General features: G+C 37.9%; 2 protein-coding genes across 9 annotated transcripts; one reads left to right on the plus strand and one right to left on the minus strand.

Moving 5' to 3' along the window:
* Nucleotides 1–83410: 83410 nt before the first annotated feature.
* Nucleotides 83411–134991, plus strand: OSMR (oncostatin M receptor). Of its 3 annotated transcripts, none has more exons than XM_031444234.2 (18): nucleotides 83411–83512; nucleotides 97459–97544; nucleotides 109637–109809; nucleotides 114766–114937; nucleotides 115680–115955; nucleotides 116657–116786; nucleotides 117329–117480; nucleotides 119609–119751; nucleotides 120063–120216; nucleotides 122903–122979; nucleotides 123722–123944; nucleotides 125279–125458; nucleotides 126513–126617; nucleotides 128080–128256; nucleotides 128838–129005; nucleotides 131804–131885; nucleotides 132406–132478; nucleotides 132794–134991. In XM_031444234.2, exons 2-18 carry the CDS (start codon nucleotides 97472–97474, stop codon nucleotides 133367–133369), a joined length of 2934 nt encoding a protein of 977 aa, XP_031300094.1. In that variant the 5' UTR covers nucleotides 83411–83512; nucleotides 97459–97471; the 3' UTR covers nucleotides 133370–134991. The 3 variants fall into 3 exon arrangements, with proteins under 3 accessions (XP_031300094.1, XP_064336298.1, XP_010998904.1); XM_011000602.3 differs by lacking the exon at nucleotides 83411–83512 and adding an exon at nucleotides 83722–83804; XM_064480228.1 differs by lacking the exon at nucleotides 128080–128256 and having other exon boundaries at nucleotides 83422–83512.
* A 4624-nt stretch (nucleotides 134992–139615) lies between these two features.
* On the minus strand, nucleotides 139616–242390 carry RICTOR (RPTOR independent companion of MTOR complex 2). Of its 6 annotated transcripts, none has more exons than XM_031444295.2 (39): nucleotides 242345–242390; nucleotides 241445–241492; nucleotides 210671–210768; nucleotides 201149–201213; nucleotides 200166–200297; nucleotides 197057–197120; nucleotides 192135–192261; nucleotides 188999–189168; nucleotides 184117–184184; nucleotides 180958–181025; nucleotides 178485–178567; nucleotides 177334–177421; nucleotides 176755–176845; nucleotides 176576–176642; nucleotides 176354–176434; nucleotides 174574–174674; nucleotides 172970–173135; nucleotides 172250–172351; nucleotides 172087–172133; nucleotides 170415–170550; nucleotides 169837–170036; nucleotides 169435–169561; nucleotides 168891–169055; nucleotides 168644–168720; nucleotides 168121–168199; nucleotides 163277–163386; nucleotides 162732–162819; nucleotides 161416–161508; nucleotides 160996–161102; nucleotides 160213–160442; nucleotides 157820–158828; nucleotides 157458–157529; nucleotides 153954–154131; nucleotides 153080–153164; nucleotides 152074–152307; nucleotides 146036–146191; nucleotides 145588–145711; nucleotides 144218–144356; nucleotides 139616–144095 (listed from the first exon to the last, which is right to left on the minus strand). In XM_031444295.2, exons 3-39 carry the CDS (start codon nucleotides 210704–210706, stop codon nucleotides 144021–144023), a joined length of 5040 nt encoding a protein of 1679 aa, XP_031300155.1. In that variant the 5' UTR covers nucleotides 210707–210768; nucleotides 241445–241492; nucleotides 242345–242390; the 3' UTR covers nucleotides 139616–144020. The 6 variants fall into 6 exon arrangements, 5 of the variants coding, with proteins under 5 accessions (XP_031300155.1, XP_031300147.2, XP_031300151.2 ...); XM_031444287.2 differs by lacking the exon at nucleotides 242345–242390 and adding an exon at nucleotides 241662–241719; XM_031444291.2 differs by lacking the exons at nucleotides 157458–157529; nucleotides 242345–242390 and adding an exon at nucleotides 241662–241734.
* Between the last annotated feature and the right edge of the window lie 14992 nt (nucleotides 242391–257382).

The raw sequence follows: 257382 nt of genomic DNA on the forward strand, positions 1-257382 counted from the left end.
ACAAAACAGAAACAGACTCACAGACATAGAAAACAAACTTATGGTTACCAGCGGTGACAGGGGTGGGAAAGGATAAACTGGGAGTTTAAGATTTACAGATACTAACTACTATATATAAAATAGATAAACAACAAGTTTATACTGTATAGCACAGGGAACTATATTCAATATCTTATACTAATCTATAATGAAAAAGAACATGAAAAAGAACGTACATATACATGTATATGTATAACTGAATCACTATGCTGTATGCCAGAAACTAACACAACATTGTAAATTAACTATACTTCAACTAAAAAGAAAAAAGAAAATTACCAGCCATGAAAGATAGTTGAGAAAGAGCAATCATAGCCAGGAGATGGGTGTGAGGACTCACTAGATCTGCTCTGCCCAATAGAAGTGAAACATAAGCCACACACATAATTTAAATTTTCTAGCAGCTATGTTAAAAGGAATAAAAATAAACCAGTGGAATTAATTTTAGTAATATATTTTATTTAATACAAAACATCCAAAATATTTCAACATGCAATCTACAAAAAAAAAAAATAGTAATGAGATAATTTCCATAACGTTTTTCCTTTTGTACTAAGTCTTCAAATCCTGGTGTATACTTTACACTAACAGCACATTTCAATTCAGATTGGCCGCATTTTTCACGCTCAGTGGCCACACGAGACTAGTGGCTACTGTATTGAACAGTGCAAGTCTAGACCATCTCCACACAATTATTAGGCTGCTGGACTTACTGTGTAAAATTGGTTTTCTGATGCTTCTCATTATTTGGGATTTAATTATTTGGGGTTTAATTTGCAGCAAGCTAGATTCTGATTTAACATGAAAGAATAGGGTTTTGTTTGACAAGGCAGTAGAGTTTTTATTGAGTATTATTATTGCTGGATACTATGTTTGGCTCTGAGAGCACAGGAGTGAGCACAGCCAGAGCCCTGGAACCCTCCGAATGGAGGTATTTAAGAAAAGGATAACTATCCATCCATCTGAAATTCCGGGAGTACAGTTCTAATTTGAAGCTCATTGAGGATTCAGGGAGAGATATCGAATAATAGAGATGATCTAAAATTAAAAGTCAGCAAGTATTTGAACCTCTATTGTGAGCTCTGCAATTCCCATGGGTTGTGAGTGATAGGAAAAATATTTAAGATAGGATTTTAAATATCTAGAAGACTTATACATGTAAGAGCTGTCTTAGTTTTGGTTTCCCTAATGCTCCCCCTTAAGATAAGGATTTGTATTTAAGTCATTTATTTGGGAGGATAGGAAACATGAAAGGGGAGTGGGGAAGTGAGAGAGAAGGGAGGCAAGCCAAAACGTGATGCATTAATTAACAGGCTATTGCTGTGGACAACCGGGGCTCTGTCCCACTGGGGTTCCTCTGAGAGACTGTGTAGATCACGCCTTAGAATCCACTCACTGAGATGCAAGGGAGCTGGGGTATTTATCCTCCAACCCCAGCACTCGTTGATTAAGAGTCTCTTCTGCAGTGTTAACTCCTGGCACATTCCAACCTGCTGTGTACTTGGGCTGAGCTCACTCCTGCTGCTGGAGAACAGCCTCAGGAAGAGAAGAAAGGGACAGGAAGCTATGAGTGTGTGTGGGAACGATCACAGGCAATTCTGGAGTGGCCAGGAAGATGTGACTGGGGCTCTGACAGAGTCTGCAACAATGATTAGCATTCTGAAGTGCTTACTGTGGTATCTGACCCTGTTCTAAGCACTTCACACATACTAATTCACTTAATCCTTAAAACTCTATGAGATAGGTACCTATTACTATCTCCATTTTTTAACTGAGAAAATTGAAGAATAGAGAGATTATGTAGTTTGCTCAAGGTCACCCGATTAAGAAGAGACAGAGCCAGGCTCTGAGTTTGGTGTCTTAATCACTGCGCTCTTAGTTACCAAATACTAGAGATTCTATTAAAAACAGAAACTTCTTTTCAGAGAAAGACTTCCCAGTTCTGCTTTTAAAATACTATATCTTATATTTCAACAGAAAACTTGCCTTTCAAGGTTTCAATTTTACATTCTGGACTATCTACACAGCTCTCAACATCAAAATCTCTGTGCAGTAAGTGGAAGAGAGAAGCTCTTCAAATCCAGAACTAGACTAGATCATATGATCTAAGATAGAGGTCTGCCAAGGTGGATGTTGAAGAAATGAAAGCAATATTTTTATAAGTCAAGTACAAACGCTGCATGTCTCTGAAGTGGTCACAAATCCATGGTATGAAAAGACACCTCTTTGTGGAATCCTTGCTCAGATAACTGAAATATTGAGCGGCTGGATCCTCATGGAACAAATTTGTTGTTCTCTCATCCACTGACTTCTAACGTTCTCTGCTGGGTCTGTCTTCCCCACACCTTGATGGTATCTCAACTGACCCCTTACCTTTTCCAGTCTGTCAGGTGTCACAGAAGTTGCATTTTCAGGTACTAGAAAGTCCAGTTTGTCTAACCCAAAACTTCAATCTCTCATATTTCAAAGCTTCTCTCCTTCCCTATTGTACTGACCCAGGATCAAATACTTGCATTAAGGAAGGGAGGAGAGTACTGATCCGGTCCTTCTTTGCCCTCTGACACCTTCTCCTCAACTTATTCTGCTGCTTCTAACTCCTCCAGAGCCGGGGCGAGGGGAGTGGGGAGGAGGGAAGGGGCAAAGCCTTACTGAGTAGCACAGTAGCAATGCGGCTGTGTGCCAAGTGGCAAATATTGGCTTTGTCTTTCATCCGTCTATCCCTCTTGTTAGTTCTTGGGAGACCTCCTTGCTGGGGACATCGCCCTGGGGAGATCAATATCTCCTGTATGACCACTCATGACTCTCTAGGCTCCTACATGACAGCTGATCCTTCAGTGTCTTTCTGCTGGGTTGTCTGATTCCTGGGGGCAGACCCTTTGGGTGGGGTCCTTTCAAGACACCAGAGTCTGGCTTTCACCTGCAGTGTCCCCCCTGACCTACGGATGACAGGATGACACCCAGCCTTGGCTGCCATAGAAGGCAGTGCTATTTGCTGTCCCACCAGCCCTTTCTCTTTGCCCTACCATTGGAGATAATTCCATCAATCTCTCTCCTTTGGACTTTTGCAGGCTCTGTGCCCTCCCAACTCACTTGTCAAACTTTCTCCCAAATTCTTTTTAAATCCATGGCAGCCTTAGGCTTCTGTAGTAATGCAAGTAACTAGTTCAGGGGTGAGTGGGCCTGATTTAGTCTCCCCTCCTGGCCAACACCCCAGTATCCTCTCCTCTTCCTCACCTCCCATCACATAATTAGATTTGAGTAGGGGGAGGAGAGGAAATATTCTGGGCTCAGAGAAATCCTCTTTTACTGACCTTCTTTCAGCATTGTTGCCTTTTTTAGGTGCAGGTGAAGGTGGTGATGCTCTATGGGTCCCAAGACTGGTTCCAGCCTCACAGCAAGACCTGCTGATGGTCTAGCAGGACTCAGCTTTAGACCCTGAACCATGGGGCCCATCCTGTTTCACATCCTGCTACAGAAGTAAGAGATCCGGGTACCTCCAGAGGCTGTTTAAAGGCAGTTCTGATAATCAGTGATATTGAGCTCTTTCTCATATGCCTATTGACCATTCGTATGTCTGCATTGGAGAATTGCCTGTTTAGGTCTTTTTGTGGTTTCACAATTTTCTTTTGTATTCACTTGGTTATCGCTAATTATCAGAGAAATGCAAAACAAAACTACATTGAGGTATCACCTCACACCTGTCAGAATGGCCATCATTCAAAGTCCACAAACAATAAATGCTGGAGAGGGTGTGGGGAAAAGAAAACCCTTCTACACTGTTGGTGGGAATGTAGTTTGGTGCAGCCGTTATGGAAATCAGTATGGAGATTCCTCAAAAAACTTAAAATAGAATTACACATGATCCAGCAATCCTGCCTCTGCATATATATCCAGAGGGAACCTTAATTCAAAAAGACATATGCACTCCAATGTTCATAGCAGCACTATTTATAATAGCCAAGACATGGAAGCAATCTAAATGTCCATCAACAGATGACTGGATAAAGAAGCTGTGATATATTTATACAGTGGAATACTACTCAGCCTTAAAAAAGAATAAAATAACGCCATTTGCAGCAACCATGGATGAACCTGGAGACTGTCATTCTAAGTAAGCCAGAAAGAGAAAGAAAAATACCACATGATATCACTTATATGTGGAATCTAAAAAAAACACAAAAAAAGAACTCATTTAAAAAATAAAAACAGACTCACAGACACAGAAAACAAACTTATGGTTACCAGCGAGGGAAGGGGCTGGGAAGGGATAAATTGGGAATTTGAGATTTGCAGATACTAACTACTATATACAAAACAGATAAACAACGAGTTTATACTGTATAGCACATGGAACCATATTCAATATCTTGTAGTAACTTATGGTGAAAAAGAATATGAAAACAAATATACATATGTTCCTGTGTGACTGAACTATTATGCTATACACCAGAAACTGACACAACATTGTAAACTGACTATACTTCAGTAAAAATATAAAAATGAATAAATAAAGGCAGTTCTGCTCAGTCACACTGAGAGCCATCAAATTCCCTCAAGATGTCTCCCAACATCCGGTTTTCAGATTCATACTCTTCAGCTTTGCTTGCTGTTTTCTCCAACCAAAGGACAATTCCTAAAATTGCTGGGAAAGTGGGGAAAATACTTTTCCTTCTTTCAAGCATATGGAAAAATAAGTCAGGTATAACACAGAAAAGCAACCGTGTAACAATAAAGAGGTCTCACCAAAAGTGGGATCACAATACAAGCTTTTGAAAGCAGTCCCCACCCCCTCCACTAGGGCTTAGCCACAGAAGAACTTGAATTAAGTTGAATTTCTAGAATAAATAATTTCCATTTTCACTCCTGGGGAGGAAGAGGAAGAGAAGTATCATGAGAACATATTAAATGCCTAGTAAAATTTCAAATTCAAAGAAATATAAATCTCTCTGTCTCTCTCTCATATTAGAGACACAGAGAGATAGATAATCTCTCCATTTGAACAGGTTGATCTATAACCTGTTCTTTCTGTGTCATTTTTTTCCTTCTTAGAGAGAGTCTGTGTGAATCATCAAGGCCATAAAACCGTATGACCGAACACTGATTATTACATGACTTTTAACTGGAAGAGAACAATGGCTTTAGCTCCCTGGTGGAGCCGTCTTACCCAGACATAGATTTTCTGTCAATGTGCAGCCAAGAGTCATGCTTCGCTGGCCAGAGGGTCTGACTGTCAGTCTTCGTGGAAGACTCAGTCTCCATAACCAGCAAGACTCTGCGGGGTCGTGGCTGCAGATTTCCCAGAATCCCTGTCCAAACTAGACTTCTGCCTGAACAAGGGGCACAGCCCTTTCTCAGAGCTGGCGGTGCCCCAGCCTCCCGCACTCCTGCAGGCTCTCCGCCTCCCATGGCCAGATCCCTCGGCCTGAGCCTGGATGGTGGCAGGAGGCCAAGGCATATTGGGACAAATGTTCTCCCCTTCCACTCTCACAAGACATCAGCCAGCACAAGAAGTGCCAAAGCACAGGAGATTGGCTTCATAAGTGATTTCGTCTCTTCCCTCCAAATAAAAATAACGTGCCTTCAAATTACAATGTGTTCCCTTCTCAAGACTGAACAGACTATTTATGGAACAGCAGTTGTAGCTGTGGTACCCAGCTCAGTACCTCCCTTCCAAGGGCTCTCTCGTGCCTTAGCTCATTGGGGCCCGACACCCTCAGGGAGTGGACAGCACTAAATATTATGATCCATCTCCTAAGCCATGGGAATGGATGCGACTTGCTTCCAGTCACATAGCGAATCCCCTTCAGGGTCATGGCTCAAAGTCAGGTTTCCTCATTCTCAGAGTCTGACTGCCTTAACTGTGGGGAGGAATGTGCCACAGCCTTTTTGAAAGAATGGTTTATTTTTTTCTGATTACAGAGGTAATTTGTATTCGTCAAAAAAAACTGGAAAACCACAAAGCACTAGGAAGAAAAAAAATCACCCATATTTCCAGACAAACATGATGATGGCTGTTAATATTCGGATGCATAATCTCGTATGTCCATTTTCCTTTAAAAATGGTTTCATACTGCGCATACGGGTTTTTTAGGAAGTTTCCTCCTTTTTTTTTTTTTTTTGCAATTACAAAGGTAATACATGCTGATTATAGAAAAACCAGAAATCACAATCGGAAAGAACATCAAAACCATCCTGTAATTCCACCCACCGAGAAGTAACCATTAAAAGTAATTTTGCTGAATTCAACACTTAGAAAGCCTATAAACTTGCAAGATGCCTTTAAGGCAAGAGTAAGATATTTTAGGGAAAAATTAAGAAACCAAGACTCCACCATTAATTCCTGATTTAGAATCTAGGCTGATTTGCCTAGAATGAATGTCTCTTTATTTCAGCCTCCCTATTCATAAATATAGACAAGAGTTTCCAATTAACTTCACAAGAGTATTTTCAGGATCAATAATAAAACACAGGTTGGGAATTTTGAATGTTCTGAAAGAAGTCTCTCCTCTCCCAGCCATGAACCACACTCATTCAGCTGGAGTTTCTCCCTGCCAGGCCAGGCCACATGGAATTGGGGCCACTTGAAAATAGTAAAAGGTGGTTTGGCTGGAGATACAGACTCCAGCTTTATCTGGGCCAGAGGATGGAAGGAGCTGACAAAGCAGAGGAGGATGTGAGAGATCATTGTTCTCCTGGTACAGTCCGAACCATCCAAGCCATGTCCATGTGCAGGTACTAAAAGCTTTGGGAGGGAGACAGCTCTCTTTTCCAGGGCGTTCATATTGACTTTTCTTTGAAACCTTTAAAAAAATTTTTTTGCTATATCTCTAAATTACCTTGAAAATAGTAGTCAGCATGGGGAATGGTCCACCATCCAACTTAATAACCTTCTTAGTGATATGGTGGTACCTACACAAACTGAGTACACTCAGTGGCTTAACCAGCCAAAGGGCAGCTCTCAGATTGGAAGATGAAAATGTTCTGATGCTACAGAACAGAAAGTCTCAATGGTAACACATAAGACAGGGGGATTTTGGGTGATGGTGGCACAGAGGCCCCTAGCAGTAAGCAGCACTCAGGTATGTGCTCCCTTGCTAAAGTAAAACAGAACCAATCAAACTGATGAAAACCTCAATCACGCTCCCGATGTGTACCAGCCCACTGTTAGCTCATGTTCCTCTCACGCCGTGTGCTTCCCAAGGCCCGCTCCTCCTACTGCGTGCCCTATGTGTATAGGAGAAACAGTACCGCCATCTCCCCACCTGCCCCCAACTTCAATTCCACAGCATCCTTCTTGACTCCTCTGTCTCATCCCTAAATCTAAGTAATTACCAAGCCTTGCTGAGTCTACTTTCTAGATATGTGTCAATCCCCTACCTCTTTCCATCCCCACTTTGTCCAAGCTTCCGTCATCCATTACCTGGTCCACTGCTACCGAGCCCTCGCTGGGCTCCCACTTCCATTCTTGCTGTTCCCTAGCCAGAGTGATCCTTTGAAATTTATATCTGATGGTGTTACTCTTCCACTGAAAACCCTCTAATGATTTCCCATAGTTCTTTTAATCAAAAAGTCATTTCCATGCAACAAAAATCACTATTTTGAATATATGATTACACAAGTTTTCACAAACACACAGTGGTGTAACCACCACAGCATGCAAAACACAGAAGTAATTTTGGTAATTAAGAATAAAACCGTTATGAAAACTCACATAGAGGGTTTTGTGTGAAAGTAAGTTTTCATTTCACTTGGGTAAATACCTAGGAGTGGTATTTCTGAATTGTACAGTAAATATACATTTAACTTCATAAGTCACTGCCAAGCTGTTTTCCGGAATGGGCTGCACCATTTTGCATCCCTATGTTGGTAGGATAAAGTCCAGCCTCTATATTAGGTATGCGAGGCCCTCCATACCTGCCTCCCGCCTGTCTCTCCATCCACAGGTCTCTTCATTACCCCACCCTTTCCACGCTTTATCACTCAGCTACATTCAACTTCTTTCACTGTTGTGATAAGCACTTACTTATCTCCAGGACTTCCTGCACGCTGAGTCTTCTGCCCAAAACACTTGTGCGTCTCCCTCCATCACCTAAACAGCTTTTTTATCTGACCAAGTTCCTTGACTTCATCATCACCTCTGCCAGGAAGCTTTCCCTGAACTAAATTAGGATTCCCCTATGCATTTCCCTCATTCAGTCACTCAACAAAGGTTTGCTGAATAACAACCAGGGTTGAAGTTCTGTTCCAGACACGGGGGAGACAGCAATGAATGAAATAGATAAAAGCCTGGGCTCCCATGGAGCTGATAGGCAATGAACAATAACAACAACAAACCAACACATACGAGGATGCCCGGTGGTAACAAGCGCTGTAAAAAACCAGAGCAGAACACGTGGGGCTGCTATTTTAGGCAGGATGATTGGAGGACGCCACTGAGTAGGGGATATCTCTCCGAGGAGAGGTGTGAATGAAATAAGGGGGCAGCTCTCCAAATATCTGGGGAAAGATAGCTCTGGGCAAAGTGAACAGCAAAGACAAAGATGCTAAGGCAGAAAAGAGGTTGGCATGAAGAGGCTGGTGCACTCAGGAGGTAGCTTGGAGACCAGTGGTGGGGCTCAGGAAGCCGGGGAAGAGGCGAGGAAGATGAGGCCAGATCTCACGGTGCTTCCACAGCACCCTCCACCCCATCACAGTGCTTGTCACTCTGCATTGTTACAGCTTCCAGAGTTGTCTTTCCCTCTCAACTGTGTGCTCTCTGAGGTCCGGGGCTGTGTTTGTTCTGTTCATTACCGGCTGCAAGCACTTAGCACCCTGCCTGCTGCATCCTAGGTTCTTAATGAATCTTCAAATGAACGACTGAGTGGATGGACTACCTCAACAGCATGAAGTCTATTGACTGAATGACAAATCCCCAAGAAGATGGCATGAGCCCACATTACTAGGGGAAAAAAGAAGGCTCAGGTTGCTTAAAATGACTTTCCCAGAGGGAGAGGTGAGTAACGTGGTTGGAATTCAGCTTCCTCGTGATCACACCTCCTCTCACAATATCTGCACTGTCTTTCCTGAACCAAGAAGTCACAGACTCTCGTATCCACACTTCGTTCTGCCCATCCTCATTTTCTCTGTCTTTTGACCTTGAACTTGAAAGAATATCTCTGGATCATCCCTTAGGGCAGCAATTAAAAAAAAAAAAAAAAGCAGTCCCAGAGCCCACAAATCAATTTTTATTTGACCCACAGAATGATTTAAAAAAACTGGGAGACATAATCTTTTTTTAAAAAATGAAATTTCTGGCTTATTTTGAAAAATCTGAAGATGTGGCAATGCTGGCTCTGTCATCTCCATGGAAAACCCCACCAAACTGGGCAGTGACTGTCCCTTTACAGAGAATGTGCCCTCTCCAATTTGCCACAGCCCTCAATACTCTCTGCAGTCTTGTACCTGGTCCACTTCATTAGTTTAGGTTACTTGCTTGGAGGGTGATAACGTGTGGTTTAATGCCCCAGGGCAAGTGCAGTCAGGACCCATGGTTTAGGGGATTTGAGGACGAGGGCCAGTCCCCTTGTGCATTCCATTTCTCTCTCCAGTACACTTAGGTGGTCGAATTCCAAATGGAATGACTATGTAGAGTAGCCTAAAAATCAGCAAAGCAGCAAACAAGGTGATGCCCCAAAGAGCTGTATGCGGCAGAGGAGATTACAAGGCGAGGCAGCGATGAAAGCTGCCAGGAAGGCTGCATCCCATCACCCAGTTCAGGACACCAGTCTTTGGGTCTTAGCTGTGCATAAGCCCGCAGAGTCAGCAATGCCAGCAGACAGAGCCCCTCGTTCTTCTAAGATTATTTAACTCAGCACTCCGGCTGTTGTACATTGTCTAAATTCCTATTCTATCGAAGACATCAATGCATATCAGGCAGGACTGACTCAAGTCACATTCTGGCTTGGGAGAATTCTGGAAGGAATTTTCCACGCCAAGTTATGTAGTCCAGGGTCTACCACAAATCCTGGCACACGGTCGCTGAATAAACATGGTTAAAGAAGAATGAACCTTGTGCAAGTTACTTTTCCTCCTACTTCATCTATAAAGTGAGGGGTTTTCATTTAGCTAATCTTCAAGACCTTGCAGAGCTCAGAAATTCTGTAGTTCTATGGATTTCTAAGTAGTTACAGGCAAAGTGGAGGTCAGCAGTAAATACCAGGGGTCTCATCCATTTCCTGGGCATAGTGAAACGGAGTTTAATGATGGCAGGAAAAGAATCAAGAAGGCTCTGATTTTCCACTGCTGAGCTGAGATAATGCTGTTAGTCACAGCTCTGTTTCTCAGCAAGGGTGTTAGAGCGCCTAGATTGAGTTTACATTTTGCATATGAATGGAGTTTATTTGCCAAAAGTGAACTCATCAGAAATTCGCCTGCAGGACTCAAGAAACGTGGCTGTCATGGGTGTGAGACACAGGTGAGGCCAGCGGCTGGGGCTGCCCTGCTTGTATGATTTTAAGAGCGCTCAAGGACCTCTTGCCCAATCATTTTTTTCTGTTAGCCTGCTTCGGTGCCTAACAGCCCCACTATTAGTCACACCTCTGAGCTAGGGCTTTGAAAGATGGTCTCCAGATGCTCCAATAGGCAAAGAGGGATTTTTAATGAAAACACTTGCATTCCTTACCACATTCGAAGAATAATTTTCTCTAACAACAATGATGATACTTGTGAACTATCACTGAGCGCTAACCTGGTACCAAGCCCTTGACACACTGTCGAATGCTTTTCCATTTCATCCAGACAGCTCCTCTGTGGTAGACACTATAGTTATCCCCGTCCATAGGCTTGGCAAGAGTCAGAGGTCATATAACCCTAAGTGGATTCAAACCCAGATTCTAGACTTTCTCTCTCCCTCTCTCTTAGAACATAACTTTCACACAGTGCAGTGCACAATCTTAAATGCACAGCTGGATGAATGTTGACATCTGCATGCCCTCCTACAACCATCACTCGGACCAAGATAGAGAACATTTCCAGCACCCAGGAGGCTGTCTCATATCCCTTCCCACTTGGTCCCTCAGCATCCCTCCCATGCAAAGACTACAGGACCCTAACATCTACCTGTTTGGCTACGTGAGGGGAGGTGTCAGCCCAGGCAAGCTCAGGAGAGAAAATGGTCCAAGAAAAAGAATATTTATTTTTCTAGTGAGGCAATAGGAGGGAGCTATCTCCGGGGAGAGGCGGGGGCTTGTCCTCGGGTGCCAGTGGCCCCTGCAACACACCTAGCTGGGACCACCAGCAGCATCTCCGAAGCATGAGGACCGAACTGTGCAGAGACCGTTGTAGGAGCACAGATCCTGCACACCAAGCAGCGTTGGTCTCTCCCACTGCCGGGAATCCCAGTCTCTAACAAGAAACAGAATGCTGACAAATGAAAAGGAGATGTGTTTGCTGGCACTGAGTCCATGGAGTGGGAAGACAGGCCAATGCAGGGCTCCCACAGGAAGTTTAGAACCCACTTTCTAATTCTTAGTTTAGCTATCATCAACTCTTCCCAGATCCAATGTTGTGTTTTCACTTTGCTGTGTTTAAATCAACCTTCTCCTATTGTCTTTCTGGCTGCCCTACAGTTCAGGACGCTGGTTTGGAATTTTATAACCTCCTCTGGCTTTTGCACAGCATGAATTGCATTCTCCTTAAAAGAGCTATTCTGCAAGCTGTCAAGTGTTGATGGCAGCTTGTAGTTGATTATTCTTATGAGTTCTTCTCTAAATATGCGTCACCCTATCTCCAGATCTGAAGTCCTAAATAGTTGGCAGGCATAGGAGATACACTTCAGGGAAACCCTGTGACAAACTGCAGGGCAACTGCAGACAAAGACTAAGAGCTATGTAGGTAGGTTTCTGCTGACGGGGAAAGAGGAATGAGATTTTGCAAAATGAGGAAAGGCTGACAGAAAGAAGATTGAAGAGTGGAAGGAGAAAAGGAGAAGGGAAAAGGAGAAGAAATAGAAAAAGAAGAGGGAGAAGGATGGAGGAAATAGTGAGAAGATATGGCTGGAGGAGAGGGGAAGGGAAATACTGAGAATCAGTGCAGGAAGGAGTGAGCAGATGTCACTCAGACTCTCAGAGGACAAGAGAGGAGCCTGTAACAAGCAAACTGGACTTTTAAATGTTTAATTATTTTTGTTAATTGTTGACAATAACCAAACAGCTAAATACTGCCAGATATCTGCATCCCTGGATGTCTATAGAAAACCTGATGCCAAACATTGCAAATATGAAATATTCTGCCCTGTGATGTCCATAAATTTAGTAACTAAATTGTACTTGATTATTTCAAAACTTTCTTATGTGATAGGTGTGTCCTCATATTAGACTATTAACTTTACCAGAGAACTGACTTGCTATCGTTCATCTTTCTCTCTCCATCACTAGCCCAAACTTGGCACATAATATTTACTCAGCAAATATTCATTAAATGAACGCATTTATCATAAATTAACATTTACATAGCGCTTACATCCATAATCTCATGTAATCTATGGGGTAGGTTCTAGTCTTTCATTTCATAGCTGTGGAAACTGAGAAAAAGGAAAGTGAAGAAATTTGCCAAAGGTCACGTAGTGAAACTGGAATGCAAATCCAGGCAGTCCAGTGCCAGAATCCGTGTTCTTATACACTACACTGCCTATGAATGCATCAGTGAATAAATGAATGAGTGAGTGAATGAATGAATGGATTTAAGTAGTTTACAGGCTCTGGGCTTTAGGATCATTACCTGCTTTATGCAGATGTCGGACAGTGCTTTTCCACCAAAGTTTAGTACAAGTTCTTCTAACAAGTCACTGCAGCAGATTACCATCAGGCGCTCTCCATTTGCTATTTAAAATGTACCATCTGACGTCAGGAGCAGCTGAGGCTAGTGGCCCCTATACTCTCTGCTATGCTTTTGCATTTCTGTTCCCTCCACTTGAGTTGTATCATCCCCAAACCTGTTTGTGCCTTTTGTACTTACAATAATTACACAGTTTAATTAAATATTATTTAAATGCATAGAATATAAGCACCAAAAGAAGAGAAACTATTGTTTCCATGAAAACTCTACTGATTAGGTGGTAGATAGTCAATGTTTGAAATCTTTTAAAATAAAAAGTCCATGCTTGGGAGTTCGAGATTTGCAGATACTAACTACTATATATAGAATACATAAATAACAAGTTTCTTCTGTATAGCACAGGAAACTACATTCAATATCTTGTAGTAACCTATAATGAAAAAGAATATGAAAATGAATATATTTATGTATATGTCTGAAACATTGTGCTGTACAGCAGTAATTGACACATTGTAAACTGACTATACTTCAATTAAGAAAAAAAAGGGAATGCTGAAAAGGTAAGTTAAAAGCTTTGGAAATATAGTGTTTAATGCAAGTACTTGCACTTGAAAGTTGTTTCCAAATAACGTGTGGAAGAGACAACGGTAAAGAAAGTGTAAAACATCTTGAAGGAAGGATTTTTCACTCAGATGCCTTTGCTGGTGGCTTTTCTCACAAAGAGAAAGCACTTAAGGATATCAGACAATAAAGAATCCCAATCAAGAAACTCATTTTCCTAGAAATCCATTTAGACTGATATCAAAAGATAAGGGAATGAATATGCACTTATATATTTTAAGATAATATGAAGCACTTTGAAATCATACTCCATAGGGTTAACAGAAGCTGGTGTATATATATATATATATATATATATACACACACACACACACACACATATATAAAAGTGAATCACTATGCTGTACACCAGAAATTATCACAATGTTGTAAACCAACTACACTTCAATTAAAAAAAAAACAACTTGTTAAAAACCTCTCTGCTGGTAACCTACCTTTGCTAATCAAGCCTATGTTAGTTGTTTTTTTTTAATTTCTTTAATTATGCACCCTCCAAGCTTCTGGTAGCCTAGGTAATGTATCACCAGACTTCTTAACCACCCCAAGAGCTGACGCCTCTGATGTATGAGTCCCTATAGTAAAGAGCAGGATGGGAGGTGGCAGGGACTTGAGTTGTTTTCCAGGAACTGGAGTTGGCCCCTGCCCAGTTCAAGCCAGACAAGGCTGGTTGGGACCATTAACCCCAAATCTGGGGCTGCGCAGGTGTCTGAGGGCCAAAAACACCACTCTCAGAACATGCTAAGCACCTCCATTTTTGAACACACAACCCGTGAAGAAGCACGTAACCAGGTAAGCCCGCAGAGAGCACCAATCACCTCGCCTTTTCCCTTCCTCCAGTCCTCCTTCCCCACACCTAAGACCACCCTGCTTCTTTATCGCATACATAGCTCAAGCCCCTCGCCTGCAGAGAGACTTGTTCTGCCTCCTCGTTTGGCTGCCTTGTAAATGAACTCTCTCTTGGCTGCAAACCCCAGGGTCTGAGCGTTTGGCTTGCTGTGCATCCTAAGTTCAGTAACAACTTCAGACAAGTGCGTGTCCTTTTCTAGGGTTCCTCTATTTAATGGACATTTGAGTAGGTGCCTGTGGATTGCAAGACCCTTCTTAGAAGTCTTGTGTTTCATCCTAAAGCTTCTATGAACTTTGCACCCCATTCTGTGGTAGATATTAATACTGCCCACAAAACATTTCTAGTTCTTCTGGGCACATAGTAGGACTGCACCCCCTGCCCCTCTTTGAAGATCGGTGGGTCTCTCTGACATGCTTTGGCCGATGAAGTGTGTGTGGACATGACAGGTACCGCTTCCAGGTAGTGCATGAAGATCTAGGCCATGGTTTCCTCTGGTTGTCTCCTCCACTAGGACAGCAGGCCGCGTTCTGCAGGGAGGCTGCTCTGTCAGCCCAGATCCTACAGTGAAAGCACCGTGCAACACAGGCCCCAGCTGACCTTCATGGACGTTCGCATGAATGAGAAATAAGCTTTGTTGTTTTAAGTCGCTGGGATTGGAAATTTTTTTGTTATCAGAGCATAATCTAATCTATCCTGACCAATATATTTTCCATGACATACTTGTACTTGTTCAAATATGTAAATATATCCCTCTCCAAATTTGAAGATACACTTAGCACCCCAGAGAGACACACTCCATTTATCTAGTGACTTTGCGCTGCCTACACTCTCCTCCCACATGAGAAGCACAGAGTCAGAGGTCTTTAGGGTCCCTCCAGATACCTAACATCATGCCATGCTGTGTATGAGGAGAGAACAGGCACCCCTGAAGATTGTGCCCATGTCACTTAACTAAACCAAATAAAATTAAATTAATTTGATTGGAGAGCTGTTATATCTGATTGTGGAGCAATTGATTAGATTTCCACAGAGTCAATCTGATTTACTTGTTATTGTTTCTGTTGTCTTAATGAGGGAATTGGATTGCACAGTGATCCCATTGATTGTTTTGGCAATTGGCCTGCCAACCGTTGGCCGTTTAGCCAGCACCACAGCGTGGCCCTAGGACAGGAGGTGAAATTAACTCACCAGAATGAGGAATTCAAGCATTTTTTCCTACAAGCTGCTATGTGTCAAATACTGTCATATAATGAAAAATATTTATCAGTTGTAAATATTTAAAATGTATAATCTCCCCTGTATACATGCCACACCAAGAGATCTAACTATTTTATGATGCTATAAACTTTGACTGGGTCAAGCTTCAATTTTAAACTTTGTGCAGACGTCTACTTCCTGGTAGGGCTTCCTTCCAACATTGCTTAGGATCAAAAATGGATTGTTTTTGACCCTCAAAAACAATTGATTCTGATTCCATGGGTTCAAAATAAAACTGCTTATAAAATGGTGAAGAATGGACACAAGGCTCCAGGAGACCAGCGACCTGTCTATTCTATTCATTATTGTGTACACTCCAGCAATGCCTGAGATCGTCATAATTACTTAAGATTCTTAATGAATAAATGAATGGGTAATTAACTAATGATTGAGAAGTCCCAATATTCCCTTATTTTAGCTATTTCACGGAAGTGAAAGAAGTGCTCTTCTCAGCATATGAAGCAATATAACTTCACAGGTAAGTGTTCTGGCTTTGCAGTTTGTTGAGTCTGAATTTGATTTCTGATTTTGTCATTGTTGCAAAATATCTCCCATTCCACACACACACGCCTTTGCGATACGAACTTGCCGCCCCCGCCCCCATAATGACGTAGCCAACTTCTCCGCTCTTGGCCCCTGGGTGAACCTATGACTGGTTTGAACAATATAATTGAGCAGAAGTGACGATGCAGCAGTTTCAGACAGAGCCCGTAACTGATGTAGCAGTAGTTAATTCTTCCTGCCTCTGGGAAGCCAGCCACCAGGTGAAAAGTGTAATCCTCTGAAACGTCAAGGCTGGATTCCTGCACAGATGATGAAAATACAGGGCAGGGATACATTTTGAGAGAAAACTGGATGGGTTCATTATTGGACATGAATTTACCCTGCCTTTGGGAAACAAAATTTTAATACGGAGTTGGCTATACAGTTTAAAACTCAAAAGAGATACATATTGGAGATACAAATTTGGGAGTCAGCAGTGAATCGATGGTAACTGAAAACATGGACGCAAATGAGAGTATCTTAAAAAAAAAGAACGCATATAAGATGAGAAAAGAAAGTGGGCCTGGGGCGTAAATACAAGGAATACCATCATTTAAGTAAAGGGCAGAGAGAGAAAAACTGCAAAAGTGACTGAGAACAGAGGTCCAGAAAGCTGGGTGGATACCCGGGAGAGTTCTGTACCACTGACGCCAAGGGAAGGGGCTTCAAGGAAGAAGGTTTAGTCAAGTGAGTCAAAGGAGATGTCAAGAGAGAGTTGAGGACTGGTCTCTGTAGAAAGATTGAAGAGCTAAACCCGCCATCTGCCAGCCTCCTGTGCAGCAGGGTTTTGGATCTGAGTGAGGTTTCCCCAGAGAGACACACTTGCTCAAGATCTGGAAAGTGGAATGGAGCAATCTTGCTGGAGCCTTTGGCTGTTTCCACGCCTGGTGATGATACATTTATGAAAGCTGGTACTCAGCTCTGCTTCTAGGGAAGACACAGCCAATAATGTCCTGATGATCAAGGTCATCAAAAGCCAAATCAAACTGTCCAAAGTGCTTTTTAAAAGATCGTATGGATCTAATGGAACAAACAATGTGACCAAGTTGAAGGTCCACAGAGTGACTTTCCTCCAGGCTTTCAGATCTGGACATGGCATGTGAAGAGGCTCTGGAGGATGTGGAGTTAAGAAGACTCCGTTAAGTTGTGAAATGCATCAGTCTGCACTAACCTACACTTCCTGCCAGGAGAGTTGAATACAGAGATGCAAGGTGGGGAGGAGGAATGTTTGCAGGGCAGGCACGCGGAAACCCAGCTCCAGTGATGTGACAGGGCTTTGGGCTGTGAAGATGCTAAAGCAGCAGTTAGGTTTGTGAGAGAACAGCAGACAGACTCAGGTGGGCTTCTGCTGTGCATGCAAGAACCTCACAGACAGCTGGGAAGGTACCAAGTTCAGAAGATGGTGGTTGGTGCCAAAGGATTGTGCCTACTTACGTGGTATAGAAGTGACTTCTAATATCAGACTTTTCAGCTGCTGTAACTAGTGACAATTTCAGAAAGAACTTTAGAATTTACAGTCTTTCCATTTAGTATCTCTCTTCCACAACTTTCTTCTAAGAGAGACAGGAAAGGGAATTAATTACCTCTTTTCTCCTTGGGCTAAATTGTGCCAAGGCAAGGTTGAAGAATTTCCCAAGGTCCTAAACAGAAGCACTCTTAAAACTTACGTGAGTTGCTAAAATAATTCTGAGGAGACCTCCCAAATACATAGTTGTTTACAGTTTTTAAAGGGTTCCCTCATTTCATTCTTGTCACAACCCTGTAAGGAAAATACGGAAAGTCTTCGCAGTCATTACCATTTTGCAGGTGAGAAAACTGAGACCCTAAGGACTGTGACTTAACCGGTTCCTATCACTAAAAGCAGCTGAGCAAAAGGAGAACCTTGATTTTCTGTCTCTTGGTCTTTGGGTGAATTCTGCTGGTTGAGATTAAGCACAATGCAACTTGACCTTGAAAGTTAGGGCTTGTTGAGTTACTGAACCTACACAGTTTATGGACAATAACTAAGAAACACATTCTGGGATAGGCTGGAACTCCAAGGTCAAGAGAAATACTCAGCGCTGTTCTAACCAAGCTGTGTAAGTAACAGCTGATCTGATTTGCTAAGAAAAGGATAATATGCAGATATACACTGTAGCTAATGGTTCAGCATTGATTATTAACAAATGTTATTAAAACCACCCTAGTTTTTTTGTAACCCAAGTTTTCCCAGTCTGGTGTGAGGATGGCCTGGAGGCTCAAGAAAGTTACAAGCGTTCATAAGAAAATGGCCAATGTGATCATGTGTTCCACCCTATGGGTCCCCTCTCACCCCCTCCCTTAACCCTGAAATACAATGCAGCAGAGCCATGAAGTCCGTGCAATCATTTTTCACTACCTTTCCTTTTGCCTTTACCAGAGCCCAAAGTTTTGGCATCTTTATTGTGACATTAATTTTAGTTATGATCTGAACATGGAGTAAGGAGGTCTTCAAGGCTATGGGTGACTGACAGTGTTTAACAAGTCCAGTTAAGTTTCTTATGTTTGGAGGATCTCGGGAAGAGAAATAAATCACTGAAACTTTCATTATGAAAACCGTCATTTGGCAACAGCGATGCTTCTCCTGGGAAAGCAGTGAAGATTTATGTCAGGAGGAAGGGGACAGCCAACAGAGCATCTCCTGCCAGAAGTAGATTCCTTTTGTGGACTGAACTGACCAAAGCATCCAGCGTAACCCCAGCATGCCCCTGAACTCCGTCTCCTCAGACCCCCTTTGCAGTTTTTTCTTGGTAAAGTTGTGAACTGTAGGTACTTCCTTCATTCATGTCCGCACAGGCTTGTGGTGAGGAGGCAGTGTCCAAAAGCGATCGATAATGCTTTGGCCAACACTTCCAAATCCTGCGGTTTGATTCCCAGGACCTCCCACGGCCCCACGTCTGCCTTTAAAGCACCTGTCTTCTCCCAGGACTCCTTTCTGCCTTGGGTATAGCCTTCAGACAAGTGGAAACGGTTTTCTAAGTTCTTTAGGAATTCTTACCTGGACCAGTACCCATCCTCTCACGTCCCTTGCTCCTGTTCCCTCCCTAAGTCCCAACAGCATCCATGAATGATGCTTATGAAGATTTCAGAAGTCATCAGAAAGATCAAGGACATTTGTGTACAAACTAACTATTCAAGGGCATCAATGAATGACTGTTAACTTTAAGTTTGTAAATGTCATGGTGGCTTTATAATTTAGGTTGGACACACATCCTGGAGCACTTACAGATGAAGTGACATGTCTGAATTGGCTTTTAAAATAAAGAGTAATGGCTATGTCAGTGAGGATCCTGCCAGGAACAGAATCCAGACCATTTATTGTAACAAAGAATTTAACTATAAGAACTGTTAACTGGCTCACTAAGGGGCGAAAAGAGAGCCTAAGGTACCATGGAAGCAGCAATTGCAGGAGGGAGTTAGTGCCTTATCAGAACCCGGAGGCCTGGAGAAGGGGCCCCACTGGGCTGGATCACAGACCTCTGAGGACAGCACTGTCCCTGAGCTCGAGGAGGGGCGCTGGGGCCCTGGGGCACTCCAGTCAGTGCTGCGGCCACCTGGGGCAGGTGCTTGTGACGAAGGTGATAAGGCTGGTTGTGTGAATGTTAGGCAAACTGCAACTATATAGTACTGTCAGTCTGGAAAGGACTTGCTGCCTCGGGAAAGGGTGGGGGTGTTCACAGGAAGCCAACAGCCTCAGTCTCCCTCCACCACCGCCACTGGCAGAGTCCAATAGGGAGCTGACTGGTAAATCAGAAATGAGATTTGAAGTGGTCCAGCCCCCAGCATCTCAAAGAGGACATCGAAGGGTAGGCTTGGAGCTGAGATAATTGCTTAACAACTGGCATGAAGGGGATACTCCAAAGAAGACTGGCAAATAGAAACTAACTATTGAAACTCAGGGGTGCATACGTGAGGGTTGATAAACTATTCTCTCTACTTTTGTATATAGTCAAAAATTTTCTAAAATAGGAAGTTAAGATTTTTAAAAAGGAGCTGCCAGACTCACTTAAAAAGCTTCTTTTAAACCACTGGTGTTATTATCATTATGTCAAAAATATCAAAATAATTTTAATGAGAATCAAAAAAAAATGTTTAAAGATCTATCAACAATTTTGCCATTCAAAAAAACCCACCAATTTTCTCTCTCTTTTTTTCGACAGCATTTTCAAGATTTGCTTCATTAAGAATCTCAAACCACAGGGGTCACTGGCCCACTGAGTGCACTGAGAGTTTGGCTTTAACCATCTCCACCCCTTCTCTATCTATAGTCAGTCCTCTACTTTAAGACAGAGTGAGTTCTCAGCCTCTACCTCCATTTGAGGATACGACCTAAAGATAGATAGATGATAGATAGATAGACAGATACCCCTTTAACTTTTCTCCCTATATCTTTTCTTTTCTTCTACCCCTCCCATCATTCCTGCTCTCTTTTTGAACTCCCTCCAGTTAGTCCATGGACACAGTATAATCCACAAGGTTGAGTGGAATCACGAGGACAGACTGGGACTGGACATGAGCAGTTAGCACACATGGTGCTGTCTGTCTCCCAGGCTGGGGTGGAGTGTTTCATTCTTCTTTCCAGGCTACTGATTGCCTCTCAGGCCCAACATGGAAATGGTCATAAAACGCCATAGATGGCAACTGGAAGACTATGAAGGATTCCATGCCAACGGATTTGAGCAGCTTAATGTTTCAGAAAGATGGCCCCACTGGAACGTGGAGGGTGGATGAAAGAGGAGCAAGACTGGGGCCACGGAGCAAAGCCTTGATTCTGAAACAAGAGTCCAGGCAAAGTGGACGGTAGCCTAAATAAGATCATGGCAGCGGATGGAAAGAATCAAAGGGTCTGAGAAATATTAAGGAGATGGAATCAACAGAACTTGAACGGGAATTGGAGGTAGCACAGCAAGGTACAAAGAAAAGTCAAAAATGACTTCAACATTCCTCACTTGGGTGATCAGGTAAGCGGTGATGTTCTCATTCACTGAGAGAAGATACAGGACAGAAAGTGGAGGCAGGAGGTGTTGAGTTTATTGGGGGGACACTTTGATGGAAAGATTCTGAGGGGTGCCCAAGCACAATACGGGATATCCAAGTGTACAATAAGTAAGTGGGTATCCAGCCCTAGAGCTCAGGTTTTGAAGGATCTGAGATGCAGATAAAGATACAGAGCTATATTTTTGTTTTTGTGGTTGTATTTGTTTTTAATTTCACAAATGTACATAAGGGTATTTGAGTTGTAAAAAATTAGAATAGCACTTGAATTAAAGTATCTCTCAAATACCCTCCCCACATCCTAGGCCCTCCCTGAAGGTAACTGTTATTGTCATTTTTACACATAGTCTATCAGAACTTTTTCTTGGCCTTTTATATGTGAACTTACAGAACTGTGTTTTGTTTCTTTGTTTGTTTGTTTACTGGAAAGTAATGTATTAGCTGCCTTAGGTCAGTTTCCCCAAGAAATAGACTCTGAGATGGAGATTTGCATGCAAGAGATTTAGTGGGGGGAATGAATTTCTGGAACAAGGTCTGTGAGGGATTGAGGGTGCAGGATTGGGCAGAAGAGCAAGTTGAACTCTGATGTAAATAGGTCTCAGCCAATCACGTGGGGGCAGATCTGGGGTACGCCTTCAGAGTTGACCTAAATTAAAGGGGACTGGGCTGTTGTACTTCCCATTGACCAGTCATTGAAAGACAGCCACCCTCGAGGAGTGGATATACTTTAGAAAGCATGGCTTGCTTCAGCTGAGGGCTGTTCCTGGAGAGGGACTCTGCCGTGCTCCTTAAGCGGCCAATGCCCCTGGTAGCTGGAGAAACGAGTGCATGGATCCTGAATGGAGGACCCAGGAAGCATGCCAGACAGCACCCACTATGCAGGCTCTACAGACAGTTCAAAAGCTGGCTTTCGAGCCTGAGAGTGTTTCCTGGTGGTCTCTCCTTTTCAGTAGCTAGGTTATCTTATTAATCTTATTCTTTTTAATAGCTGCATAGTATTTCAGAGGATGAGGTACTACTGTCTTAATCATTCTCTGTTGATGGACACTCAAGTTGTTTTCAACTCTTCTGTTAAAAACTATCCTGCAGCTCAAATAGATTTCCAGCTGCTGGTAATAATGGAATAATAAGTCCCTACCAGAGGAAGCCCTTTCCCCTATAGAAACAATGATAAAACCCAAATATAGTACAAAAACAACTACCTGAAGCCATGGGAGGGGAAACAGAAGCAGAAAGATTCTTAAGGGGAGGAAATGCTTGGAGGAGAGAAGTGAGATGATGTAAGTTCCCCATTTCTGTGGCTTTTAGTTTGGGATTGATGCGGTCCATTTGGCATTTGGCAGCCTAGTGGTGAGGGCACTGATGGAAAAACCCACAGTCTTTCTGGTTAGTGGAATCAGAAAAGTGAAGCTGGGAAACTGTTACTAAAGTGAGTGAGGAGTCCTGGAAGGGAAGAGAAAGGATCCCTTAATTCTGTCTACTTGCTTCTCAGGTTGACCTCTGAACCACACATGCATGGAACAAAAGGAAGCAGCTCAGCTAAAGAAAATGATGTGAAGAGAAGAGCTGCTGCCCAAAGGAGGAGAATTTGCAGTTCAAGCCTCACCAAGAAAACTGCCTGCAAAAGCAGAGGCAACAACCTACGTTGTTAGAGAAAAAGCACAGAAACTTCATAACTTTACATTCACAATATATGTGACACTTTCACAAGTAACTTGACATGTAAAGAATCAAGAAAATGAAGCATATTCTCGAGAGAAAAGAAAGTGAACTACATCTGACCCTGAGATGAAGCAGATGTTGAAACTAACTGATCAGAATGTTAAAGAAGCTATTTTAACTATTCTTGATAAAGTAAAGCAAAAGTGTTCTCGATGAATGAAAACATAGGAAAACTCAGCAGAGATATTTAAACAATTTTTTAAAAGTAGAAGTCCTAGAACCAAAAAAATATAATATCTAACATTTTAAAATTATTGAATGAACGTAATAATAAAGTGGAGAAGTAAAAAATAATGAGTATGTGAACTTGGAAATAAATGAAATTATCTAAGTAGATGAACAGAGAGAAAAAAGATTCAAACAAATGAAGAAAGGGCCTCTTAGATAATATCAAATTGTTCAACACACAGGCAATTTCAGAAGAAAAAGAGAGAAAGAACAGGGCAAAAAAAATAGTTGAAGTAATAATAGCCAAAAGTTTCTCAAATTTGTTGAAAAACAAAAATTTACAGATTCAAGATGCTTTGTCAACACCAATTAGAATAAACACGAAGACACCAACATGGAAATACTTCATAGTTAAACTGTTGAGCCAAAGATATAGAACAAACCTTAAAAGCAGCAAAAGAAAAATGGCACATTACATACAGGGGATGAGAATCCTATTAAGAAGTGAATTCTCATTGGAAACCATGGAGACCAGAAGAGAATGAAACATCACTAAAGTGCTGAAAGGGGGGAAAAAACCCTATCAACTCAGAATATCTTATCCAGCAAAAAAATCCTTCAAAGATAAAGGCAAAATAAAAGCTATTTCAGATAAAAGAGAACTAAGAATTTGTTGCTAGCAGATCTGCACAATAAGAATGCAAAGGGAGGCTCCTTAAGCTGAAGGAAAAAGATTCTAGATGGAAATCTATATCATCAGAAAAGAATGAAGAGCATCAGAAATGGTGAGAAAAAAATAGCTGGAGAAATGCAGAATATTGTTTTCTTTTTTTCTCTTAATTTTAAAATAAGTCTGTTAAAGGCACAAAGTATGACATTGTCTAGTGGGATTTATACTATAGGTGTATGTAACACATATAACAACCATAACAAAAAGGACAGAGTAGGGGTGGCTATGGCTCTATATGTTTCCAAGGTTTTAATATTTTATACAAAGTGTCACCATGTTAACTATGAAAAGTTAAGAATATATATTGTAATCACTCATCAACCACTAAGAAAACAATTGCAAAGCAGCACAGCTAAAAAGCCAATAGGAACATTTTAATGGAATTTAAAATATTCAAATAATTTTTAAGGGCAGTTAAATCAAAGGCATAGGCTGAAAAATAGAGGAGACAGGTAAAAAGCAAAAGATAAAATGGTTGACTTAACCAACTATATCAATAATTACATTAAAAATTAATAGGTTAAACAATTTAATCTGAGATTGTCAGAAGGAATTTTAAAACTACTGCCTACAAAAGACACACTTTAAATCTGCAGATACAAAGAGGCTCAAAGTAAATGAAGAGAAAAAATATATATACTAGGCAAATAGAAAGCATAAGAAGGCTTAGTGGCTATGTGAATGTCAGACAAAATAGACTCCAAGTTTTTCTGGGTTGAACTGCATTTCCCAAAAAGATAGTTAGTAGAAGTCCCAATTCCTGGTACCTGTGAATGTGATCTTATTTGGAAGCAAGGTCTTTACTGACGTGATCAAGTTGAGATGAGGTCATAGTGGATTAGAGTGGGCTCTAATCCAATGACCAGTATACTTATGAGAAGAGGAAAATTTGGACACAGAGACATAGAGAAGAAGGCTCTGTGATGGCAGAGGCTGGACTGATGCATCTGCAAGCCAAGAACCGCCAAGGATTGCAGGCAACTGAAGAAGCTGGAAGAGGCGAGGAAGAAATCTTGCCTAGAGCCTTCAGAGGGAGGATGGCCTTGCTGATACCTTGATTTCAGACTTCTAGTATCCAGAACTGAGAGAGTATAATTTCTGTTGTTTTAAACCATCCAATTTGTGGTACTTTTTAATGGTCACCCCAGGAAATACAAGACAAAAAGTACTATTAGAGATAAAGGGGAATATTTCATTATAATAACAGGGTCAATTCATGAGGAAGGCATAAACAATCACAAATGTGTGTGCCACTAAAAAAAGAATTTCAAAATACATGAGGTAAAAACAGACAGAATTCAACAGAGAAACTGTAAATTCCCGTTTTAGAGATTTTATCAATCATCCGTCTCTCAGCAATTACTAGAATAACTAGACAAAAAAAAAATCAGCAGAGACATAGAAGATCTGAAAAAAACACTACCAACCACATAACTATATAAAGGAAAGAAGAGTTGTTAGCCTTGGAACATTCTTTTCTGCTTTCTGCAATTTTCCTGATGTCCTCAATTACAGTCTCAGTCTTTTTCTGATATGCAACATATTTACCCTATTTCCTCCTCAAATTTGTGGTTGCAAATGTTTTTAATTTACTTTTTAAAAAACATCTTTCATCTTACATCATTTCTTCAGCATTTCTTTTTACTCTTTCCTCTTGGTCAATCATTTTTAAAGTTCTCTTTTTTTAATCAACATATATCTTCCACACATTTCTCCTTTTTGTTCTGTTTTAATTTATATTTCTTCTGGTAAGTTTCCAGTTTTTAAACTAATAATAGCAAACACTTCCAAATCCTCTAAATATATTGTCTTTTAATCATTTACCATAACCCCATGAAGCAAGTACTATTATTATTGCCATTTTATAGATAAGGACACTGAGGCACAGGAAAGTTCAGTAACTTATCCCAGGTCACACAGCCAGTGAATGATGGAGCGAGATTCTAACCCGGCAGTTGAGTTCCAGCACCTATGCCCTTAACTATTGGGCTATGAAGTCTGCCTCCCTAGATTGCCAAATTAAATATTTTGTTTCTTATTTTATAATAAATTTTCTTTTGTTTCCTCATTACCAACTTCCTCATTTTCAAAGATTTTGCTCATTCTGTGACATATTATTCTTTATCAAATTACTTCGTCTTGTTAATTATTTTATCACCATGAAAAAAAATTTTTCTTTCCAAGCCTCCTATGGTAGACTGAAAAATGCCTCCCCCTAAAGATATCCATGCCCTAACCTTTGGAACTGGTGAATATTATTTTATATGGTAAAGTCTATGTAGATGTGATTAAGGATCTTCAGATGGGAAGGTTATCCTGGATTATCTGGGTAAATGTAATCACATGTATCTTTAAGACAGAAGCAGGGGCAGGTTTGACACACACATGGAAGAGGAAGCAACATGAAGACAGAGCAGAAAAAGATTTGGAGATGCTGGCCTTGAAGATGGGAGTGCTGTAGCCACAAGTCAAAGGCTGCTGGCAACCTCCAGAAGCTGGGAAAAGGTTCTAGCTTCTCCCCTAGAGCTTCTGAAGGAAGCACAGCCCTGCTGATACCTTAAGTTCTACCTGGTGATACTGATTTCAGACTTCTAGGCTCCAGAACCGTGAAAGAATAAATTTCTGTTATTTTAAACCTAGTTTATTACAGCAGCCACAGGAAACTAATACATCCCTTCTCTCAGCTGCACTGTTAAGATCTTTCCCTTGTTGCCTCTTTCATGAAAAGAGAGAACTTTATCATAGCGTTTTTTAAAATACGGCATATAGGCCTACCATGTGCTAGGCTCCAGGGATAAATGTGTAAAACAGATTGTGTCTTTATTCTGAAAGAGCTTGGGTCAATGTTGGGCAGTGCTAGGTGGGGTGATTTCAAACAAAATACAAGAAAGTATGTATTTTGAGACTAAGAAAGGTTATGAGAGCACAGAGGAGGGGTGTGAACTTGAGAGGCCCAAAGGCTGGCTTCTTTACAGAGGTGACATCTAAGCTGAATCTCACACAGGAAGTAAGGATGAACCAAAGGGTGGTGTTCCAGGCAAAGGGAACAGCATGTGCAAAGACAGTGGTTAGTTCATCTCTTGGGTCCTTTGCATCTTAAGACATGATTTTTTTCTTCCTATTAATCATAAGGCCATAAAATGTCTTCTCTTCTGTACCATGTGCTTGGTAGTGCTCTATACATGTTTACTACTGATTCAAAAAATAAAACTAACTTTAACATAACCAGATCCCTTGCTTTCTCTTCTTACAACATTTCCCAGTTAAGGGTTGGAGATGGGAGTCCTAGCTCCCATTTCCATTTCTCACAAGCCCATTTTCATAAAGTATTTTCAGGAGTTTCTTGGTAGAACACCCGGGACATAGTGGACATGAACATGTTTCCAGAAATATAAAGTGTGGCCAAAATGGATGCCAACCTTACTCTCACTCAATCCCTAAACATGACCTTCAGAAACTGGCTTCTAATTTTCAGTATTTCCAAAGACCCAGGAAAGCCACAGGGTGATTTATCTGCCTCTATTTAAAAGTTCTTAATCACAGATGAACAGATAAAAAAGAATGAAATAATGCCATTTGCAGCAACATGGATGAACCTAGAGATTATCATACTAAGTGAAGTAAGTCAGACAGAGAAAGACAAATATCACATGATATCACTTATATATGGAATCCAAAAAAATTGATACAAATTTTATTTACAAACCAAAAATAGACTCACAAACATAGAAAACAAACTACAGTTAACCAAAGGGGAAAGGGCCAGGGAGGGATAAATTCGGAGTTTGGGATTAACAGATACACACTATTATATATATAAAATAGATAAACAAGGATCTACTGTATAGCACAGGGAATTATATTCAATTTCTTGTAATAAGCTATAATGGAAAAGAATCTGAAAAAAATATATACGTATGTGTATGTATAACTGAATCACTTTGCTGTACACCTGAAACTAACACTGTAAATCAACTACATTTCAATAAAAATAAAATTTTAAGAATAAATAAAATTTTTTAAAAATAAAAGGTTTAACCATCTCTAATACTGGCATGACCTCCCCATCCTGCTAGATTGTTAACTCACTGTGGGCAGGAATCAATTCCCCAGTCTCACTAGTATCTTCCCCTGGCTCTCTGGCCAGACCCTGCATACAGAAGGTGAAGAAATGTGCATCTATCATCGTGTTTTCTTTTTTTTTTTTTTGCCTTTGTTGAGAGAGAGAGAAAGATTCATGTTCAGGTCCACGTCCTGCATGGCTCTTAGCTCACGAGGGTCCTTTATCCATGTCCACTAAGGAAAAGATGTTTGTTCACTATCATCATTAATATTATTTTAATAATGTGATTGTGTTATATTTAAAAGCACGAGAAACAAACAAACAAAAAATTGGACACTGCCTTGTGTGAGCTTTGAACTTGCCAGATGACTGTGAAGGTCAGAGGAAGCAGTTTGATAATCATGCAATCAAGAATGAGAACATATTTTGAAACTTTCTTTCAGAATCGAAGGCAGTGTGGGTGGGATACGGAAGTTCAGGACATGGATGACCCTGTAGAGAAAACGGTGTTATTTCAGAGGACAGCTGAATATATAGCGCTAACCCCCTTTTCTGCCTCATTTTAACAAACATGTGGTTGGCTGAGTTCTACAGCCAGCTCTGCTTTAGAAGGTCTTTGTTGATCTTTGCAAGGACAATTAAGTGGCAGGAATGTGTGATACAGCCAAGCGCTGCCAAAACCAACAGCTCTCTTAAAACGTTATGTTGAAGTGGCCATTGTTGCTGGTGTTTCTGCAGGAGTCAGAAACCACTTGCTAATAGCTTAATTCCATTTCTCTGCAGACAAGCTGATTCTGTTGCAGAAGAGGGACCTGTGGTCTGCTGGTTTGAGAGAAGTCCTGGAAGCCTGAATAGGCCCACATTTCACAGCATAGCTGAGCGACTGACTCACGCTGGAACCCAGGGCTGCGTCTCTTAACCTCATGGGGCCTGTTGTCCACCCAGCTGGAACATTTGGTAAGAGGTGAGGCTGGACTGAAAATCATTTGTGGTCCAGCTGATTTGCTTGACCACAGGGTACAATTTGAGACTGCTGTGATTGGGAAAATTACACCTCACAAGAAACCACGAGAGTTCAGACTGATGAGAATATTCCGTAAAGGAGAGGGAGGGAAGCCTCTCTGCAGAATCAGTAGGTATTTCTGGTCTCTGTCCCCATCTGGCCTCAGTCAATAATCAGATTTCCCCAAAATGGACCTTACATGGATCTTAGTAATTTCTAGATCCTCAGCTCACTGGCATAGGGTGACTGTGCTTAGTAAGGCAAGGACTCTGCAGGGTCCCTTGGGTTCCTTGCTCCAGGGATCTGCAGCATCTGTGGGGACTTAGGGTCAGATCAGCTTTGCTGAGACAGGGATGAACTTGAGGGAACTGAGGAGCAATCCCCACCCTCTCCCCCCAGGTCTCCAAAAAAGAGTTACATAAAACACATGCACTAGAAAGGAAAGGTAATTGATTGAAAATTGGCGAGTTAAGTTAAAAGAGAAAACAATTCAAGGAAGGGAATGTTTATCTCATAGGAAATTGACATTTGGTATTGCCTCTGGGTTTCTGAAAGGCATTAAAGTTATCCCAGGGATGATGGTTTCGGATCCGGGAACTGACAAAATTTTAGTAGCGTAGGACTGGCCTTTGAAGGTGAGATTTCTGATAAAACCTACAGAAGTCTAGATTGGTAATAGATAATTTACTCTCAGCCACAAGGGAGTTCCCAAACTAGCTGGGAACCTGATAAATTGTCCTTGAATTGACTCTTTTGTTTCCAAGGCTAATAACACTTGGTTTGTGTTTAAAACATCTTTTAGCTAGGCTGGTCCTAAGCAGGTCAAAGGAGAATTGTTTTGGATAAATAAACCATTAGGAAAGGACAGAAGTAACAAGACAAACACAGCTGTTTTCTGTACTAACTGTCCACAAATCCACCTAGAGCAGCTGGCAGGGTTGAACATATAGATCTCTTCACTCTACCGTCGGTGAAAACCGTCATCTCCATGAGAGTGGCTGAAAAGACACTCCTGGAACCCATGTGAAGTTTGTCCTCTGCCTCATGATTCTGGACATGACTTTCAGGGCCTGGCTCAGTGTTTGAAGGCTTGGGTGTACTCAGTTCTACCATCAACTAGAATCAAGAGGAAAACATCATTATCATCCTGGGGTGAATAAGATTAATAACAATGATAAATACTAAGAATGAGAATAAGAAGATAAATTCAGAGGAAGCCAAAAGAAGAAATGCTTACTAGTTGTATTTTGAGCCTAACTCACCCGAGTAGAGAGACTGGGATGACAGAGGACTTCCCAAGAAACAAGAAATGTGGAAGTCTTCAGAACTCCCCTGAGCAAAACAAACAGGACACTTGAACAAACAAAAGACATCTCTTGTTTTGAGTAGAACAATTCAGTCCACAGAAGTGTCAGTTTTCCCCCAAGTTAATTTATAAATATAGCGCAGCCCCAGTATCAATACCAAAAAGTTTTTCACAATGGAGCCATTGTGAAAGGAAGGATTCAAGATATTAAAACATTATAAAGCCTCAATAATTAAAACAGTAAGGTACTGGGGTGTGAACAGACAGACAAGAGTAGGATAGAAAAAAATCTAGACTCAAGTACCTGTGGAAAATTAGTGTATGAAAAAGGTAGTATTTCAAGTCACTGAAACAAAAAATGAATGTTTTAGTAACAGTGCTGGGACAAATTGGATAACCATTTGGAAAAACATAAAATTGGATTCAGATCTTATACCACTGATAAGAATAAACTCCAAATAGATCAGAGAGAAAAATGTGAAAAATGAAACCATATAGATACAGTAAGTACACACAGGGGAATTCCTCTATAACTTTGGTGTAAGGAAAGAGTTTTGACTATGGCTCAAAATCCAGAGGCAATAAAAGATTTAACAATTTAGTTACCAAAAAAGTTGCATGGCAAAAAACACCATAAACAAAGTTGACAAAGACAAACTGGAAGATATTTGCGATATACAGATAAAGGGCTAGTATCTCTGATATATGAAGAAGTCTTAATATATAAAGAATTCATTTAAAAGTCACAGAAGGAGACCTGCTAGGCTTGGTTAAAAAAAAGAGAGAAAAACTAGCAAAAGACATGAACAGACCCCCTACACACACACAAACAGAAAACACACACATTTGAACACCTCTTAATTAAGAAGAAGTACCATTTCTCACCTATGTGATTGACAAAAATGTTTAAGTTTGATGACACATTTTGTTGATGAGGCTTTGGGGAAACAGGAGCCCTTAGACTTTGCTGGTGAGAATAAAAATTGGTACAACCTCTGAGGAGGAGAATTTGACAATACTTAACAAAACTACATATGTGTTTACCTTTTGACTTAGCAATCTCATTTCTAGGAACTTACTTTGAAGATACACCTCTAAAAACATAGAAATATATATGCAAAAGTTTACTCAATACAGCAGTGTTTGGAATGCAGAAAAGTCATAAAATAAACTATGCTGAATCCACATAATGGAGCACTATGCAGCCATAAAAATAATGGAAGATGATGCTTATGAACCACATTTGGGGGGTTTTTTTACTCTTTTTTTTTCCTTTTTTTGGGGGGGAAGAGAAGTAATTAGGTTTATTTATTGATTTATTTTTTTAGAGGTCCTGGGTATTGAACCCAAGACCTTATGCATGCTAGGCACGCGCTCTACCACTTGAGCTATACCTGAACCACATTTGTTAAGTAAAAAAAGCAAAGCACAAAAGGCCTTGCACTTGTAATCCAATTTAATCTTCCCAATAATGGGACAAACTGACATTATACACTATTGATGTAATGCACTAAGAAGGATGCAATGTGGCATCTATATTGTACCCCCTTTACCGCAAAAAAAAAAGTGGAGAAAATAAGAAAATGTTATGTATTTCCTTAATTTTGCAAAAACAAAACAAAGGATACATCAGAAATACAAGAGTAGATGAGACTGAGGTAGAAGAAACAAGAGGTGAGGGAGTGACACTTCTCTGAATATTTTTGAATAGTTCTGACTTTTGGAATTATGTTTATATACTCAAAACAATTATACAATAATAACATTTTAGAGAATGGGGAAAACAAAACCTAAAATGCAATACAAACAAAAACAAATAAATTTAACTGTATTTCAAATCAGTAACAATCTTACCAAAGGATGGGAAAAACCAACCTGAGTAACTTTTGAATACTATATCTTGACTACATACCCTCAGACTAAAGAAAATGAGACCTATAAATAAATATGAATTCCAGTTAGTCAAACTGTTTGTCAAAGTCGTGTGGGTCAGTAATTACGAAACTCTTTTGGTACATTAGAGGATTAAATATGCAAATATATCGAGGATAATGAGCCCAGATTTGTCATTTTCAGAGAAGGTTGTGTTAGATTAGAATTGGAAGTCAGTATGACCTCATGGTTTATTTTATAACTCTATCATTACAGATACATATTTTACTTCCATGTGTTTATAGGTGGATGTGTGTACACACGTATCTATTACCTAGGTCCACTAAACCAATGACACCCCAATAGCAATGAACACACCTAGTACCTAGATCTTAGTTTCTAAATACCACACCATTCTCCACTAAAAGAAAGCAAGGTCCTTGGAGAAATGGCTGATTTCATGGCTACGACAAGAAAAGTTCAAGATGACTCTGGAATATCTTATTGTACAATAAATTAAAGAAATTCTCAAAGAATAAGAGCACAGGGGGAAGTTTGAAGAAGCCAAATCTGGGACAATTTGAACATGAAAATAAGTGATATTTACAGTTCATCTATTGAATAAAATAGAAATCCATAAATGCTGATATGAATCGGTATCAGTTTATCAATGAATAAAGGAGGAGGAAAGACTCTTCCCTATTACAGACTGCCACAAAATGAATCTGGAAGGAATAAAAGAGCTCTAAAAATCATTTCACAAATATCCTTATAAAAATCAGTTCAGCAAGAATCATCAATAGATGCTAAAACTGGTAGGTAAAAGTTTGATAATGGTGTATCTACAGTCTCAAAATATCTTCTCACAAAATACTTATCAATGACAAAGGGAAATGGTGAACTTAAGCAAAGAACCTGGCAAACACCTCCTGAACATTGTAATCCGACTTAACATTGCCAGTAATGGGACAAACTGACATCAGGCACCCACTGATGTGATACGCTAAGAAGGACACAGTGTGACATCCGCAGTGCTCCTGCCGAAAATACATCACCTCACTCTCCTCATGAGCAAACGTTATGGACACCTGGGTCAGATTTTCCTCTTTGGTAGGCTTATACTTTCCCGTGAATATTACTAGCATTGCATTTATCACGTGCACTACAAATATGCATTGATGCGTCTGCTTCTCCTGAACAGTGATTCTTATGGTCAGTATTATTTCTTTTTGCACACCTCTAAGTGTACCACCTTCCCACGCACAACTCAATAATCACATATATTATACTGTGTTTTGAATACTTCTTTGCATGGCTTTCTCCCTTGTTTTAGTTAGAAAACTCAGTGAATAATGGCTGAAACAAGAAAGGCACTTGATGAGTTTATAGAAAGTTAAGTCTGGGCATACACAGTTCCAAAGTTGGATCAGCAGCTCAATGATGCTACAGCACAGTGTGATTGTGTGACACACATCCCTGATTCAAATGGCCTTTCCTTCAATCTCAAGATGGCTGCCACTGCCCCGCACATCATGGTCTCATAGAGCAGGACACCAGGAAGTAAGGAAGTAAGTGATTGTCTCATGCCTTTTATCATGAAGACATTTCTTCCCCAAATCCCCAGTAGGCTTCCTCTTAAGTCTCATTCACATGTTCACTCCCAGACAAATTACAAATCGTCCACTCTGGCCAGACACAGTAATGTCTGAACAAAATTGGGGTTAAGAAGAAAAAACAGGGGTTATCTACTGAGTGGGCAGCATTAGTACCCGCCACACTCCTCTACTAGACTGTAAATTCCCTGATGGCATAAACTGATTCTTACTCATTTTTTGTACCTCCAGGGTACAGCACAGCATCTGACAATAGACGCTCAATAAATCTTTGTTGAAGGAATGAAAATGACTAAAAGTATGGTATAATATAAAAAAAATAACAAGCATGGGAAGTAGCAAAGTTACAGAATTGTATGGATTCTTATCATCTTGGACCCTGGCCTTTAATTTTCAGTTCCCTTCACAGAAGGTAACTTGAAGAGAGGAATGAAGTTACGAAGGCTTTTGCGTTTTAGGGAGGTTTGATCTGGCGTGAGGAAGATGGGAAGTGAGAAATTTATAGGCAGAGAGGCTGGTGTATCTGTTGAGACACTTTGTATTTTAAAGTTTGGACAGCTGAAATTGTACATCTCGAGAAATGCCTAGGAACAGTTGCTGGGGATTCTGTTATCACATCCAGAAGACACAAAAAAACTGACTCTTCTAATTTTTAGGGCCAAGGAAATGTCTCTCAGAAGGTCCATGGGCAACAGCCCCTCACACTTGGAACAGAATCAGGTCACGTGCCCATTCCTGAGGCAGTCACTAGAAAGGAGTGTGGGACGAGTTTGACCAGTTTCAGGTCACCATTCAGGGTAGGGGGATGCTGACAAGGAAATCCACGTGGCCACTAGTTGAGTTTAGGAGTTACTGCCACACAGTCAGTTAAAAAGTTTCAAAAGCCTGAACTTGTTTTATTTATTGTGGTAAAAAATTGTTATGAAAGTTGGATGTAAGAGATAGTTTGAAGAGAAAAGAGTCATTAATTGAATATGGGGGAAGAGAGAAGCAAGTGAAAGGGAGGAGTCAAAGTTTTGAGGTTGAATTTCTCCTGAAAATTGACCTTTAGCAACAACAGAGACGAAGAGCCACTTACTATTTCCAGAAACTTAGAAACTATTCCCAGACTTAAAGTTCAGGTGTGGTTAACAATGAGCAAACAAACAAAACCCAAAGTATCTAGCTAATGCAGGACTCAGAGCATTCTCCCGTGTGGCAGGACAGAGGTAAGGTCAGCTAAGAATAACGTGCACAGAAAATTCTTTGTGTGGCTTACGACCACTTCATCGCCCAGAAGGTTAAAAAAGTGATACACAGAAGTTATTCTGCCTCGGTTTTGACCAGCTGGGAAAAACGAGTTAAGAAGAAAAGAGCAAGTAGGCAGAAAGTAGCAGCTTAAACTCCGAGGAAAGCAGGGAGCTCAGTCAGACATGGACTCAACACTAGGGATTCTTGGAGTTCAGAGAAAACACAGAAGGTAAGAGGCTCCCACGAAGACATCCTGACTACAATTCCACCTGACGCAAATGGTCCAGGACCAGGAGGGGTGACTGCGAGAAGTTATGTGGCTGCTCAAGGTACTCCCTGATGACCCAGATTTTTTAAAAAACATCCATTAAAAGACAGAAGGAGTCATCATCACATGGTGGATAAACCTTGGCTGTGGAATCTGATAGAACTGAGGGGCAGGGTAAATCCTGGCACTGACTCTGGTAGCTGTGTGACCTCAGACAAGTTGCAAGACTGCTCTGTGCCTTTGTTTCCTCATCTTTAAAACTGTGTGTAAGAAGCCCTTCCCCTCTGGATAAAGGGCAAAGAAGATAATAAACATACAGCACACACATTATCATGGTGCCAGGCACAAAGTAAGTGCTTCGTATATATATATATACACACACCCACACATACATATATATTATATATACTGTATATACATATGTATATATATAATATTTGTTCCTGATGTAAAAACAACAAAAAGTGGTTATTTTCACCTTTGAAATATTTTTTTAATAAAAAGAGAGAAATTAGGAAGCAAACCAGAGACACGTTCCATTATTCCATTTTCTAGCTGAGTCTCTCCAGCATGCTCAGAGAATTCAATCAGAAGAGAAAAACACCACAGGAAAATCTACCCCGGACAAGCTTGCCCCAGCTCTCCTCCCCAAGTGCAACCACTGCTAACAGTTTCTTATGACTCTTTCCAGAAAAAAGCATTCCAAAGAGAGTTTTCTATTTAATTAAATGCTGCATAAGATGTGCACAAGAAATGCAGAAGTCCATCAAATAGGGCGTGTCGTACAAGATCAATTGATGACAGAACCTAAAAAGCACACATCTAATTCTCCTCCTGCTCATCCCTCCCTTCCCCTCCCTCCCTCCTTCTCTTCTTTCCTCCCTTCTCCCCATCTCCTCCTGTCTTTCTTTATCTTTTTCCCATGTCAGCTAGGAAGACTGCAGCTCAATGGCCTGAGAGAACTGAAGATCCAGACAAAAGAGGTGCTCACCTCAGCGTCTGGCAGATCTAAATGAGATCAGCAGGTGGGCTGTGGTGAAATTTCTCTCAGGGAACTGGGGGGACCCAGGGATGACATGATGCAAACTTTGCTCATTGGCGATGGAAGGGACACTGGATTCCATATTTCAAAAAGTGCATCACTGAGGATGCCCCATATAATAGACTAGTCACTTCAGTATGAAACTTGAGCCACCTTCTAGAATTGGTTATTAAAGGAGTTGTGAGCGACTGGCAAAGGAGATTTAGAGAGCCAAGCTGGAAGACTGAACCTACTGCATTCTCTTTCCTGACAGGTTTACTAGACCAAGAATCAATAAGGAATGCTGTAGACATGGTAGACTTGGATGTCATGAGGCCGTTGACAATGTTTCTTATAATATCCTTGTGGAGAAGTAGAGAATGTGGTCTAGGGGCAAGAGAGATTCATGTGGCTTCCTAATTAGCTGGACAACCAGAGGCAAAAGATGCTGGGGAACAGTCCACATCAACCTGGAGGGTGGCATTCAGGGAACCATCCATATCATCCTACTCCACAAAGACATGGCTGGCAGGACTTTAGACTTACCTGATATCCCTTTTTTTAAAGGAGAATGTGCTTTAATGTTACATGTGCAAAAGAAAGCTAACCTTTTAAAATGTTAATCTAATAAATAAATAATCAACATTATTTATATTATATAATACTAAATATTATATATAAATATATTATATATATAACAAATTTGTTTATATATAATATATAATAAAGTAATATATAAATAATATATATTATAATTAATATAAATTATATAATATATAAATATATATAATAAAATATATAACATCTATAAACATATCTATAATAATATATATAAATAATACATATAACATATAAACAATATATAATATATATTATATACAATATATAATATATATAAGTATAAATAATATATAATAGAAATTAATAAAATATTTCAACATAATTTTACAATAAAATTTATTATTTAAAAATACACATTACTAATAAAAGTTTCACAACGATATATCCTTTTGATATTTCCCAATCTCTTTCAAGAGAAATTCTAATCATCTATGTTACTTGTACTGGATGGACTGCAAAAATGACTACAATTATTCACCCCTTCCTATATATACACCCTTTGCAACAAGACCTTGCAGCATCTCCCATCACAAGATGTCCCTGTCCCTTGAATGAAGTGGTCTTGTGACCTGCTATGGCTAATAAAACGGGACAGAAGTGATGGTTCCAAACCGAGGTTCTAAGTGGCCAGCTGTGTTTCCACTTTCCTTCTGCCACCGCTGTGTGAACAAGCCCAGGCTAGCCAGCTGAATGGTGAGAAGCACATCACCTTGACACCCAGCTGACAGCCAGCAAACTGCCAGCTTGCAAGTGGGGCCATCCAGGTCCAGTTAGTCCCCAGTCCGCCACCTGACCACTGACTCATGAGCAAGTAGAGATCAGACGGGCCTGGACCGGTTCAGCAGAACTTCCCAGCTGACCTGTTGACTTGAGAGCAATAATAAAAGCTTATTGTCTTAAGTCATTGGGTTGTGAGGTGGTTTGTCCTGGAGCAATAGCCAATTGCTACAGCTCATCCACACCTGTTCCACCTTATCTGTCTTGCTACTCTGGCGCTCATAATTCTTTGCTTCAGCCGTGTTCCAAACAAACCATTACGTTAACTTCTCCACAGCTTGGCAAATGCAAAACCTCTGGCTGGTCTACCGCTTGGTGCCTCACCCATCCTGCCTCATCCAGCTGACACCTCCTCCTCCTCCTCCTCGGAGACTCAGGCACCACCTTTGCCAGGCAGCATTCCCAGATCTCCCTTCCTACCTGCTGTCCAGTGCTTCCCCTCCCGCCTGCTGCTGATAGTTCTTATCTACACCTTTGTCACACACTTATCCTAGGTTAAAGTCATCTGTTTATTCAGCTTTCTATTCTTACTGCACTGTAAATTCTGTGAAGATAGAAATCTTATCTTTTATCTGTTATTCCAAATAATAGTACAATTCTTCCCAAGTAGTTGGTGTTCTCTAAATGTTTGTTACATGATTTGAATTCAACGTTAAAAGAGAGAGAGAGAGGTTATGTGTGTATTTAGCCTTAAAAAGAGAAGATAAAAAGGGGCCAACAAATTAAATAAAGATACCATTAGCTTGGGAACAGGTACAGGTTACCAGTTAGATCTTCATTGGTTCAAAGTAACCAGGTGATAAATTTCAGCTCCTTTAGTCATCTACCCTTGGCAGGTAACACGTGTTCCTTAAAGCAGGGCATGTCATCACTGATGAAAACTGTTTTTTATCTGTAAAGAATGACTGAAAAGACACATGAAGTCTATCTTGTAGGTGGGGACCAAGATCACGCTGCCCAGTATCTGGGAGGCCAATCTTCTATCCACAATTGAGTCACTGATTCTGTCATTTTCAGGAATCAGAAAAGCAATCTTAGACACAATGTAATGACTGCACAGATAGCATTTATTCATTACTCCAAGGAAAAGACAACATGACATGATCACTTTCTTCAAAGCATTTCTTTTAGGGTTGTTATACAGAAAATAAATTTACTCTCTCTGATTCCAAAAGGGGGACCAATGGAAGTCAGACATATATACGGGTGGATCTCTTAATAATTAGATCTGTGGTGGGAATGTAGTTTGGTGCAGCCATTACAGAAAACAGTATAGAGATTCCTTAAAAAACTAGAAGTAGAATTACCATATGATCCAGCAACCCCACTGCTCGGCATATATCCAGAAGGAACTCTAATTCAAAAGATACATGAACCCCAATGTTCATAGCAGCACTATTTACAATAGCCAAAACATGGAAACAACCTAAATCTCCATCAAAAGATGAGTGGATAAAGAAGTTGTAGTATATTTATACAATGGAATCCCACTCAGCCATAAAAATGAATAAAATAATGCCATTTGCAGCAACATGGATGGACCTGGAGATTGTCATTGTAAGTGAAGTAAGCCAGAAAGAGAAAGAAAAATACCATATGATATCACTCATAAGTGGAATCTGAAAAAAAAAAGACACAAATGATTTTCTTTATAAAACAGAAACAGATTCACAGACATAGAAAACAAACTTGTGGTTACCGGGGGGAAAGAGGGTGGGAAGTGATAAATTGGGAGTTCAAGATTTGCAGACACTACCTACCATATATCAAGTAGATAGATAACAAGTTTCTACTGTATAGCACAGGGAACTATATTCAATATCTTAGAGTAACCTATAATGAAAACGAATATGGAAATGAATATATGTATGTACATGTATGACTGAAAAATTATGCTGTATACCAGAAACTGACACAACATTGTAAACTGACTAGACTTTAATAAAAAAAAAATTAGATCTGTTTTTAAAATGGAGTGAACAGTTCTTGAGAAACAGTGCCTGCTTTGGCCTTGGAGATATTCAAAGAGAGACTGGTCAACAACGTATCAGTAAAGTCGCAAAAATGTTTCACACAGCAGATGGCGACCCCTGTGGTTGGCTGTTCATCAAATGGTGGCTCTATTTGGGAATTACCACGGACCCACTTCCTACAGGCTACCTGCTCCAATGACAGCCACCTGCCCACTTGTAAACATGCGTGAAGGTATCTGGTTAACTCCAAAGAGACTCTCTTTCATGCAAAACGCCTCTGCCTCAATCCTATTTGTGAGGAAACTCCATTCCCTGGCTGGAGTTGACCAACCAGAAATGGACACTTCATACTAGCCTGAATTTCAAAGATGGAAATTCAGATACTGAGGGGGCGCCTGCCTTCTGATACACCCACAGAGGAACACAGGAAGCTGCTCTGCAGAGAAATAAAGTAATAAGTGCTGACTGAGCAACTACTATGTGCCAGGCACTGTTCTAGGCATGGGTTAGCTGGCAGGAAATAAACCAGGCAAAAGCCCTGTTTTCATGAGACTCACATTTAGTGGGGGGCTAGAAAACAAAGCTGAGAGGCATAGAGAGAGCAGAAGAGCCTGGCCTGAGTTTCCTGACAGGCTCCTGAGTCCTGCCTGTGGGTTCTGTGAGAAACCCCAGTGGTTCTCCAATAAACGCCCTGCTTTGCTTAAGCCAACTGGAGATGATTTCTGTTATTTTCAGCTCCAGGGTCCTAACTAAGACTCCACATGAAATGCATTTGACTCTGTATCCATTCTCTTCACACCACTTTGGGACACGGGAAGGAGGGGAACTTTTAAAGATCAATAGGTTAGAAGCTAGTGGAAGAGAAGAGAACATTTTTTATTGCCATCCTTCCATATATCAGTTCTCAAATTTAGGGTCTCCAGGTTTCTAGTTTCCGTAATAAGGAAGGTGAAGAGAAGCTGCTTCCCCAGATATTCAGGATGGCAGAGCAAAGGTTATATGATAGGCAGAGTTTTATGTTCTCCACTGCATCCAGGTATTATTATTATTTAATATTTCTACATAACTGTGCGATAAGCAAGGAAGTACATTCTCCACCCAGGCTTACAATAATAAATAAAAGCATTCCAAAACAAGGAACAAAAAAGCTCTTTCCCCCAAGAGCTTAAAGGGAGAGGCAAGTCAAACAATACAGGATAGAGATATGGCCTGAGATGAGTCCAGGAAGTTTTAAATAGACCGTGTCATCACGTGGTCGGGTTTCCAGGGACTTTTTGAGCACACAAGGGGAGAGCTATTTGGATGGCCATCAGGCTGGCATGCTCAGTAGAGGGGAGCAGGTCCTAGGACACTGTGTACCCCATTCTCCAAGGAGCCTCTGTTTCTCAGGCTTTTAGTATTGGAATCTTCAACTTACTGAGTAAGAGGGTAGAAGAGAGACTTTTTAAAATACCACTTGTCATTTGCCAAATCTGCTTTTATTTTAATGACTCCTACAGTGAGATGAAGATCTTCTTTCAATTTTCTACTTGCTGATTAATTTCCTGTTGACTCTGAAGGTAACTAAAAACCTTTTGGATGAAGCAGAAATAGCCTTAATGCAGGAGCTTCTTGGTAATGGGATGCAGTCACTCAGGGCCAGCCTTTAGGGCCTTCCTCTGAGCTTTGGGTTGGTGGGTGGTTTTGGCACATGTGATTTAAGATGTGCTCACTTATAAACACATTCATTCTTCTCCCTCTTCCAGTGTCCTGAGGTGGGGAAGGGGGAAGGGGGGCCCACTCCATGTTCAACTTTGGAGGTCCAGTGCCAGGCTAAGTTGTAAAATCAGCTCTGCCTGCCCTCATTCTCTGACCCACACCCCTTTCTTTGACTTTTCCCATCAGTCTTGACACTTTCCTTTCTCTGCCAATGTTCAGGTCTCTATGTTCTATGCATTCCACCCAGTTATAACCTGCTGGAAAGAAAATGCTTTTATATTAGTCATGTACACTTGAGTATGAATTTAAACTTCTCCTGAGGGCACCCCAATACTAACCCTTGCATCTGAAGGGTAGGGAGGTTTAAGAGAAAAAGCAGTGGGCTGGTTGTTCAAAGACCCCACTCTAGTCTTGGCACTCTAGTCTTGGCTGAGTTTCCCAGGCCAGACACTTCACTTCTCAATTTCAATTAAAAAAAAAATTCTATAACATCACAGGTTCAACTAGATAACTTCTAAATCAACTTTCTGTGAATTTTAAAGCTGGGGATTTTTATTCCCATTATTAGAGGGGGATATCTGAGGAGAGCTGGAGCCTCCCCGGGTCTCTGGGCCAATCATGTCGTGTTCAGGCACCTGCAATGGCTGCCAAGGGATGTGAAGCACCTTCTGACAACTGAGATCCAATGTCTGCAGATTTTCTTCTGGGAGAGTTCCTGCCGGGATTTTATGCAAGGAAGGTCACGTTGGTTCCCCTGGGTATTTATTCACACCTAAAATTCCGAATACTAACTTTCTAATGGTCATTAGTTAATACAACATGGCCACTATCACCCGAGCTTTAAGCTTCAACCAAGTCCCTGTCTTCTTTTTCTTAGAATCTATGCAGATTAAGTCATCTGCATTTGATTACTCTGTATTTCACTGGGGAAATCATACTTGGTACCTTTTTTTATCTCGGCCTCTTGTTTTACCCTTAGTAACCTAGATGTTAGCCTCCTGGGTGTCCCAGTCCCTCAGACTGTAGGATCTTTCTGTCCTTTCATATGATAATTAGGTTTCTTTAAGCCTACTGTTCCCGCACTATAGCCGAGCCTTCCCAGGGGGACATATGTTTTTTGTTGATCCCTCTTGTTGCTTCACCTAAACTCTTCCTCTCTCTTCTCTGTATCATCATCAATTTCCTTAGTGTTTTTCTCCATCATCAGCACCATCCATGTTCTTTCATTCTTTCAGAGCATGACTAACAAAGGACTGTGTGTGTCATTTTATGGAGAGTTTAGTGCTAATGAAGCGCATTCCCTTTCAACATCTTAGGCTAAACTAGCCTCTGCTGACTTGACCACATCCCTCTCCTCACTGGGTTGGCTAAAAAGAGGCCCAAGATGCAAAAGGATGCACAACGGTAAGTATAACATTCTCCTTTTAGCTAGGTCCCTTTTTTGAGCAGAGCCACCCTCCTAGCACATGACTTCCATGTGTCTGCCCTCCTTGCCCTGTGGCGCCCATTCTTGTCTGAGGTCAATTCCTCAATTTACTAATCAATCCATGGCCAGGTAGTGCCAGACCACCCACTGTACGACATTTCTACCAGGTGCTGAGGGGCCATCAGAGTTGGGAGGGACCCAAGGATGGTCCAGCTTCTCCACGTAGGGATGAACAGGATCAAGAGCAGTCTGGTATCAGTCTGAGAGTGTGGGGTGGCTCATGGTGGGCACTCAGGCCTCCTGGGTTCACATCCAGATATACAGTGGTGTGGCTTCGGGCAAGTGATTAACTTCTCTGGGCTATTACTAACTCTGAAGTTAACAATACTGCCTGTCTCATCAGGCTGATAGGATCAATGGACAAATACATGCAAAGTATTGGAATAGAGTCTGGACACAGGACATGATCAATCTTTCTATGACCTAGTATCCCACAGCCAGGTAGGAAAACCAGACCAAGAATCCAAGCCTTTTGGCTTCCAGTCCCCTGTGCCTCTTATTCTGCCAGGCAATAAAGGGTAACACACAGCTGAGTGCACAAGGCCTTGCCATCTAGCTGGGTAAACAACACCAGTACACTTCAAACATGCAGGGGCAGCCACTAGGGAACAACTGAAGGGAAGAAACAGTGATTCTCAAGCTCGGCTACACATTAGCATCACCCGGGGGATTTTTCAAAATCCTGACGCCCACGCCATACCCCAGACCATTAAAACAGAATCTCTAGGAATGGGGCCCAAGGATCAGTATATTTTAAATCCCCCAGTTAATTTCAACATGCAGCCAAGGAAGAAAACCAGTGGCTGGAGCAGTCATGACACCATGATGGGCCATCGCAGGTCAAAGAGGTGAGGCAATGTGTGTCTGATGGCTACAGGTACTTTCAGGAAAGCCTGAACGTGACCACATCTTATGACTCCTCATCCAGTCATTACTTTTTCAAAGCTATCAGTGATTAGGCCTTTACTGCGTGCCAGGCTGGACACTTAGCAGGCATTACCTCATTGATCCAACAGTGATTCTATGAGACCAGTCCTGTAGTTAGCCCCACTCTACAGATGGAGAATCTAAGGCTTGGAGAGATGAAGTCATTTGGCCAATGTAACACAGATGGATCTGGGACTCAGACACAAGCCTTCCAACCCAGGACCCACAGAACCAGACCTTGACTCCATCTCACTGCTCCGACCCCGGAAGCATCCTTTTCCAGAAATGTTTCTCTCACCTGTCTCCCACAGTCGAAGGGCAGAACCCTCCTCAACCTCTCAACACCACCACCTCAACCTTCTCCAGCACCATGACCCAAATCCCAATGCTGGTTATTTTTGTAACACATAGCTTTTTTGACTTTTGCTTCAGAGATCAACTGTCCCCTTTCTCTGTCACAAATATTTATACAGTATTTTTCTTACTAGTTCCCACTGTTAGTTTCCTTTCTAATTCCAGCTTCTTTTGTACCTGAATGGTTGAATTTCCAGCCTTGTTTGTAGCCACCCTCCCACTAAAAAACATTTAGCACAGTATAAGGCAAACCTCTGTCCCTATCGCCTATGTTCCCATCGCCAGTCTTCCAGAATACAGTCATATTTATCATCTTGCTCTGAAAAGTCTTCATCAAAGGAATTTGCACTTTCTTTTCCTTTCTAAGACCAAACTCATTATTGTAATAGCTGTATATTATGTATATATATTGCCTTATCATATAATATGCATATAATGCTTTGTAACAATGTTACCACAAATTTTCAAATTGAAGGTTGTGGCAATCCTGCGTAAAGTAAGTCTATCGGCATCACTTTTCCAACAGCATTTGTTCACTTCATGTCTCTGGTCATATATTGGTAATTCTTGCAATATTTCAAGCTTTTCCATTATTATTATATTTGTTACGATGACCTATGCTCAATGATCTTTGATGTTACCATTATAATTATTTGGGAGCACCACAAAACCATGCCCATATAAGACAGCAAACTTAACCCAAAATGTGTGTGCTCTGACTGCTCAACTGACCAGCTGTTTCCCCATCTCTCTCCCTCTCCTCAGGCCTCCCTATTCCCCGAGACACAACAATATTGAAATTAGGCCAATTAATAACCCTACAATCACCTCTAAGTGTTTAAGTGAAAGGAAGAGTTGCACGTCTCTCACTTTAAATCAAGAACGAGAAATGATTAAGCTTAGTGAGGAAGGCACACAGAAAGCCAAAGCAGACCAGAAGTGAGGCCTCCTGCACCAAACAGCTAGCCAAATTGTGAATCAAAGGGAAAGTTCTTGAAGGAAACTAAAAGTGCTACTCCAGTGAACACACAAATGTTTAAGAAAGTGAAACAGCCTTACTGCTGATGTGGAGAAAGTTTCAGTGTTCTGGATAGAAGATCAAACCAGCCACAACATCCCCTTAAGCTAAAGCCTAATCCAGAGCAAGGCCCTAAATCTTTCCATTCTATGAAGGCTGTAGAAGAAAAGTCTGAAGCTGGCGAGGTTGTTTCATGAGGTTGAAGGAAAGAAGCCGTCTTCATAGCATCAAAGTACACGAAACTGGCTATGCTCAACACTGATTTTCTAAGTAAGGGAAGCAGCCTTCTGTTGGAAGATGTTATCTAGGAGAAGTCAGTGCCTGGCTCTGATGAAGACATGCAATGAAATTAATGTTTTCATGCTTTCTAGCAAAACATCCGTTCTGCAGCCCATGGATCAGGGAGTCATTTTGACTGTCAAGTCTCATTAAGAAATACAGTTCATTAGACTATGATTGCCATAGATAGTGATTTCTCTGATGGCTCTGGACAAGTTGACTGGAAACCTTCTGGAAGGGATCCACCATTCTAGATGCCATTAAGAACATCTGTGACTCTTGGGGAGAGGTCAAAATATCAACTTTCATAGGAGTTTGGAAGAAGTTGATTCCCACCCTCATGGGTGACTTTGAGGGGTTCAAGACTCCAGTGGAGGAAGTTCCCGCAGATGTGGTGAAAACTGCAAGAGGACCACAATCAGAAATGGAGCCTGAAGATGTGGGTGAATTGCTGCAACCTCATGATAAAATTTTAACAGATGAGGCGTTCCTTTTAATGGATGAGCAAAGAAAGTTTCTTGAGATGGAATCTACTCCTGGGGAAGATGCTGCAAAGATTGTTGAAATAACAACAAAGAATTCAGAATATGACATAAGCTTAGTTGATAAAGCGGTGGCAGAGTTTGAGAGGGTTGACTCTAATTTGGACAGAAGTTCTACTGTGGGTAAAATGCTAACAGCATTGCACGCTGCAAAGAAATCATTTATTAAAGGAAGAGTCAATCGATGCAGCAAACTTCATTGTTGTCTTATTTTAAGAAACTGCCACAGCCACCCTAGCCTTCAGCAACCACCACCCTAATTGGTCAGCAGCCATCAACATGGAGGCAAGACCCACCACCAGCAAAACTATTACAACTCGTTGAAGTCTCAGATGATGGTTAGCATTTTTAAGCAATAGAATACTTTTTAATTGCATGTACGTTGTGTTTTTAGACATAATGCTTTTGCACACTGAATAGACTACAGTGTAGTGTAAACATAACTTTTATATGACTGGAAAACCAAAAAATTCTTGTGACTCGCTTTATTGCAATATTCACTTTATTGCTGTGGTCTGGAGCTGAACCCACAATATCTCTGAGGTCTGCCTCAGTACGATTTGGCAATGTAACCGAGGGCAAAGAGGGGTCAAATCCACTCCTTAAAATAAAAGCACTAATGTGTGTGAAATAGAGTCAAATGCATGTGGATATGAAGAATATGACTTCTTTGTGCTAATCAAATATTTATATTTAAAAGGAAATTAATCCTTGTTATGATGAGGAGAGAACATTCAAGGAGAGAGTAAGTCATAAACCAGAGTGGCAGCCCTCTTCCTCTTTCCCATTGGCTAAAGCTCACTTCTATACATACAGTCATCTCAGAGACCAAAATTCACCCTTTTTGCTGCTGCTGAACCAGCAGAAGTTAGCCCAAAGAGAAAAGCCATTATAGGGAAATGCAAAACACAAGAAAGTACCAAATGATGTAGGACTTGGTTATTTTTCCAGGGAGTGGTGGGTTTTACCTTGGCAAAGGGTGCGGAAGTAGGGCTATGAGAGTGTGAATCAAAGTTAGCTTCAGCTGCACGAAACAGAAAATTTCCAATAAGGTTACAGGATGGAGGAGGAGGAGGTGGGGGAGGGATAAACTGCAAGTTTGGGATTTGCAGATACTAACTACTATACATAAAATAGATAAACAAGGTACTACTGTATAGCGCAGGGAACTATGTTCAATACCTTGTAATGGTCTATAATGAAAAAGAATATGAAAAGAAATATATAACATGTATAAATGAATCACTATAATGTACACCAGAAATTAACACAGCATTGTAAATTAACTATACTTCAATAAATGAATAATTTTTTAAAAGAATGACTTAAAAAAGAAAGATTCTTTCTCTTTGTCATGATTAAGAAGTCTGGAGGTAGCCAGAGCAAGGCTGGTAACTAATCCATGGGGGCAAGGAAGCAAGCTCCTTTTCCCTGCTGGTCTGCCACATGCAATCTCCATTTCCAAGGTAATATCACCATCAATGTGGCGGCTGGAGCCCCAGCCATTGCATCTGTCTTCCAGTCAGTAGGAAGGAGAAAGGAGAGAAGAGAAGCACCTGCTCCTCCACTGAAGGACACACTGTGGCAGCTGCACTCACACACACCTGCTAACATCCATTGGCCGAAAGAGAATCATAGAGCCAAACTTGGTGGCAAAAGAAGCTGGAAAATGCTGTCTTTATTCTGGGCAGTTTAGTGTCCTGATAAAATCTGTCACTTAAAAGGGGGAAAATGTCTACTGGTGGACAAAAAGCAGCCTCTTGCACAGGTGCAGGGACCTGCCTGCTCCTTCTAGAGAGGACTCGCTGCCCCAGCTCTTGGGACTGCCGTCAGTGGACAGACTTCAGCCCAGCCCCGTGGGTCTGCCTCAGCCACAGAGAGCTGCCAGGTCCAAGGGCTTGCCCACACTCGGTGACTGACTGAGGTGGGCGCGTGGAGGTTGGCATTTCAGCCCTTGTGGGACAACGCTGACAGGCCACTTTTGCTCCAGAGCCCCCCATGGGGTAGGCGGAAGCTGCTCCTGGGGAAGTCTGAAGTCCGATTTCCTCTTCACCCCAGTCCTACTCCTGTCCCCTCCCTTTCACAGATGCTGACTCCCAGGGCACTGCCTAGTAAACATTCGGTGCCCTAAACTCTGTTTCCCAGGGAGCCAGCATCACCGCTCAGGGACACTGGGATGCGGACTTCAGAGAAGAGAAAGAGTCAGGAACGAGGGAAGTACATGAGGGACACTGTTAGTCAGGGCTCTCCAGGGAGACAGAGCCTACAGGTGCTTGTGCGTGTGTGCACATGTGCATGTGTATAAATACAAAGAGGTTTATATTGGCTCACACAGTTTCAGAGGCTGGTGAGACCCTGATCTGTGATGTGGGCAGGCAGGCTCCAGGCCCAGGGGAGCCAATGGTGTAGATGAAATCCTGAGGCAGTCTGCTGGAAAATTCCCTCTTGTTCAGGAAAACTGGCCTTTTGTTTTGTTTAGGTCTTCACCTTATTGGATAAGGCCCACCTCCCCCGCCCCCACACACACACATTATAGACAGCAATCTGCTTACTCAAGTTTACAGATTTAAATACTAATCTCATCCAAAATACCCTCCAGGTCAACACATAAAATTAACCATCAGAGATACCCTCCTGAGGCCCAGGAAGCTCCCTTCACCCCTCAATACACACACATACACACACACACACACAGACACACAGATGCACACATGCACTCAGACACTTGCACAGACATAGGCCTAGGCGCTAGACTTTGTACCTAGGGTGCTACCAGAGGGCAAACTGTCTGATTTCAGCATCCCCTCCCTTGTCCTGTAGAACGATAAGACTTTACAGAGTCCTTGGGTAAAGACCCATTCTAAGTATTGAATATTAACTTCAGGAAAGGGGAGACTGGTTGGGATCCAAAAACACAAAAAGAAGAGTGTCTCCCTCCATCCAGGACAGAGATGGCAGCAGCTGTTTAGGGGATTTCTAGGCGCTGGAGCACATATGTGCAAACCACAGCCAAGCCAGAGAAGCTCATCCTTCCCCATTCTCCATCCCTGGATGAAACTGAAAAGGAGAGGCCATCCCTGAGGTTTCAGCAGGAAAGGGCTGAACTGCCGCCCAGGACATCCCCTCAGCTCAAAGCCGGTCTAACTCCATCCCTTATTTGTCCTCATACGATTTCCTTTTGTTCTGTATTGATCAAAGTTAAGTGTGTATTATAGTCATTTTCCTGTTAGATTACTGTCAGCTCAACTAGGAAGGCTTAATATGTACCTAAGAGGGTCAAGGATGGTTTTACTTCTCACGTGCATTCAAAAAAGTCAGGACCAAGATCTTATCATTAGAAAGGTTACTATAATTTTCCTGTTCAAATATATATATATATATATATATATATATATATATATATATATATATATATATATTTATATATACATATTCTATAAATGGATACTACATTATATAACAGAAATGAATATATATTCCATATTCTATAAATGATAGTGGGAGATGTGGAAAATATCAGTTACTGGCCCACCATTTCCTTGTTAGACTATATCCAAGATACAACAAAAGAAACTTAGAAGACTTGGAAGATAGTTTAGAGCTGGGGAGCTTGTCCTGATAAATAAGCCCAATCTTCCTGGGGAACTGAGATCCAAAGACATAACATATTTCTCCACAAACAGCTAGTTAGTTGTGGAGCTGGGTTTTGGACACAAATCTTGGCCCTCATGAAGCATTGTAACCAGCACCCAAGTTTTCTTGGCTTCTTATTTCCACTCAGTAAACCTGTCATTTTCATAAACCCAGGATCACAGGCAAGTGGGACTTTCCATTGTTTGCTAATAGACTGTCAGATGGTTCTTAAATTCTCACTGAAACCCAACTTTTCTTCTCATTGCATCCACGATGGGTTGTCAGTGCCCTTGCCAGGCACAGAGTAGGGCAGGATTCTGCTAATGCTTCCCGATTCCTTGGGGTCAGCCCCAAATGCCCCAACCTTTAGAGATTTGCAATACCTGACATTTTATCAGATTATGTAATAGTCATCCCCTCCCCACACCCCAAGCCCCCATCAAAAGTGCAATCAGGCACATTAGAATGAACTTTAAAAAAAAAAAAGTGGAGTATACCTCCTTGAGACAAATACAGCTATGTTTCTGGTGTTGCAGACCAACAAAGGCCCTCACAGTCCCTCCCTCCAGGAAAATTAATAATGCATGAGGGTTTTCAGGAATTGCTAGAAGTATGACACCCACCCTTTCTAGATTTCCCGGAAGAATTCTGATTTCTTTCTGACCAATAAGTTCATGAAGCATGTAATGAAATTTGCTTTGATTTTTAGACCTTTGTAAATGTTTCATGTCCATCAAATCATACATCAGAAGAAAATAACCCTGTATTGGACTTTGCATCCTGACGGTTTGCTTGGAAAGGCGGGGCTGTAGCCCAGTCTGAAGGGTAAACTAGGAGAGAACAGCTCCCAGGTGGAGCCCCTCCATGCAGGCCTGGTCCCCCAATCCTCCCACTGGTCCAGCCCAGCCTCCAGGTCGCTGGCTGCAGGCAGGCAAACAGACTCACTCCACTCCTGTACACAATCATGGCCAGCGCCCTGCTTTCTCCCCACAAAGCAAACTTCATTTTGCTTTTTGCAGAAGATGTGTCTGATTCATTTTCCCCTCTGAGGGTTATGGGATGACCTGCTACAGGCCGCAAATTCAACTGAGTCATGAGTGCGGAATTGCCAGTGGTGGAGGACCCAATCATACTTCAGGCTCAGAAGTGCTATGAAACCCCAAACCCACAAAAGCAACTTGACAGTAAGGCCCAGAACAGATCAGCAGTGGAGGGGGTCTCACCCACTGCTGTTCCCTCCGCCATTCTCCCTGTAGCCCGCCCAGCCCCTCTAACTGCATCTCTCTTTATTTTTCAACTAAAAATAAATAATATAGATATTGTTTTTTTGAAATACCATTTTTTAAATTATCATTGAAGTGTTGTTGATTTACAATATTGTGCTAGTTTCAGGTGTATAGGATAGTGATTCAGGGGTTTTTTTTGCAGATTACATTCCATTATAAGTTATTATAGGACATTGGGTATAATTCCCTGTGCTATACAGTAAATCCTTGTTGCTTATCTATTTTATGTATAGCATTCTCTTTCTTCCCACCTCTCGGTCCTTCCCCATCTCTGTCTGCACCCCTGCATCTCCAGTCTGGTCAGATCTGCGTGCAAATGTGCAAGCACGATTTCTCTCCTCCTGCAGGCTGCTGTCATTTTCTGGCTGCAGCAATAAGAATCTCACCAACAGCCCTGATCCAGAATGTCTGTGCTCCCCACCCTTTCTTCCTACCACCTTCCCATTCATTTCCTGTGAGCTCTGACCCTTTCTTGGGAACATTAATTAACCATGATGCTTTTTCATCAGAATTCTAAGAAAGTGACTATCCGTATGACTCACATTTCTGCAGTTTAAAGCAATATTTACTATATTTAATTGATGCGGATGAGTTTTCCACTAGATGCTCACTATGGATTTACAACCATCTGCAATCATTCGGGAAAAGAAAAAAAAAAAAAAACCAGCACCACTAGTTCTTAATGAGGCTTTGCTATATCACTAAAACTCTGAGTGAAAACATATGGGGCGATTATCTTTAAATGATCTCATAAATGTCTTTACTTAGGAACACAACAGATTTCCTTTACAATGCTCGGTTTAGGAAGAAAGCTAACACCCCCCTTAGAAATTATATTCTACCACTCTTTGCTTGATAAGAGAGTGCTTTTACAACCTATATTGTTATAAACTCTCAAGGAGTTTACAATTTATACAACCATGAGCTTGTTAAATAAGCTATGTAAATTTATGTGGACCAGGGTCTACATTAATTCAGGCCTAAATAAATCAAACTCCAGTCAGACCATGATTTAATTAAAAACTGACAGTATGACTCATGGCACTTAAGTTTACTGCTGTTTACTGCCAAAAGAAGCATCATTGCTGTGACAGAGATAAATGTAGGAAGGGCTGATAGATGCTTCAAGGTTAAAATAGACAGAGGTATCAAGGCGAACATGGCGTCATAAGAGCCCCCATAAGTGCTGAAATAAATGTCTTTAAGGCAGTTTCAGAACAAGTAAACTCACAGTGTAGTCACGAAAATTCACAGATGAACATCTTTATCTCAGCTTTCCTCCCTCTAAAAACTTGGGGTTTGGGGATTTTTCATGTTTCTCTACCTTCTTGTGAATACAGAGAGATCTTGTGAATATATTTAATACATAATTTTTCAAACTTAATTTTTGTTCCTGTTTTTAGTTTTTATATATTACTTTATAAAGTATTTTCTCCTTCTATTTTCTGAAATATATCCTCTGTTACTGGCATCCTTATTTGTGTCTCAGATGCTTATGCAAGTTTGACCACTTATGAGACGTCTTTCCTGGAACATGTGCAGATGAACTTTCACCTCGCTGAGGCCCCCTTCCAGCCTCGCATCCCCAACAAGGACCGGTGACCACTGTCAGGTACCCTAGGCATGGAGCAGATCTCAGGGGAGGGTGGGTGGGGCAGGAATGTGTCTGAACCAAAACCAGGATGCATGTGCACACTGGTATGTGTGTGCTTATGGAGATACTGGGACAGTGTTTGAAACCCAGGTTCTCCTGGAAACCTGTGAGCACACAGCTTTGTCAATCACAGATCTGCATCTGACTCCCACGTTCCAAACAGCGCAGGTGGAGAGGAGGCTGTGGTCCCGCAAACAGGCCAAATGAGTGACGTTGGTCTCCGTTCTAGCTCTCTCCTATTGCCTCTGCGCTGCCCACCCTCCCCACCCCGCCCATGACTGGTTCCTCACTGGGGTTGTCTCTGAGGGGTGCCATTTTGCAGTAAATTCTTCCACCAACTTTTCCAGCTAAAACCTTTCCATCACATTTGTGTTTTAAGCACTGTCTTTGAGCTTTCAGGCAAAGGAGTCAGTTACTTAGGAGTTTCAGGGTGGGGAAAGGGGACTCTCTTTTAAGTCCAAAGATCCTTTGGTGTCCTCCACCCCATCCAGGGCTTCCTGGACCTGTGCTCCCCTCTGTTCCTCAGCAACAAGCTGGCTCTGAGACCTGCAGCAATGGAGAACAGTGGCCCCAGTCCCCACGGAGGCCAGGAAACGCCGAGGCTCTCAAGGGACAACAAGGGTCAGGAATTGCTCACACCCTGACTTTGCTCAGGAGATAGGGAGGGAGCCGGTGCAAACCTTTGAATTATTGTCTTTTCCTTTCATTCTTCAAGATGAGCTTCATCCTTCCTCCCCAAACCCCTGAACAACTTTTGGGAGATTCAGACAGAGAGGAAGACAATATTTAGGATCCTCCAGAATCTTCCTCAAGGAGAGACAAATGCAGGGCCAAGGAGCCCCCTCGCTATCCTCTGTGATCAACTATGAAGGGGCAGGTGGGGAAAATAAACAGTTCCTAAAGTGACAGGGGCCGGAGCCGTGGCAAGAGGATCTCACCTCCTGTCTGCGGATCTGAGATCCTGACTCACTTGAGGAGACCGGCAGACCTGAAGGCTTCTTCCTTTCTTTGCTCCCTGTCCTGCACAGGGGGCGGTCACCCAAGAGCGGAGGAAGGCCAGTGACCGAGCCTACGGCGCCACCTAGCAACACCAGAGGGGACTCGGGAGACAGCGAGCTGGGAGGTTTTAGGGGTTTTTTGCTTTTTCCACATCCCAAAAAGGGGGTTTCCATTTCATTCAGAGTTCTGGGAAATGGAATTTGTATAAAACCTTTCTTGCACACGATGGAAAGCGTTTATTAGCCTCTAATGAGAGAATCTGGCCTTAAAGCAATTGTAATAAAAACTTCAGAGGGTAAGAGTTTGGTTCTCTAAACGTGCACGTTCTTCCTAATCGCGGCTGTGACTGTGCAGCTTCAAGGAGAAGCTGAGTCAGCCTTAAGTTATAAATTCTGTCTTAGGTTACAGATTTGATTCAGTGACAAAGAGCTACTATTTCTCTCATTATCTTTCCACTTCCTTGTTTTCTTTTCCTTTCCAGGTCAGGTTTACCTCCGGATGGCGTCTAGAAGTCCTGAAGGGAACAGAGGCTCATCAAAGACAGATTCTACAGGTAAACGTAGGTGCAATTCAGTCAAGGGACATTCAGCAAATTTTATGATGTCAGGAAAGTGAGATGAGCCTTCCCCTGCTTCCAGAATCCAGTCCCATGGGGAAATACTTGCCATGCACGCTGAAACTGCAGCTCATCAGGACAGCCAGGTAAAAGATATGGCCCTGCCTGGAAGTTGGTGCCACCCTTTCCACCTCAGATGGATAAAGCTCTGAGGCAAACAGACACTCAAGGATGCTTCTAAGCTTCCGGGCAAAAGCTGTTTCCATGATCGCGCCTTTTAGAGGGTCAGGAGAGTGTGGATACTGTGAACATGGAGTGTGAAGCCAAATGCCTGGGTTCTATGTTGCTTCTGTCACTTAAGCCCCGCCTCAGTTCTCTATACAATGAGGATAATTCTAGTACTGATTTCCTAGGGTTTGGGTGAAGATTAAACGAGATTAAACCATATAAAGTACTTAAGATAAGGCCTGGTGCGTGACATAACTAGTGTTTAATTATTCAAAAATTTAAAGGAATAATCTTGAGTTTCTTTGCAATCTAATAAACCAGGAGTGGTTTTCCTTCCCACCTGAATGAAGCAGGCTTCATTGATTAGCATAGCAAATTGTGCCCGCATAGCAACGCTTAGTGGCAATTTCTTTGGATATCCCCACACTGGCAGCAGAAACAGGATGTATACAGTTTTTTGATCTACCTCAAATGGATGCTCAATTAATGCAATTAGCAAACTAACGATCAGGGTTGGGTTTTTTTGTTTGTTTTCACTTGCCATTACTGTCTTTTTCCATACCACAGCGCCATCTCGGGTTAATTCAATGAACTTTCCTGAACAGTCTTACCGCAGTGTAAGGCTTTCTCTTGTTTCATTTGTTAGTTTGTAAGTTTCTTGAGTGCAGGGATCCTGCCTGGCCACTCTATGCCCCCAAACAACTAGGAACTGTTATGTAATTTTGGATTAAACACCGAGACAATTTGGAAAGTGGTGCTTTTTCTAAATCATATTAATATGATTGAGTCACATACGACTAGTCAACTGAATGGAAACTATAGCCAAATGAAAACAAGTCTTAGCTTTTGGAGCTTCTCTTAAGAGTCTGTCTCTAAGTATTTTCACTACTCTGGGCCATTATTGCCTTCAATCAGTGCCTCACAAGAATCCAATTACAACACAACATTATGAACAGCCCATTTCTTAGGAAGTGGCAAACTGATGCCTTTTCCCGCAAGGTGAGTGCCTGAAGAATTTACCAGAAAGCCTTGACACAGTGAGTAATGCCAGTGAAACAGCAGTTTATCTTCAGGAGATAAAGGGGTTTTTTGGGATACACATCAACATACAAGACTTTTAAAGCTGAAGCCAAAGTGCAACGCTTCCCTGAGCTTCACTGAACAAGATAAATGAGGATGTGCTCAGGCACCAGTGGTGGAGAAAATGGCTTGACAAGTTTCATATGTTTTGTATCTCTAGGCTTCATGTGGCTTTTTAAATTTAACCCTAATTAAACTGCAGGAAAAGATTATGAATACTAATTTGATCTAAGAGCAGAGTATCACACTCCTCCTAATTTTTAATCCTCATGCTGCAGCCATATTGCATAATCACACACTCTCATCTGAAAGGATCAATAGTTCTTAATGAAAAATCCTTACAAATTTTTTATAGATGGGAAAACATGGATAGAAGTAAAAGGATTTTTTGAAGAGATAAAATTGTCAGTATATACAGATGATATGATACCAAATAATAATAAAATAAAAACCGTAAAAAATAAAAAACCATAAAAGGTCCACACAAAAACTACTAGAAATAATCGAAGAATTCAGCAAGGCAGCAGGTTACAAGATTAACATTCAAAAATCAGCTGCATTTCTTTACACTAACGATGAATCAATAGAAAAAGAAAGTAAAGAAACAATCCCCATTAAAATAGGACCCATAGTAATAAAATACCTAGGAATAAATCTAACCAAGGAGGTGAAAGACTTATACATGGAGAACTATAAGCCATTGATGAAAGAAATTAAAGAAGACTTTTAAAAATGGAAAGATATCCCATGCTCCTGGATTGGAAGATTCAATATTGTTAAAATGGTCCTACTGCCCAAGGCAATCTACAGATTTAATGCAATCCCTATCAAATTACCCAGGACATATTTCACAGAAATAGAACAAATCATAATAAAATTTATATGGAACCACAAAAGACATAGAATTGCCAAAACATTACTGAAGAAAAAGAAAGAGGCTGGAGGAATAACTCCCCCAGAATTCAGACAATACTATAGAGTTATAGTAATCAAAACAGCACAGTATTGATATAAAAACAGACATATGGACCAATGGAACAGAATAGAGAGCCCAGAAATGAACCCACAAACTTACTGTCAACTAATCTTTGACAAAGGAGGCAAGAATATACAATGGAATAAAGACAGTCTCTTCAGCAAATGGTGTTGGGAAAACTGGACAGCAGCATGTAAATCAGTGAAGCTAGAACACTCCCTTACACCATACACAAAAATAAACTCAAAATGGAACAAAGACTTAAACATAAGACAAGATACAATAAACCTCCTAGAAGAAAATATAGGCAAAACATTATCTGACATACATCTCAAAAATGTTCTCCTAGAACAGTCTACCCAAACAATAGAAATAAAAGCAAGAATAAACAAATGGGACCTAATGAAACTTACAAGCTTCCGCACAGCAAAGGAAACCATAAGTAAAACAAAAAGACAACCTACGGAATGGGAGAAAATTTTTGCAAACGATGAAACCAACAAAGGCTTATCTCCAGAATACATAAGCAGCTCATACAATTTAATAAGAAAAAAACAACCCAATCCAAAAGTGGGCAGAAGACCTAAACAAGCAATTCTCCAAGGAAGAAATATAAATGATCAATAGGCGCATGAAAAAATGCTCAATATCACTAATTATCAGAGAAATGCAAATCAAAACTACAATGAGGTATCACCTCACACCAGTCAGAATGGCCATCATTCAAAAGTCCACAAATGACAAATGCTGGAGAGGCTGTAGAGAAAAGGAAGCCCTCCTACAATGCTGGTGGGAATGCAGTTTGGTGCAGCCACTGTGGAAAACAATACGGATATTCCTCAAAAGACTAGGAATAGACTTACCATATGACCCAGGAATCCTGCCCTTGGGCATATATCCAGAAGGAACCCTACTTCAAAATGACACCTGCACCCCAATGTTCATAGCAGCACTGTTTACAATAGCCAAGACATGGAAACAGCCTAAATGCCCATCGACAGATGACTGGATAAAGAAGAGGTGGTATATTTATACAATGGAATACTATTCAGCCATAAAACCCGACAACATAATTCCATTTGCAGCAACATGGATGTTCCTGGAGAATGTCATTCTAAGTGAAGTAAGCCAGAAAGAGAAAGAAAAATACCATATAAGATTGCTCATATGTGGAATCTAAAAAAAAAAAAAAAAGAACATAATACAAAACAGAAACAGACTCATAGGCATAGAATACAAACTTGTGGTTGCCAAGAGGGCAGGGGGTGGGAAGGGGGAGAGGATTTCAAAAATTTGTAGATACTGAGAGGTATATGTAGAATAGATAAACAAGATTATACTGTATAGCACAGGGAAATATATACAAGATCTTATGGCAGCTCACAGTGAAAAAAAAAGTGACAATGAATATACGTACGTTCATGCATAACTGAAAAATCGTGCTCTACACTGGAATTTGACACAACATTGTAAAATGATTATAACTGAATGAAAAAAAATGTTTAAAAAAAAAAGAAGTAAAAGGCTTTTTTGACTCCTATATTATATAGCATTTGTTTCCAGGTCTAGTTGCAATGTTTTGTATTAGACACACCCAGAAATCCAGTCTTCATTGGTTTACCGTGATGGACTCACACATGTAACAGTGATTGCAACCCATGAGATCTTCTGACTTAAGGGAGCAGCTATTTTTTAGTGAAAACTCTATCTGTGGCAATTCAAGCACAGGATCTTCTTCCACATTGTTATCATATAATGATACACATTGGAGGTGGGGAAAAACCACTGGCTTCTCGTACCTCTGTATGGAGCCAACTCCCAGCCTCTGATATGCCCCAGTGATCTAATGAAGTGTAACGCTGTACAAATGATCTATTTGGCTGCAAACTGTGGCCAAGTGCACTCTTCAAGTGCACAAACACTTGAAGATAGTGACTTTGTCAAGTCAGTATCATTCCAATAAAAATTCCCCTGAGCTTTGGAGACACTTGGCAAGCTGATTCCAAAATGTACACGAAAGAGCAAGGGACCAAGAATAGACAAGACACTCAAAAAGAAGAACCATATAAGAGAACTTGTCTCCCAGACACTAAAATTATTCTAGAGCTAAGGTAATAAGATAGTGTGGCGAAACATAGATGGACCAGTGCAGCAGAATATAGAGCCCAGAATTAGGTTGATACGTGCCTAGAGATCTGACTGATTTTTTCTAGAGCTGACATTGCAGAGAATCAGGGGAAATATAATTTTTTTTCAATATATAGGTATGGGGAAAACAAATTACCCATTATTTCAAACATAAAATTCAACCCTTCATATCACACATAAAAGCCAACTTCTGGTGTATTAAAAACTTAAATATAAAACGAGAATTACAAATTTATTAACAGGTAGCTCAAGAGGTAGAGTGCACGCTCAGCACCCAAGAAGTCCCGGGTTCAATCCCCAGTACCTCCTTCAAGTGGAAATCAATGAAGAAACCTAATTACCTCCCTCTCAGAAAACAAACAATACAGACTAATTTATTAAAGATCAGTATAGGGGAATAATTTTGTGATTTTTTTGGTTTATAAAGATTTCTTTGAAAAATATACACCATAAAAATATGTGCTAAATGAAATGATTCTTAAAATGAGATCAATTATATTAAAATTGAGAGTTTATGTTCCTTTAAAGGCACCTTAATAAAAGCAAAAAGGTAAGTCAGAAACTAGAAGGTATTTACAATATAAAGTTTTAATCTCCAGAACACATAAAGAACTACCATAAATCAACAAGAAAAAGACAAACAACCTAACTGACAAATGTGCAAAAGTATTAAACATGTATTTCACAGAAGAAGAAAAAGAAACATACAAAAATAAACGGAAAATGGACAATCATATTAGCAATTAGGAAAAAAACCACAAATTAAAACCACAATGGTGGGAGGGATGGGTATAGCTCAGTGGTAGAGCGCATGCTTAGCATGCACGAGGTCCTGGGTTCAATCGCCAGTACCTCCATAAACAAACAAACAAACAAACCTAATACCTCCCCACCAATTTTTTTTTAAAAACACAATGATCAGACACCATTTTATAATTACTGTTCATATAAGAAGTAAGAATCTTGACAATACCCAGTGCTACTGAAAATACACAACAATAGCTACATCACTTTGGAAAATAATTTGGCATCATCTAGTAAATCAGAAAAGCAGCTGAACTCTCTGACTCGGCAATTCCACCCTAAGGTGGAGTCCCTAGAGAAATTCTTGCACCATGGACTAGGAGACATGTAGAAGAATGTTTATTGCAGCTCTGTCTGTAATTCGGAAAAAAAACCACAAAAACTGAAACCAGACCAAATGTTAATAAACAATAGAACGGGTAAATAAATCACAGAGTTTTCACAATGAATACATCAATGAACAAATCAAAAAGCTACACTCAGCACTGATGGAATTCAGAAAGGAAACATTGAGTAATAAAGCTAGTAGAAGAACACGCAGAATGATTTCATTTATACAACATTCAAGAACACGCAAAACTAAACAACATATTCTTTGGGGATTTAAATAAATGAGGTAAAACTATAAAGAAAAGCAAAGGGATGATGAATATAAAATTCCAGGCAGTGGTTACCTCTAATAGGGGTTGGGGATGGGGAAAGGGAAGGAGTCTAAAAGGAGTGCTTTGAAGGTTTCCAAAATAATGGTAATGCTGTCTTTTTTAAAGCCGGTGGTTGGTCCCACCATCCTGTTGAGTTGGTATTATTTAAACTCCCGCAAATTTTTAAGCTTTCTCTTTTAAAATTATTTTACAATGACACAGAAATTTCAAAAAGAACGCAGTGAGTTCCTTCATCCAGCTTCCCCCAATGATACCATCTCACATAAGCACAGTTCAACGATCAAAACCAGGAAATTGACCATGGCACAACACCATGGACTAAACTGCAGAACTTGTTCGGATCTCACTGGTTTTTACATGTACTATTTGTGTCTGCGTGTGTGCACATGTATACTTCTATGAAGTTTTATCCCACGCACAGTTTCGTGTGATTACCACCACAATCAAGATACAGAACTGTTCCATCACCACCAAGAAACTTGATAGTCACAGCCTCCCCCCAACATTAACCCCTGGCAACCACTTGTCTGTTTTCATCCTTATAATTTTGCACCCTACACATTTTTTTAAAATGTTCTTTTGCATCTATTTAAAATATTTTAAAAACTTGACTTCGGAAAGGAAAAATGCTTAGTATGCGTAAAGGTGATGCCCACCACCGATCCCTGGCCCATGCGGTGAAATGTCCCTGGGCTTGCTGAATTGTTCACCCCAACTCATCTCCCTCACTCCCCACCCCCAAGAGATCAAGGGAAAGATACGTGTGCCTTTTTCTTCTCTTTAGAGAGCAATCTGAGAGTTGGGCGATTACCTTGTCCTCTCCAACCTGCCCCTCCCACTTGACCTCAGGCCCCTGCAACAGGTGGCAACTTACCACAGTCTTTGTTTCAGAGGATGAGGTTAGCCCAGCATGAGGGAAGTTATCAGCTAAATTAAACACAGATGGAGAAATGACAGGTACACTGAGAGTCACTTGATCTTGACTGACAGCCTTAGGTGTTACCGGGTCATCCCTTACAGTTTTCATCCCTTTACCCCAGCCTGGCTGGCTGCCCTGGAAGTGGAGCCCCTGGCTGATCTCAGACTCCTGTTGTCTGGTGGCGACAGGCACAGCCAGCTTAGGTTGAAACCAAATGCTCCAGTCCCGCTGAACCCTCGTCTAGTCACCTGCCTCTCCTGCAGTCTACCCCACCTGTTCTTCAATGCACCTCCTTTTCCTCCATCCAGCCTTCTGGGGATGAAGTCATCCCCTACTCTATGACTTTTTATGTAAAAACAAACAAAGCTGTTTGCCATCTGGGCTCCTGTAATACCCCTGATGCTCAATGCATCTTTCAAACCTGGTTTGAAACAGCCTCCACCCCCTCCCTTCTTCCTTCCCCTGGTTCTCCTCTTTCTAGTTAGGTATGTTTTGTTTTGTTCTGCTTTGTTTTGTTTCCATTTTCAGCACTCAACCAGGCATGCATAGACAGACACTGTTTTGGGCCAAGATCAATCAGTACTTGGAATCGTCTCATAAAGGTGTCATATTTCCTTCTAAGAACAATGCAGTGCCGTAACTGGAGGTTGCATTCCTGAAGAAAGCCCAACCAGTTAAATAAGTTTATTAAAGTGTATTCCTTAGGATATTATCATGTGACTTGACTGCTGTGGACAAATAACTCTGGGAAAGACTGGATATAACACAGTTAATTCCCAGCTCCTGCCACTGCAAGAATGCTCAGACCTTTTTTATGTGAAGTCTTTTTCATAGACATTTTTTGAGGGAGAAAGGGGAGGTTTCTATGGGCAAGCTACTTGAGTGCAGAACCACCACCAAATTTAAGCATATACAGGACAATAATATATCATTATTTTTTAAAGCAAAGTTAAAAGAGCTGAAGGCCCTTTTCTCCATGAAATGAGTATGAACATGCTCTGTGTGGAGCTCCGGCTTTGCTGTCCAGATCCACCCTCCACCTTGCCCTGTCCCCGCGGGAGCTGACCTATCAGAACCAGCTTCTTTGCTCTTCACCCAGGTCTCTTCCGCCAGCGCTGATCCCAAGAGCACCTCTCAATAAATGAGTTCCAGAGAACTCAACTCAAAGAGCTCCCTTGATCTTAGGAAGCAACAGCCTCCTCCCTTCCCTCTCATTTCTATTTTCCAAGAGGCAATTATTTTCAACTCCTTTGATATATTATTTGCATATCTCTGAAAAAAATGCTTATGTTGGTATCTTTTGATAGCAATGTCCGCTTCAGACATTATCCATAAACTTTCCTCGGTGGAGACTGAAGATGTTGCTTTTAAACACAAACACACACATACATGTACACACACAAACATACAGAGTCACTTCCCATCCACCCAAGGTCCCAGTAAAGTTAGAATCAATACTCAGTAAATATATTGCTATGACTATACATAAATGATAAACAAAGTTCACCAACGTAGTACAACATGATTACTTTTTTCCTCTCACGTTTCTCTGTCCCTAAAGTTAATGTCTTGCTTTTCCACTTGCTTATTTTTCTATGTATTTATTACTAATTTATTTCTAAATACTCTTCCTGTAAATCTCCTCTTGATTTATTCAAACAAATTAAGTACTCCCTCAATTTCATCTTCTTGAAGATGTCTCTTCGAGAGCCTTCTGGCCTGGAATTCTCTGGGTGTGTTGATTTCTAGGAGCCCCCCTCCTCACTATTTTCTTGGAATCTCTCTTTCCTACCACTTTGGGAATTTCCTTTATATCTTTCTTGGATTGGATCTCTTGTTTTCCTCTTTACTGATTTTTCTTTCTTGTTTTGGTGCAACACACTCTTCAGTAAGTTCATGGGAGGTAATTTTTGGAGAACTTGCTCGTCTGAAAAAGAGTTTATTTACCTTTGCACTTGGTTGATTTGGGAAGGTGGTAGATCAAATGCCTCCTCCTTCTTTAAGCTAATAACTTTGGTAAAACAGTATCTTCCTTTTATTGTTTCTCTATCTGCTTAGATACCCATGTAAAAAGAATCCTGAATAGAGACTCTATTCACAGATTAAACATGCCCTCAAGATTAGAAATTTATTCACGCTCCATAGCCAGTATCAATTAAGTTTAGATATGAGAAATTAATTATTTTTTAAAGTCAAGTTTGCTTTTACTTAGTGGTTTAAGTTTAGATATTGAGTTTCAAATATTTTCATTTCTCAAAAAAATCTATACCTCATTATTAGAAATATTAGTGAAGAATTAAAAATTCTCCCTGAAATAAGATTCCTTAAAAGACTAGGAATAGACTTAACATATGACCCAGGAATCCCACTCCTGGGCATATATCCAGAAGGAACCCTACTTCAAAAAGATACCTGCACCCCAATGTTCATAGCAGCATTAGTTACAATAGCCAAGACATGGAAACAGCCTAAATGTCCATCAACAGATGACTGGATAAAGAAGATGTGGTATATTTATACAATGGAATACTATTCAGCCATAAAAACAACAATACAACGCCATTTGCAGCAACATGGATGTTCCTGGAGAATGTCATTCTAAGTTAAGTAAGCCAGAAGGAGAAAGAAAAATACCATATGAGATTGCTCATATGTGGAATCTAAAAAAAAAAAGAATAAACACAAAACAGAAACAGACTTATAGGCATAGAATACAAACTTGTGGTTGCCAAGGGGGTGGGGAGTAGAAGGGACAGACTGGGAGTTCAAAATTTGTAGATACTGACAGGCATATGTAGAATAGATAAACAAGATTATACTGTATAGCACAGGGAAATATATACAAGATCTTGTGGTAGCTCACAGCGAAAAAAATGTGAAATGAATATATATCTATGTTCATGTATAACTGAAAAATTGTGCTCTATACTGGAATTTGACACAACATTGTAAAATGACTATAACTCAATAAAAAAAAAAGTTAAAAAAAAACAAAAACAAAAAGACAAAAGTTAAAAAAAAATTCTCCCTGAAATAGAGCCTTGGTAATCCTATAAAAAGCATGAAAGGCTAAAAAAATGCCAAAATAAAAGTTTTCATATTAGAATAAATACACATAAAAAAAGCACATTATATATATATATCCAAATATATCATATATATATACATACGTATGTTTATTTTACACATGAAGGCTGGAAATGTTGGGACATGCTTAGTGATAAAGCAGGTTTTAAATCCAGCAGAGTTCCCACTGCACAGACACGAAAACTGAAGACATGTTTGGAGGAAAGTTATTTATCTGGGGGCGGGATGGTGTGCAGTACGCGGAGGCATGCACAACATGGACAGGTGCCCAGCACGAGCATGCTGCTGGAGCACTCTGGCCAGCCTGCTGTCTGAGAGCCACCTCTGACGTGGCTGTTTCCTGGCTTTGTGAGCAGCTGAGACTGCAGGTACGGACTCTCATCTCCTAGGAAAATGTTGAGAATCCATTTCTTCTGGAAAGCACTTGAATAATGCCAAAGGTGCCAGTCAAACAGGACCTAGATAGGGTCAGATGTGAGCCCTGCACCCAACTGCACCTGCCTGCGTCACCGGCACCCCCTCCTGCCGCCAATACACGTTTCTCTCCGCCTGCCTCTGCCTCTGCTCTGTGCTTCAGGCATGAGATAGTAAGGCTGGTCCTGCCCTAGAAGGTCACCTTGCTTTCTGGGCAACCCGTTGGAGCTTGCCCTCTCCTGCCCTCTCTTGCCCCAGTAGGACTGCAAAGTGTGCCGTGGTCTCCAGAAGGCCCTCTGAGAAAGCCCTAGGAGGGTAACTCTAAACCTTGTTTCTGCCTCAAGATACCCCAAGGACAGGATACACTCCCAGAAACAGCACTGGTTTACTGAAGTAGGGGGTCTCGGGGGACCAGAACCCTAGATAGACACTGTCTGTGTAGCTAAAAGCCCCCCAGGGTAGTGTGATTGTCACTCTTCTCCCTTCTCCCCACCTCTAACTGTCCCCACTCTGCTCCATGGAATCGGGGAAGTGGACACAAGCAGGGATGAGGAGAAACAGTAAGACTCTGTGGCTGGGCAGGACCTCAGAGCCCATCCAGGCCAGTGTTCACCAAAGGACTGTCCACAAGCCACCGATGGTGCACAATGCAATTTCAGGTGAGACAGGGATTTTTGATGTTCTGAATTTTTTAAATTTTTGAAACATTCACAAGCTTACAGAAAAGTTGCTGGTATAGAAGGAAGAACATTTGTTTCCTGAACCATCTGAGAGTCTGTGGCCAACCCAAAGCCCCATAACCACCAAATTCTTTGGTATGTTTTCTACAGAGAAAGGACATTTTCCTGTGTAAATAAATACAACCACCAAAATCAGAATATTGAGATTGGTATATTATTACCATAGAATCCTCAGTCCCTACTCACATTTCACTAATAGTCCCAACAATGACCTTTCTAGCAAAAGGATCCAGTTCAGAATCTTGTGCATTTGCGTTTGTCATATCTTTTTAGTCTTCCTTATATCTGCAATAGTTCCTCAATCTTTGATTTTACAAACTTGACAGTTTTGAAGGTTACAGGTCAGTTATATTCCAGAATAGCCTTTAGTTTGGGTTTTCCGGATGTTTTCTCATTTTTAGGTTCAGATTCTGCATCTTTGTCGGGACTATCACAGAGGTAATGCTGTGTTCTTCTCATGGAATCCTACCAATGAGGTAGACACACAATTTCCATTTGTCCCAGTCCTGGTGTCTGCCAGGGTCCTCTACTGTATAATTACACTTTTCTCATTTGTAATTAATTTAAGTATTTTCTAGAAAGGTATTTTGAAAATGTGTAAATACACCATTCCCTACCAAACTTTTAGTCTACTCATTTATTTATTTACACTCATTTAAAAATTTTTATTCTGATTTATAATTGAAGCTATTATTATTTATTTTATTTTTCAAATTATCCCTGATTTGGTCAATGGGAGCCTACCCAAGCCTATGGCCCTATCATTCTTTAAGTGTTTTCTAACTTTTTGGTACAAAGTGTCCCAGGTTTACCTTTTACTCTCCCTCCATCACTATGGGATTAGTTATTTCTTCAAAGAGTCCTGGTTCCATTTAGTGGAAAATGGTGTTTAGAAGCCAAGATCTAAGCACTAGGTGTGCTCATTGCTATTGGGGTATCCATGCTCCTGGGCCCTCTGAGTGGTCAGAGCCAGGGAATATCTATCAATATATTGAATGTCTATTTATATATATAGAAAACTATGAGTTCACATTGATACATTCATTTCCAGCTCAACATCATAGGGTTCATTCTAGTTTGCTCCCTTTCCAGATTTTTAATTGCTCCTTCCACAGTGAGAAACATGGTCTCTACCATCCTTAACTTCCTTATTTAATCCATGTATGTAACTGATCTCCCATTTCTGCCACCACCCTTTCTCTGGTATGGATGTTCTACTTATCCTGCTTGGGCTCTGACAACCACACCCTCCTCCTCCCCACCGCTCCTCCCCACCATGTGAATGCCCTCCTCATGAATGCTCAGTCTCTGACTCCCCACACAGGCAGAAGTTCCCCTCCACAGCCACTCCACACATGGACACCTTCCTCACCCTGATCGGAGTCTGACTCCATGCAAGACCAAGGCCATCCCTTAGAACAGACACTCAACCCACTCTGCTTGGGCTCTGACTCTCTATGCTAAGCTGACCTCAGCAAGAACACCTTCCTCCCCTGTTGGAGCTCTCACACCACACATCCCACCACCCTCTCTGGGGATGCCTTCTCACCCCACTCTGGCTCTGACTCTCCTACTCCAGCCTTCATATGAACACCTTCTTCACACTGCTTGGACTCTGATGTTCCACTCTTGGTCTCCCTTGCACTCTCTAACCACGGATTCTACCTTGTTCTGTCCCATCTAATCACTATGGGACTGAATTGTTCAGGAAGGAAAGAGGAAGGGGAAAAAAAGATGCATTTTTTTAAAAAATTTTTAATTGTTATGTGTTTATGTTAATGTGTATTAAAATATGGTTAGTACATAAACTGGTGGTTTCATATATATTATTGCTTAGGATAAGGCTAAAGTAAGTCTTTTTTATCATTTAAAAATATTAATATTAACTCTGTTCTTTTCCAGAGCATAAAAACATGGTATTCTTATCATTCTTAGTATTTTGCATCAGGGTGTTTTGTCCTCAGAAGTAATCTGTTGGGATGAAGGTTATTTCCAAGACAGGCAACCTATTAAACCACTATCACTCATTAACATCACAGCACAACTGGCATATCAAGTATTTAACTTTAATTTTTGGAAAGCAAGTTAGAGGGTGTTGAGGGAATAGGAATGCTATAGACTGAATGTTTGTGTCCCTCCCCAAATTCACTGGTTGAAACTTAACTCCTAATCTGATGGTATTTAGAGGTGGGGCTTTTAGGAGGTGCTTAGGTCATGAGGGTGGAGACCTTAATGAATGGCATTAGTGCCCTTGTCAAAGAGGACCCAAAGGGTTCCCTTGCCCCTTCTGCCACATGTGTTTATGATGATGAGACAGCTGTCTATAAACCAAGAACTGACCCTCACCAGACACTGAATCTGCCAGCACCTGGATCTTGGACTTCCCAGCCTCCATAACCATGAGAAATAAATTCCAGTTGTTTACAAGCCACCTAGTCCACGTTATTTTTTACAGCAGCCCAAACAGAGTAAGACAAGAATTAAATACAGCAAAAGGCATGGCATTAATGTGCAAGGCAGAGACAGATTCAGAAAGCATTACTAAGACATATTTCTTCATTATAAAGGCACATGTCAACTACTTAATAATTCCCAAGAGGCCTTTGCTACAGAGGTCAAATAATGTTGAAGAAAAACAAGAAAAAGGTATCATGGCAGTGGAAATTTGCAATGATGATTTTTTTTTTTTAAACTAGTGGGCAAGACACTGATGCTTGGGGCTCAAAAGGAAGTGCTATTTATCACCCTGAACCCCTCCAACTATATGCACACACACCCCACCACCACTACCCCATCTTCAATAAGCCACTTGGGAAATGCTGATGATATCAGTACTACATGCCTTGGAGTTTAAACATTTGAAACTTGTTAGAGAGGCAACAATCGAATGCTTCAGTGAAAGCCCTCAAAGTGTGACAGCCAGCTAGTAAAACTACTGTGAAAATGTGTCTTAACATACAGGTAGAAAAGAAAGCTGATTTGCAGGAAAATGTAAAACTCAAAGGACATTTTAACTAAGATGTTGGGGAAAAAGTGGTTTTCTTGAGATGGATAATTGCCTAGAAAAGTATTCAAGAGCAGTAATGGGAAAAATTTAACAAGCTGGCAGCTGAGAAGGATGTGGAAACCTCTTTTTTTGAATTTATTTAAAATAAACAGAATCAAACTGTTCCAATTACAGCGCGTAGCTGAAGCGATACGTTCAGTGCCAGGTTTCATAGATCAACACCTCTGTGGTTCACACATATGATACCCATGGAAAATGATTTGTTGTGGTTATTTGAAACAGTTGTGAATGGTGTCTTAACCAAAAAACCAATTTTCTCCTTAATATCAATTTATACATTACTTATTTAATATATAACATTGATCCTGACATTGATTTTTTTTTTAAGGAATCCTTATCTTTTGGAGACAATAGTAAAATACTTACCGCAAAATAGTAGAATGTTTCAGATTTGCTTCAAAATTGTCCAGTGGAATGGAGGACAGTGACAAGACACAGAAATGGTGTAAGATTGGCCAGGAGGAGGACATTATTTAAGCTGGGTGATGACTACCTGGGTTTTGTATACCATTTTTCTTTAATTTTGTATATATTTGAAATTTTCCAAAATACAAAGTTTTAAAAAAAATAAGATTAGATCCCTTAGGTAAGAAGCTGGGGAGTTTTGGTGGGTTTGATGGACACAGTCCCTAGAGGATTGGATTAAATTCATCCCTCTTATGGGTGGCCCATTAAGTCCTTGAAAAGATAAAAAAAAAAAATCAAACTTGGCCGCAGACTAAGGGGCCTTCATGTTAGATGTCTTAACCTTGGCTCACAGAAAGCCCTGGGACTGGGCTCCTCCAGGACTCCCAATTTCATAGGCGTGGGCTGCTCTCACCCGTGAGTCAGATGTCTTCCTGACTCAGCTTAAGTGGTAAGACTGATATGGGAGAAGTTAATTGCGTAAGAAGGAATACATCTATTTTTTTTTAATAGATTGTCCAAAAAGAGCTTATTCAGAGGTTTCATATTTTAATCTGAAGCAATTATATACATTAGCAGAAGCCCTGATGAAAAGTTTGGTGGGAGGCTTCTGTGCTTCCTTATCTATCTCTTCAGAAAAAAAAAATGCTCAAAAATCAGATGCATTTGGAAAAAATCATCAAAATGTTGACACTTTAACATTGAATTTGGGTGATTCATTTGTAATGTAGTAATATAACAAAAGTTATTTCAGGCTATTTGTTGACTTTATAGCTTTAAAATGGTAAAAGAGATTAAATTGGTCTTTCCAGCAATGTATCAGTTTTCATGTAAGACCTTTCTTTCTTTTTTTCTAGTAGGGTATGTTACTGTTCTCATAGAAGAAGGTTTGAGAAGGGGAACTGTGAGAGAGAAAACTAAAAAAATCAGATAGAGGCTACATCACCGAAGGCTTTAAATGTTAAATTTCTACAGATATTTAAAGGAATCTTTAGTCATCTACACACATGGGTGCCCAGTCCCTCACTAGAATGTCTTTTCTCTGTGGATGTCAACTCAATCTCTTTAATCTTTCTTACTTTATTTTGCAAACCTGCAGTTACTAAACAACTGGGGGACAATGGTCATCTTTGCAGGCAGCCTTGGAAGCACCATCAGCAGAGAAAAGATGTCACACAGGCAGAATCTGAAGCCCAATAGAAATATTCTAAGCTCAATATTTACCTTGGAAGTTGGAAAAGATTTGATTCATTTTGAGAAATAGCAATTCCTTTTCTTCTCCCCCTGGAGGGCAACTATACCTCTCTGCCCCATGGACTTTGGGCTTGACCAGTCATCGCTCTTTGGCCAAAAAATGTGAGCAGACATGATGAAAGCGTAAGCTTCAAATGAACTTATATGGCTTGGCTTCTGTCATAGGTTTCTGTGTTTGGTCATGGGAAGAATATGCCCTGAGTAACTGCCTGTCAAGGAGAATGTGAAGACACAGAGAACAAATCTGACCCCAAATGAAGCATGAACCCAAGCCTGGGTGATCAGCAGCTTGAAGCAGAGCTGTGAGCAAAAAAACATAAAATCAGAGCCATGAGCAAAAAAATATAAAATCTCTTGTTGCAAGTCATTGAACATTGTGGTAGTTTGTTACGCAGCATAATTACATCAGTGGCTAACTAACGCAGAAATCATCTACATACACAAGGAAATTAAAACCTGAGAAAGGATGCATATTCTTGGAAGACCATGTAAAGCAGTGACTCTTAACCTACTTTAGAGTTTTGGACTTTCTTAAGAATTCGATAAATACCTTGATCTGATTCTTTTCCATGCTTCCTTGATATACTTGGTCTCCATGGGAGTCCATCTGATAGGCAAAATCTAAAACATGTCTGGAATGCTAGCTGCAAGGGAGTTTGGGACATGTAGCTATTCAGCTTTCCAGCCTTTGAAACCCCAGAAGAGGTGCATGAGACTTGAGTGAGCCCATCTAACATACCACCCCAAGGAGGAGGTGTTTAGGGAGGCAAATGAGAAGATGAAGCCAGGGAGAATCAGGAGAACCTAGTATCATAGGAATCATGACAAGAGGCAGTATGAAGAAGTGAAGGGTTCATCACTTAAATGATGCAGAGGAACACCATGTAAAAATGTAAAGAATCTATTGAATTGGGCGCTAATGATACCTCTGGAGACCAGAACAGGGGCTGCTTCACAGGAATGGTGAAAAGATGAGAAAGTAGAGATGCTGAGTCCCAAAATATCACTCTTTCCAGAACTTTGGTTGAGAAAGAAAAGGGACGGATGTGATTACATCCATGGGTTCTTGTGTAATAGAGAATCATTCCTCACTGAGGGACTGGTGAAGTTGGTCGGCTATGGATTGTTTAGAAGTAGTCTCAATCTCTCCCTTCTTTGTCCTTTTTTTCATTGTCTTCGCCTCATTCCCTGAACCAAGGGGTCTTCTTGGGTCTCCCAAGTCTTCCTGTGAGTCAACAGAAGTGACTCTCAGATTCCCTGGGCATCTGCTTGCTGTCAGATTATCAGAGCCCACAACTATGGGAAAGTTCCCTGAAATGGCCACCACTGCTCAGTCTGTGCTCCGCATTCTCCTGACCCCATGCAGCCTGTGTCTCACTGTTACCTCCTGGCAAGGTCTGTCTCTCTTGCTCACTTTCTTTGTCCTATAATACACATTAACTCTCACTTTGTGCCCACAGGTCTCAGGCCTAACAGATTTCCAAGTCAAACCACTCTTGGCCTCAGGGTGTTGGTAGATACTGCTAACATTCTCTCAATATGCATCTTCCTTTTAGTAAAAGAACCTCCAAGTTTTACCGGAGCCTAAATAGATTTGAATTTCTCGACTTCTAAAACAGCTAAATATGACCATGTGGCTACATCTGAACCAAAAGGAGTCTCACTCCCCCTTTCTTGTAGGTGGAGAAAGGTGATGGCTGGAGTGCTCTTGGAGGCCATGGATTTAGCATGTCAGAGCTGCCTCTCTACCAGACCACTCATCTCTAGACTGTCAAATGCAGAGGAGATAAAGTTGGGTTTTAGTTAAACCACAGTGTTTTGTTTCAGACTGTACCTTAAGTAACACAGTGGCAACAAGACACATTATTCTCCTTGGTCACAATGACTGTGGTCCAGCTGCCACACAACATCTAGGGCTGGCTTCACAGTGACCATTGCATCTTTCTGGCTTGACCTCCACAGTTTGTTCTCTGCCTATTATCAGTCTCCTCTGACTTGAACAACATCTAAAGATGTTCCTCATTTATTCTGATATTTGGAGAACTGGGGGCAAGAATGAACAGCCCATGGTAGGATTCGCCTGGAAGCTTTGTTTCCTTGGAAACAATATACATATTCTCCACAATCAGTTAGCTTGCAACAAATTCAGGCCCTACCACTTAATAGCACTGCTAATTAACTGTGTCTCGGTTATAAAGGATAATTGTACCCATCTCCAAAAGTTGCTATGATGATCATTTTAAGTGACTACAGTTAAATGATCTTATTTTTGCAAATTTTAGGACAAACTATGACCATGTGAACCAGTGCCTAAACCAATCCCTGGATCTTGGAAATGTCTGCATCATCAGCTTTATACTAAACCCATCTTTGCCTACCTTACAGGGTCATTAGAAGACGACACAATGTAGACCCAGGGCCACTAGCACACAAAGCACGTTTGAGCTTATTACACAAAGGTGACCCCTCTAGACTGACATGGCTCAGGGCTTTGTCAGCAGAGCAAGGTTAGATTTCAGCCCTCACTCTTCCCTTGGCTGAGTGCTTTCAGCATTGCACAAACGCAGGGCTACTGGTACACCTGTGAGGTTGATGCATTTGTCAAGGTGCCTGGACAGCAGAGCAAGGGTGAGTGGGAACTAACTCAAGCCCTCTTCTCTCACCAAATTATGTGTCTCGGCATGCAGGTACTTATGCCTGAGAAGAGAGCATTTTTGCCTTCACACAAAGGTTCCATCTCTCTGCCAAGCCCTGCACCCGCTTTTTGCTAATAACGTACAGTGGTACCTTCAAGGTGTGGGTGGCCCAGCACGTTACACCAGCAGCTGTGGCAGCCCTGATACCTGGCACAAAACAAGCACTCTGCAAATATAAATGCAGCTCTTTGGGAATGCCAAGTCTTTCCCGCCTGTGTAATCATTTCCTTACTTACTCAATCTTGTATAAGTCAAGGTCATTTTAAAAGTTAATTTGCATATTTTCAAGGAAGCAGTTGGAAACCTAAGTTGCTTCAGGGAATTGCTTTACCAATGTCCCTGGGCTTTATGGGGAGAAGGGGAGTCCACACAAGTCCATTATCCACACAACTGGGGATTTTGCCAAGTTCCTTGGCTGTCTGCACTGGCACACTGGTAGGAAGGAATTTGAGGTTGCAGCAGCTGTGGAACACCCAGACCTCATTTTAGGCAAAGCCAAGCCAAAGGGCTGTTCCCAGCCAGTACCAGAGCCTGGAGGTGAGGGGTGGCAGGCCAAGCATTGATGCCCTGTGATGTCAGACTCGTCTTTTGGCTCCCTGATGGAAAGGCATGGAGCATTCCTTAAAGAGCCTGTTCTCTGAAAATTGGCCACTAGAGGGCTCTTTAGGGTCTCTTTCTCTGCTGTTTGTCCTGCTGTGAACTGGTAGGTTTGGTGAGTTGCTTTGGACATTACCAGGCCTGCTGAGGGACTGAGAAGGACAACTGTACCTCACAGGTTAGCTTATGAAGGTGGACAGCAGGACAGCAGAAGCCTCACGTGTCCACCCACATTATTTCTGCTGAGTCAGTTACCCTTAGACATTCAATTTCTCCATTAAAGGAAACATACGTTTAAAATTTTGGTAGTATAAAGGCTAACCTGTACTCCCACCAACAGCATTTGAGAATTAAGTGTTGACCCACACCCCTATTGACATTGGACATGATCAATCTTGTACATTTTTCTAACATGTTGAATTTAAAATACATATTGAGCAAATTTTCTTGTTTTTAATGAGCATCTGTATTTTGTCTGTTCTTATCCTGTCAATTCTTTGCCTTATATAGATATTAAAAATGATATGTATTTTTTAATCCACAAAGTCTCAGATATGGTTTCCATCAAGCTATGTCCTACTGGAATATGCAACCCCTTGGCCCAGCCCTCATTCTCTTCCAAACACACTATGACTGTCTTCTTATAAGAGCAGAGTTCGCTGCGTGCAACTACTCTTCTCTCCTAGTTTTGTGACTAAGCCTGTCTGTACGTTAGTACTGTCTGCTGTAGACTAAACACTCCTGGAAGGGCAGACCTGATTGGCTTATTTGTTCTGTTCAGCAAAATACATACTATTCAATAAGTGTTGCAATTGACAAAGATAGGTTTCAGATGTGGCTTCTTCCCAAGGGAATAAATCAAATATATGATTCTGGCCACAATTAATGTTTAAAACAGAGAATTTGGCTAGCATCTGTGCTGTGAGGAAAAATAAGCACTAAATCAGAGAGCTGCCTTCTGCTGACTTGTTTTTTTTAAAAAAAGCTAACTAGCAAAAATTTAAATGCATAGTCTGCAGCAAGTTACCAAGGAATTTTAAGTGTCATCTCTAGTTTCAGATGATCTGAGGATATTTCATTTTTAAAAAAAATCCTGTTTTTCAGATTATAATACATACTTCTTTTTAAAGGAATATGTGATCACTGAAAAAGATTAGTGATTTCTTCAAAAGTATTAAAAAAATTACTTACAACCCTGCCACTTAGAGATATCCATGAAGAACATGTTTCCTTCTAGTCTATATTTATAAGCACACATATACATGTACAAATATTATGTTTTTCCAAAATTAGAATCGAAAGATTCTGTATCTTTCTTTTTCACTTATCATTGGCATTTGTCTGTCTTAAATACACTTGGAAAACTGATCTTCAATGGCTGAATGATATTCCATTACAAAGGTATATAATAATCTACTAACAGACAATGTCTTCACACCTTCATGCTCCTGTTTTCTCTTCCTGGGCACACAGACTGGTTCCACTTTCCAGGCTCCCCTGCAGTTTAGTTTGGACCATGTGACTGAGTTCCAGTCAATGAAATCTGGGTGAAAGTGACTGGCCCTGGTCTTAAAACCAACCCATGTCATCCTCTTGCCCTCTCTTTTGCTGCTGCAAGCAGCTCTGGAAGCCACGTGTTTCAGATGCACGGCTATATCATGGAAGCAGCCTTCATCCTCGAGTCGCCACTTGGAAGAGGAAGGACAATCCAATCTCAGTGTGTTGCGGCACAGAGCCCAGTGATGCCTTAAGTAAATAAGTGAATCTAAAACTTGCAAGTTGCTTCCTACTTTCCATTATTGTAAGTAAAAAACAACACTTTGGTGATTGACAATTATGTTGCTAAATTAAGAAGTGTTAGGTTGGGGTTTTTTCCCTATTTTAAATAAGCAGATAGTGATTATTTCCTTTTTATTTTTCTATAACTTTAAGTTTTCTACAGAGAGCTTTTTTTTTTTTTTAAAGTGGAAAGAGATGAGCAGAATTATCTGGAGGATGACCCCTGATGTTGACGTTGTCTGGCCATGGACTTTCTGAAATCGGGCCCCCTCTTCCCCATGGGGGAGTCTGCGCCCCAACTCACACTGCCTTGCTCCCCCAGTTCTATGAGGCCAACATCTAAAACTGCTTCTAGGAGCTGGAATCCTCAGACAACTGCAGCACAGCCTGCGTCTAAACTCAGACTCAGATCTTTCTGTTCAGGCTGGAGGAAGCCCACTGGCTGACATGCTGAACTCACATACAATACTCTCGATCGGTGTTTCATTTTTTTTGTTCCTGTTAATCATAATGTTTTAAAATTTTTATTCTTTAACTAAATAATATATTTACATGGGTAAGAATTCAAAAGATACACAAGGACAGAGTTAAAACTCTCCCCTCTGTCTCTCGGTTCTCTTTCCCAGAAGCAATTAATTGTGTTTCTTTTACATCCTTAGAGAGATTATAATTGATTATAACTTGAGTAGAACAGCCAAAATAAACAATAAACTAAGTTCCTTGCATTCTTTGATTTTTAAAATTATTACTTTAAAAAATAAAAACAAATGGTAAAAATAAAACTAATCTGCACAGACAGGTTTAAATGAAAAGTACAAGCCTCCCTTACACACTATCCCCCCTTCTTAGACCCTCTCCCCAAGAACAACCATAGTCACCAGTTTCATTAATACCATTCAAAACATGCTTACATATAAACCCCACAAATAGGAGCAAGTTAAACAGACGCATGAACATACCATTTACACATTTCTGATTCTTACTTTTCTCACTTAATTATATTTCTTGGACACATTTCCAGAGCACCACATACAGCACGTACTCTCCCTGTATTTGAAAGGATGAATCATAAGGAATTTTCAGTCTCCTATTGCAAGATCTTTAGGTTGTCACTAGTCTTTCCTATTATAAACCATGTTTTTTTCCTACCGTGTCCCCATTCCCCCCACAATGTTCTTCTAGTGAGCATCTGTGCGTGTGTGTTATAATTTTGCAACTGTGCATGTAAGTCTACATTTCCAAGTAAGTGAATAATCTTTATTATTATTTCTTCTTTCTAAGAAGAAGGAGCATTTTCAAAAGATATTGTCTATTGTCATTCTTTTCCAAAACATTTATATCCTCATCTTTAGGCATCATGTTCCAGTAATTTCTAGGAAAACAAGTACTTGTGATTATTTTTGCTACAATCCAATAACATAAATTTCATAACATCTCTCCCCTTCTTACTATAAGTTTTTCATCTTATTCTAGTTTAGCTTGGTTATTTTGTGTTGAATTTGAATGAATATTACTGCCTGACATGTTTCCCACAAAATGCCAGTGGTATGTGGAAATTACCTGAGTATTATTCCAAAGTGACTAAGTATCATCCGATAATATTTGATAATGGATAAAATAATTGCTGTTGTGTTAGAATTAAAGAGGCTACATTTAAGGAGCAGAAAAGACAGAATAAAGAAGGGAGTGCCTTTAAGAAGTTTTCACTTCAGTCTAGATGAAATTAATTTAAGCACAAATGGAATCACAAAGATAAAGCTGTAGCTTACTGTTAATTCCCTCAAATAAACTTTGCTTGTAGCATTTGAACAAAGTTCACAGGAAGTTCAAGGACTAGTTTGACCAATCCTCTTTTTTGCCTAAAACTCTTTTCTTAGTAGTATAGTGCTATTAATACTCATAAATCTTCATTCTAAGCTGCTGTTTAAGATAATAGATTAATCTTACATGATTTCAGCAGGTTTTCATCAATTATCAGATTGAAGTCTAAGGCAAATATATTTCAATCTTTTGAAAAACCGGATTGTTTCAGAAGAATATTTAATTAGAGAGAAATCTAATCTAGCAAAGAAAAAAAAAAAAGAGAAAGTTCCTACTATTTTCTCCCAAGAACCCAGTCACTTAGCTCTTCAAAATATAGTGTAGGGAGTGTACTTCCAGTCACAGCTCCTATTAAACTGCCTCTCCTGCTTATAACAGTAAAAAAACATTAGAAACTAGGAAAGAACATTAAAAAAAAAAAAAAAAACCTTAAAAGCCATGGAGAATTGACAAAAGCACAAAGATTCTGGAGAAGAGTTAACACTTGGAAGAAGGGAAAGAGTATGGACTGAGTTTTCCCACATCTTATGGCCTTTAGCCTGAGACTACCCAAGTCTGCGAGTGTGGGGCTCACTAAAACTCAGAAAGTACACAATATTTCTGGCTTGAAGAACCAGAGGTCAGACTTTGAGGCAACCACATCCTTTGGCAAGTGAGGTGGGAAATAGCAGAAAAGAGAGAGCCAGAGAGGAAGAAGGTTATATTCTGTGTTTAAACTCTACGTCATAATCTCTGAACCATGATTGTACAAGGCAGACTCAAAGTAGCCCACCTAAGGCCAAAAAAAAAAGAAGAAAACAAAAATGAATTTGGTTTTGGGGTGCTACTACTACAATCAATATCATTTTTGTAGTTTGAGTCTAACCACATTAATTACCCATTTAAAAAGAAAATCAATGTCATTGGAGGAATACAACAGAATCTGGTTTTTATAATGTAATATTTAAACATCCAGACTGTAATCCAAAATTACTTCACATCCAAAAATAAATAAATAAATAAACCAGGAAAATTAGATCTATTCTCATAAGAGAAATAACCAATAGAGACTGACTCTAAGATGTCTAAATGTTAGAATAACCAAGCAATGCTTTAAAAGCAGCAATTATAACTATGCTCCATGAGGTAAAGGAAATATAACCATCATGACCTAAAGGTTAGTAAATATCACTAAAGAAATAGAAAATATATATAAAAAGGAAAAGTTCAAGAGCTGAAATACATAGTCATGCAAAATGTAGTGGATGAATTTGGTAGCAGAATGAAGAGGAGTCAATAAACTTAAATATTGTTTGCTAGAAATTATCCAGCCTGAAAAACACAGAGAAAAAAGATTGAAAATAATTAACAGAGCCACATGAGTGTTTAGGGCTATATGAAGGAGTCTAACATATGAGTAATTGGATTCTCAGAGAAAGATGAGGAAAATAATGGGGCAGAAAAAAAAATTTGAAGAAATACTAGCTGATAACTTCTCAAATTTGGTAAAAGACAGATTTGCAAATTTAAGAAGTTCAACAAATGTCAGGCCCAAGAATAATAATAATAAAAATAATAATAATTTTTAAATCTCTAGGCACATCATTGTCAAACTACTGATAAACAAAGAGAAAATATTGAAAGCAACCAGAGAAAAATGACACATTATCTATACAGGGGAACAATTATTTGAATAATAATAACTGATAATTTCTCATCAGAAACAACGGAGGCCAGAAAACCATGGAACAACATTTTGAAACTGTTCGAAGGAAAAAGCTGTCAACCAAAAATCTTATATCCAGGAAAAATATTCCTCAAGGATGAAATCAAGTAAAGACATTTTAAAATAAAAGGAAATTAAGAGAATGTATCTCCAATAGACCTGCACTAAAAAAAAAAAAATTCCAAAGATCTTCAGGGTTTGGGAAATGAGATTGGATGGAAACTTACATCTTTGGGAGGACTGAAGAACACTGGAGTAAAGGGAAATATGTAGGTAAATGTAAAAGATTGTTTTTCATCTTAATTTCTGCAAAATGCTATCAAATGCCAGGTTTACCTTGTCATGCATATAATACATTTTACAACTGTAATGTAAAGGGCAGGAGGTGTGGTTAAATGGACCTGGTAGATGAAATGGCACAATATTATCTCAAATAAACAATAAAAAATTTAAGTATATATATTCTACTCCACAGAACACACACCAAAAATCCTGCAAAGGAGAATAACAGAAACTCAAAAGGCAAATTGAAAATAAAATTCTAAAAACAAAACAAAACAAAACACATAATGTAATGTAAAAGAAGGCAAAAAAGGAGAAACAGAAGGACAAAAAGCAGAGGGAACAAAACAGAGAACATATAGTAAAATGGTAGGTTAAACCCAACCATATCAGTAATTGCCTTAAAAGTAAGTGTGCCAAACACTCCCAATCAAATTAAAATGCAGAGAATGTCAGAATGAACTTTTTCAAAAAGTCCCAGCTACAGTCTATAAGACATGCTGTTTAAATATATACATGACTATAGACTTATTTTAGGTCAAGCTTAGCAAATCGTTTTCAAAAATTCCCGAAGTTCCCACGTAACTCTCACCCAAAGCACTTTCTAACTCGATTATTGTTCTATTCTGTAATATTAATTACCATAGTCATTTTTATCAACCATAATCATAGGCCAAGAGAATAAAAGCAGCTATCCAAACCAACTCATAGTCAACATCGTCCCTAAAGCTCATGCAGTGAAAAAAGAAAAAGAACTTAAAAAGTTCTCCCCATTGTCTGGTTTCTGATTTCTGGAATAAGGTGTGAACACAATCGCAATACCCAGGAGAGGGTGGAATGTGCAGAATCAATCAATTCATCAACCAATCTTCCAGGAATCTCTATTTCAAACAAGAAACTCCTTAGAACTATTAAGGATGATGGTACCCCTCCCTTAAATTCACTTAACAGATATTGAAAGGAAAGCAACTCAGACTCAAGTACTTACAGGGAATCCCCTGAAATTATAAAATGTGAAAGTTCCATGTGGCCCTCTAACACTCAACACCTTGCTTGGTCATTGTTGGCTCCCTTTTTTTGTTTGCTTTTGTTTTTAATAGATATATTTGAAAGTCATAGATTTCTCTTAACTAATCAAACTTTATGATATAGTTTAGATTAGAAACTTTTCAAAAGGCTTATTTAATTTTTCACAATACAAGAATACATTTACAAAATAACTAATTTCCATTGATTCCTTAGAAATAATGCCAATATCACCAGCACTCATATGCACAGAAACATGCTAAAAGTGTATCTTTAAAATGTCAAATGTGGTAATATGCCAAAAAAAAAACCCAGAGAATTCTTATCCATGAGAGTAATTGTAAAATCATCCACTACTTACTTGATGAAGCCTCTTTCTTCAGAAAACTCCGAATTCCTTCAAATCCATCAGTTTGGATACCAAATACTGCCAAACATTTAATTATAGATATTTGTAGCAGTTGAATAAATAGAATCATAATTATATTTCACAGTTTACATAGCTGATTTCATATACTTATGCCTATAACTATATCCATAGCCATATCTATGTAAAGTTCCTGACATTTATAATATGATATTTCCCCTGAGAAGTCAGATGGGGTAGGGGTACATCCCACTCATGCCTCCCCTGTAATAGTCACACATATGAGACTTTTCTGGTGGAAGATGGAGGGAGGATGGATCAAGAGTCATTCCTGTTTTTTTTGATTTGGTATCTGAATTAAAAGATTGGGCTATTCACTTAATGTAAGAGAATCAAACTGGGAAAAGTGAAGAGTTTGAACTTGGACATATTGATTTTGAAGTGCAAATAAGTTGGTTTGGAGTTCAGATGAAATAATTGCAATGGAAAGTAAGATTCAAGGGTCATCGGCGCACAGGTGACCATGGAAATCAGGAGCATGGGTGTGATCACTCAGGAGGCTGTGTGGATTCAGAGAGGAGTGTCAAGGATGGAGCCCTGGGACATGTCAACATCTTGGGGACAAGTGGAGATCAAGAAGGGGACAGGGAAGAAAGGGAAATGGTGGGGGGAGTGGAGAGAGCTGTGCTACTGAAATCAGAAGGTACAGAGAACCTCGGGGAGGAGTGTGAAATGGAGCACAATAAATATGCATTTTTTCCCAACATAATCTTCTCAACACTAAGCAAGGAAACGCATTTCAGCCCTTAGCTTCATAATCCATTGTTATTTTCCTCTTTTCCATTTCAGCTATTTTCAGGCTAATTTTGGAAACTAACCTTCAGAATATGTATCACACACATACCTATATATCAGTTTGCCAGGGCTGTTGTAACAAATTACCACAAACTCGGTGGCTTAAAACAGCAGAAATCTATCCTCTCAGGGTTCTGGAGCCCTAAAAATCAAGGTATTGGCAGATGAGTTTTTCCTTAGGGACTCAGAGGGAGAATTGTTCTGTACCTTTCTCCTGGCTTCTGCTGGTTATCGGCAATCCTCGGCATCCTTCGGCTTGAGGCAGAATAACTCTAATCTCTGCCTCAGTAGTCACATGGTGTTCCTCCTAGGTATCAAATTTCCCTTGTCCTGTAAGGATAGCGGTCATTGGATTAATCCAGCCTGAGCTCATCTTAACTTGATCAAATCTGCAAAAACAGTATTTCCAAATGGGGTCATATTCTGAAGTTCTGGGTGGACATGAATATTTGGAGGACACTAGTCAACCTAGTATACATCCTAAGGGTATGGTCACAGATTTACAGGTGCTATAGTAACTAGTCTCTAGAAACAGGAATACTTTCAAGAAATTAGAATGGTGCACAAAATAAATGAATTTTATGTGGGCACCCATTGGAGGAGGTCACTGAAAGGATACGACCTCCAGTTGACCCTAGAACCCCAGGCAGAGGCTCCTTACCCCCTCCCCTGTCCTTGAAATGTACATTCTGCCCACTGGTCCTATACCAGGAGCCACTTTCCAGGATGCAGCCTTGAGAGAGCAATGTGTCGTTGAGCCCATCTGAACTGTTCACATGACTGAACCCCATCAAGGCCTCTATGTAAACTTTCAAGATCGTGGCAGGCAGGTGAGGAGAAGTATTCATCGTGCTGCCGCTAGAGACAGGCCTCCTAGGTAAGTTCCCCGCTTATCAAAACTGCCACCTACCCATCTGAACTGCTCTGCCTCTTTCTTCAGTTTCTCCTTGACCTTTGTGTAAGGAGGCCAATTTAGAATTTCATGGGGTAGGGTGGGGGGGGGGAATCCCTGAGGTTGTGAGTAAACCAACAGCGCCAAATTTTTTGCAACTTAGTTTCTTTCAGTTGTTATCAGAGCCCAAAGTAAGTTAAGACTCACCTTGTAGAAATTCTTCACACTCAATATTTTTTATTTGGCACCTCCTTTTCTCTAAGAGACATCCCTCTGAACTGTTTCTGCAAAGAAGAAATTAACTTTTTTCCCACCAGCGAAGTACAGAATCAGAAAGCCTTTCTGCTAACCCTCTAGGATCTGGTTTGACAGAAGTTCCATAGCTATGCAGATGGCTAAACTAATGGATCCTCTAAAACTCTCCAAGTAATGAGAGGTGTGACAAAGGACCATACATTTCTTTAGACAAAAGTACCTTTACTTCATTATTATCAGCTATTTACTATATGCACCACAGTCTTCGTGGCACCATGAGATATTAAGAGTTTTTATGCCTAAAAAGAATTCTTTCCCTGGGATGACACTGAAAGCAAAAAATGTGGACAAACATGAAAGTAATATTTGGGCTGATTCTGACATTATTTGGAGCCATGCAGTCAATTCAAGAAGTAATTCTAAGATACAATTCATGGGTGATCCTTCTTGATCACTATTGGTTCCCCTCCATCCCAATCCTTGCCATCTGCGGCACTCTGCAATACCCGAACCCCACCAGGCTCAGCTGACTCGGAGCTAGGACCCATGGACATCTCTGCCCAACACTGGGGACCCACGACTCTCCTCTCTCAGTCCAGGGCTACCACGGTAGCAGCATTATTAAGATGGTTTCCATACCAACTCCAAAGTCGACATGGCTTTAGATAATCCATCTAAAATACGTGTTTCAAAGGTCCTGTAGTTGAAACATGTATTTCAAAGCCTGGGTGGCACTTCTCAAAGGAAAAGTAAGACGTGTTGCAGCACACACGGTTCTTTGTGAAACTAAGGTTTCAGGGCTGTTGCTGCAGGCGAAACTGTGTCTGACAGGACGTTTCTAGAGAGGAACGCGACCCAGAATCTTAGAACTCTACCAAACTCATTTTATTGCTCTGAACGCCAAATGCAAACAGTCCGAAGTTTGCCTAGGGAGCATGTCTTTTGCCCAAACATTTTCCTTTGGGGAGAGCAGAGATTCTGTCTCTAGGTTTGGGACAACAAGCTGCCCAGCGAGACCCCACCGGCCTCCGCGATCGCTCGGCTGCCCTCTGGGTCCCGCGGGGTGGCCGGCGGGGGCAGCAGCGCGGACAGGGGCGCGATGCCCAGCTGGCCGAGTTTTCGGTTTCCACTTTTCCTTCCCAGGCCTCGCCCACTTCCTTTCCCACCGGACCGCGCCAGGCCGCGGAGTCCAGGGGCCGCACCTCAGCAGGGTCCCACCCGCTTTTCCCGCGGACCCCAAGGAGGCGAATTCCTGTGGGTCCAGGAGGGCCAAGAGAGCGCAGCGAGACGGGAAATTGCAAAAGTCCTCAGCCCTCTGCCCTCCCCCGCGGCTTTCCCGTAACTCCCGCCCCTGGGCGCGCGCCCCGCAGCTGATTCATAGCCCGGGCGCGGGGCCGGCCCTGCACGTCCACACACGCGTCCGCGGCGGCCTCGCACCCGCTGCTGCCGCGGCGGCCTCGCACCCGCTGCTGCCGCGCCGCCGAAGAGTCGGCCCGGCTCGCGGAGCTCTCTGCCCGCTGGGTGAGTACCTGGCCGCCCGCCCGCCCAGCGCCTCTCCGCGCCCCTGCCGGCCGCGGCCTCCGCGCTCGGCCCTCCCGCGCCCCGCCTCCCTCGTTGGCTTTTCCGACGGCGAACCCCGGGGACACGGGGAAGAACCCTACACCTTTGCCAGCCTTTCCGGGCTGGACGCGGACCGGAGCTCAGCCGCCTGCTCCTCTGCTCGGCGCAGCCTCAGCCCCGCGTCTTTGGCTCGGGGGTTCCCTCTGCCCGGAGACGGCGCTTTGAGGGGTCTCGCCCGAGGCCCGCCTACCTGGTGCGTAACGCAGGGATGCTAATTCTCTCCAGAGCGCACGCTGCCGGGGCCACCGCGGCGGCCCCTACCCTGCTTTTACGTTCGCCGCCCCACCGCCTCTGTCTCTGGTAGTCGGGGAATGTTTGTTGAGTTACAATTCCCATTTGATCAACTTTGGCCTCTCTCCCAGCACTCCACCATGGGAGTTCATTGCTGTCCCCAACCGCCTCCCACGCCCCTTCCACTCACCTGACGGAGCCACTCCTCTTGCAGTCGGCGGTCTCCTCCACCCCCTCTCCCCCTTACACCTGAAGTGGGAGGCGCTCTCACGCAGGTAGAGCGGGAAATCCCCGGGATGCGGGGGTGCCTGGGACACACTCCACGCGAATGGAAGGGGCACCGAGTTGGCCGGTTGAGCGGTGGGAGCCTTGCATTTGTAACCGCCCCACCCCTGACCTTTTTATAGACAAATCTCTCCTAGGCAAAAAGCACGGAGGGGTTCAAGAACTCCTCTGAGACCGTAGAGCTGGCCGAGGTGGCGCTGGCATCACGGAGCCCAGGGCTTTGCCCCTCAGAGAGCCCTTCCCAGCCTGTCCTTCATCCACTCACCCACGCATCCATCCATCCATCCTGCCTGCCTGCCTGCCCCTGTGGTGGGAGGCACAGCGCTAGGTGCCACTGAGCGAGGACGCCTGCTAACCGACAAGACTCTGAACAAGTTTATTCTCCAACTCAAGAGGCGTCATCATAGGCAGAGGATACGATAGAATTGAATGTGGGAATTCTTCTAGCTCAAATTAAATAAGACACTTTGGGTCTTATTCCCAAATCTAAACTGACTTTGGGGTTAGGGTCAAGTTAATTTATGGCCTCAGGCTCCATTTCCTCCTCTGCAGAATAATAATGGTTCATACTTACTATGAACCAGGCGCTGTTCTAAGTACTGTACGTATGCTGGGCTGTTTAAGCTTCGCCAGTTAGGTAGGTAGTAGTTTTGTCATTCTCTTTATCAGTGAGAAAACTGAGGCCCATAGAAGTCAAGTAACTTGTCTGTGGTCACACAGCTAGCATGGGACAGAGTCAGGATTTGGTTTTGGAGTCTGCTTATAATCTGTGTTGTGCCTCCAACTCAAGGACCCTTTTTGGAGTGACACCCACCCCCTTCCTGTGCTTCATTATTGTCCTAATTTGTCTCTCTCCTGGGATGCTTTAAAATCCACTCAGAGACTAGAAGCTGATGGGCCCCAAACGGTCATACTGGCCAGAGGTTCCCAAACTTCTGTGTCTCAGAATCATTCTTGGAGAGTTTCAAAGCACGAGACTCCAACCTCAGCTACCTACTCAGAATCTTCAGGGCATGCTTAGTTTGGCATCTCCCCTGATAACATTCAGTACTGTTAGAATGCCTCCAATGGCAGGAAGCTCACCACCTGGCATTTCATTGCTGGACAGAGCTCACTCTCAGCTGTAACTTGCCTCCTTGTGGTTCCAGTTCTGCCTCCTGTGGTCCCAGCAAATGTGTCTAAGCCTTCTGTATCAAAGGCCACCTTGAGAGAAAAGGGCTGGTCTTAGGTGTCCAAAAGGGACTGAAGCCACACTGAGGAGAACACTTACACACTGGGTTTCTTTAACCCCAAAGACCAGGAACCCCTACAGGGGTGCACAGAGGTTCCAGAGGCTCTGTTGTTTCTGGTAACCATTTTGTCCTGAAAAAGGCACCCCATCAGAAAGACTATCATGGTTTTGAAAGAGGGATGGGTGGTAATGCGATTTGACAAGAGGAAGGAGTGTGTTTTCCTTGCGGGAACTGGGCTGGAGCATTGTTGGCTCAGATAGAAGGAAAACTTAGTGAGTGTCATTTTGCTCACTTACGGGAACAGTGACCCCTGGCCCTCCTTTCCCTGGGGAAGGAAGTGCACTTTGATTTGAAAAACAAAAAATGTGAAATGGGGGAATATAAGACAAATAGAACACTGTGAAAATACCTTTCACTCCAAGCAGGCTTCCTGGTAGCTGCATAAAGCGAGTGCTTCTTTTCCAGCAGCTGTGTCCTTGCTTTCATGACCTGCTGTTGGTTTTCAGCATTAATTTACTCAAGGTTGTCTGTATTTTCATTTTACGCTTTAAAAATCATACAAATAATAAGCGAATATGTATGGAATAAAATGTAGAAGTACCTTGGTTCCACCTACTCCCACTCAGAAGAAGAAAGGTTCAGGTGGGCACCTACCATTCCCAGATATTTTTTCTTTCTATCCATTGGCATAATATGTATATACACTATGTTTTAGTGTATGCAAGTGAGATCTTACTATCATCATGCAGCTTACGTTTTCATTCCCAAGTCTTAGAGATCTTCCACGTCTGTACGTCCCTCTTTTGTTAATGGCTATGTGTTATTCTAAAGTAGAAATATTTATTCTTATTTATTATTATTTAAAGTAGAACTGTTGATAAATCTTTTCCCTAATTGGTGGACATTTGGGTTGTTTAAAATCATTCAGCATTAGCAACAGGACTTCAGGAAAGAATGTGCTTTCATTTTTGTGCTTAAGCCTGAGTATTTCTGTGGAATAGAATCCTAGGAGAGATATTCTTGAGTCAAAAAGTTTGTCCATTCTTCATCATGATAGATAAAAACCCTTTAGCTTGCACCACTGACCCATCCCAGATACTAATTTAAACGCAGTGCATGAGAATCAGTTTCCCTCATCCTTCCTAACACCAGCTATTATCTTTTTTTTTTAATTTAAGTTTTTAAATCTGGTACATGAATGAAGCCCAATAAGGCATTTTAATTTGCACTGTGCCGATTGCACTACTGCAGTTGAACATCTCTAAATGTTTATGGGTCAGGTTGTCTCCTGTGACTTACCTGTTCATGTCCTGCACTCAATTTTCTATTAGTTGCTTTCCTTTATTTCTATTGATTGCAGAAGCTCTCTGGGTATTCGGAATCTTCATCCTTTGTCTGTTATAGCTGAAGCAAATATTTTTTCCTAGTGTAATTCTCTTTTTTCCCAAATATTTTGTTGTGGTAAAATACATAATATAAAATTTATCATTTTAATCATTTTAAGTGTACAGATAGATCTGTGTTATTAAGTACATTCATATTGCTGTGCAACCATCACCACCATCCATCTCCAGAACCCTTCATCTTGCAAGACTGAAACTCTGTACCCATTAAACAGTAACTCCCCATTCCCTTTCTGCCCAGCCCGTGGTATCACCATTCTACTTTCTGTCTCTATGCATTTCGCTACTCCAGCCACCTCATGCAAGTGGAGGAATCGTATAGTATTTGTCTTATTCTGACTGACTTACTTCCCTTAGCAAAATGTCCTCAAGGTTTATCCATGTTGGAGCATGTGTCAGAATTTCCTTCCTTTTAAAGGCTAAATAATATTCCATTGTATGCATATACCACATTTTGCTTATCTATTTATGATGCTTTTGGTTTTAACTATCTTTGGCGGCACAGAAGTTTTAAATGTTTGTGTAATCAACTTTGCAATCTCATGATTTCTGTGTTTTGTCCAGCTTAAGAAGGTCTTTTTCGTCTAAAAATTATTTTTTAAATTATCTTATTTTCTTCTAATACTTCCATTATTTTGCCTTTTACATTTAGCTCTTTAAAATATCAGATTTTTATATAAAGTAAAAGTAAAATGTAACTTTTTTCTTAAGTTTTAAGCAGTTGAGCCAATACCGTTTATTTAATCATCCATCTTTTTTCCAACTCATTTGAAATTTTGTTTCTACAGTAAAATAAATTTCTATTTATACAAGGGTCTGTTTCAGGACTCTGTTCTGTTTTGTTGGTCTATTTTATCTCTTCTTCTGCCAGTACCACTTGTGTTAAATGCTGCAGCTTGATGATGTGCTCTTACATCTAGTAGTATATATTTGTGCTTTTTACCCCCAGAACATTTTTTGAAATGGTACTCATACATTTTCTTTTTTGTATAAACGTTACACATATCTTGTCAAGTTTAATAAAATCCTGTTGGGATACTAACTACTGTATGTAAAATAGACAGACAACAGGGTTCTTCTGTAGAGCACAGGGAACTACATTCAATATCTCATAGTAACCTCTAATGAACATGAATATATGTATGTAATGTGTATGACTAAAACATGATGCTGTACATCAGAAATTGACACAACATTGTAAACTGACAATACTCCAATAAATTTCAACCAAGAAAAAAAAAAAAAGAATGATGGGAGAAATGGGAAAAAAAATCCTGTTGGAATTTTTCTTAGGATTTTCTTGGATTTAAAATTGTCAGTAATTTATTTATGCCTTAATGTCCATTCTAATATGAACTCCACCCATGGAGAAAGAAGTGTGATGTGATTGGGGAGGGACTCACTTGGTTTCAAGCTCTGGATGTCAATGTGGACAAGTTACTTATTATAGCCTTTCTTAGCCTTAATTTTTTTTTTAATCTTTGAACGAGAATAATAATCGAATCTCTTTTAGAGGACTGTTGTGAAGATTCAGTTAATAAATGCATGTAAATCACTTTGCAAAGCACCTTGCCGGGAGTTAGCATCCGGTACATGCTAGCTGGAGTGGTTTTCATTTTTTTCTTCTGTCCTACTATGGGCTCTGCAGTGTTTCTATTTAGAACAGCACCCAGTAAATCTTCTCCTTTATGTATCGGTAGTGTCCTGGGAGACAAGAACATGTAATAAATATAGAATATAGTGGAGCTTCTCAAACTTCAGTGTGTGTGTGCATGACCTGGGGATCTTGTTTAAATGCAGATTTTTATTCCACACTTTGAATATATAGTCTCTTACTGGCATTTAAAATTATGCTGCTAGTGATAGTATTTCCTGTTGGGGTAAATGTGACTGGTATAACTTGTAAATTGCTTTCTTTTAATATTATATACTAAAGAACTGAAGTATAGTTTTGCTGTTTCCTTTCTTCCTTCCTCCCTTCTTTCTTTTTCTTCTTTTTCCTAAGGAAAGAGGGTTAGTGAGAGCACCAAATATAATAACAAATTCTTAGATCTGAAATCACTGAGACAATGAACTATGTGGATTATTTAAAGCTGTTGACTTATAATGAAGACAGCCCCATAAAATATATTCAGTCTGAATATGAAGTGTAAGTCAACTAATGGGAAAGCCAAGATTACAAGTGTCTTAGCAAAGAGAAAAACATTAAGACATAAGGAACACTTGGAAAACGTAAGATAAAAAGAACTCTTGGAAAGCATGGAATGTGGTTCCACTGTGTGAGAACGCAGTGCGTGCCAGCTCTTGAGAAGGTGTAAATCATCAGGAGCTACGCTCTCCTGTGAGTAAATTGCACACACATCACGTTATCTCTTAGTCACATCTTTCTACTCTCAGTCTTCTTAACAGGGGACTTTGAGCAAGTTAATTTCATAATGCCTAGTGTGCCCATCTGTCCAAAAGGACATTGGTTACTTTCTGTGTTTGAAAATGCATTAGTAAAGTGCCTGCATTTTCTCAGGACTTGAGAGATCACACTTTTTATAGAGAAACACATAACCCCCTCATGGGGTACTTAACAATACCTAATACAATACCATGCTACAGTACCTAAACAATACCAACCTTTTTGCAGGTCCATGTGACAACTATGGGCAGATTTGAATCACAAAAACACTTTGACTCCTTTAACCCTGTTGGAATATATGACTTAAGTGCAGAAATAATGGAATCGCCACTATTTTTACAAGACTGAACCCAATATATGTAAAACACACGTGCACACACACGTGCTTTAAAGAAGGCTTTACGTGGCAGAACTTCTCGCCAGAGTTATCCATAATTTCCCTCATCCTGTTCACCCTCCTTCCCCTACCCACGCTTTGGTAACTGTTTGTAGTTGGTTATGTCTTTTAGGGCCAGTGTGGATCCTTCAAATAGAAGGAAGAAGGAAGCAAGGTAGAAATAGATGTGCAAGAGAGCTTTGGGGAGAGCACTTGTGAGGGATAAAGGGAAAAAGGAGCAAGAACAGGCAGAGAGCACCTTCAAACCCACTGCAGGTCGGACCCCCGTGAAAGGGGATGGGAAAGAAGGAAGACTGAGAAGGAAGAGCTTCCAGCTGCAGGGCAGCTCTGGGAAAGTTTTGGCCCGGGACGGGGAGGCTTTGGTCAAAGGTTGTCTATGAGAGGATCCCCATGTCAGGTGGAGGAGACTTGGCTTGATCATTGTCTGGAAGCAGCCTTGGGGGACTGTGGGGCTCTGGCGTGGATGTGCAGTGGGTCGGAAGGTGACAGTGGGTCAGGCTGTCAGTCAGCTGTGCTGTGACTCTGAACGGGAACTCTGAGTAGCACAGCTATACAGTTGCCATACTTCTCTTCCAGAGGTGGTTTTCTGCACACACTCTTCTGAAACTTACGTTTTCAGTCAACATTTTTTGGACATTTTTCCACATTAGCACATAATTCTATTTCATCCTTTTTAACAGCTTCATAGTATTCCTTTATGGAAATGTGCCATAATTAAAGTTTCTACTTTCTTTTGATGGATGTTTAGATTGTTTTTGTTTTATCCTCAATAAAAACAACATTACCATGAACTGAGGACAAAATTACAGAAATAGTATCAAAGGTAACATACTAAAAATTTTAATAGATATTGCCAGATTTACCTTTTTAAAGGTTGTGCTTTTTGGCCATTAATGAGTAGCAATACCTATTTTTTTAGACTCTTACCAATGCGAGGTATTAAGACCATTTTAAGAGTCATACACAATTACTGTTTTAACTTGCATATATTTAATTGTTAGTGACAGTGTCCAGTTTCTTTTTTCTCTTTCTGGTTATTGAAGTTTCCTTTTTTTGTGTGAATTGTACAGTCATGTCATTTGCCAGTTTTTCTACAGAGTTGGCTTGTCTTTTTAAAATTGATTTCTAAAAGCTGTTTATATGTTAGGGATTGTAACTGTTTGTCATAAGTCTTGAAACTATTGTTCCCAGTTGGCTTCTGGACTTATAGCACTAACATTTTTTTAATGTTTAGTTAATCAGTGTAACAGTCTTTATTGCTTCTGGTTTCATACCATGCTCAGACAGATTACACAAATATTCACCTATGTTTTATTCTAGTAATTTTTTCTTCCATTTTTATTGAGGTATAATTGATATACAGCACTCTAAGTTTAGGGTGTACAACATAGTGATTTGACTTATATCCTTCATAAAATGATTATCACAATATTTAGTGAATATCCATCACTCATATAGATACAAAATTAGAGAAATATAAAAAATTATTTTCCTTGTGATGAGAACTCTTAGAATTTACTCTCTGAATAATTTTCATGAATAGGATACAACACTGTTAACTCTCTTTATCATGTTGTTCATTATGTCCCAAGCATGCATTTATCTTATAACTGGAAGTTTGCACCTTTTGACTACCTTCATCCAGATCCCCCTACCTCTCCCCCACCCCTGGCCTCTGGTAGCCACAAATCTGACCTCTTTTTCTACTGGTTTGTTTGTTTTTGAAGTATAATTGACCTACAACACTATGATAGATAGTCCATAGGACACAACATAGTGATCTGATATTTCTATACATTTCAAAATGATCACCATAATAAGTCTAGTCAGCATACAAAGATATTACAATTGTTGTAATTGTTGACTCTTTTCCCCACACTATACATTTCATACCTGTGACTCATTTATTTTGTAACTGAAAGATTATACCTCTTAGTCTCCCTCACTCATTTCTCTCCACCCTAGCCCCTCCCATCTGACAACCACCTGTTTGTTCTCTGCAACTGTGACTCTGTTTCTGTTATATTTGTTCATTTGTTTTATTTTTTAGATTCCACACGTAAGTTAAATCATATAATATTTGTCTTTCCCTCTGACTTATTTCACTTATTGTAATAACTTCTGGGTCCATCCATGTTGTTGCAAATGGCAAGATTTCATTATTTTTATGGCTGAATAATAGTCCATTGTGTGTGTATATATATATATATATATATATATATATATATATATATATATATATATACACACATCATATATATAGTGTGTGTGTGTGTATATATATATATATATATATTCCACATCCATTTATCTATTGATGGACACTTAGGTCACTCCTGTATCTTGACTTTTGTAAATAGTGCTGCAGTGAACATAGGAATGTGTATATCTTTTCAAGTTAGTGTGTTCATTTTCTTCTGGTAAACACTCAGAGGTAGAATTGCTGGTTCATACGGTAGTTCTATTTTCAGTTGTTGATAATCCTCCATACTGTTTTCCATAGTGGCTGAGCCAATTTACATTCCCACCAGCAGTGCACAGGGTTCCCTCTTATCCACCTCCTCGCCAGCATTTGTTATTTGTGTTCTTCCTGATGATAGCCACTCTGACGGTGTGAGAAGATATCTCATTGTGATCTTCTTTGCATTTCCTTGATGACTAGTGATGCTGAGCATCTTTTCGTGTGCCTGTTGGCCATCTGTATGTCTTCTTTGGACCAATGTTTATTCAGGTCCTCTGCCATTTTTTAATTGGGTTGTTTGCTGTTTTGATGTTGAGTTGTATGAGTTCTTTGTTTATTCTAGTAAATTTAATGGTCTTGCATTTGTATCTTTATTCATCCTGGACTTTATTTTGTTGACGGAAATGAAGCAATATCAAGAATGATCAAATTAACATTAATTGGATTTACTCTAAGTAGGCTCTCATAATCTCACTTGGTCCTCATGGCAATCCTGTGAAGCAGGTGATTTATTCTCAGCTTACAGAAAAGGAGACCGATGCCTGGGTAGTTTAGGTAACTTATTAAGTGCCAGAGTAGGGATTTGACCCTAAGTAGTCTTATGTCAGAGCCCCTGTACTTGACCATTACAGCATCTTTTTCCCACACATGTCTGGGCTAGTACATTATTCCAGGACCATTTTTGAGAATAATGTATCTTTTCTTAAATGATTTGAAATATCATCTTACAGTATTTACTGAATTCCTATGTATTCTTTGAGCCCAGAATAGTCTTTGGATCCAGGTTTTCCATTTTCTTCTTTGACTTCACACACCACTTAGAGACTCAGCTTTAATCCTAGAGGAAGTCACAAATTCCAGGGCTCCTTAATTGAATATTGCTTAAAAAAGGAAATTAGTTGTATGTGAGCCAGTTTGGTCTCATAAGCAGGACTGACCTTACAAAACTGGTAGAATATTTAACTGAGTAGGTTTAGAGAACAAGGAAGAAGTGCTTGGACCCGGGGCATCCCCCCCACCGCCCCCGTGACAGATACTTGAGGAGGAAGTAGTGGTGGAACAGCAGCGAAACCTTGTGGGTGATCAATCCTATGCTGTAATGGTGGAGGCCCTTTCAAAGGGGCTCCCGAAGACAAGTGGCAGAGCTCTTCAAAAAGAAACAAAACGAACCGAACCTGAGAAATCTGGGGAACCTCCAGGAAGTGACATGCAACTTTTGTCTGCACATAGAATTCTTTCACAAGGTGCACACAGCCGAGCACACGTCCTGTTTGAACAGCTTCTTTCTTCAAAATAGTATTAGCACATGACATCATCAGGGCACCCAGCCAGTTCTGAAGAGTTTGGCAACACACCCAAGTTCTTGGGAAGCAAGTGACTGATTAAGCTGCTTCTCATGGGGGTTATTTATGGTGGAGAAACTTCCCAGGAATAAATATTTCAGTAATGACAGAACAAGAAGTGCCAGTGACAAAGGACAGGCTTACATCCTTTTCAAAAGCTGGGTTTTCATTACACAGGTAGTATTCACACTGAGGGGTGTGCCAGGGCGTCTTGTTTTTGCAAAGAGACACTGTTTGAATGAGAAGTTCTACAAAATGAATGAGTGATTTTTCTTTTCCTTCCTCTCTTTTTCTCCCCAAAGAAGGAATATCAATGGAAGACTCTGACTTAGGCAATATTTGGCCACAGAAAAAGTAGAAGGTCCTGAAAAGGAATCTATTTGAACTAAAATAAAATTGAAAGCAAAGAAGAGAGAATGTAAGAAAATCAGTACAAGTGTTGATTCATTTATTAGATATTGACTGGGTAGCAGCATGTTCTGGGACTGTGGCAGACAGCGGGGAGTAAGATCCAGGCCTGTCCTCAAGCAGCTCGCAGTATGGTGGACAATGATGGAGAAGACCTGAAAAATAGAAGTGAACAGGTTTGAGAAAGGACCAAGAAGTGGTGCAGATGAGACAGGAGACCCATCTTTTCCTTTCTGAATTCTGCTGCTCCCTGACTCCCTTTTCCTGCTGGAAATTGGACGTGGCAATGCTCCTCACTCAAAGTTGTGGAGAGAGAAAGCTTGCTGAATGAAGGAAGAGGCTGGGTGGCTTCTTCCAGGCCAGAAGCAGAGGTTTGGAGGAAAAACCAGCCACTGCTTGGTGCTCCCTGAGCGCGTCTGGGGAGAACGTGCCACGTGGCCGGCTGATGCTGAGGGACTCACCAGCCCTTACCCTTCGGGTGACGTAGGAAGGCCTGGTCTAATCCTGGGCCAGTTTCAATCTGCATAATGGGATGTAGAGTAGGGTGTGGAGCACCCCAGAGTTTCATGCTTGGACCTCTCTCTCTTCTCTGTCTGTGCTCTTGGAGATCATCCAGGCCTATGGCTCTAAGTACTATACCTGTGCACTGAGGAAGCTGGGGTATGTACCCCGGCCAGGACCCCTCCCACGAACTCCACACTATGTATCCAGCGAGCTACTTGACATCTCTGCTGGGACAGCAAGTAAGCATCTGAAATATAACATGTCGTAAATTGGGTCTTGACAGAGCCCACTAAATCACTTTTCTGCTTCTCTGTTAATGGTGATTCCATTTTTCCAGGGGCTCAGGCCAAAATTCTTGGATCCACCTATGACGTCTCACTCTGTCACCACCCTGCACATCCTGCCAGCTCTGTCTCTAAAATCTCACTCGAATTTCACCACCATTCCCGCTGCCCTGCCGTCACCCTGGTCTAAGCCTCCCCTGCACTATTGCCGTGACCTCCGCCTGCTGTCCCTCCTGCCACTCTTGCCACCTTCAGGATCTTCTCATTAGAGGTTCCTTCCTGTCCAGTATAAGTCAGACCATGTTACTGCTTTGCTTAGAACTCCCCAGTAGCTCCCATCTCACTCAGTAGAAGCCAAAGTTTCTGAAGTGTTTTCCCTGTCTGTTCTCCCTCCCTGTGTGCCCTCTGGTTCATCTCCCATCACTCACCTCCTGGCTTATGCCAACACCCGTCTCCATGTTTTTCCTTGACTGTGCCCAGCGCTCTGCCACCCCAGGATCTTTGCACAGTCCACTCCCTCACCTCTGTTCCTGGGAGACAGCTGCCGCACTCCGAGTAGGATAACTCGAGGAGGACTGATGGAAGCGATGTGGGAGGGGCCACACGGGCTGTGAGCAGTCACCTGGGGCTTGGAAGCAGGTGGCTTTGAGCCCTTGGTGTCTGTGTTTTCCCCACAGCATCAGGCTCTGTGCCATCAGGAAACTGTTCCTGCAGCATTTCCCAAAGAGGGCTCCACGGGACTCTCTGGGATGTTCATCCCTCTGCTGACTCTCATTCTGCAGGTTTTGATGAACTTTATTGGTTTTACAGAAGGTTCTCAGACAGCAGCTAGGACTCGCAGGGCTTCTGCAAAAAGTCCTGAAGTGTCTGAGGCCTGAAACATCAGGAGGGCGGCTGCCTGGTCACAACACTAGACACAGTCACTTTGCTCTGTGCAGGCAGTGACCACTGTGTTCCAGCTGCCACCCATCCAGCATGTGTAAAACTGTGCCCCTCAGAACTGATCAAAGGAAAACCAGGAAATGTGAGTGGCTGCTGGAGCGAAGGTCCTCAGCCTCACAACCTGCCAGGGGTGAGACGGTGGGGAGGGGCCAGCTTCCAGACAAGACTGTTTCGGTGATGCTCAAAGACTGTCCTGAGATACCCAGACCCTAGAAATTCACCCCTCGTAAACACTCACATCTTTCAATTTCATTCTACCACAACTTGTATTCTGTAGTTTCTGGCTACCCTCAAGTGGTAGGTTGCCTCTAACTTCTAGTTTTAAGTTTCTCTGCCCCATGACTTGTTTAATTTTTGCAACATGTTAAGTATTTGATTTACTAGAATGCCACGTTTTTAGAAACATCTTAAATAGTCTTTCAGGCAGAGAACACGAGACAACATGCATCTCACCCACTGAATCACCTGCTTCTGAATCAAGGGGATGAGCTCTCCTCACAGTGGTGGCTCTTTGTTTTCCTCGGGTGACATAAATTTCAGGAGGATGGGATGGATGTCTAAATGCACGGTGAATGTCAGACGTCTCACTTTGGATTTGCCTTTGCCCTCCCTTTGGTTCTGAGCAGAAACCATTTTCTCTTGGACCAGTTTGCCCTCCTGGCTTTGATATTCAGTTGTAACAGGAACGTTTCTGAAGTTGGCAGGAGAGATTTTAGCGCAGTATGAATGACCTGTCACCAAAAACAGAAGTAGCAGACAGCGGTGCTTAAAAGAACAGGAATAAAAGCTGTTGTTTGCAGACTTTGGCTCATATGTAAGCAGGTTTGACCACCATCATTGAATGGCTTGATTTACCCTCTTCCTGTCTTCACTGTTGTCCCCATGTCTTGTAAAACGCTGTTTAAAGAAAATGGAGGGGGTGGGCAGTGACAGTGGGTGACCTGGTTCACTGAATTTCTAGCTTTTGATGAAGCCCAGGTGACCAGACAGAGGCAAAAGTTGACTTTGAATTTTTTGTTGCTTCTCTCCATGATGATTCAGAGGTTGAACTAGAAAAGTGAAATTCAGCGCTTCCCCTGACTAACACGTTTGTTGCTAAGCTGAGAACATATTAGCCTTCTTGAGGTCATCCAGGCTCATTCTTTGTGCCCTCAGATTGTCCCATGGTCAAAGGACCTGATGATTCAGTGAAGTGCTTTGGCCTGTAGTCTACAACCCTCTTCCAAGGCCAGGAAACCCGGAAATTATTTTGAACAATGAAACTGTCTCCTGAATGAATGTGCTCATTTTTCTCAGGTGAAATTTTAATGAGGGAAGAATGGAGATGACTCCCTCACAAAGAATTAGTTCAAATTTGGCTCTTCTGAGACTATGGCCATTTTTAAAAGTATTTACCTTGTGTTTGTCTATTTTCTCTTTCTTTACCCACCTTTGCTTGGTCTGAGGAAGTCAGTGGATGCTTTATCTATTGCCACACAGCCTCAGTGGCACATCTGGGAACATCTGCTCTAAGCTGGGTGTGGCTGGCTGCTGGCTGCTGGAGGCTGGCCCCGGGCTGGAGCAGCTCCGGTGACTCAGTTCTGCCTCCTGTGTTGCTCACTCTGCTCCTGGGTCCAGGAAAATAGCCCAGAAATGTTCTTCTCGTGTCCAAGTTGGGAACACAAAAGAGCGAAGAGAAATACATAAGGTGTCTTGAGGCCCAGGCTCCAAGCTGGAACCCCATCACTTCTGCCTCCTTTATGGGCCAAAGCAAGTCAGATGGGGCAGGGGAATAGACTCTTATGGTGGGGGGCCAGGGGACTCCAAATTCACATGACAGGGGACATGGATGTAGGGAGGACGGGAGAATGGGATCCTTTAATGCCACTGTCTTCCACAACTGGTTCACAGAAATCTGCTCACAGCTAAAATTAAATAAAATTGTTCTTCTCTGTAATTTATCTTTTTCAGAAAACCAGAACCTATGGCCCTCTTTGCAGTCTTTCAGACATCATTCCTCTTGGCACTGCTGTCCTTGAGAGCTTACCAAAGTGAAGGTAAGATGTGGAAAGAACGGTAAAGAAAAAAAAATCACAAAGGGGAAAAACAAGGTAATTGGTGCTCTGGAGAAAGCTGAACAGGTCATTCTTCTTTGGAAATTACTTGGAATTGGTGAGTAGCAATGACCACCTTAGTCTTGACCTTCCTGATCTTGGTGGCTCATTTAACTAAGTTTCCCCTTAACCCTGATTTCCTGGTCAGTGCACTGGTCACTATGGCACTTGCCAGTGGACCTGATCCTGTAGAATTTCATGGTCAATCTATGGTACATGGCCATTACCAGAGGAGCTCCTTCTGTGTTTGCTGGGTAGCGATGGGGGATGCCTGACCAGTGTTAGCCGCAAGGTTAGAACAAATTGTGATGTCCCACAGCTACACTCATGGAGAGGCTATTACCTGCAAGATGATTAATGCTAAGTGCTGAAATGCTGTTTATGGGTAAAGAAATAGTATTTGTCACTTAGCTACTCCTCCAGTGAAGTTATTTTACCACAAATCAACTTCGTAAATAAAGTCAGTGAGCATTTAACACCATTAAAATATTTATGGGTACTTTATTCCTTTGAGACTTGAGAGAGTTCCTGTTGGTTTACAAAGTTTATGCCGCTCTCACCTGTGTTTGGTAAAGTTTTACATTTTCCTCTTTCTATGTTTATTCTTTGCTGTGTACTCCCTTTGTAACAGAGGCTACAGTCGTGTGCTCGTAGTAATTACTCACACAATTCCTGTCCATGGATTCCTGAAAATAATGTTTGCAAGAAATAGCCATAGGATTTTTCTACTTCCCTTTAAACTCTGTTGAAAAGCTATTTGGAAATAAAAGGGAGACTTTGCTCTGATAGTTCTGGTGGCTCAGTTCTGTCTGATATTCTTTGGTTCTGGGTTTATTTATTTATTTTGGTTCAGGGCACTTGAAAAGATGCTACTTTTACGGTTTCATGACTTCTCATTCTATTGACCTCACTTGCTAAAATCTAAGCATGACACAGCCGGGCTGAGTGGGTGATCTGTACCATCAGAATGTTCTGCTTCCCAGACAGACCCATGGCCCCAACTCCAGGAGACCCAGAGAATCCCAGACTTGCAACTCCAAGCTTTTGGCCCAGCTCACTTCCCTAATGAAGTCTCATTATCTGATCCAACAACTATTTACTGTGTGCCTCTGCTTAAAAGGGACTCTGTTCTCAGAGCAGGCTCTGCTGCTCCCCCTCTCAGCTTCCTTTTTCTAGATCAGACTTGCATTTACCTGTTTTTCTCTCCTCCAGTCTTTGTTTCTACTTCCAGCTTTCTCAGCTAAGCATGACTGCTTTGCTCAGTAATCCCATCTTTTGCTCACCTGCACTTCTTGTCTCAATTTCTGCTGCATCTAACGCAGTACCTACTAAATGCCCACTTAAACCAGTGGGCATCCCACTCAATCTCCCAGGTCTGAGATGCCAGCTTCTCCCGACCAGTGAGACAGAGCCAAGACTCACTTCCCGTCAACCTTGGCTCACCTCTCCATCAGCCAGAGATCATGACTGTAGCATTTAGATGTGTTTTCTTCTAGTCTCTTGTGTGTATGGATGTACAGACAGAGACAGAGATGTGAATGTGTAGATTTTTTGTCTACAGAAGTGAAATTATACTATATATACTGGGAGTATATTAGATCATATACTACAATATAAGATACAAGTATATAAATCTTATGTAAGTATAATATATAATGTATAATATATAAATATAATACATAAATACATAAAGTTATAATATTATATACTATAATATAAAGTTTATATAGTACATAAAATATACTTTTACAGTATATATACTTAATACAGTATATATCATATAAAGTATATATATTATGTGTAGTATAATATATATACTAGGAAATTATAGTATATATTCTTATTAAAGTGTATATATATTAAATTATTAAACTGTATCTAAGTAAAGTATATATACTTTAATAAGTTTAATATATACTTATTAAGACAATCAGTCTTAATAAGACAATCACACCCATGATGTGAGTTTTTACCTTTGATGTTAAATGTTCTTCTAGCGATAACATTATATTTAATGGCTGCATGGTCTGCCATCTCATAATGGACCGCAGTTTACTTCTTTAAGCAGTGTTGGGACCAGACAGAGAAACTGGGTGGGGAGAGTAGGAGGACCATCCAGGATTAAACCCAGGGCTGTCTGGTTCCAAGCCTGCCCTTTTTGGCCACACTGTGGTACAGTGTTATAGAGACTTGGCCCAAGGGCCAAGAGCAGTGGGTTCTGGTTGGGTTGTGTGTCCTTGGGAAAGTCACTCCCCTTTTTTTAACTTCAGTTTCCTCATCTGGGATTAAACTGAACAATCTCCAAGGGCCCTTTACCTGTCTGCCTTTCCAGGGCATTCTCCACAATTTCCCAAGGCCGTCCTAGGTTGCTTTTGACCCAGCCATCTCTGACTGCTGTCTATCAAATACCTGAGTCACTCGAAGCTCGCCGAGAGCATATGTCAATATAAAGAGTTCCCCTTTCATCTGAAGCATCACACAGTAGCTCTCTTGAGCTTCCAGAAGTCGAGTTGGTACACACGGTGACTCACTCATTCAGCACCAGTCACGGAGTGTCTGCCCTGTGACAGGTGTGTTAGTCTTGGTTTCCACGAGCTGAGTAAGATTTCGTCCCACCTTGTTCAGCCCACAGTCTGCGGGGAGGCAGCACAGGGCAGACTGGGACAGCATGCAGCGACCAGGGCTGAAACACGGGGGGAGGAAAGCAGCCATGGGGAGAAGAGAACCCCCAAGAAGGACAAGCCGTTGGTGAACACCCTGGAGACTGCGTGGCGATCCTGCGCTGTCCTTGAATTCCCACACCTACCACGGGTAAGATGTGGCGCCAAGTGCTGGGGACAAGGGGCCATTCAAAGGTGCATAAGCCTCGGCCTCTGTCCTCCAGGAAGTTTGAATCTAGAGTGAGACCGACAGCAACAAACGACCATACAGGGGAGATGGAAGGAGGGCTAGGCGAGGTGGGGTGATTCTCCAGACACCCTGCTTTCTCCGGTGCTGCTGGATCCACAGTTATTAAAAAGATTTCACCCCCGATTCCATGAGGGATCTGCTCTTTCGTCTTTCCAAAGCTCCCTTTAGTCAACTGAATTAGGCTTGGAAGATACAGGTTTAGGAAGAGGATGAATAACACCTGTTGCCTTTAAAGAATTGAGAGATTTTATTCACAAAGGAGATAAAATCCCTAGCCAAATAACAATAGAAAATGACCACCTTGTGTGGGCTTCGAGTGTTCAGGAATTCCAACTTACTTCATTTACCTTCGAGTGAGTGGGGCCTGATAAATGATTCACTGTGCCCAAACTTGTTAAGAATCAGAATGCTAATTTATTAATTTTCCGTGGGAAGTGTAACTGGAATGATAACTAGGGACCCAGCCTTTTGGTGCAGATTGACTTAGAAGACTAAAGTATGCATTCTGAAGTGGCACCATGGTGAAATGAGTCAGATATCTTAAAGGAATATTTCTTTTAAAATCTAACATAGTATATGGTTCTGAAAGTATAACTGAGAAGGACCGGATGGAGCCTTCTGGGGGTGTGGGGGACAGATCCCTCCCCCACAGCCTCTGCTGTAGGTCATCTCTGAGTTATCTATCCAGATGATAGTAGCTCATGCATATTTCCTGAGGCTAAAACCATCACCAGATGGAAAGAATTAACTACCTGATGGTCGTGAGCATGTAGCCCCCGGACCTTCTGGCACCTAAGGATTGTTCACCTTCAACCGTCATCAACCAATCAGAGAATTGTGCACAGCTGATCACCTGCCCTGGGCCACCCCTCCCTCAATTGGCCTTTAAAAATGCTCAGCTGAAACCCTTCAAGACTTTGGGGTTTGTTTGGGCAGGAGTCTCATTCTCCTTGCTGGGCCTTGCGATAAACCTTTCTCTGCTCCAGACTCTGATGTTTCAGTATTGTTTGGCCTCACTGTGTGGCAGACACGCATGTTTGGTAATAATTCTAGCAAAGCCAGCCAGGAGTCTGTGCCCGCGGCAGGTCAACCCCAGCCAGGGACGGCCCCTTCCCTGGGTCCCCAGCAGCTGCCTGAGCTCATTTTGCTCCAGGGAACTGGGAGGGACTATTCCTGGAGCACTGGCCATCCCAGGGCATGAGGCTTTTGGGAGCCAAGAATTGTTTGGAGCTGCGGTCCACATTTGGTATCACCTTGGCGTGAGTGGCTCCAGCTTGCACAGGCTGGGCAGTGAGCCGCTCTGGGCTCACTATGAGCCACTCTGGGTCGGGTTCTCTTTCGAGAGCTGGGCCAATCTGTTTGGAGGCTTCCCTCTGGGGGGTGGAAGTGGAATTTTGAGACTGCACATCCTCTGACTTTCTGTCTCAGTGACCGTAGCTTATTTGTTGTTTACGTTTTTGTTTGTATCATTTGGGAGCTAGCACAGCATAGAAAATTCTACCTCCTCCACCTGAGCTCATTCTCTTCTGGGAATTGAGCCATTCTGGGCTCACTGTGAGATACTCTGTGTCCATTCTCATTTGGGAGCCAGACCACTCTGGAAGCCTCCACCTGGGAGTGAAAGTGGAATTTGGGGGCTACACCCCACCTGATTCTTTGTGAGACCATGTGTGTGTCTGTGTGTGTGTGTGTGTGTGTGTGTGTGTGAGAGAGAGAGAGAGTACTTGCATCTGCCCGGTGAAACATCTTTGGTGAGTGACAAGGCTAACCTGTGATGACACCAGTTTATCCTTCCCTATTGCTTTGGCTTTGCTTGTGTCAGGGCATCAAATGGGATTTTTCCTTTTAGGACTAGCCTTGGTCATTCATTCAGCTTCATCTCTGATGGAGCATTGTTTGGGGTTCTCCCCTTTTGGACTGACGGGGTATTTATTGGTTGGGAATCCTCCTTTTGGGGGCTAGGGAACTGTGACCCTCAGAGACTGTTTTGAATTGTTGTTTGCTTGATATTTGGTAACACCGGCTGTGCACAATCAAGTACGGATGATCAGAGCTCTGTTCCATCTATAGTCCCCCTAGGGTATATTTTGCAAAGCTGGGAGATCTTCAGCTGTGCTCCCATAAATGAAAGAAAATGTTTTTTATAACACTGTGTGGGCTCAGCACTCCCTGAGATCTGGAGAACAATAGCCCCTAATGGCGCTCCTATTACATTTAAGTGGGCCTTTTGCAATTGCTTAGGCTTTTATCTTGTGGGGGTGTGTCGGTACCTGAGTCCAAATTCTGTTCTTTCCTGGTTTTGCTGAAAGTAAGGCATGTGAATGTGAGCAAATAAGATACATATAGATATAGATATAGCAATATATAGTCTTTTACTGTTATCTCCTTAAACTGAAATGGGTATTTGGGAACTGAAAAAAATCGCTGAAAATAACCACGATGGTTGGGTTTTGTAAGAGCAGAGGAGGAATTTGCATTTCTCTTCCTATACCTTTGAGATGTAAATGATCTTCCTGGTCTCTCAAGGAAAAAAAGAAGTTTTTTTTAAAAAACTCAAGCATAAAAGCTATGAGCTCTCTGGTTCTGTCCGTTTTTATGTAAAAATTGACCTGTAGGTGAGCTTTATTTAATTGACTAAAAAGTAATTGCTTATAAATTAAATACTTCTAAGTGTAAAAGAAGCTGAACAGAACAAATTTCAGGCTCACATGATCTAGGAAATATTCAATATTAAATTAATACCTGATATTAAAGCTAGCGTAAGCTTGTTGGTATAATCAATACGGACATGTCTTCTGTTGTACCTAGAGTTACTGTCGATAAGTTCATGTGGTCTCTGTTGCAGAGTCTGTCAGCAGAGAGAAAAAAATTAACTTGGTATGATGAAATTCTTACAAGTGAATTAAATGCAAATGAGGTAAGAGCTTTTGGGTGAACTCTTTAGAAATAACTATGTTTTAGGAATGTCTACTTAAAATGATTCCTCCAGATAGTTGGTAACTTGAAATTTTAGAGTTGTGCTAAATTTAGTTAAATGATGAAAATTTATTGAATAGTTGAATAGCTGAGTAGCTCAGTCATTCCCAAACAAAATAAGATACTGAAATAGTCACTAGAAATAAAGATTTTTAAAAGTTGAGAATTATAATTTGAATATGTAACTAAAAATGATAAGGGAAACATTTCAGTATGCAGTAGGAAAGAGGGAGTAAAAAAAAAAAAAGCTATGAGGAATGGAATTGCAGTTTGTTAAGGGGAAGAAAAAGTGATTTGTTCCTAGAGCTGGCTATTTCTTTTCTTTTGGGGAGGAAGAGGGAAGGACAATTCGGCTTATTTATTTATTATTATTATTATTATATTTTAATGGAGGCATTGGGGATTGAACCCAGGACCTTGTGCATGCTGAGCACTCTCTACCACTGAGATATACCCTCCCCTCTAGAGCTGGTTATTTCTAGATGGGAAATAATAAGGGACAAACTAATATGGAGACAGAAAGTTGTGCAAAGTTTATAGAAAGGGAGCCCTAAAAAGGAATTTTGTGCATGTTTGGGCTGTGATTAAACTTAATTAGGTAAGTGGATTTTGTTACTAAAAGTAAGCGGATGCAGGGCTAGATTTGGTTCCTCTCTGTTAAGAAAACAAGTTTACATAGAATGCTTCTGCTAACAGATTGTGTGAAACTTTTTGATATTTTTTACGAACTTTCTATCAAATTCCAATTAAAGTTCTTTTGACTTCAGCTAACTTTGGGATGCGTCAGAGGGCCCCTAAGTCATCTCAGAGAAAAATATTTAACTAGGATTGGGTGCTATGTTAAATTACATGGGAAGCATTGTCAACTGAGTGATAAACCTCCTCAGATTATACGGTATGGATAAATGTTATTAACACAGCCGTTCTAGAAACTAAAGTTTCTGAAATTTTGATATGTCCTGGTATAATGGCTACCAGTCATAATTCTAGTTGTTGTCTTAATCTTGTATGTCACAGCATCTTAAGCTTCTTTGTCAAAAACATTGTAAATCCGCCTTTTTAAGTCTTTCTTCATTCATAGTTAAGCTGATGCTTTGCAAAGCTGCTTCATTGTCAACAAGACTCGTAAAGAGGACTTTTTGACAAGTACGCGTTTCTTTTAAATCATACTGCTAAGCTGAGTACAATGTCTTAATTAAAAAGTCTAATGAAAACTTTGATTTTATAAAATTGTTAGTAAAAAGATGAATTACATAGGGTTGAGTAAACTGAATATGGTTGCAATTTTTTGGTTCTGTCTGAAATTGTCAGAGTGTAACTACTCGTGATGTATAACAGTGCTTTCTTTAGGTCTATTGCTAAACGCACATGTACGATGCTTGTGTGACAACTGGGTATAAGTGATCAAATGCATGGCCTATGAAGTGTTTACCCATTAACATACCTCTGAGCCTGTTCACAACATCTGATTAGTTTTCCCTGAATGTGGATAACTGGGCAAATGTAAAGGAGGCCTAGGACCAAGGGACATGATCTAAACCTGGGGCGGGAGCCACCACCCCAGCATCGAGGGACAGATATTTTGATCATCAGTGCTTTCTACTGATGTATTTAATCAAAAAGGGAAACGATGGGGAAATCTGTACATTTTGAGGTATTGGGGAGTCATTCTGGCTTATTCATGGTTCGACTTAAACTTTACTGACCAAACCAGTCTGTTTTATGGCCTTTTGGATGTGCATTGTACATCTTTGGCCTTGAGGAGTAGCTGTGTTTCATACATCTTTTCAAGGTAAAACCAGGTGGCCATTGTGGACATGATTTCAGGCACACTCCTATATTGTTGAGAACTCGAATTTTCTGAGCTGTGTCACCCTCAGGATGCCACCAGCCATTCTCAAAGCAGTGTCTGCTGGCAGATGGCAGCTGCAACCTTATGACCTCAAGGTCTCCTCTTGTAGCTATTAAATTTTTAGACACTAAACTGCTTTAGATCAGATGTTAGCAGAAAAAAAGGAGACATGTATACTGGCCAATAGCCTTTGTTTTACACACATATATGTAAATACTACATCAAAAATTAAAACCTACTCAGATAAAAGTAGACAACTAGCAACAAGTTTCCCCTAGAGTTCCAGGTCCAGACTGGTTTTCAGGCTTAATCTCTTGAATTCCTCAGGGAATGAAATCTTAATTATACGAGACTCAGTTCCAGGACTTGGAACTTGGGAATATTTCCAACTTGGTGTCGATTCCCCAAATCGAGGTGGGACTATACCCCATTGCAGCAGGAAGTAGCCAGAGAGGTAATCACCCCATTCCCTGAAAGATTGAAGAAGGATTAAACAGGACTGGAGAATGAAATCGAATTCCTCTGCCAAGTTGATGGATAACCTCTCTCTCCAAAACGTCATTTCCCTTCTTGTCCAACACATCTCCTCAAGATTGAGGAGTATCAAAAAGGGGGGGGGGGAATTATAATTGAGAAGGACCCCATGGGGTCTTCCTGAGACAGAGCCCTCCCCCATGTCCTCTGCTGTAGCTCCTCTCTGAGGTACCCAGATAATAATAGTAGTTCATGCATGTTTGCTGAGTGTTTGAGATGCTAAAAATCACCACCAAAGGAAGAAATTAACTACTTGATGCTCATGGGCACGTAGCCCCCAGACCTTCTGGTGCCTAGAAATGATCACCATCAACCAATCAGAGAATTGTGCGCAGCTGATCACATACCCTGGTCCGTCCCTCCCTCAACTGGCCTTTCAGAATGCTCAGCTGAAACCCTTAGGTTCTCGATTTTTGCGGGGACAGGAGTCTCTCATTCTCCTTGCTCAGCTCTGCAATAAACCTTCCTCTGCTCCAAACTCCAATGTTTCAGTATTGTTTGGCCTCACTGTGGGTCGGGCACATGACTTAGCGTTTGGAAACAAACGTAATACATGCTTTTTGAAGAACATTCACAAAATACAGAAAAAGCATAAAAAAGAAAATTAAAGTCACTCAACCTCACAATCCAGAAATAGTAACTGTTAACATTTTAGTTTTATTCCTCTTTACCACTTTTTAAAAATAACAGGTACTTCAAAAAATATAAAGTGGAGTGCATAGTTCAATAGGATTTTTTTCAAGTATAAGGAGAAAATCAAGAAAAACGGAGGATTAAAACTTGGCAATGGAGTGAGAGTGGAGTTGGTAGGATGGTGGGGACCCAGTTTCTGTATTATTTGAACATTTTTATCATGATCATGTATTTAAGAATAATTTGTATTGAAGTGAAATTCATATAACACAAAATTAATCATTTTATGGTTAAAGTGAACAAATCAGTGTCATTTAGTACATTCAGAATGTTGTGTAATGATTAAACTCTATCTAGTTCCGAAACATCTTTATTACCCTCAAAAGAAACCCAGTAACCGTTAAGCAGTTACTCCCGATTCCTCCCTCCCTCATCCCCTGGCAACCACCAATCTGCTTTACCTCTCTGTACATTTACTTATTCTGGCTATTTCACATCAGTGGAATTATACCATATGTGACCTTTTGTATCTGGCTTCTTTCACTTAGTGTAATGTTTTCAGAGTTCAGCTAATTTGTAGCATGTATCAGTTCTTTGCTCCTTTTTATGGCTGAATAGTATTCCATGTAATAACACTCCATAGGTACATACCATAATTTGTTCATCCACTCATCTGTTGGTGGACATTTGTGTTGTTTCCACCTCTTGGCTATTGGTGAATAGTGCTGCTACAAACATTTATGTACACGTATTTAAGTCTCTACCCTCAGTTCTTTGGGACACATACCCAGGAGTGGAATTTCTAGGTCAAATGATAATTTTATTTTAACTTTTTGAGGAAATCCTAAAATACTTTCTACAGTGCTGAAGCCATTTTACATCTCCATCAGCAATGTATACAAGGGTTCTAACTTCTCTACATCCTCGCCAGTGCTTGTCATTTCCATTTTTTAAGTTATAGCTATCCTCGTGAGTGTAAGAAAGTGTCTCATTATGGTTTTGATTTCCATTTCCTTAATGGCTAATGATGTTGAGCATTTTTTCATGTGCTTGCTGGCCATTCTGTATGTCTTCTTTGAAGAAATACACATTTTAGTCCTTTGCCCATTTTTTAATTGAGTTGTCTTTTTGTTAAGTTGTAAGAGTTCTTTATGTATTCTGGATACTAGGTAAGTGATTTGCAAATGTTTTATCTCATAGGTTGTTTTTCACTTTCTTGACAATGAATGTTCTTTGCAGAAAAAAATTTTAATTTTGATGAAGTTCAATTTATCTGTTTTTTATTTTGTTGCTCATGATTTTGGTGTCATATCTAAGAGCTCATTGCCAAATCCAAGGTCATGGGAGTCCATACTGAGATTTTAGTTTGTACTCTAGCCATCCCCAGCATCACATGTATAAAACATCACAAGAGCTGGGTAGATAGCCATTGATGGCTAATAATTTGCATTTTATGGACACTCTTGTTAATCTCACTTCCATACAATGGATTTTCTCATATTTTCTTCTGAATTCTAAGGATAATGCCTTACTTGGATCCTGAATCTGTCTATCATGTGGACCATTGACATGAAGAACTTCATGCTTGCATCCACCAGGGATTCTTCTCAGCTCATGTGGCTCCATCCAGAGCCCCATCCTTATCGTCTGTATCCTGAGCTTGGCAGGACACTGTGGGAGCCATGCAGCATACTTCTCAGACATTCCATTCTATGTGACCTTTGATTTGGCAAGATGTTCATGTCTTAACAGTTGGGGGACAGTGCATTAAAGGGGAGCACAGGTTTTGGGGTTAGAGAGATCCATACTTAGACCCCATATAGCTATGTGTCAGCTTATTGAGCTTCAGCTTCCTTATCTGTAAACAATTACTGTCTCAGTTTTACAGTGGGACCTGAGACAACATATGCAAATCACCCAGCGCTGTGCCTGGTAACTGATACGTGCTCAATCTCATCCTTGCTGTCACTTTTACCTCCCTGTGAGAAAAATTGCACATGTACAATGGCAGTTTGGGAACATTTTTTTCAGTACTGGAGATGACTTCCATGCTAGTCTCCACAGGAGGTAACCCCCTGATCTTTTAAACTAGGTGCCAGAGGGTTTCAGATCACTAGGCGAAATTCCCAAAGAACTAAAAAAAAAAAAAAAAAAAAAAGAAGAAGAAGAAGATAAAAAGATAATATCATGGATTTTATCAATAGTTTTAATCTTTCTAATACCTTTGCACTATTTGCAGTTTACTTTAGACCCCTCAAACCAACAAATGAAGCCAGCTGATTCAGCAATATACAGTTCCTTTTGAATCCCAGATCGTGTTTCGTCCACTTAAGTAAAACATGGTGCTTTGTTCTTCTCCAAGAATTAGCAGTGATCTCAGTCACTCCGTCAGGGCCCTTCCTCTCTCCGGGCTGTTTCTGAGCTCACTGGCCTCGGTACATCTGTTTTGTGTTTGAATCTCTCCTCTTTGACAGACCCTACCACGCTATCTAGACTCGCACTCTCTCGTTATTTCATGTGAGTCTGTTGTGTCTGTCCAGCTCGGCTCCTTGCTTGAGCGAGTAACCTTGTCACGATGATTTTATTTCACACTAAGTACCTACCTAGTATGTTGCTGGTCTCATCCAAAGAATTCAGTGATTTCTTACCAGAGGTGTTTTAAGTTCAATGCATTGAGATATAAGCAATAATGTCTAGAGATGGGTTGGCTCCCACTTGATAGCTGTTTAATAAACTATGAAATACTGTCTTGGAAAATGAAAACTTCATTTTTGATTTCCAGAAATATGAAATTTAGAACAAAAAGTCTTCTCTCTTTATTCAGCCTTGCTATAGATTTCTAAACCAGTTAGATTGTTCAATAAAGTATCCTTTTGTTTTATTTAACTATTTATCAGTTCATGCTGGTTATTGTTGAGCCAGTTATTTCATTCATCTAGGGCTTAATTTCTTCATCAACCAAGTGACTTCTAAATCCCCTCTAACTTCTCGGGGTGTCTAATTCTATGATGCACATGTGAGCTGTATTTCCCCCAGCTAAACAGCGATGACATTGAGCAGTTTAATTATCTGTGACTATTCAATCATACTCCTATTAAATGTTATTTCATATCTTATTTTGATCTTTCAGTCTTGGTTGAACCTTTGCCATTAACTCCTGAATCACTGAACGTTTCCATTGATTCTGCACATCAATATTTGAATTTACAATGGAGTGTCCACAGCCTTGCTTATTACCAGGAATTAAAAATGCTTTTTCAGATACAGATCAGCAGAATGAAAACATCCAATGTCATCTGGGTGGTAAGTATTTTTCTTCTGGCTCAGTATTTTAAAAATCCTTTTCTGACACTGTGATATACCTTTTATAACATCCGCCCAATCCCAATATGCAAACATTTTAGCAACTCAGAACAGTTATAAATAATTGCATTTTTATGTTTTTAGTTACGAGGATCTGGGGCAAAGTAACATGACAGTTTTGGTTTGGTAGGTCGGCTAGGCTGTGCTAAGAAAACGGATCATTTTCTCAGTTCTGCTCTGTCCCCAGTGAAAGCTGCTGGGGCTGTCCTTGTGAGTACTGGATTCCAAAAATCTAGGAAGATCAACCATCTTATTCATCTCCTTTCTTTCTTCCCTTTCCCCCAGAGATTTTCCTAAATCAGATGTAATAGTTGGGCAGCATTGTGCATGCAACTGTGGCTGCCAGTTAGTCTCTTTGCTGCTACTGTGCTGAAATGCAAGGGGGAAGAAGTTCTTGCGTTTTCTGTTCTAGTCAGCAAAGAGGTTTTCCATGGACCATTTTGGAGAGTAACCTAGAGTGTCCTTTGTTGCCTCATCTGTGGCTTTTTCCACAACAAATTAAGTTAAGAAAATCCTGAATTTCACACTCTTTCTGCCTTTGAGTTACTTGGGATAATTTTTCACTTGTCTTGGCTTACATCGTTGTTGTGTCTGTTTTGCGTGACGCTTCCTCATCTAGTGCATTGGGACACTTTCGTGGTTTTTTTCCCCAGTTACTATTTGTGGTCTGGGAAACCTTAATAATCTATGCACACATCATGTTGATTCATTTCCATGGGGTGTTGAAGGACAATGAAATGTTTTCTCATTGAAGGAGAACAGAGAATTTGTTTGTAGGAAAGGAAACACAGGCATGTGTCATTCCTGGGGACCTCCATTTGCTAGTGGACGGCCACTCCTCTCTTGGGCGGTAGAGGCACGGGTGCAGGGATCCAGATGTTTCATTCCTCTGGCAAAGCACAAAGGCCACTAGTTCTGAAGCCTCTAGTTTCTTTTCTTATCCATCACTGCATTCGCAATCTGAGTGAGTAACCTAAGTTAAATATAATTCTGACTGTCAACTGTCTATGATCCCACCCATCAAAGGGCAGTTTCCCAAGTGGGAGCTGTTGAATGTCTTGATTTTAAACAACAGCAGTGCTTATGGACAGCTGTTCACTCCACCATCTGCCCATCTCTGCACTATCCCACTCATACTAACCATGTGTATTTTCATATCTTTTGTATTGTTGATGGACACATGGGTTGTTGATTTGGACCCAGTAAATCATTGAGCAAAGGCCATGATGAGGCCACGAATTATCTAAGGAGAAGAAATTTGAGAGAAGGGCTGGGGGGATTCACGGGAAACTCGCACTTAACTCCATGAGTGAAAGGAACGCTAACCGTAGACCAAGTGACTTCCATTCTTTATTTTTCTAAAAGACAGTTCTTTCTGTTATCATAGTAGAGCAAATAATGTTAGCAACATCTGAGCAGACAGCTGTTTACGCCTTTGATCCGGGCAGTGGTTCTCTTTTCAAGGTAGAGCTGCTGGTGGAACCTCCCCACTGAGGCTGGAGATGTTTGAGAGCAGAGCTTTGCCTTGTCCGTTGCGTTGTCCCCATGCAAGGGTCCCAGCCCAGCCTGATCCCAACAGAGGGGAAAACTGAGGCACAGAGAGGTTTGTGGTACTGCTTTCCCCTCCTTTTTTTTTTTTTTCTGTTGTTTATTCATTGGACAAGAGAGAATCACACCTGCTTATGCCAGATGCTAGGAACAGGGAAAGAAAAATCAGCTTTGACCTTGAATAGCTGACAGCACAGTTGAGAAGACAGTCCAGGACACACACAGCACACTCAGAGGGGAACTTAAGAAAAACCGAGATGGCCTCCCCGCAGCCATACACACACAGAGCCCTCCCCTCAGGCCTGAAGTTGAGGACAGACCCAGTTTTCCCTCCGGCTGAGGGGCAGCCAGCCAGCTGAGAGGCTGCTTCTGTCTAGACAGTAACCTCCCGTTCATAGGGCCGTTCCCTGTAACGCACCATCACTCGTGCCCAAGAACAAGCAGCTTTCTAGACTCACGCCTCAGATTGCTGTGTTCCCAAACAAGCCAAAGGAAAAGCATGTGGACCCAGGTGCCGGCAGCTGGACCAAGGACCCTGAGCTGCCTCCCGGATGGCACCAGCCACTCAGGATGCGGTACATGGTCTCACCCTGGACCGGGTTTTGCCCTTGGCCTCTCCAGCCACTCACTCGTGGTTCCATCAATGGCAAGAGAAGGCAGTGGAGAGTTAACAGCTCAAGCCTGGAAGGAGGCCTGCAGCCTGAGTCAGAGAGGGATCAGCTCACACCTCAGGAACAAATCTGGGACTTCAGTTGGACTTCTGTGTAAATGCCAGTTATTCGTGACTTACTCATGTCTGCCAGGGCCAAATTAAACTTGCCACTTCAGTGAATGAAAGCAGCCCAAACACAACTCATCACATTTTTAAAGACTGCTGAATTGATGCATTCAAGGGAAGTTTTATCTCCTCCACTACTGGGCTGTAAAGACCACAAAGCACAAGTTGTGGTTACACAGAATCCACACAAACAGGGTCTGGGAGAAGTAGAGCTCCCTGCACATCAATGAGCAGCTGATGTCGTTTAGCACGGAGTTTTAGACTGTGGGCTTGGGCGCAGGCATTGTTCGAGGCTGGGGCTGTCAGTGCTGAGTGTGAGCGAGGAGTCGGACACACGAGGGTGTCCTGGGCGTGATGAGTGCCGGCAGCTCGCTGACAAGGTGCTGCAGGGTTGAGGGTAGGCAGTTTGAGATGAAATAGGAAAGAAGATGTGAAGCTAATTTAACCTGGAGGGTGGGGAGGAATGTTCCAGAAAGATCCAGCTGGTGTGAGCAGAGGCGCCCAGCGAGAGGGGCCAGGAGCTTTCAGGCCTGAAAGCGTGGAGCAGGCGGGGCAGGCGGGGCAGGCGGGGCCCGGCCCGGACCACGAAGGGCCCTGGGGGCCCCTCCCGATCCTGGAAGCAGTCACAAGGCCAGTGACGAGGCAGGGCTGGGAGTTTGAAAGAAGCTCACTTTGGCCACACAGTGGAGAGCAGTCGGGAGAACTGGAGGAGGTGAAGTCTGACCAGTATGAAGCGGGCAGTGGGGTCAGTCTGGAGGAGGGGGCTGGGAGTGGGTGGTGACAGTGGGGACAAGAGATGTGGCTGAATTCCAGAGATGGAGCAGGTGCCATCCAGTCCGTGCCTTGTTGACAGTAGAGCAAGGTCACTGCTATGGACGTAGTTCCTTTTTTTTTTTTTTTTTTTGTATTGGCTCTTAAATAATCTTTAACAAAATATACCCAAGACTGTTCATTTTAAATAGTAAAAGTTACATGGCTCGGGGTTGCAAAACTTGTAGTTAAGTATGTTTTGTAAACTAGGGATAAAGAAATACAATAAACTGAAACAACAAAAACATTTGACAAATTGGAGGTCTGCGCAGAGGGATAAAGATGTGCGTGAGTGGATGCCATTCAGGGACCAAGCTCTTCTCCCTCCGGGACTGTGTGTGCTTCTGCCAAGGGCCTTGTTTCAGCTTGGTGGCCTGGGAAGGGGAAGGGCATCCGTGGAGGGAAGTCCTCCGAGTTGGGCAGCTCCAGGGCACGTGTGACGTGTGTGTTGCCCTGTCCTCTTCACTGTAGGCCTTGCCATTGGCCCTTAGAAAAATGGATGCAGACTCAGTTTTCCCCAGGAAGGGCAAGGTTTTTGTTGTCCCCATTACCCAGCTGTGGGGGCAGAAAGCAGGCGCCCTGGAGGGGCCCCCCGAGGAGCACGGGTGCCAGGAGCTGTGGGCACACGAAGCAGAATGAAGCTCAGTCCCCGCTCTCCTGGCGCCATGCTCAAGTCCAGGACACAACCACAGATGCAAGGCCAGCAGCTACTCCCAGGGTGCAGGAGGGCTTGGGGGAAGGGAGAGGAAGCCAGAGGAAGGAGCAGGAAAGGCTTGATGAAGAAGATGAGGTGTCACAGGGGCTTGAAGGTTGGGACAGATTCCCAATTCAGAGGGAGAGTGGGGGACGTGAACCCAGGGGCACGGTGCAAGCAAACCCCGAGGTGGAAGAGCGTAAAGCTCTCCAGAAGTGTGGGGAAGACCACTGTGTCCAGAGGGAAGAGTCCTGCAGGGGAGAGGCAGGTCGGAGTCAGACTGTAATTGGCCTTGGGTGACAGGGTACAGTATAAAAGGAGCCGTTGAAGTTTATTGAATTAAAGAATGAAAATACCAGAGTCTTCGAAAGCTTAAGACTACAATCTGTGCAGGCAAAAAAATTTTCAGTTCAGCTTGGACAAGCTTTCCGAGAGCACAGTGTAAGGCATTCCTACATGGTTGACATCTCTGGGGACTAACGATTCTGACAGAGGGAGCTCCAGGGAGGGGGTGTGGTCCTCATGGCTACCATATCTGAAAAGACAAGAGACAAAACAAAACCAAGGGAGGAGTGAGGAGCCACCAGGAGACAACGGAACTTCAGGGTACCATGAAGGGCTCCCAGCTCTCCTGAGATCTGACCATCTTGATCTGATGAGTATTAAAAAATTCTCATTGATCTTGCTTATTTTTAGAAGAGTGACTCAATTAATTGTCTAGTTTATAAGAATTTTCTTAGCAAGTTCTATGTAACCAGCACTGTGCGTACCTTCTGTCTCTGACCTTTTCCCCCAAGACTCAAATAGCTTCTCTCATTTGCTCCACATGAGCCCCCTGGAATTGGAGGGCCAGAGGGATTGGGAGCCAAGTTTTTGAAAGGCAGGAGGCTGTGTCTGGCTCCTTGCTGGGCTGTCAGAGCACAGAGCTGGCTGGGTAGGAACAGACGGCACGTGCACGTATCCCGAAGTGATGGTGGACTGTCCAGTGTGGCTTAAGGATGAGTCCAATCAAGCCATTTTCCCGGACTGCATGGCTCTGTGTCCAAGTGTTTCTCTTTATTTCTAGGGGAACTACAGCACCGTTGTGAAGCGGGACCCAGTCCTGCATTGGAGCTGGAAATCCGAGCTCCCTTTGGAATGTGCGACCCACTTTGTAAGAATGAGGAGTAGGGTGGATGATGCCAAGATTCCCGAGCCGAGGTTCTGGAGCAACTGGAGTTCATGGAAGGAAGCAGATGGTAAGAAGTGAAGCGATAAAAGAGTAAAGGGGTTCACTGTCTAATATTTTTCAGGGATCAGTACAGGCAGTTCCTGGGGAGGCCTACTGTGGAGGAGTGGGTGGGGAGGAAGCAGGGGACAGGCAAGGGGAGGACAGTGAGTGCCCGGGGGAAGAGCCTTGAGGGTCTTATTGCTGATGGACCATCCAGAAGGAGAGACGGAAGCAAAGGGAGACATTTAGGTGACCGGCATTTTAGGAGTGATCTACAGGACAATTTAGAGATTATGAGGGACACGTGGCTTTGGAGCTGGGCAGACCTGGTGGGTGTGAACATGGATTTACCACTTGCTGGGTTGAGGGAACTTGAGCTCAGTCCCGCCTGTCCCGTTGGGTAAGGTTGGCAAGGTAAGGATGAGAGGAGAGACTACACATAGCACTTAGCACAGGGCCGCCCACACGGCTAGGGTCAGGAGAGAGCAGCTACCGCAGTCGTAACGGATCCCTGGCATTAATACACTCACCCACAGGGTGGCAGTGTGGCTGCCGTCTCGGTAGTAAGAACGAGAACCGCCGTATTACTGTGACAACAGGACTGATGTGCTTTGTGTGAACCAAAGTTTATAGATTTACTGTAGAAATTTAGTTCCTATTTTTTCCAGGAGGTAGAAAGAGCTAAAGTTATCTGTTGAGAGTGAGACAGGAGGGGGCTGGTTTGAATTTTGAGGCCAATTCTGACCGAGCTGTCTGTTTTTTCCTTGCAGCACAAAAGTCACTTGGACGTGATCCATTGTTCCTTTTCCCTAAAGATAAGCTGGTGGAGGAAGGCTCCAATGTCACCATTTGTTACATGTCTAGGAACCAACAGGATAACATATCCTGTTATCTGGAAGGCCAGCAGATCCATGGAGAACAGCTTGATTCAAATGTGTCTGCATTCAAGTTGAATAAGGTTTCTTTCATTAGGAAAACAGGGACAAATATCTTTTGTAAGGTGGACCAAAAAGACGTTATAAAAGGCATCGTTCTCTTTGTCTCAAGTAAGTGTACACATTCTCTGTGCCCCCCCTTCCCATTTCCTATGGAATAGATCAATCTCCTTTTACCAGAAGACAAGTAAATATTTCTACTTGTGGTCTCAGTTTTCTTTTGTTTCCCAAGTCTTCTAGGGAAAACTCTGGAAAAGAGATTCTGAAGCAATACTTGGAGAAAGGATTTCCTGTTGTTTTCTTGAGCTTAGCTGACAATTTTATTCCTAGAAACCAAGAGTATTAAAGGGGAGAAAGTTCAGGTCATGACCTGGACTACTGTGAAAATACCCTGCTTTGCATTAGTTGTGCTGGAATTGCCCCAGGATGGGGGTGAGGGGTTGAGGGGGGAGTGCGGTGCTACAGGTTGGACCCTGCCCCAGGAGGCAGCCAAGGTGGTGGCCCGAAGACCTGGGTTCCAATCTTCTTTCCACGGCTGGGCATGCCGTCTTGGCCAAGTTTCCTAGCCTCTCCCAAGTTTCCTCCTCTGTGATCAGGCACAGTAAGATTGTTGTGAGAACTGATGAATGTGATGAGGCACTGGCAATGTGACTTTCTGGAGCAGCTGATGTGTTGGCTTCCGCTGAAGTGAGCCTTTCGTTGGTCCGAGGACCTCTGTGGCCTCAGACCCCAAAGAGAGCTTTCCACTTCATTTGTCTTTCAATAAAGGGCTTCAACTAGATCTTTCATCTGCTTTTATTCTGTACGCACAGAAGTACTTGAGGAGCCCAAGGACTTTTCTTGTGAAACTCAAGACTTCAAGACTTTGACGTGTACTTGGGATCCTGGGACTGACACCAGCTTGCCTAAACGGTCTTCCCAAAGCTACACTTTATTTGAATCGTAAGTGAGCTCTGATTCTGTGAGTGACAGATTCTTCCTTGTTTAAGGTGCCTTTGACAATATAACGAAAGCCACATTTAGATGTTGCCGAAGATTTGAACAAATATTTTCAAACCACCCTGCCACAGTCAGGAAGAAACCTTTAAGTGGTCACAAGTGTGTATAATACTTTCTACCCGAGTTTTGTTTAAAAAAAAATGTAGTGTAAAAATGATAAGAAAGACAGTTAATGGTGAATCTTGATGTGAAAATAGTTGTCTATCCTGATGTAGACCAACCTAATTCCTAACTTTTTAAGACTATCCAAAGTGAATTAAGGAGAGTTCTCACCACCCGAGATGGGAAGTCAGCTATTCATGCACATAAATCAAACTTCCTGAAACAATATTTCCCTCCGTGGTATTTGTTGGTGATAGTTTGATGCTGTAGTGTGGAACACAGTTTGAAAGCCAGTGAGTGTGTCCCCTGAGGAATTCAGGGGAACACATCTGCACTGACAAAACTGGAAATCCTGAAATTGTTGTGTTGTTTTGTTTTTAAAGATTTTCCGGGAAAAAGATACTCTGTGAACACAAAAACTCGTGTAATTGGCAAGTAGATTCAGACTCGCAAGAAATGTATAACTTCACACTCGTGGCTGAAAACGCCTTAGGAAACAGAAGTGTCAGTGTTCTTTTTAGCCTGACCCATCGAGGTGAGACTCGCGTGTCCTAGCCCACTGCGGTCACTAACGCACCTTTGTTTGACACACCGTGTGATCAAGTAAATCCGCTGTAGATTTGTGCCTAATCCACATCCTGAGTGACAGTTTTAGCTTATAATTCTTGTTCACGCCATGCTTCTCTTCACGGATGCAAGCATGACCTCTGGCCCCCACCGCTTGTTTGTTTAGATAATGTAATAAGGGCCCGTGAGGTTACTACTCAGCTTCAAGCTGGAAATCTGACAATGACGCGTTTCATCTCCCATCCCACAGCCCCCGCCCACTCCTTCCACTGCGATAATGGCAGATTTAAATCATGTGTATGTGTACCTGCGTATGTGTTCTCCTTGTGTCATCCCCCAAATACTGTTTTTGTTTTGTTTTAATGTATGCAAAGGACGTCAAGTTCTATGTAATAATCTAGTAAATGCTTTTTACATAATATTAATTTGCTGATTTTTACTCATATTGCTGAGTGTGGCTGTGGTCCTTCCATTTTCACTGCTGTAGAGTATTTCATTACATAAATAAACAGTATTTCATTCCTGCATCTCCTCTGATGGATTTTCAGATTGTATCAAGGATCATGCGCTTGAATACGGTGTTAATAAGAGTGTTTTTATAGATGTATTCAGTACACACCAAAATTGGTTTTCTTGTGTATACACCTATATACCTGAGTGGAATTGGCGAGGACTCAGAAAATGTGAATGTTCAACTTGGAAGATAATGACAAATTAATTTCCACAGTGGTTGTACCAATACATTCCCTCAAGTTGATATTGTCACCTTTTTCGTTTTTGTCAGTTGAATGGGTGTAGTGGTACTTCACGATGGTTTTGAGCTACACATCTCTTAAGCTGAATATTGCTTCAGTGTTTTGACCACAACCCCTCTTTCATGAAATGCAGACTCTTTTAACATGTTCATTTTTTCTGCTCCTCCTTCTCCTTTTACCTTCTTAATTCCTACACATCGTTCTGATTTCAACTTAATCATCACTTCAGTCAGTCAGTTAATTACCAGGTGCCCCCAGTGTGGCAGACACTGGAGGCCCAGCAGTGAACAGAATTTGAGCACCTTCCCCTAATGAGCATATGTGCTGGTGTGTGTTGAGGGAGAGGGTTGGGAGCCGGGAGTGGAGACACACAGTAAACATGTAAACAAGTTAATAAGCATTGCTGAGTCCTACCAAGAAGATAAAGTTTAGGTAAGTGGGTAGAGAATGCCTGGGGTGCTACTTCAGTTAAGATGAAGGTGTTGATGGACAAGAAGGCAAAAAACATCTAGGGGAAGAGCGTTGGCAGCCAAAGGAACAGGATTTGAAAAGGTCTTGGGATGTGAACATGCTCTGGGTGTTTGAGGGACAGAAAGAGTGTCCTTGTGTCTCTCCTGTGAGAGGAAGGAGACTAGGCAGTAGGCAGTGGCCACGCAGCACCTGTGCAAGTGGGTAAGACAGAAGATTTTTTATTTCAAAAATTCTTTAATTTTTTTGGTTCTAAAATTGCCACTTGGTTCTTTTTTTTTTTTTTTTAATAGTTTCTATTTCTCTATGGAGAAGTGTTTTCCTTATGTTCTTTTCAGATGTATTTACTTTTACCTCATTTATCTGTTTTAAAATCTTTATCTAATACTTGTAGCATCTTCAGGGAAATATCTTGATGCATGGATCATCTCAAGGTTGGCGTCTGTCTTTTCCCATGGAAATTGGTGACACTTTCTTTTTCTTTTTCTTTTTTTTTTTTCATTTTGGACTGTAGCCTTCACATTGTTAAGGGTTATTTTGGTTCGACTCTGGCTTCTGTTATATTCTCTTTGAGGATCACTTCTCCACATTTTGACTCCGTTCTACAATCTGCCTGCTTTTGTTTAATTTTAAGAATCTCAGTTTCTTTTTATATTTTGTTCAGATTTCTAATATAATCAGTGAGGAGACACAAGGCTATAGTTGGCTTACTCTGTCTTGGCTGTCAGTCTGCTTTTGTTTGTCACTTTCTCAAACAATAAACAAAAAAAAAATGCTTATTGAATAAATCAAGGAAGAAATGAATTGTCTGTTTGCCAAAGGCTTTTTGGATCTGCGCTTAAATGTTTTTTATGTTTTAACCTTTTTTGGCAGTTCATCCAAAGACTCCCTATAACTTATTCCTCAAAAATGTCAGTGGCACAAAGGCCACCGTGACCTGGAAGGTGCACCCCATTGGGAATTACTCCACACTTTTGTGTCAGCTTGATCTCCTTGGTGAAGGAAACGTGATACAAGTAAGAATACTGCTTAATTTTCTATTTTCAAAAATTTCTTTATGTTTGAACAGAAAGGCTGCTGAATACAATCTCTTTAAACTCTTTTTCCTATGTGGGTTCAGATGGTGTGGGTCATCTGTGAAAAAGGTCCAGGAAATGAATCATCAATTTTAAGAGTCAGGAAAAAGGCCTCAGAGTTTTTTTTTTTTCCTCTCTAATAACTAGTCTTCCTCCAAATCAGGATGTTCCATGTGTGGTTTGGCTTTACAATAAAGTATGCTCACCAGTACTTCTGTCTTCTTTTTCCTTTTCTTTTTTTTTAAATCAAGCAACACAATGTTTCCATCAAGGAGAATGGTGAGTACCTCTTAAGTGAACTGGAGCCGGACACAGAATATATGGCCCGAGTACGCTGTGCAGATGCCAACCACTTCTGGAAATGGAGCGGATCGATAAGTCAGAAATTCATCACCGCTGAAGCTGGTATGTGCAACTCTCTGCCGTCTAACCAAGGGTCTAAACTCACTCACAGGAGGTGGGTGGGCTTCCTGGAGAACTTTTGGTTGTACCAAAAAACTACGAGGAAAGTATTACAGCAGAGGCTGGGTACCATCTTTAAAAGACAAAACAAATCTTGAATTAAATGCCTTATGAGATGTGAGTAGCAAGGCGTCTACCTTAAATATTTGCCATCCGAGATATTTCTACTGGACCTTTTCTTTCTCATCTTTGATTTTGTGAAAATGGTTTCTAAGCTACTGGTATTGCTGGATTCCCATTGGATCTGGGGCTGTGTCAATTAATATAGACTTTTAATTCAGGATTAGGGACAAACAGTAGTGTTCCTGCTGAGGAAAGCCCTGATCTCATACCAAACAGCCTTGGGCTGTGTTTGGAAATGTAATGATATTTGGAACCTTAAATCACTATTGTTGAGTCGTTGATTCCAGTGACAGCAAACTTCCCGTCATGCTCTCAGAGGTCGTTCCCTCAATATTCATGGAGCTTTTCTCCCAAATAACTACGTGTAAGGCCTCAAATAGACCTCAGGAGGTTAAATGGCCCAGCCCTGCTTTCATCTCCTTCCAATTCCAGGTAATAAAGTATTACACTGTGGCCCTGTCTACCTGACGCAACTTGGGCCATAGACTAGGGAGACTTGCCCGGTTGGCCAAGTTAATGAACAGCAGAGACCTAACAGTAGTACCAGAGTGGTTCCCATTTACTGAGTGTGTAGCATGTGCCAGACAAGCTCCCAGGGCTCACGGTGTTCTCTTTAATCCTCCCTGCATGCAGAAGTTCCCGTTAGTCTCCTCACTGGCTAGATGAGGACATGCAGATGAGGAGAAGGAGTTTAACTGCCCGCCAGCCAGTGACTGAGCTGTGACCGTGGCTCACACCGGGCTGGGCTGTCTGACTCTGAGCTCCACCCTCAACCAGACTGGGCTCTGCGTTTTGTCTCTTGGGGGTGTCATTACAGCCTTGAGATCTTGTTGATTCAAGTCCTGACAATTTTACTGCCTAAGGAAAGATTACATATACTTATTTTATTTCCTCTTATTATTTGTTTGTAGGCTGGCAGGGCTCTTTGTGTTTCTGCCTGGAGGGACCATTTTAAACCAGCGACTCTGATGGGGGGGTGGCACGAAGTGCATCAAAACCTACACCTGGGGCGGGGCCGGTCACCAGAGGCGCTCAGCCGGCCTCCTCTCCATGTCTGCAGTCCCCACCCACCCTCATACCCCACCAAGACCCATCCCTTTCCTCAGGGGTGTAGACCCCTCAAGAATCCCTGTGACTGAGATCCGTGTTCCTGATGGTGACGTGGTTTATTTCTTAGCTGTGTTTTATTAAAGAATGTTTACTTTATCACTACTGCTTTGCTTTGGGATTTTTTGCAAATTGCTTCCAATATTATACCTAAAATTTAGTGCAAGGGGAAAATGACAAAAGGGTAGTGTTTTTAGTAAGTTGTTTCTTTTAGATTATAGTCTAATAAACTGAAAATAACAAGTGTGCATTTGATGATGACAAGATGGTGAATCTATAGATTTTTTTTTTTAACCTCTGATAACACTTTGATTGATGCTGGAAATGGCAGAGTTTATGTGTATTATAATCCTGCATAAGCAGAGCCATAGTGGGCAGAGCTAAGTGACACCACGGGAGAAGTTATATTGACAGAAATGTGGAGCACCGTCAGCTGTGCTGCTGTTCTCTTTTCTTGCAAGTAGCAGTTTATAAACCAGCTGAAGATTTTGCATTGAACTTGGGATTCCATATTGTGCCTGAGTATTTCAATAAGTTTTTGACTTAATATTGGCTTTTCTGATGGCTTATACAGCAAATTGAAATCTGCCTTTCACAGATTTTTAAAACAGAGGGTCACCTTTAAGTCAAGTAGAAAGTGTCAGCAACTAAATGGAAAAAAAAAAAAGGACTGACTTAAATTTCAATGATTGGAAATTGCAAACTATTTTTTTATAAAACAGTTAAGTCTCTATGTGTTATGTTCCAAAATCAACTCTTCCTGCACAGAGATGTGTTGAATCAAATCACAAATCACTTGTGCTACAGTTTACTGGCAGGAAAGACAAGGAGGAAAGCTCTTCTAGAACAACAGAGTGATGAGAGTCATGACTGGGGGAGGCGTGTAGCCAGTGCCCTGAGGGTCCACACGCAGGCAGCTGCCCCAGGCTCAGGCCGGGAGCTGGGGGGCGCTCGTCCAGCTATGACTCCAGCGAGGGGCCAGCCTGTGTGCAGGGCCCGGGCTCCCCGATGAAGTGCCTCCATTACAACCTTCACAAATGGGGCAAGGAAGTGGCAATGGTCTGCTGCTCCTAGAAATTGCTAAACTGGGAAATTAACCTAACTAACCTCCTCAAATTGGACTGATACATGATTCCAAAATTCCTTGGTAGCTTCCAGAAGCTCTGAGGCTTGAGGTTCCTAAAGGCCCAGTGTGATGTCCCATTCAGATGTAGCAGACCTTTTGTAAAGCACCTGCGTGTGCCCCGAGTGAGGCGTAGAAGCCACAGAGTGGAACAGTGAGAGGCAGGCCTCAGCTGGGACAGGCCGTCGTCGCTTTGTCGACCGCACCAGGGAAAGGTTGGATGTATTGCTTTACATGCATATTGTGACCCAAGAGCTTCTCTTTGGTTGATTTCAGCTCCCTCAGAGGCTCTTGATGTCTGGAGAAATGTGAAGTCAGTGTCAGGACGTCCTACTGTGACTTTATTCTGGAAGGTAAGACGCACAGATTCAAAAAGACAGGTTTTTGCTTAGTGCTGTGTCTTTCACCGGAACTGGGTATTGGTGCAGCCTTCTGATTAGGACGGAACTTCACACGCATCCAATAGAATTTCCTACCTTCCCCACATCCACGTCCCTGCTAACTCCTTCCTTGGCCGCCCATGGCCTGGATGGCCAGCTCTGATTGTTAGAACCCGCATCTCCGTCACCTCCCCTCAGGCCTGCGCCTGACATTTGCAGCGCCCAGGGTCGGAGGCTAAGTGGAGAGGCGCAGACCACACTTACGTGTCATGAATATTTAAATATGTCAGAGGATTTACATTTAAAAGTTGTAAGTCAAGCTGAAAACCTGTAATATAAGATCAGTCTTGTCCTTCAACCTTGACTAACGTGCCTGCATGAGACCCTGTTTGCTTAATTACTTTTTCATCTTTTCTGTCCCTCAGTTGCCTTACACACACACACACACAGAGCAAATTAAAATAGTTTAATAGAGAAAATAACCCTCTAAGCCAAGCTTGAAATCAGACATTCTATTCTAACCAAACTGAGTAAAAAATAGGACCGTTTTGGGGTGAGTTCAAAAGGAGATTGTGTCCAGAGAAGAGGGACCTAGGCAGAAATCAAGAGAAAAGGGGACTCCTTAGCCTGGATTTGAAAAAACACTCGGTGAGAAAGCCTTCCCATTAATTAAGAAAACTAAGCATTTTGAAATGATTATCAATATCTTTTTCAGCCCCTATCAAAATTGCACGCCAACGGGAAGATCCTGTCCTACAATGTCACTGTAGAAAATCTAGACAGACCATCCGGGTTAGAGGTCCACTCCGTTCCGGCCACGGCCAACGGCACAGAACTGACCCTTGACCAGGACTCCTACCAGATCCACGTCACAGCTCTCAACAGTGCGGGCCCGTCTCCTGCTTCTGTGATTGTCGTTTCTGGGGACCCTGGAAATGGTGAGTTTGTTTTGTTTTGTTTTGTTTCTCTAGGAAGACGTGGATGGTGTTATGAGGTAGAGATGGAGAAACTGGAAAGAGTATTTGGGGAGACAAAAGATCTAGCTGGCAAACACTGACAGTTATCTGCTTTAGGTCCAGGCATGTCCGCGGTTTCCTAGGACAGTCCTCAGTGTGGGAAGATTTCAGTCGTAGTTCAGGACATTTCTGCCCCGGAGATTTGCCCACAAACTTGGGAAGTGATCTCAGATTTATTCAAATAAATGTAACATCAACACATAGTCCTAACTGAGAGTTAGAGTTGGTCTGAACATGCTTTGTGGCTTACGAAATATGATTTGCATTTATTATATGGGGAACCCCTTGCCTTATACCTTGGGCTACACATTCCTTTGGGTGCTCCCAGCTGGACGACAATTTGGTGCCCTAAAATATTTAGTAGCACCTGGCTTTCATATCAATGTTCAGCATTCATTAGAATTGCCAGATAAAATACAGGATGCCCAGTTAAACTTGAATTGCAGATAAACAACAGGTAAATTTTGAGTGTCACCCTTTTTCTAATTGTCAGATCTTAGGAAAACTGCTCTGGCACATAAAATACACTGAGGTGGCGTCCAGGTCATAAGTAGCGTGCCCATCCTTGCATAATCCGACTTAGTCCACCTCTGAAGTGTTTTTTCTTTTTTTCCTCTGCAGTCACCTCAGTTTCTACCCCTGACATCTCAGAGACAGCAGTTAGTTCAGGGGCAGCCAGCATTATGTGGGGGAGTTAAGCTGAATTAGTCATTCATTCAGCAGATAATTTTTTAAAGCGGATCAAGTACCAGACACAGCCCTTGGTCAAGGATCAGCAACCTTTTTGGTTTAAGGGCAGATAGTAAGTAATCGGGGCTTTGTAGGCCAGATGTTCTCCATTCCATATTCTATATTCTTCGTTTGTTTGTGTTTTTACAACTCTTTATAAATTGTAAAACCATTCTTCGCTCAAGGGTCCTATAAAAACAAGCTTTGGAGGCTGGATTTGTCCTGCTAGCGGTGGTTTGCTGTTCCTTGTTTTAGGGGCTGACTTCCCTTTGGGTCTCAGCAGGTCAGAACAAGGGCATCTGAAGGGCAGGTGTGAAATTCTGCTGGTAAGTGAGAGGCAGAAAAACACTCAGGAAAAAAAGAAAACCTGTCCCTCCCGCCTCCACCCCGGGCCCCACAGCAACTGAAGTGGTAGGGCTCTTACCTGCTAGACAGACTGCTTGTTCAGATTTCTTTTCTTCTTTCGATACTTTGGCAAAATGTACAACAAATTAAATCTGAAGCATTGCCCTATTTCTAATGTACAGAAGAGGTTGAAGAAGAAAGAGTTAATGGTACAGAGGATGGATTTTCTGTGTCTTGGAAACCCCAATCCGGAAAGGCCATCGGCTACGTGGTGGAGTGGTGTGACCATCCCCAGGATCTGCCCTGTGATCTCCAGTGGAAAAACCTCAGCTCCAATACCACAAGCACAGTCATCAGCTCGGGTAAAGAGAACTTCCCGTGTTACCATCTCGCTCCATCCACCTGGCAGCAAGTTCAACTAGGATTTCTGGACCATCTCAAAGATACTTTGTGCTCAACCAGTAAAACTGAAATTATACATCCAGCATGGGTCCTAGGAGTTCAGATTTTGCAATGATGTGACCTAAGATTGCATCTTTAAATCTACTTTTACAGAGAATATCCAGACCTAATGCTGGGATAGGTGTTCACGATGTTCTTGAATTTGTTCCTCTAGCTCAGCAGTCCCAGGTGAATGGCAGAGAGACAGCATAATAGTTGTCCTGAGAGCTCTCACAAAAGCAAAGAAGCTTATGGATTTGGGAGACGTAGACGTAGACCTGATGGGAATCGATCATCAAGTCTTTTGATTTCAGTGGAACGCGTAGAACTTGGTCTCCTATCTCCCACGTTAGATTTGTAATTTCAAGATTGCTAGTGTAGCAGCCAGAGGAGCCTGGGTTTGTGGCTTCAGCAGAGGGTTGGTGGCGCCATCTGCTGGGCTTAGATAAAAATGTGGGTATCATCTGGTCCAGAGGGTGGTTGACAGAGGCCACTGGAAGGCATCCAGCTGCCCTTGGGGAGTGAGGAGTCTTGGCTTGAGCAGTGTCAGTGGCCTGGTGGGTGCTGAGGGTGGACTGCAGAGGCGCCATGTGAGGGAAAGATGAGTTTGCGGAAGCAAACCTTCCAGATGCCTGGCCTTCATGGGAAAGGAGAAGTCATTGGCAGGGGATTTGGAGTCAAAGGAGAGTTTTACAGGACTTAGTCAAATTCTGCACCCAGTTTCCTACACCTGGATAAGGGCGTGTCTCAGAGCTCTTGAGGAGAGGACGATGTAAAGGACAGCCCCCAGGTGTCGTCGGAAATGATGGAGAATTCCAAGGCTCAGCAGAAGGAGGGAACACAGTGGGGATGAAAGGCAGAAACCTTAAGGAGGAAATTATTACAAAGACACAAATTCATTTTTCACTCTTTTTCTCTTCAGAAGTAAAGAGAATGTCATTCTGTGTTACTGAAAATCTCGTTTTCCTTCTCTAGGTGCTTTTAGACCAGGGGTTCGTTACAACTTCAGAATTTATGAAATTTCTACAGAAAGGATGGCTTATTTATTGGAGAAAAAGGCAGGATACTTGAAGGAACTGGGTAAGTTTAAAGCATTTAATGTCTCATGGGCAAACTTGTTCAGAACAATCCAGAGACTCTTTGCTTTGCGTTTAGGAAGATTTCAACACCTTTCCTAATTTTCAGTGTCCCATTTACTCTGATAATTGGAGTTTATTTTAAAATTATTTTTAATCATACAACTGTAAAACATTTTTATTAAAAATATAACTAATACATTGTAATATAATATATTACAAAATGTTATACAAAAGAAGACAAAAACCATTGCTAGCTTTGTCACCCAAAGGTAAATATCCAGAGTTAATAACATTTTATGTGTATCCTTTCTCTGTACAGATACACATTTTAAATAAAAATGGGATCTTACTCTGTACAGTTTGTAAAGTGCTTTTTGACTTGTATCACTAAATATTACTTAACTGTATCATTTTTTATGACTGCACGTGCCTTGTGGTTTGCGTATGTCATAGGACATTTAGGATAATTACAGTATTTTTCAACTAAAAGCTAAAATCCACCCTCAGTTATCTTCCAGTCTCAAATACTCAGTCTTTCTTTTTACTTGGTTGAATCTCTCATACCCTGACTACCATCAATTTAGTTAAATCTTTGTCCATTGCCACGATAATGGTTTTTAAATGAAGTCTTAGAGGTAGAATACTTGAGCCAAGATGTTTGAACTTCTTAAATACAATTTTATAATTTTTAAGACTTTTGATAGATACTGTTACATTGCCGCCCCCAGAACCTGTGCCACGATGCCACCAGCAGCGTGGGGGGCGGGGGGGCTAGAGCACCTTCTCGGCATCCCAGAATCACGCCCCCTGGAAGCCAGGCGGCTGGGTCCTCCGTTGTCGCGCACCGATCAGATCAGGTCTCGGGGTTCCCCGTTTGGCAGGAGCTGCCCGAGACAGGCGGGAGGGGTGTGTTGGTGCGTGTGCCGGCGGCATACGCCAGGTGTGCACCCGCGTCTGTGCGGACACAGGCTCGCGGAAGCCTTCAGGATGAACGCGTCCCGATTCTTCAGTGACGCTCTGACAGCGGTGCGTTACCACAGCCTGAGAACTAGAGTTCTTCAGATCCGCCCTCACCTCCTCCAACATCACCCTTCCTCCCCCGCCCCGTTCCTTCCACTTGCAGTTCGTGCTCTCAAATACTGTTTAGAATTCAGGAGAAGGGTGAAGTCTAGGAAAGCCTTTATTCTCTTTCTCGCTGTATGACTTCACACAAGTTACTGAGCCTCTCTGGGCATCCATTTCTACATCTGAGAGGCAAGACTTAAGACGCTTACCCATCCCCTTGCCAGCTCCCACCCACTACGTCAAGGCATACCCCTCCCGCGCCCCCAGAGAAAAAGATGGCTCCTTCACTTGGTGTGAGCATCCCCGGGCTTGGCTGTGGCTCCGCTCCTGGTTTACATGAGTGCTCTGAGACTGTTTCCAAACCCTGGCTCTTACATCATCGCCACTTCCTTCCCTAGCTCCTTCAGACAACCCTCAAGTGGTCGTGAGTAACTTGACCTCCCACTCTTTCACTCTGAGTTGGAAGGACTATTCCACTGACTCCCAGCTCGGTTTTATACAAGGGTACTATGTCTACCTGAGATCCAAGGCAGAGAAGGAGTGCCACCCGGGGTTCAAAAAGGCAACTCTTCCAGGTAACTTTTTTTAGGTTTGTTTACAGTTTCAAGATCTCATTATTTGAAATCATTGGAAAGACTGCCTGCCATCCCGTGGCCAGGATGAACCCTACGCTCCTGTGCTTTTATGGTTGAATGCTATTCTTAAACAGATTAGTAGGGTGGACAAAATGATGGGGGCCAAGATTTTTTCCTTAAAGACAATGTGGCCTGATATTTCTAGAAGCACTTGAAGCTCCTTAAGAAAACTTCCCACTTAGGAAACTTCCTGGCTAACCTTATTTTCTTTGACTTTGTTCAAACTTACCACAATGCATTTGAAGTAGCTCTTGCAAGTGATTACTCTCGCTTGCAGATTTGCGTGCTCCCCGGGAAGAGTGAAATCCTTTGGTGGAGTGTTGGCTTTCCTTGCTCTCTCCTGAACACTTGGCCAGTGTCCCCGGTGTGATGAAATTAGGATTTCATATTGGAGGCTGGTTTAGAATTGTTGGCAGTGCTGAGTCAACATGAGTATCACTGCCCAACTCTCTCACAAGATTTCTAACACACTCTTAAGAATTTTTTCTTCTTGAAAAAAAATTTTTTTTTGAAAACCACAGATAAGTCAGCTTGTTGCCAACACAGAATCGACAACCCAGAACAAAAAACATTTGTTATGGAAAACCTACAGCCAGAATCCGTCTACGAGTTTCTCGTCACCCCATACACAAGTGCTGGCAGCGGCCCCCTGGACGCCTTCACAAAGGTCACGACCCCAGATGAATACTGTGAGTTTTTCCAAATCAGAACTCTTCCTTTAGGGGTTCCTGGGAAACTAGCACATGGCCGTGGGCTTTGTCTAGATCAGGAATTTTTAAACCTTTCTTCTCTGCCTTTCTGTCTTTGTCTCTTTCTTTCTCTTCATGAAATTGTTTCGCAAAAGAAAAAAAAATGCGACACAGAATCCCACTACATGAAACAGATGAGTGAAGCTAATCCAACTGACCTATGACCTGGGAGCTTCCTCTTGCTTCTCACAGTGGCCCCTGAGGCACTTCTCTGGAACTCAGTCCCGGAATAGTTTGAAAATCACAGATCGAGTATTTTAGTGTTGACCTCGGAAGAGCCCTGTTCTGTCTTGCGAGGGGGCACGGGGTGGGGCAGGGGTGTTTTCCTGCAACCAGACTTTCTGGCTGGTGTCCCTCGGTGGTGAATGACTTGGTAAATTACTTGCTTCCTGACTTTGCCCCTTGGGGGGCACTAGATGGTGCGGTGGGGCAGGTAGTGTTGGTTCACAAACCCTGGGTTTGCAGATTTGGTGGAGAAAGGGTGAGATAAAGAGAGCCATCCTTTCAAAACGTATTTGGCTTGAAAGATGGAGAAAGAAGAGGGAGGGGGAAGAATGGCAGAAACTGGTTCCTGGTCAGTAAGATTCTCCCAGAAAACCCTGACCACCAACAAACAGGAAGGTGGGGGAGGAAGCAGGAGAAGGTAGGTGGCAAATAGGGACTCATGGAAGGTCCACGCAGGAAGGGACCTTTTGAGATAATCCTCCGTGAAAAACAAACAGGCTAAAATGTCTGCCTGAGTTACCTACTGCCCTCCGTGCAGGGTGGGGCTGAAGGCGGAGCTGCGGGGATAGGGTGGCCCCTCTAGGCACACAGAGCTGCTGGCCCTGGGTGCCCTGACTCGTGATGAGGATGCTCATGACCGCAGTGGCAGCCTGGCGCCCTCAACACTGATCACTGCTAGCCTGAAACATCACCTGGGGGCTCTCAGCCAAAGGCCAGAGCTCTCAGAGCCAGTTCAAGATTTTGGTCAACAATTCATACTACTTGAGCAGGCTTACCATTTTGGAGTGAATTTTAAATTTCCAGGCTATTTTTGTTCCAGCTTTGGTATTTACTCGGCTGGTAGAGGTGTGTGTGTTACACACACAGACACACACACACAGATAATACATATAATTACCTTTATCCCAGGTATATTTTCTGGGTTTCATTTATCTCCTTTATTCACACTAAACCTCCTTAGCCTTGGCTATGACTCTGTTGACTACGTTGATTATTATGGAGAAGGAAAATAAATTGCTGCCTGATTACAGCCATGAGAGTGAGGTCCACAGCTACACAAACAGTGTGGAGAAGTCACAGGGGCAGTGCCGAGTGACAGAAGGCAGGCCCGCCCTCGCGGCATGACTCCGCGTCTAGAGGACAGGAGACGAGGGCCATCTAGGTGGCTGAAGGACAAGAAGGGGGTTACCTTGGGAGGGGAGAATGCCTGATGGGGACGCCGGGTGCTCCCTGGGGAAGCTGGACATGTTCTTTTTCTCGATCCAAGTACTGGTTACGAGGGGTGTGTTTAGTTTGTGGAAATTCATCGAGCTGTACACTTAGCACATGCTGTGCATCAGTAAAAAGTTGAGCAAAACTTTGAGGTTTGGAAACTACTAGGGTTAGATCCCCAGCTTGTTCTCAGATACATTATAAATCCACGGTTTAACCAAATGTTAAAACCAACTGTAGGCATCAGAAGTACTGATCTTGAGAGCAAGGTATTTATTCTTCAGTGGTGGCGTCAGGAGGTTCTGGCCCCCTCCCTGACCAAACTCTGGCGTTACCCATCACACCTGTGTCAGGCCCCATTCCTGCCAGGGCAGCGGGGTTGGGGCTGGGGAGAGGAGAGGGCAGGGTGGCAAGAGGATTGAACAGAAATACTTGTCCATGTGAATGACTGTCAGCCTCCAACCCCCATCCCCTATGCGGTTTGCTTTTGTAAAAGAGGGTGTTTTCCAAGCCAGCTGAACTATTCATTGGTGGACTTGTGGGCCATGGGAACAGGAAGATGGGCATTAAAGAAAATGGAGCACAGATTGATGTATCTGAGAAATACAAATGGAATAATTATCTCTGGTTAGGACTTATTTGGCTAATTTTATCAGAGATTAACAAGAAAGGGGTGCATTAGTCAATTTGTGATGTGTAACAGAATACCTCAAAATCTCAGTAGCACACAAAACCCAATCTTGTTTTTGATGCTCCGGGCTTGGCTGATGTAGGGTGGGCTAGGCGGGACTCCAGGCTTCAGGCAGGTTTAGGTTTGCTCCTGGCAGCTTTACCATGGGGTCTCAGGCTGAAGGGACAGTGGCTGTGAGGGACCACCTCTTCTCAGGGTGGCTCACAGGAGCACCAGAGAGAAAGCCAACTATAAGTATGCTTAAAGCAGCTACCAGCATGACAACTACTCACCTTCCACTGGCCGAACCAAGTCACGTGGCAGAGCCCCCACTCCCCAAGGGTGTGGAGTATAATTCTCCCACAGGGAGGGAGTGAAGAACTGGGAGTGATGATCCAATTTGTCAGAAGAGGTAATGCATTTGGGTCACAAGTGTTGAGGGCAAATGGTTCCCAGAGTTGGTTGGTTGGTTGGTTGGTGTCCCCTTCCCCTCCCCCCGGTCAGGTGGAATTCATATTGAATCTTGTACAAATAGAGTTTGAGGATTAATTAACATGTAAAACTTACTTACTTGTATTCCTTTTAGGAAAAAGTACTCATGAAAAACATCCCTTTCTTTCTCCTCCTCCAGCCCATATACTCATACGCATCATCCTCCCCATGATCGTCTGCGTTTTGCTCATCATGATCACTTGCTACCTAAAAAGTCAGTGGTAAGTGTGTGGGGAAATTTTTATCAAGAGGAGAGTCAAAGAAAAATATAGAAAGGAGTTTAATAAGATAGAACTCACACTGGATAATATGAGGAAAAGTGCTGAAAAGGAAAGGACAAAGGAGGATTAGATAAAAATATGAACATTTAAAAATCCTTATTTATCCACAGATAAGCAGTAAGTTGATACACAAGGAAAACAACCACTTAAAATATTGCAGAATGGTTTTGATAGCAACAGCTAATGTTTATATTTCACTGACTATGTGCTTGGCAGTGTTCTAAGTGCTTCACATATAATAATTCACTTACCCTTACAGTACCCCCATAACCACCATCATCATCTCCGTTGAACCACGGTGGAAGTTAAAGCACAGAAGGATGAAAGAGCTTGCTTAAGGGTTACACTGTTAATGAGCCACAGCGCAAGGATTAGAACCCAGGAATCCGACTCTAGATTTCTCGCTCTTAACCACTCCACTATATTGCAAAATTCAGTCTAATTCTCACTGCTTTCCTAGGATGAAGGAGAAGTGTTACCCTGACATTCCAGACCCTTACAAGAGCAACGTCCTGTCATTAATAAAGTCCAAGGTAAATGTTGGGAAACTGTATGGAGACAATATTAAAGACTAACCCAGGGTTGGGGCTGTAGTAATCATACTTTCCTAGATCTCAGGAAGATAGAACAAAGCAAAAGCCACCTCTGTTCCCATAGCCATGAAATGGGTGAACGCAGCTCTGATTTCCTCTGTCAGAGGGTATCTTTTGGTTTTCAACACCACCTCCAATTAGCTTGTGACCAGGATAAAACACACAAAAAATGGAAGCTCTAAGTGCATGTCATGTATTTCATATACTGTGATACACACACACATTACCATTGCGTGTTTTTTGTTTCTGTTCCAGGAGAACCCTCACCTGACAATAATGAACGTCAGCGACTGTGTCCCAGATGCTATTGAAGTTATACACAAGCCAGAAGGGAGTAAGATACAGTTCTTAGGTGCCAGCAAGTCACTCACGGAAACAGAATTTACTAAGCCCGCCTATCTTTACCTCCTCCCAGCAGAGAAGAACTACTCTGGCCCTGGACCCTGCATCTGTTTTGAGAACTTAACCTATAATGAGGCAGCTGCGGACTCTGGTTCTTGTGGCCATTTCCCAGTAACCCCAGAGGCCCTACCAGGTCAGCCGGGACCGTTGACTTCACCTGAAAATTTACTAAAGGCACTAGAGAAAAACTACATGAACTCCTTGGGAGAAACTGCAGCCGGAGAAGCTAGTTTGAATTATGTATCCCAGCTGGCATCACAGATGTCTGGAGACAAGGACAGTCTGCCAGCAAATCCACCAGAGCCAGTACTCTGTTCAGAGTATAAAATGCAAATGGCCATTCCCCTGGGTCTTGCCTCACCTCCCCCAGCTGAGAACAGCGGCCTCTCCTCCACTACCCCTTTAGACCAAAGTGAACACTACCGCTAATCAGTGCCCCCCCTTCACATGCTTATGCTACACAGACACTAAGAGAAGCGCAGCCGGCACCATTCCATCACCAGATACCTCGGTGCTTAATCCCAGTGAACTGTCACCACTGGCAGGTCTAACTTATATAATCTTCCTAGGTTTCAAAGGTCAGAAGCTGAGGAACTTAACATTCCTCCTTGGAGCATGCGCGCTGTGGAAATGGCAGGATCAAGGGAGAACAGGTGTACCTTGCTGCTGTGTGTTCCAGGCTCACCTTTGTAACAGCAGGCCTGGCACCTGGCATAGGGATAGACCCCGTCCACTCAGTACTGGACAGGGTGGCTCTGGTCCTAGAAGTCCAGATTTTAGCAAGAAAGTATTTCCATCTAGTTTTACGCCCACATTTAGTTATCTTAAGGGTAAAGGAACTAGATTTAAGGCTTTAATAAAGGCCACTGAAAATGTGTTACTGGAGCATAAGTTGTCAATGTTAATTTATTCTGGATGTGTTTAATGAAGTCACAGATGTTTAAGACTGAAACACATTTTAGACTTGCCTTGAAGTGATAATTTGTAGTTCACTGATTCAGTAAAATGAACTCTACTGGGGGCCTAGACCTGACCTAATGGATAAGATGTGGGAATGAGCCAGTGAGATCCCCACGACTGTCCTGTTTACCACAGTCAAAGAGTGGAACTGGCAAGGAACCCCGGCCTTAGTGGCAGGATTATAGCACTCCCACTTAGTCGATGTGTCTTCTACCACGATTTTTGATGACTACCTCAGAATAGAAAAAAGGAAAAGATGTTGTTAATTCCATTCACATTTTATGGTTCCTCTTCTTTTCAAGAACTATAATATATAAATGACCTATTTTCACTGAGCATCCTTTGGACTCTGCAAAAGGTTGTCTGGGTCAAGGAAACACCTTCACTGCCTTATATTCCTATGATACTAACAGAATGAAACCTCATTGTTGGACATTGTTTAGATGTAGCTGTAAGAAGCTAAACAGCGGGAACTTCTGTAATGGCTCACAGCAGCTCTGTCTCCTAGAACAAATATATGCAAAGCACCTGGTGCGTAACGGGTGTTCAGTCACGTTAAGAGTTCCTTTCTCTTCTTTCTCCCCATCAACCCTTAAGAATTTCTCACATTTCTAAACAAGCACAAATAGGAGTTTCTTCTTCTTTGCTGTGGTGGAAGTGACACTGCCTGTGTACCAAACACCCTGCCCCGTGCCTTCCACACTGTTAAGAAAGAGAAGGACCACAGCTTAAAGGAAGGTGGCTGTCAACTGACCTAAATATACACAAATCAGGATTCTATTCAGGCTTTTCATCTTTTTCCTTACATGTAACTAAGCCTTTTGCTGGAATAATTCGCTGTGTACTAACATAGTTTCAAACAAGTATCTTGAGTCTGATAGTTTCGAGAAGACTTTAGGGCCAGTATCGTTATCATTTAGCCTCTTTGTGTTGCTTTGTCATGATGCAACTTTAAAAGTACACAGAGCATCAATGATAGTGATGACTGATTTGTAAATAGTATCCTTTGTAAAGCATTTTCTTTAAAAAAATGCACAAAACCTTGAAGTCATTTTTGTTGCAATGAGCCTTAATTAAAACATTTCACCATAGCATTATTTTGTTTTCTCTACCTGAAAGAAATGGAAATCTAACAATTAGTACGGCCAATAAATCACGTCATAAGCATACAAAAAATATAAATTCCTGGGTACCACTCCGAACCTCCTCACCCTCTGTGACACAAGGCCTGGAATCTCTATACATTTCATTAGCTCCCAGACATTCAGATGTATACTCAACTTTGAGACTCACTGGCCTAAATCAAACGAAGACGTCTTTCTGAAATGTAACAACATACCAACAGGAAATGCTGAGCTACACCTCAGCTTTGTGCTTATATCACATTCCTCTCCCATGTTTGTAAATAACCAAATAACTCAATACTTAAACCCTATATGCCATTTACAGCATTGTTTTAAGAAGTGTTACTCAGAAACTTTGAAATCTGTATTCGTGTGTCAGAATTATTAGGATTAAAAAAAAACACATGGAGAATTTCAAATATACACAAAAGGAGAGTTTAACAAACCATCATGTACTATCATTAGCTCCCACAGCCACTAAATCATGGCTGTTTCAACCCATTCATACCCTTATTTACTCTCCCTCCTGATACTGTTTTGAAGAAAATCACATGATTTCATTTGTAAATATTTGTGTTTCTCTAAAAGGGCTCTATTTTTTCTAATATAGCCGTAATACCTTCTAGAAAATCACACTTAAAGTCAAATTAGTAATAATTCCTTAAAATATCAGCATATTTTAATGGTGGGCAGGACTGGCATTAATAACCTATAAATTATACTTTGGCCTAATGACTGGTCCTCAGCTGCAGGTAGACAGGCTGGGACAGTCCACACAGCAGAGCCATGGACCTGCTGAAAGTGCCTGTTGACATCCAACACCTGACTCATACTAATTCTAGTGACACTGATTCTCCAGTAGAATGTGTATTTATTAAGAAAGTCAGGTCGAAAATTCAACATCCATTTATGATAAAGAACAGTCCAGAAAGTGGGCATAGAGGGCCGTAACTTAACATAATAAAGGCCATATTTGACAAACCCATAGCTAACATCACACTCAATGGTGAAAAGCTGAAAGCATTTCCTCCTAAGATCAGGAACAAGACAAAGGTGCTCACTCTTGCCCACTTTTGTTCAACATAGTTTTGAAGTCCTAGCCACTGCAATCAGAGAAGAAAAAGAAATAAAAGGAATCTAAATTGGAAAAGAAAAAGTAAAGCTGTCACTGTTTGCAGATCACATACCCACAGAAAATCCTAAAGAAGCTACCAGAACACTACTAGATCTCATCAATGAATTCAGTAAAGTTGCAGGATACAAAATTAATATATAAAAATCAGTTGCATGTCTATACACTAACAATGAAATAACAGAAAGAAATTAAGGAAACAATCCCATTCAACACTACATTAAAAAAAAAAAATACCTAGGAATAAACCTACCTAAATTGGTGAAGGACCTATACTCCAAAAACTGTAAGACACTGATGAAAAATTGAAGACGACACAAACAGATGGAAAGATACACCGTGTTCTTGGACTGGAAAACCAATATTGCTAAAATGGCCATACTACCTAAGGCAATCTAAAGATTCAGTGCAATCCCTATCAAATTACCAATGACATTTCTGACAGAACTGGAACAAATTTTTTTTTAATTTGTATGGAAACACAAAAGATCCTAAATAGCCAAAACAATCTTGGGAAAGAACGGAGCTGGGGGAATCACACTCTCTGACTTCAGACTATATTACAAATCTACAATAATCAAAACAGTATGGTACTGGCACAAAAACAGACACATAGATCAATGGAACAGGATAAAGTCCAAAAATATACCTACGCACTTATTGTCAATTAATATACAACAATGGAGGCAAGAATATACAATGGAGAAAAGACAGTCTCTTCAATAAGTGGTGCTGAGAAAACTGGACAGCTACATGTGAAAGAATGAAATGAGAGCATTCTCTAACACATACACAAAAATAAACTCAAAATGGGTTACATGCCTAAATGTAAGACCAGATACTATAAAACTCCTAGAGAAAAACAGGCAGAACACTCTTGGACATAAATTGCAGCAGTATTTTTTTCGAAACAGCTCCTAGAGTAATGGAAATAAAAGCAAAAATAAACAGATGGGACCTAATCAAACTTAAAAACTTTTGCACAGCAAATGAAACCGTAAACAAAACAAAAAGACAACCTACTGAATGGGAGAAAATATTTGCAAATGACTTGAATAATAAGGGACTAACTTCCAAACTATACAAACAACTCATACAGCTTAATATCAAAAAAAAAAAAACCAACCCAATCAAAAATGGGCATAAGACCTAATAGGCATTTCTCCAAAGAAGACATCCAGATGGCCAACAGGCACATGAAAAGATGCTCAATTTTGATAATTATTAGAGAAATACAAATAAAAACTATGAGGTATCACCTCACACCAGTCAGAATGGCCATCATCAAAAAGTCTAAAAATAACATATGCTGGAGAGGGTGTGGAGAAAAAGGAACCCTCCTACACTGTTGGTGGGGATGTAAATTGGTGCAATCACTATGGAGGACAGTATGGAGTTTCCTTAAAAAACTAAAAATAGACTTACCGTATGATCCAGCAATCCCGCTCCTGGGCGTTTATCTGGAGAAAACTGTAATTCGAAAAGACACATGCACCTCAGTGTTCATAGCAGCACTATTTACAACAGCCAAGACATGGAAACAATCTAAATGTCCACTAACAGATGAATGGATAAAGAAGATATGGCATAGATATGTATACACACACACATATACACATATTTATATATATATACACACACACAATGGAATATTACTTAGCCATACAAAAGAATGGAATAATGCCATTTGCAGAAATGTGGATGGACCTAGATATTATCATACTAAGTGAAGTCAGACAGAAAGACAAATATTATATAACATCACCTATATGTGGAATCTAAAAAAAAGACACAAATTTTATTTACAAACCAAAAATAAGACTCACAGACACAGATGACAAACTATAGTTACCAAAGGGGAAACAGTGGGGGAGGGATAAATTAGGAGTTTGGGGTTAACAGATACACCCTCTATTTATAAAATAAACAATAAGGGCCTACTGCATAGCACAGGGAATTATATTCATTTTCTTACAATAACATATAATGGAAAAGAATCTGAAAAAATATGTATGTATGTGTATAACTGAATCGCTTTGCTGTACACCTGAAACTAACATTGTAAATCACCTACACTTCAATAAACAATAACATTTAAAAAAAGAAAATCAGGTTGAATTTGACATCTAATATTTCTTCTAAGATCTCTGCTGAAAGATGAGTTGACTTTCATCTCAAAGAATTTAAACATTTTGCATAAAGTAGGACTTTTAAAACCCTTGAAGAGATACAAGAGAAGATAGGAAGTCTTCAGAATTAGCAGTTAAAATAGTTACAACACAGTAACTAAATATATTCAATTTAAAGGACGAGGCAAATGTAGCTGACTCAGTCCTCTAAGATAAGCCTTAAAGCAACGAAGTTTTAGTACATTTTGGTTTCCTGTTTTGAAATCAGTGTAAAATTAGTTGCTATGGTCTGAATGAGCAACTCCCCCAAATTCCTATGTTGAAATCCAAACACCCAAAGATGAGGTGTGTTTGGGAGGTTATTAGGTCACGAGGCTAGAACTCTTATGAATGAGATTAATACTCTACTAAGAGATACCACAGTTTCCTAGTCCCTTGTGCCACATGAAGACACAAGACACAGGAAGTCTGTGGCCTGATCTCAGACTTCCAGCTTACAAAGCTGTGAGAAATACATTTCTATTGTTTATAAACTACCCAGTCTGTGGTATTTCATTATAGCAGCCTGAATGGACTAAGACAGTACTTTATTTTTATCTTTATATACTAGAGTTTTTATAAAACAAGCATTCTGCAGTGCAGCACTATTGTCACATTTTTCAAAAATGAGCTATTTGATGATGATTAAATCCGCTTTTTAGTCTATTTGGGGCCAATTATTTTTGTTGAAAAACATACCTATGTAGAGATATACAATGGAAGGAAATATGAAAGTGATATACATAAATATGCTTAAAAAACAAACTATAGAAAACAAATCTATTTCTGAATACATTTTATTACATTTAGTCAACTATAACAAACCCTAGCTTAGACACTGAATTTTATTCTCCAGGCTTGGTAATTCTCCTTGTCGTTAGGTGGCTGAAGGTTATCCTATCTGATGCAGGCCAGTTTCTGCATGAGAAATCAAATATCTTAGAAAAGTCACTATCATAACCATCATCACTTATTTTGTATCTTAAGCAACTAATAGCAAAAATAGAACTGTTCTGTATAAAGAAAAATCAATTTTTTTCAAACCCTTTACAATGATTTGAGGTTAAAAAATAACTGTAAAGATATTTATTTGATTAGACTATGAAGAGTGTTTAGAAAGTACAAACAGCTCTTTTAAAACATTTGGAACAAGCCACTAATGTGTTACTGAGCCAGACTTTTCTCTGTGGTACCTAAGTCACTTTTACTAGGAGTTGCACGAAGCAGCCTCAGTGGTACATAATTCATATCAACACTGACGGTTTTAAAATTTCAAATACAACAATACAAGTTTAAGAATTTTAAGTACATTTTATTAAGAATGTATCCCTTTGATAAGATTATGCTTCAGGAGGCTTTTAATGCCCTTGACATAAACTGTACACATTATACAAAAACAAGAAAACCACGAAAAAAAAAAAATCGAGGTGAGCAAAACCATTAGGGGACAAACCTTATTTAAATTATACAGAACTCAATGAAATATTCTTACGGAAAATATATAAATACTTTTTCTTTCTATGTTACAGTTATACAATATAAATCAGATTTCAATGTCTGTTCAGTGACCTACAAACACCAGAACCTCCAAATATGTAGCAGCGTATTACTAAATAAAAAAGAAAATTAAGTGGTCAGGGAGCATTAAGTCTGAGATTTTTTTTTTTTTCACAATCCCTTACCACTTTCCAAAACTAATTTACACCATTTGTTTTACAATGCAGCTTTAGGGTTTCTGACAGGCCAATAATGGAATATTTTTCAACTATTATCTATGAAATTTTTTACCTCTCCCTGCTCTGCCCCAAGACTTTGCATTTTGTGCTAAATTAACCTATTTAGTGGCAAAGTTACAAGGTATACTTTTTTGGCATAAATTATATTTTTCAAATTAAATATTTTATAAAGAAAGTCAAACAAAATGTGCAATTTATGCATGCTGTGGCATAGCTATCCACCTACATTACAAAAATACTCTAAAGGGGGGAAAATCCACATTCTGTGTGAGTCATATAAACCTACTATGAATGAAAACTACCCTGGGAACCTAGAACTAAAAGAAAACATGAATGCTCCTAGAAAGATTCTCACAGACTTAAATATTGTCTGACAAGTATCGCTATTAACCTCACTGGTCTGCTTTCATAATCAAACCCTCACTGTAGTGATACTCTTGAAGTTGGTAATAATGTATTTCCTGAATGGGGAGACAAGGGAGACCTTTCCTAACTCACAGTCTGGAAAATCTGAAATGTCCTTTTATTCCAACAGCTCTTCTCATAAAACTCTCAGTTAATTCTACTGTTTCTTTTTTTCCCCATGTTTCATGGATTGTGAATTTGAGACAAAACTGGAAGCATAGGACAAAAAGGGAAAACCTTACTTCCAAAGGACCTTTCCCAAGGTAGTTTACAAAGATCATCTCACACAAAATTAGCACCTCACTCTTACCATGCAAAAATAATTGCAATTATAATTTGGGTAACAATTTGATTGATTTTTATTGCTTAATGATCTGTGCTTTAATGTGGGGATAAAAGGCATCCTCTGAATGGAATGAAAAATGTTTTTATATAAATAGCAGTAGACAAATCTAAGGAAGTTTTCACACCTCACTGTTGAACACTCTGACATTGTAATATGCCCTGAAAAACTCAGCTTTAATTACCTCAAGCTCTAGATAAAAGAGCTGAAAACTATTAAAGCCACACCATTTCAAAAGGACTTGAACACATGATGTTAGAGCAACTAGTATAATAAAGTATATGTCTCCAAAGAGCCTCTTTTAATGTCACTGTCTCACAGAATGTCCTTATGCTACCAATCTTTATTAGAAAAATTTTTATTAGGGAGAAAAGACTTCTTTCCCCTCTTAACTCTATCTAAGCATAAACAGGAAATAAAAGTATAAGGAATTTTAGATCATATTTAATTACGAATGCTAATTTCTAATTTCCTTATTTATCAGTATGTGAAGTTGAAGTCAGTTCTTGAAAAAAATTCAATTAGAAATGACAATTCACTTTACAATTAGAAATTCACAGTTTACAACCAGCACAATTCCCCAAATTCTTCCAAATTGTTCAATAATTACCAGTAGTACAAATTTATATATGGACTAAGATTAATTCTAAAATCTTGAAAAACTACAGTATTGACATTATTTTGGTATTTTATAGTCTGGTAATATTATTTATAGATGCTTTTCTCAATTATTTCTATTACCACTGACGACATTCCTAACTTTTCTGCTATAATTTAATATTTTTAAACACCTAAGTTTATCACTTGGCACTGCATGTGAACATTTTTCATTGTAAAAGTCTACTTTTATACAAATAAGTACTTAAAGAAAACATATTAGACCTATCAGTGAAACATGGATAAATCAAATAGCACTATACATTTAAGTATAGACATCTTTTTTCTTAGATTACTGCGAACCACAAAGCTCTGAGTGTCTCCCCAAACTAAGTGCTATAGGCAAATATTATGATATATACATACATGTCTTTCAAAGTAATAATCAAAAAACCCCAAAACTGTTCAGGCTAATAGTAATGAAGACTTCATTTCAGAATGGATGAGTGAGGTGGGGGTCAGGGATAGGGATGGTTGCATGTGTGTGTGTAACAAAAAAGAATTAGTTAACTTTCAAGGGATTAAACCACAGATTTTACACTCTATATTAACTGAGGTAGTGTTTAAAATGAATGTCTAAAATATGTTAATCCCATTATTAAAAAGATTACTACATTAGCTCCTTTGGAGTTTTTAACCACTATTTGGTCTAGTATCTCTGACATTTGGTTCTCTGGAAGGCAGTATATAATCATCCGAGACCAAAGACCAAGGTGACAGGCAACGTTCTTAGAAGTACTGTTGACATTTAAATAAACACATGGGTTCAGTGATAAATTAAAGTTAAAAAGAAAACAGCATTTATTTTCTCTTCAATTGAATTTTATGAAAGAAAATCTGAAGAACCACTTTTTAACATAAGCAGCAGCTTACAGCCCTTATCTGCTTTGTTCTAATGTAAGTTGCTACACAGTGCACACGAGAACAATTCACTGAAGTGCAGTCAAAGAGGTGTTATGAAGTGAGATGAAATGCTTCATCCCAATTGGAACTTTCAGTGCCAGTAAATTAAAAAATATATATATCTCTCTCTGTGAGTTACGTTTTCTAGTTCACAGGGTTCTTTACAGAGATCTCAAAGAACAAGCCCGTTATAAAAAGGATCTGTAATTTGGGAAAATATTAATCAATGCACTATGACTGTGTCAAAGGCTGATGTATAACTGTAAAATGGTATAAACAAATGAATTTCATAAGGGTCCTAATCAGTCCAGCTGGATTTTTTTTCTACTTGTATATAGACCTCAAAAAAGATAATCCTTTCATTTACAAGCATTCTAATGATGATGGCCATGCTTTTTTATATACAAATTTGCATATATGTTTAATTCCTGTAAAGATTTCCAAGTATCTTTAGACATATACAAATTAAACACACAAACAAAACCTTGCCCTCATCAATTTAACAACTTCACAAACGTGATAAAGGCAATTTACTATACTCATAAACTCACCTATCACTGCATTTAGTTTGTGCAAAACAAGAACACTGATATAAAAGTTAAATTACTGCTGCTTTAAAATTTGGTACTTAAGGCTTTTCACTACAATTTTTAATCATAATAAGTTTCATTAATGATTTTCTCAAAAGGAACTATGGCTCTTCTTTTTCCATGGAATGTGTAAATTGTAAGCAAATTTACCTTTTTCTCTAGAGATTCAAGGTATTATTTAATGCTTTCTTTTGCTTTAGGCCTAAGTTAATAGTGCTTGCTCAAGTTCCTGTTTAAAATGGTGATATAGGAAGCTAATGAAAATGGAAATCCACTGAAAATATATGCATTCTATAAATGGGAAATACTGATATGAAATAATTTTCTGATTTTAATCAGGAACTGTAGTGAAAAACCTTAATCGGTTCAAACAGCCTATAATAACACACTGCAACAAAACTGAAGAGATGGAAAACAAATAAGAAACTTTATGCAAGTCTAGTAACATAAAAATAACTTACAAGTCCCGGGTTGTTGAGGCTCTTCTTTCACTTTGAGGTTACAAACCTCTGAAGTAGTGTTACAAACATTAAGAAAAGAGTGGAAGGGCCGAAGATCCCCCTCTAATACCAGCAGTTATAGCACACTCTACTGTGGGAACAGGGTGCCATCTCACAGACACTGATTCCTGGTTTCCACAAATTAGCTAACAAACAAGGCATCTTTACATTTACCCTAAAAAAAGAATTCAGAAATAACTGTGTGAAGGGTGCTTCTGCATATCTTATTATTGTTCCACTGTTATTATGCTCTTAAAATGAAAAAACAGAAAACCTATGTAGGTATTCAGTGCTTGGCTCTTGCATACAATGGTAACTAAAACTCTTAAAATTGTGGTAATGAACAATGAACCCTGAAAAGGGCTCAGCTAGGGGAGAGAGGAAGTTGTTTTGGTTAGGGAAGTCCGCAGTTCCAACTGTTCATGTACCAGTAATTGCTGGAACAGTGTACAGAAGATATTCCTGTCTTTGCTGCCCAGTCAGCCAGCATTTTCTGAGGCTTTTAAAAGTCCACAAATATGACTATATATCATATACATCTATGTACATCATAAATATGAGGTCAGGACTCAGCAGATGTATCAACTATAGGTTGCTTTGGTGGTGTTGCCAGGACAGCCTCTGCTTCTTCATGCATCTAGGAAAGAAGTGGTAAACTGTTAATGACATTCTAGTGTATCAACGGATATGTCTCTTTTAACTTAATTCAAACAGAATTATTTTTGAAAGATAGATTTCATAAATACAAGTCCTACTTACTTGTAAAAACTGTACATCTTGAAATAATTCTTGTATGAACCTCCGACATGGAAGTCTAAATGTGCAGTGTGATAGCAAATGGGAAACCTCGGAGTAAAGGCATATGTCATCAAATGTTTGAGGATACTTCTCCTTAATTCTAAAATGAAAACGAAGACTATGATATGATAAAAACTGTAATAATGACTTACCTATTTTTCTTTCAAAATATCATTTTTTAAATTTTTTTCCTCCAGATATTGATTAAATGACATATTTGATGTGCTGGGATAAATATATAAAGTAGTAAATATTCCTACCCTACATGTAAATTAGTTATTTTAAGTTTTGGGTTATCTCTTAAAATGATAAAAATCCAAATACTTGGAAAGTTAGAAATATTCTTTTTCATTGCCATAAGAAATTGCAAAATTTATTTATCAGCCTAGGATAACTCAAATATTTTCAAAACTAAGTTTTTAAATAGAAATAAGTATTTAAAGTTAGACCAAAATTATTAACATTCTTCACTGGGCTAATCTTTTTATATATTTCAACCTTTAAACAGCTTTTAGCTAGGACAGCATCTCAGGATCAGCAATGGGGATGGGTAATACAGAGGTTAAGGACCCACTAAACTTACAGCTTTGGGCCAGGAAGTCTACAGAGAAACCCTGGCATCTGTTGTACTACTATTTTTTAAAGCCCCTCAGGAAACCCTGAGGTGTATTTCTTTTGAGGATCACTGCTTTAAATATCAAAGATGTTGAAGATTGCCTGAATTTTATCATGTTGCTATGATTTAGAAAAGCAATAAAAATTCTGCAACTTTTATTCACAGAAAAGAAAAAAAATAGGGAAAAATTAAACCAAGAAAATATCACTTATTTTATGTAGGCCAGCTTTTCTCAAACTTTAGGGTCTTAGGATTCCCCTACCTTCTTAAAAGTTATTGAGAACCCCCAAAATCTTATTTGTGTGGGCCACAGCCATCAATAATTACCAAAAAGAAATTAAAATTGAGAACATCTCAGAATATTAATTCATTTAAAAAATTAACTCATTACAAGTTAGCAAATGTACATAACGAATAATAACTATATTTTCCAAAACTAAAAAAGTGAGAATAGTAGTACTGTTTTACATTTTTACAGATCTCTTCTAAAGTCTGGTTTAATAGAAGACAGCTGTATTCACATACCTGCTTCTGCATTCCATCTGTTACCATATGTTAGTTTGGTTGAAGTATATGAAGAAAATCTAGCCTCGCTCAGATACGCCTGCAGTTGTGAACTGCTGAGTAAGCTAATTAGTCTAACTTCAAGTATTTCATGTATCTTTTTCACCGTAAAAAGCAGAACAAAGAATACTTGTGCTCATAGTTTACTTACGTTAAAAGCCCAGTTTCATGACATTTAGTTGAAACTGAACTACTCAAATTAATGACTAATCTCAGAACTTCTTTGCGAAGGAGTATACGGCACATTGGTGTATCATCTGGAATTGTTTTAACACCTGAAAAGAATATTAAAATATTTGATCTATATCACAATAGAAAATGATTGTAACTCATGAAACCTGTTTTTAAACTTCACCTAAAGATACAGAACTGAGATAAACTGCACATGACCCGTCAGCCATTTGGGGAGCAAAATTCTTTCCAATGAAATCCAACAGTTAAGAGGGAACGTATCAGTAGCTGATACAGGGGCAACAGTTGGCTATATACACCTCACTAAAACTGACTTGCCGTAGTTTTGAGACAATAACACTACTTACCAACAACAACAAAATTAAGTACAGTTTTAACAATGCTTGGATTTGAATTTGAAAACCTACCTAGTAGCAATTCTGTGCTTTTGGTGCTGCTGGCTGAGCCCTCCTGAGACACTCCATCACTGCATCCAGAAATGCCCGAAAACTTAGAGGGAACTACTTCTAAGGGATTATGGATAGTCTGCTCACACCAATCAGAATATGGAATGTCTTGAAGGTCTGAAGGAAAAATTAATTAACCCAATTAAAGGATCACAATGGCTTAATTCCTATGCTTGCACTGTATACTACAGAAGAGATGATTCCTTGTCATTTCTTTCCAGCTTTTAATAATTACTTCCCATGATATAGACTTTCAAAGGAAATTCAGACTGCCCAGATAGTGAAACCTGTTAAATTCCAAAGACATTTATACATTAGATTTTATTTTTCTAAATTACAAAAATAGTATGTTTATTTAAAGAAGTAAAGATGTACACAGAATAAAAAGGGAAGATACCTTACCTACCCCCTCTCCCAGTCCTCCCACCCCCAAACTAAATACCCTCCTCATTTATATACATATAAAAATTCAGGTATTTTGCTATTTTAAATTTCTCTTTCTTGCTCTTTGGGTATGTAAGTGGAATTATATTGTACCTATTATTCTATGACTTGCTGTTCTCCCCATTTAATAATTATCAGCATAAGAATCATATTCCCTGGGCTTATAAGTTCTTTCCTTTGAGTTAAATTTACTATCCATGCATTGCTAAGGTACCCTTAAATGGGATTTTGAGGTCAACCAAACATCCCAGTGCCACTAAAATGACATCGATATTTCTTAATTTAAATTTTTCCTGAGCACTTAAACTAAGTGATCAGAGCAAATGGAAATCAGAAAGTCTTTGGTTATCCTTTTAGGAAGTAACACTGGGCAATGTAGAAAATCATACAACCTTAGTACACTAAGAAATAAGGTTCAGAGATAGGAGACACATTCAGCCAGAAGGTAAGACCTCTTGACAGCCAGTCCAGTACTCTTTTCACTACAACACACTGTCAAGAGTATTTAAAAAAAAAAAAAAAAAAAAAAAAAGGAAAGGAAAAGAAAAGAAAAAAAGAAGAAAAAAAAAAGCTTTCAAAAGCTTATCTTTAAAAGTCCAGGAAACTACACCAATGTCAACACATACTACCTCTCCCTATGCTGTCTTCCACAAAATAGATACCACCACCTCAATCTTACCTTTAAGCACTTCCTAAGACTACTATTTTATATCATCTAGGCAGAATATATCTTGGTTCCTTGGAAAAGAAGATCTATCAGTTTAGCATAGTTTTAAGATTCAAGAAATCATGCCTCTGGTCAGGCATTTAAAAGTAACATCATTACTTAAATTATACATTGAATTTATTTTTTAAAAAAATTTTTAATTGAAGTACTGGGGATTGAACCCAAGACCTCCTGCATGCTAAGCACGTGCTTTACCACACTGAGCTATACAACCCCTACACTGATTTTAAAAATAAAACTACTGCCAAAAGATTTGAGAGAACTAAAGATGTACTTAAGAACCAGTAATGTTGAATAACCAGGTACGAGATGAATGTTATTTTAGACACAACTGATGAGCTTCCCAGGGAGTAAAATGACAAAATATTCCAGCCCAAGGAACAGTAAGAAAATCACACTTTCTTCAATGTTTCTAAAAAGTTATAAACTAATCCATTTCAGCCTCACCTTTAACCAGTGACAAACCCCCAAATTTCCAACCTTTCAGAATCATATCTCATTTCTAAGCATATCATTCATTCTCATTAAAACAAAAAACAAACAAAAAAACCCCCGTTCCTCTAGCTAAGCTAGGTTCCAGAAAAATTAGTTTAGCCCATTTGGAGATGTGAAACATCACCCTAGCTATAGTGACAACAGAAGGCTTTTGCTACATGGGGTATTTTTTGTGTGTGAAACATGCTTAACCATACGAATAAACTTTTTTAATGAAATAATTACATGTACTAAATAGAAACTTCAGAGAACATGTGGACAGAATACAGGCACTATCTATAAACCTGCAGGATAAGGAGAACCAGAAATTCCTGAAACTGGGAAAGGAACAGCTAGTTAGCCTACTTTTTCTTATGTGTGGAAGACAATGTCTATGAGTCCACTGAAGGCAAAACCGTGCATACTGGGTTGATGGTACCTACCTTTAGGGACCTTTATTTCCTTTCTCTTTAAGAGAGAAGAGACACTTTTACTCAAAACATTTTATTTCAAGATTATTTTTAGTTTGGATGAAGCATTATGTCCATTAACTGAATCACTTTATCTATGTCATGTCTAGCTTAACTGTAGTTGTTTGCTTTCATTGTTTCCTCTCTTTTTCATTAATAATTTTCTAGCTCAGCTTTATCTATTAATTAAAAATGTAGACATGAAGCACAGGACAGACCAGACCCTAAGAGACAGAATACCTTCTTTACTCCCTGTATCTGAGCATAAGGCTGGCTCCAACTACTCTATGTAGGGAAAAACAAAAAGCTCTAAGCAAAGAATAATATACATATAAATTCATATGGGTTAATTCAGAAAAATCATAAGCTAAATTTTTCCTACCAGAAAGTAGTTAAGTTCCCAAACAGATTATGGGAAATGCTGAAACAATTATTTATTAAAAACATACAGAATTTCCATGAGGAAAGTTCTATTGCTGATATACGTGCCCACCTGATAACCAATTCTCCTGGGCAGCAGGGAAGTAAAACGAAGTGAGCAGGAGGTGTTTGTTCCTCAGGAGCACAGTAAGATAACTATAACCGAACCATCAGAATTTATGAGAGCATAGCATTTCTAACATAAACAATTTAGTGTGTGTTACCATTTACAGAGAGCTCACTGAATGCAACCTTATCTTAATGTTACTAAATACCAAAACCACACTATAAGGAAGGTATAATTATTCCCATTTAGAGATTTCAGAAAAAATAAAAAAGTAAAACTTGGCAAAACTAAGTGCATTGCCCAAGATTAAAGAACTAATAAGATGGAAAAAGTTTGGCTTCGAGCCTAAGTCTTCTTGACACCAAAACTCACTGCACTATGTTTACACCAGTGGTTTTCAGTGTTTCTTGGAGTCCTAGCATTTCCTAGCTTCCTCCAACTCCAACTCCAACTTCATACCTGGGCAAGGCCAGATACGTGGGGCACCACCTCATCGTTCCCCTTACACCTTCATCTGCATACCACTGATCTTTGGTATAGATTTTGATGAAACCATTACTCTCTCTCTAGGGCCCTCCTCTCTCCAGTGTAGTTTCTACCTAGCCATCACAATCATCAGTTTAATAACCTAGACATTCAAACTGATCTTCTTACCATTAGCCTTTATAGTTGGCTAATTTTTTTTTTTCCTAATGCTCTTTCTTTCACAGATGGACTAAAACACTTAGGTTTCCCACTCTTGGTTAGCTACACTAGAGCAAATGTGGTGAAATATATAAAGCAGACCCAAAAGAAACATATAATACTAAGTTTTGAAAGGCCAGCATGTCGCCTTGCACACTAAAGTGTACAATGCATAAGCTAATCTGTGAAGGTGGTAGACACAGAATAAAATGTTAGGAAATATTCTTATAGCCTCTCCTCTGGGCTTTAACATTTTTTGAACAACTACCGCTACCAACACAGCAGACTGAAAGTTTTTAGAGAATGGACAGCCTGGTGTTCAAGTCCTGATGTCCCTTTAAAATGATCATTAAAATAGCAGAGGGACTATTTTTAGTTATCTGCCATAACTGGATGTCTCCTTACTGACACACAAAATCCTGACTATGGCCAATAGAAGTGCTTCTCAAACATCACTGCGTACCTGAATAACCTGGGTTATTTAACCAGGTTAAAATGCAGATTCTGATTCTGTGTGCGGGGCAGAGTTTGAGATTCTGTGTTTCTAAGAAGCTCTCAGGTGATGCTGATGCTGCCGGCTCACTGACCACACTTGGGTGGGAAGGGCCCTGCAGGGCCTGGTCTCTACTATCTTTCTAGGCTGATCCTGTATCTCCTTCCCCCTTGCTTTTTGAGCTCTATTCACACGGGTCTTTTCAATCTCTTCTACTTCCCAGGCTTGCTCCCATGAGAGAAGACCTTTGCTCATGCTGCTTCCTCTGTCTCAAAATTCTCTATACTCCTGTCTTCACTTAGTTAGCTTCTATTCATTCGTTCAACCACAGCTCATAGCAACTTCTTCAGATGTCTCTTCTTCTATCTGCCTACCTAGTTATATTCCTTTGCTAATATGATGTGCCTACCCTTGATGGCACCTGTTACAAATGCCATATTATATTTGTGTATCAACTGTTCGAGTGATTGATCAATCCATTTCCTTCCCCGTTGGTCTAGAGCTCAGATGGTGTCTTTTTATTTTTTTCTCTCACAACTGTTTTTCGAGCACATAGTTTAGCGAATGCCTGACCTACAGCAGTGGCATAATAAACGTGTTGAATGCATGAATGAGTGAAGGTTCAGTGACTTTTTAACAATTAGCCTCCCTCCCTTCGCATCTCCAAGGTGAGTATCAGCAGTAATCATTTCCCAATTAAGAGTTATTCTCCCCCCACTGCTCCTCAGTCTAACACTTCCTATCACTAGATAACAAGCCAAGGGGCTCTGATGGCTGTGCCAATGCGAGATCGTCACCAGCCGCAGCCAGTCTTCCACTCGTCCCAAACTTCATGAGACTCTGCTAGATGACTAGTCCAGCTACAGACCACAAATGGATTAGAACTAGCTGTGACTGTGCTGTGACTCGGTAATAATTAGGAGAGTGGTTTCCCTATTTCTTGTTTGATAAATAAACAGAAAACAGTACAGCAAAACTCCACGGTAAGTGCTTCATAAGTATTTGCTGAATAAGTAAATGAAGAAACAGAACTTGGAAGAACTAAAATACCATAAATGATGTATAGAAAAATGATTCAAAATACATCTGCTTTAAAAAAAAAAAAAGCATCTTCTTTGCTGTGTACATCAGAACAGTACTGCTCAAACCTCTCACTCAAAGAAAATGAAAATAATTATAGCCCGCTGGGGCCCTGGACAGGACTGTTCATAGTGGGAAGCACCTAGTCCAAGGGTTTGTCAATCAAGGCCCTATTGGGGCATGGAACCACTGAAGGGTTAATATCCCAGCAAATCCATATCCTGTCTGCGGTATATCAGTGTGCCACAACCCAGCAGTTGGGAAGCTCTGAATCAGAATACCAAGGAGAAATCTGGGTGAATGGCCCAGAGAACTTTGGTTCTCACTAGGTTTTCCTGAGGATGGCTAAGTGGTATTCACCAAGAAAAGGTATCTATAGTAATACTTTAAACACATACATACTAATTTATAATTGCTAATATATGTCACTTGTTGAATCATATAAAAAAGCTGAATCTGGGTCTGCATCATTTACTCCCTCACTGAAAACATACTGAGTGCCTAGTGTATAAAGTAGTATGCAGCCAGGTATTAGAAAAATAAAAATGAAAAGGATGACAGACCATCCCCTGAAGGAACTTACTGAGTGGGAGGGGAAAAATAACCAAGAAATAATTATCATAAGAGATTTATAGACAAAGGGCAATAGAAATAAAATACTCCTGACTCTGAGGATGGGGTGGGCTTGCCAAATAAGATTGTGTGTGTCTGTGTGTGAGCTGAGCTCGCATGTCTGTGAGGAGAGGAAGGAACAAGAAGGAACAAAAAGGAAAACACATTTTTCATGCCTAGAATCATGGAAAAAAGCATAGTCTGTTTAAAAACATCAGTCAGTCAGTAATGGTATGTCAGTTATAAGATAGGCGAATGGTGAGAAAGATATTTAGATCACAAAAAGAGTCTCGTGTGCTGGACATGAATAGCCAGTAAAGAACTGTCACCAGACAGTACTATGAAAGATGAATTGGAAGGCGCCAAAACTGGAGACTGAAACACTAACACTTCCGTAGGGAGATGCTGGACTAAGGCTGAGGTAGTGAGAATGGAGTAAGAGGGATGATCAACAGGGCTGGGAGATGACTTGTGACTGGAGCAGATTCAAATTCAGGTGGATTCATCCAGAAAAACATAATCACTCACCTGAATGACTACATATTGCACTTAGTTGATTACTGGGCTGGAAACCCAGAATTTCAATACAGACACAATAAAGGCAGTTATCATCTGTATGTTCCTGCAGTCCAGTGTCTTCTGTACTTTCTAAAAACAGAGAAGCATCTGAATGGATTGAATTCATTATTTCCGTAAGACTCATCTGCTGTCGTAGCAAGTGAAAAGAGTTTTTCACAAGACCTCCAGTTCCAGATGGAAGACCTGTGTATAAGCAAATATAAAACATAATCTGATGAAGACAGTATCAGTGACACCTCTTTCAAAGTGTCTTAAACTGTATGAAATTTTAATGAAGGGAAATTAAGGAATAAAACCAGAACTCTTGTTATGACTCAAATATAACCTTAACTGGGGAGAAAAAAAGGATAATTTGCTTTAAATTAGGAAAATAATTAAAATCAGCAGATATGTTTATATTATTTTAATATGAGGTGTTAAGTAACAAAATAAAAAATCATTATTATACATCTAAGGCATCATTTCAATTATTTGCAATATTTGCATAAAGTAGTAATTCTGAGTCTAAAGCGGTCCTTGTTAAAAAAATAATCAAGATTATAAAGCTTTAAACCTGGGACTGATATGCACATATTAATTAAAATACTATAGCTCACACCAAAGAGAGATCATGTAACGTGTGATAACATTTTTCTCCCTCCCTTTCCCCAAGCAGCTGTTTCTTAGACCTATGACAGTTAAGTGTTAAATTATTTTTCACGTATCTTTAAAAAAAAAACAAAACAGAAGCAATTGATCTGGTTTTTGTCTTTTTGAGAGGCTAGGTATTTAGTTGGAAAAACACTGCCTTAAGTCCCTCCACAAAAAAAAAATATTGTGGTTTAATTTTAAATTGACTCAATTATTTTGCTATAATTTATAAGTTGACCCAAAAGTAAGTATAATTGAATTTTTATCATCCTATGGAAAAGAATTTTCTTTTTCATGTAAAGACAAGACCAAACCCATGCATTACCTCCTGCATCATGGGCAAACACTCTCGCACCTCGATCATCATGTGGAGGTATGTTTTTTGTCTGAAAATAGGGGATATCCTTTACCTAAAATAGATATGTCATGGTAAGTCCTGTTATAAAAAGAAGTTTACTTTATGAATATTAGCAAAATTACATGAAATGTAATTTAAACAGAATTACTAGAGCACATGAACCTACAATCAAAAGATTACTAAAGAAGGTTAAATTATCAAAACTTGACAAAATAGTCTAAAACCCTTAAAGTCCTTATCTATTCTTGGTGACTCAAATGGGTTTTAACATAATTATTTCAGAACTTATCTTTAGACTTCTGAGCAAATGTGTATTCTTTAGTACTATAAACTAGAGATCTGTGAGTACTTAATGGGATATAGCACCCCCTATATGACTTTAGCATGTGTGGCTGCCCTGTATGGGATAAACAGGATCAAGGATTAAATAAAACAAGGGATACATTGCGTTATTTCAAATGTACACAATGTTGTATGTCAGTTATATCACAATTAAAAAATCAACAAGGAATTAGTCAAAGTGACTTTTTAAAAAGCAAGATTAGGAACTAAAAGTTTCTAGTGAGAATATACTGATAAAGAAACCAAACAAGATGCTGATTTAGCATTGGAAGAGAAGGAAGGATAATGTTCTGGGGATATGGAGATGCTAAACAAGAGTACAGAACAGTTGAGAAAGGCGAAATAATGCTTATCACAAAGTTTCTTTAAATAAAGCTGCCTTAAAAAAAAAATCACCTCTCCCCCAAATTAGTATTCACTTTAAATTATAACTAGTAAGCAGTTATAAAATGAAAAAAAAGGAAACCACCTCAGAAGAAAACCACAGAATTTATGATACCTGGAATATATCATTGATGTCTACTGGAAGAGCAAGGCCGATATAGTCATCTGAGCTACCGCATGTTGCACTGGACACCATGGACCTCACTGAGGAGGATCGCTGCAGGGTATTTTGGTTAATAGGACTTAACAAATCTTCTTTATCTAGCGAAGCGTAACTTAAAGCTTTCATAAACCTATAATACCATTCGAAAAACTGCATTAGTTCCTTGATTTCTAGTATAAATCATATAAAGAAATTATAATTTATTTTCAAAACTTCATAAAAGAGAAGCTAGTTAAGTACTAAGCAGTGCCATCTTGTTTACTGAGAACATACAAATACTTGAAAATATTTACCTTTTATAAATTGATAAATAAAAGGTCATCAGTAATGCTGACTGTTGACCAAAAAGCAATTGTTATGGTCTCATAGGTAAAAATAAGGTGAGCAATTAAGATAACTTTCAATATCTAGATGTTAAAAAAAAAAAAAGAAAGAAAGAAACCTGACCTCAGAAGTCAGAGGTATTATCCAAAGACTATCTTCACAATCACTTGAAACTACTAGATTTGCTATCAAGTACCACCAAGGGCGTATCTACTAACTAGATTTAATAATATTTCTATGAGAAATAAGAATAATCACTTATTCTTTGTGTGGCAACTGCTTTAATGGTTTATCAAAATAAGATTTTTTAACACAGCAGACACAAAACAGTAAAAACGGTATCATGTGTAAATATTACAATAGCTTTATATGAGGCACTGATACTTCCTCAATGTATTCCCTATCAGTGACTCCATAATATGGAAAAAACACTGACACTTCCATAAGATACAACTTCTCACACAGATTCTTACTCATGCAACAGACTTGTTAAAATATTTACTATATACCTGCTTTGTATATATAAGTCAGCATACAAAGTTTCACAGTATATGCATATCGCTATTTGAAAACTCAAGCCATTTAAAATGTAATAATGTTGCCTGATATTAAAACAAAGAATTATTTTGTAAAACACACAAAATAAATCTTTCATTAGTAGCTACTAAAATTATCATAGCAAAAACCACTTCTCATTTCTACTCATTTCCACCAAAAAACCACTCATAACTGAAATTTACAAATTTTATAAAACAGGCCAGCTGCCTTTAAATTGTACTCTGCTATACTTCTCTGACTCCATAAACTCTTCAAGGACTACTGGAGTGAAGGGGAAGAAATTATTGGATTACTTGCCTCCCCATCTCTGTTCCAACTAGAGTAGTTCCATTTTTGTATATTCTACATATTGGGTTTCTACAGAAATGTTTTTGTGAAGAAGGGGTTTCTCTACTTAAAAAAGCAACATTTTAAAAAAGCATTTAAAACCACTGATCTAGTCCATTCTCCACTAAATGAGGCAACTAAGGCCTGCACATTCTAAAATTCATGAACTTTATCACATAGGTTTATAATGATAAACAATTGAAAGGTTTGCCTGGCTTTGTTCTGGATGGATGAGGCTTGCAAAGTTTCTGAATTCCAAGTAGATGAGATGTTACAGCGTAATTTATGGAACTTTTTCCAAGTTCCTTCACTCAATGCCAGGATTAGAATTCAAGATTAAGGTATCCTACTTCAGTGTTGTTTCTACTATGCCCCAAAGAAGTATCTAAGAAGATACAATTTTATGACATGCTAACCATTATACCACAGTTATCAGTTCAATCATTCTTCTAATTTTATAAGAAAACCAAAAGTAAATTAATAATAAATCTTCTCAGCTTAGATTCCAAACTATTATTTTAAAGTAAATTTTTAGTTATCTTCCATCATTCCCCTTTTATCTGAACTAACCAAAGGCTAGAAGTGGGAACAGGAAGACTAATGCCAACACAATTTTCTCCTCTACGGAAACTGGTACCCAGTAAGTATTAAATACTATTTGAAGAGTAAGTGAAAGATTTGATGAACATGGTTTTTGTTAAGTCTTCCTCCTCTCTGTATAGCTGTTCCTGTTTCTCTTCTTTTTCTTTTTATTTTTTTTCCTTCCCAAGAAATTAAAAACACCTATTAATCACTTAAAATGCCAATAACTTGGCATTTTATTCCAAGAGTAAAATTTCCAAATATCCTTCTCATGTTCTAACAGGGAATACAGGAAATAAGATCCTAAGAACACACATTGGTTAGGAAATAGTGATTTGGGGTAGCTGTCTTTTCTGGTTTATTCTAATGAATATTTAAGCACTAAAGCTTTTTATCTATGCTGTTATCAATTTAGATATATCAATGCCTGCTTCAATGAGATAGAACAACCCTAACTGGATGATTCAGAGTTAACAGCACTTTGATTACGGTATTGAGGTGTAAGATGGTGGTACTCTTACAGCTTACTTTGGTGTGCTATGTTACTTACTCCCTGGCTGAATGCTACGAGGCTGCTGTGGTCTCTGGGTTTTCAAATACTTTGTTGTAGTATAAAAGTTTCTTCCTTTGCTACCAATTTTATCAGCTGTCCTCTCCTGTCACAGTGTCCCTATCAGTAGAGGCTTATAACCATTGCTTCTTTTGACCTGAAAACCTGATATCTAAAGTTGTTAGAATAAACATCAACAAACTTTGAGTGTGGGTCACAGGTACATCCTTTGAATAAAATTTGTGAACTTTACTGCATAGACTTATACTAGTGAGCTATTGAGAGGTTTGCCTGGCTTTGTTCTGAACTGATGAGGTTGGCTGTCAGGTAGATAAGACACTGCATAATTTTTGACATTCTACCAAAGGGAATATAATTTATTACCTGCTACAAGGAACCTCTTCTACTAAATGTGTTAGCATTACTGAAACAAAACTGCATAATAACTTCTTAAGTATTTGGTTATATGGAACCAAATGGATTACACTAAAGAAATAACTATAAATACTAACAGCCAACTTTTATTGAGTGCTTAATGTGCCAGGCACTTTTCTCAGTACTTGACAAATACTAATCCATTTAAATAAATGTAAATGAATAATCTAAAACTTAAAAAAGCTTTCAGAAGTATTTGGCCCAAAAAAAGTAGATGTAGAAATTTTTGCAATAATCAAATTTAACACCGCATATCTGTTATAGATAAAATCTAAATTGTTTACTTTGACCAGCTTGATACAATCTTTAGATATGGCATAGAAATCCCCCAAATCTTCTTCATCCTTTTTGTTTTGTTTTTTCGGGGGAAGGTAATTAGGTTTATTTATTTTTAACAGAAGTACTGGGGACTGAACCCAGGACCTGTGCATGCTAAGCACACACTACCACTGAGCTATTCCCTCTCCCCTTCCCCAAATGTTCTTGAGCACAAGCAGACTGTTACTGCTGAATCCTGAGGGCCGAGTAATTCATTTACTGTTCATTAAGTTCCTACTTAATAATTACAGCCACTTAAAACAAACTGAGAGGAACTGAACTGAAAATTTCAGTTATCTTAAAAAAAAAAACAAAAAAAAAAAAACAAAAAGGTCAACTTTTGGAGCCTTAAATTGACCTACCTGAAAAGGTTGTTTGTTATTGTAGGTCTTAAGCTCCTGATTCCCCCGACATGCTTCTTTTTAAAATCGATCCTTGCAGAAGCGAGAAATAAATAAAAAAAAAAAGCTTGTGACTTGTGTGTCCCTGCAAAGTATATATGTTTATTTTCAGGGTCTAAAGGAGTTTCTTTTCCCCCCTCGCAGCTGCAAGAATCCATTTCAAATCATATCGGGTAAACTAGGAGCTTATAGCCTACCACAGTAAACAATTATAGTAAGTCAGTTCTCAGGCTTATGGAGATGTACAACCTGGCTAATGCTTTACATTTAAGTCTGCTAAAATGCAACCATTATTGTTCATTTTCAAATGTGTATTTGCTCACCTGCTTGGTGTTAACCTGGACTCAAAGCTGTTGGCCTTCATGGTGATGGTATCAGTAAACAGCACATCTTTTGCTGGAGACGCCAAAGCTTCAGAATGAGATAAGGATGGATGCATTCTTTGTTGCTGTAATCTTTTCAGTGTAGCATAGCCAAAGGCGTCTCTAGAACTTGTGTAACTGAAGTTACAGTCTGCTAGACTTTTAATTGTAGCAATAGAAGGTGCTTTAAGGGACTGTGCTCTTCTAGGAAGTGTATGAGAAGAACCTGGAGGCACCAGGGACACTGAGTTTGATTTAGAGAGAGACAGATGGTTAGACTGTGGTGTCAAATAGTGGCTTGTCTTAACAGTTTTAGTACTTACCACAGTACTCATACTTCCACAGTCTGTGTCCATAGTCGTAGCATCTACACCTACTGTCTCTCGGGAAGGACTTGAGCTCATTGAACTTATGCCACTTGTTGTAGTGTCTGTATTAAAACTTTGGCTACGTATCTTCATATGTGAGCTCGTTGAACTTTCTACAACTAATCTCTCTCGGCTTGTGTTTTCTCTGTGATTCTCTGTACCAAGGCTCTTGGTGAATTTTAAGTCATTCTCTCCAATGCTTGGAGTACTACCAGTGTCTTCAATATGCTTATTCCCAACAAATGAAGTTTCTAATTGTAATGTTTTCTGTACTGTGGATATGGGTGTGAAATCATCACTATGATTAAAGTCAACACTGGGCTCTGTAAGCGTTCTGATCCGCCTGTTGCTTGTCTTATTTTCAGACGACGGTTTCCCTCCTTTCGGATCACTGCTACTACGATGTTTTTTATTAGGCAAAGTAAGCGAATTTAAGATACGATTCTTCACAAGTTTACTAGAAGCAAAGAAAGGGAATGAATTTTTATCCTTTATAGGTCCAGGTCGATCATAAAATGCTGGCTCCGCATCTTCATTGATGTCAAGGAAAAATGTACTAGTAGAGCTGCTGCCAAACCGGTCATCCTCCATTATGAACATACCTATGATCAAAGGATTGATTAATAAAGGCACACTGAAAAAAGGATAAATAATCATAGTAACTACTAGTGATATATTTCAGGAAATGTCTGTTTAATAGTCACTTGGGGGAAAAGTTTTCAAAAATAAACTGAGCCAGATAAAAACAGCATCCTTGAGATCCAGAATTTATACTTGAATAAAACATAAAAATATGTCATTATGAGGATCTTCTGTTATTTCCAAAGAAAAACTATAGAATTCATTATGGCATGGTTTACATAAAGTTTCTTTTGATTACTCCAGTGAGTTTCCAAAACCTCCAAATATTCAAGATAAAATTAAAGGCAAAAAGGAGACTTGACCATGGATGTTCACTCGGTACAGATTCCTGGTGGTTTATTCTTCAAATCACAATAGGTAGGACAAATCAATCTTACAAGAAACAAGTGTCCAATCTTAAACAAAATATACTTACAGAGTCACATTTAAAATTCATGTTTAAACTAATTATATTTATTTCTCATTTTGTCTTAGGTACTACTAAACTTATCTAAATTCAGTGCCTAGTTCTAATAAAAGACAATCTAGGTACCTAACGACACCTCTGGGATTTTATTCTGTTTTTATTTTTAATTTTCTGTTGAATAATTATAAACTACTTTAAATACATTTTGAAAGGAGGCAAAATAAAATCTTGAACTTGCATACTACATTTATTTCCATATTTTGTCAATTCTAAGATGCACATTTTTTCACTGCAAATCTCTAAAATCAGGATGCATCCTGTAACAGGCAGCACTTTTCTTCTTAAATACTGGTATATATTATAATTTATGGCATCTTACATATGGTGAAATATGGTTTGATAAATGTTACGCTATCTTCTTAAACCCATGTCTTGAACTTTATTCACCTAGTAGTGTTTAGCACAGAGCTTAAATCACAAACCATTTTTCATTTAACTGATTTTTGATACTCCAACAGTTTCACTATTTAATTTTAAAATTTAACTCATTTCAAAAATGAGTGTGTGAATATCTTATCTCTTAAATATATTCTAGTTCAACAACCCTGTATCTGAAAAATGAAGTTAGAACCGTGTAAATGAAGAAAGTAGATGAATAAACATTTAGTTATTAGAAAATGCAAAAAAAGGGGAATGGCTCTTCTGGCACATGGCTTAATAACTCTGAAAGCAGGATTTTCCAAGAACTATTTAGAAGCAAAGGGAGAGTTGGTGGCTATACTCCCTGTTGTGAAAAGATATGCATTCTCCAAGAGGCTATTACTGCTAAATTATCTCAAAAAAAGTAAATTAAAATTGTAAAATTCATTTAAATTTTGATATTACAAATATAAATATTAGTTTTGGCTTATTTTATATGACCATGTCACAATACTCACTCGACGGCGCAGATTCACTTTCACTATTATGTCTAGAGCTGGTTGACTCTGAGTTCAAACTAAGGGTGCTTGGGATAGATGAGAGTTCATTACAGAGTTGCTCTATATCATCTGGAACCACTGGCCACAGATGTTTGCGACTGTGCCTCACAGCATCCCAGTTGTGACATTTTAGAATATCACAGCCTTGTTTGGTTTTGGCGATGAGCCCAAGCACATACACACAGGTCCTGTAAGTAAAAGATGTAGTAATGACAGCTTATAATTCAAAACTGAAATTTCCTAAAGCAACCACAAAATATTAGGTTACTATATATACATCTGTATTTTCTTTAAAAGCCATTAAAAATTGTTTAGCTTGTGGAGAAATGTATCAAAATGAGTCAGGAGTAAATTAGAAGCAATAAATAACATGAAAACTTCAATAAAAATACTAATTGCAAGGAAATTATTTAAAAGAACATAATGTAATCTTAGGGAAAAATATATATTAGCTTCTATGGGGTAAATTTGGAATGTGTGGGCAACTGGACTATTTGGATACACACTATACTTTCACTGTTTACTTGCAAGGTAAATGTCAACATTGTAATGACAAAAATAAAATAATATTAAACCAGGAGCTCCTCAAAATGTTTAATTTAATGCATTTAAAAATCTCACATAATTAGGACTTATAGTGAATATTCTAACAAACTATATGCAACCAATTAAACACTCCTTCACACAAATTTGTGAACAACAATGTATACATTAGTAAGATTTCTGAGTTAAATGACATACCCTCTGACGGAAAGAACTTCACACTGTTTCGCAAGTTTCAGTATATCTGGAATCACATTTTCTTCCTGTAGCAAATTGAGACCCCAATTTGATGAGCCAATATTCCCCTGAAAGAAATGAAATCACAAGTCAAATATATTTATGAGAGTAAATTTAAAGAGATTTGGAAAACTACCCAAAAAACAAAAAATTTAACCACACCTATAAAAGAGGAAAAAAACGTGTCTTAACAAGAAAATTAATAGTTTAATCATCTATTTTCCAACAGAAAATAATACTTAAATGGGTAGGAATAATCTTGGTCTTAGGATACTAAACTAAGAATAAGTTCCAAATAAAATAATTTTTATTTATTTAATATTAATAGGAAAATGAGAAAAATCTAAAACTTAAGATCTTATAGAACTGTTTATTACAAACCAAGGCCCAAAGAGACGCTTTCAGTTTTTTAATTTCTTCCCATTTATCCAAATCTGGTGTACGAACGTTTTGACAGAGTTCTGCAATAATATTCTGGAGAAGGAAAAAAATATCATGTGATTAACAACATGTTTTTAACATATTTTCTTACTATACCTTAATACCTATTTAAGGTTTGTATTTATTAATTTTGCATGTTTAAAATCCTAAAATAATTTCACGTAAAATTTCAGAAGAAGCAGTGTTAGTAAATAGGCTCTGAGTTCATTTACTAGAGTTCCCACTTAGTAGCTAAGTGGCCTTGAGCAAGTTACTTAATCTCTCCATGCCTTCATTTTCTAATCTTTAAGATAGGAATAATAATAGCCTCTGTCTCATAAAGTTTAATGATTTAATAAATTATTACATATAAAGTGCTTAACAAAGCACTTGAGACCTAGTATTCCATAAACTGTTAGCCATTGGCTATCATTTCTTCTAGATAGAAAATAATAAATTAACACCTAGATTTTATGCTATGTGGGTAATGGCATTAAGCAAATCATTTAAATATTCAATAAATTAAAAAAACTAATATAAAGATACATATCCCAATACTTCATACACAGTGTAAAAATACATGTATCTATGTTTATGCAAAACTTTTGCTTCTGAGATGGACACTGATATGAAAAAGAACTAAATTGCTAAATTACTATTATTCAGACACGCACATAAATACTTCTATTAACTATTCCTAAAATAAGAAAAGAACTTATGGAAAACACTTATGGAAAACACCTAGTAGCAAGACATATTCCCAGCCAAAACTTGGCGTGCATTTCCAGCCAAATACTTAAAGAATAACTGCTTGCCTAAGCCTCTTACATTCCATGAAGTATAAGAGAACAGTTGAAGCATTAACACATAGCAGCTGGTATTTTGTTGCTCGCCAAAGGTAACTGAATCTGTTTCAGGTTCAGCTTAACCTCCCAACAAGAGCAATAAACTCAGTTTTTCTTTATGTTTTTACTAAGGATATCAACTTCCTGAACAAACTACAAAGGGAAGCACTCAGACCTTCACTGGGTTACTTACTCTACATAACAAATCAGCTATGCAAATGGTTGGAACTTAGGGAAATGCATGAGAGCCAGAAATATGTCCAAGGACTGCAAACACAGAACACTTAAGTCAACTACGAGGTAGATGGCTTTAAAAGCAATTATGCCACTGACTTCAAGGCTTTTGAGAAGTTTTTGCAAAGATAATACTTAAGCAATATTAAGTTTTTTCTACTATTGTAGGCATTTAAAATAAGCAAATTATGGTTTTACCTGTACTTCCAACAAATGACAGCCTGTTTTGTGGTGTACCAGTTGTCCATAAAGGTGTACGGGTAGGTAGACATGAGGACGCTGTAATCTAGTATAATAAAAATGATTGGTATATCTATCTATAGGCTCATTTTAAATATGCTAATTAAGACAACGACTTATAATAAAGTACTAGATAAAAAGAATTAGACATAATCCCTCAGTATAAATAAAAATACAGAGGTGGAAAGGGGTGAAGATTTCTCTAGAAAACAGTTTAGCCGGTCTCAGAGTAATGGTAAGAGAACTAAAGACTAGAAAAATAGACTAAGGTAAGAGCATGAAGGGATCTGAATGCCCTATCAGTCAGGGTATTCAGCAAGCTATGAATGCCACTGGAATTTCTGAACATTCAATGTTATCCTTTAAAAAGATATTCTTAAGTCAGTGTAAGAAATAGAATACCCAAGTACTCAGAAAACTTAAAAATAATGATTTATAACACCCTGGTTTTAAATTTTATGTTGGAGGACCAGTAATAAATTATTCCATTAAATGGACCGTACCTTTGGTTACTCCGACGAACATAGTTATCACCATCAATTGGCTTTCGATAAGTAGTAAGTGCTTCATTAAGTTGTTCTTCAATCAAGTCAACATACTTTGAATTATATTCCTAGAAGACAATATTGTTTTAATTACACATAGTCATCATAACAACATTCACTAAATTTCTAATATATTAGGTACCTAGCAAATCTTGGAAGCATAAATATGAGAAAAATGAACATCTGTTCGAGAAATTGAAGTAATTTTTGAAAAGAGAACAATGTACTATGAATACAAATGTTCTATTATACCCATACCCATAAGCTTTCTGCTTATACTTCTTCCCCATTTTCAATTAATATTTTGGGGTCCATATAAGTAAGCTAATACTTTTGTTTTTCATCTTACTTGAATTCTTTTCTCCATTAAAAAACTAGCTTCTTAATATTAAATCCTGAAGACGTTAACTAGAAATTTTAAAAGGAAGCTGAATTCTATCATTTTAGAACCTTTTGGTAAGAAATATCTCTTTCTCCACTGATTTAAATCAAGTCAAATGTAAAAAAATATTTCCAACTGAAACTTGAAAAACTTCTAGTTACATTGTTTAAATCGAGAGTTAGTCATACTGCCATCTTTACTGCAAAAGATCTCCACTTGAAATCTTTTAGAAGAAACTGGTAGAACCTCTAAAAAGCAACTAAGCAGTATTTATTAAAACTTTAATTTCACATACTTTTTGACTCAACAATTAGACTTTAAGAAATTTATCCAACTGATATATGTGTACAAGTATGAAAAGATACACATGCAAGAATATCCAGCAAACACTGTTTACAACACTAAAAATTGGAAACACTCTAAATGCCCATCAACACAGCAGTGATTATAAAAATTAAGGTACATTCATATAATTTACTATGCAGCCATTCAACAGAAAGATCTATATCTAAATATATAGCTCTGAAAAGATCTCTTGGATATATTGCTAAATGAAAAAATTAAATACAGTTTTATTTACAGCTCTGAATGGATTCATTTGTATTTTTAAATGAAGAAGATATACTTATAGATGTACAGAACATCTCTGAACGCACATTTCCTTCAGAAAAGAGAATAAGGGGCAGGGAGATAATTTTCATTTTAAAGCATTTTAGACTACTGGGATTTGGTGGGTTACCTTAATACTCCCTACTTAGAGCCTCTAAAAACTTAAGTTTTTCTGCTTGTCCTTTAGGTTCCATATTTACTTTGCAATAGTAGTACGAGATTTTAATTATACTACCAGCACACAAGATTACTGCTACTGCTACTGCTACCACTACCAGTAAATTACTCTGTACACCATACTCCTCTATACATAAAAATCCCAGCACAAAATTCTAACTAAGGCCAGTATTCTGAGCTTTATGCAGGTGTAGTTACATTCATGTGCTATTGCCTAGTTAGTCGTTTTACCAGCGGCATCGAGTTACAAACACTAGCAAAGATCAGGGTATAGTTTATAGCTATAAAATGCACTGTGTTTCTGATGTGGATCATCTTGAGGATTCCCCTGAAAAGGAACTACTAGAGGAGCAAGAAGACCCCAAGTGAGGGCTGGACCTCTAGCTACTAGGAGATATTATAAGTAGGCAGTCAGAGGAGCCACATTGTTCTCATTAAGGGAACTGCAAATGAGAGCTCCCTAGAGTGAGACCTTTGAGGAATTCATGAAAATGACCCTTAAGTGAAAGAATCAGCATCTGAAATCTCCCCTGCTCAAAGCTAACAACCCCAGATAACAACTGTACAAACTGAGTAAGACTGTCCGCGACCCCTGACCCCTTCCTCCTCCTCCTCCTATTACAAATCCGGAGAGGCCCCAAATTTGCAGCTAAATGGAGAGGAGATAAACAAGAAAAAGTGACCAAATGAACCATATCCTCCCTCCACAGCAGGTTTCTAAGTCTATACCAGGCCTGGGCTAGGGGAGAAAGTTATAAATTGAGTAAGTGAATTTTTAATATTACTTTGGCCTGTACGTTTTATTACCTAAGAAAAAAGACAGTCTCACCTTCACCTTGGCATGCCGCAAGCTACTGGGAGAAAATAAAATACAGTGGAAAGAGCATGGGCTTTGGAATTAAAAAGTGCCCTTGCTGTGCTATTTTCAAGCTCTGTGACCTAGGATAAATTAGTTTACTCCTCTTAGCTTCCACATTTTCATTCACAAAATAGAAATAATAGAAAACATTTCAAAGAGTCGCTGTAAGGATTAAATGAGGTAATACTTGAAAAGCACTAAGTTCAATGGCAGGCAATGACTAAATTAGTTTCCGTCCCTTTCTCCCTTTCTCTAATTAATCTGGGAAAGTAGACTATATTGTTTTTATTTTTGCACATCTCATTTACTGCCTGACTGTAACTGCAATTCAGCAACTGTTTGTAACTTTCTACTGAAATTGCTCTAGCAAAATTCACCAATGACCTGTCAAATTCAACAGTCTTCTTTCCAGTGTTCACCTTATCTGACCACTGATATACCACTGGCCTCTCCTTCCTGAAGCATCCTTTAGTGCAACTGTTCTGATAATTTTACCCTCAGTGTCCTCGTCCTTTTAGTCCCTGCTTTAAACCAGTGTCCTCTAGGGAGCAATTTCCAGTTTCATTTTTTTTTTCCCATAACATCTTCCTTGGTGACCTCACTTAATTCAGGTTTCAACTACTACTATTCACTGACAACTCCCAAACTGCCATCTTCAACACATATCTGAGTTCCAGATCCACATTTCCACATATTTTCTGGATGCTATCACTTGCCATCCCACAGGCAATACCAACAAAATTGGTCACCTCATTATACAAATTATATTAGAAAATTGCTTAGCAAATTATTCAAAATTCATGATCCCCAATCCTACAGACCTCCTTTTGTAATCATAATCTCTTAATGGTGAGCCATTATATACTCAGTCATTCAAATTAGAAACCTTAAATGTCAAGTTGGACCCCTCATTCATTATATCTAATCAGTCCACAGACCCATCTTTTACCAAAAATGCCCAGAAAATGTGTCCCTGCCCATCCAAACTTACCACCAGGGAAGTTCATGTTTTTATCAATTCTTGCTTCTAAACTCGTCTCAGTATTCCTAGATTCCTTTACTTCTGATGATCAAACTGCTGCTACTACACTGCAACCTGTTTCTAAAGCACAATTCTGACTATGAATACTCTTTACAACTGTAACAATTCCCCAACTTCCTGTAAAATTGAAATCCCTTAGTATGACATAATGTGGCTTTAAAAAGCCTTCTACGATCTAGTTCTAATTCACCATTCCATCCTCATCTTGCCACACCTCACCTATCTAGCTCCAGCTACACTGGAATATGGCTTTCTTCATGTCTATGAAGTTTCAGTAATCTATACAGATTTATTATTCTGCCCTCTCATCCTTGAATACCCTTCTTCTAATTTACTTCAAGACCACTTCAAATATCATATCCTTTCCTGAGCCCAAAATTTCTTTTGCTAATTCCTAAGGCGGAATCATTAACCCTTCCTCTGTTTCCTTATATACTACGCATGACTCTGTCATAGCAGTTATATTTTGTACCTAATGTCTGAAAATACTGCACCAGATTTGTTAAGCAATTTCCTAACATAATTTGTATAAAAAGGTGACCAATTTTATTATGGTAACTAGTTTAAATATCTTCTGGGAAATAAAACTATTATATCTTACTTCAGTTTTTCAATTCACCAATTATTTAAAGACTTTATGCCTGAAGTTGTATGCTTTATAGTTAGTTTTCTTTCCCTTTTTACCCTCTTCTAGTTTTATTGAGATAACTGATATACAGCACTGTTTAAGGTATACAGCATAATGAATTGACTTACATGAGATGATTATCACAGTAAGTTTAGCAAATATTCTTCATCTCATATATATACAAAATTAAATAAACAAAAAAAAAATTCCTCATGAGAACTCTTAGGATCCACTTTAAGTTTCATATATAACACATGGCAGTGTTAATTTTATCATATTGTTCATTAAATCCCCAGTATTTACTTATCTTATAACTAGAAGTCTGTACTTTCTGACTGCTTTCATCTAGTATCTCTGTCCCCTACCCCCCACCTCTGATAACTATAATTATATAGTATTTTTCATAAATGAGAGTATCCTATGAAATAAGATTCAACATAGACAATATAAACAATGATCTGAAATAATGGAAAATCTGAAAATCATTTACATTAGGATTGATTATCCCATGGGTTTCTAAGATGCTTTGACAATTTATGACACTTTCAACAAAGTGAAGCCACAGTGATGCCAGCTTAAAAAAAGCTGGGAAGTTCACCAATATCTTCAAACTACTCCTTCTTCCTGGGTTCCCCATTATATACAATAGCAAATAGTTTGCTCTCAGATTTATAAAAAGTACACCCTTAATTAGATTATTATATCTGCCTGGTAGTACCATTTTATAATCTTTCCACATTTAGGAAAATTGTTTTAGTTTCAGCCTAAAAGGGCTGTGGAAGCAACACAAGAATAAAAGAAATGATGGTAAGTAGGGTTGTTGACAAGTTATAACAGTAGATTATATCAATTAACTCGAAAGCAAAATTTCAACAAAATGTACACAAAAATTTGCTATAAAATAATTTTATCTTAAAATAGTTTAAAAATAAATATGAATACAAATAATTATATACAATTTAAGACTTGACTTCATATGAATGTTGAAATATTTCATTTCTTTAGCTTTAAAATACTGATGATATAAAAAAAAATCCTCTAAATTTACAAATCTTTTCCCCAAGATAAAAACATTTAAATTGAAACTTATTTAATAGGAAGTTACCTTGTGCCACTTTTCCAATTGTTTGGCTACATAACCCCTTTCATTCAAATAGGAAAACCCTTTTGGAATGGAGAGAAATCTGTAAATTAAAACAAGCAACAGCTTAACATTGAGTCTCACAAAAAAATGTTTAAGGAGCTAAAATATTTCAAACATAATGTTTAAGAAGCTAAAAGACTTTAAGAATAGCTCCTTCCTAAAACTAAAAGCTCAATTATTATTTACAGTAATTTCAAATATAAATTTTCATAACCTTTACAAAAACCCATGAATCCAACCACAGTAAAGAAAATGTATGAAAAGAATGAGGAGACATAGAAATGTAAAATAAACATTAAGGAGAACAATGAAAAGACAGAGTTTTAGTATGAAAGGATGTCCAAGATTCTAAAATAGGCCTCTTTCAAAAGTTAACAGCTAAACTCTTTAAAGTGCTTCCTTTACAGATCTGAATCCAGCTTTAATATACACTGCCAAAGAGAACACAACAGAAAACAACTACAAGAAAAATCTTAAAATTTACCTTAAGAGGAGAAGCAAGCCCTTGTCCCCAAGGTGAGATAAAGCTGGCTTCATCTGAATAAGAGCATGAAGATTGGCCTAAAAGAAATAATGATTAGGCAAATTAACAACTGTACTAAGATAGCAAATTCTCTTTCCAAAACGCTTATATTATATACATTGTAATTTCACATAATTTTTTATCAAAATTAAATATTTTAATAAAAATTCAGGTCTAAATATTTTATTAGAAAATAATGAACCTTCACCTTGTCTTCACACGCTTCATCAAGGATATCAAGAGCTTCAGAAGAAATCGTTTTGTTTTTATCATGCAGCTGGGTCACCAGTAATTCAATTCCCCAGTTATTAAAGAATTCAACATTAGCTCTCAACAATACTCTTAAATGTTTTGTTGCATACAGCCTGCAGGCCTATAAAGACAAATGAGAATATTAAAAACAAACAACCCAAACTTCACTATAGATAGCCTATTTGACTTTATTTTGGGACACTTCTGCTACATGAAAAGGGCAGAAAGATTGGAACTGATGATCCAGCCCTTGAAATAAGTATTTTTTTTTAGTGCTAGTAAAATAAAATACTTCCGTTTCTGTCTAACTGCTTCTTTTCCTTTATATAAAAATATAGATTGTATATAGAGTTCTTTGGAAGAACTAAAATTTTAAAGTAAACTCAAATTCTATCTCATAATCTTAGAATTTATAATTAATTTTACTAGGCTAAAATTTATAAAGTATTGAATTAACTGGTTATTAAAAAGTATAGTTTTATTGTCTATGTTATACTCACATCAGTGGCTGCAGTTAAGATTTTGGAAAGGATGACTCGAGCCAATCCATCTCTGCTATAGTCCAAACTAGAAACAGTCAGTTTCAGCAAGTGATCTTGGTTTTTCAAAGAGCAAAGGTTAAGTAGACTAAAAAAAGGATGAAAATAATGTTTACTAGAGACTACTATACTGAATAATTCAACAAATATTTTAAAATCCCTAATAAACAAGCATTTCTAGAAGAAAGCAATTAACAAGTATCACATTAAAAAAAAGTATCAGAGCACCACGACAACTCTAATTAATTTTTTTTTGATATTTTAACAAAACTTAACAAACACAGGTGTGCACACTAAAAATGAAGTGATCACACTAAAAATAAAGTTTAGGTACATACTGAAACAGAATCTAAGCATGCTCACCACTGAAATACGCTGCATTTTTCCAGCATTTTGACTCCATGAGGGTGGCAGGAAAGTGTTCCAATAAATAAAAAGTAGTGTTGACTAAGAGTAGTCAATAAACAATTATTTTGAAGACTTCTTTCAGGTTTCATTCCAGAGGAGGCATTGAGCCACTGAACAATATCCTTTACTAGATCTTCTAAGTATCCTTGCCCATCCTAAAAGCAAATACATTATGATACTGCTAGAAAAGCACTTAGTGCCTACAATTAAAAAAACCAACTCTAATCAAGTCGAAAAAATTTAATGACAATGGTGAAGTTACTAGTAACAGTTATCAATCACTTTAATCCCATTCAACACAATGCTGCAGGAGATGGTATTATTTTCCATTTTACAATGAGAAAACAGGTCTCTTTAAAAGGTAAACAACTTGCCCAAAGTCACTTAAATAGTGACTAAGTCAGGATTTAAATCTAGGTCTAGGATTGTTCCCTATATTTCTAAACATAGATTATGCATATTCAGAAATAAAAGGAAGGGGAAAAATTCAGTGAAAAACACTTGCTCTGGAAAACATTCAAAGTGCTTCTTACCTCTTCAGACTCAAGAAGAAATTCTGTAAATTGGCAACCCACAACTGTGAGCTGCTTGGACTTGGAAAAATCCAGATCCAGGTTGGCATATAATTTACTACTGGGCTTGTAAAAATAAAGTAGTCTTCGTACAAACCTAAGATCAAAATAAATCAGCAACAAAGTGAGAAACCAAATCACTATTTTAGAATCTTAATGGTAGCATATGATAATAAGGTTGTGAATACATTTTGGGTTTAAACCATTAGGGTAAATAGCAGGAAATTTAATAAACACATTTGGTACATTCCACACACAATCAAACAAAAACACAAAGTAAAAAACCAACAAAAAAATCCCCTTCATTATAAAAAATATTTTTTGTGAATTAGGAGTTTTAATGGTGACATGTCTTAGAGTAATTGTGGAAAAGAAAGATGCTAGAAGGAAAAAAATGCAGATATAACACAGCAAGAAGATAAGATTGGATAAATATGAGGAAGCCACCTGGATATAAATGTTTTTTGTTTTGTTTTGTTTTGATGTATACACATTTCATTGTTATTAGATCTTTTTTTATACTCTCATTTAATTGATAATATATAAATTTTCCCCTATTGTATTTTATGAAAGAACTCTGTCCCATGGCTCTATAAAATAATATTGCAGACGTTACCATGCTACGATTTTGTCAGTTTTTCACAATTAGGCAAAAGTCAAGCATAAAAGCTCCAGGTAAAAGCTAAGCAACTGAATTTATGAGGCAATGGACATAATTTATGATATTTCAATGTCATAATTGTCAACATTATGTTCTAAGCCTCTATTTAATTTAGTTCAACTTAAATTTCATGCACTACAATCCAGCCTAGTAAAGGTGCTAGGTCCAGGAGCTGGAGAAACAAAGTTAAATGAGGCTTCATTTCTGTTCTCAACAACTCCGAAAAGTTAGGGCCATGTTTCTTTATCCCAATGTGATTTATATGTTCTACATATCTCTCGAAACTTAATACAGATGTTAAGTTAAATATTATTGAGTAGAAAAATATAATCAAATAATAATGTTAATGGCATGATCTTCTCAAAAACATGAAGCATAGGCACTTTTATCCAATGAAATCAATGCTGGTGGTTGGTCAGTATAAAATTGGAAGTAGTAAAAATGCATGGAGTACTAGAACACAGCTAATACTCTGAAGCGCTGTATATGCTATGAACAATTGCCTGTTTTATGGAAAGTATGGAGCATCAACTTGGTTAAGGGGACTGTAAAGAGGAAGAAAAATGAATAACCCTCCGAAGTCAGATGCAAATGAAAATAGAATTGGAATATTAAAAATGGCCATGATTCTGAGAAGGAGACACTATATCCCTATAATGTCATCCCCACAGGTTAGGGCTAAGAGTATGTACATGGTTGATATTCCCTGATTTGAGAAACTTTTATCTTAAGTACTTCATTGATTCCAAAACTAAAACCATAATGCAAATAACCAGAAAAAGCATTAGCTGATGCTTTTTGGTTATAAAATACAACTATATACAAAAAATGTATATGTGTAACTATTAAACACCAATTATTAAAATGTAGGTATCTTCTTAAAACATCAATTATTACTTTTAGTAGGCATCAGCCATAATATAATTCAAATCTAAGCTTTTTAAATGTAAATACAAAACAGTTCTTACATACCTGTGCAACTGTTCATCTTTATAGTTTCTTAGATTTACATTTGGCCACTAGAAAAACATAATATATCATATATGTATTTATCAAGTCTTAAACGTATAATTATGGTGAATTATAATAAATAATAAAAACAATCAAGCCATTACCAAGAAGTATCCTGTCATACCTTAAGAATGGTCCCTATAAGATTCCAATTCCATTCAAGATTCTCTTTATGTTGAAGGACTTGGCTATCTCTAAGGTTCATCAAAAGAGCTTCCTCTGTATCCTAAAATCACCAGAAAGTATTAAGAAAAATTAAGGCACACTAATGAACTCATTTACAAAACAGAAACAGATTTTCAGACATAGTAAACAATCTTATGGTTACCAGGGAGAAGGGGGTGGGAAGGGATAAATTTGGGAGTTTGAGATTCGCAAATGTTAACTACTATAGATAAAAACCAAATTCCTTCTGTATAGCACAGGGAACTATATTCAAAATCTTGTAGTAACCTTTAATGAAAAGGAATATAAAAATGAATATATGTATATATTATGTATGATTGGGACATTGTGCTGTACACCAGAAATTAACACATTGTAACTGACTATACTTCAATGAAAAAAAAAAAAGAAAAAAATTAATTCAAATTATCCTCACATGAAAAAAACCAAGCTTAAACTTCAAAAACAAAGATTTTTGATTTACAGAGGATTACCAAGGTTTTTTAACTTTAAAAAGTTATAAAAATACAGCTCTTAACTGCCTAGTCATTATAAAACTTAGAAGCCTTTTGAAAATCTATACGCATGAATAAAACTGCAAACTCAAGCAAGTACATGCACACTAAAATCCAGTGGTTAGGAATTAGGAAATTTAAAAATTGCAACTTCATGTCAGTACCTTAAGAATAAATATATCTTTCTGAACTCGGAGATATTGATCCCGTTTCTGGTGTGTTGCAATTGCTTTCTGAATAATGTGATCTAAATGAAGGCTATAAGGCTTAGGTCCTCGTTTTTTCATTTCATGGAAGCGTTTTAAACAGTTCAAGGCTGCACTGGCTCGCCTAGTGAGAAAAAAAATTCAATTAATACTGTAGCAAGGCTAGCATAATTTTAAAGAGATTGCTTTGCTAAATTACTCTATTAAAACGTATAAATTCAGGCTAGAGACTGTTAATAAAAAGTAAACTATTTAACCAAATTTGGAGCCACAAAGAAAAGAAAAACCATGAACATTGCTGATTTGTACGAAGAAATGCTAATTATTCACATTCAACTAAACATATTTGCTCATCTTTTCTTCTATGGTGGTGGGCACTTTCTGTATATTGGTTTTAAGAACTTATCTTGAGAACTTCTTCCTCAAGGTCAGAACCAGGTTTTCTGTATTTTCTTATTAAAGTTTGAAAATTTTGTTTTTCACATTTTAAGTCCTTAATCCATATGAAACTGATTTTTTGTTTATGGTATGAGGCTGGATAACCAATGATTCTAGATCAACTAAACAGTCTATCTTCTCCCACTGATCTGCAACCATAAATGGTATCCTTTTAAAAATTATTTTTTAATTACATTTTTGTGGTGCACAGACAACTTTCAAGAATTTGATAGCAATTAAATCTCAACTTCAGAAATTGTGGTAAACACAAATCAGATTTAAAATGTAAAAATCCTGAGGTATGCTCAGATTGGCAACTATTTATCAGTAAGGAGAGCTTACTGAGCTAAAAAAAACAAAAACAGAAACAAATAAATCATTCTAAGAAGACTGTTTATTGCTGGAATTTTGAAGGTAAAAAATTCCTGACGAATCCTCAAATTCACGGCCATAATCTGACCCAGAGTGTAGATCTACCAGGCTTTGAGAAAGTACATTTTTCCATCATGAAACCACCAATATAAAAGCTGAAAGCTACCATTACTAATGTAAGCCTGCAGTCAGAAATGATGGTCCCTAATATCCTCAGTTTATAATACAATTTCAGTCTGTTAAATAGTAGTATTTTCACTGATAGATTTAAAATTAATAAATAGACTATTATTTACTTAAAGTGAGGCCCTTATATGTACTTTGGAATTAATAAAGCTAATGAAACTTCTGAGAAATACATTATAACTGTTAACAAAAATTCATAGTTCTGAATAACTGAAGTGCTACATTTCAAAATATTTCCCCCCAAAAAATGAAGTCTAAATATACAAATTTTTTTGACCATAATAGGAAAAAGAAAAGACACCCCTGGACTAGACATAACCTTTACCAAATGAAAAAAGATTCCTATTATCAATTTCCAATCAAGCTCCTCCACCTTTACCTTTTAAATTTCAACATTTTTGACCACACATTTAAAAGAATACATTGTTAGTCTTAGTGCTTTAATTTGAAATAATTTTAGACATTCAAAAAGAGACTGCATTGTTGCTCAAAACATAAAGCTGTCCAAAAAACCCTCAATCCCAACATTTTTACTAATTTGGCTTTGCTAGGGCTCTGATACTTACAGTCTCTTTTCCTTGGGGATATCAAAGGATGCAGCCATATTCATTAGAGTTGGCAGGCAGTGCAAATGATGGCTATGTGAATGAGGAAGAATTGTGTTTGCCTAAAATGAAACATAACATTTTATAAGAGTTGAAAAACAGAGTATTTTATGTTACAGTTTATTCACAGAAATAATGCTAAAGACTGAGATTTCATTCTTGAAGTTAACTTATTTACTTTCTAATACGTATTTATAATTTTTAATCTTACCTACTTTCAACAACAAGATATAACAAATATAAAGATACAGACATTACATTAATAAAACTCGAAATTTCATAGATCTTTTACTATAGTACTAAATTATAATTTTGAAGTGGTACCAATTAAACTCATTTCTGAAATGATCTAAAAGGACTATGTATCAGAACTTAGATCCAGTGCTATAATGTTGTGTTAAAAACAGCATTTTTAAAATGTTAGATGCAATACTGTAACTTACCAGTTGGCTTCTTAAGCTTAAAAACGACCTTCTCAAAACAGTTTTCAGCAATCTTTAAAATAAGAAACTTGTCTCCTGCTTTCCAAACAAAATCCTACCACTCAACCTGCTTTCTACCAATGAAGGTTAATTAATTAATTAAATGTGGAAGCCAGAGATGTAAAATAACAAGCAATGAACTAACACCACTATACTCAGAATGATCAGCTTTTATATTTCAAGAGACTGACAGAATTTTGGTGTACTGCGGAAGAGAATGAATGAAATTTATAAAAGAGATTCCTTCATATAAAAGCAAATAATTCTAGAGATTGATATTCTTATAGGAAATGGTATCTTAAGAATTAAAATAAAAACAATCACACCTGAGAACCTGCAATATTATTTAATTCTTTCACAGATGGGCTGAAGGGAAACAGAACATGTAGCTAAATACTTCACTGATAAACAAGACAGTTATCATTAAACACTGTTGAATTCTCTTTAGCTCACTCACAAAGCCCAACTGCCATATGGGAAAAACAACTGGTGATGGAAAGGACCAAAACAACTTCAAAAACAAAAGATACTCTGCCAATAATAGCAAGCCACAACATAATTTTAAAAGATCTGCCATAAGGTTACTTCTTCCTTAGAAATGAGTTTAAAGCGGTTCTTTTATGTAGTATTTTATTAACTAATAGGTGACTCAGAGATATGAATTTCTTTCTTATAAACAGAATACCCTCACTGCTCTATCTGCTAGAAGTAGAGAACGGTCAGATAACTTCGCTAGTTCCTTGTTTCCAGAAGTTACTGATGTCACAAAATCATGGCACGTGCACACACACAAATATACACAAGATTCCAAACGTCAACCTACAAGTTTACAGAGAAGAATGCGTTCAAATAAGGCAGTTATATTTAGACTTGTTTTAACAAAGTGTTCTAAAATTCAGTTACTGACTGATTCCATTTCTAGCTGACTGAAGTAATATCTATAGTTGTGTAATTTTTCACTTTTTAGGCAGGGGGTCTTTTGGAAAGAAAGATTTTTAGGACTCAAAACATCATCCAAAGTGAGTGTAAAAGAGTAATATTCAGTACTTTGTATTTTTTAATATTTGTTTCATTTATAAAACTAGCCTATATATATTAAGATACAAGGTAACAAGGGCTCTTTGTAATGCAAAGATAAACATTCAAATAAATGCAAACTTTTTTTTTTGAAGTAATGTAATGTAACATTGTTAAAATAGCCTGCTTTATATATTAAAACATCAATGGTACAAAACATAATCAGAAGTGGCTAAACTTACCATATGTAAAAGCTCTCCTAAAAGGATGGTAGCTCTAACTGAGATATGGTCATCACTGTTTGTTATCACTTCAACCAAACCCTTTGAAAAGAAAAAAGAAAATATCATAGCTGCAAAATAATATATATGAACACATTTATGCGCCATATATGTCTGCTGCTCTGAAAGAATTCTATTAGACAAAATTAAAAGAATAGGATAAATAAGGTTTATAAGTTTTACCTCTAAAAGTCCATTACGAATAAATGCTGAGAGTATCAATGCCAAGTAATTATCCATGAGGTCTGGCCTGGAAATAAGCACAGCACAGAAACAGTTTAAATACTGTTTCATGTATTACAAAACTTAACATAAAACAGTAAATGTAATACATTTGAACTACTTCTATATCTAAATTCTACCTGGATCTGGCACGATGGGGAAGAATAGTTTTTGCCTCAGCTGCTACAAAGCCATCTGAAAGCCTCCAGCTGTCTTGGAATCTACCTGGATCTAAAATAATTAAATTCAGTTAGAAGAAAATGAGATATCAATGAAACACTTCAAAAAACCATTAGCTAACCAGGCTATAAGTAATTTTCTTATTAAAACAAAAAAAGACTCAAAAAGGCATCCAGAACAAAATGATTTATATAAATGAACAAAGATCTAACTTCCTTCATTGTAGGACTTGGAGTCATTTGAAAATCATATAGGTTTCTTATTATCCCCTCGCTTCCTTTCTTAGAGGTCCATCCTTCTATTAATTTCACTACTCATTTCAAAAGCTATACTGATAGAGAATTAATTAAGTTTTTTTAAAGAAATTTATCTGAGATTTTATTTTGTATTAATCTCATGTCATGATTATGCAGTAAGAAAAGAAAATGATATTCAATGTTTAGTTCAGTATTTTTCCTCTGAAGGATTCTGCTTCCATCAGGCAAACCATTTAAAAAATCACAGTACTTGAATAGATACAAATGCACCTCAATACTTACCTACACTTAGCAGCGCTTCTATGAACTCTTCAGTCACAACAGGTAGAGGAAGACGAAATATATCATAAAGCACTTCAAGCAGACCTCGCTGCAAATGCAAATAAGTACAGTTCATTTGTTTTTATGGAACAAACCTTCCCTTAAAATGTTTTAAATGTCTTATTCACAGAATAAAAAAATGATTAAAAAAAACAGGCCTTCTGTATTTTAGAAATCAGGCCTATATTACAGAAGTGATAACTACTGAATGCCTACTACATGCACGATGTAATCTTTCAATAAATCTTTTATCATCTCCATTGTACACACAAAGAAACAGACTTAAAGGTTGAAAGTGATTTGTCCAAGGTCATGAAGCTATAAATAATAAAACCAGGAGTCAAACCTCAGTCAGCCAGACTCCAAAGGTCATGTTCTTTTGCCATCATCTAAGTAAGAAGTCAACTGAACTGGAACCTTTAGTTCCCTGCTTATAGGTCTTCCCATCTATAATCACATCCTTACATTTCCACGGTCTAAATGCTTTTATTTTTAGTTCACATTTTAAGCAAGACACCTCTGGCTAATATTTACTAATAATAAAAAGAAACAAGAAACAAAAACATTTAAGAGGAAAAAGAAGAACCACGTGAAGAGTTTATTTTTTTTCCTCTAATTTCAATTTGTTTTAGCTATTTAATATAAAATCCTATGCACTATTAATTTAGGACAACATTTAATAAGCAAGCCTGAAAATACAGACAATCCAATTTTGATCAAAACCACCACTCATATAAAAACATAAATCAGAAGGCATAAGTTGCACAAATATTACATTTACTTTTTCCTATATTTCTGTATTGCCTGAACCTTTTACAATAAGAATGCCCTTCTGTATTGTTTGTATGTTTTAGTGAACAAAGCACAATTTTGTATTTTTAATCTAATTTGAATACAGCCATAGCTCCTAACAACAGTCGTGTTTCAACTGATTCATATTATATCCTTAGGGTTCAACTAAGTAGTAAGTATTTATTCATGTATTTTTAAAATGCTCAGTGATAGATTAACAATTCATGAGGAAAAAGCATCACCTGAAATAACTTTTTTTTCCAATTAATTTCCTTCACTAAAAGTCCAGAAATGAAACAATCAGGATAACTTTCACCTACCCTTATTTCCATATTTGGTATGCAAAGTACCCCAATTAGAGACTGGATCCCAGAGTTTCCAGGTTTACATAAATTAATAATACCTAAAAAGGATAAAAAGAAAAAAAATCACTGATTTGAATTTAAAAATTTTTTTCTATAGTAATGTATCCGTAATACAAAATCTGTGATATTTTTCCAAGCTAAATTATACCATCATATTATTTGGTTACCATAAGTGATAGTGTATTTCAAATATTCTCTGAATTTCTCAACAGATGAGAGATAATTTTATCATTTAAATGATTTCTATTTGTTTCATACCCAAAAAGAGTCATGGACCTGACTGCTTACTATCCTCATTTGCTAATGAGTAAATATCAAGGATTAAGAACACGAGAGAATAAGACAATGTCTTACTTATTTAATGCCTTCTCAATCTAAAGGGAAAAACTTTGCTTAGCATTTGTCTTTTAAAAGTTTAAGTCTAAGATGTATTGAATGTGCAGAAGAGCATAACTGACAGACTTCAAGTAAATTATATGGATCGAAATATTAAGTGAGAGAATTTAGTCAAACATTTTAAACATATTATCATCAAGCCACAAAGGAAGATATGTAAGTAGCCAATAAACACATACAAAGTGTACAATATCATTAGTCACCAGGGAAATGCAAACTGCATTCACAATGAGATATAGTCACACACCCACCAGAATGGCCAAATTAAAGACTGACAACATCAGATGCAAATGGAACTCACACTCATTGACGATGGGAGTATAAAATAGTGTAAGATTTTTAAGAAAAAGCCTGGCAATGTCTCATAAAACTAAACATATATCCACCCTGTGACTCAGCAATTCTATTTCGGTATTTACCCAAACGAAATGAAAGCTAATGTCTGAAAAGAAGACTTGTACAAGACTGTTCTTAGTAGCTTTATTTAGAATAGTGAAAACTGGAAACAGGTCAGATGTTCACTGACAGGGGGAAGGTTAAAAACACAGTAGTATATTCAACCAATGGAATATTACTAAGCAATAAAAAGGAATATTATTACTATATACAACAACATAAATTAGTATAGCATTATGTTGAGTGAAATCAGAATCATGATGTTGAGTGAAAAAAGCCTTACACAAAAGTATACATACAGTAAGATTCCACTAATATGAAGTTTCAGAATAGACAAAACTGATCTATGATAAAAATTAAACAGAACAGTGGTTGCTTCTTATGGGAGTGGGGTCAGGGATTAATCAGGAACGGACATGAGAGAACCTTCTGGGATGATGGTAATATTCCATATCTTAAAAAGAATCCAGATACACAGGTGTAATCATTTGTCAAAACTCATCAAACGGTACCTTCAAAATTTGTGCATTTCACCATAAGAGGTAAATTTTATCTCACAAAAAACCCAAGACAAACAAACAAAAACAACCCAAACCCCCAAAAAACCACAAACAAACAAAAATAACCAAATAAGGGCCTTAAACAAACAATGAACTCTAGGTAATAATGTGCATGCTGAAGTGAGTCAAGAGTACTGAATTCTGTAACCTTCTTTGAAATGCATTAAAATAACACACAAAACTAATGAATTCACACAGGGATAAGCAGAGTTTTAACTTGAATATTTCTCTTTTAACTTCAACAGGAGGGAAGAAGACCCCCAACCTTTTAAGTTGTCCTTGGCAGGAGGACTGTGTTAGTTTCTATGGCTGGTACAGTATAAAAAAGGATGTGTGATGGCTGGGCCCTCATAGAATCCTAGATTGTCCATGAGGACAGGGGAAATAGGCAGTCATGAGGTGTAGCAAGGCTTGGGTTTTTACCAAAATGTTGAGAGGCCAGAGGAAGTCCTTGTAAACATATTGGCTAGGGGCCACGTCTACGGCTGGGATGGTCTTTTTTATGGAAAAGATGTGTTAGTTAGGTTACTTAGGTATACAGAAATGTTCAGGTAAATTTTCTTCTTCTATTTACTGCTACACTCCTTTGTATGCTACCCGTTAAATTATTCTACAAACTCAAAAAGGAAGAGGTAACCATTAATATAAATACATTTAATGTTGGTATTATTTTAAGAAAAATGTTTGCTTTTTATTCCATGGAAAGATAAAATATGTATAATCCCTCTTCTCAAGAAATTTGGAACTACTAATGGCCCACCTTGCTTATTTGGTATTTATGACACTCTACATTGTACTTTTAGGTCTCAAACTTTACTTACATATTAAGCTAACACTCTAAAAATTTTTCTGGTATAGATCATGTTTAATTTTTTTTAATTGCCCAGGTTACCATTAGCACTTGACTTACAAATGGTCAATTTTAATACTTTTATACAAACCCCTCTTGGTTCTAACAACATATAATGAAAGACTAGGTTAACATCAAAATTAGATGCTGCAATACTAATTTAACATTTGAAAAAATAGTCAAGTGTTTCTTATTGGATATTATAAAGCAGAACAAAGTAACTTACCTGCCCATGACCGGAATGTTGCTATGATTCCCATTTTGCTGGCTAGAAATCTTGCTTCTCTGTCTTCTCTATTGGAGGGGAAAGAGGGAGAGGGGCGTGTCAAAGAAATTTATGTTAAAATAAAAAGTGAGCTTTTCCTGCTACTGTATCAGAATAAGAGCTATCATTACTTAACATTTAAATATTTACATAGGAAATTGAACGATATGTTAAAAAAAAAATCAGGACCCAAATGAACTTATCTACAAAACAGAAACAGACAGACAAACTTATAGTTACCAGGGGGTAAAGGGGGTGGAAAAGGATAAACTGGGAGTTCAAAAACTGCACCTCCTGGGCAGTGATGGAAATGTTAGCTATCTTGATTGTGATAGTGGTTTTATTGGTGTATTCATCTATCAAAACTCATCAAATTGTATATTTGAAATATGTGTAGTTTATTGTACAGGAACCACACCACAACAAAGGTGTTAAAAAAAAATCACATGTACTTCAAAGTAAATTATCCAATTATGCATTGGTCATCCCCCCACCATTTAAAATTCACAACATGGTTTAAAAAAATTATAAATTTTGCTTTTCTATTCAGTTCTACTTTTCCTGCTCTTTCTGAAAACTGAGATAGTTCATTAACACCTTTAATTGAGTATGAGAGACAACACCAGCCTGCTTAACAAGCATCTGTCAAAGCGCTGCCCCTTAGCAGAGAAAATTACCTCACAAACCTCTTTCTTCTACCACATATATTCTCTATACTTCAAAAGTCTTGCCCCAAGCTTATTTGACCATTTCTAGCAAGAAAGCTCAACAACCCATATATTCACTAGGTTGTTATTCACTAACTAGATATTATTATTAATCCATATCTAAGCTCATTGAGGTTGTTGGCAGAATTTACTTTCTTACTATTGTACAGCTGCAGTTCCGTGACCTGGAGCCTACTACCAACTACTTTCTTCTTTTAAAATTGGTATCCAATCATCTCACTTGTTCCTTTCTATGCAATAGTTTATGACAATTAATTACCCAATAGAACTATTTATATTGTTAATCACTTCCCATGTGTGCTCTATGTTCCAATACTCAATAGCAATCTATTTACAGCAAACTCTTTGTTTATGCCACCTCAACCAAATCTACCCTGTCAACAGTCCATTTTTCTCTGTGCCAACTTTTTTTTACTTCCCTAATAAAGTTCTTAACAGCTGTTGAGAATACAGAAATCCAGAGAACTGGGAAAGAAAAGTCAGAAGGGATAAAGAACAATGACAGAAAATCAAATTAAAGAGTAGTGAGAAATCATTAGTTTACAAAAGAGGAACGAAACACTTAAAAGCAAACACACAAACTAACCACACAAAGCTCTCATGTGTAGCACTGATCAGTATGAGAACATAACAGAAACTAAAATGGGGCGGTGGGGTGGTGGAAGAAATGAGAATCAGACCACTGTGTGGTTAAGCTTTTGGTGTTTTTTCTCTTAAAAATGTTACTGACATACTTATAGTGATTGTTTGGTAATCCATCCTCTAGCCTATTTGATAAATTTGTAGTATTTTAAAACTTATCCCTCGGCCACAGTATACCCAGGCTCCAGAAACTGACCATACTTCAGAAATTTAAGGAAAGCAAAGTATAGAATCAAACAAGAAAGAAAGGATTTTGGTGGAATATACTTTCTCCCCTCAACTCTAAAGAATATCCAGGTTCATCTCTTGCTCATGCTGGTGAGCAGAATTCTAAAAATGCCCCTATTCCCTTAAAATTCCAGACCTTAATTCCTGGATCCTGTGAATAAGACATCACTGTCATGATAGTGATTATGTTTATGTTATACAGCCCAGCAGCCCTTAAGATGGGGAGATCATCTGGAAGACTTGATCTGACTGAAGAGCTTTCTCTAGCTAGTGGTAGAAGAGAAAGTCAGAGTGATTCAGAGCACAAAGATTCAAGGAATTCTTGCTGTGTTTGAAGATGAAAGGTGCCACATGCCAAGGAAAGAGGGTGGCCTCTAGAAGCTGAGTAGGGCCCAGCTAACAGTAAGCAAGAAAACAAGAACCTCAGTTATATAAGGGCAAGAAGTGAATTCTGCCAAGAACCTGCGTGGGCTTAGAAATAAATGGATTCTTCACCAGAACCTCCAGATAAGAACCATGCCAGACTTCTGACCTACTGAACTGTGCACTAATAAACTGATGTTATTTTAAGCTGCTGCATTTGCAGTAATTTGTCATGCACCAATAGAAAATACATACACTCTCCATCAATAAAGAGAATGTCCAAGAGTCATAAGAAGAAGCCAAGAAAGGAGCTTTAAGAATCCTAATTCATAATTTAGCAAGAATAAGGCCTGAGGAATCTTAAACAGAGGACGTCTATTCTGATTTCTCAGCTCAGGTCCAGATATATTAGGGTGCAATGAGCCCACAGTGATGGAGGTGATTAAAGATATGAAACCACTATTTTTAATTCAGGAGAAAAACGAAAAAATCCATTTCACAATGTCCCCAAATTTAGTGAGGAATTTTAAAAGCATACTATCTATCAACGTATGTCTGCAATCCAACAGGTCTTACTAGAAAAACATCTGATAGCTTATTTATTGGAACTGTGTCACTGGCAAAATCTTCACAGATAGTACATTATTTGTTCCCTAAATCAACTTAATTTGTTACCCCAGAATACCTAATGAACATGTGCTTTTTGCTCCAAAAATACTCTGAAAATTATCATCTCATTTCTAGAAAATAATCTTTATTTCCTTTTATTTCCCTATCAGTCTTACTCTCAAAATTCTACACAGTATATCTTCCTGCTTACTCAATTTGTTAAGGCAATTCTTCATTCTACACACTGTTATTTCATTCTCTTAGTCTCTCAATGTAATAGTGCTAAAGATAGAGACAGTTGAAAAACAATTAAAAGATCTGGGTTTCTACTGCAGCCTATCTTAAATTTTTTTAAATAAGAAACTAATTCCAAGTCTTCATATTTTCCAAAGCTTACTTTTAATTTTTTAAACCACAGTTAATTATATTATGAGAGATATACAATGTAATTCCATGAAATAGGAAATTTACTTAAACTCATTTTGCTCTGGCTCTATATGCAATCAGGCAAATCTAAAAGCTTTAATATAGCAACACACACGGTACTTACTTGAGCTGTCCTTCAGCAGTATCTGGACTATGTCTGTAGTGAAAATCAGTATAGGGTGCTAAAATTCGCTGATTTAAAAAAAAAAAAAAGGAAAGAAAAAAAGAGAGTCCTTAGTGTAAAATGTATTTTTCTTATAACAAGCTAAAATTCCACTTCTCTGTATCTCTAATTGGGTATACTGCTTGAGAGACTTATTATTTCTTCAAATTCATCATCAAGGAATATATCTGAGCGAATTTTTAAACGTAGAAATTGAATTTTTGAACTTTTAAATTGAAGTATAATGTATCAACAGTGCACCAATCATGAATATGAGATTTGATGGATTTTCTCACACTAAGAACACTCCTGTAACTAGCATCCTCAGAGCCTCCTCATTCCTCCGTTGTACTCATCCTATCTACCCCAGGATTACTATCCTGACTTCTAACACTATGACTTAGTTTTGCCTACTTCTGAACATTATTTAAATGGTTTTATTTTATAAATTACACCCTCCTTTTTAATGCTAGTAAAAAGAAATCCAAATTATTTTTGTGTACTATCCTTGTATTTAGCAACCTTGTTATGCTCACTCATTTTAGAACTTTAATTAACCACTATCTCATTTACCAATCCCTCTGCCTTGCCTATTGCTTTATTGTGATCTGAACTTTAATTTTAAATATAATTTAAAATACATAAGATACTACAAATACTGCTTTTGACAATGACTATTCTTTTATATTTAGTTATATGTGTACCTTTTCTGCCATTCTTCCTTCTTACATTACCTTGTTTTCTCAGCTCATTTTCCTTCTGACCAAGGACTACCTTTAAAGTTTCTTTTTGTCTGTCTCATTTTTTAAACAACAATAAATATGTATTATCTCACATGGTTTCTATGAGTCAGGAATCTAGAAGAGCTTAGCGGTGCAGGCTCAGGGTCAAAATATTGGTCAGGGCTGCAGTCATCTCTGACTGAAGCTGGAGGATCTAGTTCAAAATGGCTTACTCACAATGTGTTAATTGTTGCAAAAAAGGGCTCAATTCTTCCCCATGGGTGCTTCCCCATGGGCTGCTTTAGTGTCTTCATGACATAAAGGCAAGCAATTCAAGAAAGAATGGTGTTTCTTTAAATTCCCTTGGGTCTTTTCTTTTTTCTTTAGTCTAAAAATGTTTTTACCTTTATTTTTGAAAGACATTTTCTCTGGGGAAGGTTGGTAATACTTTCTTTCAGTACTCTAAAGATGTCATTCTACTCATTCTACTGCCTTCTGGTTCCATTATTTCTGATGGAAAATCAGCTGTCAGACTTGTTCCTTTGAAGTAATGTCTTTTTTTTCTCAAGATGATTTTAAGATTTTTACTTGTCTTGGTTTTCAACAATATTACCATAATGTGCTTACATGTTGTTTTCTTTGTATTACCTTAAGAGTTTTCTGAGTTTTATGAATATGAATTCTCATCAGTTTTAGAAACAAAATTTTGACCATTGTTTCTTTGGATATTTGCTTCTGCTCATTTTCTCTCTTCTCCGAAGATAATTACGTTTTATTCCTTTTGTTCTGCTGTGTTCACTTCCTTTTTATTTACCCCCTCTTCATGCTTTACTTGATATTTTCATTGACTTTTATTCCAGTTTACTAATAATTTCTTGTCTAAAATGAATTTTTAATTTCATTCAGAATTTCAGGTATTATATATTTCAATACTAGTTCCATTTGATTCATTTTGCATATTCCAATCATATGGTGAAATTCTCCATTATTTCATCTATTTTCTCCTTTTTCTCCATTTTCCTTAACAAATTAATCATGTTTGTTTTAAAGTCTTTCCCCTCTAGCTACAATATCTGGATCACCTGTTGATATGTTTCTATGGAACTTCTCAGTTTTCAGTTACATAGTCATTTCTTTTTATATGACATTCAATCAGAAATTTGATTGAATGTCAGACAATATGAATTTTATGAAAGGTTCCAAGTGATGTTATCTCTGTCAGAGATTGTTTATCCTTTCCTCTGTTAGTCAGGTAGATTAAAGGGGCTGATCAGTTTATCGCAATAACCAACTGAGTTCAATTGAGACTACACTGCATTTTTGATAAGATTTGAGTATACCTTTGGTTTTCCTGTGTTCCTAAAGTATGGGCCTCCAATACTTTCAATAGAGATCTTAGCAAGCTTTTTTTTTCCTTAGTAGTGAGAGACTGGGAATTCTTTCTACATATTTTGTTAAGTTTTGAACTTAATCTTTAGCCACCCATCTAGAATAGCCTCAGAATTTGGGAAATAGTCAAGATCAGGAAATCAGCTATGAAATATCCAGTTTGTCATTTGAGTACCACACAACTATTAAAAGCTGTTCTGGTTTTTCAGATCTCAGAAAAAGCCTACCTGGAGTTTCAGTTTCTAAGTATATCCTGATCAGGAAGTGGCCCCAGGGAAAAAAGGCAACCACATGTAACTAGTGTAAGTTCACTACTTCTTAGAGGCCTTTCAGCTTTTGCCCAAGGCCCCTCCTCCTGGGAGAACTTGTTTTGTGCACTGGAGACCACAGCATATTGCACTGTGCTTTCCTCAGGTTTTGACATTATAGCCTCTGTTCTCCATACATTTTTATTTCAGCAAACTTCTAGAGGAGTAAATCAGACGATCTGGGAACTTTTCATGTCTCTAGGCTTGTCACTCCATATACATTTGCCTGCCAAATACTCTGGTCTTCTACCTAGGCCGAGACCATGTTCTTAACCTCTAGTCTGTGGCCCAAATTTGCAAGTGCCCCTAAGGGCACCTATATGTCTTCAGGACAACTCTCAATGAATCTTCTCTCCCCAGAATTTTATTCCCTCTAGTCCTTATCACTTTCCCAGCTTTATATTGCTTTAAATATATATCTATAATTATTCAACTTTTCCACCTTTCCACAGCAGATGCTATAAACTACCCTATCCTACTCTGAAGTATAAGTTTAAAAAAATGTTGCTTTTTAATTTACTATAAAACATTACAATTCTATAATCCTTACAGACTACCTATTCTAATAACATTATTACATTAAATCTACATTTTTCTGTGTAAAGTCAAAACATATTACACATAGTAGAAATAGAAGCCAAAGTAAATTTAAAAAGGGATTTTTTTTTTTACAGAAGAAAGATTTAAAGCGAACAACAGAGATGGTAGCACTGAAAACAGTTCCTTTGTACGTGGAAAAGAAACTCAAAGTTATCAACTTAGAATGAAAACTGATAAAATATAATTAATAAAAACTAGAATAATATTCTGCTGTCACAGTAGACTGTAGGATGAAGAGGATAATGATAAAGCAAAAGATGATGATAATGATCAATCCAAGGCAAACAGTATTTACTGAATATTTATTATGTACCAGGTACTAAGTAAAACATTTATGTAGATTAGAGTTAATACATGTAAAGTGCCTGGAAATATTGCCTAACTCATTATAAGCTTTACATCAGTGTTAGCTGCTTCTATTACTACTACTACCATTATTATTATAGTATTTATTCTTAACAATAATTCTTCAAGGTAAAAACCATGGCCTTCATTTTACCTAGGAAAAAACAGATCCAAGAGAGGCTAATAATCATAATCATTGCCCCAAATCATAAAGCTAGTAGGCTGTAGAGCAAAACATCAAAACCAGATCTGTATAGCACGAAGTCTATTCTCTCAATCACTGTGCTATTCTCGGGAGAGCTTGTAAAGGAATAAAAGAACTAACATTTGTGGCTTTAAAGAACAAGATATAAGCAAAGACATTTAGTGTACTTAAATGACTACCATATTCTTCAAGGCTCTTTTCATTTAACAAAGGCTATGCTAATTTGTTGTACAATTATACAGGAATAAAAAACAGGCCTTTACATATAATCTTCCTTTGTTGTAATTATCTCTTCGATCTTAAAATCAGAGTTTTTCCACTTGATAAAGAAAAAACTTAGAGCTAAAGACACTGTAAAATATAAAAATGCCAGTTTATTCCCACTGGACTCCTATGAACAATGTATTTAAAATCATTTATAAGGGAGAATATTGTACTTATATTTGCTCATTAAGATATAGGATAATGGCAGTTTTATAATCTCAAATATTTCTAATAGCCCTACTAAAACAAGAACTATAACATTTAAGACAAGTTTTATAGAATGATTTAAACAAAGCAGGGAACAACAAATCTTTTATAATTTGCATAATTTCATACCTAAATACAAACAAGGTCTTGGTTTAAACTTACTCTAAATGATATCTGTGATGGACAACAATGTAATATATTCACACAGACTATTAGTTTGTGATAATTCTGTTCCAACCTCTACCATATACTTTATCATAGAAAAGAGTATATGGTAGCCTTATTACTTTAAACTGCTAAAAAAACATTGAATTAGTAAAAAATTTAAATTGTAGAGTATTTTAGAAAGAAAGATATGTTTCCTGTTTCTTTCAAGTATATATGGTCATTGGTTGCCAACAAGTGCTTCCAAGTTCAGAGAATTTTACAATTGTTCAATAAATAAATAGTATATAGTTAGCAGGAGCTATTCATACATAATTAACATATTAAAGTCTTAAAAAGAAACAGCCTTCTTAAACAGGTAAATGTCTATAAAATTTTACTTGTGCTTAAGTCAAATTTTCACAGATAATAAAAAAAAAAACTTCACTTTACAAGTTCATGAAGTATTCCTCAGAATTTTTTTCCATTAGCCCAAACTGAATGAGCTATACAATATTGTTGAAAATAAGCCCGTCTTATTAGTTAATTTAGGTTTAATAATTAATGCTGTGCTGCATCTACTAACTTTAAAATTTCAAAGTAAGAGTATGTTTTTAAAGTCATATTTTAAAACTAGAAAAGAACAGTAGAGTTCCTACCTCTAACTCTACATCGGCTCGTACATACTGTCGGGTCTTTGGATGATTAAGGAGGTGCAAAATTGTAGTAATGAGGGCCTCATTTATTCGACTTAATTGGCAATCGATCACATTTTTCAAGATGGTGTTTAGTCCACCTCGAAGGGCCACCACCTCTGGATTCTGAAGTGCTAAAATAAAAAAGAAAAACTTAATATATTAAATAGGGGATTATTTAATAAAAACTAATCAGAAATCTTGGATTTTATTTTAAAACGTAATTTCCTTTCTGACTTGAAAACTTTCTACTCAATGACATTTAAAAGGGCATGTGGATAAAATGTGTCTAATAAGAATCACTGAATATACTTCCCAAAACCCTGTTTTTTTTTAAAAAAAAAAGTCTCTAAATTGTTTGTTTCATATCTTTTGTCCATGTTTTACTGAAGGGTTCTTCTTTCCTATCAATTTTAAGGAGTTTTTTATATAGTGGAAATATTATCCCCTTTATCTGTTTCAAATCTTTTACCTAATTTATAATTTAACTTCAGATTTTAAGCTCAGAAACTCCTCCCTTACTTCAAAGACCAGGTATTTTCTTTGTATGCATGCACATGCATATGTGTGTTTTAAATGAGTTCAGGATTAACATTTCAGTTTTCAATCTGTCAGAAAATTGAGTTTGGCTTAATACTGATATACTCAATTTTTGTTTCAAATATCTAATCAATTATCCCAGCATGCTTTCCAAACTAATTTTTATACTTCTGATATACTAAAGTTTCCTACATATCAAAATACGCAACTCTTGATTCTCCTTCATTTTTTCCCTCTCAATAACCTAGCATAATAGTTTTTTAAGATGTGAGAAAAAAAAAATCTTTCCCTTCCCGTCCACTTATTCTTTTGCAAAAAAATGTTTTCATAGCTGGATTTCTCCTGCTTATTCTAGCTGACTTTTAGATTTAGCTTTCTTCCTCTTTTTTTTTTCTACACTAAGGTAAAATTACATACAGTAAAATGCACATATCTGAATGTACAGCTCAGTCAAGTCCTGAACAATGTTTACACCCTGGTAACATACCTTAATCAAGGTACAGAATTTTCAAAATCCTAGAAAGTTCTTTCACAACACTTTTCTATCATTCTCTCCTCCATGACAAAGGCAACCAATATTCTCATTTCTACCCATACAGATTAGCTATGCCTTCTTGAAAACTCAGTTAAACAAACTGAAAAGTACCTCTCCAATCCACACACATGTCATCCACATTTCTTACTAAGTTTATTTGTTGTATACAGCTTTCTTTTCTACTTTGGAAACAGTACTTTTTTCCATTATATTTACTGACTATTGTTGAAACAAAATAAATCCATGAAATCTGTATTTTCACATTTCCACTGTATTGAACTGCTTAAGTTGTTTTTCAGTTGATTTCACAGTTTTCTAGATATAGCATCTACAAAGTATGTCTTTTTTCCAACATGTAAATTTCATCTATTATTTTGTCTTGCTAACCTGCTAAAAGTTTTAATAAGAGTTTTTAAAAGGATGTAGTGTATGTTAAGATCTACCATTAAGAGTAATAGTGTTGATTTGAGATATTCTAGAATGTTCATAAAGTAGCATTCTATTTTATTTTACATATGTGTATAGATACGTGTGTATATGTATAGCAATGTGTATAAGTATATAAAATGCTACTGTCATTTAAAAACTTGGTAAGTTGCCATATTTTTAAGGCTTTCAGTTAGATTACATGATGTAAGAATTATCTGTCCCTTAAAACAATTTATTTAAGACAAACTAGTTGAGTGAGTCTTCTTTGCAGGTAGTTAATTTATTAAGTACTTGTATGGTTTTTGATCCATCATGTTTCCTACTTGTGAGTCAACTGCAAATAAAAATTTTCTCCAAAAATCCATTCATTTCAATAAGATTTTCAAATGTATAAAAACACTACCTTATAATTTAAAAAACACCTATTATATTCTCATTTCTATATCATCCTTATTTCTCTGACTTTTGCATTTTTCAAACAAGTATATGTGTATCATTTTTTCCTTCAATATAATATAAATTAGATTAAATAATCTATCTTGTTCTCTAGTTAGGACTCAAAATCATTGTTGCCTTCCTCCTGTTTACCCTAAAATTGATTTTTTTCTTCTTTTTCTATTTTTTGGGTTCACTCATTCTCATTAATTTTTGCTTAATTATAAAAGCATCTGATAATGAGACGTTAACTCTGAATATACATCTTTCCAGGCATCCCATATACTGACATGTAGTCAAATTTTTATTATCTTCAAAATTTCTTTAATTAAAATTCTGAGTTTGTCTCTAAATAAAGAGGTATTGTGGACAGTATTTTTAAATTCTCAATGATAAGGCTTGGCTCTTTTGTTTCTTTGATCTAAGTTTCTGTTGTTTATTTATTATATCAAGAGCAAATGTAACCTATAGATAGCATTTCTACTTTTGGTGGGAAAAAATATTGCCGTTTAAAATTTTCTTTGGTTGTCAGGTTGAAATTTTTAAATTTTTGATTAGCCATGAATTTCTTTGAGAATTACTTTGTTTCCTCACTGATCTATATATAAATAAACTATCATGCTTATGACATTAATTTTTTCTTTGTTCCAGGACTGCATATTTTCTTACCTCCTTACAACAAAATTTATAGCTGCTGAAATGTTTTCTTTTGATACTTCAAAACTCCTTTTCTTTACCATGATCAGCTAAATATTCATCCATTTTCCCCCCATATTTTCCCCATTTAACTCTTTACTCCTTTTGCATTTAGAATTCTTTTTTTTAATGTTAAGGTGAATTGTTTTTAACTCACATCAAGATATAGTGTGGATGACTAATGTCTAAGAGCCAGACTTTAAGAGATTTTATTCTAATTACTGGAATCTGGACAATTCTTATATATTAAATTTCATGATGAGTAAAACTTTAAAATTTATTGAACTTTAATGTCATTTTGAAATTATTTGTTTAAATAGCAAGTTCCCTATTTCCCTATCAGAAATGTCCTACTTTTTCATATCTTTTTATAAATAACTAAAGAATTCATGTATTAAAAACATTAAAAATGTTATGTATTTTTTCTAAAATATTACATTTTTACTTCTTAAAGAAAATTCTGACCTAGTTCACAGATAATGGCAATGCATGCTCGAACCATTCTGTCTCTTTCTTGGAGTCCATCATTTCCAACTGCTATTAATGAGTTGGCCACAGAGCTAGGAAACAAGGAGGCATTCACAGTAATCATCTGTAACAGGGAGGAATCAGAAAAAGAAGTTACTTATTTCATAATACATTTTTAAAACCTATTTTGCTTAGATTAAGGTGTTCAAGATCATAGAATTTTAATAAGATCCAGGTCTCAATTTTAATCTTTTGCTTCATATGAACATGTCAAAGGACTAATATAACTAATAACAGATGCAATAAATGTTAATAATCATAACCATGGAAAAAAAGTTGGCTTTTCCCCCTGAACAGTCCAGACTATAAACTAGTTGACCAGTAAGATGTAATGTTTCTGAGATTATAATCTCCTCTAGAAAAGAAACTCTACTTTAAACAACTTTTCGGTGCTCAAGGTCTATCAGTGGTGACAACAACTGTCAACATACTACTGTACTATTACATTTCTGACTCTGTCCCCTTATACAAACACCAAGTCCTACCAATTTACCTCATTAACCCTATTCTCTCCACCATCGAACTGACCTGGGCCCTCATTCCTTCTTACTTTGATTGCTGCAATTGATGCCTAATAATCTCCCTATCTCTAATCATCACCTGTTGCTATACTGAAAGACAAAGTTAATAATCCATCAGCTATTTTTAATATTTCAAAAATTCTGATGAAACATGTCCTTGGTGATAAAACTTTCGATGAATCTCACTTTAAAGTTCAACTGGCAATAACATATTTGGAATATGGAAAATAGATAACATGTATCTTCTGTTTGAAAAACAGGAAAAAAATTCTGTGGTTAACAACTGTTTAATAAAGTATTTGGTAGATAAAGTACTTCAAAATAACAAATCTTTGGAATGGGAGTATAAAATGTTTTCTTCTGTTTGGGTGGTGATAAATATTGAAGATAATTAACCTGTCCTGAATATTACTGTTTATAATCGTGTTGAAGAATAAGTCTTGTACTATGACGCAATTAGAGGATGTGATACTAAATTAAAATGGCCACTTAAGTCCTACAGAAGTTCAAAGGAAGTATCTGTATTGGCTAGAGTACTTGCAAATGGTTTGTCACTTAAGCAGCATTATGTGATATTACAAAATTCAACTGAAATTACAGAATACTGTTCCACAACCAAAAAATAGATATTCAATAACTACAGAATCTACAAAAGCTTTCACATTTGTTTCTAAATCAGAATTTTCCATTAAACTGTTGGAGAAGAAAGGAGGAGAGGAAAGGGAAAAGAGGTATAAGAAACTGATCTTCCTGGGTGAGAAAATTCTAAATTCTTATGATATTAATTTGTATTTTAATACTTATTGATCTATTTATTATGTTTATGAGGAGCTTATAAGAAAAACTCCCCAAACAGTAAGATGTATATAACGCATTCTAAAAAGAGCTGGCTAGAAGCCAGACCAATTGGCTTTCAGGACCAAATCTGTCATCAATAAATCATTATCCTGGCCAAATCAATCCTCTCTCTGCCTTAGTTTCCTCATTTGTAAATTAAGATGTATATGACCAAGTCATTTCTAGAATTTCAAGTATAAAATTCTACTCTAGTATCTCAAGTGTAGTGCTATGAAAAGGATAGCTATAATTTAAAGTTTTTATAAATGAAATCATTCTTATTTTTTCAGGAAATAAATGCAAAGAAACTCTTAAACTCTGGGTAAATCATAGGAGGCTTTTCTCATAAATCAATGAGTAATCAATGAGGGAAAAGTGGTAGAATTTAGTCTCTACTGAAATAAAAGTTTAATCATTCTTTTGACATGATAAAACAAATTAAAGATACGAGTAGGTAATAAATTTGTAGAACTGCTATAAAGCAATTAGAGAAACACTAAAATCTACAAAGGGAATATTTGAAATCTGAGCTGAGACTGCAAGATGGATATAATGTAGAAAGAGGTGAAAATGAAATAAAAAGAGTAAGACAGAAGTAATGATCATAGTAGTGGTGGGGAGTAGAGGGTAGCCTGTCTATACGTACAATGGCACAAGGTCATAACTGGTTGACCCAGAAGTGGGCTCTGAGTGCCAAGATAAGCAGGTTATGCTTAATATCAAAAGGATTCATGGGCCAATGTAGGTTTGGAATGTTGGAGAACTAGGTTTTTCACTCTGGCTTTGCCAATATCTTGCTTTGTATCGAGGACAAGAGATTCCCTTAAATGAATCCCTTTCAACTGTTTAAAAAAAAAAATCTGTGCTATATTAATCTCTTATTACATGAATAAAGAAATGATATATAAAGAAAATAATGGCTTAAATCAGGTAGGCAATAAGAAGATTTTAAATTGGATAAAGAGTAGCAACAGCTAACTAGTGGGAAAATTATATAGAAAATGAGACAAAAATCAGGAAGGACTGCGGAATGGAGAGAGAGATGAGGGTAAAAGAAATCAGAGACACTGAAAAAGAAACAACCAAATAAAGAAAAAATCTCCTAAATGAATGAAACAGGTGAAAGAGAAGGAAAAGCAACATGTGTATTCCTTATTCATAAAGCAAGTTAACCTAAAGCAACATAGTTTCTGCTTTTCCTTTAAAATATAAAAGATTAATACTTTCAAAGAAAATGTGAAAACTGTTTTGAATGCATACAAAAAACCCACAGTGACCTAGTAATTATAATATTAACATTAATTTCTACTAGCTCAGTTGCCAAGTTGTTGCTGGAAAAAAAGAAATATGTGCTTGGGTTGTTAAAAGTACTAATGAAATTACAGTTCCTCTAGCCGATAGAGGCCACTGTTCACTCAGCAAGCATGCTCTCCTTTTAACTCCAATTGCTTTTAGCTAAACCAAGGAGGAACCATGCGACACAGCTCTTCCTTTGAGCTGAGCTCTTACCACTAGATAAAAGCAATTTTCCTGTTCTTGGATCCACAAATGGTATCTGCCTTAAATTACTCTGTTCTCCAGAAGACAACAAAATAAAATTTTATTTTTGTTATAAAATTATTAAATTGTTTTTAAGGGTCTGTTTACTTTTACTGGGCTATTTTATAAACTAAATTGTAACTTGTACAAAACATTGTACAAAATTAAAATAAAATATTTAGTGAATAATTCAAAGAAGCTGAATTAAATTCAAACCATCTGAAGTTGTTTTTTCTTCTAAATGATTTTCTAAGGCAGCAACTCTCAAACTGTGGTCCAGGAAATTGAGGATATTTTCAGAGATTCTGCAAAGTTAAAACTATTTTCATAGTAACACAAATACATTATATTTTTTTTACTCTCATTCTCTCACAAGTATATATGGAAGTTTTCCAGAGGCTCTATTGCATGTGATTCACAACAGACTGAATGCAGAAGCAAATATTACAATCTAGCTATCTTCTATCAGGACAAATACTCTAGAGATTTGTAAAAATCTAAAATGCCACTCTACTCACTAATTTTCTTTTTGGAAAATATAGTTTGATTTATGTTTACTTGTAGTGAACTTGTCATTTTAATAATTAATGTATTTTTTAATTTCTCACTTTAAATTCCTAGTATGATAAGTATTGATGTATATATTAACTTCAATAATCAAAGAGTTACTTTAGGTTCTTCAGAAATAAATTTCGTTTTCTTATCTTGAATTCTTGAAATCATGGCAGCCAAGAGGTTATATGAATAAGTAAAAACCATAAACCTAACTTCTGAATTTAAATATAAGGCATTAAATCACAGTGCCAACATAACAATTTACCTATAGCAAAAAATTTTTAATCTATTTCCAATATCACTCTTACTAGAATTGCAAACTTCTTTTAAGATAACTCATCCATTTATTTCTTAACTATGCTCACCTGTGGGTACTATTACTAACCATAAGCTAGACAAATGGAAGGAAAAAGAAGAGGGTATCTACTTAAGGCACAAACTCAACATTCCACAACCCTGGAGCATGCGCTGGATTCAAAGGTGGAGAAAGATGAGAAGAGCTAAAAAAGTTAATTGTTAAATAATTTTAGGGGTCTGGGGGGAGCGTATAGTTCAGTGGTAGAGTGCATGCCTAGCATGCACAAGGTCCTGGGTTCAATCCCCAGTACCTCCATTAAAGATAAATAAAATAAAAACCTAATTACCTCCCCCTCAAAAAAATACTTAAAAAAATTAATAATAATAATTTTAGGGGTCTTCACATTAAAACAAATATACACTGCACGAGTCTTATAAATTTTCAGGATGAAACATGATAAAATTCTTACACAAGCTGTATCTTAACCAGGTTAACTCTCAGTTCCCTCTAGTCCTCTGCCATTATGGCATCACATTACATTAATTAACAACAAAAAATTCTTTGAAGGCCTCTCATTAGAAGCAATATGGATTATTTCTTAACATCCTCTTTTGCAGAGTTTAGATTTTGACTTTTTACCCGATATAATAGTCTGGATTGTTTATTCCAACTGCCTACTGATTGTATCCAAATTCATCTTCAAAACAAACAGCTTGTAACTTTTGACACCTATTGCATAGTATTAACTCCAAGCATACAATTAAGAAAAAATCAGGGTAAGGAGCAAGTAATCTTTTTTCTCCAATAACATATCAATGTAGAATTTCATTTACATGTCCACTAAAGGAAGAAATACTTTTACAATGAACATTTTTATAAAAAATACTGTCCTCCCTATACACAATCACACAGAATAATTACACAAAATATTTGTTTACCTTGAAGTTGAATAGACTTAGAACTTATATATAATTTTAACAAAATAAAAATGTTTAAAGAGAATCCAACCTTTAAATAGAAAGATTTCACAAAGCAGTCTAAATCTAAAAATCTAAAATACTGAACATGAAAATCATAAATGTACCTTTACTCTCAGACATAGAGCCTACCTTTCTGACTAATCGAAGTGCTTGTGTCCTCTCTACCTCGTTGCTCTGCTGTATGTCAATGCACCTAAATAATACACAAAATATTTAATTACTGATAAAAATCTTAATAAACAATTTTTGTATAATATCACTAGAGCAGACCCATCTTCATAATATCAATACAGTATTTTTAAATTTTAATACATATAATTTTTTCAGTACCAGTAGGTATTTATTTACTTAATGAGTATCTCTTTAATGATAAATACTTGTTATAATAAAACATTTCAAAACTATTTCATTCAAAACCCCAGGAAAGAAGAATACAGTAAATAATTTATAGAATTACATACATTTATACAGAAATAATAAACATAGAGCAAAGTAATATTTTTTCAAAAATCCACTGAAAAAATACTTACCTATGATAAAGTTCACATATATTTTTATAATAATTGTGAAGGGAAATAATTCAAGTCTATGTTTTAGTTTAATTGTGATTTTAACCAGAACTTAAATTTTATATATTATGACTAAGTTCTAAGTCTTATATTGGCTATAATAATTCTACTTTACCAAAACATAAACTAAAATCTAAATGTACTTCAAAAACTAATGCTCAAATATCACTTCACTGACATTTCTCTATAAAATTTATTATTCAATTTCTAAAGAGTTTGGTTTATATAGCAGAATATTTTCTTTTTACTTATGATTAGACAGTTCACTATTCTAATCAATAGTTCATATATAGATAGACAAATAATTTGCTCTTCAAAAAGCATTTCTGCTATCTGAATATAATTAATCTAAAGCAACTTTATTAAGAAGTAAATAGACACAGATCTGGCCACAAACAGAGAGGTTTGGATCAGACCAAGTCTCTTGCCAAAAATAACTATAAAGATTATACAAAGTACTTTATAGAGTAGCTGTTAAAAAGCCAATGGATAAAATCCCCGGAAAGAGAAGCACAAGCTCCACATCCACCCAGATTCTGTCCCTGGGGACACCCAGGCTTTGTCCCAGTTTTAGGGGAATAGAGTCCTTGAAGAAAGCAAAAGTCCTACTGGACTGGAGAGACAGACTGAACTTTATGGAAGCCAAAGTGTCTCTGACTTAAGGAAAAAAAAGCTCAGAGAAAAGAAAACAGGAAAGTAAGCAAGAATCTGCATACAATCCCCTTTCCAAGGCACTTGCCAGTTTCTAAGTTGTGCAAATGCAAGGTTAAAGTTCAAGAAACCAAGCAGAAGGCTACTGCTGAGAAGCTAAGGAACTGAGCAGAAACTTCAGCAGGTACATAATATTCTAAGAAAGATGTCAGGGCTCAAGGTTGGTCATGATGAAGAGATTCTGCTAAACCTCTTCACTTGAGATTCCCAACAGCCATTTCCTGGAGCAAATGCAAAGGTAAAACCAAATTTTAACAGAATCAGCGTGATAAGCCAACATTCCAGAATACAACTTAAGTCCTTTAAGAAACAAATAACATGATCCAGAGCCAAAAACTTTGAATACGCAATGTTCACATCCAATCACATCATAGTATGAGGTATGCCTTAAAACAAAGTGTGAGGTAACCAAAAATCAAGGTAAAAAATGACAAAAGAAAGAGAACACAAGCAATTTACATATTAAAGTTGTCATAAGAGGGCTATAAGTAACTCTTATGTTATTTGTGGGGGAGTGTGTATACCTCAAGTGGTAGAGCACATGCTTAGCATACATGAGGTCCTGGGTTCAATCCCCAGTACCTCCTCTAAGAATAAACAAATACTAAAATACCTAATTACCTCCCCTCACTCCCCCAAAATAAATAAAATACACTTTAAAAAAAATGAATACATAAAATAAAACGTACACAATACAGAATCCAGAATAGCCAAGAGAGACTTGAAGAAGAAAAACTGGAGGGCTCACATTAATAGATATTAACACTTATTGTCAAGCTGCAGTAATTTAAAACAGTGAGAAAATGGGACAAGAAATAGACAAATAGACCCAAAAAAGAGAACTGAGAACACCACAGTAGAACCCTACTTATCAGTTACCCGATTTACAACAAAACTGAAACAATTTAGGTATGAAAGGAAAATCTTTTCAATAAATGTTAATGTTTATTGGATATCTATAAAGACAAAAATGACTCGTGACATGACACCTACTTTAATATGTAAGGAATAAAACCTTTAGAAGAAAACATAGGATAATATCTTCTATAGACACCAAAAGCATTAACTATAAAAGACTGCTAAATTGGGTTTTATCAATTGAGACTGACTTGGAGAAAATATTCTCAATATGTAAACTTGAAAGGAATCATATCCAGAAGACATCACGAACTCCTACACAGCAGGATAGACAATCTAATTTACGAATGAGCAGAAGACAAAGATATCCAAATAGTCAACAAGCAGTGAAAGGGGAAAATTAAAACTATTATGAAACTCACAATGAAACTACAGCTAGAAAAGGGTATAATTAAAAACTGTGAACAGCAAATGCCGATGAGGATGTGGAGAGACTGGAATTCTCAAACACTGCTGGTGGGAGTGTAAATCAGTATAATCACTCTGGAAAACTGGCAATAACTACTTAAGTTAATTATACATAAACTTGATCACCCAGTAATTCCACTCCTACATATATACCTAGGAAAAATGAGTGCATATGTCCAACAAACTTGTACAAGAATGTTCAGGGCAGCTTCACTTAAAACAGGCAAACGCTAAAAACAACCCAGAAAAAAAATCATCAATAGAATGGATTAAATAAATTGTACTCTACTCATTACATGAAATACTACACAGAAGTTTTTTTTAAAAAATCAACATGGATAAATCTCACAGATAACTGAGGAAAGCAAAGAGTAACAATGTATACTTCCAATATATGATACTCAAGAACAGGAAAAACTAGTCTACAATCAGAAAAGTCAGTGTAATGTTTACTACTGGTTGGAGACAAGGGAACTTTATCGGGAAGCTGAGAACGTTCTGTAGCTTACTTGGGATAATCGAGTATTTGGTTGTATCTATCTGTAAAAATCTGTATACTTTATGGTAGGTATGCTAAAACTTAATAAACAATTTAAAAAACATTTAAAAACAGAGAGCTCTAGGAAAATTACCTAGCTATTAAATAGTCCACTTTCAATTTTAGCACCTTCTGCAGAATACTGGAGTCTTGGATGAGATATCGAAGAGCTCGTAGCCCCGCTGCTCGCACTTCTTTTGCTTCATTCAATAAAGCTAACCGCAAACTGTATGAAAACAAACAAAAAGTCTGGCTGCATGAGTTTCAAATACACATAAAGTTATGGTACCAAATCTTTCCTCAGTTGAAATAAGCTACGCTACTTGTCATTTTATATATATAAAAATCATTCACTGTAAGCCACAGAACTTCACTAATGTCAGTATTTTTTAATCTGTACCTCCTTGGTACAGTCTTACCAATCAAGAAAATGTTACTGAGTTTTGATCTACCTTCTGTAGTTGATTTTATATAAACAATGGGAAATTAAATGTCTTTTTCAAGCTGTAACACATATGCCTCTATAATCTATTCCTCCTCTGTCTACCTATACTTGTTTCACTCCTCTGAAAGAATTACTGAATTAAACCAATAAATAAAAATACTTTATAATGACAGTAGACAGAGACCGTTTATTTCTATTTTAATTCCTAAGCACACCAAAAAAGATGGCTGTGAAACTGTAACATTATGCCTCTACTGATGGGCTTGAGAAAATCAAGTCTGCCATAAGCACACTTTGTCCTAGGTGAGATCCAGAGATAACTATACAGGTTCTTCTTGTCCCTGGAAATATTACGAGAACTTTAATTCTGTGATTTAACTTAGAACTTTAAATTACAAAGTCCAGGTACTTTTCAACTTTAGTTTTGGTTCTTAATATTTGATAATTACAAAATATCAGTAAGAACAAGATAATAGTTAAAAATATTGGGGATCCCGAATTTTTCTAATGTTCAAACTGTTTTTATAAAATCAAATATGAGGTGTTACGCTATCCTATTTTTAGTTTAAAATTACTAAAATTGAAATTACTAAAATCCAGGAGATGAGGGAAGGAACTAAAACTATACTTACCAAATTATTATATCCTCATAGTTAAAACCCAGTTTTTCTTCACTGTGGCCAATATCACAAAGAAGCTGTCAGAAAAAGAAAATTAGCATGCATACATGTGTTATATATTTTTGTCTATTTATATATATTACATTTTTAGACTGTAAAATAAGGTATCTCTAATAAATTTTTGAAAACTATCTGATTCTATTGTCCAAATATGCAGATTTATTTCTACCATCTTTAGTTTTTTTATTTGCTCTGACAGTTTTAGGTTTATTGCCTTTGTTTGAATTAATTATTTTTTTTATTATTTATTTTCCTCCACACAACACTTTAACTGTTTTAAAACCTATTCTTTTAGTGGTTACCATAGAGATTACAACAAGCACTGCTGACTTATTATTCTGATAGAAATTATTATACCATGTCCTCAACAATGCGACTCTTTCAACACTTCAATTTCATTTCAACACCTTAACTCCTCCTACCTTTCACTTTGTTGTTCTTTTCTACCTATCTTTCGAGCTCTGTAAGACATTATTTTTATTTTAGTTAATATTTAGTCAATATCAATTTATATTTACTCACAAATTCACCATTTCCATTACTCTTCACTCCAGTGGTAAATGTATGATATTCTCCCTTCTGCCTAAAGAATTCTCAGTTTGTTGTTGTTGATTTGTTTGTTTTATAGGTGTCTTCATTTGTTTAATTTATAGCCAAGGTTGCTGGAAATAGATTCCTTTGGTTTTTGTTTGTCTGGAAATGATTTTTTTCCCACATATGTTTTTAGAGGATATTTTGCTGGATTTATAGATTTATACACATTGAAAAATGTCATTTAAATAAAACTTATTATCAAATTGGCAAGAAACTGTTTTTTAACATGATTATACTAGATAAGAAAATACACTGCTGATAGAACTATAAACTAAACACATATTCTAAAATAAATTGGGAAAAATGCACCAAAATCAGGGTCTTCTTTTGGTGATTTGTATTAATAATTTAAAATGTAAAGTAGGTTCAAGCACAAGATCCTTATAACATTACCTACAATAACAAGGAACTGGAAACAAAATGCTCATAAAGGAAGAACCAAATGCAGCCATTAATATTATATAATACTGAAAGACAAGGGAAAACCTGCAAAAGTACTGGTAAATTAGGGAGAATATTCTAAAAAAATGTACATTTCTAAAAAAGATATACATTTTAAGTACTTTTCAAAAATCTATACATCAACATTTATATTTATTTATTTTTATTGAAGTGTAGTTAATTTACTAAGTCTATACATCAGCATTTTAGCACCAAAAAATGAAAGTGCAATCATAGGTGATTTATTTTGCTTTCTGTATTTTATAACTGTTTACAATGAATAGCTACTTACATAATCTGGGAAGAGTCATTACATATACAGTATGCATGAATAGTAACAGAAGTAGCATTTATTGACTATTAATCTTGTCAACCCTAGAAAGTAAGTAATATTTTGGTAAATGAAGACAACTGAGGCTAGAAACCGTAATACGACTTCCAAAGGCCACAAAGCTAATAAGCAGTAAAGCCAGAAGTCAAACCAAACCAGTCTGAGTCCAGAGCCCAGTGAAATGTTACTACGCTTTGGTATTAAAATTATTTACATGGCAGGGAAGGACTTTGGATTTAAAAAAAAAAAAAGAATAACTGATCATTACCATCTTATTTCATTTCTCTAGATTCAAAAGTGGTATGAATCAAGAGTCTAGAGAACCACACACACTCTGGTTATAAACACATAAAATGGGTAAGTGAATTTAACTGTTCTTTTTTCCAGAACAGCTAACTGAAAACACACATACAAATACTGCCCATTTCAAAGGATTAAAACACACAAAAAGATACTCATCACTACTAAAAATAATTTAGTATTCATTTGAGATTCCTGAGATATTTCAGATTACTAGCATTGTCACTGTATGGCTCTATATATCAATAAAAAAGAAAAGGAAAAGAACTCCTTATCATGGTGTTTACTTAGACCTTGGACATATTCTAATTCATAATTAATAGAAAAATGAAGCTTAGAATTTATTATCAATATATAAAATATATGCTTTTAAAACAGGAAAAATGTTACTTTCTTAAAACAATGATTTATACAGATCAACTCAATTTCTAAGGCAGTGCTTCCATTCTTCGGCTACAGCAGTAACGGATGTTAATAAAGTGAAATGCTTTGAAACCCAGAAATAAAGTATACAAAATCTTATCCTATCAAGAGTTCACTTCTACCCTAAGTATGTACTTGGTTCTCTCTTTCTGTATTTTCTTTGTCACACTTGTCATATATCCTTGCAGAAAAATACAGACTCAGAGAAACATAATTTCCAAATTACCCACCTTCTCAGACCACAAAACATATGACTTCACCATTTAACATTTTCTAGAATTAGCAGTTTTGATGAATAGGTAAAAAAAAAATATTCAGTTATTATTACGAAACCCAAAAAGCACACAATTTGTGAAGTATTTAGAAAGTTGTTTCATTTTCTGCTATTGTTTCATTTTCTGCTACCTAATATAAATGTATTTTAATTGCAAGAAATATTTCTGAGAAAAATGTACATTCAGTTGGGAACTGGAAAATCACAACTAACAACTAAAAAATAATTTACAATGAAACAGCATATTTGTCATAATCAGTTGCTATTTTGCAGGAATAGTAATAGACATTAGGGTTATGCTTTCAATAGTGATTAAACTGCTTTCATGTTGTTTCCAGAATTACAGAAGAAGGCCTCTTTAATCAGTCTTAAATGAAAATATCCCTTTTGAATTAGAATTATCCCAAGCAGAGACTAAATCTTCCATAGAAAATTTTCTATATATCAGGAATAAGAAATTAAAGAATACACTGATAAGATCCTGAATTTTCAATTATCAAAGAAATATCACACTTCCAGTTTTCATACCAGGAATTCATATATTAAGTTTCAAAATATTAGGAATAAGAATTAATTATTTTAATATAAAATCCTTGTAGTGACTGACTCACTACCTTATTAATAATCTCCTGATTTAAATAAACAAACCCTACAAATCAAACCCTTTAAACTCCTAACTCTAGGAAAGAGGCAAGAAGAAATAGCAAGAACACTGACTTGGTAAATTTAAACAATTGGAATCTCATTCCGTCTCAACTACTGACTGAATTACTAATTAACCTTCAACCATTAGGCAGCAATATCTTCAATTCTACCTTAGACATTACTGGTAACTTCCTATGTCCTGTATAAGTTATTAAACTGTAATAATGCCTGCCCTATCAAATAGGTTTGTTAATTTTAAGAATAAATCACTGTTAACATTTAGAAATCATTAAAGATCTTTCAAAATGTAAGAATCAGCATCCTAACAGTCACTTAAAATGCTAAGTTATTAGATATCACATATTTCTTTGGGGTTCTATGGCTCCCCATCCCTCATGTTTTTATGACTACCAATCACAATACCTATAGCTTAATGTTGACCAAACAGGTCAGAGTTCACATAGAAGTTGTAAGAAAGAGCAACCCTTTCCTTTCACAACTGAAAGCTATAAAGATGATGTATCTTAGTCATATGGAAAGTGTTTGAGAGCAGAGATAACCTAAAAGAAAAGAGCTGAGAAATGGAGGGACAGGATGCAATTAACATTTTTTCCTCAACCCATGGATTGCTCTGTCTCAAATTAAGACCCGACATATGGTCTTCCTCACCATGAGAGCAAATAACTTGGTTTTACCTCAGCTCAGTTGAATTAAGTTTGTTGAATTTGTTACTTATAAACCAACTTAAGCATTCAGTATCATCAAAAGTTCACAATTATTTTATGAGCATAACTATTAAATTTAAATTTTTAATATGAACAAAACAAACACTATTACATAATGCCTTACTTTTAAATGGGGTAAAGGTTTTGATACCATGTCACTGGTATGTTTTGCTTATTAAAATCCATGTCCAACATGAGTCAATCAATGTATTTGTTACAATTAATCCAGAGAACTTTCTCATAAATACTAAAATATTCAAAAGGGGCTATCAACAATATCCTACTCTGACAAAGTTAAAATAGAAGTCTAACACATCTCTAGTTAATAAAAATGTCTGAGATACTTATTAAATGTAATAACTTAAAAAAAAATAATGATCAGTTAAAACCAGGCAGTTAAATGTTACTCCCATTTTACTTCTATCACCCTAAAGGCTAAATGAACAGTTCTCCTTATTAAGCAACAGATAGAATAACCTAAACTTTAAAAAAATCTTATCACAAGTTAAAATTCCACAGCATAGTCTTTCAGAAGGCAATTTATAAGTAGGCTTTAAAACAAAAAGTATAAATGCTGTTGGCTAAATAATCACTCCTAAAATTCTATTCTGCACAAAAACTACAGAAGAATGTTACTAATTCATTATTTAAAACAGTAAAATGTAAGAAAAACTTGTATTTTTTTAATGGTGGAATGATTAAATAAATTATGATATATGTATTATGCATATATGTATGTCTGTATGTATATTTGGATCATTATACATGACATACATATGGATGGTATGTAGCACATATGCAGCTATAAAAAAGCAGGTCTACATTTATAGAAAAGAAAAGGACTCTGATACACAGAAGTGGAAAAGCAAACCACAAATCAATAAATTTCATGATCTCATTAAAAAACCTTTGTGTATACATATATAATAATAAATGGTAAATAAACTGAGTATTATATTAAACATTTCTTTTTGTTTAGCTTATTTACTTCTCACAACTCACTGACATACACACACACTTAAACTATACCCGAGAAGGATAAACTCCTTCTACTGGTTACCTTTTGGGAACGGTATTTTTTTAGAGTGGGGAGGTGGATGGGAAGGATATGTGAAAAAGGACTTTCACTTTTTATGATATATTGTTTTTAATTGCTTATATTTAATTTATATTTATATAGAAATATAAATATATATTTAATAAAGCACTACTTTAGTTTCTATATTTAGCTTATATGATTCTAAATTTTTTTTAAAAACACAACAAAACAAAGATTCCTCTGAAGTTTTTCATATATGAGATTAAATACGGAAAAAGAGAACTTTTAGAATGTGAAAGAACTGAAACATTTTCATCTTTAAAAGCAGGTTTTTAGATTATGAGCATGTTGTCAGTTTTAAAAATAGAATACTAAGATTATGTTCATCAGCAGTCTGTTAAACACATTACTTTATCTAGTGAAATGATGTCAGAAGACAAGCATGGGTGTGTGACATTCACATGGTTACAGGATCACATCACTGGCACCCTCTCTCCATCCCTTAAAAGGAGGTTTAATTCTGGAGATGAAGTCCATCCTTCACAACATTTTAGTCCTAACGTCTACTAAATTAACTTAATCCTAACAGTTAGGCTATACTTAAAAACAAAACAAACACTAGTACAACAAAAACTCATATTTAAACTACAAAATCACCCCAATGTAATACAATACCTTTAATTAAATACTTATGTGCCAGGCTTTGGAGTAGAGAGGGATATTAAGAGTGAAAAAAAAAATACTACATGTTTCTTATATTTCAGACTCTCAGCTTAATAAGACAGTAACCCACAACAAATAATAATTATGATAATAAAAGAACAGATAAAATTTGGTAGACATATTTATAACCTGTTATGAGAACACAGTGTAGGGTGACCAACTAACTCCTACCTACCTAATTGGCCTCCTGGAATCATAATCTTTTCTTATTTTCTTTCTTTTTTCTTTTGTTAAATGTATTTTTACTGACGTCTAGTCAGTTTACAATGTTGTGTCAATTTTTGGTGTACAGCATAATGCTTCAGTCATACACAAACATACATGTTTCCATATTCTCTTTCACCATGAGTTACTACAAGATATTGAATAGAGTTACCTGTGCTATACACTATGAACTTGCTATTTATCTATTTTATATATATTAATATCTGTAAATCTCGAACTCCTAATTTATCCCTTCCCACCCTCTTATTTTCTTTTCTATAGAGTGATTCTCAGAGATTTCTAAGATTTTCTAAATTTTACTCTGTAACTTAATGACCTTACAGATTTTAAAAGAACACCAGCTCTATAAATATTTATTAACCTAGCTTGCCAATAAATTCAGACACATTATATTTTGATTAAATTCAGTAAGCATTTACTTTGTGCCAGGTACCTGGAGAAATTTTATAATAAAACTTACAGATCTTTACTTACAGCAGTGGCTCTTAACCAGGAATGATTCTGTCTCCCAGGAAATATTTGGCAATGCTTGGAGACACTTTTACTTACTTGTGACAATTGATGGAGGTATGCTAGTGGCTTCTGGTGGGCAGAGGCCAGGGATGTTGCTAAACACCCTACAATGAACAAGACAGCCTCCCAAAACAAATAATTATCTTGCCCAATATGTCAATATTGCTGAGATTGAAAAACCCTGTACAGTAACAGCTTACTAACCTATAATTCAAGTTATTAAGCAGACTCAACTTTTCAGAGTCAACCAAAAAACCTGAAAAGTGGCAAAACAAAAAACAAAAAATAAAAACACACACACACACACAAAAACAAAGGAAACAAAAAAACAGATCCTAGGTTGCAAAGCATTACCTGTTACGGAGTACATATTATGTGCTAGGTACTATACAGGGACTTTGCCTCTAATAACAGCAAAATCATCTCTGAATAAAGAATCTGCTCAGACTGCCTTGCTGGTTAGGGTCAGACCTGGGCTGTAAAACCCCATTTATTTGATCTCAAACTCATGCTCTTCCTACTATATCACCAGGCAGCCACATCAGATTTTATCAAGTCCCATGTTCACGGACTTTATTAATGGAACAGCCTCTCACATCCTGACCCAAGGTTTAGTTCCTCACATTGTAGAAAAATTCTAGTAAGTTTGGTTATGTGATTTTTAAATCCATAAATAATTTAAAACAGCAAATAAAAGGTCTGCTAAAAGCTGGCACCAGGGCCAGAGAGAAATGTGAAAACTGTAAACAAAGGATATGGCAAAACAAAAACCAAACAAGAATACAAAAAGCTCAAAAGCCTAGGGCCTTCATTACAGAGGCGCATCATTCTATACTCCCAGTGGTACAATGGCCAGAGGGAAGGAGCCAGGGAACAGGGGAGGAAGGAGGAATGAGGGGAGGAGGTAGGGAAGGCTGAAGAGAGAGGAGATGAAGGGGAAAAGGAGGTAAAAGGGGAGAAGGAGAGAGTCAGAGGGAAGGAGAAAGGGGAGAAGAGACTGGGAGAGCACAAATCAAGGGAACAACTTAATGAAACACTATGGGAAAAATTTAAGAAGAAACAAATAGAGGAGGGGAAAGGGAGAGTGGGCAACTGGCCCTAATCCGAGAGAGATGGGATCTAGATAGAAATAAACGGAGAATAGAGAAGGGAAAAAGAAAGGTGTCCAAAAGATTCCCAGAAACAGATGTTTGAATCACTCCTATTCCAAAAAGTCCTATATGTGCCCTGTCCATTACGGTTGGTAGTTACTAGTCACAGGTGGCTATGAGCACTGGAAATATGGCTAATCTGAACTGAGATGTATTAATAACCATAATATATACACTTGATTTCAAAGATTTAGTATAAAAAATATTAAACATCCCATTAAATATTTTATACTAATTACATAAAATGGTAATGATTTGGATATACTGGATTAACAAAAATACATTACTAAAAATACTCTCACATGTTGCCTTTTACTTTTTTAGTGTGGCTACTAGAAAATTTAAAATTACATTGTGTGGCTCACATTATATTCTACTGGACAGCACTGCTCTAGATTTTTAAGATTATTGCTTTAGGACCCATTCTGGTGCCAAAGTGAAATAACAGAAATCATAGCCATTCTTACATTCATTCCCAGGATTTCAGCTGTCAAGAGATGTGAAGCTATACATCTAGGTGTCTATCTGACTGTGACGAGAACCATCAGTTCAAACAGGACATAAACCTCTATTAATTGTTTTTAACAGTTAAATCCAGGCAAGTGGTAAGACATATTATTATTAGAGTTGAGTGAAGAACAATGATATAAAACTGAGAAATTTAACAGAGGGAGTGAAACCAGGAGACGCAATTTGAAACCCTGGAACATTCTGGGTCTTAAAAACTTGACATTATCTGACTAGTATACTGAAGAAAGGTATTTCAAGATTTTTATTACAACCATAAAAATGAAAACATACATAGGAATATTTTTGAAAACCCCTTCTCAAGCATTTATTCAATGTTTTTGAAAGTTGTTTTAGAAAAAATCACTTTCTCAACCCTCACACAAAATAATTTCCTCATTATATAAAAATAAGTGCCAGAATATTTCAAAGTTTCACTAAGAAAAAATAAATGCATATGTATTTGCTTCCATAATTATGAAAAACACTAATCTATTTTGTATTTATTACACAACACCATATCACAAAAACATTTTGTTACATAGTGACTATATTCTCATCCCTTTATTTCCATGAAATAAAATCAATTACAGTCTAATTACCAGATAGTAAAGAATTAAACATTTTGGAAGGATTAAAACAGTGCTGCTCAAACTTTAATGTACATACAAATTCACCTGAGAATCTTTATTAAAATGTAGATTCTGATTCAGTAGGTCAGGGGTGGAGCCAAAAATAGTACATTTCAAATAAGCCCCAAGGTGATGCCAATGCTGCTGGTCTGTGGATCACACTTTGAGTAGTAAGGGGTTAAAACATACAATTATTCCTACATTTAAAATGTAGAACAATTTATATTTAGTAAACTAAAAACAGAAAAAAATTTTCCCAAAGGAGGCACTCTGTTTCTATTTACAGCATCACCTCAAATATAGACATTTTAGTGCTTCCAAGAGTTGGCTGTCCAGTATTACCAGGCTCAAAAACATACCAATCCATCTATCAAACTTAGGAATTCTCAGCTGCTAATAGAGATCAAGTTAATATTTATTTGGGACAATGGCCCCTGCTTTTACCTTGGGCTCTAACTGAGATCCAAATAATAGGAACAGAGTATCGGGGAAAGAGAGAGGAAGCTCTAATATATTAGAATATATGTATTTAGAAATCTATATTTATATTTCTCTGGAAATAACAGTTATACCTATGAAATGCAACACACACACATACTTATGTAAAAACACATTTATCATATAATATCACATAAAAAAGAACATAAAAAGGCAAAAGAAACACTTATCATGTGAAAAACAGACTGAATTATGGACTTGTCAAGTGTTTTTTTCTTTTAATTTTCTTCTGAACTTACCAAATTTTCTACAACATATATATAATACTTCCATGATTAAATACACTTTTAAATTTAAAAACATATGACAAAATCCATGAGAAGCAGCAGAGGAAAGCACTAATATTGAGTGAATACTCAAAAATTTCTTGTTAATGTGGTTAAGAAGCATCTAATAAGTACAATAAGATATGAAGAATTTAAGATGATTAATATAAAGATTCCAGTTACTTACCTTAGTAAAGTTATTCAGATGGCCTAGCTTTCTCATATTTGATACTCCCTGCAATTTGGCCACATTTTGGAGAATCTCCCTTAAGTTATCAGAAGGTTCTAGAATAAAAGACAATAATTTAACATAATTTTAAAAGAGTATTTTTCTAACCAAACACATAAAATGTGTAGTATTAAAGCTTCACAACTTTGGCTCTTGGTTTAAAATCTTACTCTCGCATACAAAATAATTTCCTCAAATTTATCTACTTAGGAGACTTATAAGTCCATGTGTATGACTCATTCATTGACCTTCACAGTTCTACTCCACTCATACCTATGGTCTAACTGTGTATCAACATCTGGAATTATTCAACCACTAAATCTTAAATTTCAACCCCAACCCCAAGCACAACTTTCACTTCTGGCCACAATGTAGTAACAGGCACCAAAAATACTGTTCTATTTGAATTAACCAAAAAACTGAACAAAATACATAAAACTATAGTTCTCAAAACACTGGATATTAAGAAGTAAAGAACAATAATCCCTAGAAATGAGAAATAAACAAGTGTGCCCTACAACTGCCTCAGCTGTCTGTCTTTAGAGAGTTTCAAGGCCTTGGTGCTGATAGGAGAAATCCAGGCAAATTGAGTTGAAGAGACAGAGCTAAGACTCCAAGGAGAACAAAAAGTATTAGAGAAGAAAGCACTGCCCAGAGAACACTGGACATCTGTAAAGCGACCCCTTAGGTAGTCAGTATAGCAATGATTGGTGCATGTGTGTGAGGAAATTACCACTCAAAAGAATTAAAGGGAAGAGTACCTTGCATTCACACAGGACAGGGAACCATGCTTGTTCCTAACAGTCATATTGAAAACCTTTATAGTTCATGGGGCACTGGTTAAAGTATTCAGAAAAGTCTTGCCTCAGTAGTGGGGAACAATCAGATACTGACTAAAATTTCTTTGATCCCACCTAACAAATCTTCAAAGCAAGACTTAAAAGAATTAAACTGTTTCCAAGTAACTAAAATGTGTCTCAGACAAAGCTCAAGAAGAATCGTAAGAACAGAAAAATAGGAAGTATCTAATGAGGTAAGATTTACAGTTATTAGCATCCAATCAATTAACAGACATGCAAAGAAGCAGGAAAACATGACCTATAGTGAGCAGAAAAATTAATCAACTGAAAATGACCCAGAACTGACACATATATTAGAAACCGCATTAAAGGACACTGAAACAATTTTTATAACTGTAGTCTGTATGTTTAAAAACAGAAACATGAAAAGTGAAAAAGCACTCAAATTTCTGGAGATGAAAACTACAATATCTCAGATAAACCACTAAATGGGAATAACAGTACAATAAGCTTTTATAGAAAGTAAGAATTGTGGATTTGAAGACAAAGCAATAAAAACTATCCAAAATGTAACATAAGGTGGAAAAAAATAAATGAAAAGAGCACTAGTGAACTACGGGACTTCAAGTAGCCAAACACAATTACAGTATGTATAATTGGAGTCCTCGAAAGGGGGAAAAAAATAGGAGACAGAAAAATTATCTGAAGAAATAACAGGTGAAAACTTTCTAAATTTGATGAAAATAAGCCAATAAATCCAAAAAGCTCAACCAACCCCAAGCACAAGAAAAAGGAAGAAAACCAAACCAAGACACATCATAATTAAATTGTTCAAAACCACTGGCAGAGAAAAATATTAAAAGCAACCAGATAAAAAAAGACAAGTTACATACAGAAGAGTAAAGAGAGGGATGACAAATTTCTCCCAGAAAACAAAGCAAATGAGAAGACAGTGGAGCAACACCTTTAAAATACTGAAAGGAAAGGGGGCGGGGGGGGGGCTTTTAAAATGTAAAAAACATTCTTAGCTCACTTGCTTTACAAAAATAAGCCGAAGACAGAAATGGCCATGTGGTTGGTGGTTTGCCAACCCCTAGACCAGAGTGTCAATTCCTCAGGTTGCTACAAGCTATTTTTCTATTAATATATTCAGCATCCTATTTGTTTTAAACAAAAGCACAATCTGAAGAAGAAAAAAATAGTATCTCATTTCTGATATTTTAGTTTAAGAGCCATTATGACTTCCTTTGAGATTTTTATCTGTTAACAAAAGACCAAGGAACTATTTGTTTTGAATTAGTGTTTTCCTCAGCAAATGAAACTGGATGCATTCATTCACTGTCTTAGTTAGCTTGTTGCATCTGCTTATCTTCCTCCATTCTGTTATACTCAGTGTTAGCCATGACAACCACAAATTGGTTATTGTCAAACAACCAAGTACACTACATATCCCAGCTATTTCCAATCGCTTTGAAATTCCTGTATACTGAGATCATTCATTTGATTTTACGGCATTTCCCATAAGTTTTGATTATTCTTTTAACTCCAATAAAATTCAATCTAATTTTAAGCGGTTTAGGGTATGTCTTTATAATCAGTGACTCTTTGGGGTTATCTTAAAAGTAGAATGAAAACAGCTCATCACTGGGTGGGATCAGAGCTCATTTAAAAGGTCACAGGGACATGAATAGATCACTTAGTATTTAGTAATATATTTTTGTTATAAATGTTATTGTTTGAAGAGACTGAAGAAGAAAAATCGTAAGTAAGCCAGTGATTTTAAAATGGAAACTGTATTTGAGAACTTAATAAAATTTCATAACAACCTTTAAGGTACTTCAGAACCTAGAGTAGTTTGCAAAGCCAGAGTTAAGGATCTTTAAAGTCAGTGCAAAATTCACCTAATGGAAATATACAACCTAAGCATTTTACATCAATTTACAATTAGGTTGTGAGGCACCAAACAAAAAGTTTCACTAAAGTAAGGACACAGTTATTGCAATATAATGATGTGCTAATATTAATACAATGATTAATCTGAAGACATATTCTTCACAAAAGGCTTGAAGACTTCTAATTATTGCCTATCTTCTAGGTACAAACTGCAGATATTTTTGAAAAGCAGGAATTTTAAGACAAAAATAAAATCTCATGTCTCAGTTCATTCAAGAAGTATTAACTGAACACCTATTATGATCACATAGTGGTTTACACACTGGGAATACATCAATGAGCAAGACAGATCCTTCTTTAGTGTACCTTACATTCAAGTGCAAGAAAACTGATAATCAACAACAACAAATGCACACAATATGAAATTTGACAGGTGGTGAGAAGTCAACATGGGGTCAAATATCTGTCCAAGGAGTGATGAATAAAATGAACCGTTAAGTGCACAGGTTATTGTTGTCACTCCAAATCAAAATGAATCAGCCTTTCTCCTTCCTTCTCCTCCTCACCTCTTTCTCTTTTTATATAATTACCAAGAACCCCCAACTGGAATTGAAATATGAATGAATTTTGAAGTTTCTTTGTAATATATTTCCTGAAAGACAGAACATGCTTCCTCCCAGAAACTATATGTTACTTCCCAGACCAATTTAAAAATAGTATCAGGGCCATTTTAGACAAGAAACACTGTGTAATGCTTGTGTGCTACAATGTTCCTATGGGGAACTCTAACTTGAAATATCAGGGTAAAGGCCAGAGGCCAGAGAGTCTCTTCTGCTATAACCAAGAAAGCAATAGAAAATACATTAAGCAAATAAATGGGGCTATGTTTCAATAAAACAGATCTGGCTCATGAGCTGTAGTTTGCCAGTTTCTTTACTACACAATCAAAACTCATACTACATGAGCAAGCTGAGATCAACGTGGTTTTTTATTGGGGGGAGGGTGGCAAAAGGAATTTAAGGAGAGGTTCACCTCTATTTTTTCCTACTCTCACTTAATGTTTTTCTGATTTAGCTTCTACAAAACTGTCTATTGTCAATAGTGCTATGTGAGAAATATAAAGCACAAATGATGTAATCTTCTAGGATAGTCTCTGAAGCCTTGAAGTTTAGGAAACCCAGAGCTGCATTAAGGGAAAAAAAGAAAGAAAGAAAAAAAAAAAAAAAAAAACAACTGTGGCTAGCTAGCTATGATGGCCACTATTCAAATACAAGGAAGCAAAACACAAAGGAACTACTAGAATTAGAGTTGCTCTTTTCCTCTTATTGTGTAACTTGTAAATCCTATGCAAGGTCCCAATGACTCTCTCTGGAAGTAATGAAATAACTATAGTCAATATCTAGTAATTTAATATTATATAAACACATACATGTATACATAGATATACAGACACACACACACAGAGAGAGAAAACCACCAAGAGAAAGCTACAATAAACCTTCTTACCTAAAATAGCTATGAATCTACAGACGTATGTATATATGTACATATACATATATATTCATTCTCCCTTCAGCTTAATTCTCCATGTATGAGCATGTGGGCACACATGCATATGTATATGTGTATGTAAGTAAACATGTATTTATTTTAAAATGTTATCAATATATACTTCTTTGTGACATGCTGCAATAAATCATATTCGTATCTTTACCTGTCAATAAATATATAACATAAAATGGATCTTTAAATAAATTTAGGTTCAAGTACACATAGTAAGTTAATAACCAAAAACTACTGGCATACATTTATTTGGGAGTAATAGAAAGAATGATTTTGGAATCGAAAAAAAAAAGAAGTGGATTTGAATCCAGCTTATTTACCTGCAAACCATGTAGCCTTGGCTAAGTCACTGAATCTCATAGGTATCCATTTTCCAACATCTATAGTGAACATACTAGCTACCTCACCTTGAAGGCATTGAGGTGCAACTTACTTGAGCAGAGTGCTTACCCCATATCAGATACTCAAAAAATAGTAGCAACTATAATTAAAATTGGTTACTATTTGTTTAGCAAAAACAAATTTTATGGATCGATCATGTGAAAGTTATGTGATTAGCCCAAGCAAATGTTTCACACATTAGTGGTCTAAATTAATGAATTTTTGTTACATATTTTAGCACATTACTTTTATGATCTAAAATTTGCTCAGTTTTAAAGTGGAAACTTTTATCATCTTATTTGCCTTCTTGAAAATGTCAGAAGAATTAGGAGTAGAAGCAGAGTTGACCAATATTTTCTGTGATTTATTTGTGAATATATATGAACAAATGCTAATAAGCAACAAGCTAGAAAAGCTGGGTGCATGAGAATTTAATGAAAATTAAACATGAATACATATGTCTGCTATGTATATAATTATGTCTTTAATGTTATCTATGATTATTGTGAGCAGATGTAAATGATTAAAAGTATATGGAAATAACTATAGTTGGTATTACCTTTGCAAAAGCCAGCAGCAAATCTGCCTCCTCCACCAGCAAAGGCACTGGGAGTACATCTTCTCACCCTTACCCATAGGTCCAAAAGTTCAGGAAGCAGGAAGCACTGCTTCAAACTCTCTAATATTTCCTGAAATTCTAACAATTATTAATATCAAAAAATTATATAATTTAGTAGGGAAAGGATCTATCCCAATGGTAGAATCCTGGGAAAAGGGCCTTCTTTTTACCTCTAACACTAAGGAACTCAGAATTTGCTAGGAGAGCCTATTCCATCTTTGATAGAGTAGTAGAGTATTTTCTCATACTGATGCCAAAATCTGCCCCTTTGTAATTTTCACTCATTTGTTCTGGTGTAACAATCTGGAATGTGGAACAAGTATTATCTTCCCTCACATACAGGAATAATTATTTTTCCTCTCAAGTAACTATAGAAGAAGATAATGTTCTTTTAATCATTGGAATATTTTAAATATAAATACTACAGTAGAAATGGGCAAAGAAAACTTATCAATTATCACCATAAATAAATCAATTTAGTTATAATCTTCTTAAATGTTAGGCTTATTACTAAAAACATTTTTATAGGGCTGTTTTAGAAGAATGATGGACATGAAGCAGCTCTTGAGAGCGAATGACTCATATAGAGGCAAGACCACATGGACAGCAAGATGGCACTAGGTCTCTTCAGCCTGGTATGCCCTTTCTACCCAATTTGGAGGAAATCCTTCCCATTCTTTAGAAGTCTTGCTCAGATGCATAACGGTCTTCCCGAATGTACAAGCTCCCTTCTTTACATTTCTATGATACATTCTTCATATCACTATTACAGCAGTTATGATAGAACATGTAACTGATCTTCCTGGGTTCTAGTTTACACCTATTGTACCAGTGTAATTATTAATACCATCTCCTTTCACTCCCCAAAGTACCCCAGGTTGAATTAGAAATGATATGATCACCATAAGTATAGACAGTTAAAATTCAACTACAGTTTGTAAAATTTTCTAACAACTAGATCTGTTCTCTATCTCCTTTTCCCAGAAACTGGAAGCTCGGTTCTTACTCCAGTGTCCTGCTCTTACAATAATGATTGTAAGAAGAAGTAAGGCAGTTTCTGTAACATCTTGAGATTGTCTTCCAATGACCCAAGTATTCAGATCTCTTTTCCTCCACTTCAATTTTGGATTGTCAAATTACCTCATTTTACACTTTCCTCTCTCAATTTATTAAAAAAAAAAAAAACTTTTTGCTATAATTCCAAAGGATCGCTCACATTGAATGATTTCAATGGAAAAAGATATAGATACTAATAGGAAGCACAAAGGTTTATCATTGCTTATTGAGGTTTATCATTGCTTATTGAGGTTTATCATTTTATAACTTTGACTGGATAAACTGAACAACTGACATCTACCAGTTCACTGATGGGATCATTTTAAAATTCTATGAACAAAAACCATGTCTTTGATTGCTTTATTACAAACATGTCATTATATAACTGTAAGATACAGATCAGGATTGATCTGGTATAAAACATTAAAAATAAAGTTAGTTAGAAATAGTTAATAATTCATCTGAACAGAACTTTTATTAAAAGTTGTATGAATACATAACATTAATAATTAGAATTATAAATTCTTAGAGAAATGCAAACCAAAAGTACAATGAGGTATTATCTCACACCAGTCAGAATGGCCGTCATTAAAAAGTCCACATATGATAACTGCTGGAGAGGGAACTTCCTACACTGTTGGTGGGAATGTAGTTTGGTGCAGCCATTATGGAAAACAGTATGGAGATTCCATTAATACTAAAAATAGACTTACCATATGATCCAGCGATCCCCCAAAATATGAAAAAATATGTGTTTTCTCAAGGATCTCAAGGAACAGCAAGAAATTCTATATTCCCAGAAAACAAGATGATAGAGAATAAAGGAAAGTAGAGCTGTCTTCCAATAGCCTTATAAGATATATTAAGAAATTTTTATATCTTTGGGCAATGGATAATTTTTAAGACATTTATGCAAGAGGATGGCATGATCAGCTCTGTGTTTTAGAAAGACAACTTTGGAGAATAGACCTAGGGGCAAAGAAAGGCAAATTTAAATAGGGATTACAAAAACCTTCCATGCAAGAAACTTAATCAATCCAAGCAGGAGGAAAGGCAGAGGGAGAAATCAAGGATGAATTCAGGTTTCTCGAATGGATAAACTGATGTATGATACTATTTACTAATAAGGAATCCTAGAGCAAGAGTAGATTTAGGGGAAATTTTTTATGATTTATAGTAAGCATATGCACCAAAAACAAACAGTAACAACACAAAACACCTTACATGTTATACATTAAAATGATGAGACAAAGTAATTGGCTGTTTGGCCTGCATCAGAAACAAAGACCAGTGGTTTTCAAACCTGTGTTCCTAAAAAATACATGAGTTATAAGAAATACTGATTCCAGAGTCAATATAAAGTAAGCCACATAATCTTCATTTATAGGAGGCACCCTAGTGATTCTTATGCACACTGAAATTTGAAACATGTTATAAAGACTACCAGCATCTCCTGGAACTGGATTCTGATACCCCTTTGGATTATTTGATCTGAACTTTGGAAGAAGAAATAAGATCTATTCTATGAAATATTCTTCTGTATTATTTTCAAATAATGTATTATAGTATGAAATAATACCCAGACACAAAAATAATAACTAATACATACAGAGAGCCTACAACAGATCGTGCTAATACTTTACACAAATAATCTCTTTCAATCTCCTCACCAACCATATAAGGTAGGTAGTATTACTATCATCCCCATGTTAGAAAATGAGTCTTAGAGACATTAGTTCACTCTCCTGAAGTCAAATAAATACCAGAAGCAGACACAGGATTTGGACCTAAGCAATTTGCCTTGAGAGTCTACCTTATTCCCCAATATACAATCACCCTGAAGTATATTTCACTATACTGTCTTTCAGAGGGGAATGTATTTTCAGCTTACATACCAGTTTGTAATTATACATTTATTTGTATAATTATTTGATGTTTATTATCCCATAAGTCAGCTCTGGTTCACCATTGTGATGTCATCCTAATACTTAGAACAATGTCTGATACACAGTAACCATCCCAAAAATCATATACTGAATAAATGAACACACTATTCAGAAATAAATACATAAAAACTTTAAAATATACCAAGCTGTTTCTTGATCTAGGTGCCAGTTTCACAGGTGCGTCAATCTGTGAAAATTCACTAAGCAATACACTTACAGTATACTCACTTCTCCCTAGGTGTAATTCAATAAATAGTTAAAAAAGAAGAATGAAAAAATTTTTGGCTACAGCACAGATATGACAGACTTCATTCATTCTCCTTCCATAGTAAACAGGAATTTGCTACGTTAACTTGACTTTTCACAATCTGGCATTTACAACAAATGAAATCCCCAGGTCACACTGTGAATATTAAAATATAAGAATTTACAATAGAAGTACTATTTTTATGATTAATTATGGTAACAATAGCTATAGTACAGATGTACCCAGAAGAGGAGCAAGAAAGAGAATGCTGCTTTAAATGTGTCTATTTTTCAAATCCTGAGGACCAAAAAGATTACTCTCCCAAAACCTAACCATAACATCTTTCTATTGCTTTGAAAAGAAATCGTGGGGGGGGGGGAGTGGTAATAAATAGCGCAGCAGTAGAGTGCATGCTTAACATGCAGGAGGTCCTGAGTTCAATTCCCAGCACCTCCATTAAAATAAATAAATAAATAAAAACCTAATTACCTCCCCTCAAAATAAAAAAAATAAATAAAAATTATTTAAAAAAAAAAGAAAAGGAATCTCACTTCCTAAGGTAAGAACAAATCTATTTAATATAATTAATATAATTGCCTTGACTCATTCAAATTAATCAAATATAAAAATTTTTAATGACAATGTCTAGAACTACAAAGAGGGAAAATAAGGCAGAATTTTGAGCCTGCCATCTACCTTTAGAAAATCACCTTCCTGATCCTTCTCTATTCCTCTCTCCCTCCAAGCAGTATATTGACTTTCATGGCAGTGCTAGAAATCATGTTCCCCAGTTGAAGTAGTTGAATAAAGAACTAAAGCCTATTTACCTTACCAAATAATCTTCTAATCATCCCATCAGTACCTATTTTCACATGGTAAGTAATTGAGAACTTTTAAAGATTTTCTAGTAAAGGTGGCTCAGACATTTGTGGTAGAAAATGAAGAGCTGCTTGATAGGGAAAAAAAGTATGAAGTGCTTTCTTGCCATTCATGTCTTTCCCTTTTCCACAATAAAATTAGAGATCAGAAGAATGTTTGGGATTGTAACACCAGTTATGAGATAACTGTAGTACAGAACTGAAACCAAATTCACAAAGCACTTTTACTTTGTACACATGTGCGACGTATACACAGTATATACAAAGAACACACAAAGGCCATTCACCAGACTACAGAAGTGGCTGTCATTCAAAGAAATCTTTTCATGATATTTATCTTAATGTTATTTTTCTGCAGAAAAACAGCATGAAAAGTACTGCCTGAGATCAGAACAACATTTTCTAAGACAGCAAAAATAACTAAAAACAATTACTATATAAAGATTACGATTACTGGATGTTCTGCTAAAATTTGTCTTAATCTATTATGTTTTATAAAGAGGTTTGTAAAATCATTAGGTTTCCATAGTCTCCTAATTAGAAATCTTACATTATAAGAAAAATTCCACTTCTCTCTGAAACAATTCACTATGTAAATGAACTCTGTAAAAGAATGGAACAGCTGTGCCTAAAAGCTGAGACCATTAATTGTTATACACATCAGGCCTATTAGATTTATTTACAAAGTTAGTTGTACATTTTGCTTTGCTACTTACATGTTTCTTTTTTTCCTCTATGAAATATGACTATTTTTAGTTCAGATCACTTGTCTGACAGGTGGCTTCTATGAATGTAATTAAGGACTTCCCTCTTAGAATCTAATAAACAAGTAAAGGGTACAAATACACTTCGGCTGCAGGACACTTAATTTTTTTTTTTTTAATAGTGTTTCTGGCTTTTCTTTTCTTTTTCTTCTTTTTTTTTTTTTTTAGGACACTCAATCTGAGTGCAGGTTAGAAATCTGAAAAATGTTATTACAATGTTACTTTCTAACCTTTCCATTTGTATTTTTGTTTCCACAATTTATCTCATTCTAATGCTTCCACACTAATTATTCACTATTTCTCACTGATCTCAGTCTTTCACTAGCTCTTTTATGTCTTAAAAAAAAAAAAATGCTTCTGCCCACTGTTTCCCATTTTTGAAGTGACATTACTTACTTCTAGCAAATTTCTCTGAGATTCAAGTTAATTAATTCTTACCTTACCTTCTAAACTCCACCAATCAGGTATGCAGGCCACCATTCTACTAAAGTTGTTCTCAAATTTACTATCTGCCCAATGCAAAGACTTTTCTTATTCCCTAACTTTTGCATTATAGTCCTGGCCAATACGAACCTTCTCTCCCTTGGTTTCTATAATTAAATTGTATTGGTCCTCTTCATACCTATTTCTCACTGTTCCTTATGTACCTCCCTTAAAGGTTTGCATTCCCTCCTGTTTCACATCCTTTATTACCTAAAGCTCTATCATTTGCTCTCAAGTTTCTCTCTTCACTGACTCCATAACTCTTAACAAATTCAATTTTAACCATTAAATAAACAATGCCTCAAAATTTCAATTCTACACTTTATCTTCAATTAAAGCAACACATCTCTGTGTAAATTTTGGTAGTCTGTCTATCTCAAATTCAATATATCCTGTAATCAAACTGATTCATCCTTAAAAAAAAACAACAAACCTTTCCAAAATTTCCTTCTTCAGGCAATAGTAATATTGTCTAAACTAGAAAATTATATCCAAGAAGTCACCAAATATCAGTGAGACATCTCAGTATACGTATGTATCTTAAGCACCTCTTAATATAGATTATATCACAACAACATCTTGTCTTTATACACTATTAAGTTCTGAATCAGTGCCTTGCAGTTATTACCATTTTTACACAACTCATCTAAAAATTATCAAAACAAAAACATACTGGCTAATCTGGAGTCCCATGCATGAAGGAAACACATGATAAATTAAGCCTTTTCATGAGCCTTGGTCAATGATGATCTTAATCAGGCAAGAATGCCATAGTACACATCTGATTTGTATAATACAAGTGTAAACAAGTCCTTTAATTACAAATTTACTACTTATTATTCTTCCCCACATTTCACTTAGGCATGCATAAATAGTCGCATTAACCTCAATAATCAAAATTTAAAAGTAAATTTACGCATGCTGTTTGAATTTAACTTTAAAAGCTTTGAACTATTACAAACAAAATAATATAATGCATTTCCTTGGTTATGTCTTGCATGAACAGGAGATCTGAAAATGATCTGCACTAACTTCTAATATTTTTATATTTATTTGTTCATTCTGATAGTGCTTTTGAAACATTATTGTTTTCCAAGCTTCTACTATAGGACCATAATCCTTCATCTGAAATGTTGGGCTTAGATAGGTTTAGGAATTCAAAATTTTTTATTTTAATGTAATATACCACAGATTTAACAACCTCAATAGGGTTAGGGGAAATACTACATATTCACATACAGTAATATTTTTTAGGTGAAACATAAGGCAACACATTGAGATAATACAAATTCTGGTCAGGTTTTGCTGCCAAATGAGTTTAGGTCAGGTTAGGTTTTGTCAGGTCATGTTATTTATGGAATTAGCTTTCATTTTCAGAATTTCTGGTTTTTCAAAGTTGTGGATAAGAGAATGTGGGTCTGTACAATTAAGATTACCAACATTTCAAATCCTGTACTCTCTTCTACAACAAAGTCATTGGAACTGTCACTTCTTCCATTCTCCCAGTGGCACAAAATATGTGCCAATATTGAAGTATAAATTTAGATCTCCTTATTCAAGTTGGATAAAGCTGAATAAGAAATAAACTATATCACTCCAGAAAAAAAAGTTTGTCAGCACAGAGAATTTAATCCCCAATAAAGAAATTTTCTGCTAATTCAGAATACAAACTTATTGTTTAGGATAAAAAATACTATTGGAAAGAAGGACTTCTAGCCTTCAAAGCAACTACCTAGCTGCTAAAGTATATCTGTGAACTACCAACATGGGTACCACCTGACAGCATGTTAGAAATGAAGAATCTTGGGCCCTCTCATACCTACTCGATCTGACTCTTCATTAAAACAACATCCCCATTCATCTGTACATTTATGCAGAAAAAGTTAACCTAGCAGGCCTAACTGCTTTTCCTTAAAAAGGTCTGCTTACCAGGTTAGCCCTTGGCAGGCATCCAGAAACAAATTTGGGGAGGATTTCTACCACCCTAACTGGTAAGAATGGCTCAGGGGGCCTAAATAATTTATGCAAACAGTATGGTTTAGGCTGAACACCTGCTTTCCTTCTGTAAGTCTGGAATTTTGTTACCTCCCAGACAGAAGCTGCCTACTTCATAAGTCCTCAATAAAAACCCTGGGGGCTGAGTCTCTAACAAACTTCCCCGGTGGACAATAATACTTCATGTGTTGTCACAATTCATTGTTGGGAGAATGAAGCATGTCCTGTGAGATCCCACTGGGAGAAGACACTAGAAGCTTTTGCCTGGTTTCCCCAAGATTTCACCTTCTGTATCTTTTCTCTTTGCTGACTTTGCTTTGTATCCTTTTGTAGTCTTCCTAGCAAATTATTCCTCTGTAGTATTCCTAGCAAATTATGAGTTTTCCCTGCAAATTATTGAACATGGGGGTGGCCTTGGGGACCTCCAAAACAACATGAAAATTTGAGAAACACTGCAAGACTTGAAGAGTGTGGGCTTAGCCTGGGGCTAGTGCAAGACAAGGAATTCATCAGGCATAAAGTCAGACCTTCGGATACACTTAGAAGAACATTCATCCAACAGAGGCAGAGAGCAAAGTATCTCTGGGTAAAGTTGAAAACAGAAACAAAACAAATAAAAAGAGACTTCCCTGAGACTATGAAATCAATCACAGGTGTCTTAGGAACCTAGATACACTCTTTGAATGATCCAAAAAAATCCCAATGTGAGAGTTTTACGTAGCTCTTTGTCCACTGTACTCCTAGGCAGCAAGCAGGAGCAAATTCAATCACCCCAACCCATCCACCCAAATAGGTAGCCACCTTTAGCCTGAGTAACCTAACAAATTAAGTGCAAAAGCAAAAATCATAAACACAGAAGGAAACATGAAAATAAGCCATTATAAACAGAAACAATAAACAAAAAATCTAAAAAGACTAAACACTAGAATTATCATAGACATAATACAATGAAATAATAATTATGTTTATATATATATATCTAAAGCAGAGGGGGTTGGCAAACTTGTTCTATAATGGGTCAGACTATAAATATTTTAGGCTTTGAAGACCATAAGATCGCTATCTCAACTACTTAACTGAGTGGCTGTAGCACTAAAGCAGCCATAGATAAGACTTAAATGAGTATGGCTATGTCCCAATAAAACAATTTACAAACGCAGCATTTGTAAGCCTTATTTGCAAGATTTGCAAGACATAACTTGCAAATCTTTGGTTTAAAGGAAACAAAGGATTGAAAGTATAAGATTCAAGACAGCAGCATAAAAAAAAAATTAACAAACATCAAAGCAGAACTTCCTGAAACAAAAATATCATGACTGAAATAAAAAAAACTCTATGTGGGGGATAGGGGGGTAGGGAGGACGATAAACAGAATAAACACAGCTGAGGGTAGAATTAATGAACTGAAAGATACATCTGAAGATACTACACAGAACACAGCTACCAAGAAAAAAGGAGACAAATATATGAAAGAGTTTAAAAAAAAGAAAGATAATAAGAAAGTCTAACATGCATTTACTAAGAATTCCTAAAGAAGATAATAGAAAATGAAAGAGATGCAATACTCAAAGTCAAAGAATGAGAACTTTTTTAAATTGTTCAAAAACATGAAAAATACTTAGAATCAGGACACCCAAAGAATCCCAAAGTAGGACAAATAACTATCTAAATACTTTTTATTTAAGATGTTTAAGACCAAAGCAAAAGAAATAATACAGACCAAAAAGACAGACTATCCAAAAAGAAAAATGATTTTACAGTTTATCACTTTTACATATTAAAAAAATTAAATCAAAAGTGAATGAACCTTGTATGAATCCTGACCCAAAATGATATCTGTAAAACAATCAGGAAAATCTGAACAATAAACATTAGATGATATAAATAAATTACTGTTAATTTACTTAGCTGTGCTAAAAGTATCATAGTTTTATATTTTAAAAGTCCTTATCCCTCAGAGATACACACTGATGTAGTTACAAATAAAATAGTATGTGCCTGATATTTGCTTTAAAATTACCCACAAATGGAGTAGCAAGATACATGGATGAGTAAGACTGCCCCATATGTTTATAATAGTTGAAGTGGGGTAAGGAATGCATTAGGATTCCTTGTACTTTTTTCTCTACATATGTGTATGTTTCAATTTTTCATAATAAAATATTTTTATAAAAGTCTGATAACCCCAAATGTTGACAAAAGCATGGATGAGGAGCAATTTTTATATATTGCTACTATTTTATTTATATATATATAAATATATATATATATATACACACACACACACACATACACACATCATATAAGCCATAATTCTACAAGTTTTATAACCTAGAGAAACTTACGTATGAGTACCAAGATTCACATAGAAGGCTATATATAAAATCATTGTTTATAAGAGCAAGAAACTACAAATGACCCAAATGTCCATGATCAAAAGAATGGCTAATTTACTACTATTTATTTAATAACATTTGCCCCCTGGGTTTTGGCTCAAGCACTTGCCAGACATTATGCTAGGGTCTTTGAACAAATTTACTCACGTAATACTTTCACTGTTATAACCTTGCAAGAGGCAGAATATTATATCCCTTCCCACAAATAAGAAAACTTAGGCTCAGAAAATTAAATAGCATATTAGGTACTTCCCTGCAGAGTACAGAGCAAGAACTTGAATCTAGATCTTCCCCACTACAAACTCTTGAGTTTTCATTTCACAGAATAATTAGAAATGTATTTTTTCAAAAGAGAAATGTGTTAATCTTTCAAGCAAAATAGTTTAAACTGATAACATTAAAATTTCTTCACAGTATTATATAAGTAAACTGTAGTTAATCTAGACCTGTACAAATTACCCATAAGATCTGAAATAATGTTGCTTCACATAACTTACAATTCCTATTTTATGTGTGCATTAGTGTGTAAACATACAATAAAACCAACAAAGGGTAAGGGGAGGGGGGTTTTGACTAGTTTATCTCAAGGAACCTTCTTAATATTGTTGTAAGTCTCCTCAAAGTATAATAACAGCTGATCTACCTTTAGTATATAGAAAGCCCTCTTCTTTTTTTAGGTCTCACTACATGAAGTGATCTCTAAAGTTTCTGCCAACTCTAAACTCCTAGTGCTTATTCAGATTCAGCTTTGAGGTTCCACACTAGTAAACCTCAACTACACTATTTCTTGCCTACACCCCTAAACTCATATTCTCCACTCTCCCTCATCAAGTACTAACCAAACTGGATCTTTTCTATCTCTGGGCCTTTGTATTGTATCTTCTTTCTACTTAGAAGACTTTGCCCCTACATCTTCACTTAGTGCCTCCTCGTTAGTCCTGGATCAACTAAGAATCACCACCTCAAAGAAGTTTTCTCTGACAATAGTCAACTCTCTTTCATATAACCAACTTTATACTATTCAGAGCATTTATTCATACTTGAAGTTCTTTGTTCACATGTTTACTGTCTGTGTTCTCCCTACAAGAACATAAACTCCCAAGGGCAGTGACTCAATGCTTTTCACCTTGAATCACCAGCAAAAGAAAGTACTACTCAGCACATAGTAAAGGTAAATAAAGATTTATCAACTCTGACTGAGAGAACAAATTACAGCAATAGTATAAGAAAGGTAACATATACTATAGAAGCCCAAAGAAGGAAGATATTCAGCCCTGCTGAGAAAATTAACTTTGTGAAAAACTTGTTTCTGGCTAGAGTGAAGAGAGTAGACTGGGAAAGGACAGAACTGGGACAGGGAGAGCAGTTATGAAGCCAATGCAATCACCCAGGAAAGAAAATGAGGCCTCAATAAAGGCATGGCAAGAGAAACGGAAAAAACAGATCTTACCAGTATTTCTGAAATAAAATCATTATCATCTGGTCACAGATTTGATGTGTAAAATAAGGACAAGAAATGAGGCTAGGATGTCGACTGGGTGTCCCCTTGGGTGATCTGACCCATTAAAGTACTGCTCTTAAAACCCAGATAGAAAATACAGAAAGATTTTTTAGAATAGTAAGATAATTATCAAGTTTGAAACACAAAAAGCCTGATATTAGTGACTATATAGTTAAGGTGTTGAGTAAGAAGTGAAGAAATTGATCAGGAGCCCTCAAATTAGACACAAATTTGATGGTTATTTATTCAGCCAATAAATACTTATGAAGCACATATATTGTGCTGGGGGTGTTCTAGACACTGAGAATACAATGGTGAACAACACAAAGTGCTTGTCCTCACAAAACTTAAATTCTAGGGAGACAAATAATAAATAATACCATAATTAGCAGTAGTGACAAGGGCTATGCAAGAAAATAATATAAAAGAATAGAAAGTGATGAAGACGAGGGCTACTTTAGATAAGAATGATCAGAGAAGGCCTCACTAATAAAGTTATATTTGGACAGAGTTTAATGAAGTGAGGGAGCAAGCGCACCAAGATTGAGGGAAGAAAAATCCAGACAGAATGTAACATAAGTACAAAGGCCCTGAAAAGAGAATATGAGCAGGAATGAACAGCAAGGAGGCTGTTTTGCCAAATACAGTGAACAAAAAGAAAAGAGTTAGGAAATGAGAATGGTTGTAGAGGAAGCTGGGGACTAGATTATAACGGCAGACATCACATACAGCGGTTGCATATGTTTTACAAAAGTTATCTTGTCACACATATTCCGGTATTTAATACAGTGCTAAAAATACAGCAGGTGCTCAATGAATTCTCTTCAAATTAATGAGTGAATGAATCAATGAATTAATGAATTCTCACTACATTTGAGCCCAATTTATATTTAACCATTTCCGAAACTCCAATTCATTCCAAAGGACAAACCAAACAGCAACTTAAAGATCTATATCATAAGCTTTACTGATCTTCAGAAGCATAATTTTTTAAATGTTTTGAATAGTGACATCACCACTACAACAAGGACATGCCTTTCCAAGAGGACTACTTAGAAGGAAAACAACATCTACTTCAAAGTATGTAATTTCTAGACTGTCAGCTAAAACACATCATTTGATAAATCCTTCATATTTGTAATGTTTTAATAATCAAAATATCATGACCAAGTTACAACTTTAGACCAAGTTCTGATCATGTCAGATAGCCAACAATTTATCATACTACTTCACTTCTATTCTAGAAGAAATCATTTAAAACAGTTGGGGAAAATATGTACCACTATGTACAAGAGCAGTAAGTAATATAACCCTGAAAAACATGGTTAAAAATATAAATTTACTTCATTTTGCCCTCCTAATTAATAGAATCAAACAAGCAATCACTCAAAATTTACCACTAAAAACAAGTATTCTTTGGGTAGCTAATAATCCACACTGAGTTTAAATCTGCCCAGTGAACTAAATAGCCTGGACTCAGAATCAGCAAGAATCTTCCAAGGTTGTTAAAAGTTCCTACCTTCAGGGAATTCCAAACTCATTGTTTCCCATACTTCCAAAGATTAGATGCATAAAAATTTAAAATATTTTGAATATTTAAAATGAAGTGAACACTAGTTTTTTTAAATTAACAACATTTAGAAAATGTACTTCATTAAAACTTCTTCACCTTCAGCATAGTTCAATATTTTGTTTCACTTTCACATTTACTCTTGCTTTTGCAAATGAAGTAAGTAAAATGTTCTTTATTCTACTAATCTATGCTAAGTACATGTTGCCAGGATGCTTTCAAGTATTTAGTCAATTTCCTATGCAATACTCAGTTCTAATTTCTTGGGGATATGCACCAAGAGATGGGCAGTGAAATCTTTTTCTAACAAAGCATCACCAACTCATAGAGAGGAAAAAAAACCCCACTAAAATTCAATGAAGGATTAAGTAAAAAATAAATAAATAAAATTTATTTTAAATCAAAGAATATAAAACATTATCAAGTACAGGAAAAGAAAAATGTAGTCCATTTCCATAGCACATTCTATGATAGTAAAGAGTCACCAGAACAAAGACTAGAAATAGAAAAAGAGAAATAGAAACCAATGAGAGAAACTGAAAAAGACAAGTGAAAGAGGGAGAAACAAACACACACAGACACTTTATAACTATTAATGAGGTCTTCCACAGGAGAATATTACTGAAGTGAGGACCAAGAAATGTTTATCATCCTCCCTTTTTCACCATAGAAATACTTAGCCAATTTTGGTAGTCATTTTAGCAATTTGGGTCATCACAAAACTTTTATTGAATTGGAATTCTAATTTTCCAACTTTCTTTCTAACTTGTAGCTTTGAACTCTTAATGGTGATCAGATTATCTAGGCTTTTTCTTTAAACAGCATTATGAAAAAAAAAAAGGAAAAAAATCATCTATTTAGATGTGTTAGTGGCTAAAACCTATTAAGCCAAAAGGTCAGGCTGAAAGACACATATTCAGAAAACGATTTTTAAAAATGCTTTTAAGTTGGAATTACTGTAATTATTCCAAACTCCATTTACTCATATAGATCCACTGCCCAACCAAATGAAAAAAATCCACACACATCATGACATAACTGACACACATAAGCAGACTTGGATTAAAACAACTTTTAAGTTTATATAACACACAATGATAGAACTTAGTACCTGGCATACGAAGTCAGATACCAAAAGGGTATATATGCTGTAGGAGTACATTGTACAAAGATCAAAATCAGGCAAAACTAATCTATGGTGTTAGAAGTCAGAATAGTGGTGTTCTTGGTGGGGGAAGTAGTGCCCGGATACAGACAAAAAGGGAACTTCTAGGGTTTTACAATATTCTGATTCTTGCTCTGGGTTCTGATTATTCATGTATTCAATTTGTGTTTAAACCCACAGAACTGTAAATTTATGACAATTTTTGGATCCATGTTTCTTATCAGCTAAAAACCATAAATAACATTTACTGATCTCTCACTATATTATTTTAACATGTTAAAAAAAAAAAGGGTCTAACATCAATAGTTTCCAAGGCCCTCTATCCTACAATATCCCTATCCTACAAATCTAGTATGAATACTAAAATTCTATTATTTTTATTATTCCTCTCAGTAAAATGTTTCATGTCTTACTCATGCCCTACTGTTCTTGATTTAACCACATCCACTCATTCAGAGTTGAAACAATGCCCCATTTTATTTTTCCAGCTCACACTTACCTTTCCCTTCTCTCATCTTGCTTTAAATGACCACATAAAGAACATTTAATATCTGTTTATATCTATATGCCAAAACTGTAATAAACATTTTACAAACATTTCATTCACTCCTCAAATAAATGTTATCTCCAGTAGAGATGAGAAAACCTGCTCAGAAGACAGTTTGTCCAAAGTCAAAAAATTCTAAGAAGCAAGGTCAAGATTCAGATCCAGACCTGCCTGGTTTCAAAGCTCAGGCCCTTAGCTACAGTGCTACACTGTCTGTGTATCATGCAATTAGCATGTTATTTTGTCAATATTTGTACCTTATTATCTCAATATATTTTGTGCCTTAATATCTCTCTCTATATAAATCCTAACTATCCATATGGTGGACATATATAACAACTTTATCAAGTCATACCTCATCTACCTTGAACTATGCTGTGAGGCAATAACCTATCTGGAAAACAATCATTATGAAAAAGTAAGCACTCCAAAAGATGGCAATAAAAATTCAATGTATGTATCATCAAGTTTATTCACTATAGTTCATATACATTACTGACAGTAGGGTCCCTTAACTCTTCATAATCACAACCTATATATCCTTTTTTTCCATAAAGTATTAGTAAGTCCAGTTTCTACAGCACAATAAAAGTAAAAAAATTTCTAAAGTAGTTTCCAAATATGCTTAAAAACAGACATAATATTTATATACACACATACTTCCCCCAAATCTACTCATATTTAAGTATTCCAGGTTAATATTCAGTGGAAATATAATTACTTGTTTTAAAAGTAATTACACTTTTTCCCTGTGGCACTTTTACAATATAGGAATAATTATTGATGTAAGTAAAAAATTTTTCCAAGGACTCAAAAAAATTAGATCAAAACTCTTAACAAAGTAACTATGAGAAGAAACAATAACATAGCAAAAGGCAATGCCATAGTTTATTCAAATCTCTTAATCTTTTTATCTTCTTTTGAAAACTAACCAGCATTTTAAAAATTTTCTTCTATTTTGCTAGGGAACATAATAATATACATTTATATATTCAAAACAATTTTGAAACATGAACACACGACACTAAATTTTCCCATAAGAAAGCCATGACAAAAGAGAAAAAAGCTACTTTAAAGTTTATTAAAATATAAAAAGTGATTTAAACATTTTAAGACTATGCTAATCTAAGTTTACTCATTAAAAAGTTATAAAACCTTACGTTAAGAATTATTCTTACATGACATATGAAATCTTATATGACATAAGAATTAATCTGACCTGCTCTGTACCAAGTTATAGCATTCAAAGATAACACTAGAAGTTACAACCCGCAGTAATAAAATAAAACCACAAGTCACTCTAAATAAACAAGGTAAAAAAATAACTATATGTATTCAAATATTGTATTATCATGATTTTACATTAATATCATATGTGACAGATATGACTAAAATCTTATCTGTAACACATGTGCTCAATAGTGTTCCACAATATTCCACCTGCCACTTGGTCACACACACAGAAATTGCCATATAGCTAAAGGTTAGAGTTCACAGCTCACCTACCTCCAACCACTGGAGTCTTCTTATTTTTTCTGCAATTCTATTCCCTTCAGTTTTTCTTTTTTCTTTTTTGTTCTTGGGGGAGGGGGCTGGTGGTGATGGTGGTGTGGTGAAGATTAAGGAGTGTATTATACAGAATTATGAGTAGGAAAAAAACAGGGCAATTAAAAGTTTCAGTATATAAGGGATGAACATTAAGCATGGAAATAATTAGCAATATTTTAAGATGTGATTTCTCAGGGTATGAAACTACTGATAAAAATGTATATGTACATACATCTAAAACCAGGTAAATACACTTTTATCTGGCAAGCTGTTTCTTCTCAGTAACTAAAAGTAAATTACTTGGCAATCTTTGTTTACAGCTTCTGTGTCTCTTAACTATTTATTCATTATAAGAAACACATGAAATTACACTGGGTTCTTAATAAAATTACTAAAATCCCTGCAAAGGGCAATTCAACTTTCCTTCTGCTCCTTTAATCAAGTGTTAATTTTTCCAAGCACTGTTTATCCTTTACCCATATAACTAAAGGGCTGGTTAGGGTGACTGGATTTGGCAATGAAACATTCCATGTTTTTCAAAATAATCTTAATTTTAAATATTCTCTCTCACTGTCAGGCCACACGTTTCAATTTTGAAATCAGAAAATACGGTCATTTTAAAGTGGGAAATAACAAAAACATTACTCATCCCATTTATAGTCTCTATTTCCAAATTGCATACATCTAGAAACAGGTTTGATACAAATTTATAGAGCCCTTTGAACATGCAGTATTAATAAAGGGGAAAGGAGACACATATACTACAAAACAATGGAAGAAAAAAAATAATTTATGCTTGGGTTTGGAATGCAGCCAAGCATCTATATACTCATCGTCACAAGCACACAATTAATTCACAATATGCCTAAAATCTCTCAGTCTAGTCCAGAACTACCTTCAAAGGTTTAAAAAGCCCTTAGTTTGAAATATAATCAGTCTTCAATAGTTAAGAGACTTATACACAGAACTCATCATCAACTTTTTCTCAACATTATCTTCAAATACTGAGTAATATGACAGAAATATGTTAGTTCACAAAATGAAGTACAATATTTAAAACACTGATTCAGAGCTCTAACTATCCAAATACTACCCTTTTATGCAAAGGTCTCAAAGGTGTCAACACTTCAATGAGGTCTTCTCTCCTAGGTCCTTCCTTACCTATCTCCCATTTTTTTCCTGAATTCCTCAGGTTTTTGATTCCTTTATAAAGATAACTGGCAGGTGCATAAGAGACTACTGTCTTCTATTATGCCCTGATATAGGTATATCCTAACTACAGTGTAAACTTCTTGAAGCCAAGAATTATGCCTTCCTGATTCACATTAACACTTACTAACCTGATAATACATTCAGCAGAAATACGCTGACTGATGATAACAAACCAATACAAATCCAAATTCTTCAACATTTTGAGATTAAAAAATGGCAAAGTAATTGAATGAGCCAGATTCTTTAAAATCCAGGTAATTAAGGTTAAAAAATTCTTTTCTACATTTCTTACTAAACTCAATTGACTCCTTAAACAGGTATGTTTGAAGTCTTGGCATATCCTCAATTTTATATTTTATACAAATTTCATCATTACCAGGCACACTGCTCATTCGATGCAATCTGACTGGCTAGATGACTACATAAGAGGAATTTTAAGAATGTACTCAGGTTTAGGTTCTCTTTCAGCCCTATGACTCTGAACATATGAATGTGGACTCTGAACATATGAATGTGATATTTAGCTAGTTTTCAATAATTATTCTCAATTTAATTTGGTATCTGTATAATTTTATAAGTACACTCATCCAGCAGCATAATTTTAAAGTAGCTATTCAACTTTAACCTGGCCACACTAACAAAAAAGCACAGATAATACAAAACAATGGATGATTCAAAAAGCATTAACAGTCAACTCTCAATTATTCATATGTGAATTACCTAATAAATATTTTAGCCTGTTTACATCCACTATTCTAAGAGTACTTGCTTAGGAAATAAAAACTGAAGCTAATAACTCAAATAAAAGATACATCAATCTATTGTAGGGGAGGAAAGAATACAAAATCTTCCCAAGCCTCATACAAATAATGCTACTTAGATTATATATTAAGCACTCTTCTACAGTTATTCACCTTTTTTTAAGTGCAGGTAACTGAGAGTGGACTGCATTTAGCTTGGTGACAGTCAGAGGTACAGATACACAGGCATGCAAACCATTCACTCACCCCACTGTGCTTTTCACAGCCCTATTTTCAGTAGCCTGAGACCTGGGAGGGGGAGGAGGCAGCAAGTCACTGCAGATGATCACTTAAAAGGAAATTGAGAGTTGACTATAATTTACATTTAAAGTGCTATTAAACACCATACTCCTACATGTATTCATTGCTGTTTATGGGAATCCTTCTTATAGTAATTTAACAAGTGACTTAACGTGGCTTCCTCTTTAACCTTTCAATATCCCAGAAACATGGTAATATCCGAGAATCACAAAAACAGAAGGTGAAAGTGCTATGCATGTAAAGTAGGATGCATTTCAGAGATCAGGAAACTGAAGCCCAGAGAGGTTAAACAGCATGCCAAAATCATCCTCAGGTCAAGGAAGAGAACTGAGTTGAGGAAGACCCCACCTTCAGTGCAATAGTCTGGCAGTCCCTTCAACCCAAAACACTCCTCTTGGCTTCAAAGATCATAATCTTGCTAATTTTTAACTGGCCTCTCTTTTTTTTGGCCCTTATCTTCTTACTGATTTCTAGGCTATACATATACTCTCATCCGCTTACTCTCTAACATTCAAATCTTCAGCTCTTTTTCCATTTACATTCTTCCCTCTCTCAAGGCCCTAAGCAGCTAACAATCAGATCACAAGTTCAGAACAACCACAAAAACATCCATTTCAGCATTTTCTGCTGCCTCTTATACATCTCTGACAGAGTCAATCACCTGAAATTCACTTTATAAAGCTGAACTCATTATCATCTCTTCTAATACGTTTTCTCCATTTCATGGCACCATCACTTTCACTGTCCCTCAGATCTGCAAACTTAAAATACTTTTTTACTTCTACTCTCCTTAATACTGTACTCCTTTTCTCATCTCTCCATTTTTCCTTACAATAATTCTTTCGGTTATAATTACATGATATACGCTGTAGAAGAAACTTAAGATCTAGTGAGAGAAGAACTGAACAAAGAACTTAAATAAGGCAATGGTAAGTGATATTTAAAAAGGAATAAACAAAGATGTGGAAAAGTAAAGGAGGAAGCAATGAATTCCCACTGGGATGATAAGCAGAGAAAACAACCTATGCAAGGTCAAGTAAATAGAAACTGCATGCCATGTGCAAGGAATAACAAACAGTCATCTTTGACTAAAGCAAGGATTCTCAACTGGGGGCATAACACAATCTCTAAGGGAAAAGAATAGGAATGGGAAGGTAGGTGCTTTAGGACAGCAAACCCTCCCAACCCTCTTTGGGAAGCACTGTGTGTAAAGAAGGGAGGGAGGTGTGTTACACAAGTGAACTACATAGAGAGGCAGATAGATTGAGAATAGTACAGAAGAAAGTAATTGTGGAATATATCATCAAACACCTTCAATACAAAGCTAGAGAATTTGGACTTTATTCTATGAGCAAAAATGAGACTGTAAAGAGTTAGTGAGTGTGCAAGCGTTTTTTTCTTTTAACTTATGGTAATGAGAAGATCAGATCTAGGTTTCAGGGAGATAATCCTGGCAATCACACAGCAGAAAGAGTGAAAAAGGGTGAGAGAAAAGAATATTTTACTATCATCCAAATGATATAATAAGGATGTGAACTAGAACAATGACAATGGGAACAGAAACAGCGATTGGATTCAATAGATATTTCAGAGGCAAACTGAAGGAACAAGGCAAATGAACGAAGAGGATGAGCAGTAGGTCTTCAGCTTGAATAACAGAGGATGGTGGTGGTGGTACCTAGAAAGTGAAAAGTGAGTATGCCCCGGGTGCAAAACTTTACACACCACGACTCTGAGATGAGGCACATATGCTAATATGTTTTGCAAGTTTAGAAGAAAACGTCTAAATAAAAATGTAATTATCGTAACCATCTCAACTCATGGATTTTGAAACCATGAGTGGAAAGGTTGCCCAGGGAGACAGCACCAATAAGAGAGAAAAAAGAAAATCAAGGACAGAATCTTAGGGCACACTTGCTTAAAGAGCTAGAAGACCAGCCAGTAAACAGAAAAGGAACAGCATGAGCGGTGGGAAAAGAATCAGGAGTGCACGATCTGCAGTTAATCACCCACTAGCCCTGTGACCCGGCTGAATTACTTACCTTTCTGAGTTTCAGTCCATTAGAATTTTAAAGCCTGTATCCTCAAAGGTAAAATAAGGATAATAACAGTACCTTAAAGAGTTGTTGAAGATTGAGTAAAATAATATATTTCAGTGCCTAGAACAAAACTATTAATACAGTAGTAGTACTAATAATAGAATGGGGAGCTTAAAAATGCCAATGAATTTTACATGAGGTAAAACATTTTACTAGCATCCTTTAAGAAAGGATTTTCAATACAAGGGAGAGAGCTGTGCTTACACGACTACCAGTTAAGGAAGAAAGCTGTGGAGTGAGGATAAACTATTCTGTGTGTAGAGCCAAAGAAAAAAACAACTGTTTTGAAATCTTTATCTTCACCATTCCACATTTCTCACCATCATCCCATGCCTAGCACAGTACCTGCTCCATATGAAGACTACAACAAATGTTTGCCAAATGTGAGAAAACTGAGGCAAAGGAAGGAAGAAATGAAGAAGCAAGAGATCTTAGTTCTACAAAGAACCTTAAGGGAAATGGTATTAGGAGCATAAAATTCCTTTCCAGGTTTGCCTTGGAAATGAATAGAGATGCTATATTCTCTGACTCAGGGAGACAGATGGTTAAGTACAGGTGAAACACAAACAGAAGAAGACAAGGGAATTCACATTAGAGAGATTCTATCTTCTTAATAAAGAAATAAACATTCTCTGTACACAGCAGGAGGATTCCAAAGTCGTGGAATCTGAAAACAAACTAGTTGATTCCTCCATTTCGATATATACTCAACTTTATTTCTGTCTCTAATACCCTGGTCTAGTGCCTCATCATCTTAGATTCTATCAGTGGCCCTCAGAGCAGCTCCTCTTCCTACAGACTTTACCCTTCCCAAGGAGTGGGATATCCTCTTGAGAGCCCACATTTCTTTCCACTATGTTTACCACTATTCTTATGAGAAGCCAACCCCTCTGTGAAGCCTTATATGATCCTCTACCTAACAAAGAGTTAATCATTCTCTCCTGTAGGCTACTTCTGTTCCTTGTACAGTTTGATTACTTATTGTTCCATATTGCAATCTCTTCTTCATGTTTGTTTCAGTAAACTCCTAAAAAGGGAGTAACATCTTCCTCTTCTACTCCTCCAGCACTTAATTCAGCATTTAATATATATAAGACAGTCAATGTTTGTTTTGTCTAACTGAAGTGAGTGATTAAACAACATGAGTAATCTAACTGGAAGAAATCAAAAAACAAAAAGACAGTGTTCAAATCTGCATCATTCAGATAACCTTCCTACTTTTCTAACTATTAAATAGCAAATAAGGCAGTCAATTTTTTTATTCCTACTAATGGAAGAGTAAAAGTTGGATAATCAAAAAATATAAAACTCAATACTTAAAAATAAATCATATTCTAATAGTTGTATTTGAACATAGGTGTTTCCATGTCCTGGGAATTCACCTTGAACACAATAAAATTATACTAGGAAGGGCTTACACAGGAATACTCTGTGTCTCTTCAAGTTATTCAGTACCAGGAAAAGATGCACTCCTAGACCGATAAAATAGACTATCCTTGCAGTGGAAGTGGTTAAGGGAAGCATTTCAGCTTCAAAATAAATTTTGGCATGCAAAACAGAGAGTATTTAATTATATCAGTAGCAAATATGAGGGACTTTCACAATGATAAGTAGAGCAGTTTTCTGAACAGAATTGAAAGCATCAATTACCAGTAAGTTGACTGTCAGATCTACTACAATGAGGTTCCGGAACGAGATCAAAATTAATCCATAAACAATTTTAACTGAAGCACTTTAGGCCTTAGCACTAACATCAATATGAAAACCGAAGAACCTTAAAACTCTCCTGGGCTTCAAGAAGTCTGCAAGGCTAGTCAAGCTTCAAGTCACTACTACCAGGAAATTTCTGGAATCAGGGAGAAAAGTTCCAAATTCTATTAAATAAAATATCTTAGGGGAAACAGTATCTTAGGTACTATAACAGATCATTCATTGCTTAGACCTAATACTAGTAATGTCACATACTACTTTTTTACAGTTGTTATATTCAAGAACGTACACAGTGCTGTATGTCAATTCTATTTCAATTAAACTGGAAGAAAAAATAATCACAGTTGGAGTGAGGGCAGAAAGGAAACAAACTAAGTGATGGGGGAATACATGGCAGTTCATTATATTTATATACATTTAACTTTGTCTATTTTGAAGCTTTTTTAATAAATTAAAAAAAGAACTCTACTTCAGATAGACTATACCAAATTAACAGTATGTCTCAAAAAACTGAAAGCTTTAATACCATAATTCCTTATTAACAAGTTTATAATATTCAAAACAATCATTTGAAATATTTTAAATGTGATATAATTTTGATTTCAGAGTGTACGAAAGCAACTAACATTTGGTTAATATCACTCACAAAGTATCAGGTCCTGTGCTGAGTACTTTAAGCACTAGCTCATTTATTTTTCACATTCTTAACAACCTTCGAGAGTAACTTGAAATTAATCTTTTTTTTTTTTTTTGAGCTGAAGAAGCCAAGAGTTAATCAAGGTCAAGTAACCTGCCCTGAATTGCCTAACTATTAAGTATCAGCTGAGATTACAACTCAGAACTATTTGACTTTACAGTCTGCTCTCTTTCATTATATATTGAGGGTTCCTTCAGGAATTACAATGACAATGGCTTCTATTTCATAATGAACTTTACTAAACAGCTAAACAATAAATTTCTCAAAAGTTACATAAAAATAATGAGAATGAGAGCAAATACTGCCACTGCATTAAACACAATGTTTTTCAGTTACCCAAACTTTATCTAAAACATGCCGTAATCCAATCCACAAACAGCTGCCCTTTAGCTGTAACCCAGACTGCCCCACTGTTCTCAAATGATTACTGAAGTTTAATTCCTCAAGAATCTTCATGTTAGATCCACAAGCCATCTTTTAACAATGAAATGTTTGTCAGAATAGCAATTTCTCAAACAACAGTCACTATACAATGAATCTGAGATTACTTTTCTTATTCGAAACTTCCTTACGATTTAGAATCTAGTTCTCATATACCCTCTCACTCTTAATCATGTATTGCTTTTGCAGTCAGTTTCAATTAGCTGTGTATATTTCATTCTAAACTGAAATACACTTCGTCAGGACAAGCAGAAAAAGCATTTTCTGCACTTTTTGTATTATCCCAGAAACACGGTGTTTACTAAATGCTCAGGAAATACAGCATTTCAAATAGTAAATATACACTTATCTGGGTACTTGAGTAAAATTGGAGTAAACCAAAGATATCAAATCAAATTTGTACATAAGCTTTTACTACCCAAAATTTTGACACCAAACAGAAACCACTATATGTAGGAGCTCAGCAAAGTCAATTTAAAGTACAACTATAACTTATTTCTACCACCACATCTAAGTAGGTTTTTAATGTACAGATTAGACTCAAGATCTATCTAAAACATATATGCACGTATATAAATTAAATCACTAAAACTACATCTGTTACAGAACTCAAGTGCTATATTGAGCCCTGTGGAAATTTTGCTTATTTTGTTAGGAAATTTACTACAAAATCTTTTCCAACATATATTTCATATAGGCTTTTCATATGTGTGTTATACACGGTCAAGTTTCCAAAGTGTTACACAAAAATCAAAATTTTTACATCTTCCTACATTAATAGTCAAACCCTATCTGCTGAAAAATGTTCTAATTTAGTGCATTAGTGATCTAACTAGTTGCAATTTTTATTACTTAAGCCCTTATCATATTTTAGAAACTCTTTTGCCTGTAAAAGGACCCAGTTCACCCAAAACAGTCCCTGAACTTTCAAAAAAAAAGTTACAAAAATGTCCTCTTGTAGCTAAATGAAAATTAGCCTTTTAGTTTATAAAACAGTAATCTTACATTATGATATACAAAATAAAACAGAGAACGCGTTATGCTTTAACTATAGATTAGCCTCAACAATGAGCCCGCGTCTAACAAATACTGTAGATAAGTCATTACGTCAAGTAAAACGTAGGCTAAAAAACTGAGAGAATGTTTAAAACGACTTTTGTAACTTCCTAAAGTGTTTTTCAGATCTCAAAAAGGAAACTGATTCTGTACAGCTGAATCAGGTTACACTCTTTACACTGCAACTGGTGTGAAATACGACTTCTTCGGAATCAATAGACCAAATCTTGTTTACCGTGGAAGAGAAAAGAAAAACCCTGTATATAACCACTAAATCTTCAGCGAGATACCATCGAAATAAACTCCAGTATGGTGACTGATAGAAGATATACTGGCCAGTAACCGGATTAGGTCTTTAAGAATATATAACCAGGGTTTACCCAGTTCCGAAGGTGTAAACAAACCCATCTCCCCTGCAGAAGGTAAACAATGAACCTGCAGCGAGGGTGAGGGGGCGGTCTTTGCCAACTACAGTTCCAGCGGCCCGGGAAAGGAAAACAGGAGGGAAATACAGTGTAAACTAGACACTTAGCAAAAATCACGGGTTCTAGGTTTCACTACGGAGTTATCAATGCTAAGGGTCCCTCAGGGCGGTGGGCAAAGAGAAAAGCAGTCACGTAGTCAGCCAGGACCGAGTAGGTCCGGCTTCGGCTCCGGGGGACGGGGAGGGCAGGATGTGGTCGCTTTTCCCTCAGACATCCTCCGGCAACCTAAATAACAGCCTCTACCCTACTCTGGCCGCCCCCGGGACTAAGCTGCACGAATCCTCCTCCGGGATAGGAGGACAACACTGCCTCGGGGGTCTAGAGACCCTTGAGGGTCGCTGGCTCCGCGGAGTCCCGCTCGGTGTTTCCCGGCACCCGCAGCACCCAGAAGCCCGGAGAGGGGCTCGGGGCGACGAAAGCGGGCACCGGGAAGGGGGATGGGGCTGGGGAGACGGCCCCGGGCTCGGCTCCCGCGGGCCGGCAGGCGGGGCTCGGGTTCTGCTTCCCGCACCCCCGCGGGACCCGCGCGGGGCCCGCCCCTGCCCCCGGCCCTTGGCCCCCAGCCCCCGGCTCCTCCCCAGTAGGACATCTCGCCGGCGCCCGCGGCGCCCCGCGTTACCTCGGGTCAGATCCAGCGGGACGTTCTCCTCGCCGCTGTCATTCCGCCCTGCGCGAAACAGACACACAGCCCCAATTAGGATTCGCTCCCAGGCCAGCGGCGGCAGCCCTGGCTCCAGCCTGCGCCCCGGCTCGCTCCCCCAGTCCAGGGCCAGGGGAGGCAAGTGCAGGGGTGACGGGCGCCGGGCGGCGGGGGTTGAGGGCTGCAGCAGACTTACCTCGTATTCGGAGGTTCTTCAGCGAGCGGCCGCGGCCGATCGCCGCCATATTGACGGATTTCAGTCACAACACCGGAAACCTCGCCCAATCGCGCGAGAACCCCTTCCCCTCCCCGCGCGCCGCGCCCGCCCCCCGCGGCATCTCCCCCGCCCCTCGGCGGCGGTAGGCGGAGGGCGGCGGGTGGCGCCGGCTCGGCCCCGAGTTCGGAGGGTGCGCGGTGCCGACTCGGGGTCTGGACGAAGCTCGCGTCGCGCGCGCCCGCCCGTCTGTCCCGGAGCCAGAGGGCGCGGCGACGCGCCCGGCCTTCCCGGAGCAAGTCTGCTGGGAGGGGGCATTTCCCACGAGGGGAATCCCATTGATGTGAGTTTGCAGCGTGGAAGATGCTTCCCCTCCAGCCGCCGCGGAAACCGTAGTCAAAACCGACGCGAGGTGGGAGGAGGCAGGGATGCGCTGGGCTGGCCACCTGCTGAAACCATCCTGCATGATTCTCCTGATTGTTTTCAAGCCCTGAGATAGACAGCCCCTCTTCCTATTCATTAAGTAGAACGATTTTTATTAAAAAAAAAAAAAAACTGCGCAGTTCTAACGTAACTAAATCTTTCCTAGAGTCGCTTTGCTCCAACCAAGTTAACGTGTAACAAAGTTTGTTTTCCAACCTCCTTCTGACCACTGTGCTACTTACAGCCTTGCACTTGCTCTTCAAAGCCACACTCAGCCAGGCTGGCTTCTCTAAGTGGAAGTGGTCGGTTGGAAGTTTTGTTTTTGACCGCCTGGCGCAGTACCCGAGAACGGGATGCAGAAGTCGGAGTGCAGGGTGGTGGTCCCTGGTGGTGGGTGGGATTGTTCTCGCGCACGCGCGGCCGCCGGGAGGCCCGGGGAGAGGGTTTCTTCTCTGCCTGGAACTGAGGAGAAGCTGCTGAGGGCTGTGTCCGGGTGTTCCGTCTGTGTAGCTCCTGAAACAGTGGCTAATGAAAATGTTGTGGATTAATATTTTTATAGATGAACCTAACAATTATTAAATGTAGAGACTTTAATCAATATAGATACACCTGGCCCCTGATCCAGCAACTTTCTCTTAAACAAAATTAACTTTAAAGAGAGGGGTAAGTGATGTGTCGCCTCCTATTCCTTAACGGATGTCTTTTCTAGTCCATGAACTGGAAGTTAATTAGCAGTGGAGATACTGCCTTAACTACCTCTCTTTTCCCAGCTCCCAGTTAATGCAGTGTCCAGCATAAATAAATGTTCAGTAAATAATGAGTTAGCCGAGTAAATGCCCTGGATTCCTTCTTTGTTTCAATGCTCTTTTTGCTGTTTAAACAAACAAACAATATTTGGAGATAACTAATTGCAGTCGTTAACAATAGGGAACAATTGGAAACAAATGACCAAATGTAGAGATGATGCAAATTATTGCAACCTTTAAAAATGACGACCCATTATGGGAAATAATGTTCATAATAGTAAATCAAGGAAGAGATTACAAAGTTCCCTCTTTTTATAAACACTTAAAATACATATCAAATTAAAAGTATACTTTATGAAATATTTACATGTCTATGTATGGAGAAAAATGAGATGTACATTAAAATGTTAACTTTTTTTAAGTGATAGATTTAAACATACGGTTTTTTTGCTTGTTTGCTTGTCTGTACTTTATAAATGTTCTGTAATTCATACCAATTTTAAGATAAGTAAAATTTTAAAAAAGAAAAAGAAAAGCAGCATAGAGTAACATCATCAGAAAAATAAGAGGAACACTACTTCCTTAGGATACTATCCTCTGTATATTCCAGGTCCTCTTCTTACTAGGTCTGCAATCAGATATCTGCTGCTAATACTGCTCTTAGATTCAAGCAAGCAACACAATTAGAGTACTTTTTAAAAAATGTCACTTGATATTACCAGCAGTGATTTTAATAACAACAAACTTGCTCCCTCTTATCTAGCTTTTAAGTCTTGGAGCAAATTATTTATTCTAGTTACAGCCTAAGGCAAAAATCACAATACTTGAGGTCTGGCTAGGACATTAAAATTTTTGTACTTTATCTCTTCATGTATCACGTTTCACCATTTTAGAAAAGCAGAAATCGATCAATGGAAATTCTACCAGATTCTTAGAATTGTTCCAATTTTCAACCCACCTTTTTTTATCCCATTTTAAAAGTTCCTACCTATTCTAAATTAATTCTTTCCCAGAACAGTTTAACATCATTTTCTCTTTCAGTCTTCCAAGAAAGTTGAGTACAACTAATCCACTTTTAAATTACTTAGGGTACACAAGAGCCTGAATCTAATAGCTTTTCATATTATAACTATACATATTCCTATTTTAAAATGATTATTCAATTACCTCATCGCTTTCAGGAGAAAAAGAAAATCTTTCTCCAAGATGTAAGTTTCATCTTAAAATGAAGCTAGTTTTTTCCTCTGTTACTATCTCAGTCCTTCGGTTGGCTGTGTTCTCCACATTTGTTCTTAAGATGAATGGCATTTCTGGTAAAAAGAACAAGTTCTTGGTGTTTGCAGATGACACTCATTTAGGAAGGAATTTAGGTAAATTTTAGTAGAAATACATGTTATGTTTGCTTTTTAAACAACAACACTATCTTCTTGATCTTAGCTTGTTAAAATCTCTGTTATCTTCTAAATTTGCCATTCCTCTTTTTGAAACTTGTTTTTCTTCCCTGTGTATTTTAGCCCACTCCATGTCTTACTCATTTTGTTTACTTCTTACTACTTCTCCAATTTTCCTGGTCATTTTGATTCTAATTTGGTCATTGAGAATGAGACTTCCTCTTCTTAGTTTTTATTTCCCAATTAGGTTTCATTTACTGTATGAATGACTGTCTTTTCTCATAGTATTAGTCATTGATAAAAAATGTCATATGAGATTGGGTCCAGAACCACACCTCTAAAAGATAACTGCTTGATTCCAAAGATACAATGACTCCATTGATAGTCACTCCCTGGTTTCTATTCCCTGTCCTATTATACACAGTTAATAATTCTAGTTTATATACTAAATTATATCAGTTTCTGATACAGTGGTAACATTGAACAGAAACAAAGCCTTGCCAAAATCTTACTTCCTTTTATCATCTGCCTTATTATATAGGCCATATGACGATAAAGCAAGTCAAAAACCACAGAATTTGATCGGTCTATTTTTTTGGTAACTTCTCTTCATAGTTAAACTGCACATTTAACACCTAGATAAAGGCCATTAGAATGACAGGCAATGGGCTAAATTAAATCAATGTTTTAATCTTACATAGGGTTAATTATGAAGATTCAGCCTTGGTCACAGCAGGAAGTAGCCTCTTAATACTGTTCCTTTACATTTTAACCTGTCCCAAAATCACATGTAAAATTTCATTTAAAAAAATTCTGTTAAGGCCCTCAATAAAAACAGCTTTAAATGAAATATAAGCCTATGTTTGTGAAAGAAGAAGATGCATACATTTATAAAATAAAATCCAGAAGGGTATGCATTACAATTTCAACAGTGATTATCCCTCATTGGTAGAATTTTGAGTGATTTTACCTTTCTTTTTCTCATTTTAATTGTTCTAAGACAAATTACTTGTGCATTTTTTTTTTTTAAGGAAAACTACTTTGGAGAAATTTTGTTGGGTATCCTAAGCCACAATTACAAATATTTGATTATAATAATTTGTTAAGCAGTGGACATAACAAAAATTGTGCATCTCATCATTTAAAAAGTACATTTGTGTGCATACTCCAATGCATGTGTATTAACTTGTTTTATTAACTAAAACATAAAACATAAAGATGAAATAAAATGGATCAAAGTAATTTTTTATGTTACTTTACGAATGGCACAAATACAAGTAATGAAGCTGAATATTCTTTTTTATTTAAAGAATTTCTTGTTAAAATCTTTGTGGTACAGCAATTCTAAAGTCCAGTTCTAAGAAGAGTTTATTTCGATATTGGGTTTTAGTGGCTGGAATCTCACAAAATAAAAGGTTGAAAATGGAAGAGCTACCCTATTGGCTGCAGTTTCTAAATCAATATTCATTTTTCAAATCCATCCAAATTCCATCTGTACAAAAGTTTTTTATGTAATTTGGTTAATAAATGTCCATTTTCACTAAGGACAATTCGTTTTCAGAGCAAACTGGAAGGCATAACATTTAGAAGTGTTTAGCAAATGGTTTTAAAACTCTTCCTCTGAAATATTCTAAGTGTGTTAGGAACTGTTTCCACGATTTTTAAGTGTGTAGATGTAAAAATGTACATAGGTGACGCATGTATATTTTTGTTTTCAGAAAAAAAAATTCACAGAACTGAAAGTGTTTCCAAATGTCTGTTATCTAAATGCTCTCTTCCTAGCACAAATTTCTTCTGAAAAGTCATAACTTTCTTGGTTATTGTTATTTTGTCTGCCTTGAAGGGAAAGATTAGATTTAATATTTTTAAAATACTTCTGATTGATAACATGCCGCTGGAAACAGTCATCATGAAAAACAATTTGGCACTAAATAAATATCAAACATATGCATGGTACAAAAAATTGTCATTGTCACTCCGCTTCTCATATCAAAGTGTGTGAAAATTCAACTGTATTTTAAATGTCTTTACTATAAAAATACCACATGTGGTATTATCTCTATTTTGTGAATCCCTTTAAAATTTTCATTTATAGCAACTGCTTCATTGATTTTTTTCATAAAACATTGTTTTTATTAAGGAGGTTGTTTACTGATAAGGATATATGTTCTTTGGTACATCTTTACTTTGGTGGTGCAGAAAAAGAATGGTATTGGTGTATTTTACCACCCAACAGAATTTAGCAAATACTGTAAACTGAGACAAGTGTAGAAACAGCTATGCTTCCATCCAGCTACACCACAAAGCCTCCATAACACCTATTTTTGTTCAAATATCTTTTTCTTCAGTTCTTCAGTGTGTTTGTTTTTTTCTTTTCCTTTTTCTGTTTCGGTTCACCAATGGGACTGCATTTTAGTTTTGTCAACAAATTGTTTTCTTTGTGTGTTTTTTTAAGCTATTTTTTTTTAACCATAGCGGGAAATGTCACTGTATTCACCACTGGTATGTACCTCTTTGTCCATTGCTAAAAAGAAGTGTCTTTTTGCAAAGTAATGAATTTAATACTGCATGACTTCTAACATTACTGGAAAAAATTAGAAAATTATCTTCATATTCTGAATGCACCTTTTAAAGCATTTTTTCTAATCAAATAGTTTTATGCTATTATTAGCTAATATCTCAAGGAACAGTATACACTTAGAGTTAAATAATAGTAAAGGATAATATGCATAAATTCGTATTTCACATAATCTTAATAATTTCACTTTTTTAAATGTTGGCTGACATTGTGGGGTCTGATTACATTATCATGCTTTTCCCTTGTCATGATATTGATAAAGTGCTAATATCAGGCATAGGAGTAACTCATCTTCCATATTTTAAAATCACATATGTGTGCTTTCACTATTTGTGTTACATACACACAATTCTTCCTAAGATTCTTTTTAAGCCATGTGTCCATTTTGTGAAGGATAGTTTAAAATATACTCCTCAATTCCACTTATTTGGATGTAATATATGGACATATGCCCAGGTGAAAAAATTTCCTGTGGGAGTACTGTGAACTCCTCTGAGTTGCAGAAGCCCCAGTCTTCCCTCAGGATACCTTATATGACTCATGCCAATTTAACCTACTCACCAAATGACAGCTCCATTGTTGATCTGTATACTAAATACTAATAGTTTAATTTATTTTCTTTTCCTTTTCTTTGTTTATTTATTTGGCTAAAAAAAAAATCTCTAAAACTCTTCCACCAAAACCCAAAAACCAAAAAGTGTACTGAAATGAGAGCAACAGTAAGCAAATAGAAAACTGGAAAAGCCAAGCTATCTAGAGGACAAATGCCAATAGCATAGCTGAACTTTGAAGACTAAGCCACTACCAGAAGGTGGAAAAGTGGGACATGACACTTCTGCGTCAAGCCCATGATCCTAGAAGTGGCCCAAAGTGGACCCAAATTGGTAGTGCCCCCTGGCTTCCAGTAGTAGCAATTAGAAATCCTTTCTGGAGAAAAGTATGAACTACCTAACTCCAAGGCTCTTCACAATTTAATTTTTTTTAAGATTTTTTTTTTTCCCTCCTTAAGAGAGGTACTGGGGATTGACCTCATGCAAACCAAGCATGCACTATATCACTGAGCTGGACCCCCCCCCACCCCCACCCCTTCACAGTAAGATCGAGCAAATAAATGTTTGTGTTCAAAGATCACAAAACTCACTGGAAAAGTCACTATGAGTAAGAATCAGTAGAAATAAAAATTAGAATATATCCCATGGGCTTCAGATATTGATGATCAGAAACAACCTGTATAGGAGATACCTAGATAGATAGATAGATAGTTTTTAAATGAAGAATTACTGATTCCATCCATAATAGAGACTAATGCAGCCTTAAGAGAAATAATATCAGATGGAAATTTAGATCTATGTGAAGAATGCAGACAACAATGGTTAATATATAGGTAAATTTAAAAGGTGCTTTTTAAAAGATAGTTTCTCATTTAAAGCAAAGACAACAACAATGTATTGTTGGTTTAAATTAAAATATCTAATTTTCCCACACCATTTATTGAAGGCATTATCTTTTTCTCATATATGCATAAGTTTATTTCTGTTCCATTGATCTATGTGGTTTTTTTAATGCCAATACTACACTGTTTTGATAATTACAGCTTTGTAATATAGTTTGAAATAAGGAAGTATAATGTCTCCAGTTTTGTTCTTTGTTCTCCAAGTTGCTTTGACTATTTGATGTCTTTTGTGTCTCCTTATTAATTTTGAGATTGTTTTTCTATTTCTTTGGGAAAAGCCATTGGAATGTTGACAGAGATTGCATTGAATCTGTAGATCACTTTGGGTAGTATGGATATTTTAACAGTATTAATTCTTCCATTCCATGAACATGGAATATATTTCTATTTATTTATGTATTCTTCAATTTATTTCAATAATGCTTTATAGATTTTTCACCTTGTTGGTTAAACTTATTCCTAAGTATTTGTCATTGTTCATTGTCAGTGTGTAGAAATGCAGTGATTTTTGTATATTGATTTTGTGTCCTGCAACTTAACTGAATTAAAATTTTAATTTAAGAAACCAGACTTAAAGATTGTATACACTGTGATTTTATTTATATGACATTCTGAAAAGGGCAAAACTATAGTGACAGAAATGAGATCAGTGGCTGTCAGGATCTGGAGTTCAGAAGAGGAGTTGACTGCAACCTGGCACAGGGAAATTTTTAACAGTGATGGAATGGTTCTATTTTTTATTCATAGTGATTATGTATATGTGTTAAACTTACAGAACTGTATATTAAAGAGGTTGAATTTACCTGTATAGAATTTGTACCTTAATCTAAAAAATGGAAATAAAAATTATTCCAAGGGGTAGAAAATCTATGAAGCATAGTATAAAAAGTTCTAACATACTTTAATAGGATTCCCAGAAGGAAAGAATTGAGAGAAGAAAGAAGATGCAATCTTTGGAGAGATTATGACTTATATATTCCAGGATTTATGAAAGACACAAATTAACAAATATGGGAGGGATAATGTATGGCAGTCAGGATACATAAAATGAAATCCACACCTAGACACTACATAGTGAAAGTACAGAAAACCAAAGACGAAGAGATCTTAAAAGCAGTTGCAGAAGAAAGCCGGATAACCTATGAGAACCATAATTAGAATAATTGTAGCCCCCTTAGCAGAAATAATAGATGCCAGAAGATGCCAGGCAAATTATCTTTAAAAAGGTAAACAAATATGACTGTCAACCAAAATGTTTGTACCTAAAAAAAAAAGAAAGCTATCTTAGAAGAAAATGGAAGAGCCAAGATTTTTCTAGATAATCAAACAGTGGGAGCATTTACCATCAGAAGACTTGACTGTAGGTCCTTTCATTATACACATTTCAAGAGAAAGAAAATGGCTTTGGGAAGATCATCTAAGATACGTGGAAGTGTGATGAATAAAAAAATTTAGTAAATTATGTAAACAAATTTAAATAAAAACAGTCTGCATTTATAAATAATTATATTTTTATATTAGGGATTAGAGAGGAAAGAAACAAAATACCAGACAACAATAGCTTGTTATGTAGGAGTGGGTCATCTGAATTAATTTGTCCAAAAACTTTTATATGGTTCTGAGGGAGGGTTTAAGTAATTAATCAACTTTAGACTTTGTGGAGTAAGCAGAAAAAAATGCCAGGATAACCACTAAAAGAAGAGAAATGGATCATAGAGTTTGGACATGAGTGGGATGGGGTTATGGGGAATGAGCTGACACCACCAGCAAAGGAAGAAATAAGTCTCCAAAACAGACAAGAAGGAGAACAAAGAAGCATAAAACAAATAAGAAAGAAACCTAACAAATAGAAAGTATACTGTAAGCTTAAAAAACAAATCTAAATATGTGTGCATGGATGTGATGCTTTATTTGTAATTAATTGTAAATGGACAAGTCAAAAGTCAGAAATTGTTAGATTAATTTTTAAAAATCCAACTATCTTCTGTTTACTAGAGATACACTAAAACTTTTTTTAAGTTAAAAATTTAAAGTTGAGAATTGTATACAAGATGAAAAAAAGCTGAGGTGGTTGAATTAATATGAAAGAAAAAAAAAAATAAGCAAAAAGCATGATTAGTGATTGAAAAATGTCCCAATATGATTAAAAGAGGCTCAACTATAAGGAAGATTTAAAATTGTAAATCCATATGTACTTAATAAAATAATCACATTTTTTGTATTTTAAACAAAAAATAATAGAATCAGATGAAGAAATCAAGTAGCTGGTCATGATAGAGGGAAAACCCAAGACACTTCTTTAATTAGTGTGAGTTTAGGCAGACTTCTTTCCTGATGAATGCTTTTAAAATTTTTCTTTTTTTTTTGTTTGTTTGTTTGGGGTTTTTTTTGGTGAGGGGAGGTAATTAGGTATTTATTTATTCCTAATGGATGTACTGGAAATTGAACCCATGATATCAGGTACACACTCTACCACTGAGCTATATACCATCCTTTCTAAAACTTGATTTTCTTGCAAAGAGACTTACCAAAAAAAAAAAAAAAAAAAAAAAAGCAAGCACAGAAGACAATGTAAGCAGAATTCCATAGAAAAGAGCTTCAAAAAGGTAGTTGCTTAAGTTTTCATTCAAATTTGGTGCTGACATATTACCTGTCAATCAGGAGAGGAACTCTGGAACATGACTTAGCGAATTTTAAAAACAAAGGTCACAGTATGTGAGATTCCACATCTCCAAAAGAAGGAAAAATCATTACATGGTTGGTGCCAGTGGTTTTCAGATCCTATTTTAGAATTTTCCTGAAGATCATACTCTAACATATACTCATAAGAATCATTTGTATAAGAAAGCAATTTGTAAGTAGAATAACTTTTCCAGGAACTGAAGTATCTGTTTCTGTTCTCCTGCGTTACCCTCTTTCCAAATATACTCAGGAAACTGAGTTAATTACCAGAGGTTTACTTGGTCAACATGGAATCAGAGAAGCAGGCTTTATTTTTTGAGAAATATTTTGCCATTTTCAGGTTTTCACATACTGTCTAATATTCTGCATTTTCTGACCTTAATTTGTAAATTTCTAATTTTTTTTACTTTTATTAATTTTTTCCCACAGTATTCCTATGAATGGTAATTAATTCTTTTAATTTTAATTACTGTCATAATTGAGATTTTTAAAATTATCATGGCTTCTCTTTTAATAATGTATTGATGCTATTGAATTCTTTAAATTTTTTTGTGAAAAGTACCCAGAGTCTTGAAGTTATCTGATTAAAGAGCAAGCAATTCTCAGCATGAATATAATGGAAATAAATATAGTTGTGAAGTCCTGGGAATGAGTCTCACAATAGACCCAGGCATAAAGGGGACCTTGGCATATGATAGAGAATTGGTCTTGCATATTATTGGATGGAGTTGAACCAGTCAATACGTGGTCTGGAGGAAGCACTTATCTAGGGGGGAGGGGGGAGATCCACATTTCCAGGTGGATTCAAAGAATTAAAAGTGGAAAGTGAAACTAAAACTTCTAGAAGAAAATGTAGAATATCTTCACGAGCTGGTAAAGATAGGAGTTTCTTAAATAAGACACCCAAAAAAAAGTTCAGTGATATCCTTTCAGTGGAGGATGCCCCATTCTACCATTTATCAGTTCCATTCCTGGGTATAATGCCATAGAGAAACCCTCATACGTGTACCCAGAGAAATTCTGACATGAATGTCCACTGTAGAAAATGGGAATAATTTAACCTGGATTTCAGTAGAAAAACAGAAATATCTGTGGTTTGTTCATTCAAAGAATGATACACCTTCCCCAAACATAGTGAGGAGTCACAAAACCAGGTTCCAGATTAGTAAATACAGTATGATACTAGTTACATCAAATTTAACATAAAAAATAATACTTGACAAATTTAAGAGACACATACATATGTAATGAAAGCATAAAGACATGCATGGGAATGATAAACATGAAAATCAGGCACTGGTTTTCTCTGAGGAGGGAGGGAGTAGAGTGTAATCAGGATGAAGCACACAGGGAGCTTTAAATATATTTAGAATATTTTATTCAATGCTAAAATTCATTTTTAAAAAGTGACAGAGAGGGATGGAAAACATTTTACTATTATCTAACCCTAAAATTTAAATGTTCAGTGAAATTTATCTTTAGATGCTAAAAAAGTTTAGAGGCAACTTATGAAGAACAAGAACCATCATTAACTTATAGTCACAGCTTAATTGTACAAAAAAGTATTGCTTTGCTTGTTGACCCACTTTATACACTAGATGACGCTTAGATGGTTTTAGCCTATTTGTAAAAATCAAATCCACTTTCAAAAGAGAAACATTTATTATCTTTTGATAACAAAGACGTTAAAAAATAAATTTTTCCTAAGTTCTAAAGGCAAATTAGAAGTGGAATTCCTCCTTTTTGGCATAATAAGAAATCTTAATCTCATTCAAATAATTGTAACAAATGTGGATTCCTACAACTGGCTATCTTGAAGAGAACGATACTACTCTGAATGTGTAAATTCTGATACAACTGTTAAAAAAAAGTCATTCACTGTATGTTTTTTACCTTTTATTTCCTGAAGTTACCTAAACATTGCAGCTCATACTCCCCAAACTTGCCCAACACTAAGTACAATTATTTCAGTCTTGTCTTTCTTTTGAAACAGGGCTCTGTACCTTATTCAACACTAACATATCTGTTTGGCATCTGTATCATAATGAAAAAGAACCAACAATTCTGGCTCCTTTGTGCCTTAGTGATAATTTTCATGTTTTTATTTTTTTTATGATTCAGGAAGCATAGGGACAGGTGTGTATCAGATACACACGGAAAGCAGGACATCACGGTAATAAGGTCTTGGGCACAAAGTGTAAGCCTTATTGGCCATGTCACTTGGGCAAAGCATGTATCATCTCTAAGCCTTGTCTCTTTATAGTAAAATGAGCCTGACTTGATAAGGTTGACGTCAGGTTTAAACGGGACAAGGCTCACAGCACTTAGCACGTGGTAAGCGTTCAACAGATGCTAACGGATGGTGAAGATGATGATGACAATGCAGCATATATATGAAACTGACTTAACTCCTGAGACTGGATGATCTTACCATTTGAATAAATTAGTAAAAAAAAAAAACTTAGAATAATAATAGGCTTACAAAGAACATTCACCTTTAACTGCCTCTCAGCTTACTTATCCGGTGTACGTTTGCTGGCAGGTGATTTTGCAGCTGAAATGATTCAGGATGCTGACAAGAGCTTGACAAGCCAGAACAACCCCTTCATGATGTCAGAAGGGCCCACTTTAGGATTTGGTCCATAAAATATACACTTTTATACCCCTTCCTATTTGATGAGAGAACCACATTTCTGCGAAAAACTGACTTCTGATCTATCCCCAGTAACTCCTACTAGCAGGTGCACCCATCCCTCAGCTGCTATAAGAAGTGGCTGCTAACGCTCACAGTGGCACCTCATTCCAGGGAATTGCCCTCAATCCAAAGGAGCAACGTTGCCCAGAGACACACTGGAGACTGAGGTTGGGGGAGGAGGAAGCCTCTGGTAGCCGCTGAATGCTGACAAGACGGAAAGGAGCCTGGATCCCTTGCTGCAACGTGGCATGGCTCTGTGCAGCCTCTCCTGCTCCTGTGCTTCCTTCTGGAATCTGCCTGAGTCTTTGCCCACCTTCTTCCCCTGTGTTAACCTGCTTCCTCACTCTTTACAGATTTCTCCTGGGAGATTTCCTCCCACAAAACCCTCACAAAAGGATTCCAGTCTTGAGCTCCGTTCCTAGGGAGCCAACTAAGAAACCTTCCCAGTAAGTCTGCTTGTAAGTCAGTCTCCCAGTAAGCCTAGCTCTGGAGAGATTTTTGTGTTGTTTCTCTTCTAGACAGATGCACAAAAACCATTATGTGTCCTTGAATACTTCGTGGTTTTGGTTTTCTCGTCCTGTACATTTATTTAGATCTTGGATTTTAGTAACCAGCATCGCCTAGTGTACCTCTTTTAGATCTATACATATTAAAGACGAGAAACCAGAAGAAAACTCTGGTTCCCTGAGGTGTGTGCGTGGCAACAGTATTTCAGTGCTTTCCTTAACACAGCTTCTACCATTTAGGGTGAAGCTCTGACAAGCATGTCGCATTAGTATTAGTACTATTAGTAAAGTACAAGAACCCAAATTTCATCCTAACTTAAAAAAAAAGGCTTACTTTCAATAGTGCTGCTAGAGATTGAATGGTGAGCTGAGCTTCGGTAGCCAATGACATGTGAGAGCTCATAAATTTGAAAGGGAAGAGAGAGTTAACATGCCTGAGTAAAACTTCTCATCAACTTCACGTTTTTGAAAACTATTACACTATTTCAAAGATCTGTCTCTAAGAACTGAGATGAGAGAGTTGACATTGGTGGTCATAGAAGGTATTTTTTTGCTCTCCTTTGCTTATAAGGACCTGGCCACAAACAAACAAAATAATTTAGCTATTGAATATCACTCTAAGCTTGGTGAGACCCAAACCACAACTTGACTTTAGATTTCTGTTCGGTTCCAGGCCGTGGCATTTGCAACATATCAGATGCTAAGGAATTTGTGTGCAGAAGCATGAGGTTTTTTTTTTTTTTTTTCTGATTATATGCCTATTAGACTTCTCAATGGCATTTTACGCTATTAACAGAAATGGAATTTGGTGATCATAGACACTATATAAGTTTTGTCTGTCACTCACCCTCACAATAAGGCTCCTCATTATTGGCAAGTTGGCTAGATACAGAGTGGTCTGTGCTTCATGTGATTTATTTCCCTTCTTAAATGGGCAGACTGACTGCACGGGTCAAATTTGGCCTACAGGGATAATTTGGTCTGAATAGTGCATTTAAGAAAACCCGAATCAATACAAGAAAGAAGGAAAGAAAGAAAAAGAAAAAAAGTAGCACATATATATATATATATATATATATATATATATAGAGAGAGAGAGAGAGAGAGAGAGAGAGAGAGAGAGAGAGGGAGAGGGAGAGGGAGAGGGAGAAAGAGATTACTTCTTTTGAAAAATTTGAGAGCTTATCAACACTGGACCCATATCCACTAGAGTTGAGTCATATATTAGTAAGGCCCAGATGGGAAACAAATGGAAAATTCAAATTGGGAAATTTGAGGAAGGCTTAATAAAGGGGTTAATGATAAATGTGTGGACAGTGTGTAGGGAAACCACCAAGTAAGAAGCAGCATCCTGGAACTGGTAACCTCGAGGAATGACTGCAATCTTGGAGGAAGGGGATGGATAAGCACTGGAACCTGGGGAGTCAGCACGTCATGGAGAAGGCTATCTGGCAGAGCTGCGACCTTGGGTGAAGGACACAGTTAGCTTGTGACCATGCCTCAGGGAGGAAGCTGGAGGGATAAATACCCAAATCTCACTCTCAATCCCTCTGATTGCCTGCTAGTGCTCCCCATTGGACAAATGAAACTGGAATCTATAAGCCAAGGTTGCCTCTGGAGGCAGCCCATAAAGGGTAGTCCTGAGGGGCACAGCGCAGGATGGACTGGCGAGGGGATCTGGAAGGCCATGCAGAAGATATCCAGCATAATTAGCAACTAACTCCTATAGACAGAGCTTATATTCTACTGTTTGCCACAGTCCCCACCATTCTCCATGGATCCCCACACCAAAGATGGTCAGTTGCTATTCATCATCATGTTGGCATTCTGATGTTTCTTATAGGACAGAACCATTTCTCTGTCTCCATCAAAAGTGAGTAAAGAAAGATAGAAGGCCAAATTCTTCAAGAAAACTGAGAAAATTTCTTATAGAAGAGAAATATCACAATGTATTTAATATGTGAGCAAAATATACCTTGGTCTATCTATATGTAAAAGATACATATATATACACACATACATATATATATACACACATACTTTGCCTGCTTTACTCACGAGGCCAGATTCCCTTCTCTTGATAGCACTCTGATTTTTTTTCTGAGGGGAAGGCACGAACACAATTCCCCACTACCACAAATTATGCAGTTGAGTTCCCTGCATTTGGTATCTCCCCTGCCAGGTAAATATAACACTCTGATTTTTATATTGGGAAATTATCTTTCCACCGGTGACTATAGTCTTATTTGAGAGGACAATTCTAGGTGATTTTCTTTCACTTGGGAGCCAAAGCATTAGGAACCTCCGTGACCCCACCACATGGGCAGGCACATAACTTAAGCACATTTAATGGAGTTCTCTCTCCAGGGACTTCAACTTGTGAGTGAGGCAATAGTTAATTTCAGTTGCTTGCAGCCAAGAACTCTGACTGAACTGTTACCTAAACTGGAGTAGGCAGACCATTAACAAGTTGGTGTTTAAACATGATTTTTGACATTTGGAAAACTCTTCTCACTCACTAGGCTGTGGAGACAGTTACAGAGGAATTGCTGCATGAAGACAAACCCCTAGAGGTGAGAGGTAACTGCTGCGCATCCATTGTTTTGCCAATTTTGCCAATAAAGCTGGAAGATTGTGGCTATGTTCCTACTCTAGAAGACCATATACACAGCCTAATATTTTCCCCAATGAAACAGATGAACTTACTGAATTAGAAAATAGACGCCTGTATTACGAAAGCCAGGATGCCTTTCTCCCTATAACGTAGGGAGTTGCAGGAAATACCAAACAAAACGTGATGTCCACACCTTAATGTGAAACTCAGATGTAGAAACTGGACCTGGCCCAGACATTGGGTTTATTTATTATTATTTCATTTTTATTTATTGTATTTAACCCTAAGTGTGTCTCTATTACTCTCAAAAATCAGCTGGCAAGTAACTGGGAGTCAGAGCAAGCTTGCCATAATTAAAATAACACTCATCTCAGTAGGGTTTCATTCACATGACACGTTTAAAACGTAAAATAGCAAACTAGCAAGCAGGGTGATGATGATAAAAGTTAATACGTTTCAGACACTGTATTAAATGCTTAAGTACATAGTTTCAATTCATTTTTACAACCCTGTAAAGCAAGTACTTTCTTATTTTATAAATGAAGATCCTGAGTCTTAGCAAAGTTTAGACTCTTGTTCAAGGTTACATAACCTAGCAGGTAATCTCAAGCAGGA

This window comes from Camelus dromedarius, chromosome 3 (assembly GCF_036321535.1).
Source record: "Camelus dromedarius isolate mCamDro1 chromosome 3, mCamDro1.pat, whole genome shotgun sequence".
Classification (NCBI taxonomy): domain Eukaryota; kingdom Metazoa; phylum Chordata; class Mammalia; order Artiodactyla; family Camelidae; genus Camelus; species Camelus dromedarius.

What these genes read in the sequence shown, in the direction of transcription:
- OSMR (XM_031444234.2), top strand. Translation starts at nt 97,472, where the DNA reads ATGGCCCTCTTTGCAGTCTTTCAGACATCATTCCTCTTGGCACTGCTG. An exon ending in CATCGTTCTCTTTGTCTCAA is followed by an intron (nt 115,956 to 116,656) that starts GTAAGTGTACAC and finishes CTGTACGCACAG; the next exon opens with AAGTACTTGAGGAGCCCAAG. An exon ending in AGCTACACTTTATTTGAATC is followed by an intron (nt 116,787 to 117,328) that starts GTAAGTGAGCTC and finishes TTGTTTTTAAAG; the next exon opens with ATTTTCCGGGAAAAAGATAC.
- RICTOR (XM_031444287.2), bottom strand. Translation starts at nt 241,710, where the DNA reads ATGGCGGCGATCGGCCGCGGCCGCTCGCTGAAGAACCTCCGAATACGA. An exon ending in AGAAGCGCTGCTAAGTGTAG is followed by an intron (nt 176,846 to 177,333) that starts GTAAGTATTGAG and finishes TAATTATTTTAG; the next exon opens with ATCCAGGTAGATTCCAAGAC. An exon ending in CCCCATCGTGCCAGATCCAG is followed by an intron (nt 176,643 to 176,754) that starts GTAGAATTTAGA and finishes GCTTATTTCCAG; the next exon opens with GCCAGACCTCATGGATAATT.